Below are 288,358 nucleotides of genomic sequence, written 5' to 3'. Positions count from 1 at the left end.
CATTGTTTCTCTAGGCCTCTAATCTTTACAGCAAATGCATTTTCTACTTTAAACTAGTTATCGAATATAAAAGGCACAGTTATATTTCAATATGCAGATCTAAATGCACAATAGTGCTCGTTTAAACACACTTCTTATAAGTGAAAGATTTCATTTCAACGACATCTCTGGGTTAAACAGCAAGTGTGGATTCGTGATTCATCTATCCCACACTGCATCTAAAGATGATAAAAGTCCTCTATATATACGGGTGCTGACTACTTGTACATATTATGCACCCCTACAATTTTCACTTTCATTGGCGCTCTCTCAAGTGCACGTAAGAGACATTACTGGCATACAGGGAATGAGTTGAATGAATGGCATAATAGACTAATCCCTGTTAGCAGCCAGTCCTCATACAAATTGTGTTTGCACCATCTGAATATAGCCCAATAGGCAGGAGCTGTTAGTAATAGTGAAGTTATGTAAGCTCCCATAGAGAGTTCAATTTCAGAACTGGGGTACACCTGTTGTTGATATACAATTTGCTGTTGTTTTTTATGAACCTCATGTAATATTGTTATGCTTTGTTAAATGTCATTTGAGCCATCAATAACAAAAATGGTTGATGTACTGGATGTTATGTATGTTTGTAGGTCCATTGTCTACGACTATTTTCAGAAAAGTCTATAAGTGTTTTGCTGCCTAATATGAAAATAAATAGTGATCACTGTAATTCACTTGGGTGATCACGAAGGTAAAGAATGATCTTGTGAAAGTATCATTAGTACTGGCATATGTATTTTTTTTATAACTATCTAAAAGTGGCATTTCCTAAACTGTAATTTCAAATCCAACTTCACCATAAGTGGAGATTTTAAATTGTGAGTCCAGTGACACTAAACCTGAACATTCTATCTCTTCACAATTGAGAATTGGCCTTAAAATATGTTATAAGGTAATTCACAATTGGGAATTAAACCTAAATGATATAATAAGGTACTCTCAATGTTATCCTATGGGAGAGATAAGCTTTACAGTAGTGAGCAACGAAATTGTCGGGTTTAGACTACAGAACATGTAAAACTTAAAAGTACCTATCTTACCTTTTTAATTGCATTGCACCCTGCCTTGTGGATTAGACAGGGTCTACCTTAGGGGTGACATGCATAAAAAGGGAAAGTTTCAGCATGGCAAGAGGTTTATCCTGAATAGACACACGGGGATCTTTTTGCGATCCCTCTCCAGCTGAACAGCCATATCCGTTGCTAATGAGTCAAATAAATCAATTTTATTCTTCTATTCTTCATTTCATCCACGTTATTTTCTCAATCGCTTTTCACGTTTCTCCTTTTCCATTTTTCATCAATTTATTGTACTCATTCCCATATTCAAATTCAAGATGTTCATAAACAGGAAATGTTTCTACATGTCACGACTTTATTTAAAAATTCACCCAATGCATTTCGGGATATTTCCCTTCGTCAGGGGTATCTATAAAGGAATTCATGAACACAACATCTACCTGGATATTACGTAGCTAGTTACAATGCACATTATTCACTATTTTAAATAAACCTTTCTATCAAAAACACTGCATGCTACACAACAGAATATCTATATCAGCTCCCACAATCCTCCGTTAGTTTTATAAGTATAAAACATAAATTACTGTCCAGCCACCCCGTTTTCTGAAAAACAACACGTATTTCTAAATGCAGTCTTCACTTTTTCTCACTCGATTTTGCTCCTGTGTTACTCTAGAGCTTCACTTCTTCTCACTCGATGTTGCCACTGTGTTACTTTAAAGCCTGACAACTTTTATTTTTCCAGTCATTCACAGCGCGCTTACCGTGGCATGATACTCTAAAACAGGTTACAGATCTCAAATCTCTGAATTGCCGCTTTTTCACACCTTCATTATTCTTCAAGGGTACCGGTACTTCTTTACACGTAGCGTCTAAAACACTCAAATTAAACCAACTCCATCAATTGTGACCTCTCCCACTCCTTTCAGGTGAGCTATCACATGTCCCGGTGTGAACAAGAAACTCTGAACCGGATTGAATCAGTATCGCGCTGCCCTCGAGTTTTAACTTCAATTTGTATACTGCATTTCCCAGAATGCCATTTGTCGGGATTCTGTATGGAAAACCCACTTCCCAGCGTCACAACTCTATCATAAAGATTCAACAAAATATGACTAGTGCAGCCCAAGCCACATTTCTCTGAGGAACAAAACAAATCACCATGCAGATCTCTAACATCATCGTTTCCTATATAAAACTACTTTATCTTGCCAGGTCGAACTGTTAGTGTAAAACTGCACATACAGGCCCTGCAATGGTAGGCCTGAGCCATGGTTAGAGGGCTACTTAGGTGGATGGCTCAATGAGTGCTGCAAACCCACTAGTAGCATTTAATTTACAGGCCCGGGGCTCATATAGTGCACTTTAGAGGGGACTTATAATTAAATTAAATATGCCAATTGGGATTAAGCCACTGTTACCATGTTTAAGGGAGACAGCACCAGCACTTTAGCACTGATTAGCAGTCTTAAAGTACTCCGAGTCCTAAAGCCAACAAAAACAAGGTCAGAGAAATGGTTAAGCAAGCAAAAAGCTGGGGGAAGACCACCCTAAGCCTGTCAGGTCTAACAGCTAGTTTTCACTGTTGGGAAATGTAAAAACATAAGTAAAACGTCGGTCATTTTAAAATTTAGCACCCTACCTTAAGGGCTGCTAAGGCCTTGCCTAGGCGTGACTTATAAATATTAAAATGGAAGGTTTGCACTTTGCAAAAGGGTTTATATTGCCATGGCAGGGTAATAGTTTAAAAGCATTCCAACTAGGCTGCAGTGGCAGTCCTAGAGCCATGCTTTTACTTTTGTAACTGCATGGGTGGCACAATTAAGTGCTGAAGTCCAGTAGTGCCATTTAACTTACCAGCCCTGGGTACACTTTGTACCAAATACTAGGGACTGATAGGTAAGTTGAATGTGTCAATCAGGTATTGCACATCTACTTTGGGGGGTCAGAGCACTTGCACTGGGGCGTGGCCAGCAGGTCCCAGTGCACTCCAGAGTTAAAAAAACAGCACCCTTAGTCCGAACCTTAGAAATAGGCAGTTCCTTACACCACTGTTCTCGGATGCCATAAGCCCTCCCTTTCAGGTTATATTTAGAACAGAAGCAAGGAACTAACATTATGTAAAGCATTTCCACAGACTTCTGCAAAGTCAGTACTTATGACCAGCAAACACCTTGTTTCGAAACCTAGCTCTCCTCGGTTTCCCTCCCATGTGAAGTATTCTCTGTTCGATTCACACTGTGCACAGAAGAGGGATGGCGCTCTGAAGACAGCCTGTAATTCCTGACCGCACAGACCCCTGCATCTGCTCCTGGAATTGGAGCTCAGGGCTAGCGCACCTGTGCCTAGCATTTGCACCACAAGTGAGGGGAAGGCACTGACTAAGGCCTGCGGTGGTCTAGCTGTCTCCTGTTTCAGGACTCACTGTGGTGAGAAAACTATGACTGAGACTGAGTGCACACTTTGCTTGAGAGGGTGGAAGCATTGCACCTGTGCCTGAGGCCTACACCAGACTTGCTCCTTTCTGTAGAAGAGGGGGAGGTGGAGTTGAGCATTGGGTGTATCATTGCCCCAGATGCAGTGGCCCTCACTAGAGAGACTAACTATCTGCATAATGTAGTGTGTAATATTGTATTTTAAAGTACTTTTTTTTAAATCAAAGACAAGTACTGTGATGGACACTGGGGGCAGGAAATAGAAGTCAGTGGAGGGAATACTCCGTCACAAACGTAATGGATAACCCGTCCACCGTATTATGATCCCATAGGTTAGAATGTCATTGTAATATGGCGAACGGGATATCCGTCAGGTTTGTGAGAGAGCTTTCCCCCTGCCGACTTCTAATTCAGGCCCTGCGTTATTACACTGCTGAGGTTTTCTTGAGTAGTGAACCTGCCTGTGACTGCTTGCCATTGCTTCCACTGAGAGTCAAGTGCTGAATGGGTTGCACTTGGCCCAGTTTGTAGAGCTATAGTCGGGTGGCCCGGGGACCACATTGGCAAATGACCCAGCCCCCATGGCTGATGTTTAGTAGCCTCTGCTTGCTGCATGGCTCCCCAAAGAGGACCTAACACTAAATGATTATCATTCCTCTATCTAGCAAAGTATTTTATGTATAATCACGTTTTCTCCTAATATCTTTCCAAAGATATCTAAAACTGACTAATTCAGTGATAATATTAAAAAATATAAATAAGTAAAAAAATAAATAAGGTTTTGATCTTGTGTGAGAGTGCATTGCAGATTTTACAACCTCCCCTGGGCAGGGGAAGTACTTTCCGAAGCCTTTTCTTATTTGTTTGCCAGGGTAGGAGTGTCTGCTGATCCATTGAGCTCCGCTCTCCAGAACCCACCTCCTCCAATGCCCCTCGATGTCTACTTTATTGTGACAGCCTTGAAGCCCAACCCCTGCGACCCCACCTTCTCACTCACACGGTGGAAAACATTTCAAACTTTGCAGCTTTGATAGAATAGTACGTTTGCAAAGTGAGGGTAGCTGTAGAAAATCTCGCTTGAACTAGTGAAATTTCCATGTCTTCAAAATCCCACATAAAAACTTAACATCTTATATGTATTTTAGGGTTTTTCTTATAAACGAAACTGAAATTATTGTTTGTTTACATTTGTAAACAACATTATGTTTAACAATCAAGCTCCTTGCATACTAAAGTTATTTATAACTTAAACTTCAGGGGGGCGTGGCTTGCGCGCCGCTACGAGATGGCGGGTCGCGCTTGAGCTCCAGGGAGGCAGCGGCTGTCGGGACGACTTTAGGTTCCCGTTTGAGACTGTTTCTACTCCCGAGTTCGGCATGAGGTGTCGGAAGATGCCGTGAGCGCTTTCACCTACGCTCTAACACCGGCGGCAGACAAGAACAGTCCTTTTTCTGCACTTAGGACCTTGATACCGGCATCTCTGAGAGCGGCCGCCATTTTGTCCCTGCGGTGGCGTCGCTCTTATATGTCTCACAGATCGCTGTTTTCGAGCGCAGCGAATATGGAAGGGTGACATGAAGTGACATTCATTGTATTTATATACTGGTGGTCCTTTACAGTAGTATTTCTGCACACAGGCGCAGTATATGTCTGCTGACTATTGTGGATGCCTGACAACCATGTTGCACCTCCTTCTGCTCGCCTATGATGATTTTTACCCTTAACCTGAAGGTTTTGAATTGTGTAACCTGATTACTAGGTTCCTGGATATTTGCAACTTCTGCGCTTTGCTCTGATGGTATTTTCATGCCTTCTTTTTTCACCTCACTGCTCTTGTCCGCCATTTTGTGGGCTGAGGTGCTGGATATAGTCTGTTCCTAGTGAGCTTAACATCAGTGCACTTGGTGAGGTATATATATATTATTATTATTTTTTTGGCCTTTACTGATTTATATTACGTCACATATTTATTGTGGCGGATTTTTTGGAGAGACATACTGTGCTCTATTCCTATGGCGGACAACATGGGGCCCTCTCCCACTGCTAAAGACTCTAAAGGGACTTTAAAAAGACCTAAACAGCAGTCCACCACTCCTGAGTCCTCTCAAAAAGATACTAACTCCACTTTGGAAACTATTTTGGCGCGATTAAATGTTGTACATGAAATTGCACAATCTACTAAGACTAATACCGACTTGTTGCAAGTTGAGGTGGCTGCTATCAGGAGTGACTTTAAAGCCTTATCTGTCAGGGTTGCGAATGCTGAATCCCGTATTAGTGGGGTGGAGGATACTACGCATAGCCACTCGAAGTCTCTTCAACAGATGGAACGTTCAATGGCGGCTTTGCGCAGGGATCTTACAGAGCAGGAGGATCGAAATAGGAGGAGTAACCTGGTATTTTTGGTCTTCCTGAGGGTGCAGAGCAGTCAGCCTCCTCAATGATTGAGTTTCTTTCTAAGTGGCTTCCTTCTACCCTACAAATTTCCTTCCAGAGAGACTTTGAAATTGAGAGAGCTCATCGAGTTCCTTCGTTCAAACCCAAATCCTCCACTTATCCGAGGGCAGTCATTTTTAAACCGCTGCGTCACCAGCATTCTGAACAGATTTTGGCTCATATGAGGAAAGTTAAGTCGGTGTCCTGGGAGGGGCATCGGATTGCTATTTCACAGGATTTTGCCAGAGACACTGTGATTCGAAGGAAAGGATTTCTCAACTTGCGGAAACGTCTGATAGACATGAAGATCCCCTTTTCCTTTGCTGCTCCTTCCAAGTTTCGTATAACTTTCAAGGGACGACATCGGATTTTTGATGAACCTGCTGATCTTTCCTTTTTTTTGGATAACCAATCTGAGTCACAGATGGACTCTTCTCCGGCTCCTGGTTCTTCTGGGACCTGAATTTCTGTATTTGTTGTTACCAGTGGTTTAGTGCGTCTTGTTGTTTGACAGGTGTCACTGTTGTTTCGCTCATATATTGGTCACTCGTTCACTATTCGTTCTCTAGATGATTCGTCTGTAACGTGTCAGTTTTTTGTTGCATTGTTCTTGTTATGTATCCGCCTGGTTGCCTTGCCTTTTCCTCTTTTTGAAGGTTTTATGTTTTTTCTTCAATATATCCGCTGTTTGTAAGTGCCTATATCGTCTTTTTGATTATCTTTCTTGTTATTGGTGGTTTCGGATCTTGGTTTCTGTTTCTCATAATCTCCGATATCCTGGTTTGTCTTGTCATTTTCTTTATTCTCTATGTTCCCCAATTATTGGTGCTTTTCGATTTTGATCGTTACCGATATTCGTTCTTCCATTTTTGCCGTATGCTTGTTTGTTTGTTTCTGTCAGCCGTTCGTTCCACTATTGTCAGGTTTTCTCTTTGTGCTCACCCATATAGTCTTGTTTTTTATATTTGAAATTTATTGTTTCACTTCTTAGAGCTCCTCTTCTGTTATTTTCTTCTGATCAATTTGTTCTGTCTTGTCTATCTTTTTGCACTGTTCTAAAAGTTGCAGACTTTATGCCTGCTGATATTTGCATTTGTTTACTATTCCATTTCTTTACTTCTCTCAATTTTTACAATTCTAGCTAGCATTGTTAATGTCTACCATGTACTCTTTTCCTCTCGCTTCTATATTTTCTAGCTCCTGGCTCTCACCACTTTCAGCTGTTTTTTATTTTTTTTGCCATGCTTCTATGTTCTTTATATGAATTTATATTTATCGACATTCGTTTACTTGACATATAAGACAAGTTTCTCTTATCTCATTTTAGCTCATATTAATACGTTTGTTCTTGGATATGCCTTACACTGTTTTTTGATGTCTTTCATTGGTCATTAACCGGTTTTCATTATTATATGCTTATTTTTTGTAGCTCTCCCTACCCGGATTATATTGTAGTATAAGCGCTATTTATATTATTCTCGACACCCTTGCTTGATTCTTTCTTTTCTTTAGTATGGGATATATAGCGTTATCATTTGCTCTTCCTGACGGCCCTCTGTTCCCCTCTCCACGTTCCCCCTGGTATGAGATGGGTCTCCCTTAGACCTGCCCTAGCGGGTTTTTCTTTCTTTCTTTTTCTCTTCTTCTCTATCGCTTTCTCCTCTTCTCTTTCCTTTTCCTCTTCTACTTCCTCTTTCTTTTTCCTCTTGGATCTCCTGGTGGTGCTGTTTTGCTTTAGGTTGGCTGGTAATGTTCTGTTTCTGCGTCCACTTTTGTTTTCTAATCTGACTGTTCTTGTTGTACGTCTATGCCTGGCTTAAATGTAGTTTCCCTTAATGTTAAGGGTTTAAATCATCCGGTCAAGAGGGCTAAAAGTTTGGATTACTGCAAATCTTTGTCTTCTGATTTGTTTTTTTTACAGGAGACGAAATTATCTCACAAAGAGGCTCTGTGGTTGCAGAAAGGTTGGGTTTTGGATGTTGTTTGTTCTGATGCTCTTGGTAAACGGAATGGTGTGCTCACCCTTATTTCTAGGAATTCTGGATTATCAGTACTTTCCTCTGAACATGATTCTGAGGGTCTATGGGTATTATCTAGGCTCTCTGAGGGAATTAATGATCTTTATGCTTTGAATATTTATGCCCCTAACCCCTAACAATGATGATCCTTCTTTCTGGCAGAAGATCACTAAATTACTTTCCCAAACGCCCCATAGCGGTAATGTAATAGTGGGTGGTGACTTTAATTTACCGCTGGATCCTCTGTTAGATAGACATTCTGCTTTCTCCTTTCGTACTCCTAGAGCTCATAAGCAACTGTTAAATATGTGCTCCTCTGCTAATCTTCATGATATCTGGCGTCTTCATAATCCTACTGGCAGTGAGTTTTCTTTTTTTTCCTCTCCTCATTCTAGTTTCTCTCGTATTGATTACCTCTTAGTTCATTCGTCTTTGCTACAATCTTCGTCTTCACCGTACATTCATCCTATTCTTGTCTCAGACCATGCAGCGGTTTCCTTCTCCCTCTCGGGGCTCGCCCCTAAGAAATCCTCCCCTTCGTGGAAGTTAAATACGGAAATTCTTTATGATGACGCTGCGGTCAGTGCCTTGCAAACCGAAATTGAACAGTTTTTTTCTGTTAATGAAGGGTCCGTTGATTCCCCAGTGGTTTTGTGGGACGCCTTTAAATGTACTCTTCGCGGTTACATCATTAAAGTTATGGCACAGAGAAATGCTGCCATTAAGAAGGAACTTTCTGATTTAGCGGATAGTATTAAACGTAATGAACTCCTTTTTCGTCAGACGAAAGATTTACAAATTTTGCAATCTATTAAGAATCTAAAATATTCGTATAATGCTCTTGTCACTAAGCGGGCTCATATTGGTGTGCAAGCACAAAAGTCTAAACGGTTGTTGTTAAAAATCGTGCTGGTAAGGTTTTAGCAGCCACGTTGAAGTTCCAGGACTCTGGTTCTAAATCGTCTCAAATTTCTTCTATCTCTGATGGATCCGGCATTAAAAAATTTCAAACCAAGGAGATCCTTGCGGTCTTTCGTGATTTTTATGATAATTTATATACTCCTATTAATCCATCGTCATTAGAGGCTTGTCAGGAGTTCTTAAGCACTATTCCTATTCGCTCTGTTTCTGAGGAAGTTGGGGAGAAGCTAGGTACCTCAATTACAACTGAGGAAATTACTCTTGCTATTAAGGCTACTCGTTCTGGCAAGGCTCCGGGACCTGATGGCTTTCCCATTCTGTTTTATAAAACTTTTCTCCCTTTTATGGTCCCTCGGCTAAAAGCCCTTTTTGATGTTTTCATTCAACGCGGTGCGGTTTCCGGTACAGCGGCGGATGCTACTATTGTGGTTATCCCTAAGGAGGGGAAGGATATCACGGACCCCAAAAACATTCGTCCTATTTCCCTTCTTAATATGGAGGCGAAAATTTATGCCAAAATTCTGGCTAAACGTTTGGAGTCCTATATCCCTTCTCTGGTTCATCCATCACAGACTGGGTTTGTCAAAGGTCGACTTGCTAGGGACAACATTCGTACTTTTTGCCATATTTTGGGGGCAGCTAAACGATCTACGCTTCCTGCTGCAGCTTTAGCCCTTGACGCCGAGAAGGCTTTTGACAAGGTCTCTTGGCCCTTTTTACAAGCCGTTCTTCGTGCTCACAATCTTGGGGACTCCTTTGTTAATATGGTGATGTCTCTTTATGCCCACCCTCGAGCGAATATTAGAGTAAATGGAGCTACCTCTGAGTTTTTTAGTCTTCGTCAAGGTACTCGTCAGGGTTGCCCCCTGTCCCCGCTTTTGTTTTTACTTGCTATCGATCCGCTTCTGAGACTAATTGATCTTCATCCAGACATTAAAGGTTTTACATTTGGTTCACAGTGCCTAAAATCAGCGGCGTACGCAGATGATGTCCTTATTTTTTCTGACGATATTGTTTCAGCTATTCCTGCGATCACAGATACGATTGCCCTTTTTTCTAAGGTCTCTGGTTATACTCTCAACAGAGACAAGACGGAGATGTTTCCCCTTAATGCTTATTGTTTTCCGGCACATATGGGTTCTGCTGGTTTCAAATGGCAATCGAAACGGCTCAAATACGTAGGGGTCTGGTTTTGTAGTACTTCATCGGAGACCGTGGCCCATAATGAGACACAGACCTTAATTAAAGTCCGTCATCTTTTAGAGACTTGGTCTCCTAAACACATTTCTTGGTGGGGCCGAATCCAAACTTTGAAAATGATGGTCACTCCTATTGTTAACTTTATTTCGTCTATGCTCCCGTTGAATCTTTCTTCTTCCTTTTTTCGTGAGATTGATTCCATCACTTCCTCATTTCTTTGGAATAACAAGAGAGCTCGAATTGCATATAAATCCTTGAGGAAACCCTACGATATGGGTGGCTGTAATTTCCCAGATTGGGGGAAGTATCAGGTCGCTTTTTTAGCTTCTCAAGGAGCGTTGTGGTTTTCTTCACTTCCTGGTCATACTCCTTCTTGGATGTACATCGAACAGGCCCTCTCTTCTCCTCTTCCGGTCTCCTCATTTTTAACCATGTCTTCATTATCTATTCTTTTTTCTCGTGCTATTATATTGGACACCATTGCAGCTGTTAAATTGGTCGATCGGAGATTGGCTACTCCGATTCATAAATCTAGGTGGTCTTCTTTGTGGCGTAATCCCCGAATAAGGATTCTTATTGATCCCCCACTCATTCAATATTGGTCTGCCAAAGGTATCACGTTGGTGCGGCATCTTTATAGTTCTAATGACGACCCGCTACCCTTTTCTTCCTTAGCTCGGCAATTTTCACTCTCTAATCTGGATTTTTACACCTTCTTGAAAATTAAAGTCGCTCTTGCCAAAGTGCGTCTTGTTCCTAACTCCCCTTTAGTTTCTTTACTATCTTTGTGGCTCAAGTCTGGTCACATTGCTTCACGCATCTATACATTTTTTTCCTCGCCATCTTCAGATTCATGCACTATTACGCAGCAAAAATGGTCCCGTCACTTTGGTACGGAGATAACGGAGCACGTGTCGTCGGATACTTGGCAATTGATAGGTATGTTCTCTCTGCGCAATAGAATTGCTCCTTCTTTATTTCAATCCAAATTTTTCTCCATCAACCTTCTTCATTGGACTCCTAAGCGGCTTTGTTCTCTTCATTTAAAGGATGATGATTTATGTTGGAGTTGCGGTGTGGAGGTTGGTGACTATCCACATATGTTCTTTCATTGTTCACTTCTCCAATCCTTTTGGGATCTTATTCATAAACATCTCATGTTAATTTTTCAAATTACATTTCCTCTTTCTTTTCCAATGGTCTTATTGGGACCCTGGGCTTCCCAGATACCTCTGCCGTTAGATACCTTAGATATGCAATTGTTAGATCTTTTATTAACTGTGGCTGTTAAGGTGATTCTTATGGAGTGGAAGTCTTTTGCTTCCGTTTCTTACCACACATGGTGGGCAAGGGTTTCCTTCTTGAGAGGTGCACACACTTCTGTGGATAGGGCTCATCTCACTCCCACTATTTCTTTTAACGTTTGGAGAACTTTAGATACATATATGGATTTGGCCTCAAGGGGGTTGATCGGCCAATATCCCTTTGTGACGTCTGTTTGATTGGTGTCTGTAGTGTTGTGCTTTGCTGCGCCATCCAGTGAGATCCTTCTTTTTCCTTCTTTTCTTCTTTCTTCTTCCTTCTTTCCTCTTTCTTCTTCCTTCCTTTCTGTCTTCTGTCCTCTTTTCTTTTCCTTTTTCTCCTTTTTCTCCTTTCTCTCTGTTTTCTAAATAATGATGCCACTCATGGATTCCTATGATTCACTAATGCCACTTTGTTTCTTGATTTTTACTCTTGTTCTATGTGATATGAGTTGTGGCAATTTATTGGCTATTATTGTCATATTCTGATGAACTGGTGGATCCATATTTTCATATTGGTATCATTATGAACTGTACCTAACTGTTTTTATCTTTTTAAAAATCTTAATAAAAACTATTGAACAAGATAACTTAAACTTCAGGAGGATGGGCTTAGTTCATACTATCAGAGCTTCATCTCCTCCCCTCCCCCCCAAAAAACTGCGGCTATTTTTTTTCTTCTTGTTTTGTGAGGTTATTTTGCCCACACGGCAATTTTGTCTCCAAAACTAAAGTAACTATTTGAAATGTTACTCAAGACCTTGTGATAACTCTGTTTTCACCATCATAAAGGTCCAACATAGGAGTAAGGTCCTTCGAGTGTGTTTGCACTGCATGGTGTTCCTTGGTAATGATTATTGTAATGAAAACCAAATGGGCTGATGATAAACGCAGCCTGGCCTCCAATTCACAGGTCAAGATGGAGACAGGATGGCCCCCTTATCTACGGATTTGGCTCTGCTCTATGGTGTTACAGAGGCAACATTTGACCCATATGATGTCTTCCACCCCCACATGGAGCGCATGGGACCAATTGCTCATTGAGACTGTTCCCATCACATGATGTTCCAGTCAGTAGGACCTCTCACAGTCATCAGTTGGGGCAGCAGACCACTTGTTCGGGCTTTACCCTGTTCAGACACTCATGACTGTGCATTTAAGGCTTCCTCCTGAGGTTGTAGAGCCATATTATGAACATGGCTTTCGACAGCGACTATCTCTTCTGCAGAGGATACGTTTGGCAAATGTCAACTGTGCTTAATTTGTAAAGAAATATGTACCGCGGCGCTGCCAATGATAGTAACAACACAACTTCCAACCATCAAACGCCTACAAGTGTGACAATTCAGACTATTCCAGGTCCTCAAAACTATAAGGATGATTTTGTGTCAGGTAATAGTCATTTTTAATGTATATTGAGTTAACAATTGACAGTTGTGGTCATCTGAGACAGTGCCACATTGCGGCATACTGTCACACGCGCCACGTTTGAAAATTAAATGGTGGTGCCGAGCACCGGAATTCACCAGTACAAATTAAGCACGGCAGATGAGCACATCTAAAAGGATATGGAGACAGAAAAGTTTATGGGAACATTGCAACATTCCCCCTACTTTCACAAAGTCCCACTATTGTCCCACAAACTAAACCAATACTGGAATTTTGCCAAAGGGTTTTAAACGATGGGATGACATCGGAATCTCCACTGTCGGTGATGTGATTGCTAAGGGGGATTTGAAATCCTTTCAGGCTCTGAGAGCCGAATTTGGACTCCAACATTCACAGATTTTCAAGTATACCCAGCTCCGCCATGCTTGGAAGGCACAAAATATACACCTGTCAGGGCTACCAGAATACGCACCATTGGAGGGGAGGCATTTGCAAGAACAGATTCAGGGGAAAGCAGTCTCACTCACTTACAAAACATTAACCAACAATATGCAAGGGGACCTGGCGAAGCTTAGAAGTACTTGGGAGAGTGAGGTAGGAGCACTTGATGACTTAGATTGGGACATGGTGTTAATGCATCCCCGAGAGGTAGCGATTAAGTCCAGACTCCGCCTCATTCAATACAATGTACTAAACAGAACCTATTATGACAGGGTACGACTCTATAAGATGGGGAAAATAGAGAACGACAGATGTCTTCGATGCCACAGGGCAGACAGGGATTTTTATCATATACTATGGTCATGTAGGGTAATTCAAACCTACTGGACTCGCATCTTTCTGGAACTACAGGAGATACTAGAGGTACCACTTGCACAGGTGCCCAAGCTGGCTTTATTGGGGATGTCCAACGATGTGGATCTGCCACGCCCTCTCATAATCTTCCTGGTTCTAGCCTTGGTGGTGGCCAAAAGGGACATAGCGAGACGATGGGGGTCTCCGATTCCCCCGGACTTGGAGGAGTGGAGAAATGGGCTGGACCTATACATGGCGGCTGAGAGGGTGACCTACAAATCTAGAGGGTGCCCTAGGAAGTTTCGAAAGATTTGGTCCAGGTGGAGACACTATCATGGACTCGATGGAGGGTTGGGAGACTGTTGAGCCTATTATTACTCTACTAGTTCGCACGGGTGGCGGCGGGAGGGTCTGGGAAGGGGAGTTGAGAGATGCCTATTCATCGACCAGATTTCTTTCTCAACTATGTGATGTGACGCGTACCAACGGCTTGCGTTTGTGGGGAGGCGGGAATGGGGATAGAGGGACGGATGTTGCTAATTGCATGACTGTACTGTTGAGTTTTACACAAAATGCAAATAAAAATATATTTAAAAAAAATGCTGGAATTTTGCCAAACAAGGCTACCAACAGCAGAGAAACCTCTTCATGCGGCTACTCAGTTTTGTGGCAGCCGCACACGCCCTCCCAGTGCCAGTTCTTTCGGCCCAAGGGATGCGGACAAGTTCAAAGTTCAAGGGTTTCATGCAGCATTAAACTATGATACGATCTTCCCTTTCTAAACCACAACAGTAGATCATCTACATGACAACAAAATTAATGCCTGGCATCTTGCGCCTTGATCATGAAAACTACTTGTGTTGATTGATCTGATGGATCCCTACTGTCACTTTCTGACACACCAAAGGCACAAGCAAAGCATGGAGTTTATTATAGGTGGCAACATGAGCAGTTTGATACTGCCATTCAGAATGGAGCCAGCTCTGAGTGTTCACCAAATGCTTGCCTGTGGTGGCAGCATGTCTGTTGTCACATGCTTGGATTACTGGCTACAGAAAAGGAACTCTCGTCACCTTTCAGTATACAATGAATAAAGCTGTTCTATTATAGTGATGTGAAGAGCAAGATATTAAGGGTCACCATGGAACACATGTCGAAGTACTCTTCGGATGTGAATTATCCTGTAGGTCAAAGGTTCCCAAACATTTTAGAACCACCACAGAATTTTGAACAAAGTTTTGCGACCCGCCTACCTTTAATACACAAGTCGGTTTGGGATTTTTTAAAGTAATTATTTTTAATACAGTTTTTTCATTTTTTTATTGAATATCAATAAAACAAACTGATTACTTACATATACCTGGACTTTCGTGACCAACCAAAAGTGGTGAAGCACCCTTTAACTGTTGTATTTATGTTGTAAATAAACGCCATTGAGTGCTGGACTGCATAAAATGCTAAACATGGCCTCCATTATAACATGGGTAGCTTGGAAGGAGTGAGCTAAACAGAACAAAAACGATTCACGGGCAAAACGCAATTGACAGCAAGTGGAAGCGCCCTACTCCTTGCAATAAATTAATGATTTGCTAATATGCAGTTACATGGTCTCAGCTGGGTTCACAAATATATACTGCCATATAAGCATTCAGCGGTGCCCTCCCTCCCCCTCCTCCGTATATAGTCGGCTGGTGAACCCCCAATTATTGGAGCGTTAAGTACCTTGGGTGAGGCTGGACCTGTATTGTTTTGAGGAACATTGAGCAATGCAGCTGTACTCTGTGACCTAGTGCAGAGCCTTGCATGCCACACTGATATGCACCTAAGGTCCTCGTAAACTGGTGGAAGACACCTCAGCTGGACAGTAGTTTATCCGAGAAAGGGCTCCAAGTACCGTGTTGGGAAGGAGGTAACCAGTGATAATGTGAGCTCCACCACGCCCTTTCACATACAGCCTTACTACCTGCTGCCTTTCAAAGCATGAGCCAAAACTCGGGGAAAATCAGCAGGCGACAACCAAGCTGCAGTGTGAGTTCTGAAGTGGAGCCAGAATCAAAATATGGACAGCAGCCAGGCTGAGACCCAGAGGCTTTCAAGGGAAACATGACCAGGAGGACTAAGTCCCTCATAAAGGCCGAGCAGGAAAGTCTGGTCTCGATAGAACCCAAAATGGACACCCTTAATGCAAGAATGGACTCTATATCACATAAACTTGAAAGGCACCACAGCAGGTTGAATGAAACAGAACCGCGTATCTCGACTTCGGAAGATGAACTTGCATCTAAAAGTGACACCCGACTGAACATGGAGAAGGTTCTTTGGGTTATCACTGCCAAAAATGAAGATTTGGAGGCGAGGTGGCACCATAACAATATCCGTAGGGTGGGAGTGGATTGGCAGAGTACTTGCACACAGGCAAGCTAGAGGACAGTAAGGAGCTTCTGCAACTGTCACTGTTTGGTGATAAGGCCTTTGCCTGCATACTGGTGATGGCAAGAGCTCTTGTGAACATGTTGCCGCCCAGGGCTCTGGCCCAGCCTTTTATAGCATGCATTCTAATTGTCCTGACCATTTGCCTGACACAAGAAAAACGAACCTTGAACTATGACAGCAATACTATATCCCTCTTTCTAGATTTCATAATTGCTGACCAAGAGACAAGGCGCAAATTCACCTTCACCACTTCTGACAAGACTCAACATGCAATTGAAGCAGCATAGGGAGATGACATGTGCGAATGACTATGACCACACTCGGCCCCAAATTTAATTTCTTCATATGGGCATAGTACATGTGGGTATAGTACATTAACAAACAACACCTTATTAAGCTTGACTTGGAATGTGCAGGGACTTAGTAACCCCCAAAAAGCCAGACAGGTCATCACATATTTTGACAGGCACCATGCTAATATCGCACTGCTGCAAAAAGATGGGCCTCGTGCTGTTTAACTTCTTTATACTCCTCATATGCCAGAGAATTGGTCAGTTTAATACAAAAGAGTACAACGTTTAAAATGAAGGGTTCACTTTCTAACTAGCAGAATCACTTTGCTATTGTGTGGGTCATGCCCCACTCAATAGCATAGCGACCTTATCATAATTAACTGCTATGGATGAAATACTGATGACCTCCAAATCTATGATCTCATAAGTAGTAATATGCTCTCGACAGAACCGCAATTAATAACTAACTTTGCAGGACGGCTGTATAGATCCTATGCTACACCTAGCGGCAGAACAGCAGCAGCCAACCACTTGACGGAAATAATGCATGCTCGCGACCTGATAGTTATTTAAGGCATAGGAACCCACAGGCTAAAGAAGAAAACTAGCACTCTAATTACAATGTGTATGTTCACAACTAGATTATTGGTTGGTGTTGTAAGATGTAGGTCCAAGGGTCAGTGAAGTTAAATGCCTTGCACGCACACCCTCTGATCATGCCCCTGTGCCTCTTTCTTTGTTAATACCTGGTATGTCCCTGCCAAGGTATAATTGGAATTAGAATACCTAGGCACTAGAAGGCAGGTCTTTGCAGACACACCTATGACGGAAATATTAGCATTCTTTGAGTTTAATGTGGACACAGTGGATTTTATAGTTAAGGTCTGGGAGGCCTTTAAAGTCACCATTAGAGGCAAATGCATGGCTAAACATAATCGAGTGCTTAGGGCACTACTAGCACACTTGCTACACCTGAAAAGTGAAGTCAATGCACTAGAGCAAACACTTGCACTGGGTGACTATAGGCCTATACTAGAAGAGATCTATGCTAAACTCAATGAACTTAATGATGTTACAGATAGAGAATGTCAACATCATGGCAAACATGCACATACTGAGGCATGTGGTGAGGGGAAGCGGCCCTACATATGCCTTGCCACCATGCTGAAAACACCATGGGCCGCTAACAACATTACAGAAGTCGAGGATATGCAGGTTAATTCGCAACAGGATACAACTCTGATCCTTTTGGTATTTTTAGCATATTTCAGGAAGCAAAATACTAATACTGGATCTAGGTCCTCAATTCATATTGCTGAGATCTACAAAAAATAGGCAATGGACTGGCTGAGTGATATCACCTCTTCCTAGAACAACACTTTACCATCAATGAGATTCTGGTAATTCTCAGTAAACTTCCTGCTGGTCCTGAACTGTGTTCAGACAGGCTACCAGACACATTTTATAAGCACTATGCCAATATCCTGCCCCCCTGCCCTCCACATTCTTGCAGTCATTGAGAAGGTGCAACGACTATGGGTCCTTACGTTTTCTATGTGGGAAGCAGTGATTGTTGCCGTCTTGAAGCTGGAAAAACTTTCACATAAGTGTGATTCATACAAACCCTTATCACTACAACATTGTAAGGCTCGATCAGTCGGGTTTTGTTCCTGCTCGATCAACGACCCACAACCTGCACACTCTATTTGCCCTACAACAGGATGTCGATCCAGACCTTAAGGCTGCAGCTATGTTTTTGGACCCTTCTAAGGCATCCAACTCCCTGGAATGGGAATACCTCTTCACTTATTCGATTGCCCAGAATAGGCATGCCATGTAGCTTCACGGACTGGAAACATTTGTTGTTGTTATGTGAACATTATAGTTTGTAATGTCATTGCAATTAGATGTATTCCTTCTTATTCTTTGCTATTGATGTACTTTTATTTTGGAATGTATATATGTCATAGTGTCAGGTTTCTGAAATGTGATGAAGTGCTAGGGGATTTGAAGGCTGAGGAGTTGGAGAGAGGTGCTGTTGGTCTTATGCTAGGATTAAACGTTTATTTTGGAGCTTTACATGTGACTCAGGAATCTTCTTTTCCAGGGCGGCGTATGGAGGAGGTTGGATTTGTCTGCAACAAGCCCAGTTTACCTTAGAAATTGACGTTCGACTGTGTTTTGGCAGCCATTTTAGGAAAATGGGAAAAGCTTCATTAACAACCTTGGTAGTCCGTTTTAATATACTCAGCAATTGCGATATTGCATCATCAGTGCTTGGAATGTAAAACTAGAAGTGCAGGGGCCATATAGCACAGTATCTGCTTGTTTCAGAGAAGTGGCAGTACTCTCCGATTAAAAGTATTGCACTTCTGCTGAGAAGCGCAGATGCTCTCACTCTCAAAATAAATAGGTGCAGGTACTCCATACTGCACAGTACTGGCCCGTTTAAAGCACTGCTCATCGACAATATTTAGCTGCCTGTCTAGACGGTGATAGGCAAACCTTTGCATTTATTTATCGCCGGTTGAAATGCTTTTCTACACAGTGACAGGCACACCTCTTATCTCTATTGAACTTCCTGTCCAAACGGTGATAGGCACACCTTTACATCTATTACATGACTGTGGAAACTGTTGTCTGTATAGTACGGTGACAGGCACACCACACATTTCATTACTTTTACTTGCAGTGCTGCTCTTCTATTATACTTACTACGCAAACAAATGATTGACGGAGTGCTGAATGCATCATACATTCACCCCCAGTCAAGGGATCTAGGTAAAATCCATTGTTCTTTTGCTCACACAGCCACCCCAGTTTAGACCCAGCAATCGGTCTTGATCATGTGCCTCATGGGAACAGTCAAGACCGAACTGCCAAGCCAGGTCCTCCCTGGACCGGAAACAAGCTTTCTGTCACCGGATTCAAGGTATGTCACCCTTCTTCAGCCAGGGTAGCTTGAATCCAGTGGCACAGTGAGCAAAGACCCATGTCTGGGCATATCCATCCCACATAGGGTGAAAAGCGCTACGCAAACAAATGATGGACGGAATGCTGAATGAATCACACATTCACCCCTAGTCAAGAGATCTGGGTTAAATCCATTGTTATTTTGCTCACCAGGCCACCCCAGTTTAGACCCAGCCATGTGCAAATCAGTCTTGACCCTGTGCCTCATGGGAACAGTCCAGACCGAACTGCCATGCCAGGTCCTCCCTGGACCGGAAACAAGCATTCTGGGAACGGTTTCAGGGTATGTAAACATAATATTCATGTAGCTGCTATGGGTGAGTTGAATAATGCAGAAGTGTGGCCTATATAAAACAAAATAAGTTTAAAAGAAGTTCAGATAAGAAAGCATCTGGTACTTATTCTAAGTCAGTTTGTTGTGCCCAAAGTGAGGAAAGAAATCTAAAAACTGTTAAAAGAAATAGGACATTTTCAAACAGTTTGCAGATTGGCAAAAGTGAATCCTAAAGTTAATCAAATTGTTACAACTGAAAAGGATATAGGTGATAGTTTGCATAATGTTTTGCTAATGGTGGATGTGAATGTCTGACAAAATATCGAGATTCACAATATCGACGTACAAAAATATCGGAGCAAAAATATCGAAATCAAAAATATCGGGTTCCTATACTTAACTAGATATATACACAAATATCGATTTTTTAATATCGATATACAAAAACATCGTTTACTTTTATATCGACTACATTAACATCGGAAAACAAAAATATCGCTATCTACAAAAAATAATGACATTAACTATAATATCGACATCAAAAATATCGTGCACTTCAATATCGGATTATCAGCTATATCGACTTTTTATATGCATCTGTTTGCATAATTAATTAACGTTTTATATGTGTTCACATCTAAATAAACACAGAATACTTAAATTAATACTATAGACACACTATTAATTTGTAAAAAATATCCTATTGGTATAATTATATCACCTACACATATAAAAATATTCTATACTACTTTGTATAATTTTATAATTTGTTTTTGTTTTTCACTTCTATTACAAAGTAATCACAACTGAAATTCAAATATACTAACTAACCAATCACAAACCTAATTTTTTTAATAAACCAATAGCAAAGTAATTACTACTGACACTCCCCTATATAAACAATTAAAATCTAAGCACAAACTACTTGCCAAAAGTCACTGAAGGAGATTCATCTCTATCCGAATTGCTGCACAACAACTAGAAAACCAGACTATCAACCTACTATCACATCTTCTAAGTAAGTAAATAAAATAGAAAATGCATTATTTGCTAATACTACTTACTTACCTGCTAAATACCCAGTGCCCCTTTGCTATTCATACTACTTAACATGCTAAATAATTATATGAAACTATTTTTTTTAGATACAACGAGTACTGAATATTCTACTCAAAATAACTGTGAACAAACCCTAGGAATACAGATTCTAATAACTATGTAAGTAATTTCACATTGATTCATTATGTGCACATAAATCTAAACACACAGAAATAATGACTTTTGCCCCACATATTTCTTTTTTTCTGTAGATTCTACTACTGAAAACTGCACTACTAATGAACTAAGGACATCAGTACTATTTCTCCAATACATTTTACTACGTAAGTATTATGCAACTGAAATAAATGTGGAAAAACAATACTAACATTTAGAACTGTTCTAATTATGTTCTATTATATATTGTTTATTTACAGAGCAAACACAACAAATAGATATACAGACATAATACAGAACTCCACATTCTGAATAATACAGATAATAATCACAAAGTAAGTATATTAAAGAACATAATTACCAGATAATCTATTAAAAAACATACCAACATGGTGATTATTCTAATACATATGTTCCTTTTTTATTTAAGATAACACTACAAACTACTCTCCAGAAGCTGAAGAAACAACTATACTGGCAAAGACCAACCTAAAAAAATATGTAAGTATCTTCACAATGTGAATCATGAAGATACACTTTTGTAGTAGAAATGAGCTCTAACATTGCAAATGTACCAAAACATTAATTAATAATATACTACTTTCATGTTTTTCATAACAGCTACAACAACATCACAAACAATTATCCCCAACTAAAGAAGCAAGCAGCTCCTAATTTTGCTGTAAATTCAAAAACACGTAAGTATAAACATTCCTACTTATCACTAACATAGATTATTTATCACATTTAATTTGACATTAACTATTATATATACATTTTATAGATATACAAAGTACAAAATGACCGAAGGAGCCGAATTTGTGACCAGCCAGAAAGGAAAACTATTACTATGCTACATGGGTTACACTTATACACAAGAAAAGCAATATGGCATGCAAGTTAATTGGAAATGTTGTAAATATTATTCTAACAAGTGCTATGGCAGAGCAACAACTAAAGAAGCTACAGTACTGTATACTAGGGAACACAATCATCCACCTAATGTTACTGAAATAGAAGTTAGAACAGCTTTGGAAAATATAAAAGAAGCTAGTACAGGTTCCCAAAAGCAAACAAATGTCATTTTAAAAGAAGCCATTCCTAAAATCCCAAAAACTGCCACAACTCAAATGCCAAATATCCTCTCCTTAAAAAGAACTATAGCACGAACTAAAAAAGCTACTACTTCTACAACACCATCTCCCAGAACATATCAGGATATAAATTTAACTGCTATCCAAATAATAACTTTAAATAAACAACCATTTATAGTTTACGACAACGAAAACAATGACAAAAGGCTTATAATTTTTGGTACCAGTATGAATTTAGTTAAACTGCAGCAAAGCCAATATTGGATGATGGATGGAACATTTAACATCTGTCCCAAACCATTTTTCCAATTATACACAATACATGGCCTCTACCACAACTGCAACATACCTTTGCTATATGCACTATTACCAAACAAAAATAATTCCACATATATGGAGTTAATAAATATAATTAAACAAAAAACTAATGATTTTTCTCCTGAAAGTATCATTCTTGATTTTGAGCAAGCAATGCTCTCAACTATCATAAAAATCCACCCCCATACCTGCATTCAAGGCTGCTATTATCATTTAAACCAGTGTTTATGTAGACACCTTCAAAAAACTACCCTAAGTGTCGAATATGCTACAAACTCATCTTTTGCTTTCCAAATTAAAAAACTCATTGCACTTGCTGATGTACCTGAAACAGACGTAGCTGAACACTACAACATTCTTATAGACAGCCCCTTCTACAAATAAAATGAAGCTAAATTAAGTCCATTTCTGGACTACTTTGAAGACACCTGGGTAGGCAGACTCCACAGATCTGGCCACAGACGAAATCCCAAATTCCTCATACCCTGGTGGAACGTTTACAGAAGTACCCTTAACGGAGATTCAAAAACTAACAATGCAGTGGAAGGTTGGCACAATGCATTTGTACAATCAACTGGCAGAACCAAACCTACTCTAGAACATTTCATTAAATGCCTACAGAAAGAACAGAGCTACCAGGAATTTAGAATGGACCAATCTGTAACTGAACTTGTCCCTAAAACATCAAAGCAAAATAAACAAATGCACAAGTACCTGGAAGAACAAGTTAAACTTTACCCTAGTACAAAAGGCATAGAATACCTAAATATCATTGCCAAAACACTACTCTAATTAATTCCCAAAATGTTATAAAACACTAAAAGTATCACCTAAGTATGGAAAAATATGTAACGTGAGCTTCTAAAGTATTTAATGTATGCAATATATAGAGATATTATTATAATATATGCACACATTAAAACTAAATAACAAGTAAAAAACTATTCCATAATAAAAATAACATTACCCACCCACACAAAATAAGAAAGCAAGGACTTACCAATCATGTTGTCAATCCAATAACCTCCTTGTCCACCAAAGTAATCCAGGTAGTGCCAAATTAACCCCCAAAAAAATGTAAAAATACAACTGTTCCAAAATTAAGACATCCACGTTATCCAGAGCCATCGAATAAGCATGAAAAAACCCGAAAAGATTGAAAAATAGAAAGAATCGCTCCAGCAAAACCGAAAAATGTAAAGAAGTGTTTGTAAAGCAGTGTTGAATTAAACAAACAAACACTTCCTTTAAAAAAAAAACGGAACTTCCGATGTAGCGTACACCTATGACAAAAACATAGAAAACAGACATTCCCACCCACATTAATTAGCTAGTAATTAGGTACAAACATATTAAAATAGATTATTTCACTTGTAGATATACCGTAAAAGACTAAAATTCACTCTATATATAATGAGTTAACTAACACTACGTGTATATACCATAAGTAATTATCTGTTTTCGAAATCTAAAACATACCTCCCTCACATTCAACAACACAAAATATAAGGTCACTAATCTCAAAACATCATTAAAATACACATAAAACATATAAAATAAACCTTACCTGAAGCGACGTGAAGTGTCTCCCAACCGCGATCAGCCCTTCTTCCAAATAACCCAAAACGACCTAACCCAGTTACAAAATAAAGCACCCAAATGCAATAAAATAGTCCCAAGTATAAAATATAATATATATACTTCACTAAATATGCAAAAATGAACATTAAGTTTCTATTATTGTATAGAAATATTTACTTTAATCCTACAATGATTTGATTAACAAATATGTAAATGAATGTAATAAATAAATATTATGAAAAGAATAATATTTATATTAACAATGTCTAGAAATATAACTACATTGTCAAAAATTATAATAATAGAAAAATGTGTTAAAAATATGTGACTTACATAATAAATATTTTATGTATTGAAATAAAGTGTAAAAAATACTTTTGTTATTTCTACATTTCTTTATGAAATTACAATATGTAAAAGAGATAATAAATAATATTCATTTTTGTACAAAAAGTATGAAAATAATAATGCTTCTGTATAGTTGCTTATCATTGTGTTTATAAAATATGTTTATAAAACCAAATGTAATAAAAAGAATTTTGTAATGAAATAACATTTTATTTGTGAAACATAAATAAAAATAATGTTTCTACAATCATGTTGAACTATTTGTATCATTATCTTACTATAATGTAACAATCTTATCAGAAATTTTGCACTGTATATTAAATGTGAGTATATGTTGGTCTCTAATAATTTAATTATTACTATACCAAATCCAGCGTACATTAAATTAAAACTGACCCTGAACCCAAAAAATACCCCTTTACCCAAAAACCCAAAACTGACCCTGAACCCTAAAAATACCCCTTTACCCAAAAACTGAAAACTGACCCTGAACCCTAAAAATACCCCTTTACCCAAAAACCCAAAACAGACCCTGAACCCTAAAAATACCCCTTTACCCAAAAACTGAAAACTGACCCTGAACCCAAAAAATACCCCTTTACCCAAAAACCCAAAACTGACCCTGAACCCTAAAAATACCCCTTTACCCAAAAACTGAAAACTGACCCTGAACCCTAAAAATACCCCTTTACCCAAAAACCCAAAACTGACCCTGAACCCTAAAAATACCCCTTTACCCAAAAACCCAAAACTGACCCTGAACCCTAAAAATACCCCTTTACCCAAAAACTGAAAACTGACCCTGAACCCCAAAAATACCCCTTTACCCAAAAACCCAAAACTGACCCTGAACCCTAAAAATACCCCTTAACCCAAAAACTGAAAACTGACCCTGAACCCAAAAAATACCCCTTTACCCAAAAACTGAAAACGGACCCTGACCCCTAAAAAATACCCCTTTACCCAAAAACTGAAAACTGACCCTGAACCCAAAAAATACCCCTTTACCCAAAAACCCAAAACTGACCCTGAACCCTAAAAATACCCCTTAACCCAAAAACTGAAAACTGACCCTGAACCCAAAAAATACCCCTTTACCCAAAAACTGAAAACGGACCCTGACCCCTAAAAATACCCCTTTACCCAAAAACTAAAAACTGACCCAGAACCCAAAAAATACCCCTTTACCCAAAAACCCCAAACTGACCCTGAACCCTAAAAATACCCCTTTACCCAAAAACTGAAAACTGACCCTGAACCCTAAAAATACCCCTTTACCCAAAAACCCAAAACTGACCCTGAACCCTAAAAATACCCCTTTACCCAAAAACCCAAAACTGACCCTGAACCCTAAAAATACCCCTTTACCCAAAAACCCAAAACTGACCCTGAACCCTAAAAATACCCCTTAACCCAAAAACTGAAAACTGACCCTGAACCCAAAAAATACCCCTTTACCCAAAAACTGAAAACGGACCCTGACCCCTAAAAATACCCCTTTACCCAAAAACTAAAAACTGACCCAGAACCCAAAAAATACCCCTTTACCCAAAAACTGAAAACTGACCCTGAACCCTAAAAATACCCCTTTACCCAAAAACTGAAAACTGACCCTGAACCCAAGAAATACCCCTTTACCCAAAAACTGAAAACTGACCCTGAACCCTAAAAATACCCCTTTACCCAAAAACTGAAAGCTGACCCTGAACCCAAGAAATACCCCTTTACCCAAAAACTGAAAACTGACCCTGAACCCAAGAAATACCCCTTAACCCAAAAACTGAAAACTGACCCTGAACCCAAGAAATACCCCTTTACCCAAAAACTGAAAACTGACCCTGAACCCAAAAACTACACCTTTACCCAAAAACTGTAAACTAACCCTGAACCCAAGAAATACCCCTTTACCCAAAAACTGAAAACTGACCATGAACCCTAAAAATACCCCTTTAACCAAGAACTGAAAACTGACCCTGAACTCTAACAATACTCCTTTACCCAAAAATAATTATTATTATGTAATTACAAAATAATTATTAATTAACAATAACAATAAAGTTAATATATTAGCACATTAGCTGTAAAGAAATAAATTTAATTATTAATATTATTTTTTCCAAATTAATTTACAATAAGTAAAAAATATATATTAAACTAAATGAAGCTAATTAATATAATTAACTAATTTATATAAATTAATTACCAATTAATTATTATTTAAAAATATGAAAAAAATGATATTAATTAATTAACTAAATAATAATAATTAATTAACACATATTTATTATTTAAAAATATATACAAAATTTTATTAATTAATTAACTAGTTAATATTAATTAATTACCAATTAATTATTATTATGTAATTACCAATTATTTATTATTTGAAATTATGTCAAAAATTATATTAATTAATTTACTAATTAATAATAATTAATTACCAATTATTATTTTTGTACTATTATGTACGATATTATATTAATTAATTAACTAATTAATATTCATTAATTACCAATTAATTATTATATAAAATAATGTACTAAATTATATTAATTAATTAACTAATTAATATTAATTATTTACCAATTAATTATTAATAAAAAGTTTTTTACAAATATATATTAATTTATTATTTATTTTTAAATTACTTCCCACCCTTATCCCCTATAAACCCAATAACCCGCTCCTAAAACTATATATGTTTTTAAAAAATATTTTTATATTAAATATATTGTAATTTTTTAATATAGACCTTTTTATCAAATTTTTATTTACAATTATTATATTTTTTCCTACACTATTTATTTTTTCCATTACTACACGATATTTTGTATTGTCGATATTTTGTCATACGATATTATTTTTTTCGATATTTCTACTTACTTACCTATTACGATATTTTTGTATCCGATATATTTGCTTCCCAATATTTTTTACCTTCGATATTTTAACTTCGATATTTTGTCTTTCCGATATTTTATTTTCGATATTTTGTCTGTGTACCGGTGGATGTAGGGGTTGTGAATTAATTTCAGAAAAAGTGTAAAGGTCTGATACGTGTGGTGGAGATGGGCCCAATTCAATTGGGAATAATGGCTGACTCCGGATCTCCCATTACGATTCCATCTTTGGTCAAATAATCTTTTGACACCATCCTATGTAAATACTAAGGAGTTTGGTGACTATTGTATTGAGTTGAAAGGATTCTCATCAGACGTTTGAAGTTTAAAGGCAGAGAAATCTTTACTAAAGTGTATGTGGCTGAAAAGGGGAGAAATATTATGGGTTAGCAAGAACAAGGTAGGTTGGTACTTTTTGTTAGGCAAGTTCATGATGATCCAGTGGTTTTCGGTGACATGCCTATTTTGTCCGTGGAGTAGCCACATGTATATAATGATGGTGAAGTTAGTGAAATATATCTCGAGAAATATGTAAGGGTATTGAGGCACAGCGTTCGGCTTGTGAAAGGTTTTGTGCACCAGATTACATTGAAATGTGATGCCGTACCCGTTATTCGAAAAGTGGGACCGGTTCTATATCGAAAGAGTTGAAATGCTTATTAGATAAGATATGTGAACAAGGAATCATCACACCTGTTGAATAATCTGAGTAGCTTTCTGTGGCAGTAATTGATTGGAACAAATCTGGATATATATACCTATATGCTGGCCTTAGAGCATAGGTTCTCACAAACTTTTTCTCGGGGGCCAAATTTACAGTGTGGTTTGTGACCGAGGGCTGCACTGGTGGGGCCGGGGTCAGTGGGGGGCGAAGCTAGAGGAAAAAAAAAACCTGTGACCATGAGGTCGAACACAGGCCCCTGCAGCGGACTCATTATTCCACTGAGCCACTGGACCCGGCATAAACACATCTATCTATCTATCTATCTATCTATCTATCTATCTATCTATCTATCTATCTATCTATCTATCTATCTATCTATCTATCTATCTATCTATCTATCTATCTATCTATCTATCTATCTATCTATCTGTCTGTCTGTCTGTCTGTCTGTCTATCTATCTCCCTCACTCTATCCGTCTATCTATCTATCTATCTATCTATCTATCTATCTATCTATCTATCTATCTATCTATCTATCTATCTATCTATCTATCTATCTATCTATCTATCTATCTATCTATCTATCTATCTATCTATCTATCTATCTATCTATCTCCCTCACTCTATCTGTCTGTCTATCTATCTATCTATCTATCTATCTATCTATCTATCTATCTATCTATCTATCTATCTATCTATCTATCTATCTATCTATCTATCTATCTATCTATCTATCTATCTCCTTCTATCTCTATCTCTATTCGTCTTTCTCTGTCTCTTTTGTCTCTGTATCTCTGTGTCTCTGTGTGTCTCTGTGTCTCTGTCTCTGTGTCTCTCTGTGTCTCTCTGTCTCTGTCTCTGTCTCTTTCTCTCTCCAGGCACAATTGTCCAAAATCTGAATGTGCTTACATCTAATTGTCAGGGATGGTGACTCGAAGATCAAGCAGCTGCGGGAGAAGAGGATGTCGTAGGCAACATGAAACAGGCCTACGACAACGGGCACCGGGCAATCCTCCGGCACCGGGCAATCCCCCGGAAGGCTAGATGTGGTGGGGGCGGTTTTTTGACAGGGGGCGGGTTTTGTAGCTCGGGCCGAATTTTAGTCCATGACATGACGTGCTTCACTTCAGGGGGAGTCACAGTAGACTTGTCATGCCGCATGCGCAATGGGCCTCGCGCAATTAAGAGTGCGCATGGCTGCCTGCATCCCAGACAACTGAGACAGAGGCATCGTGCGCAGGTGCGTTTTTCAGTCCACTGCAGTCGTCGGAAATTAATGATTATTCATGGTGTGCGGTGGCATTGGGCGGGCCTCGAGTGCAGTGGTGAATTTGAGTGCTGTTGTGAGCAGGGCGGAGGCAGTGCGGAGCGAGGTGGCCAGAGTAAGTTGCGCGCTCAAAGGACCGTCGCGGGCTATAGTGGCTGCAGGCAATAAATCAAAATTTGTGTTTTGGTGCGCATTGTGCGGGTGGCTGGGCGCGATTAAAGTAAGACGAGAAGCTAATGCAGGCTGGCAGCTGGCTGCTTCATTCGTCAGACTTCATAGGACAAGTATTTATCGGGAAGGACTGACCACGGAGCAGGGGAAAGATCATTTATAAAATGAAATGGGTGTGGGGAACCCGGATTAGTCTCAGAGGCTGCTTTTCTGTTGGCTGTTGGTGGTCACTAGCCACCAAGTTGCATGTTTATATATAACGTTTTTTTGTCTTTTTGTTTTGGTAAAAGCAATCTAGTTGAAATGTTTGTGTTGCACACTTTATAACACAGGACATGGGGTATCATTACACATGACGGTGGGATTGTACCTTATGTAGTGAGGGATGCAGGCATTACATTTATTATTATGGTTACACATTACTCTGGGGCAGTGGTCGAAGTGGGCGGGATCGGAAGGGCACGGCGTGCCCCTACTTCTTTTATTAAAAAGATTCAGTTGTCCTACTTTTTCGTTTCAAAACTGTGTCCCTTGATGGCTAGGTTATGAAATGCTTTATTCGATTTTGTTTTTTTAAAATCATAAAAGCGTACAAAAAAAGACAATCATTAAAAATAAATATGTACATTCAAGAATAACATAACTTCAATTTCAAAAAAGACATAACCCCAACCTCAGAATTCAGTAGTGTAACATATTATTCAAGGGGTTTATCCCTATCTGGGATAAAGATACATGGGTTTGTCCTTTAAGATGAATAGACTCAAAAGTTACGACAGTTGTACAATGGATCAAATCTGTTAGAAACAGAAAGACTAATACCACTGGGTACCTGGACTTCCCCACCCAACGCGTGGTGGTAGGCTATTGTTGGTCCTAACCGGGGGATATTTGGCATACAGGGATAAAAATCAAGTAGATCCCAAATATGTATTGGGCCATCCCCTTCTTGGGGCGGGCAAGATCTTAAGTATGGTGCGATGTTCCGGTTCCTGAATCTAACCAGTACCAAGTCCCCTGAAATGTTTTTTGGTAGTGGGCCCAACCAGCCCACCCTTCTCACACTCAGGATTCCGCCGTCTTTGTCCGGTGGTAGGGGTCTATTTCTTCCCATCCAGAATATAACTTTGTTCAATAGGTCCTGCTGTCTTTCAGCTTTTCCCATCGCAAGTGCTGGTACTCCTGAGAGGACGGACACGTATGGCGCGGCTTCTGGCGGGAGGTGTATGTGTGGTACTTTGCATACTGTCTTGACCTCTGAGGGCCTTGGTTTAACAGATTTGAAAGAAGCTTTGGAAGTAGTTGAATCTGGGATTTTAGGGGATTGTAGAGTGACTTGCATGCTTTTGTGGATGGCAGTTGGCTTAGCTGTTGGGAGAGTGGTATATGGCTGGGGTCGGTTCGATGTTACTGAATTATCGATAGGTTTCAGGATAGCCGTGATTTTATTCTCTAGACCCGAAAGCCTTTCTCCTATAGCGTTGATTTTTTCTGTTAGTGGGGAAATGATGGTTTTAACAAGCTGTTCAATCTGAGTCAGTAGAGGGATCTGGGAATAAGAAATTGATTCGTCCGGTTTGACATCAGTCTCCATGGTGATAGGGAGATTATGAACAGACCGTGCGGGGCTTACTGATGGTTTATGGAATTTGGATTGAGTCCTTTCGGCATTGTCCTCATCATGCTTTCTTTTGACGGGTAATAGCCATGGAAGTACAGAGGCTTGTGTATTGACTTTGTTCAATAAAAAGGGGGATTCCTGTGTACTGCCTTTAGTATTTATAGTACAGGTGCCTTTGGTAAGAGAGGGTGCATCCAAACTGACATACTTTGTTTTGCATAGACTGTTTAGTTCATCCCACAGGGACAGGTTATGCACTCTTGGGGAGTTTAATGGAGGAGATAACGTACTAGATGGAGAGTAACAAGGACAGTTTATGTCTATCACATGAACAGTAGGCAGGGAGCTTGTGGTAATCGTTTGGTGCATTTGCGCAGCTGAGCTTGTTCCCCCCGTGCAGGGCATGATCAGAGTGGAGATAGAAATTTTACAGAAGAAAATCAAAATAATGTGTGTACACTATACCTCCTTTAGCAGAAGATACAAGGGGGGTGGCCCCTCCCGTCCTAATCGGTCCACTGAGGGCCACAGAGGGACCGCCCTATGCCCGGGCGTAGCCCCGGGCGCTGACCCGTGCGCGATCCCGCGACGCGGGGGCTCGCGCTGGCCTTATGCGCACCTCCGGGGGCGGGACAGGATGCGCGTCCTCCTTAGCGCAAGTGATGCTGGGGGATGTAGTCCCCGAAACCACCGCCTCGCCGCGATGGCCGGGAGGCGGCAGGCAGCAGGAGGCAACAGGACAGCAGAAAACCCGGTGTCCGGCAGTGGGCCAAGCAATGGCCTCCCAGGCCTCCCAGGTCGGTAACTGTGGCAAGTCCCCCGCTCCCCCGGGGCTCACGCTGGCCTTATGCGCACCTCCGGGGGCGGGACAGGATGCGCGTCCTCCTTAGCGCAAGTGATGCTGGGGGATGTAGTCCCCGAAACCACCGCCTCGCCGCGATGGCCGGGAGACGGCAGGCAGCAGGAGGCAACAGGACAGCAGAAAACCCGGTGTCCGGCAGTGGGCCAAGCAATGGCCTCCCAGGCCTCCCAGGTCGGTAACTGTGGCAAGTCCCTTGATGGCAGAAATAGCAAAGTCATTCAGATAAGGCTTGGCTTGCTTTCATCGACGTTCTCTGACGGGCAGAGAAGGAAAAGGAATCTGTCTTTTCCTTACTGCCCAGAGAAGACACGGACAATGTCCTCTTCTTTTCTGTGCTGGTAGCTGCCCTCACCTCTCTTCCTATTATTACCTCTCGTTCTGTCTCGCTCCTTTCTTATTGAAGAAACAGTTCACAACCTCTCTTTCCTTCTTTCATTTAGTTGCTTCCCTGTGAAATGGATCCAAAAAAGAAAAACACTCTTACGGGACATGCCCTTTTTCTGATATTTTTCTATTCCAAAGTGCAGTTTCAGGATGGAGAGGAATATAAGGTTTTAAATAGGAAAAATAATTACATAACTAAATAAAGCAAGACAGAGTGGTTGCAAAGTAGGCTGATTGGTTTTATTTACATCCACACACATCAGCCTCACTTTACAGACTTTACAGTGATGCGCTACTTTTATTTTCTCGTCTTTCTTTGAACAGCATTGTTGTCCCCAGGTCGGGAAGTGCACCATTCCTGGATGTATTGCAATACCTGGTTGATGGGTGGATTGGAAAACAAAATCTGTACCATGGCTCTGTCTTTATGGATGTGGTCTTTTTAAACCATACTGCTTACGTTTTGTAAGCATATAAGCAATGGGCATTGAAACGGTTCCCTTCAGGGCCCTGTAGTCATGTCCTTAACTTTTCAGGTAAAACCACTCGCTGATTTCTGAATAGTGAGTGAGAGATTGTTAAGGTAACCATGTTGTTTCTGCTTACATTTCACATGCTTAACTTAATCTTGCATTCCCTATGAGTGTTTGGTTTTACTTTTTATTTTAGACAGCATATTACTCTTATCAAGTGCATAATTTGAATTGAGCCACATCCAAGTGTTTATAGCAGGCACAATTTGGTTGTAGCTGAAGATGATTAATGTTCTTCCTAGAGAGAGATCGGAGTTTTGTCAAGTGGAAGGGTTGACTCCTGGAAAGGCAGCACAGAGGATTAATGTGCCTGCTGCAAAGAACATGTACCATGCAGATCAAAAAGAGCCCATAATGTTAATCAGGTTAGTAGGTTACTGCTTTTGTCAGGGAGATCCTTTTGTCACTTGCAGTTTATAAGATCCTAACATTGAACAGTGAGCTATTAAACTATACTGCCTATACTGCCTACTAGTATGGTTGGCATGTGGCTTCTACACCTTGTAGTCCTTTGTCTTATGTAACATTTCCTATACAGTGATTTACACATGTATAAATAATTGTCTCTGTGTGGTGTGTGTGATGTAAAGTGCTCTGACACCGTACACTGGTATGAGTGGCGCTGTAAATAACATTCAATGCATCTGAGAAAGTGTGTTGTTATGGAGACGTGAGGGGGACTGTTAAAAGGTGGTAGTGAGGGAGTCTGAGGCATAGGTGATCATTCAAATTTTTTAGTAACTTTTTATCCGCTTGAGCTACAAAAATGATTAGTTAAAACTGTAAGATTAATCAGTGGAGGATGTATTATGCGGCAAATATGGCAGAGCCATAATTATATAGAAAACATTTGCAAACTAGGATATTTTGCCATTCATGTTTGAACTGCTCTTGTGGAAGAAGGGAGGAGAAGTGCTAATGAGAGAAACTGCATGGCTTGGAGACAAATGGCTTGTGATTCCACTTTTAAGAGTATTTGGGATATTGTATGATTGGAAATATATCCTACTTTGTTAATGTAGTTAAAAGCCAATAACTCCCATTAAACCTTAAATAATCAAGAGTATCCATTGGTTGAATTAAATAACACAATAAGCTGTAACTGGTCGGTGAAATGCCAAACAAATACTAAAAATTGGGATGTTTGGCACATTCTGACCACACCTCTGACTCCACCCACTGATCCAATCCTTGGGTTATCCCCGCCCTTGGAGTCTCCGCCCACAGTTCCCCTACTTTTTTCCCCCCACTTCGACCACTGCTCTGGGGAGAGTATGTAGAACAGGGCACAAGTCGGGGTACATGGCGTCCACCCACTCTTTTCAGAGGGTAGACGCCCGGCCCTGCAAGAAGTGGGCCTCACTGAAATATGCTACTACTCCTACTTTAATTGTGGCCTACTGTGAATACTAGGCCTCTCAAGGGCTCGCCAGGGTATGAGATACAGTTTTGTTTTATCAATAACGTTTCTCGGCGGCCATCATTTCCTCAGACAGCTACAACCATGCTTCGCATGAATACATTAGTTACCTCACGAAGAAGGAGGCAACCTCCAGGGTAATAGTAAAAGTCAGGTGCCACAGCTGAGAGCTGAATAAACAGAGTGATAATTAGTGTGATGGCACACTAGCTAAAACCGATCATAACTATTGTTGATTTTCTTACATTGTGTGATCTGAGGAAGCCCATGTCTCACACACTATTGCGTGTTTATAGAAAGAAGTTGCATTCTTTTTGGTAACATTGTGCCCACTAGCGTGAATGGTGTGTATTTATCTGGATATTCAGTGAATGTTGGGCACACAAAGACTGCCAGCATACATTCAGGCATTTGCTTCCCTTCTAGAAGAAGAAGGTGTGCCACAAGACTTGAACACCTGTGGGAAAAGAGGCTATTTAGACAATCCTCATACATTTTTCATTGTATGCCTCTTCTTTTAATGTAAAATGTTTTTACTTTCTATTTTGTTCTTAGCCTATTTGATCTTCCAATATGTGTCTTAGTTGTTCAATCTCGGGGGCTGCATGGGGCGGCCAACGAAAGTAATGCAGGCCCAATGATTTTTTTTGCCCATACCATCAGATTGGGGCCTAATCTGATGGTATGTGCAAACATTGTTTGGGGCATGGGCGGCCCCCCAGCCTCTCACTCACAAACTGGAGGGTCTGGTGCGGTCGGTCTTGTCTCAAGAGACTCCCTCTCTCTGACTCCACTGCACAGCACAGAACCGGATGAATCATTTCCACAGACAGGACCAGGCCAGGGCTGTGGAGAGATGTTCCCAGAACAGGAATAATTTTCACAGGCAGGAACAGACCGGGGATGTGTGGATAAATATTCCCAGAGCAAGATTAATTTCCACTGGCAGGAAAAAGCCAAGGTTGAGAACATGTGTTCTCGTGACGTGGATAACTTCCATGGTGAGTAGAAGACTAGGTCGGTGGAAAGATGATCTTCTCTGGGACCAGTTCTACCATTTCGAGGTAACTTTGGGGACATTCCTTACCTCCACCTCCACAGTCTCTTCTGAGTGTGGCTCATGGTCCTTTCTTGGCTTGGCTGTGGTGGTAAAGTTGTGGCAGTGGTACGTGTGTGGCTTGATATAGCAAATGCAGTTGCGTTAGTCGTTGTGGTGACTGTGTCTTGTGTCTGGTATATGAGTATGTGTGTGTGTATGTGTCTGGCTAGGTTAAGTCTGGGTGTGTTAGATGTTGTGACAGTGGTGTCTTTGGCAGCAGCAAGCATGCCACAGATGTGTGTTTTGCTGTGATGTGGTCTCTGCTGCATCCCTGTGCTGTGTGGTGTCTATCACTGTCCGTGCTGTGCGTCATGATTTACGTGCTTTGTATCACTATGAGCCGGTACTGTGTGTTGTGTGACTGGTTTCTGTGCTATGTGTCATTGTGCTTTAGATCTGTGCTTCGTCTGTGCAGTATGCTGCAGTGTCACTGTGTGCGTGTTTTATGTTATTGTGTATGTATTGTGTGACACTGTGTCTTGGCTGTGTGTCTCTTTGTTTCCTTGCTGTATGTACATCTGATTGACAGCATGTGTTTGACTTGTATACCACTGTGCCATTGTGTGTGTTGTTTATACATAATAATATTAAGTAATTTATTCGCCCAATTTATGACCATTTACATCACCAAGCAAAAACACTCGTAGAAAATACAAATCTAAAAGAAACATTATACGGCATCATTAATTTCAAAATTACTATACAAAAATAAAAATACATTTTATACTATGTCATTAATATAAAAACAGCTATACAGAAAAGACAATTGCAGTAGTTTCCAAACTACTTAATAGCCATGAGGAGAGTAGTTCTCTTGGGTAGCTAACATTTTACTTACATATTAATATATTTCTAATATATTTGACCTGACCTGACCTGGTCAGAGCCGGTCGCTCCACCCGCCGCGTGGCCCATCCTGCGTGTGCCTGGTCCCCGTTTGCCACCGCCACTGCCAGTAATTGTATCTGCCTCACTATTTGTATTACGTGTCCACTGTTGTGCCCCTGATTTCGTTTCTTCCACTGTTGTGCCTGTATTTGTATTGCGCGTCCACTGTTGTGCCCCTGATATCGTTTCTTCCACTGTTGTGCCAGTAATCTGTATTTCTCGTCCACTGTTGTGCCCCTGATTGTTTTTGTGCTCTATCGCCGTTTTTCTCCCGCTGTTCCACCCCGCTCCCCGCTCCCTGCCGCTGCTCCCCCACCCCCACCCCCGTTTCCTTCAGCTTCACCGCACCGCTCCCCTCCCCACTCGCCACCCCGCTCCCGCCTCCCAGCTGCTCCTCCCTCCCACTGGATACTTAAGGTGGTGTCCGCGAGGCGGGGAGCTGTGACCTGACCTGACTTGGTCAGAGCCGGTCGCTCCACCCGCCGTGTGGCCCATCCTGCGCGTGCCCGGTCCCCGTTTGCTGCCGCCACTGCCAGTAATTGTATCTGCCTCACTATTTGTATTACGGGTCCACTGTTGTGCCCTTGATTTAGTTTCTTCCACTGTTGTGCCTGTATTTGTATTGCGCGTCCACTGTTGTGCCCCTGATATAGTTTCTTCCACTGTTGTGCCAGTAATCTGTATTTCTCGTCCACTGTTGTGCCCCTGATTGTTTTTGTGCTCTATTGCGGTTTTTCTCCCGCTGTTCCACCCCGCTCCCCGCTCCCTGCCGCTGCTCCCCCGTGGCCCCACCCCCGTTTCCTTCAGCTTCACCGCACCGCTCCCCTCCCCACTCGCCACCCCGCTCCCGCCTCCCAGCTGCTCCTCCCTCGCTCCACCCCCCCACTCTCCATTTCTGGCAAGTCCGCACGTACGCGCAGCGTTCACGCGCAGCGGGCGCGCCAATGGTGCACCGAAGGTGCGCCAAAGGCAAGCCCGTCTGCGCCCGTCCGCGCCTGGACCGCGCCCAGCGCCACAAACCCTGGATCTCGACGATGCCAATGCGCCCGACGAACATACGACGCTGCAAGCCTCCACGCACTCAACACCGGCCGAACACCCGCCTGCTACCGAGCCACCCCGAAACTCACCCAAGGACCATTCACCTGCCAAGCCTGCAAATACACCTGCCTCTGGACCTGCACCGCACCCGCAAAGCCAAGCACCAGCAGCAACCACCTCAAGTGCATCCTGCTCAACACCCGCTCCGTCCACAGACACGCCGTCGAACTCTGGAACCTGCTCGACACGACCTCACCAGACGTCGCCTTCCTCACTGAAACCTGGACGAACGCCTCCTCAGCGTCCGACGTCGCCATCGCCATCCCGGACGGATACAAGATCACCCGGAGGGACCGCATCAACCAGACGGGAGGAGGATTCGCCATCGTTCACAAGAACACCCTCCGCATCACAACCAACTCCGACGACACCCTGACCACCGCTGAACACCTCCACTTAAAGATACACACCGACCCCAAGACCACACTCAGAGGCACCCTCATCTACAGACCCCCGGGACCCCGCACACAATTCAGCGAAGACATCGCAGACTTCATAAGCCCACACGCCCTCCCATCCACCGACTACATCCTCCTAGGGGACCTCAACTTCCACCTGGATAACAACAAGGACTGCAACACCGCCGCCCTGCTGGACAACCTCGCCAACCTCGGACTTAAGCAACTGGTGAACACCCCCACCCACTACGCCGGCCACACGCTTGACCCAGTCTTCTCCTCCAGCAAACACGTCTCCTTCAGCCACTCCACCGGACTCCATTGGACTGACCACAGCTGCGTTCACTTCAGCTTCAGAAGAACCACGACCCACCACCACCCCAAACAGGTCCCTCGCAGAAACTGGAGCAAGATCACCGCTGACCAGCTCACCACCTCCCTCAGCCGGAACTCCCCCGCCAGCACAACAGACCCCAACGAAGCAGCCAACAACCTCACACAGTGGTTCACCGACGAACTCAAGAACTCCAAGAAGAACTGCCGCACCCTCGAGAAGGCCTGGCGCATCGACCAGACCACAGACAACATGACTGCCCTCAAGAACGCCACCCGCAATCACCACCAGCTGATCCGCACCACCAAGAAGTCAGTACTCAAAGAACGACTGGACAACAACGCCCACAACAGCAAGGAACTCTTCAGCATCATCAAAGAGCTCTCCAACCCCAGCGCCGGAAACAACGACATCGCTCCCTTGCAAGACCTCTGCGACTCGCTCACCTCATTCTTCCACCGCAAGATCTCCGAAATACACAACAGCTTCGGCGCACCAACTATGCATCCCACCACAGAACCAACACCCTCCACCAGCACCCTCCGCGCCTCGACCCCGGTCAGCACTGAAGACACCATCAGCACGATGAACAACATCCACTCCGGATCCCCTACCGACCCCTGCCCCCTGCCCCCACCACGTTTTCAACAAGGCCTACTCCACCATCGCACCCAAACTCCGGGACATCATCAACACCTCCTTCAACACCGCCACCTTCCCAGAGAGCTGGCAGCACGCCGAGATCAACGCCCTCCTGAAAAAACCAACAGCTGACCCTCTGACCTCAAGAACTTCCGCCCCATCTCGCTCCTCCCGTTTCCGGCCAAGGTCATCGAGAAGACCGTCAACAGACAGCTCGCCGCCTTCCTCGAGACGAATGGATCCCTCGACCAGTCACGATCCGGCTTCCGAGCCAACCACAGCACCGAGACCGCCCTCATCGCAGCCACAGACAACATCAGATCCCTGCTCGACAACGGGGAAACGGTGGCCCTCAACCTCCTGGACCTCTCCGCAGCATTCAACACCGTCTGCCACTGCACCCTAGTGCAGCGCCTCAGCAACACCGGAATCCAAGAGAAGGCACTGGAATGGATCATCTCGTTTCTCGCCGGAAGAACCCAGAGAGTCCGCCTCCCCCCGTTCAGATCAGAGGCCACCGAAGTCATCTGCGGCGTACCACAAGGATCATCACTCAGCCCCACTCTCTTCAACATCTAGATGAGCCCCCTCGCAGCCATCGCACGCCAACACAACCTCAACATCATCTCCTACGCCGACGACACCCAGCTGATCCTCTCCCTCACCAACGACCCCGCCACCGCCAGAACCAGCCTACACGAAGGGATGAAAGATGTCGCCGACTGGATGAAGAACAGCCGCCTGAAACTGAACTCAGACAAGACGGAAGTCCTCATCCTGGGATCATCACCCACCGCCTGGGACGACTCCTGGTGGTCCCCCGCCCTGGGCACCACTCCCAAGCCAACGGACCACGCACGCAACCTGGGCTTTATCCTGGACTTCTCCCTCTCGATGACCAGACAAGTCAACGCCGTAACATCATCATGCTTCAATACCCTGCGCATGCTCCGCAAGATCTTCCGATGGATCCCCACCGATACCAGGAAGACGGTCACCCAGGCACTCGTCACCAGCCGACTCGACTACGGAAACACCCTCTACACCGGAACCACAGCCAAACTTCAGAAAAGACTCCAACGCTTCCAAAACGCCTCTGCACGTCTCATCCTGGACATCCCCCGACGCAGCCACATCTCCGACCACCTGAGAGACCTGCACTGGCTCCCCGTCAGCAAGAGGATCACGTTCAGACTCCTCACCCACGCACACAAAGCTCTACACGACCTGGGCCCCAAGTACCTCTACAACTGACTGACCTTCTACACGCCCACCCGCCTGCTACGATCGACCAACCTCGCCCTCGCCACCGTTCCGCGCATCCGCAGAGCCACCGCCGGAGGAAGATCCTTCTCCTACCTGGCAGCCAAGTCAGGGAACTCCCTCCCCACCCACCTTCGGTGAACCCAGGACCATCTCGCCTTCAGGAAGCAACTCAAGACCTGGCTTTTCGAGCAATAAACGGACCCCTCCCCCCAGTGCCTTGAGACCCGCCCGGGTGAGTAGCACGCTATACAAATGCTATGATTGATTGATTGATTCTTGGGCTATAGCAGTATCACTGTTTTTCTGGCTGTGACGTGTATGTGTGTCTGTCACAGTGTGTACACTGTCTGTCTCTGTGTGATTGCATCCGTCTGGATCTTTGTGTCTAGCTACATTGTAAGCTAAAGTGGCACCATAACTGTGTCTGCCTCTGAGTCAGTGTCTGACAGAGTTTTCATGTGTAATTAAATGTCTGATTGCCCCTTGTTTGCCTTTCTGTGCGTGTGGTTATTTTTGGGTATCTGACTGGTGCTGCCATCTCTGATTGTTTAAGGACATTTGAGTGGGATGATAGTATAGATAGAGAATATTTGTTTGATAGTATTAGCCGATGTTCTATACAGCTATGGCCACATTCTTCAGTACAGCCATGGGAACATTCTGTGGTACAATAATGCACATTTACTACAGTAGGATAACAGCATGTTTTGTGGTGCATTAATGTCTATTCTGTAGGGCAATAATAGCCATTCTCTGTAGTGAAATGATGACGTAGTCTCTAGTACAGTTGTGGCCTCATTCCAGTAGGAGAGTGATTGCATTAGTAATACAATTATATCATATTTTGTAGCACAGTCATGGGACCATTCTGTAGTACATTAATGAACATATACCATAGTCCGAAACGTCATTACATTAATGCCCATTCTACAGTGCAATAATAGCCTTATTCTTTAGTGAAATTATGACATATTCTATAGTACAATAGCCTCATTCAGTAGGGAAGCAATGACATTCTATAATACACTTATTGCATATTCTGTACTACAATCCTTGCATATTTTGTAGTACAGAAGCACAGAGATGGTCATATTTGGTACAAAGATGGCTACATTCGGAAGTACAGTCAAGGGGACATTCTGTACTACATTAGTGGGCATATACTGCCGTGCCGTAATACATGTTATTCAGTACATTGATATCCGTTTTGTTATACAATAAGATCCTTATTCTGTAGTAAAACAATATTGCATTATGTGGAACAACGATGGCGCTTTGGTGGAGTGAGGGTAAAAGTATAATTAAATTAGTGATATGTTCTGGAGTGAAATGATGGAGATCTCTCTCTCTCTTCCTCCCTCTCTCCCCTTTCTCTCCCTCTATACCTCTCCTCTCTCTATACTTCTCGCTCTCCCTCTCTCTCCTTCTATCTCTCCCCTTTCTCTCTCTATACATATATATACCTCTCTCTTTCTCTCTGTCTCCTTTCCTTCTCTCTCTCTCTCTCTCTATTTATATATATATATATATATATATATATATATATATATATATATATATATATATATATATATATATATATATATAATAACTTTCCCCCCTCCACTGGAAAGGAACTTTTGAGCCGCACACAGAGCTTTCAATTTGCCGATTTATTCAAGAGTTCAAACAGCATGTGGCAATGTCCTGACGCGTTTCGTTCACCGTGGAACTTTTTCGAAGGTTTGCCATTCACCTGGTCATGCCGTCTCCACCTACAAGTTCGATGTTATTCAAATCCATTTCCTCTAATGGTCTTTTATTGGGGAATCACTTCCTGAAAAGATGCCTTGTGGGACTTGTAGTGCAGATGGCAATCAAACTTACTTCCCTCCAGTGGGTGGTGTAACTTACATGCCTTTGGGGGTTGATAATGTTCTCTGGCAGAAAGTTCTCCCGTGTTGGTCCGCTTTTAGAACTGACACAGGTCCAGTACCGAGGCCAATCCTCGGCGGCACCGCATTCCACTTGGTCGTTTTACCGACTCCAACAGTTAGGTTCGAGTCGGAGAAAGATGGCGCTCTTGTGGTGGCGCTGGGCTCTTCGGCAGAACCAAGCCGATAATTATAATCACTTTTCCAAGAGTGAAAGGCCAAACACAGGCAAACAAAACCGGGCCAACCAAAAGCGGAATGCCAGGAGAAAATGCCGCAGATTTAATACACTCCAATGCAAAACAGGCTGGGAGAAATCGTTGGAACAAAACGAAGAAGAAGGCAAATTAACACTGTGGACTGACAAATCTATCATCAATTTAACAGATGTAAGTTTAACTCCCAAAGAAGAAAGAATACTAGGATTGGGGCTAACTTACTGTCCACCAATGAATTTCAATTATGCAGATGCAAGAATGGACTCGTATCGCTCATCGCTTCATGTGGAGAAGCGTGGCTCAGTGGTTAGAGGCGGCAGACCCGGAAGCTGAGATCGGCCGTGGACCATGGTTCGATTCCCCGCCTCGGCGGGTCTCGGGCTCAAAATTCCACGGACTCGACAATTCTCGCTCCGGTGCCTACTCGACTCACGGGGTCACACTCTGCGACTCTGGGCAATAGCTTGCTTAATCTCCACTACGGCCCCTCGCGGTGGGATGCCTGGCTTTCACCTTGTGGATACCCTGCTATCTCACAGGGGAATACCAGGACGGGTTCCCTAAGCAAGCGCCTTGAGACCTCTGGGTGATTCGTGCGCTATATAAGTCGAAATACATTTACATTTACATAAGAAAGTTAAAACTTAAGAAATTCTTTCTGCAACAACCTAAACGCAAAAAAACAAGGGAGATATTGCGTAGTCCTTCATTGTTGGTTGCGGAAGAATGTGACACATTTGAGGCAATATGGGGCTTACAACAGGAAGATGCAACAGTAAATGACTTGCCCTTAACTACATCCTCTGAAGATTGTGCCTTAAGCCAAACACCATTCAAACCCAAGTCAACTTTTTTACCGATTGTAGTGCACGATAATTTGGAGGTTTATCATGTACTTGTGGCCAAAGATTTAAAGCAACCTTTACACTACTACAAACAACAAAAGTAGAGTCACAAATAAGAAAAATCAATGCTATCAAAATTTTATCATGAAGCTTGAAAAGAGGAATGATGTGATTGTACGCCAGGCTGACAAAGGCGGAAATATTGTTTTATGGCCCAGATCAATGTATATTGCGGAGGCTGAGAAACAGTTGCTTGATACTATGTGTTATAAAAAGAGCAATATCACGGTAGTAAAGGCCGCATGGCAGGAGCAAAATCTAAAGCTTATGGCGTGGAGAAGTGCGAAGTTGCTGTCTATTGAGGAGCACAAGTTTATGAAAAAGGACTATCCAGTGATTCCTTCATTTTATTTAATACCTAAGGTGCACAAGGATACTAACATTCCACCAGGTCGGCCGATTATATCGGCAATAAATAGCGCCACTGAAAATATCTCGCGCTACATTGACTTTTTTTTACAAGATTGGGTAAAAAGTTTGAACTCTTACGTCCAGGACACTTCTGATTTTATTAGGAAGTTGAACCAGGTGGTGTGGCAGGACGATTGTTTATTAATGACGTTGGATGTATCGTCATTATATACATCGATAAAACATGCAGATGGACTCAGAGCGGTGACATTTTTCCTAAATCAGAGACCTATGAATTTCTCTTCGCACAATAAGATGTTGTTGTCCATGATCGAGCTATGCTTGGAACATAACTTTTTTCTGTTTAATAATCAGCTGTATCAGCAGATCAGGGGTGTCGCGATGGGGGCCTGCTTCTCTCCGAGTCTTGCATGTTTGCACATGGGACTCTGGGAGGAGCAGGTCCTCAGGGGGACACTGAACGATACAATGAGGAACCATGTTGTACTGTACCTAAGGTATATAGATGATTTATTTTTTGTATGGCGGGGTACAGAGGCAGAAGCAACAGATTTTGTGGAGGTTATAAATAACAACGGTCTTAATTTAAGATTTACCTCAAACATTGATGCCAAATCTGTTGCGTTCTTGGACACGGAGGTTTTCATTACAGAGACAGGTATAGCCACAAAAATGCACAGAAAGCCCACAGCAGGAAACACTGTTTTACACGCTTCCAGTCACCATCCGCAACATCTAATCAGTAGCATTCCCTTTGGGGAGATGCTGCGGATTAGGCGAATCTGCAGTTTGGAAGCAGACTGCAGAAAAGCACAAGATGAGAGTAGGGAACTTTTCTTGTCACGTGGTTACTCGGCAAAAACTGTTCAGAGAGCCATGAACCGAGCAAATGCAATTCCACGACAGGAAGCACTGGCAGTTAAAATCAAAGCTAGGCCCTCGACCGAAGTATCGCAGGAAACAGTGTTTAAACCTAGGGTTATCATAAGATATTGCAGACAACACAAAGAAACTCGAAAAATATTCTACAAGAACTGGAACTTAATAACAGGGGATCCCGTTATTGGCAGGTACATTCATGGAAAACCAGATATAACCTTCAGAAGATCAGGGTCTATGGCAGACAAGTTGGTTCACAACTTCCTTGAAAAACAAGTTTCGGACACGTGGGGGCGTTGGGAGGAGGATTCAAAAAATGCGCAGTCTGTAAGGCTTGTAAGTACGGCTGCAGTAAGACACAATATAATGTACCTTTTAGGCAAGAGCCAGTGAAAATCAGAAAGAGGATGTCCTGCAAAACAGATTTTGCAGTATATGTACTGCAATGTACATGTGCCCTTCGATATGTGGGTAGCACCCGCTTGCCTGTGCACAAGCGGATTCTTCAACATATGAGGGCTATTGTGGGAAAAGACCAGACTTACCCAGTAGCCCGTCACTTTGAAGGTGTACACAACAGCGATGTTGCTTTTTTACAGTACTATGCCATTGACTGTGTCCCCCCGCTAAAGAGAGGAGGTGACAGAAATGCTAAGCTCAGACTATTGGAGACAAGGTATATATTGGAGTTAGATAGTAAAACTCCGAATGGCATGAATGCGAGCGAAGACTTATATACTTGCCTCTAATACCTGATAGTTACACTAGCTAGCAGAATATACCGACTGTCCATCATGTAATCAAGTTACCATGCCTGAAGTCCACTTATTTCTCTAATATCACACCATCAATAACTGTGAGAATGGGTCAGTATATATGTTGGGTTTGAGGTGCTCATTGGGCCCATAATGGCAATACAAGGTCGTATTAGATCTAGTCCGTCTCTTTATAGACTTATTTAATTTGAGAAAAATTTATAAAAGAGTTTCCCTTTTTTTCCTTTTTTTCATATATTATATTATTATACACGTAAGGGTGTGAGTCGTTCAGAGGATATATAATTCAGTAAGAATTGCTCCTATGGAGTTAGATTTATGGAAATTGCAAATGAGATGCAGTAAAATGATTGAGTAAAACAATTTTATGTCTACTAGTAGACTTGGATTGCAGTTGTTGCTATATTGATTGTGTAGTAATAAGGTTCCGTTTTGTAATTTCATATATATGCATAAATTAGCAGACACACAACAGAAGCATTTTTGTATTAAAAATGTTTTGACACTTGTCAAGTGATGTACATAAAATGTAAATAGTATGAAATGATTTAAATATATAGTGTATATAACAGGTATATATTTGTAATTTTGTCTAGATATATTGTATATTTTTGATAACAACTGGGTGTGTATATATGATCATATTTATTTGTATATATATTAAGTTGTATATTGTGAAGTAATGCTGGGGACATGATATGCGTACAATGATTTTCACTGGAACTTGCTCACTGTATCAACAACTATTGTTTGGCACCATGCCACATATTCTGCATTCTAGCTGCAATTTGCCTTTTGCACCACCTTGGAGATTGAAGGGTTAAAATGTACAGGAGGGAGGTCATTTGACTCCTCCCAAACCCTACAACGGAAATGTTTAAATATCCTCTTTAGTTTCCGCAACGCGATCATGTGACCAAGCCTCGTGTCGGAGGCGAAACGCGTCATGCGGACTTGCTGGTTCTATTTTTTTAAATAAACCACTAAGTGCACGAAACAAATGGGTCTGTTCTGTTCGTCCTTTTTGAGCTTTTGGTAAGGAAACTGACAGTGGTGGGACAGTGGTCTCATCGGGCGGAGATTGCGATATATATATATATATATATAAAACACACAGAAGAGTTGCCCCCTTGGTGAAAGCCACACGACGCCAGGTAAGTATTATGCGGTTTATTGGGAGAGCTGCAGTTGCCTCGTGCAAACATCCAACTGAAAATAAAAGTCAATCGCCAACGCGTTTCGTGCGCTGTACGCACTTCTTCACAGGCTGACTTCATGAATGGTGCAAGCAAAGTCAGGGCACCTGTATTTCATTATACCAACACGCCCCAGTGGGCGTAAACAGTCCCGCTGCCTGCTGGTTGATGTAGTGCCTTGTGTTATTTTCCGAGTGGATTGCTTGCCAATAATCATTCAAAGTTCATAAAAATTCCCCCGTGGGTAGATAGAGGTTTCCATCAAGGCAGCGACACCATCCGCCTCTCCTCCCCGCTCCTGGTGCCTCCAAATGCCGGCGTAGGTTGACGCCAGCATGCAGACCGAAGGCTCGGCAGGGCTTCCACCGCGGCCGGACCAGCCGCATCCATACAAAACACACAGAAGAGTTGCCCCCTTGGTGAAAGCCACACGACGCCAGGTAAGTATTATGCGGTTTATTGGGAGAGCTGCAGTTGCCTCGTGCAAACATCCAACTGAAAATAAAAGTCAATCGCCAAAGCGTTTCGTGCACTGTACGCACTTCTTCACAGGCTGACTTCATGAATGGTGCAAGCAAAGTCAGGGCACCTGTATTTCATTATACCAACACGCCCCAGTGGGCGTAAACAGTCCCGCTGCCTGCTGGTTGATGTAGTGCCTTGTGTTATTTTCCGAGTGGATTGCTTGCCAATAATCATTCAAAGTTCATAAAAATTCCCCCGTGGGTAGATAGAGGTTTCCATCAAGGCAGCGACACCATCCGCCTCTCCTCCCCGCTCCTGGTGCCTCCAAATGCCGGCGTAGGTTGATGCCAGCATGCAGACCGAAGGCTCGGCAGGGCTTCCACCGCGGCCGGACCAGCCGCATCCATACAAAACATACAGAAGAGTTGCCCCCTTGGTGAAAGCCACACGACGCCAGGTAAGTATTATGCGGTTTATTGGGAGAGCTGCAGTTGCCTCGTGCAAACATCCAACTGAAAATAAAAGTCAATCGCCAACGCGTTTCGTGCGCTGTACGCACTTCTTCACAGGCTGACTTCATGAATGGTGCAAGCAAAGTCAGGGCACCTGTATTTCATTATACCAACACGCCCCAGTGGGCGTAAACAGTCCCGCTGCCTGCTGGTTGATGTAGTGCCTTGTGTTATTTTCCGAGTGGATTGCTTGCCAATAATCATTCAAAGTTCATAAAAATTCCCCCGTGGGTAGATAGAGGTTTCCATCAAGGCAGCGACACCATCCGCCTCTCCTCCCCGCTCCTGGTGCCTCCAAATGCCAGCGTAGGTTGACGCCAGCATGCAGACCGAAGGCTCGGCAGGGCTTCCACCGCGGCCGGACCAGCCGCATCCATACAAAACACACAGAAGAGTTGCCCCCTTGGTGAAAGCCACACGACGCCAGGTAAGTATTATGCGGTTTATTGGGAGAGCTGCAGTTGCCTCGTGCAAACATCCAACTGAAAATAAAAGTCAATCGCCAACGCGTTTCGTGCGCTGTACGCACTTCTTCACAGGCTGACTTCATGAATGGTGCAAGCAAAGTCAGGGCACCTGTATTTCATTATACCAACACGCCCCAGTGGGCGTAAACAGTCCCGCTGCCTGCTGGTTGATGTAGTGCCTTGTGTTATTTTCCGAGTGGATTGCTTGCCAATAATCATTCAAAGTTCATAAAAATTCCCCCGTGGGTAGATAGAGGTTTCCATCAAGGCAGCGATACCATCCGCCTCTCCTCCCCGCTCCTGGTGCCTCCAAATGCCGGCGTAGGTTGACGCCAGCATGCAGACCGAAGGCTCGGCAGGGCTTCCACCGCGGCCGGACCAGCCGCATCCATACAAAACACACAGAAGAGTTGCCCCCTTGGTGAAAGCCACACGACGCCAGGTAAGTATTATGCGGTTTATTGGGAGAGCTGCAGTTGCCTCGTGCAAACATCCAACTGAAAATAAAAGTCAATCGCCAACGCGTTTCGTGCGCTGTACGCACTTCTTCACAGGCTGACTTCATGAATGGTGCAAGCAAAGTCAGGGCACCTGTATTTCATTATACCAACACGCCCCAGTGGGCGTAAACAGTCCCGCTGCCTGCTGGTTGATGTAGTGCCTTGTGTTATTTTCCGAGTGGATTGCTTGCCAATAATCATTCAAAGTTCATAAAAATTCCCCCGTGGGTAGATAGAGGTTTCCATCAAGGCAGCGACACCATCCGCCTCTCCTCCCCGCTCCTGGTGCCTCCAAATGCCGGCGTAGGTTGACGCCAGCATGCAGACCGAAGGCTCGGCAGGGCTTCCACCGCGGCCGGACCAGCCGCATCCATACAAAACACACAGAAGAGTTGCCCCCTTGGTGAAAGCCACACGACGCCAGGTAAGTAATATGCGGTTTATTGGGAGAGCTGCAGTTGCCTCGTGCAAACATCCAACTGAAAATAAAAGTCAATCGCCAACGCGTTTCGTGCGCTGTACGCATTTCTTCACAGGCTGACTTCATGAATGGTGCAAGCAAAGTCAGGGCACCTGTATTTCATTATACCAACACGCCCCAGTGGGCGTAAACAGTCCCGCTGCCTGCTGGTTGATGTAGTGCCTTGTGTTATTTTCCGAGTGGATTGCTTGCCAATAATCATTCAAAGTTCATAAAAATTCCCCCGTGGGTAGATAGAGGTTTCCATCAAGGCAGCGACACCATCCGCCTCTCCTCCCCGCTCCTGGTGCCTCCAAATGCCAGCGTAGGTTGATGCCAGCATGCAGACCGAAGGCTCGGCAGGGCTTCCACCGCGGCCGGACCAGCCGCATCCATACAAAACACACAGAAGAGTTGCCCCCTTGGTGAAAGCCACACGACGCCAGGTAAGTATTATGCGGTTTATTGGGAGAGCTGCAGTTGCCTCGTGCAAACATCCAACTGAAAATAAAAGTCAATCGCCAACGCGTTTCGTGCGCTGTACGCACTTCTTCACAGGCTGACTTCATGAATGGTGCAAGCAAAGTCAGGGCACCTGTATTTCATTATACCAACACGCCCCAGTGGGCGTAAACAGTCCCGCTGCCTGCTGGTTGATGTAGTGCCTTGTGTTATTTTCCGAGTGGATTGCTTGCCAATAATCATTCAAAGTTCATAAAAATTCCCCCGTGGGTAGATAGAGGTTTCCATCAAGGCAGCGACACCATCCGCCTCTCCTCCCCGCTCCTGGTGCCTCCAAATGCCGGCGTAGGTTGACGCCAGCATGCAGACCGAAGGCTCGGCAGGGCTTCCACCGCGGCCGGACCAGCCGCATCCATACAAAACACACAGAAGAGTTGCCCCCTTGGTGAAAGCCACACGACGCCAGGTAAGTATTATGCGGTTTATTGGGAGAGCTGCAGTTGCCTCGTGCAAACATCCAACTGAAAATAAAAGTCAATCGCCAACGCGTTTCGTGCGCTGTACGCACTTCTTCACAGGCTGACTCCATGAATGGTGCAAGCAAAGTCAGGGCACCTGTATTTCATTATACCAACACGCCCCAGTGGGCGTAAACAGTCCCGCTGCCTGCTGGTTGATGTAGTGCCTTGTGTTATTTTCCGAGTGGATTGCTTGCCAATAATCATTCAAAGTTCATAAAAATTCCCCCGTGGGTAGATAGAGGTTTCCATCAAGGCAGCGACACCATCCGCCTCTCCTCCCCGCTCCTGGTGCCTCCAAATGCCGGCGTAGGTTGACGCCAGCATGCAGACCGAAGGCTCGGCAGGGCTTCCACCGCGGCCGGACCAGCCGCATCCATACAAAACACACAGAAGAGTTGCCCCCTTGGTGAAAGCCACACGACGCCAGGTAAGTATTATGCGGTTTATTGGGAGAGCTGCAGTTGCCTCGTGCAAACATCCAACTGAAAATAAAAGTCAATCGCCAACGTGTTTCGTGCGCTGTACGCACTTCTTCACAGGCTGACTTCATGAATGGTGCAAGCAAAGTCAGGGCACCTGTATTTCATTATACCAACACGCCCCAGTGGGCGTAAACAGTCCCGCTGCCTGCTGGTTGATGTAGTGCCTTGTGTTATTTTCCGAGTGGATTGCTTGCCAATAATCATTCAAAGTTCATAAAAATTCCCCCGTGGGTAGATAGAGGTTTCCATCAAGGCAGCGACACCATCCGCCTCTCCTCCCCGCTCCTGGTGCCTCCAAATGCCGGCGTAGGTTGACGCCAGCATGCAGACCGAAGGCTCGGCAGGGCTTCCACCGCGGCCGGACCAGCCGCATCCATACAAAACACACAGAAGAGTTGCCCCCTTGGTGAAAGCCACACGACGCCAGGTAAGTATTATGCGGTTTATTGGGAGAGCTGCAGTTGCCTCGTGCAAACATCCAACTGAAAATAAAAGTCAATCGCCAACGCGTTTCGTGCGCTGTACGCACTTCTTCACAGGCTGACTTCATGAATGGTGCAAGCAAAGTCAGGGCACCTGTATTTCATTATACCAACACGCCCCAGTGGGCGTAAACAGTCCCGCTGCCTGCTGGTTGATGTAGTGCCTTGTGTTATTTTCCGAGTGGATTGCTTGCCAATAATCATTGCTTGCACCATTCATGAAGTCAGCCTGTGAAGAAGTGCGTACAGCGCACGAAACGCGTTGGCGATTGACTTTTATTTTCAGTTGGATGTTTGCACGAGGCAACTGCAGCTCTCCCAATAAACCGCATAATACTTACCTGGCGTTGTGTGGCTTTCACCAAGGGGGCAACTCTTCTGTGTGTTTTGTATGGATGCGGCTGGTCCGGCCGCGGTGGAAGCCCTGCCGAGCCTTCGGTCTGCATGCTGGCGTCAACCTACGCCGGCATTTGGAGGCACCAGGAGCGGGGAGGAGAGGCGGATGGTGTCGCTGCCTTGATGGAAACCTCTATCTACCCACGGGGGAATTTTTATGAACTTTGAATGATTATTGGCAAGCAATCCACTCGGAAAATAACACAAGGCACTACATCAACCAGCAGGCAGCGGGACTGTTTACGCCCACTGGGGCGTGTTGGTATAATGAAATACAGGTGCCCTGACTTTGCGTGCACCATTCATGAAGTCAGCCTGTGAAGAAGTGCGTACAGCGCACGAAACGCGTTGGCGATTGACTTTTATTTTCAGTTGGATGTTTGCACGAGGCAACTGCAGCTCTCCCAATAAACCGCATAATACTTACCTGGCGTCGTGTGGCTTTCACCAAGGGGGCAACTCTTCTGTGTGTTTTGTATGGATGCGGCTGGTCCGGCCGCGGTGGAAGCCCTGCCGAGCCTTCGGTCTGCATGCTGGCGTCAACCTACGCCGGCATTTGGAGGCACCAGGAGCGGGGAGGAGAGGCGGATGGTGTCGCTGCCTTGATGGAAACCTCTATCTACCCACGGGGGAATTTTTATGAACTTTGAATGATTATTGGCAAGCAATCCACTCGGAAAATAACACAAGGCACTACATCAACCAGCAGGCAGCGGGACTGTTTACGCCCACTGGGGCGTGTTGGTATAATGAAATACAGGTGCCCTGACTTTGCTTGCACCATTCATGAAGTCAGCCTGTGAAGAAGTGCGTACAGCGCACGAAACGCGTTGGCGATTGACTTTTATTTTCAGTTGGATGTTTGCACGAGGCAACTGCAGCTCTCCCAATAAACCGCATAATACTTACCTGGCGTCGTGTGGCTTTCACCAAGGGGGCAACTCTTCTGTGTGTTTTGTATGGATGCGGCTGGTCCGGCCGCGGTGGAAGCCCTGCCGAGCCTTCGGTCTGCATGCTGGCGTCAACCTACGCCGGCATTTGGAGGCACCAGGAGCGGGGAGGAGAGGCGGATGGTGTCGCTGCCTTGATGGAAACCTCTATCTACCCACGGGGGAATTTTTATGAACTTTGAATGATTATTGGCAAGCAATCCACTCGGAAAATAACACAAGGCACTACATCAACCAGCAGGCAGCGGGACTGTTTACGCCCACTGGGGCGTGTTGGTATAATGAAATACAGGTGCCCTGACTTTGCTTGCACCATTCATGAAGTCAGCCTGTGAAGAAGTGCGTACAGCGCACGAAACGCGTTGGCGATTGACTTTTATTTTCAGTTGGATGTTTGCACGAGGCAACTGCAGCTCTCCCAATAAACCGCATAATACTTACCTGGCGTCGTGTGGCTTTCACCAAGGGGGCAACTCTTCTGTGTGTTTTGTATGGATGCGGCTGGTCCGGCCGCGGTGGAAGCCCTGCCGAGCCTTCGGTCTGCATGCTGGCGTCAACCTACGCCGGCATTTGGAGGCACCAGGAGCGGGGAGGAGAGGCGGATGGTGTCGCTGCCTTGATGGAAACCTCTATCTACCCACGGGGGAATTTTTATGAACTTTGAATGATTATTGGCAAGCAATCCACTCGGAAAATAACACAAGGCACTACATCAACCAGCAGGCAGCGGGACTGTTTACGCCCACTGGGGCGTGTTGGTATAATGAAATACAGGTGCCCTGACTTTGCTTGCACCATTCATGAAGTCAGCCTGTGAAGAAGTGCGTACAGCGCATGAAACGCGTTGGCGATTGACTTTTATTTTCAGTTGGATGTTTGCACGAGGCAACTGCAGCTCTCCCAATAAACCGCATAATACTTACCTGGCGTCGTGTGGCTTTCACCAAGGGGGCAACTCTTCTGTGTGTTTTGTATGGATGCGGCTGGTCCGGCCGCGGTGGAAGCCCTGCCGAGCCTTCGGTCTGCATGCTGGCGTCAACCTACGCCGGCATTTGGAGGCACCAGGAGCGTGGAGGAGAGGCGGATGGTGTCGCTGCCTTGATGGAAACCTCTATCTACCCACGGGGGAATTTTTATGAACTTTGAATGATTATTGGCAAGCAATCCACTCGGAAAATAACACAAGGCACTACATCAACCAGCAGGCAGCGGGACTGTTTACGCCCACTGGGGCGTGTTGGTATAATGAAATACAGGTGCCCTGACTTTGCTTGCACCATTCATGAAGTCAGCCTGTGAAGAAGTGCGTACAGCGCACGAAACGCGTTGGCGATTGACTTTTATTTTCAGTTGGATGTTTGCACGAGGCAACTGCAGCTCTCCCAATAAACCGCATAATACTTACCTGGCGTCGTGTGGCTTTCACCAAGGGGGCAACTCTTCTGTGTGTTTTGTATGGATGCGGCTGGTCCGGCCGCGGTGGAAGCCCTGCCGAGCCTTCGGTCTGCATGCTGGCATCAACCTACGCCGGCATTTGGAGGCACCAGGAGCGGGGAGGAGAGGCGGATGGTGTCGCTGCCTTGATGGAAACCTCTATCTACCCACGGGGGAATTTTTATGAACTTTGAATGATTATTGGCAAGCAATCCACTCGGAAAATAACACAAGGCACTACATCAACCAGCAGGCAGCGGGACTGTTTACGCCCACTGGGGCGTGTTGGTATAATGAAATACAGGTGCCCTGACTTTGCTTGCACCATTCATGAAGTCAGCCTGTGAAGAAGTGCGTACAGCGCACGAAACACGTTGGCGATTGACTTTTATTTTCAGTTGGATGTTTGCACGAGGCAACTGCAGCTCTCCCAATAAACCGCATAATACTTACCTGGCGTCGTGTGGCTTTCACCAAGGGGGCAACTCTTCTGTGTGTTTTGTATGGATGCGGCTGGTCCGGCCGCTGTGGAAGCCCTGCCGAGCCTTCGGTCTGCATGCTGGCGTCAACCTACGCCGGCATTTGGAGGCACCAGGAGCGGGGAGGAGAGGCGGATGGTGTCGCTGCCTTGATGGAAACCTCTATCTACCCACGGGGGAATTTTTATGAACTTTGAATGATTATTGGCAAGCAATCCACTCGGAAAATAACTCAAGGCACTACATCAACCAGCAGGCAGCGGGACTGTTTACGCCCACTGGGGCGTGTTGGTATAATGAAATACAGGTGCCCTGACTTTGCTTGCACCATTCATGAAGTCAGCCTGTGAAGAAGTGCGTACAGCGCACGAAACGCGTTGGCGATTGACTTTTATTTTCAGTTGGATGTTTGCACGAGGCAACTGCAGCTCTCCCAATAAACCGCATAATACTTACCTGGCGTCGTGTGGCTTTCACCAAGGGGGCAACTCTTCTGTGTGTTTTGTATGGATGGGGCTGGTCCGGCCGCGGTGGAAGCCCTGCCGAGCCTTCGGTCTGCATGCTGGCGTCAACCTACGCCGGCATTTGGAGGCACCAGGAGCGGGGAGGAGAGGCGGATGGTGTCGCTGCCTTGATGGAAACCTCTATCTACCCACGGGGGAATTTTTATGAACTTTGAATGATTATTGGCAAGCAATCCACTCGGAAAATAACACAAGGTACTACATCAACCAGCAGGCAGCGGGACTGTTTACGCCCACTGGGGCGTGTTAGTATAATGAAATACAGGTGCCCTGACTTTGCTTGCACCATTCATGAAGTCAGCCTGTGAAGAAGTGCGTACAGCGCATGAAACGCGTTGGCGATTGACTTTTATTTTCAGTTGGATGTTTGCACGAGGCAACTGCAGCTCTCCCAATAAACCGCATAATACTTACCTGGCGTCGTGTGGCTTTCACCAAGGGGGCAACTCTTCTGTGTGTTTTGTATGGATGCGGCTGGTCCGGCCGCGGTGGAAGCCCTGCCGAGCCTTCGGTCTGCATGCTGGCGTCAACCTACGCCGGCATTTGGAGGCACCAGGAGCGGGGAGGAGAGGCGGATGGTGTCGCTGCCTTGATGGAAACCTCTATCTACCCACGGGGGAATTTTTATGAACTTTGAATGATTATTGGCAAGCAATCCACTCGGAAAATAACACAAGGCACTACATCAACCAGCAGGCAGCGGGACTGTTTACGCCCACTGGGGCGTGTTGGTATAATGAAATACAGGTGCCCTGACTTTGCTTGCACCATTCATGAAGTCAGCCTGTGAAGAAGTGCGTACAACGCACGAAACGCGTTGGCGATTGACTTTTATTTTCAGTTGGATGTTTGCACGAGGCAACTGCAGCTCTCCCAATAAACCGCATAATACTTACCTGGCGTCGTGTGGCTTTCACCAAGGGGGCAACTCTTCTGTGTGTTTTGTATGGATGCGGCTGGTCCGGCCGCGGTGGAAGCCCTGCCGAGCCTTCGGTCTGCATGCTGGCGTCAACCTACGCCGGCATTTGGAGGCACCAGGAGCGGGGAGGAGAGGCGGATGGTGTCGCTGCCTTGATGGAAACCTCTATCTACCCACGGGGGAATTTTTATGAACTTTGAATGATTATTGGCAAGCAATCCACTCGGAAAATAACACAAGGCACTACATCAACCAGCAGGCAGCGGGACTGTTTACGCCCACTGGGGCGTGTTGGTATAATGAAATACAGGTGCCCTGACTTTGCTTGCACCATTCATGAAGTCAGCCTGTGAAGAAGTGCGTACAGCGCACGAAACGCGTTGGCGATTGACTTTTATTTTCAGTTGGATGTTTGCACGAGGCAACTGCAGCTCTCCCAATAAACCGCATAATACTTACCTGGCGTCGTGTGGCTTTCACCAAGGGGGCAACTCTTCTGTGTGTTTTGTATGGATGCGGCTGGTCCGGCCGCGGTGGAAGCCCTGCCGAGCCTTCGGTCTGCATGCTGGCGTCAACCTACGCCGGCATTTGGAGGCACCAGGAGCGGGGAGGAGAGGCGGATGGTGTCGCTGCCTTGATGGAAACCTCTATCTACCCACGGGGGAATTTTTATGAACTTTGAATGATTATTGGCAAGCAATCCACTCGGAAAATAACACAAGGCACTACATCAACCAGCAGGCAGCGGGACTGTTTACGCCCACTGGGGCGTGTTGGTATAATGAAATACAGGTGCCCTGACTTTGCTTGCACCATTCATGAAGTCAGCCTGTGAAGAAGTGCGTACAGCGCACGAAACGCGTTGGCGATTGACTTTTATTTTCAGTTGGATGTTTGCACGAGGCAACTGCAGCTCTCCCAATAAACCGCATAATACTTACCTGGCGTCGTGTGGCTTTCACCAAGGGGGCAACTCTTCTGTGTGTTTTATATATATATATATATATATATATATATATATATATATATATATATATATATATATATATATATATATATATATATATTTCCAAAACACCTTTGCAGGTAATGAAAACGCACTCGAGCGATCTTTTTCCTTTTTCAGTTATTTATTGCACCACAGTTTCTTGCAGTTACCAACGCGTTTCACCGTTCACAGACGGCTTGATCACGGTCCATACTCTTCCACTTACAACCACCTATAAGGTGTTCTTGTGCAAAGTCACATGACATACCACCACTTCCTGTCAATGTTAGAGGATTGTGGATAACGTAGTCCTTTGATATTTACAATATGTTACAACCATTATACAGAGTGCCACTTACTGCGCTTATACTTTACTCTGTGATGTATAGTTATGACACCAAAAATTATCAATCTCGCCCTCTAGTGGGCCACATATACATGATATGTTCGGTTGATTTCTTGCCCTCCAGTGGGCTTAACGGTATTTACATACTATATACATCCCTCAATTGTTGCAACGTGAGGTTTAGTTTCCACCTAATCATCATATCCTTCTATCTCATATAAGCTGTTATTATATTTACATTGACATCAACGGAAGAAAAAACTTTAGAAAAAAACTTTTTCATATCCATACAAAGTCCATATTTGATTCTGCTGCAGTTACGATTTCAACTTATTTACAATTGTGTTTACAAATGAACATAAAGTTCTTCACTCTGGTTCAGACCTCCCGGATGTAGAGTTCTAAAGTTTAATATCTGTCGGGATTCCCTGCATCTTAGTTTGCGTTCCCTGTCTCCACCTCTTTCATGAGGCACAATGGTTTCCAATGCGTAGAATTTTAGAAGTTTCCAGTCTCCGTTGTGTGCTGTTTCCATGTGCTTGGCCACGGCGTTAGCTCTGTCTTTATTTGCCGTTGCCCTTATGTGCTCCAAAATTCGTAGCTTCAATTCTTTCTTTGTGCTGCCAATGTACTTCAATGCGCACGGGCACTCTATCACGTATACAACGAATTCTGTTTTGCAATTGATTAGTTGTTTGATGATCCAAGATTTTTTATTCGGTAATGCCACTTCTTTTTTATTCACCGCAATTAGGCAGGCTTTACATTGTTGACATTTTTGAAAGCCTTTCGTTTTCAGCCATTGTATACCTTTTTTCTTTGTTTCTGGATTTTGGTGGTGACTGTGAACTAATTTGTCCTTCAAACTCGTGGCCCTTCTATATGTCACCTCAGGATGCTTGCCCATGATTTTCCCCACCGTTTCATCCAGGTGCAAGATTTTCCAGTTTTTCCTGAGAATGCTGACAATTTGTTTGGATTCTCTTGAGTGGTCCATGATTAGTCTTACTTTTTGATTTTCAGTTTTTTTGGGTTTCGTTTGCAATATGTCCTCCCTTTTCGTCTCATTTGCTCTTGTCCAACCCTCCAAGATAGTACCTTTCTTGTACCCTCGTCGAGCAAACCTTTTAGCCATTTCGCAACTGTTCATTGTCCAATCTTTTTCCTGAGAACAGATGCGGCGGAGTCTAAGAAATTCCCCATAAGGGATATTGTTTTTTACTGAGGGTTGATGGAAACTTTCAGCATGAAGTGTGGCATTTGTTGCTGTTTCCTTTCTGTAGAGCGTGGTCTCCACTTTGTTCTCATTAATGTAGATTTTGGTTTCCAAAAAGGTTACCTCCTGCCGGTTGATAGTGTAGGTGAATCTTAAATTTGTATCTGTGGAGTTCAAGATTTTGAAATAGATTTCAAATTCCTCCACTGTTCCATCCCACACTATCAGGAGATCATCTATATATCTCAGCCATTTGGCTATCTTGTTCACGTGATGATCGTTGTCCGGATGCCAGGCCACTTGTTGCTCCCACCATCCCATTGTGAGACATGCGAAGGCTGGGCTGAAGGAAAACCCCATTGCACACCCCTTGACTTGCTGATATATCTCTTCGCCAAAAAGAAAGATATTTTGAGTAAGGCATAACTCAATCATGTCCAAAAGCATCTGGTTGTGCTTGTTGAATTGTATATTCCTCTCTTTTAAAAAGAAAGCGCAAGCATTTATGCCGATACTATGATCTATATTGGAATATAAAGCAATTACATCCATTGTGATCAACATATAGGTAGGTTGCCATGATAGTTCTTGCAGGTTTTTCAAAAGATCACCCGTGTCCCTCAGATATGAGCTCAGGTTCAGAACAAATGGCATGAGGAAATAGTCAATGTAGTTCGCCACAGGTTCCATGAGCGAGCCCTTTGCCGAAACAATCGGCCTCCCTGGTGGTCTCAGTGGGTTCTTATGAACCTTGGGTAGGAAGTAGATGGTTGCAGTCACCGGATGTTTTGTCGTTAGAAATTTACTTTCGTCCATATCAATTAGATCCTCACTGCACCACTCCATTATTTTCTTATCCAGATTTGTTTTGAAGAGTTGGGTGGGATTCCGCTCTAATTTCCTGTAGTATTGCTTATTTTTTAACTGAGAATGTGCTTCAATTATGTAGTCTTTCTTGTCCAGAATAACAAGAAATCAACCGAACATATCATGTATATGTGGCCCACTAGAGGGCGAGATTGATAATTTTTGGTGTCATAACTATACATCACAGAGTAAAGTATAAGCGCAGTAAGTGGCACTCTGTATAATGGTTGTAACATATTGTAAATATCAAAGGACTACGTTATCCACAATCCTCTACCATTGACAGGAAGTGGTGGTATGTCATGTGACTTTGCACAAGAACACCTTATAGGTGGTTGTAAGTGGAAGAGTATTGACCGTGATCAAGCCGTCTGTGAACGGTGAAACGCGTTGGTAACTGCAAGAAACTGTGGTGCAATAAATAACTGAAAAAGGAAAAAGATCGCTCGAGTGCGTTTTCATTACCTGCAAAGGTGTTTTGGAATTGTAATTCGGCGGGGCTCTGCCGAGGAAAACGCACCGGTGGGAGAGCGCCAGGGGTCGACCAAGCGGAGCCAAGTTGTGGGATAAATATATATATATATATATATATATATATATATTTTCACTGAAAAAAACGTAGGTTTTACACACGTTATAGTTAGGAAGTAGCATTTACAAAACCTTTGAAATTCACTGAAAAAACCGTAGGTTTGACACATGTTATAGTTAGCTGGACATTTCACTCATATAAAACCATTGAAATTCCCCCGTTATAGTTAGTTCAGCTAACTATAACTCGCGCGCCCGCAATGCACTGCTGATGACGTCACATATTACATCACTCATGACATGGTCAGTGACATCACTCTCATTGCCTGTGACAGATACGATTAATTCTTCAATTATACTCAAGATAATATCCAAAATCTCCTTAGTATGAGCCTGTTCTCTTTCCATAATTTGTCCTTTATGTTCTTGCTCCTTCTATAAAAATATAAACAGTTAATTTTATCACTTTTCATAAGATATAATACAAAACTACTGTTTTCACCTATTTTGGCCTACAAAAAATACAATATAAATACTATTATCTAATAACATTCCATTACTAGAGTTTTACTCCTTTGCAAAGCTATATAAATATAATTACTTATAAGAATATCCTGTTCTTAGCTATTCTTAAATTACGAAACCAGTCACTCCTTATGACTATAGGAAAAGACTCAGGCTATTATACTAAAATACACTACTAAAAAATGTAGAATATATCTATTCACCTTACCCATTCCAAAATAATAAATGTGTTTTAGTAAAATGCAAAAGATACTATTCATTGTCCAGAGTAACACTGTGTATCTGTGTATATTTAGACATCATTATCACACTACTTTGGAATACTTCATGTGTTTACTCTATCTCTATTCCTCATCTATAACTTAGTCTAACCCTACTAATTACCTACCTCTTCAACTTTCGAACTAGCCTCTCCTCTAGTATTTATCTGCAACCTTGTAGCTTGCGGTTATTTATTTTTCTCACTGCTTATAACCTATAATTACGTAACATTCATTAACCTAGGCCTCTCAGTTTATTATCTAATTTCTATATTATTACTTTCCTTGTGTTCTTCTACTAACCTTTCCTTATGCTGTTGCTTGTTATCTAGTCTGTCAATCCTTGAATATCTTTTGTTTTTCACTAACGTTCCTTCTTAATTCAACAGTGTTTCTAGTATTCCTTACTCAATGTGTTCTTTTCCCTTAAGACCTTGCTTATCACGAATGTTATCGTTTCTCGTTTTAGGTTACAGAAAATACATCGAGTGAATATATTCAATATTCTCTATAATGTCAGGTAAGTTTAGTCACTCAGTAACTTGTCATACGATTATTTTCCAAGAATATACATTTGTCAACTATAAGGTATCACTTAGATATCTTGTATGGTTTCTTATTCTCTCTATGCTCTTCAGATGCTGAACACGACTGAGTCCGTCTGCCCTGAAGGAGGCATGACAGGAAAATCAACCGCTGTGTAACGTGTGGGCTTCTTCCAACTCGGAAGCTGAATTCTAGTTGCGGGCACGATAACTAAGGTAAGTTTAACCTGAAACCTTCCTTAACTCTCTCAGAAATACTTGTGCTTTCTCTTCAGGAATATCTATTGAGCAATTGAAAAGGGTTCTGAACTCAGGAACGTCATAGGTGAAGTGTGCACTCGATAGGGAGCGCGCGCCTCACCAAGGATTCCCCACAGGTGTGTGCTAAATGACTAGACCACCACCATGTCTTTCCTCGAGATGGCCATCTTAGAATTCCTCTGTTCCACTAAAGCACTCCAAGTATGTTTCCTTGCGGATTCTTCATCTCTCCTGCAGCAGCTAGGGTATAGATAAGTCATTATCATATCCACTGATTGATGAGGGGTTCTGACAGGTACACCCAGTGTATCATTTTTTGAAATATTCTTAAAAGATACAAACCATCTTTACACACTTACCTTCTCGTCCATGTTTTGTTACTTGAGCTCGTTTGAAGCACATTCCATCGACCATTTTTAGAAGTTACTTGTACTTACCTTAAACATATTAAATAATAAAAAAATATATATTATAAAATTACCATCTGTGGAAGACACAAAAAATACACTTACAATATATCTTTTACAACACAAAATAATTTGTAAAGTGTTACATTTGCCTTTTTTGCTGTTCTCAGAAAATATAGAATTTCACTAGAAACAGTGAGTTCAATAGTACTCATCATATAACAGCGGGCAAAAAAAAAGACAATCAATAAGATTATCTTAAAAAAAAACATTCAACATTCTCAATAATAATCTAAAAAATAGAAATAAAACATATCTTAAATGTTTTTCTCTAAGAGCAATTTCTTACGTAAATATGACACATCTCAAACAATCATAACATAACAAAACATGATTAATTTTCATACACTGTAAATAATATTACTTACAAATATATGCTGACAAAATATATAACAACAAGTCCTTTGTGGTTTCACATACTATTCCACATGGCCAAATAGTATGCGTCAAATTCTTAGTTTGCTAATTGTTCAATACTAATCCTAAGCGTCTGCCTCCCAGCCTTCTGATCCAAAACCACCAACACCATTTGCTCCGTCTCCCAGTGCTCATCCCTCAGCACGACACTATTCAACATCTACATGGCCACCCTCACACAAGTGACCTGCCATCACAACCTCAATATCATCTCTTACATCGACGACACCAAGCTCATCCTCTTCCTCACCAGAATCCACATACCATCAAAAGCAACCTCCACGACACAATGAAGGACATCACCAACTACATAAAGAGCAGCCCTCTAAACATGACAATGCACAAAACGAAAGTACTCATCCTCAGACCCACCCCCTCAGCCTCGGAAGACTCCTGCTAGCTCACTACACTGTGGACACTACCAACACCTGCCAACCATATCCACAACCTAGGATTCATCCTAAACTCCTCCCTCTCCATGTGTAGGCAAGTCTACACCGTCTCCCCGTACTGCCATAACAACCTCCCCATGCTCCGCAACATTTACAAGTGGATCCTTACTAAAAGAAGAAGAACAGTAACACAGTCCCTCATCAGCAGCAGATTACACTGTGGCAAAACACTCTACACATGAATTCCAGCCAAACACCTACAACAACTACAACAAATCCAAAAGACCACCACCTGACTGATGTTCCCTGCTGCAGCCATATCAGTCACCACCTAATACACGTACACTGCCTCAATATCAACAAGAGGGTCACCTTCAACCTCCTCACCCTCACTTACAAAATACTCTACAACACCAGACTAATGTACCTTAACAGCAGTAATCCTAAAAGGCCAAATTTTGAACTTAACATTTTGGCTTTAAAAATATTAGGTAAGAATTTGGAAACTCTTTAGGCAAACCTTGTTTAAAAACTAATTGACTATCATTACAATGTATCCAACCTTTCAGACATTTTAAATAAACAGTGTAATGTCCAGATGTTGTAGAAGGTCCATCATGAAAAATAATTGCAACAGCTACAAAAGTTCTTCCTAATATTGAAACTTGCCCAGCTACAACATTTTTAATTAAAGTTTCCAATTTTCTTCCATCAGCTCTACAACGTTGCAGCATTAAAATTACATACTGTCCATATCTTTGTGTAAACAATGTTGATGAGATTTCGGATTTACATTGGCTACACTCCATGTTTTGAGTTGCTCCTCTAATTAGATTGTTAAAAGACACTGATTCACAGTCAGGTAAAGTCAAATATATGAATCTTTCAGTGTCTATGTTAGTGCTACATGTGAACAAACAATTTTGACAATCATGTTGCCATTTATAAGAAATGCCAAAAAGGTTTTCAATATCTATACCTTCATCTTCCAGTACACCAATCATAAACATTAAAAATTCCTGACAATCTTGCTGAATATTCTGCGTAAATTGACTAGAACCAGAACATATGACTAAAACATTTTGAATATCAGAAAGACTTTGTATTTTACTTTTATCACTACTACATTTCTCATAAACAGAATACAACAATGATCAGAATCTTTCGTCCCGATTTTCAACAATTTGCTGTTACAAACTTTCAAGAACAAAAACAACATTAACAACTACATTAGCATAGCAGTTGACACCACAACTATTTTCAAACCAATAACCAACATTCTCTTCAACACTGTCCTTTTTCTTTTTGCTTGCAGGCGCAACTTCATCTTGTTTTTTTTCTTTCTCTACAGTTTCACTACAGTTATTCTCAAATCTCCTTTTTCTACCTACCACACACTTTTCAAATACTGGATATTGACCTAAATTGGGTGCATATTATCTTCTTAACATATTATACTCTTTCACACAATTTGCATCTGCACTAACCTTTGTCTCATCAAAATCAATGAAGTGCAATCCAGATAAAGTTCTGACTCGAGACAAAGAAACATATGCCATCCCCTCTTTAAACACGGTACTTCCAATATTCACTAAAGCACTATCTACACTTAAACCTTTAGATTTATGAATGGTCACCGCATATGCCAAACAAACAGGAAACTGTTTTCTGCGTACATACAAATCTTTTACAAGCAAAAACCGAGATGAACAACAACTAAATTGTTGTACTTCAGCAATTTCATCAAATTTGATTTTCAAAAATTCAATCCCATCTCTATTTACATAATTAACAAAATCAACAATATTACCCATTGCTCCATTTACTAAACCTTTTTCCACATTCAAATTACGTCGTAAAATTACCCTACAGTTTACACATGCTAACAAATTCTTTTCTAAACCTGCAGTTTTACTTATCGATTTCTCTAAAGAATCCAATTTCCTCTTCAACTTTTCATTCAAAATAATAGTGATTCCTTCATGTTCTATTTTATCAATAGCTTCCAATTTTATAATTTCTTCATTTTCCAACTTTAACATTTCTTCATTGAATATAGAATATTCACGTAGTGTTGGCATTAAGCAGATTTCAGATTGCTTTTCTGCAATTCTCATGTATATTTTCTCTGGGACAATATTTTCATTTGGAAACAAATTCGAAAGTAATCGTCTCTGTAAAGCTTATTTGCCATGTTCAATCATTTTTCCAATTCTTATATCTTGAAGAATAGTTCCATAATCAGCATCATTTGCCTGTCTCATATTTGTAATAAGTTCCTTATACCAAAAATATGACCAAATGTTTACATTTCCAATGCTCCCCAAAGTCTTTCTGGTATCTTCATGCAACAGTGTTTTAAACACTGGCTGTCCTTTTACAGGAGTAAGTTGAAGAAGATCTCCAAAAACTATGACGTGTTTTCCTCAGAATAATACGCTGTACTCTGTTTTAAGAATTTGCTGCATTCTTAAATGCACAAAAGCAAGCATTAAGTTTGATACCATGCTTACCTCATCAATAATGAGAAGTTTAATTTTCCTCAAGACTCTTGAAACTTCACAGGAAGCTTCTCTAAAATATAGAATGGACAAAATATCAAATGGACAGAATATAGACATCAAAAATATTGTTTTTAAGGTAAGTAATGTAATATCGAATGTTAAAAATATAGACAGTTAAAATATCGAAGTATATAATATAGGTTATTAAAATTATCGAATTTTTAAAAATATCGAATTTTTATAGTGTTTTTTATGTTATTATATGTGTGAAAAGTGAGTATTTATGTTATAATTTATTTTAATTAATGAATTTTGGTTTTTTAATTTTTGCGTAATTTAATTCTGTAGCGGGTTGTGGATTTATAGGGGAATAGGGTGGGAAGTAATTTAATTATATTTAATTAAATATGTACATTTATTTATTGGTATTCATTTTTAATTACTTATGAATTAATTTATATTTGGTAATTAGCTAAACTTTAATTGGCAATTAATTTTAATTAATTGATTAATTGTTAATTATGTTAATTTTACTACTTTATTTTCTGTAGCGGGTTGTGGGTGTATAGGGGAATAGGGTGGGAAGTAATTTAATTATAAATAATTAAATATGTAAATGTATGTATTGGTATTCATCTTTAATTAATTGTTAATTAATTTATATTTGTTAATTATTTAAATTTTAATTGGCAATTAATTTTAATTAATTGATTAATTGCTAATTATGTTAATTTTACTAATTTATTTTCTGTAGCGGGTTGTGGGTTTATAGGGGAATTGGGTGGGAAATAATTTATTCATAATTAATTAAATATGTAAAATTATTTATTGGTATTTATTTAGAATTAATTGTTAATTAATTTTTTATGGGTAATTGGGTAATTAATTAAATTTGAATTGCCAATTAATTTTATTTACTTGATTAATTGCTAATTATGTTAATTTTACTAATTTATTTTCTGTAGTGGGTTGTGGGTTTATAGGGGAATAGGGTGGGAAGTAATTTATTTATAATTAAATAAATAAATCAATTTATTTAATTGTATTTAATTTGAATTAATTGTTAATTAATTTTTAAATGTTAAATTATTAATTGTTATTTTGTAATTATTTTGTATTAATAGGTACATAATTGTAATAATTTTATTTTGTAATTTTAATTGATTAATTATTATATTATATTAAATTGGTAATTACTTTTAATTAATTTTTATAGATATTAATTTATATTTATTGAAATAATATATGAAGTATTTCATTTCCCTACTGTTGCACTCTCTGGAGTGGGAATAGTAATTTTTACCTCTACGCTATCCAACATTTTCCCTACTGTTGCACTCACTGGAGTGGGAATAGTAATTTTGACCCCTACGCTATCAAACGCTTTCCCTAGTGTTGCACCCACTGGAGTGGGAATAGTAATTTTTACCTCTACGCTATCCAACGCTTTCCTCACTGTTGCACCTACTGGAGTAGGAATAGTAATTTTTACCCCTACGCTATCCAACGCTTTCCCTACTGTTGCACTCTTTGGAGTTGGAATAGTAATTTGTACCCCTACGCTATCCAACGCTTTCCCTGCTGTTGCACCCACTGGAGTGGAAATAGTAATTTTTACCCCTACGCTATCCAACACTTTCCCTACTGTTGCACTCACTGGAGTGGGAATAGTAATTTTCACCCCTACGCTATCCAACGCTTTCCCTACTGTTGCACTCTTTGGAGTGGGAATAGTAATTTTTACCCCTACGCTATCCAACACTTTCCCTACTGTTGCACTCACTGGAGTGGGAATAGTAATTTTCACCCCTACGCTATCCAACGCTTTCCCTACTGTTGCACTCTTTGGAGTGGGAATAGTAATTCTTACCCCTACGCTATCCAACGCTTTCCCTACTGTTGCACCCACTGGAGTGGGAAAGTAATTTTTACCTCTACGCTATCCAACGCTTTCCCTACTGTTGCACTCACTGGAGTGGGAATAGTAATTTTTACCCTGACGCTATCCAACGCTTTCCTCACTGTTGCACCCACTGGAGTGGGAATAGTAATTTTTACCCCTATGCTATCCAACGCTTTCCCTACTGTTGCACTCTTTGGAGTTGGAATAGTAATTTTTACCTCTACGCTATCCAACACTTTCCCTACTGTTGCACTCACTGGCGTGGGAATAGTAATTTTTACCCCTACGCTATCCAACGCTTTCCCTACTGTTGCACTCTTTGGGGTGGGAATAGTAATTTTAACCCCTACGCTATCCAACGCTTTCCCTACTGTTGCACTATTTGGAGTGGGAATAGTAATTTTTACCCCTACGCTTTTCAACGCTTTCCCTACTGTTGCACTCTTTGGAGTTGGAATAGTAATTTTTACCCCTACGCTATCCAACGCTTTCACTACTGTTGCACTCACTGGAGTGGGAATACTAATTTTTACCCCTACGCTATCCAACGCTTTCCCTACTGTTGCACTCTCTGGAGTGGGAATAGTATTTTTTACACTTCTGCTATCGTACGGTAATAATATTGGATATTATTTAATTATATTATGTTACTATATATATATATGTTTTAACAAATATGATTGTAAATTTTTTTATAACTTTCATTAATTATTATAAGTTAATTTAAGTATTTTTAAGTATATTTTAGTAATTAATTTTTACTATTAATTTAATTTAACACTGTTTTTAATAAAGTCGATATTTTTATAAACAATATTTTTGTAAATGATATTTTGTACTGGATATTTTAGTACTTACCTGTTTGTAGATACAAACTCGATATTCTGTCTGGCGATATTTTGTCATCGATATTTTTGTGTCAGTGATCCGTTGGAGCAGTGACAACACAAGACAAATGCGACTCAGTTGTTTTCTGTGAAAAAGTTGTGATTACTTTAATTAAAAAACTTTTGCCTGTTCCAGCTTGTCCACTCAGGTTCATTCGGATAGGTTCAAATGACGAGCAAGAGCACTCTTTCTTCTCATGAAGTAATCCATGGTCAATCTGTTCTCTCACTTGCTCATATATTTCTTTCTGCTCCAGATTTAGTTGTTCTTCCAAGTTTCCTAAGTTTGTTACATCTTCTTGACCTTGATACATTGCTGTCTCCATCTCTTCCATAGCAGTTGCTGCCTCATTTTGAACAATTGGTTTTCCTAGTGGGTCCTGACTCAATGGAGCAGAACTTTGACTGTCTTGAGAACTGTCTCTAGCAATCTCAGTTGCAATTCTAGCTTCTTGCTCAATTTCGTCATTCACATTTTCACATAATTGTCAAAAACAGGACATTCTATAGTATCTTTACTTGCATTGAAGGCATCTTCATAGCTCTCGAAATGTCCAAGTAATTCCAATTCTGAACGCCATGGCTTGAAAAGTTGCAAAAGAGCTAAATAGTAAAATTCCCTTTTGTCAGGTGTTTCGCAACTCAGCTTACGGTGATTAATCAAATGTCCTTTTCTTTGTTTCACCAGACACCCGTCAGAACCAATAACGGCATATATACCATTATTAATGTTTTCGGTAATATTTCATTTTAAAATATAGTTTTGCAGCACTTCATAGAGACAAATGTTCTCAAGATGATGAATTCTATTTGGATAATATGTATCCAACATATTTGTTTTCACAATATCTGTACTTTCTGGCTCTTTTTCAGCTAAATATTCAATTTCTTGTACAGATTTAAGAACTCGGTTTCGGGTTGCAGCAAGACCTAGACTCACCCAAATGATTCTTCTAGGTTTGGAATAAAGACTTGCAGATGATAACCGATTCGAGCATTTATACGCTCCAATTTCTCGATGAGATAACATCTTCAAACTGTAAGTATATAACTTCTTACTTAGACTCTTCTCGTGGGAAATCTCTTCCCACATTTCCTTCAATTCCATCTTTTCTGATTTTGGTAGGTAGGATGTTGCATATCCAGCAACAGCAATGAATTTGTCCGCAACATATTGAATATCCATATTAGCATTCCACATGGACAAAATGACTGGGCTATAGTCATTTATATATTTTGACTCTTCATTTCTTCTTAAGTTGTAGGTATTTTTTGGAGACTTTCTTGTGATAGTATGTCGCAAAGATGACATAAAACTGTTCACTCTTCCTTTTGATATTACAGGTCGTGGAAATGCAAAATGGCATTTGGTGTAGTATTTGTCCTTAGATTTGTACTTTCGACAACAGTATTTCCCACAACGATGGCTTTGGAATCGTAAGACTTGTCTTAAGTCCTTATCTTGTGTACTTTTGGGTATATCACATGTAGCATATTCTTCAATAAAAGAAAACACAGTATCATCTGAGTCTGTTCCAAATTTGGGAGCATCTTTGATCCATATTAGCATGTGTATGTGAGGAGCACCTCTTGCTTGCTACTCCTTTCTCCAAAAGAAGTCCAGAACCTCTCCAAGAGGAGGATTTTTTTTATTGGTCATAAAAGACATTATGGCTTCAAATCTATGATTGAAATACCTGCATACAATAACTGCATACATTAACTGGATCCAAAGAGCACAATTCTCCAGGTGTCTTGTATTCAATATTTAGTATATTTGGATTTGCCTCTCGAAGAAATTGAAGTAAATCATCCCAAGCATATTCAGCACAGCTTAGAGTAAGGAACCATGTAGGAGTTCCTAAGTTCCTTAGCATACATTTCAGTTCTCCATGACGACGGTACCAGTACTCATTAGTACAACGCTGACACGCCATGAGATTACAGTACTTTATCCATAAATTCCTTTGCCGAAACATTTTGCAGATGTACACCTGTTTTCAATATATGGTTTACTGCATAAGAAAGTCCAGACAAACAAAAGATGAAACAAATATGGAATACATTGTTGAAATCTTGGATCTTCTGCATATAATCTTGACGTCCGGTATTCAGATGCAGGAATCTGCACAGGTCGGTCATCATATCGTCCTCCTTTTCCTGTGGGAAACAATTGAGGGAAACAACGAGCTTCCAAGCTTTTTTCCCATACACTAATGGGACTTCCTTTTGCTTCTTTGATTTGGAATAACTCTATAGTATTCCCCATCACTTCTTTAGAATGCAGTGGATGAACACTGTAATGTTCATAGATTTCTTCAGTTCTGGACACATCCACTTTTTCAATTTGTCCAGATGGCAAGTCACTATCTTCTTCTACAGATATTCCTTCTTCTCTCACATACACATTTCTGTTATATTGATTTTTTTTTACCAGATACAACGTTGCCTTTTTTACTTTCCTAACATCACTAATTTTCTTACTCTTAGTAGGAACGCCATTAACAAGAATAACTAAAGGTTCATCCTCTATATTTTCTACACCAATTGTTTAAATTTTTTTCTTTAAATCTAGAGGCAAATATACAACTCTTCCCTTTAATCCTCTCTGTAAATCAGAAGGAGGCAATTTTCCTGTCTTAGGCTCCATATGAACAATAGCCTGAAATGGATGCACACATTGAATAAGAATAGACTAATAGGTATTTAAATCCATCAGTTCAGAAGGAATATTTACCAACTCAAGATTATTATGCACAGCTCTAGCAGGCATTTTGTTCTCGTCTAATTTGTTATAACAATATTTACAAATACGCTGATCAGAACCCAAATTAAAACAATTCTCTACCAACAAATAAGTTGCAAAATCCTTCCACTCATTATTATTTTCCTTTTCACTTTTTAAATACAGATCAACAGTCCTGGTCTGATTTTTACAGTCCTGCTAAGCATCACGCATCAGGTGTGACGCTCACGCATTTCAGTGCAGTGTTCCGCAACACCGCACTGAAATGTATTGTCACGCATTTTGCCACCTCAGTGGGCACCACCAGGCAACTCTGCACCGGGCTCTCTGCTCCCCAGAGACGTGCTGCGTTGCTGGGCTGACTCCTGAATAGTTAAATCTGACAGGCATCTGCTCTCAGCTCTGGAAAGCAGAGCGCTACAATGTTTCAAATCTCTGTCCGGCAGGCAACCAACAGAATTATTAGTGGTGCCGCAGCGCGGTTTATTCATTGACACACAGTCACTGTCTGCTGCCAATTAGGGGGGCGGTGTGGTCAGGGAGGGCTGCCGTCTCAGCAGTCGATGCTGCTGTCAGTCACACTGTGGCACACCATGGAGGCCCGGGGGATTTCAGGATGACGTGCAGTGATGGACGGTGCCCTCACGTCCGGCTGAGGAGGAGGAAGTCAAGTGAGCACTGAGAAACCGCGGGGAATTTGAGACTCTCATTCGACGACCACGAATGAGTCAGCCTGGATTGAGAAGAAGACTGCTGCTGCAGAGTGCATCTATTCATGCAGCAGCAGTGCAGTCACGGACCTGGGAAGAGTCTCTGAACTCTACAAGTAAGTGTATTATAACTAGAATAAGTACGATCATCTAAAACAATTTAAAGAGCATCGATCTCATCTGCAGGGCTGCTCGGTCTGATCCTTCCGGAGTCAGTGAGCCTGAGTCCTGTTTAGCTTATCTCTCTGCAGTCTCACGTGATTATTACTACTAACTAGTACATGATGCGTCATGATGATGACATCACAAGTGAGCTTAATTGCGGGAAGCGACGTAGGCAGAAACTGTCTGTTATGGGGAGTAGCGTTTACGATGATGTTACAGAGCTGGGGCGTGATGTCATAAATGAGGGGAAGTGATGCAGTTTGCAGGAGTTTGGTGTGTTGTTTTGATGCTTTTCATTTTTGTGTCTCGTAGTGCTTGAAGTTGTCTCTTAGGTATTGTAGATACTTCTGACAAGTTACGTTTTGCACTGCTGCCAGTGTTTCATTGTGCTTATTTATGTGTGACATTTCTATGTTCATGGTATGCCTAAGTGTCACGTTTGATTCGATGGGATCATCATCAGTAAGTTTTGGCTCTGAATTTAGATAGTAGGTTTGGCTGCATATTGAAAATGACTAAACTACAAAGTACCGGATTTCTGTGGAGAAAGGGACTAACTAGATGGCGCACTTGAAACCCCTTGTTATGTCTCAACCCACTTTTATTCTTACGACCATAGCAACGTTATTGTCAGTAGTAAAAAATCTCCTGTCTGCTTTTGAATTCATTCTGTCAGAAGCCTTACAGACAAAGAAAAGAGAAACCTATGCAAGTAACCATGGAATCTTGCACGCTGAAGCACATGCTTAGCCAATGTTCTCTCTGAAATCTAGGCTGGGTACTTTTTTTGCAGATACCTAGGTTTTGACTAGAGGTTATACCTACTGCATCTGTAAAAATAATTTCAGACAAGCATCGATCTGCAGGGCTGCTCTGTCTGATCATCCTTCCGGAGTCAGTGAGCCTGAGTCCTGGTTTAGTTATCTTTCTGCAGCCAGTCTCACCTGATTATCACAGCTATATGCAGGCGCGGGCCGCAGGCTGCTCTGTGGGAGTCTCATCAAGGGCACTGAGAGAGTACAGTAGTTAGGTATAATTATCTTCAAGTCGGGTCAGTGTGTGACGGTTAACATTGGCTCTCTCTGCAGTGTTCAATGTTCACAGTGTTTTTTTTCATGTGTGCCGGCCTGCCTGCCTGGCAACACACACACCGACGTCACACACACAGACCTGTGTTGTTGACTTACAGTAAAGTCAGGTTACAGGAGGGAGCACTAGGGTTAGTGTCCTTCCATTTCTGGTGCTCTGCAGCAGTTTCAAGTTGTTCTTGGAGTTTCTTGTTGCGCAAATGGCTGAAATTTCTGATATTTATATCTCTCCCTCGTCTTCATTGTATGATTTTTGCTTGCAAGAAAGTGTCACTCATTGTCGTTGGAATGTGACTCATAATTTCACTGAAATTATAAAAATGTCACTCATGGCAATATGAAACCTTGGCAGCTATGTTTTTATAATGAGTTCGTCGACAACACACACAACAATCATTTGGCCTTACACCTGAAATCACATTAAACTTTGTAATTTCTTGCTCAAAATTTTCTGTACTACAATGTTGTACATTCTCTTCTACATTTCCTTCTATTAGTATCTCAATTCATGCACTGTCTTCCTCCGGACCAAAATAAGTAATCTCAATTTCATCACAAACCTTCTTTACACTTGATACAGATCCATGCAAAAGAGCACTGTTCAACTTCTTTAACATTAGAGATGGACTTTTTGCATAATACAATCTTAGTCTAAGGACTAATTTCCTCACTCCAGAATGATGTACTGCTAACATCCTGAAATGGTGAAAAACATTTCGACATACTTTTTTAGAAAGACAAGCCAGAGAATGACATGCAAACCAGTATTTTCTCTCACTCTGCAAGGGTCTAGTCCTTGCAACATCTTAATCTTTTGTTTAACACTTTTCGTAGTATAGTTACGTAAGAAATTGCGTAAAAAATCAATAGATTCTTGCCGTACACTGCAAACACTACTACAATTCTAAGTGTACACTGGAGCTTTAGGACGTCTCCCTAAAACTTCATCAGCTAACACCTCTTCTGCATTTCTAAGAACAATTTTCTCTTTCTCAATAGGACAACCATGTCTAACCTCATAAGCACGACCACTAGTGTCAACTGCATGCAACAAATCATTACTCTGAAAATAACTTTCTTCATTAAAAAAAGGCTCAGAACTTGAACAATGTTTCCATTCAACCCAAAAAAATTCACAAAAATTACTTCTGTTAATTACTCTTCTCCACTTACTTTTGGCCTTCATTAAATGGATTGGCTTATCTAGTGATCGAATTCTATTGATAACTAAAATGAACAATTTTGTTTTCAATTCCAAAGCTTTCTCAACTACATTTTCTAAACCTTTCTTCTTCTTCTTATAAAATGCTGTTTTTTTACACCCCTTATTTTCTTTAAGTAAATTTGAAACAACTCTATTATAAAACATTTTTTTCCTAATTTCCATAAATTGATTTTTCCTCCTTTTACTATACACTATTTGTTCTGTAGTTGACTTTCCATGATTCTTCTCTTTATTCTTATTTTTCTTTTTCGTTGCAGACACACTAATACTATTTTCCCTTTGTCCGCACTACTCTTAGTCTTTAATATTTTCCTCAGAAAAGTGTTCCTTCTCTTACCAGGACTTTTTTTTTTTCTTAACACTTGGTTCTTCATGTAAATCTTGTGGATGACTTCTCTTCAAGTAAACACCTTTCTTTTGTTGTTTCCTCTTCTGAGTTTTGGTAGGCATTGAACCGTTTATTCAGTATTGATAGACAGAATCTATTAAAAAAAATATATATAACATTACAAAAATAAATATATGAAATATTCTATAATATTATTTATAAGATCAGAGGCAGAATTATGACGAGAAACGTGAGACAATGAAAATAAAAGTACTTACAACAAGAGAGGAAAAAGTATGAAACAAGGACAAATATTACCAAAAAGAGGAGTATAAACAGACACTGTAATATAAACGGATGAAGGAAGTATGAATAAACTGAAAAGCATCATTAGGTAAAGTAGAGTATGAAGAGAAACATGGAAATATGAGGAGAAAAGATAGAGTATAAGAAGAAAAAAGAGAGTAACAGGACAGAGGGGGCACTGTAAAAAGAGAGAGAAAGAAGGAATATGTGAAAAGACACGCAACTATAACAACAAAAAACGAATACTAGCAAAGGACAGTGTGTATAAGGACACAGAGAACAGTACCAGAAGAGAGCACGGAGAATGTGGGGAAAAGTGGAACATAAAGAAAAAAGGGGTGTACAAGAACAGAAGATACAGATTGAGGAGAAAAGAAGGTGTATAAGCAGATGGAGGATTATAAACAGTAAAAAATGTATGACAAAACATGCAGAAGTATAAAGAGACTGATCACTATGAAAAGACGGAGAATATGAAGAAACTGTTGCAGAGTGTATGCAGGGATTCAAGGAGGAATAAGAGAATAGAGCAAACAATATGAACAGATTTAAGAAGTATAAACAGAAACGACAGAAAATTAAAACAGAAAAGAAATATGAAGAAAAAGAGGAAAACATGAACACAGAGAGAAGGAGTATAGGACAAAAGAAAATATAAGAAAAACTCAGTAGTATGAGGAGACATGCAGAAGTAAGAGAACAGAGAGCAGAATATGAAAACAGGGGGGAAAATAATGAGAGGAATATGACAATAATAAAAGACGGCAATATTAGTAAAGAGTGCAAAGTATAAGAAAAGAGAGGAGAAATATATGAAGAAAGAGGAAAGAATGTAAAAAGACACAGAGACAAAAATGTGGAGTAAACACAATTATAAAGGTAGACTGAACGTATAAGGACAGAGGGAGTACTATGAAAACAGTAAGAACTATGACAACAGTGGTGAATATAAAGACAAAAGAGAATATAAAGAATAGGACAAATATGCAAAAAGAGGTGAAAGTATGAAAAAAACGTATAAAAAGAGAGCAGATTATAAGAAAAAGAAGATAGTATAACCAGAGAGGAAGGAGTAAGACAAGACAGGAGGGAGTATGACTAGAGAGAGTAGAAAATATACAAAAAAGTGCGAATATAGCGGCATATTATCAAGGACCAGTCTTAAAATTATCGCCGTTTTATCGGCAAGAAACTGCCGCTAAAACGGCGATAATGGGCTTGATAATACTCCCTTGTTAATTCCGATAGAAACCCATCTTCTGATGTTAACATGGGCTTCTATAGGAATTAACAAGAGGATTTTATCAAGCCCATTATCGCCGTTTTATCGGCAGTTTCCTGCCAATAAAACCACTCCTTGATAATATGCCCCATAATTCCTTAATACACACACATACACAGTGTCATATTACCCCAAAAAATTATAAGACCATGCATTTTACCAAAACACATTTACTACTGTAAAACTTTAAAAAGCAGCAAATATAGGGGCATATTATCAAGGACCGCTGTTAAAATTATCCCCATTTCATCGGCCGGAAACTACCGATAAAACAGACGACAATGGGCTTGATAATACACCCTTGTTAATTCCCATAGAAACCCATGTTCTGGTGTTAACATGGGCTTCTATTCAAAATAACAAAGGCGTATTATCAAGCCCATTATCGCCGTTTTATAGGCACTTTCCGGCCGATAAAACGGCGATAATTTTAACAACACTCCTTCATAATATGCCCCCTAATTCTTTAATGTACACACATGCACAGTGTGATATTAGACAAAAAAATGAGACCATGCATTTTACCATTTACTACTGAAAATGTTTAAGTGACTATACATATTCCTTGTATATAATTACTAGATTTCAGTGAACAACAGTGACTCATTTTCCAAATACATAAGCAATTCACTACATTATTTCCGCCACTATTACATCAAACAAAACTAACAGAATAAAACAACAAAGACGCACAAGGGGCTTGTAAATCGACCCAGACTTTATACAGAGGGAAACAAACAAAAAAGAGGACATAACAAGGAGTATCAAGAAAGAAATTTAATATGAAGAGAATAGGAACAAAGCGGCATATTATCAACAAAAGGGGATACATTATCAAGCCCATTATCGCCGCTTTACCGACAGTTTCCTGACGATAAAAGCGGTGAAAATGTGTCACCCTTTGTTCATAATATGGGCCTATATTTGTCACTTTTTCCATAATTTCTAGCCTCTTTTTTTTATACTTCCCTCTGTCTCCTCTTACTCCTTTCTCTCTCTTGGTAGTACTGTCTTTTTCTTATATTGTCCTCTGTGGTGATATTGCCCTTTTTTGTCTTTATATTTTCCTATTTCTTCTCTTATTCCTTCTGTCTCCTCGTTTTGGGGCATATTATCAACAAAAGGCGATAAATTATCGCCGCTTTTATCGGCAGAAAACTGGTGATAAAACAGCAATAATGGGCTTGATAACATGCCCTTGAGAATTCCCATAGAAGCCCATGTTCTGGTGTGAACATGGGTTTCTATGGGAATTCTCAAGGGCATATTATCAAGCACTTTTATATTGCTTGAACTTTTGCACCCTTTCCAACTGACAAAACTTTCAACCCTTCCCCCATTCCACAATCTGCCAGTGACCATAGAAACACTTCACGGAACACCTAACTCAGCACACAGGTGAAAAGTTCATCATACATTGTTGCAAATTAAAACAGCAAGTGTGCTTGACTCCAGAATATACCAGCTTATTTTATGTAACGTTCTTTTCTATCACTTTATCTTAACCAATAAAAATCAGCCTTTTAAAACATAGAAACATTCACCCTAGCTTAGTGCAGAATGTTCTCGAACAACTAATCAATCCTTTTCTTTTTTCAAAACTGCATGTTGTCCACCATTTTAGAAAAAATCTCACTTTTCAAACTGCCACTTCATTTACAGAGACCTTCAGAGTGCATCCAGACCTCTCTTCAAGATGCTTACAGTATGGATTGTGGGACACAGCTATATTTTCTGGAGTCAAAGGTACCCAGAACGGAAAGGAATTCACAAAGACCTACGTTTACCAAATCTAGACATTAAATGGATTGGACAGAGAGGGTTAAAGTGGCACCAATTGATGCCATTGGTGAAATCCTTTTTGCATCTCCAACACCCTGACCTCATAATTGTGCACTGTGGTGGCAATGACCTAGGCACTTTGACAGGGGTAGGTCTGGAAATGCTTATGAAGGACACCTTCGCACAATTGATGACACTGTTCCCCAAAACTGCCTTTGTATATTCTAATATATGCCAAAGTCAGAAATGGAAGCGGACCAACCACTTTTATCTACAGATTGAAAAAACTAGGAAACATGTGAATAAATCTGTTTCTGCCTTTCTCCGAGACTATAGAATGGGGTCCATCTACCACAACAATCTACGTTTCAATATCCATGACATCTATAGGAGAGACGGTGTACATTTTACAGATGAGAGAAACAGAGTCTTCCTCTTGAACTTTAGCCTCTGCATTGGTACTTACTTATAGGTTCTAAAAACTACCAATAAACACAAGGGCTCTTTTTAGAGCCATCCAACATCTAAACACATACACTTCATAAATATCTTACAAATATTCTTCTTTTTCTTCCTTCAGTACACTTATGGGACGACTTCCAATCTTAGCACGCTACGTCGTCCACACGTGCTTGTTACGCGTACGATAAATCTAACATAAAAAAATAGCTTTATCACAAATTTTTCATAATCCCCGAAAAACCCCGGGGCATATTATCAAGGACCGGCGTTGTTAAAATTATCGCAGTTTTATCGGCAGGAAACTGCCGATAAAACGGCGATAATGGGCTTGATAATACGCCCTTGTTAATTCCCATAGAAGCCCATGTTAACACAATAACATGGGCTTCTATGGGAATTAATAAGGGCATATTATCAAGCCCATTATCGCCGTTTTATCGGCAGTTTCCTGCCGATAAAACTGCGATAATTTAAATACCGGTCCTTGATAATATGCCCCCCCATCCCCCGGACCTTAAATCTAACGTTGCGGACCGTGGGAAGAGCCCCAAAGCCTCCACGGTCCCAGCCGGCTCCGCACTTCCTGCAGGAGCCGGCATTATTTTTCGTCACAAAGAGCAGTTTACATGCTTCCATTCTACTTTCAAACATGATTTCAACAATTATACATTTTATAAAAATAATATAGTACTGCATGCTAAAGGACAAAAGTCAGCACAATTATAATAGAATAGAAAATAGAAAAAAAAATACTTCTACACTCAACTAACTCATAAGCACACTTCGCAATTTAATTTAAAACCACCCTACCACAAGTAGTTTTTGAAAAGCATTACAAAATAAAATGTGTCACAAAATAGGCCACATACATAGTGACTGTATCATAACGTCACATAGAAAAAAGAAAGCCACTCTTACGCTACCAGGAAAACACAACAACACTATGAGGCCCAAATTTCCATTGTAGTGATTTCTTAGTTACAGGTCTAGTTGTCAGATTGACACACACACTCCCTCATGGCTGGTATACACCCATACCACACCCATTCAGCGTATTCGTCCCTACACACGTGACCCTATGTATAAAAAAGACGGAGCACACGTGTTGTAGGCCATTTTAGAGTTGTTCCCAAGGCACCGAACAAGTGGCCCACTACTACATGCGTGGCCTCTTTGGTCACTGAGTTAGTGGTGCCCGAATCACTGAGCGGGTGAAGAACCTGCGATGATGATGATGGGAGCACGAGTATGTCGTTACCCATACAGATATCAAGACTCAGCACCATATATGAGACTTCTTTGTTGGAGATCGGGACTACATCATGAAGAAGGTCTCTTTTCCACGAAAAGGTGAGCAGTGAGGCTTGAGTACGCATCGGAGGGAGGCAAAGGGTTGTAGCTGACTACATACAAAAATATGACTTAGTGTTTTAGACAAACGTACTCCTCCATAATCTATTCATTTACATGTTTACATTTTTTTTCCCAATAGCAGTAAAATTTTTATGATCGCTGAAATGTCCGGAATGTATTCACAATACAAACAGTTCGTAGAAATGTGACAATCAACCTCTCAGAGCCGGACTGGCTAACGGCCATTTTGACATTCTGCAGAGCTGGGGGCTGATGTCACTGCGGTAGGGGCTAATTTCGTAGATGGAGACCTGCGTCTGCTTCGAAAATAAACAATGCAAAACGAATTTCGTTTTGCACACGCAGGTCCCCATCAACGAAATCAGTCCTCAGCTCTGCAAAATGTCAAAATGCCCGGTAGCCAGTCCGGTGTTCTAACTATATGCTCAACCCCGTCATTTTGTACACCACCTACGTCAGAGGGGTGCCGATAAATGCAGGTTCTCCCTGTCTATTCCTGCTCCCCGTCTGGCTGTGGACACCCTACGCGTACACAATCCAAAATGCTGTCCTTCGACGATCAAAATATCCTTAATAATGATGGAATATTCAGCGTTAAGTCCGTGCCCTAGAGAGACCCGCTTAAAATATAGAAAGCAAATGACTTTTCAATTCAGTTTTATGTACGCGGGGCCGCCATTTTGACCTGTAGCATGGATGGTGCCATAGCATAGCCTCGGAGCCTACAAAAAACTATTGTATAATTGTAACCAACATAAAAAGGTTCCAGGGTGAAACAATTTATAATATGTATTGCGAAATAGCTTTCGGTCCTATCTTCGGCTCTCTATTAATGTAACATATTTGAACTTAAATCGCAACCGACCACAGTCTTAATGAACTGCACTTGTATACTTTAACTCTGAGTGGTGAGCTTAAAACTACATGCATCTAAGACATGGACCATAGTGCGGCTGCGCAGAATTATCCGCATGCGTGGAAATTCGGTCGGGCGGTGTACAGTCAGATGGGATGAGGCTATCGATAGAACACCGGCCCTGCAGCGTCTATAAAAGCACGATATTATCTAACTCCAAATTAATATTGTAATAATTACCAATCATAACGGATCACTGAAATAATATCGAGGGACAGAATATCGACCATCAAAAATATCGTTGACAAAATATCGAGAGACAAAATATCGAGTTTCTATCTACAAACAGGTAAGTACAAAAATATCGAGTTAAAAATATCGTTTACAAAAATATAGTTGTAAAAAATATCGTATTTACTAAAAACAGTGTTAAATTAAATTAATATTAATAATTAATTACTAAAATATACTTAAAATTACTTAAATTAACTTATAATAATTAAATAATTAATGAAAGTTAAATAAATATTTTTTAATTTCATATTTATTAAAACATATATATATAGTAACAAAATATAATAAAATAATACCCAAAAACTGAAAACTGACCCTGAACCCTAAAAATACCCCTTTACCCAAAAACCCAAAACTGACCCTGAACCCTAAAAATACCCCTTTACCCAAAAACTGAAAACTGACCCTGAACCCTAAAAATACCCCTTTACCCAAAAACTGAAAACAAACCCTGAACCCTAAAAATACCCCTTTACCCAAAAACTGAAAACTGACCCTGAACCCTAAAAATACCCCTTTACCCAAAAACTGAAAACTGACCCTGAACCCTAAAAATACCCCTTTACCCAAAAACCCAAAACTGACCCTGAACCCTAAAAATAAAAACGATTTTTTTTACTATCTATATTATATATATATATATATATATATCTATAGTGTTAGCTCCCCAGTTATGGAACAGCCTGCCTGGGATGCTGCGCGGGGAAGGAAATCTGTTACGCTTCAGAAAGAGCCTAAAAACGCTACTGTTCAGCAGAAGCCTGGGCATAGCATAATCTAGCTTTGGTCTCTGTTTCCACCTTGCCATGTTATTGTATGTTACCATCTTTCCTAGCGCTTAGAGACCTGCAGGTGATTAGGCGCGATATAAAATTATAATAAAAAAAATATATATATATATATACTTACATATTTTCACTTTCTATATTATTTACAGTCGATATTACTTCACTTACCTTAAAAACGATATTTTGGCTGTCTATATTCTGTCCTGTCGATATTTTGTCCAAACGATATTTTAAACTCGATATTCTGTCCAAACGATATTTTGGAGTCGATATTATGTCTGTGCACCAATCATAACATCTTTCTTTTAATATCTTTTAGATGTCCAGCTTCACGATGGATTATGTAACACTGGCGATGACAATAGCACAAGGTGAGCAAAGAAGCTAGTTTCTGAAACAATGACAACTTATCTGTCAAAACAGAGAATCTGTAGTATACAGCAAGTGCAAAAAACAAAATTGGGCTAACGGGGCTTCAGCTACGATGACATAGCTTCCTGGACCCAAACACAGTCGCACCCGAGTACGTCACAAGTCTTTCAAACACATATTGGTAGTTAATGAGGCTTTGATACCCCCGCTTACAGCCTCTGCAGCTCCACTCTTCCTTGAGCTTGACCCCCACCCCAAATTTTTCTACTCCCCGATATTTTTCACTGTGGTTGCGCCTCTGACTTCACGTACCCCTCCCCTATCGAGTGTGTCTCTCCCACCTTTTAATATCCTTTTTTCCCTTTCTCTTTCTTACTCTCTCACATCGTTTCTCTTTTTTTCTTAAACTTTTTGACTTTGCTATCTCCACTTTGCTCTATGCAACATTATCTAAATTGAAATGATTAACTCTCTTGATTACAGTGAAGGCTTCTTTCACACGTAGAGCACCATCTTTCAATCACTCTCTGTGACATCATTTCTCTTTCTCTTTTAAACTTCTAGAAAATGCTGTCTCCTTCGACATGTAGAAGAAAATGTAAGTTCAAGTTGTGAATTCCACTAGCCGCAGTGTTTATACAATGGTAAGGACAGCGGCTAAATATACAATGCCTTCATTACAATGCATTAGAAATAACTCGGCCTATTTACAATCCCGTTCTGCCACTTTTGTGTCGCTAACGCAATAGGTACTTCCATATAGACACCACTTGAATGCGACACTATAACGGAACTGTAATGTACTAGGCACACTGCACACGTTAAACTGTAGTGTTACCTTCATTTGTGAAAGGAGACAGTCGGTGGAGTGCAACAGCTTCACTTTGTAAAATGTATAATTACCTCCGAGCAGTGACAACAGATAGGCTACAACAGTCTGACAAACAGATCTACAAGCTTATTACTAGACTTTTCTATCACTTCTAACATGGGAAAAGTGACACAAGCAGCTTCTAAATCTACGTCTGACTTTTGAAGAAAAAATCTCAACTCCAGACTCTACGAGACAGTTTTAATGTTGTTTTCTCCCGCTTTCTCTCTCTCACTCTCTGTGACATCATTTCTCTTTCTCTTTTAAACTTATAGACACTGCTGTCTGCTTGGGCGTGTAGAAGATCAGCCCAACTAAAGTTGTGAATTCCACTGGCCGAAGTGTTTGTCCGCAGTGTTTATACAACGGTAAGCACAGAGGCCCAGATATACAAAGCCTTCATTGCAATGCATTAGAAATAAGTTGGCATATTTACAATCCCGTTGTGCCACTTTTCCGTCAATAAAGCAGTAGGCACTTCCATATAGACACCACTTGAACGCGGCACTATAACAAGTGAAATGTACCAGGCACACTGCACTCGTAAAACCGCAGTGTTACCTTTATTTGTCAAAGAAGAGAGTACGTAGTGTACAACAGCTTCTCTGTCTACAATGTATAATTACCTCCGAGCAGTGACAACAGATAGGTTACAACTGTCTGACAAACAGATCTACAAACTTATTACGCCACTTTTCTGTCACTTTTAGCATGGGGAAAATGATGCAAGGCGCTTGTAAATCTACCTCTGACTTTTCAAGAAAAAATCTCAACTCCAGACTCTGAGAGACAGTTTTAATTTTGTTTTCTATCTCTTTCTCTCTCACTCTCTGTGACATCATTTCTCTTTCTCTTTTAAACTTATAGACACTGCTGTCTGCTTGGCCGAAGTGTTTGTACACAGTGTTTATACAACGGTAAGCACAGAGGCCTTGATATACAAAGCCTTCTTTGCAATGCATTAGAAATAAGACGGCATATTTACAATCCCATTCTACAACTTCTGTGTCACTAACACAGTAGGCACTTCCATATAGACACCACTTGAATGCGGCACTATAACGGAACTGAAATATACCAGGCACACTGCGCACGTAAAATCGTAATGTTACCTTGACTTGTAATGCGTCAGCTCAATTAGTCACATCTACTTAATTCTAAACTCTAATTTTCTTTTTTCTTTTGCAGATTACCAATCATACGTCTTTTGGAGTCAACTTCCCAATTTGTTTATGCTATTGTTTTTTTAAAGTTATTTTTCTAGTTGTTTAATATATAGTTATCATTAAGTTTCGTTTACAGTTATTCTTTTAATAAAACTTAATAAAAAAACTACATACTACTTTTTCTTTGTGTGGGGGTGGCGATCCACAATAAAAATATTTTTAATCTTGAAGTAGTATAGTAAGATGTTAAAGACTAGCATTGAAAACTACTGAAATATTTTCTCTGGATACACTACATCATGGTAAAGAAATCAAACTAATACCAAACAATGTGCACCACATTTACAAACCTCTTGCGACATTTCCCCATGCAATGCCTACCCCCCTACAAAATTAAGTGTGTGGGCCTCAATGACGCCCCTCAAACCACGGAAACAATAAACCCACAAAGACTTCTATATTCCATGAGAGGGGCTGCGTGGCCCTCTGCCTGGTGCCCTGGAGTCCACCACGCCCAGGCCCGGTTTCTGCAGTGTCCTGGGGGGAAACAGTCATTACAACGCCTGTTCGTCACCAAGAAGCCATTACCACGTATATGGCTTTACCACACATGCTTTTCAACTACTATGCATTTACCACGCATGATAAAAGCATAATCTCAACAATCTCTTTGTGTTGACGAACACGCATTGTAATGCTGTGGCTTACGTCCTTCAAATGAGTTTCTAGGTATACGTGTGACCAAGTCTGATAAGATCGGAGGCCAAGGACAAACACCGTGGTGTCTGTGGCAGGAAATCTCCTCGATCACAGACAACATATGCGAAGGGTAAAATGAAAGTCACAGGTATAATAAAAATAACGGAGGAAAACTACTAAAATGGCGGTTGGACGGAGTATGTAATCAAAGTTTGGCAGCTCAACACTACATTCCAAATAAATACAGATAGAATATGTTTGTTAATATATTAAAAAAGCATAGCAGGGGATGACACACACGACCCGGGAAAAGAAAGCAGCAAATTTAATACCTGAAATGAGGAGAGGTTTGCTTGGGGAACTTGAAGAAAAAGAAAAAAAAAACGTGCGCTTGGAAACAAGGCTGCACATGCGTAGAGAGTACGTCCTTCAAATTAGTTTCTAGCTATACGTGTTACCAAGTCTGATAAGATCGGAGGCCAAGGACAAACACCGTGGTGTCTGTGGCAGGACATCTCATCAATCACACAGAAAATATGCGGAGGGTAAAATGAAAGTAACAGTTATAATAAAAATAACGGAGGAAAACTAATAAAATGGCGGTTGGACGGACTATGTAATCAACGTTTGGGTCCTCGACACTACATTTCAAATAAACATAGATACAATATGTTTATTAATCTATTACAAAAGTATACCAGCGGATGACAAACACGACCCGTGAAAAAAAAGCGGCAAATGTAATACCTGAAATGAGGAGAGCTTTGCTTGGCGAACTTTGAGAAAAAGAAAAAAAAGTGCGCTTGCAAACAAGCCTGCACATATGTACAGAATACAACTGGTGCACAAAAAAAACCGGAAAGTTTTACATACTATCATAGAAATATAGCTCTAAAAATTGCCCCCACACCTAATGAATAATACGGACTTCAACTTTTTTTCCCCTTTTCCACCGCATACGAGTACCATACGCGTACGCCGCGATTTTACATTTGTTTTTAAAACAAATTTGACTCTAAAAATCCATGTACGACCCCCTGAGCAAGCCTACAGGGTCAGAATGCTTCCACCCTGCCCCCTTTCCTTATTCCTCAACTTTGTTTTACTGTTATCTTGTGATTCGGTTCTAGCGACGAACAAGATGGCTGCCAACACTTCCTGGTTTGGAGTGTTGACAGACAGTTGACAGCCAATCAGCATGCAGCTCGTGCTCGTAATTGTACGAATTTCCGTACATGTGCATAACTCCGTCTCTAGATATCGCGATGATTTTACTTTTGATTTTCTCAAAAACTACTGAATGTATTTACACCATTTAACAAAAAGCACAATCTGCGAACTGAACTCTACCTCTCTGCCAAATGTGGTGTAATTCCATTCAGCCGTTCGGGCTGTAGCCCTGGCCAAAGGTCCCTATGGGAAATTGCATGGGGAAAACACGTTTTGGGACCCTCCCTTTTTTCTCGGCCCCCACTTGGCGAATCACCCCCAAACTTTCAGGGAAAGAGCGGAGCCCAGCAGGCCATTTTCTTGGAGAAATTCGCAAAGATTCGTCCACCAGCGCCAAAGTTATTTCAAATAGAATGTTGTGGATTTCCTATGGAAACTAGGTCCTAACTATAACTACCTAAAGGCGACCGCCAGTAGGTAATATATATATATATATATATACTTCTCTCTCCTTCTCTCTCTCTCTCCCTCTCTCTCCTTCTCTCACTCTCCTATCTGCTTCCATCTCTCCCTCCTTTCTCTCTGTACCCCGCTCTCTCCCTCTCTCTATCCCTCTCTCTTTCTCTATCCCTCTCTCCCTCTCCCACTCTCTCTCTGTCTCTTTCTCTCTCGCGCCCCTCTCTCTCCCCCTACTTCTCTCTCTCCCTACTTCTCTCTCTCCCCCTCTCTCTACCCCCTCTCTCTTTCTTTCTCTTGCCCCCTCTCTCTTCCTCTCTCCCTCTCTTGCTCCCTCCCTCCCTCTCTCTCTATACATCGTTCTCTCTCTATTTCTCTATCCCTCTCTTTCTCGCTCACTCTCACTCGCTCTCTATTTATTCCTCTCTCCCTCTCAATCTCTCTATCTATACCTATCCCTCTCTCACTCTCTCCCCCTCTCTCCCTCCCTCTCTCCCCTCTCTCTCTCTATGCCCATATCTCTTTCGCTTCCTCTCTCACTCTGTATCCCTTTCACACTCTATCCTTTTCTCTCTCTTCCGCTCCCTCTCTCTCTCTCTATCCCTCCTTCTCTCGTTTCTATCCCTGTATTTCTCTCACTCTCTTTCTTGCTCTCACTCACTCCCCCTCTCTCCCCCTCCCTCTCTCTCTCCCTCTGTCTCTCACCCTTTATCCCCTTCTCCCTCTCTCTCGCTCTCTCCCTCCCTACCTACCTCCCTCCCTCTCTATCTCTCCTTCTACCGCTCTCTCACTCTCTCCCCTCTCTCTATCTTCACTCTCTCTCTACCCCTCTCTCTGTCCCTCTCTCTCTGTCCCTCTCCCTCCCCCTCTTTCTCCCTCTCTCTCTTTCCATCCCTCTCCCCGTCCTTCTCTCATTCCTCTCCTTCATCTATCTTTCGCTTCCTCTTGTCTCCCTCTTCTTTTCCCTTTCTCTTCTTTTGTCTCCCTCTCTTTCTCCCCCTTCCTTCCCTCTCTCTCTCCCCCCTGTCTCCTCCCCATGTATAAACATAGCCAGACCTATTGCCACGGTCAGTGCTTGTCCATGCCCCCAGAGTTTCTATATAATATTTTTTGTCAATGAATGTATTATGCAGACGTCTTCATTTATTTTTCATGAGTGTTCAGACCTCTCGGCGGATCCGCCTGGGGGTTGGGACGAGGGGCAGAGAGCCTCATCACTATTCAGACCTGGTGCTCTTTAAGGTCATCATCTACTATTTACTATGCTTTGAAAGTTGATACAATTGAATATGTAATGAGAAATGTGCTGTAAAATTCACAATTTTGGTCTGTCTTTTTCCAAAATGTTCACTGTGCTTGCTCACTACACGCCACACGGGGGATGGTCTGGCAAAACTTGCCAGGGCTGCTTTCAGTTCCCAGTCCGGCCCTGGATCTACCGAAGGTAAATACGACTCAAGTGCCAGGACTCTTTTAAGCAGATGATGCTGTCCTTTCTTGCATGCCCAATGGACTAAAGGGCCTTATTCAGAACTTTTTCCTCTTTATGAATAAGCCTTCTCTTGAAATCAACACAACAGTGATCCACTATGTGCTGTGTGGATGCCATAGCTCCAGCTGCGGCTCCTCCATTATGGAGGAGGAGTGTTGCCCTCCTCCTGCCAGCGCAACAGGCACACATACATAAAATGGTAAAAAAAGTAAAATGTTCTCATGTGTGGCAGGCTCGCATTGCTACAGCACGAGGGCAGGGGGCTGGGCTGATTAGTGCAATTGCACTATTACGTCAGCCCCCTGCCAGTGCACATGCATGATAGGCCGGCTGTCTACAGCCGACCAATCTGACCTGTGCACTTCAAGCCTGCAATACCTAGGCTGAGAAACAGCCGAGGAATTGCAGCCTCAGGCCCCCAGCCTCAAAATGAGCACTAGGCTAGCCTGTTCCAACCAATCCTGGAGCTGCACTGCAGGAGAAAGTCCCTCCCTTTCCACCCAAGAGCGCCAGCAGAGAGACAGAGACCGGACCCTGTGACCAGCAACATACTTCTTGTGAGTTTTTTGGGCATCGCACCCCACCAGATGTTAATGTTGCCTGCCGCTACTGCATAGCCCCCAAAGTCAGACCAATTTCCATTAAAGGTAAAAATAATTCTAGGATGATTGAAATTTGCTTTCCCATAGCACCATTTGACTCAAAGTCCACTTACTTTTGCCCATGTGATGAATCTTCTCCCCAAACACTGGTCCATTTTTTTTTTATACACATTATATCAGTTTGCTAGGAGTAAACACTAAGGGGCCCATTAGGATGGCAGGCGGACATTGTCCACCCGCCACCGATATGGGAAACGGGACCGACCACCAGAGGTGCGGCACTCCCACTATGCCAATTAGGATGTGCCCGCCACCCTGGCGGTCGCATCCTGCATATTATGCATTGTGGCGGGCGGTGCTGTCAGCAGATGTCGCCGCAATGCAGGAAATGCATGTTGTGCATTGGAATGCACAACGTGACAGGCACCGCGCGGTTGCTGCCACCTTGTGTATGCTATTGAAAAGGGATACCATAGGTACCCCCCAAGTGCACCCCCCAACACCTTGGGGTCCCGCAACGGGCCCCCAATTTCAAAGACCACATGTCTTTCCATGGTGGCAATGACACTATGGAAAGGACTATTCCCGCATGCATCATAATATGGATGGCGGTGCCTGCAAGGCACCGCCACCATATTATCTGCCTTTTCTGCCTGGCTGGCAATCCGTCTGGTGAAAAAGCGGCAGATGGTCTTTCCGTCCGCCGCGGTGCCCATTGCCATACTAATATGGCGGGGGTGTCACAGCGACATTTGACAGGCGGATCGCCACCGCCGGGTCAGAGGTGGGCACCGCCGGACCCGGCGGTGGCGATCTGCCCTTGATCGTAATAGGTCCCTAGGTACCCTTTCTCAAAATGTGTGGCTTACACCAATACAAGCCTGCCTTTTATTTTCTTTGAATGATGTCTAATCCACTTGTATACTTTGCAGTAGGAGGCATTCTGAATAGTGCTTTTTATTGGTGTAAGTCCATTGATTTTTAGCCTTAGCACATGCACTACAGTACTTTATACTTTTCTAGGAACATTTGCAATTCAGTTATTTCTTAGGCCGTTAAACCAGTTTTAGGACAGTGATCCTATGGTTTGTGATTTTTAGATCAGATGAGTATTTTATTTGATTTTAGATAGTTTTTTTGTACCTTTTGTACTTTATCATTTTTTTGGTATCCTACTGTATTATTTGCTTAAATTTGATTGCACTTATGATAGTTGATACATTTGTAAGAGATATTTTTTGGCCTGTTCTTATCTGATGAGATTTATTTGATATTATTGAATGTCAATATACAGTGTCTTTTTCTTTTTAGTCTTTTCTGATTATATTTGTATAATTGAATTAAGATAATCAATCCATCAGGGCACGGCAAAATATCTGATATGGGGATATGGTGCTTTGTAGAGGTTCTAGACAGATGGCAGATATGGACCATTTGTGTTTATGTTATGGGGCTGTCATGTTTGCAGGGGTATGGCGTGACACTAGTTATGGGACAGTGGGAGGGATGGCATGATGTCATATATGGAGATGTGATATTATAAGTCTATGCTAGGATACCAGTGTAGGGTGGTAGTGTTTGTGATGATTGCATGATGCACGCTTTTCAGGATGTTGTGTTTCTTGAACTGGATATGGGGTTACTTGGAGGTGGATAATGGCATGTATCACAGTTTGGTTGGGGGACATTCAGGTATGGGACATTTTGGAGGTTGAAGGTTGAGTACTTAGTATAGGTTGTGTTTAAGATTTTATAAGAGTTAGTGTACCTAATAATGACTTAACCAAATGCTTACACTTCTAAAAACTGGATAAAATGTCAGCAGTGTGTTATGTGTGCCTGATATCACTGTTGTCACTTAACTCCATATGCCCACATATGGCACATTACAGTATACCACTTCATACGAGGTTGGCTAATGAAAGGACGACTCAAAATGTAAGGCAAGTGAGTGCAGTATGTACCTATTTGCTTATAACTGTCTCTCATGAAGAAGAGTAGCCACAACTGGATTGAATGTCTATGACATGAAAACTCGATAACAGAATCCCAGGATCCAAAATTTATGGGATTTGATGTGTCTGAGGGCTGTGCATAAGCCTACTGGGTTGCGGTTGGGGAGGAGGTTTGAGGCTGATTAGGTGGTTGTAGAGGAAGTGAAGCATGTACATCTGATGGCTGGACTGCACAACATAAAACCAGTAAAGGTGACGATCATCTCAACTTCATCTCAACTTCTCCACTTGACCAAATTGTGTGATCCTAGCCAAATGTTTAGTGTCAGCTTACCTCCTCTTCTTCCATATTCACATATAAGCGAACTGTTAAATACATGAGATCAGGATGTGTGCTGTACAAGACCTCATCCAGTGACAGGTTAAATAGACCATGATATTGTACATGGGAACACAGGCCACCCAAAGAGTGTACAGAACAAATGTGTGACCTCCCAGTCGAAAATGGGCATTGTGACTCTGGTGCATGGGGGTTTAGGGAAGAAAAAATAATACCCAAATCTTGCTTGAAAATTAGACATATCACATTTTAACTTTGCAATGCACTGACATGATCTGATGTGCAAAGGTGAGACAGGTCTGCATGTTGAGGTACACTCCTTTAGAATTTTGAAGTGACCACATCATACTTATGATGGCCCTAAAAATGAAGGTGCATCCAGGTGCAGGAATCCCTAATTATCTCCTTCCCCCAACTATTGGTAACCTTCTAATACACTTTGCCTGTTAATGTGATATATGGTTGATGTCGGTGCTTTGTTGAGTGATTGGCTGCCCACTGCTGCTGGTGATCAAGGGGCCACATGTAAAAGTCAGGAGGCCCACATGCAGCAAACTGACCATAATATGCATATGACTGGTCTATACCAATGACATATACATGTACATTCATTGCTATCATCCTGTGCACTTGAATATGGACATTTATTTGTCCTTACAGCTGCTGGCAGGATTTCCTCTGTGCAGCAGCCAAAACAATCCCGAGGTTTGGGAGACATTCTGGCTGCAGCAGTAAAGCCCACTAGCATCCATCCATCAGGTAAGTGTGTCATATAGTGTTGTAAACTATGGATTCCCAAATCATCCACAATAACAAAATCCTTGGGGAAGGGTATTAGCAGATTTAGCTCCTTTGGGATAGCATCTGTGGTTGGTGTGTAAAATGTTCCCTGCATAATCAATCAGTGATGTGTGTGTCAATTGTGCATGTTTGCATATAATTCATGCATTTCATTAAGTATGGTGTCACGTCCTTCTCAAGCTACCCACATACGAGGAGCCAGGTTAGGCAGCTGAAACCACAAGGGATTTCAAATCAACACAGAGCTGTGGCTTGAACTAGCGAGTATGCTTTTGCATTGCACATCTGCATTCAACAACTCAGTGCCACGGTGTTAGCTGTCAATTGTAGGTCTACACAAAACAGGTCACGTGGAACATCCGTTAATGCAAATATCTTTTGGTTCAACCCTTGTGTTGCACCACATGCTGAGGCAATTAATTATCCTGTTGCAACCTCTGTCTCTCAAGTGCTGAGAAAGATGATGAAATTGGACCGTCCACCAGTGGCGGGTGATGGACAATCACAGGGGAGAACCCACTTCTCTTATGGGCAACCATTTCATCTGCCAGTAATGGGCTAGAGGAGGAGGAGGGAGTAGAGATGGACAAGGAGGAAGTGGTGGAGGATAAAGACAATCTAGCACTTTACAGGGGATGAGGAGTTTGATCCTCTGGCCACCACTGTTGGCCGACTGGGAAAACCACCTAAACCCACCCCTGTTGCTCACAGCCAAGTTCCTCCCACTCCAACCCTGAGGATTTCCCATTCCATGCCCTGAGGCACAACTTTTACCTACCCCAACACAGCCATCACTCCATCACAGCCCTCACATCCATGTCATACGTGTTGGTTCCCCTACACACTCATTGTTGGACATGGCCCTTCTTATGGGATTCCCCTAAAACCTTTAGCTTTTTCTCCTCCTGGTTTTTACTGATTCCTTAGGACTCTGGGTACTTTCCCACTGTAATTCAGTGTGAAAGCGCGTGGTCCCCCTCCTTACCCATGCTAGGGAGTGACGCTTACTTGATTGGTTTAGGTGTTGTACCTGTGAATGGCCTGTAAAAAGTTACACCACATACCCAGGGCAGGTACTGCACTGGCTAATGGTGGGATGCTGCACTGATTGTGCCACCCACCAGAATAGCCTTTCAAACATGTATCAAGCCTGCCATTGCACGTCTGTGGGCTCACAGTTGCGCCTATGCTCATGGTTCTAACTCATTAGCCAACCCTGAGTGGGCCTTCCACTATCACTAGAGCACCCCTAGGGTAATCCCTGAGGGTTGGAGCAAGTGGTAGGTGAAAGGCAGGGTAGGTACACATGGTTTTTCCTTACCCAGCTAGTGACAAACTCCCTGTGGGTTTTCCTACCTAGAAGGTTGGCTCTTCCCATGGGACAATATTGGGATTTTGCTGATTCTCTTTTTGTGACCTTAGGGCTCTGGGCACTTTTCCACTGTAAATGCAGTGTGAACGTGCACATGCCCTTCCTACACAAGGTAGGAAGTGGTGCTTATCTGATGTTTTTACACACGTCGCAAGCCTACCATTGCAGACCTGTGGGTGAGCACCTGCACCGATGAGGTTTTTAAACATGTGGCAAGCCAGCCACTGCAGTCCTGTGTGTGAGCAATTGCACTTATATTCAGGTTGGCCTTTCTAAACCACGGGCCACTCCTGAGGGGCTCATTACACCAGGGGTGTCCACTAGGACACCCCTGGGGTAAATCTTAAGTAGTGAAACAAGTGGTAGGTGGAAGGCAGGACTGGTACACTTGTGTTCCCTGCATAGGTAGTGAAAAATACCCATGTGTGTTTTCATTACCTATGAGGTTTGCTCTTCCCATAGGTTACCATGAGGGAATGGATACAATTATTTCAAGCTGCAATAGTGGCTTACAGTGGAGTAGCCTCATTCTGTTTCCTATCATTGGAGTCACAATGACAAACCATCTCCTGTGGTAAAGAGGGATTTATCATCAATAGCTTAGAAATGCCATTACTAGAAAGTGGGTATTTCTCTGCCCTAAAACTCTTTGTGTACCTTTTAGTTTGACTCCAGTCCACACTGGAGGCAGGGGTGGGGCACATCCGTGCATTCCCCAGAAACAGCTATAAACATTGGGCATGCAAAGGGAACAACAGACCTCTGCCATTTGAGGGACTGACTGGATAGATTAGAGGCAGCGGTTTTGACACTTGGCCTATGGAAAGCCAGATCATGGCCCCACTAAAGATTAAGATCTGTATTCCACAGCCCCATGGCAAAGAGGACTGAAATTTAGGGGAGACATATGTGGCTCAAAGGGAACCCCTCTGAACCACCCCCAACTTCAAAGGCATAATACAATACAACTACTGGTGGCATACTTCAGCAGGATAGAGATACACTTGTGGGGACGTTGGGCCATAGATCCTGCAACTGCGTGGTGCACATTGCCAGAGAAGTCTGTTGCGAACAAGGAGGATTACTGCCATTGTGGCACCATGAAGTGTGCTCTCCAAGGGCTTGTTAGCTTGCCCCCTGTTCTCCTGTGGAGGTCTCAGGTACATCAAAGAGCTCCTGCGGGAGAGCCATACAGTCTGCTTGTGACACCTAGAGAGCGGTGCCTCTTAAGTGCCCACATCGTCTGCTGTATCCCAACTGATGGTGCGGCGTGGGGATGGAACTAAGTATTGTTCCTGGAGAGCAGATTGTCTTGTGCATAGCCCCAAAAGAACTACCTGAATCTAAGGAGTGTGGCCCCTGCATCATGGGGCCTCAAAACCTATTAGCGTCTTGTTAGTAGTGAGCTGATTTACAGGTCGTGGGACCCCATGTGGCATAGTGTGGACTCCTTTGATTGAATGACTATCGCCCTCAGCCTGCTTCTGCTGCGCATACCCTGGGTGAACTTCCAGAGTAGTGGCCAAACCCTCATTTATTGACTGCTGCCTAAGTAGACCTACTACATACCCCACCTTCTTCCCCGGGAACCTGACTAAGTGTGACTCCGGCTACGGTCAGCCTAGTATCAGGGCAAGGTCTTCTTTATCTCCAGCTTGTGGTTGTACGGACGTCAGGGTTAGCTAAATGGTGGATGAGGGCTTGGGCCACGAGGTCTGCATGTGCATTATCAAGTGACCTGGTGGATATCAGCTACACCGCATTATGGTGCAATGTGCATGTGTGTGAGAGTGCGCTCCATACGGACCAGCCTGATATCCATGGAACTGTGTATCAGTGCTGAGTAAGTGTGTGGGATTGACTGCTTGTTATTAATTACACCGCACAGCAGTGTTGCTTTACATGTTGATTCCTTGCCAAAAGAATACTACCTTTGACATTGTTTTTTACCCGTGCAGCCTTAGCCCACGGTCCTGCTTAACCTCTTTAGTGCGGGCGCAATTCCGCCCGTACGCTGGGATTTACTCATTCCCATGTTTCATGACGAGCTGGGCTCGTCATGAGCGTGCGAGGAGGCTACCTCATGACGAGCCCAGCTCGTCATGAGCGTGTAAGGGGTTAACAGGGTTGTCATTATCTATGTGTACACATTTCTGATATCGTTGTGATATGGGGTGCACCCTATAACTGTGTGTTACTGAATTATAACAATTACCAGGGTTTGTCTTGTTCTGACATTGCAACACATCGCATGAGGGAGCTGGGGGTAAAGTAGGATCTTTCCCAAGTGTGCATATTATTGATGTCATTTGAACACAGTTGGGCCTAGTACTGCTAGTGATGATACCAAATGTGATTTATGCCCAGAAATACACGATGTTCATGTTGTGTTAATTAATGTGTGCATTGAATACAAATTTTATTCACATACACTGTGTGGTATCTTTTTTGACGCTCAGTCTAATTATTGTGTGAGAGTGCTGTGCCAATGCTTTACACATTGCCTCTGTGATAAGCCTGACTGCTCAGTGCCAAGCTAGCCATGGGTGGTCGCAGGTTATACAGTGAGATCCCCGTACGCAAAGATATGGGCCCCGTACATAAATCTTTTGTCTAATTGTACATTGGCTGGTGGGGACACTCCAGAAACCTGGAGGGGAGCCGAGATAATTACCATCTACAAAAAGGGCTATACTGCTATCCCCTCCAATTATAGACCCATCAGCCTGATAGACAATTTACAAAAGATTTTTTCCAGGCAAGACTTAGATAAATTACAATGTTGGATGGATGATCACACGATATTGTCAACATACCAGGCGGGTTTTCGTTCCAAAATAAGCACTTGTGATCAAGCTTTCAGATTCACCCTACTAACTTGGAAATATGTGCTACTTAGGAAGCCGAAGCTTTATGTAGCTTTTGTGGCTCTGCAAGCTGCGTTTTTCTGGTACCGCATGGCTTGTTATAGAAGATTATGCGCGAAATAGGTGCCCCTCCAGATCTGGTAACAGTGATAGCACGACTCCACATAGACAATAATGCTTAAGTCAGATGGGGAAAAATGGTGAACTAACAGAGAAGATACCGATACAGCATGGGGTCCGACAAGGGTGCGTTCTAGCGCCCATGCTGTTTTCCCTGTTCATTAATGATGGGCGAGTCGCTTAATGGTTAGTGAGAACGATGCACCCACCTTGAACGTGGAAAAAGTCCCTATCCTGCTCTTTGCAGATGACTCCTTATTAATATCTAAGACAGCAATGGGTTTGCAAATATTATTGGATAGATTTTTAGAATTTTGTAAAGACCGGAGATTGGAACTCAACACCTCGTAGACAAAATATATGGTATTTGGAAAATTATGGGTTGGCCTTCGGGAGATCAAGATTATACATGAGCCCCTTGAGCGGGTAAAAATGTTTGACTATCTAGGAATAGGTTTGAGTGAGTCACTCAATTGGGAATACCAGCTAAACAAGAGTTACCTAATCCTATGTCAAAGGTCTAAATCTATATTAAGATTTAAAAAACTATCTTACACACAACCCCTATCCTCAGCACTAGAAATCTATTGTGCAAAAGCCCAAAGCGGAGCCCTGTACGGAGCCGAGATTTGGGGCTACACCACCGTCAATAAGTTAACAACTTGTGAAAACATCTTTGCTAGATCCCACATTTCGATACCGATAACAACTCCTCTCATTCCCCTTTTCTATGACCTTGGGCTGAAGAGAATTGGGGATCTTGCTGCTCTGAAACCCTTAACCTATTGGCTGTGCCTATGGACAACCCCTCAACTTATCGATTATCGAAATATTCTTCGGGAGGTTATGATGATCAATAGTGCAAAAAGCTTACCTTGGTTTAAACACATTGCAGACAGGTTCAAGTCATTGAGTATGAAGGACCTGTGGGAACATCCAGATAGGGCTACAAGAGATGATTTAGCAAGATTAAAAGCCAGATATTGGGCGGTGGTGGCCGTTAACTATACTAATAATTTGACAAATGGTCAGTTAACATCCAATTTTTTAACTGTAAAGTCACACCCACAATTTGAACCCTTTCTGTATCGAATCTTTCCACCTCTTGCAAGAAGTCTATATGTGAGATTCAGATACGACAATCTGCTCCTAAAATTTCCTAGCAAGGAAGCGTCTGGCCTAGTACTGGATTTATGTCCTGCCGGTACTACTGTCAGAGAAACTGAAGAACACGTTTTGTTTTTCTGCCCTAGATATCGGCAGATACGCAGGAGGTGGATAAGACCAATCTGCCTCAATATCAGAGCTAGACAGTTTCTGATTGCGTACAGAATTTAAAAATCAGATGTATCTGAACCAATTGTTTTTTCTGTCAGTCGCATTTAAATTGCCTATTAATTGTCTTATAAAATATGTACTTATGTATTATGCACTTTAGTAAAGCTCCCCTCATTTCATCAGGGGCTTGCAAGCTGCATGCTCCGAGCAGGAACCATGCCCCACACCTGATTCTTAATGTATTCTGATGTATGTTTGGCTGTCGATTTTTAGTCTTGAAAACAAGGAGAAGGGCTCAAACAATCCAAAGGGACAGAGCACTTATTTTGACAAGCAAATAAAAAGATTCCCTTTGGGCTAAAAAATTACAGTTCACTCCACTCAATCACAATACTCCTACGCGAACAAACTTTATATTTGGAACATCTCCATAAGGAATACAAATAGAACAATAATTAAAAAATATACATTTAATAAAAATTCAAGATAAAAACACATTGTCAAATCAATCATTTAGACACTCAATAAAAACATTTCACTAGACTAACTCTAGTTGTGAAGGACAAATAAATTCATCAACGGAAAAAATCCTACATGAAACAGTACATAATGACAACAAGACTAAAATATTTGCATGGAAGGATCATAGAGAAGGCATTTCACTATTGGTTGCATGGGCGGGGAGGAGGCATCCTTATGGATCTTTGGTAATCCGTAGATCGCAGGGGTAATAGCATTGTCATTAGTGAGAAATTTGAGTTCTGCCTCACTGACCCAATTGTTAACCTCTACCTCCTGGAGGATCTCATTGACTCGTCTCTTTAGGGATTCTAACTTCGAGTGTGGGACCCTTGTGTTGTAGTCCGCTACATTTAGCAGAGCCATCATCCTCTGTTCGTAATCTATGGTGTTAAAAACAAATTATGGTACCATATTTTTATACGCTACCATCCTAAGATAGTGTAGGCCATATGACTGTTTATAGCAGGGCCGACCGATAGCTGTATATGTAAATGCTGGAGCTTGCAATTAGAATGGTGGTTTATCTATCACGCACCAAGCATAAATGGGTGTTATCCCAAGATTTAATAATGAATAATCATTGTGGGTGAGCCATAGGCTGCACGGGGGATGTTGTTGTGAGGCAGTGAGAAATGAGGTACAGGAACACCTTCATAGGATATATAATGAATTGACATGTAATTGTTCCTGTGTATTTTAAATATTTGCTGACATGTTGCTTGGTGATGTTAAAAAAATGCTCTTTTAAACATTGTGATAGTTACGGAATTTAAATACACATAAGTAGGGATGTGTGTGGAACAAAAAATATATAAACGGTTTACCACATATACAAACTTGCGTTCAACAAATCAATTTAGGAGAATTTAATTTCCAAAATATTACCATCATATGATGCAATTCGTTTTCAAAGCATTGATTTACATTTCATATTTGTAGTGCTCATGGGTGTAAGAAACGAGGGGATTACGGGGTAGTGATACTGAGTTGACAAGTGGGGGACAGGGTAAAGGTGTTTGTGACAAGAAATAAAATACACAATATTTACAAATAGACCTTCACAGCCTATGCACGGCCGGTAAGTTCCTATATATACATTGCTCACGGTTACATGTGAATTCAATATATTTAATTTCAATGAGCATGTAGATTTGAGAGTAGCATGGTCTACGTTTCGACCCCAGTAGAGAAGAGGGTAGGTGGTTGACTCACAGTGGGGTCTTCGTCAGGACAGTGGAGCACCTATAAAGGATAAGTATTGTTCAGTCTCTGCTAATGATCATGGGATGTGGTGCAACGTAAAAGTAGGTAAATGAACATGGTACCTACTTGTGTGAATGGAAAGACAGGCACTGTTCAATCCTAAGGGGGCTCACATCTGGCTCCAAAGTGACTAGAAGGAAAAGAATAACTAAATGGCAACAATGTCCAGCGAGGGATGGCCAACCTATGGGGAATCCCAAGTGTGGTATAGTTACAGTGCAATGGGGAAGGTATCACCCAATGGAGATGCGGATTAATCCGAATGAGTACGAGTCTGAAAGAAGAAGGGATGAAAACTTCAGGGAGAGAAGGTTGGATTCGGGCTTGCATTAGGTGCGGCATTTAAGAATGTATATAAGCGAGGGCCCCGCTTGTCCTCAAGGGACAACATGTAGCAGGGGAAATCGCTAGTGGCATCTAAAGGAAAGAAGGGGCCGTCTTTAAATCAAGGATTGTGAGACAATGCGAGGATATGGCTTACGTGAAACCCGGACATAGAAGGAACCAGCTGCGGAGGCGGTATAATCGTGAATGCCCATTTAAAATACAGCCGGTTTAAATTGGGAAAAGTTAACGTCATACTTTGTTAGAGGGCTAGGTGGGTTACAAGTCTGCGTTCTTGAATAGGAGACGGCTCGGGAAGGCCGTGATTAGGGAAGAGAAACCACGGAGTTAGAAGTGCCCACTGGGCGCTTACCTGAGTGATCTGGCGATGAAGCTCAAAGACACTGAGCTGTCTCAGATGAGCTCACGTTAGTTGTAGAGAACGGGTTGCGTGTGCAGCCGCTGGATGGGAGCTAGGGGGCTTGACCAGTTAACAGCCAATGGCTGGTCGGTGAGCGTGGCTGGGCTGAGCAGCGGCTCATACGGGCCTGAATTAAGTCAGAGACTTGGCTGTATTAAAGTGGATGTTTGAGGAGGTATGGTAGAGTAAAAATAAATATAAACCGAGATACTCGCCAAAGATAGGACAAACCCAGAATATAATGGTTTTGACAATATTATAACAACCATGGGTAGACAAGGATTATATGATCATACATACAATCAATTAATCATGCCGTTTTATGTTTATGTATAGTGTAAAAACGCACATCATCATAGTTGTACAATGGTACCTGCAGCCTGATATTGATTAATTAATCAATTTTGCATTGGGGATGCCAATGCGGAATAGAGCTGCCTTCCCAGAATCACTATCAACAAACGCCCAATGGCTGGCCTCCATGAGGAATAGAGTGGCCATCCATGAATCATTATCAATACAGGGTAGCCTTTCACATATATCACATGCTATGTTTTACTATGATATGTATTCTTAATAGTTGGACAGCCCGTTCATATGTTTCACCTGCCGTGCTTCACTATGATGTGTATTTTCAATATTTGTAAAGCCTAGCGGCACCGCCGCTGTCCTCGAATCCCCTTTTCACCCTAAGACAACGCACAGGGGACTGAATGTTGTGAAAGGGTAACTGATAATATGTATACAATCATTGGCATCCCCACTGCAAAATTGATTAATTAATCAATATCAGGCTGCAGGTACCAGAATCCAGTAACACAGCGAGGATGGAAACGTATGCGGAGGAAATGATCCGCAGCATATTTGGTACGGAACATTTTTCGACAATCCTGGGAAAATCTGCATTACACGCACTGCACTGATTCTGACTGTGATAATTGAAGTGGTGGACTTTTACAGATAAACTATTTTGGTGCACATACTAAACTGCAATTGTTGGACATTTCTGCATATGTAGCAGGGAAACCATAGGAGTGTTCTGCAGGGCACTGTGCTGTGATTGCTTTATGTACTCAGAAGAGGGAGGTATAGCTCCATACTTTGTCTGCACCTCCAAATTAAGCACCACTAAAAACTGAGTTATCTGCGTGGGGATATGAGAAAAATTGAGTAACAGCGTATCATATATATCGTGCATGGACACATGGCAATCTTGCTGATAACCCTTACCCTATAGGCAATGTTTAGTCTGCATAGCTATTGTATACCTGGCCACATCTATTATGTTGGATGCAGATGTGTGCACCTGGCGGACCCCCCAAGCGGGTGCTCCCAGACCAAAGTTTGGTTATGATGTTCCTTTCTGTAGGGATATGTCTTTGGCATGGTTGGGATGCTGAATTGGGTGGTGGGTGGGGGGATGGTGTTGGGGATTGTTCTACAGACTAATGCACTTGAGAAGCATCGCTAAAATCCAGAGTAACATCACAATGTGTAACGTCATTACTTCTTTTCTAAAAAACATGAGAAGTGCATGCTGCCTATTGTACATTGGACTGCAAAAGGTATTTAGAACTAGCGATGACCACTGAGAACTTGCAACCTAAACACTTAAACTTGTTAACTTGGAATGTCAGAGGGCTAAATAATCTGAAAAAGATTGGTCAAATCTTTGCATACTTCGGCAGACTGAAGGTTGACATTGCCCTCCTGCAAGAGCCACACATCGCCCCTAATGCAACCAATTATATCGGGCGCAGGTAGGCGGAGTCAATACATAGTTCAACATATTCCTCTTATTCGAGAGGGGTCCTCATACTGATTAGGAACGGTCTGCATTTCAGCATAGATGATGTCATCACAGATGACAAGGGGCGCTATGTTGTTATAAGAGGGCAGAAACTTGCTTTAATTAATACATATGGCCCAAATATAGACGACCCTGATTTCTACCACACAGTATGGCGCAAACTTAATGATTTGCCAGACATCCCACTAATTTGGGGTGGGGATTTCAATATTGCGCTGCATGATGTTCTGGACAGGTCTGGTAGGTCGGTGGAACCTCACAAAAGGGCACTGGGCAAATTGAAAGATATTATGGCCGACATGCAACTTACTGATCTTTGGAGAGCCCGACACCCTGAGCGTATGGAGGCCCCGCACACATCAGCAGCACACAATAGCTGGTCTCATATAGATTACTGGTTGGGCACTGATGACATATCACTATGGACAAGATCCGTGACGCACCTACCCAGAACACTGTCCGATCATAATCCAGTGCTACTTTCCATAACTATACTGCATTATGTACCGCCACCTTATAGCTGGAGATTCAATGCGAAAGCATTACTAGAATCAGTATACACCGACACCATTAGTCAAGCCATTACTGAGTATTTTGAGCTGAATACACCCACCACTGAGGATCCAGGCCTATTATGGGAGGCTTTTAAAGCACCAATTCGAAGGGTCTGCATAAGTACCAATGCCGGCATTCTTAAAGACATACGGCGGCAACTCTCCATGCGGGAGGACAGGCTACGCACATTAGAGCATGAATACGAACATACACAAAATACAAAGCTTTTAGGAGAAATTAGGACTGTACTAACAGAATATCAAAGGTACGCAAAAGATGAACTAAAATATGTAATGAAAGGTCAGGTGGCGAGATCCTACGGTGAAAGGGGTAGACCTGGTAGGGCATTAGCAGCTACAATATGCACAGGTCAAGCACCACAAGTGGTCTGGGTGATCAGGGATACAAAGGGGGTCCTGCAGCATGATGCACAGGGTATATTGAGGGAATTCATGACAACAAACGGAGAGCTATATACCTCGCAACCCACTGCCTTCTCAGAGGAAATTATGGAATATCTAGCAGACGTATCGATAGCATGGCTGTCCGATGTGCCGAGAGAATATCTGTCACTACCCGTTACCGTTGAAGAGGTGATTGCAGTTTTTAAATCGCTGCCAAATGGAAAAGTGCCGGGCCCGACTGATTCACGTGCAAATTCTATAAATCATTTACTGATCAGATAGCACCTCATTTGGTGGAGATGTACGGGGATGCCGACGATAAACAATCATTGCCACCAACACTGAGAGAAGCCATGTTAATTGCCCTTTTGAAGCCGAACAAAGACCCAGAATAATGTGATTCTTATAGGCCCCTGTCCCTAATTAACGTAGACACAAAGATTTTAGCCAAACTGCTTGCCACACGCTTGCAACCGCTGATGATCAACCAAATACTACCGGACCAATCAGGGTTTATTCCATCACGATCGATAGCCCATAACACTAGAATACTATTTGCGCTATCACATTATTTAATCCACATTCTATTAGATGTGGCTAAAGCATTTGATTCCATAGAATGGTCGTATCTTCACACGGTTCTACAACGAATGGGATTCCCCCTTATTTTTTTACAATGGGTGCAAGTTCTGTACACTGCTCCAACAGCGCGTTTTAGTGTCAACAAATATATATCTGACACCATACATATTGCTAGAGGGACAAGACAAGGCTGCCCTCTGTCCCCTTTGCTGTTTGCAATTACGCTTGAACCATTGGCCTGTAAGATAAGACAGGGCCATCACTACTCAGCGCTTCAATACGCACATAGGCCTTTGCATATATCGTTGTATGCAGACAATATGATGTTATATGTAAGAGACCCTGCACAGCATCTGAATCCTCTACTGAGGGAATATATTAAGTTTGGACAGCAGTCAGGACTTAAAATAAACTGGTCCAAATCTCTAATCATACCATTGACAGATACCACAATCCGGCACTCCACAGACTATCCGTTGGAGTGGCAATCAGAGCCAGTGAAATATCAAGGAGTTTGGTATCATCTGGACCCAGAAATAGTCATCCGCACAAATTATGGTAGGGCGGTCAGTGTCAGGTCCATGCCAGGTTCCGCTACTAGGCTCCCCATCTCTCCTATTTTGAAGGTTCGAGGTAACCCTGTACAGCAGTTTCCAATCTGGGGTTCCATCCAGAAACAGGCTCACGCTTCCTGATTGTGCCGTTATGGAGATTAGGTCAGCGTTCTAGTGTTCCTCGTTCAGTCCGCCATTTCCTTTGCTAGCGCGTTCTATGTGGCGCACTTCAACTGTTCTTTCCCGGCAGCTGGACGTCCCGTTTTTGCTCCAGTCATAGTCTCCAAGTTCGCCATAGTTAACCCCTGCATACCAGTCGAGTATCCTTCGAAATACTTTGTAGGTCTTTTGAGGGAAATTTGAGTTGTCCCAAGTCCGTAATTCCCAGTCCCGCCCTTTTCCTGCCGCTGCACCTCATTCTGTATTCCTGTGGTGCTGGTGGGGATTCCTGAGGCAGAGTGTTGCAGCGGACTTCTCAGTGGCAAGTAATTCGTTCCGCTCCGATTCTGAACTTGAGCGGTAAGGAGTTTCAATTCATCATTTTAACAGACTTTGCAGTGCGTTGTCAGTCCAGCGCTATTCTCGAATTATCAACTGTTTGGCAGAGACTATCATTACCTGAGTGAGTCAGCGCAGCTCAAAAAAGACTCTTTCCAAAAAGTCAATACTATCTAAGCAGTCATTAGAAGGAAGTTCTTGGTGGGTTCATTGTTCTCCTACAAGACAAGATACATCTAAGAACTTCTACAAGTAAATTGGAGTATTTATTGTATGCATATAATAAAACTGTTTTTTACCACCTTTACAAGACGCAAATTCTCATAAGACACTAACAACAACTTGAGTTCAACCATCTAGCAAGATAGACTTGGTATCAGAACTCATATACAAGAGAGAGGCAATTTCCACATTGTAACAGGTATTTAGAGAAGGAGTAGAGAGAGAGAGAGTAGTATTACCAAGTGTTATTGGAACTGTAGTAATTATCTGTTAATTGTTTCAGGTGTGACCAGCTTCTCGAATTTAGAGGTCGAAGAAGACACCAGTGTGGAAGTCTCTCTTTTTGTTGTTAGTTATCCACTTCCCCTTTCCCTTCCATTCCTGGGCTTGGAGAAATCCGGGTGCAGGGGTGTTTGGGAATTTGGAAAATATTCAGCACAGAAGACTACGTCATCCGCTCCCACGGAATCAGGATAATTCAGGTACTGCTTCTGACAGTCAGTGTGATGGAAGATAAAATAGAGAGGTGAATCCATTTACGTTGTCGTTAGCTGATCGGTTAGCCATTGTGAAAATGGTCATCCTACCAAAGTTTCTGTATCTTTGTAATAAGATCCCAATTAAGCCCCTGGCGGAGGTGTTTCGTAGGATCTCCACCATGGTGCTAGGCTTAATACGGGCGGGTACACAGGACCGGATTGAAATGCGCGCTCTCACACTGCCCTATTCACAAGGAGGGTTTGAAGTTCCGGATTTTTTGCTTTATTACCTATGCGCACAAGCACAATACGCACATGTTTGGTATCACAGGGTCCCTTACCATACTCATGTCGCAATTGAAGTGGGTGATGCACGTCCGATACTATTAACAGCTATCATAACTCACCAAAGGCCCTGCTCCACAATCAAGACATAAACACCATAGATACGACGAACAGTGCTTGGCGAACGAAGGGGCGAAAAGCACACAAACTACCACTGTACGCTACTGCAATGCCACTATACTATCACCCGGAACTCTCAGTCACTCAGGAAGAGGTGGGTATGGGTTTACTTAGACAAGTTGGCATAGATACCATGGGAGACCTATACCAAATTGGCCTTTTTAAATCGATTGATGAACTCTCCTTCATAAGCAATCAAACATTACTGTTTAGATTCACATATCACAGGTTACAAGGTGCGAGAAAGAAACTGTACCCATCTTACCCTGCGGAGCCACAGCAATTGTCCTCATTACAGCTATTACTTGGCGCTCCCACAGCTAAACACATAGTGTCTAAACTGTATGTTAAATTGCAGGAGGATATAGAGGGCACCACACAAAAAGCACTGGAGAAATGGAATGAGAGTCTAGATACTCCACTGCAGAGGAAGAATGGGTCACAACTTGCGCATTAACTGGTTTATTAATGCCCAATGGGAACCTACGTATGTTACATTATAAATATCTCCACCAGACCTACTATACTCCTGCACGGCTCTGTAGATATGGCCTTCAAATGGATTCGAAATGTCAACGCTGTAACGCTGAAACGGCAGATTTTATATACCTTGCATGGTCTTGTGCAGAGGTGGCAGAGTATTGGGTAAAGGTAACGCAGATGTTGGGTAACATGGTGGACATGACCATTGAGTGTACTGTTCGCACGTGTCTGCTGGGCCTGGTGCCGATGTACTTGCCACTAAGCGCAAATTTTTTGTAATTGCACTACTCCTGGCTAAACGAAGAATATCATTATGTTGGGGTGGTAGGAAGGCTCTGAAGGTGAAGAGTCAAAAGATAGTCCATGCACTACATTATGTGCACGTCAGTGACTAGTCAGGTAAACGCCACTAAGGACTCCTTATTCGAACAGACTTAAATGTCTGTGCATATAAGGGACACCATTATCTTTCAATCTGAGAAAATCCAAATTTTCCCTATACCAAGAATGTTCAAGATCACCAGTGGACTTTTCATGCTACCGGGAGACTTTGGAATACCTTACATGCTACTCTATCTGGCAAATCTTAAGGTAATCTATCAGGAGAAAACCCACTTATTTGACTGCGAGGAGGTGTTTCAATGGTCCGACAAAAGGGTAACTCTCCGCCTGCGCACTCCCCCGCCCAGGAACGAGGCCTCCCCATGCAGGCAGGTGGGGTGGTCCCCACTGGGACATCTTGGAGCTCGTGGCCGAGGTCAGAATTACTCCATCTTCCTGGAGGGACAGGCTGACACATGCAACAGATGCTCCAAGGGGTGGCCCAAGGGGCTTTGGTGGAGGCCTCTGTAGATGAGTCGGGGGCCTCGGGCCCAGACCTGTGATGAGACACCCAACTGTCAGACATCCAACAGGGTGGAGACTGCAGCTGATGCTTTACCTTTCACTGTTCAAGAACTATGACCACTGACTTCCTTTGGCTCGGACAGTAGGACACAGCTTATTGGTGATGACGGGGCAGAGGGGGCAGGGTCCGTGGTGTGGTCCTGCGCCTCCTTTAGTGGTCAAGGTGGATGTTGGCGCTGGACGGGAACTGGGTTGCCAGAGTTTGGAATGTTGGGGTGGGTTCTATTGGGGCATGCTGTCATCTGTGCCCAGTTGGCATAGTTGGACATTTGGTTCCGCAACAGATGCTTCACAGTTTTTAAGTGTGGGGAGGAGAGTTTATGGGTTGGTCTCTTTTTTAGGTTTGAATTGTTGAAGAAGTGGGCTGTGCATTTGGGGCAGCTGAGGCTGTGGAATCCTCACCCGTAGGCTAATCCCCCTTAAATGGCTCAACTGACAACACAGCCCGATGGATCGGACCTTCCTAGTCTCCTGAAATGGTAATGGCTTGCTGGACAAGGTTAAAAGAACTGCTGTCCTTAGGGTAGTGAAGCTGTTATGTGCTGATTTTTTCCTTCTCCAGGAAGCCCAGCTACTAGGGAACAAGAGCCTCTTCCTGGCCTGTTAAGTGTGCACGCAGGCGTTCCATTCTGGGTTTTAGAGGGGCTCCCAATGAGTTGCAATCCTGCTGAAGAGGCACATTTGTTACACTGTGACCAAAACATGGCTTGACCAATGGGTCAGATATGTGGCACTCACAGGGCGCCTTCATGCTAGACTGCTAAAACTTAATAACACCTATGCCCCACCCCCACTTACAGCATCCTTCCTGGAGGTGATCACGAGATTGCTGGGAGAACTCCTGCCAGCCCTGATGGTACTTGGGGGAGTGGAATGGGGTCGTAGACGTGGCAATAGACCGACCTCTGGGGGCATGTAGTGAGGGCGCCACTCACCTGCTGCTGCAGCCTTTCTGATGGCATTGGACCCGGGCGACACCTGAAGGCTGTTTCATCCAAATGTACAGAGGTATACATTCCATTCTGGGGCACACAGCTCCTCCTCCCTTCTGGACTATTTCTTTGTTACTAACACACTCACGCAAGACATTTTTGATACCCAAATTCTTCGCGAGGCCTATCTGATAACTCACCGATCCTGCTTACACGGCAATCTGGTCAGCACTGAGCCTCCATGCACTGGCGCCTGGTGACATGGTCACTTCATGATTCCGAACTTACATCACATATCGGAGACACTACCTCAAGGAAAATCACAGTATAGTGTCCTTCCCAGGCACCCTCTGGGAGGCGATGTTTGGGACCGTGAGGGGGAGATCACTTGTTTCCAATCCTGACAGCTAAGAAACACAAGAAACTCCACGAAATCCAAGAGATAGAGGCGCAGTTCAGTCACCTAGAGGGATGCTTTGCTGCTGAACCTCATCTCAGCCGGTAAGGGGACTTTGACCAGGCATGGAAGCAGCTGTGCAGCATCCTGATGGATGCAGCAAAGCCGGTGTGGCTCGCGGCACAGTTGCAATTTTATCAATGGGGGAACAAGGCCAGCAATCGCACAGAAATGTGCGTAATACTATGCGCAATATATGCGCACGGCAATAATTTCTCGCAACCGCTGATCTCCCAATTCATAGACAGTCCCTGGAGGAAGTGGTGACCGGAGAGGACATTACAGCAGCCTTGACCCGTCTCCGGTCCAATTAAGCACCGAGACCCACGGACTTTCCAAGCAAATTTTACAAATCTTTCATATGTTGATCCTGGACTTTGAGGGGAGTGGTTAAGGAGGTGTGGCAGGTTGCCCCTTCTTTTCGCTTTGTAGTGATCCCGAAGGCTGGGAAGCCCCCAGACTAGTGTGCCTCCTTTTGGCCCATTTCCCTGCTTAATGTGAGGTGAAAATCATGGCCAAAGCCCTAGCAGGCCACCCCCAGTCAACTGATCTGGGTTTAATCCATCACCATTCTTTAGCTCACTCCACCACCCCAGTTCGGACATGGACATATGCAAATCAGTCTGACCCTGTGCCTCATGGGAACAGTCCAGCCCGAACTGCCAAGCCATGTCTTCCCTGGACCGGCAATTCAATTGCGATAGAGCCCCTGGCTGAGTGGCTATGCATTGACGCAGACTTAAGACCCACTAATGATACAAATACAATAGATATTTGGAGAGGTGCCAGGCCTTGTCCTCAACTTGTCTAAAACTGTTCTCTTTCCAGTCACAGCTCCACTGTCAGATCTGCAGTGGGTGGAGGTCATACCAGTGGCTGCCCAGGGATTTACCTATCTATAGCACGTCGCACCGGATGCTGCGCCTGCCTGGATCATGAACATAAAACCATTGTTGGACAGACTGCAGACCAAGGTCAGAATGTGGTCCGCTCGCCCTCTTGGGAAGGTCCGCAATCTTCAAAATGGTATCCCTCCCCACCTTCTATACCAGTGCAGAACTATTCTTATGCATTGCCTAAGTCCTTCTTTTCTCACCTTGATTCTATACTCAGGGGATTCCTTTGGGACCATAGGCCTCCTCGAATAGAACTCACAAAGTGCTGTAAGGCCACCTGCGAGGGTGGGATCGCTGTGGCAGGCGTTGAGAGCTATTTCAGGGCCTCGCAACTAGTGGCTGTAAACGAATGGTAGTCAGATACTCAGGGGGACCCTGCTTATGCGACAGAAAAGTGGGCTCTTGGGGACATCACCATAACACATCTCCTGTACGGTGGGGCGCTCCCACTGGCCCTCCCTCCAGCGATGAGAGCGGTGATCCTGATGTGGCGGACGATCTTGAAGGCTTTGGCTTGGGATAAGAGACTGACGGGCCAGATGCCTTTGTGGGTGGCCACTATGCTTCCGCAGGTAGTGCAGCTGCCTTGTGTTCGAGGCTGGGACATTATAGGGATTTCAGCCCTATTAGAAGTGCTTGAGGGGGTGATGCTCAAATCATATCAAGCTCTGCAAGAAGAATAGGCCCTCCACCGCAGCTAATTCTTCTGCTATCTGCAGCTGTGGCATGCCCTTATACCCTACCTCGTAGGCCTAGATAAACTCCCTGACTTTCATCGGCTAGTGGTCAAACTGTTACATCGCAACTTGGGCGACCACAAGGTTTTATAGATTTATCGCTCTTTGGAGCAGAACACCCCTGACTCATTTGTGGAGCTATGCTCTGCCTGGGAGCAAGACCTGGGAGCACTGTCGGATGATGACTGAATAGAGGCTCATGCCTGCCAGGGTGTTGTAGTGATCTCTGCTCATCTGCATCTAATCCAGCTCAATTATTTACACAGGACTTATTTCACATGCAGCATGCTATACTGAATGGGGGTGATCACTTCGTCCCTATATTTGCTGTGCCTTATTAAGGGAGATTTTCTGCACACCCCATGGGGGTGCCCTAACCTTCGCTTGTTCTGGCAGCGGTACTTAACTGCATGAAGAATGTCCTGGGCCAGCCAATACCGCAGGACCTGGTGTTTATCTCTTACATATCACAGATGGCACAGAGTTGACCCAGTATGGGTTGACACTGCTCTGGATGGGTCTCAACCCAAGGAATGTTGTGTACTACTGAAAGGTGGAATCCCCACCGTTGGTGGTGGAATGAAAGAGGGGAGTGGATTGGTGCATGGTTAGAGCACAGCCGGTTTACACAGCGAGGGGATGCCCTCAGAAACACGTCGCGGTCTGGGGGAATTTTAGAGGCATGGTGCTTGAGGCTGAGCGTTTCACCATTTCAGACATTGACAAGCATTTGCAATGCAATAGGTCTCGCATTATTAAAGTTTGAGCTATTGGCATTGCTAATAATAATGCAACACCAATAGCTCAAACTTTAATAACGCGAGACCTATGGCATTACAAATGCTTGTTTATATTTGGTGTCCTTGGGAGTGTATTGACAAGTAAAGCCTGAATGTCATGCTATTTGGAGGCATAGGTATATCAGAGGTAGATAAGTCGACCTCATAACTGCCACAAATGCAATGAAAGCCATAACAAAGGAATGTCGAAGTAAGTTAAAATTGGAATGTAATGATAATTGGCCACATTCTCATTTCAACAATTCTACCTTCTAGCTCTGATTTTGAGGTATTGCGATTTTCAATTTCAAGATTCATCCAAATTTAGCCAGAACTTCTTATATTCCAAAACTGCCTAGCTCTATTCAACATCAGTCATAAGGCTTGTTGATGCTAGCTTTATCCGTCTGTGGAACCTGTAAACATCTTTGTCACTGCTTTCCATCAGGATGAGTTATTCCCGAATTCAGGGTTCACGTGACAGCTTGAAAACACTCCAGAAAGATGAAACGTTAGACTGCTCCCAAGAACAAAGCATCTTTGCTGCAAAGGTCGAAAGCTCGAAGACTCTGAAGCAATTCCAAAGTTAGTTTCTCGGCTGTTTAAAACAACAGACTAGTCTGTCTAGGTTCATCGAAAAAGCAGCTGCTCAGAAACGTTAAAACCAGGCTTCCATTCAAGCTTCTATGGAGTACAATTATCCTTGGTGATATTTATCAGGGTGCGTATACAGGGGAGTGGGTTCCACTGGTGATGCACAAGGCAAGAGGAGAGGGGGGGGCGCCGAACACTGTTTTTTGATGGACTCTCCGGCACCAGCTGCTGTACTGGTGACATTGGCACAGAGGCTGCCACCAGTTCTTCCAGCACAGACCTTGAGTTGTTTAACTTAAGGGCTACTAGAAGGCACTCTGGCCTCCAAGTGTGACAGATCTTTCAGAAGTGAGCACACCTATATTATTGTTGTTGCTACATCAGCAGCTTGGACTTTGTGCCCATCATCAATCCTGGATAAAAAAATTATGCAGTCTTGGTTATCTTGTGTTCTTGAACATAGCCCTTCACAAGGAGTCAACGAGCGAGTGACGTCACATCCCCTTGTCACAGGAGTTTGATGAGAATACACCTCTGGGGGAGGCACTAGCAAACCAGTGACGTTTAGACAGAATCCTCTGGGGAACAATTCAATGAGTCTGGTGCACCAAAGAAGGCATTTGTTAATAAGCTCTACCCTCTAAAACCCACACTATTCCGGACCATGGACATGACGCAATATTACGGTCCTTCACACTTCCTGCAACGAAATAGGCAATAGCTTCATAGCGCTTCATGCCCACACGCTTGAAAGCTACGTGTTGCTAATCCTCGCTGGGCACGTTTACGTTATTAGAATATCTGAGGAATGCGGTGACAGTCTAAAGTCTCTTGCCTTTCTGGTAGCACGTGTGGTAGCGTCTGGAAATTTCTATCACACGGGCTTTGAGTCACAAATGTTGGCTCGGAAACGTCTTCATGTAAATACTCTCAGCCCCCTGCCCTGCTCTGCCATCACTCCAGACTCTGGGCACCTACTGTGTGGCATTTATAATCAAATTAACAAACTGTGAAGAAATATTGCTCTGGTTTGGATTTCTGCCAAGAGAAGCGCACGAGGAATCGCCGCAGCCACGCACGCGACAACAGGCTCCTTACCGTCTCAATTAATCTTTTTCTTTTTTTCCTGATTTCTTTTTTTTTTTTAAAGAAACACAAACAGTGGTAGGGACCCCCCAAAAAAGAGCATGTTACAGTGGAGTTAATCTATGAAAGGAAGATTCTACTTACAGACAACGTGCTTGACATAGTCGTGCCAGCTACAAGGACATCGCAACCAAGAACAAGCCCGCGAGTGGTGCGCGTGCGCACCACTGTGAGTCATATGTGTTTTCAATTATCGCACCCGTGTCTGGGCACGATAATTAAAAACATATGGGCTTTGGTGCGCCTAACAGACACCGATAGGCCATGGGGGGAGCAATGCGACTGCCTTTGGCCTATTGCGTGCTTTGTTTTAAAAAAACACGAACACAAAGCCCAATAGCGTAACCCAAAAGGAAAAGCACACCACTAGCGTGTGCGATTCCTGGGTCCATTTTCAAACCACGGACAAAAGGGCTCTCGCCTGCGCGAATACTGCTGCGCAGTTCAACGCAGGGCGTGAGCCCTAAAAAACTAAATCAGGACATATGTGGGGCCGTGGAACTGATCGGTGTATAACGCCTAAATGCGACACTTCTGTTTGGGATGGACGGGGAGGTGGGGAACCTGGACCGCATCACTTCTGTGGTTATATGTTATGTTTTCTGTTACAATGTATGGCAAAATCTAATAAAAGAGGTATTAAAAAGGAAATTGAAGATTTCATTTCCTGTTGCGATGAAATAGTTACCTTTTAGAAACTTTAAATGTGTTTCTTTTAAAGACAGCATTTGTAATCACTTGGCTTTCCAGGATATAAGTCATGTTTTATCATTTTACCCCACATGTCATCACTCCAGACTCTGGCCACCTACTGTGTGGCATTTATAATCAAATTAACAAACTGTGAAGAAATAGGGACCGTGATCGGGATGCCATTGCTCTGGTTTGGATTTCTGCCAAGAGAAGCGCACGAGGAATCGCCGCAGCCTTACCATCTCGATTAATCTTTTTCTTTTTTTTCCTGATTCCTTTTTGTTTTTTTAAAAGAAACACAAACAGTGGTAGGGACCCCCCAAAAAAGAGCATGTTACAGTGGAGTTAATCTATGAAAGGAAGATTCTACTTACAGACAACGTGCTTGACACAAGGACACCGCAGCCAAGAACAAGCCCGCGAATGGTGCGCGAGCGCACCACTGTGAGCCATATGTGTTTTTAATTATCGTACTCGTGTCTGGGTACGATAATTGAAAACATATGGGCTTTGGTGCGCATAACAGACACCGACAGGCCATGGGGGGAGCAATGCGACTGCCTTTGGCCTATTGCGTGCTCTGTTTTAAAAAATCACGAACACAAAGCCCAATAGCGGAACCCAAAAGGAGAAGTACACGCACTAGCGTATGCGATTCCTGGGTCTATTTTCATACCCCGGACAAAAGGGCTCTCGCCTGCGCGAGCACTGCTGCGCAGTGCAACGCAGGGCGTGAGTCCTAAAAAACTAAATCAGGACATATATGGGGCCAGGGAACTGATCGGTGTATAACGCCTAAATGCGACACTTCTGTTTGGGAAGGACAGGGAGGTGGGGAACCTGGACCACATCACTTCAATCAATCAATCAATCAAGGGATTTGTAGAGCGCGCTACTCACCCGTTAGGGTCTCAAGGCGCTGGGGGGGGGGTCGCTACTGCTCAAAGAGCCAGGTCTTGAGTTGCTTCCTGAAGGCGAGATGGTCCTGTGTCAGCCGGAGGTGGGTGGAGAGGGAGTTCCATGTCTTGGCTGCCAGGTAGGAGAAGGATCTTCCTCCAGCGGTGGCTTTGCGAATACGCGGGATGGTGGCAAGGGCGAGGCTGGCGGAGCGGAGCTGGCGGGTTGGCGTGTAGAATTCAAGTCGGTTGTTGAGGTACATGGGGCCCGCATCGTGGAGAGCCGTATGTGCGTGGGTGAGCAGTCGGAATGTGATTCTTTTGCTGACGGGGAGCCAGTGCAGATTCTTCAAATGGGCAGAGGTGTGGCTGTGGCGGGGGATGTCCAGGTTGAGTCTGGCCGAGGCGTTCTGAATGCACTGTAGTCTTTTCTGGAGCTTGGCTGTGGTTCCGGCGTAGAGGGTATTCCCGTAGTCTAGGCGGCTGGTGACGAGGGCCTGGGTGACCGTCTTCCTGGTTGTGGTGGGGATCCAACGGAAGATTTTCCGGAGCATGCGCAGGGTGTTGAAACAGGACGATGATACGGTGTTGACTTGCTTGGTCATCGTGAGGGAGGAGTCCAGGATGAAGCCCAGGCTGCGCGCGTGGTCTGTGGGTTTGGGGGCAGTGCCCAGGGCAGGTGGCCACCAGGAGTCATCTCAGGCAGAGGGGGATGGTCTGAGGATGAGGACTTCCGTCTTGTCTGAGTTCAGCTTCAGACGGCTGAGCTTCATCCATTCCGCGACGTCCTTCATTCCTTCCTGGAGGCTGGCCTTGGCGGTGGCGGGGTCGTTGGTGAGGGAGAGGATCAGCTGTGTGTCATCGGCGTAGGAGATGATGTTGAGGTTGTGTTTGCGTGCGATGGCCGCGAGGGGGCTCATGTAGACGTTGAAGAGGGTGGGGCTGAGCGAGGAGCCTTATGGGACGCCGCAGATGACTTCGGTAGCCGCGGACCGGAACGGGGGGAGGCGGACTCTCTGGGTTCTACCGGTGAGGAACGAGGTGATCCATTCTAAGGCAGCGCCTTGGATTCCGTTGTCATTGAGGCGTTGTATCAGGGTGCGGTGGCATACTGTGTCGAAGGCTGCTGAGAGATCCAGGAGGATGAGTGCGTTGGTTTCCCCGTTGTCGAGCATAGACCTGATGTCGTCGGTGGCTGCGATGAGGGCGGTCTCAGTGCTGTGGTTTGCTCGGAAGCCGGACTGTGACGGGTCGAGGGATCCGTTTGTCTCGAGGAAGGTGGAGAGTTGTTTGTTGACCATCTTCTCGATGACCTTGGCAGGAAACGGGAGGAGCGAGATGGGTCGAAAGTTCTTGAGGTCCGTGGGGTCCGCGGTGGTTTTTTTCAGGAGGGCGCTGAGTTCGGCGTGCTTCCAGCTTTCTGGAAAGGTAGCTGATGCGAAGGAGCTGTTGATGACGTCGCGGAGTTGGGGTGCAATGATGGATTCGGCTTTGTTAAAGATGTGGTGTGGGCATGGGTCGGTGGGAGAGCCGGAGTGGATGGTGCTCATGGTGCGGGCGGTGTCTTCGGTGCTGACCGGGTTCCAGGTGCAGAGAGTGGCGTTTGGGTTCGCTGGTTCGGTGGTTGGGTGGTTGGTCTGTGTGCCGAAGCTGTCGTGTATGTCGGCGATCTTGCGGTGAAAGAACGAGGCGAGGGAGTCGCAGAGGTCTTGTGAGGGTGTGATGTCGTTGTTGCAGGCGCTGGGGTTGGAGAGCTCTTTGACGATGCTGAAGAGTTTCTTGCTGTTGTGGGTGTTGTTGTCCAGGCGCTGTTTGTACGTAGTTCTCTTGGTGGTACGGATCAGTTGGTGGTGCTTCCGGGTGGCGTTCTTGAGGGCTGTCATGTTCTCTGGTGTTTGGTTCTGGCGCCCGGTTTTCTCCAGGGAGCGGCAGGTTTTCTTTGAGTTGATGAGGTCGTCCGTGAACCATGAGGCTTTCTTGCTGTGGGGTCTGCTGGGTGGTTTCTTCAGTGGTGCGAGTTCATCGGCGCAGTTGGTGAGCCACTGTGCGAGGTTGCGGACTGCTTCGTTGTGGTCCGTCGTGGTGGTGGGAGGGTTCTGGCTGAGAGAGGTGGTGAGCTGGTCGGCGGTGATCTTGTTCCAGCTTCTGCGTGGGGCCAGTTGCGGGTGGTGGTGGGTTGTGGTTTTCTTGAAGGAGAAGTGGACGCAGCTGTGGTCTGTCCAGTGGAGTCCGGTGGAGTGGCTCAAGGAGATGTGCTTGCTGGAGGAGAAGACGGGGTCAAGCGTGTGGCCGGCATAGTGGGTGGGGGTGTTCACCAGTTGCTTGAGTCCGAGGTTGGCGAGGTTGTCCAGTAGGGTGGTGGTGTTGCTGTCATTGTTGTTCTCCAGGTGGAAGTTGAGGTCCCCTAGGAGGATGTAGTCTGGGGAGGCGAGGGCGTGTAGGCTTATGAAGTCTGCAATGGTTTCACTGAATTGGGTGCGTGGTCCCGGGGGTCTGTAGATTAGGGTGCCCCTGAGGGTGGTCCTGGGGTCGGTGTGTATCTGGAAGTGAAGGTGTTCGGCGGCTGTGAGGGTGTCTTCCGAGTTGGTCGAGATGCGGATGGTGTTTATGTGGACGATGGCGATGCCTCCTCCAGTTTGGTTGGTGTGGTCCTTCCGGGTGATCTTGTAGCCACCCGGGATTGCTGTGGCGATGTCGGGGGCTGAGGAGGCGTTCATCCAGGTTTCCGTGAGGAAGGCGACGTCCGGTGCAGTTGTGTCTAGGAGGTTCCAGAGTTCGACTGCGTGTCTGTGGACGGAGCGGGTGTTGAGCAGGCTGCACTTGAGGTGATTCTTGCTGGTGGTAGGCTTGGCGGGCGCTGGTCCTGGGCGGATGCAGGTGAATTTGCATTCTTGGCAGGTGAAGGGTCCGTGGGTGCGTTTCGGGGTGGCCAGGCGGCAGGCTGGGTTCCGGCCGGTGTTGAGTGCGCGGAGGGTGGCGGTGTCGTAGGTTCGTCGGGTGCGTTTGTTTCGTCGGGATCAAGGGTTTCTGGCGCTGGGCGCGGTCCAGGCACGGAGGGGCGTAGACGGGCTTGCCTTTGGCGCGCCTTCGGCGCACAATCGGCGCGCGACCGCTGCGCGTACGCATGGACTCCGCCATAAGTGGCGAAGTGGGAGGGAGGAGCAGCTGGGAGGCGGGAGCGGGGTGGCGAATGGGAAGGGGAGAGGGCAGCAGGAGCAGAAGGGGGGGGCCGCAGGGGAGCAGCGGCAGGGAGCAGGGTCAGACCGGCGGGAAGAAACGGCGCAAGAGCGAGCAGGAAGACCAGACAGCAGGGGCACAATAAACAACACTAGCGGGCAGAGATAGGCAAAGGGGGAAACGGAAGCAGCAAAGAGCGGAGCCTCAGCCTCGAGGGCAGCTGCGAGCACGCGGAGGAAGAGCGAGCAGGAAAACTAGACAACAGGGGCACAAAACAACAATAACGGGCAGAGATAGGCAAAGGGGGGAGCGGAAGCAACAAGGAGTGGAGCCTCAGCCTCGAGGGCAGCAGCGAGCAGGCCGAATCAGCAGGGGGCACCGGGCGCACTCAGGGGGGAGCCGCGTGGCGCGACCGTCACTGGCCAAGGACAGGTCAGGTCACCGCTCACCGTCGCGCGGCCAGATCCCTAAATAGCCAGTGGGAGGGGGGAGCAGCTGGGAGGCGGGAGCGGGGTGGCAAATTGGAAGGGGAGTGGGCAGCAGGAGCCGAAGGGTGGGGGGGCGTAGGGGAGCAGCGGCAGGGAGCGGGGTCAGACCGGCAGGAAGAAACGGCGCAAGAGCGAGCAGGAAGACCAGACAGCAGGGGCACAATAAACAACACTAGCGGGCAGAGATAGGCAAAGGGGGAAAAGGAAGCAGCAAAGAGCGGAGCCTCAGCCTCGAGGGCAGCGGCGAGCACGCGGAGGAAGAGCGAGCAGGAAAACTAGACAACAGGGGCACAAAACAACAATAACGGGCAGAGATAGGCAAAGGAGGGAGCGGAAGCAACAAGGAGTGGAGCCTCAGCCTCGAGGGCAGCAGCGAGCAGGCCGAGTCAGCAGGGGGCACCGGGCGCACTCAGGGGGGAGCCGCGTGGCGGGTGGAGCGACCGTCACTGGCCAAGGACAGGTCAGGTCACCGCTCACCGTCGCGCGGCCAGATCCCTAAAGGGAGCGGGGTCAGACCGGCAGGAAGACACGGCGCAAGAGCGAGCAGGAAGACCAGACAGCAGGGGCACAATAAACAACACTAGCGGGCAGAGATAGGCAAAGGGGGGAGCGGAAGCAACAAGGAGTGGAGCCTCAGCCTCGAGGGCAGCGGCGAGCAGGCCGAGTCAGCAGTGGGCACCGGGCGCACTCAGGGGGGAGCCGCGCGGCGGGTGGAGCGACCGTCACTGGCCAAGGACAGGTCAGGTCACCCTGTGGTTATATGTTATGTTTTTTGTTACAATGTATGGCAAAATCTAATAAAAGAGTTATTAAAAAGGAAATTGAAGATTCCATTTCCTGTTGCGATGAAATAGTTACCTTTTAGAAACTTTGAATGTGTTTCTTTTAAAGACAGCATTTGTAATCACTTGGCTTTCCAGGATATAAGTCATGTTTTATTATTTTACCCCACCCTGTCTGATGATAGAGCAATATTGCTGGTACTGCTATTTACTAGATATAAAGATATAACTTTGGAAGTGGTTTATCTCCCTTTAATATTCCATTATGTTCCTTTGATTTGGTATTGTGTTTTTAATTAGTTTGTTGACTTTTAAAATTGTCTCAGCACTTTATTAACAATTGGATTCATAGTTGGTTAATACTTTCCTTCTTTTTATTACATGATTTTATTCTGTTTAGATATTTAAGTGTTGTCTTTCTGCAGTTAGCTAATATCATTTCATAAATAAATACATACTTAAATTCCTTTCAAAATGTGATATTCAGGTTTTGTGAAAAGCAAATGAATAATTATTTATATACATTTGGGAGGAGGACATTGCAGCTGTGATGCCCATTGCAGTTGATCATTTATCCTCTTGGCCCATACACCCAGCGCCGAAATGGAAAGATATTGTTCAGCTAAGTACAAATTTTTAAAGATGGATGGGTAAAACTCTCACAATGTAAGAGAGGAACTAGCACAATGAGATATACCACATACAATATCCTAGAATGGCTGTGTGCTGGCTCTAGCCCCATTCAATTATTAGCTGTTGGAGCAGCGTAATTTAGGCTCCACCCTTTATGCATTATAATTATACTTTATATATTCATATGCGACATTCATATACAATGTGTGACTCAATTTTTTGTGGTGCACCGGAAGGGGAATGTGTGCGGTTCTGTAAGCGAGCGAAGCAGGTGAGGCAAGCGGTGCGAAGGGAGAGAGGCCACAGCAATGCGGAGGTTACGGAGTGAAGCGTGGTGCTCAGCTTGGGCAGCGGATTGGCAGCGGCAGAGAATGGCATGAGACAGGGCAAGTCACGATCCCAGGTCTGCGCTCCTGCTACACTCTGCCCTGCTGAGGCATGATAGGCACCCCGATCTGCCAGTAGCACTAAACAGCACAGCCTCAGCTTGTGGAGAGCGGCACCAGTGGGGGTGGCACCTTACTACTCTTGTGGCTGTCGCTTGCGGGAAACAACGTTTACAACGCAACTTTTACAACGCACTACCATTACAACGCAACTTTTACACCGCAACATCCATTACAACGCACACTTTTACAATGCAGTCATTACAACGCATGACACTACAACGCATACCACTACAACGCATACCATTACAACGCATACCATTACAACGCAAAACTTACCATCCAATACTTACCCTACTGTTGCACCCCCTGGAGTTAGAATAGTAATTTTAACCCCTACACTATCCAATATTTTCCCTACTGTTGCACCCCCTGGAGTTAGAATAGTAATTTTAACCCTTATACTATCCAACACTTACCTTAATTGTAATGTAATGAAATGCGTTGTAATGGTATGCGTTGTAAATGTACTATGCGTTGTAGTGGAATGCGTTGTAAAGGTATGTTTTAAGAATTCGTTGTAATGGTATGCGTTGTAAAAGTGTGCGTTGTAATGGATATTGCGGTGTAAAAAATGCGTTGTAAAGGTATGCGTTGTAAAAGTGTGCGTTGTAACGTCATACATCCGTCGCTTGCTGGTCGATTGCTAGTCTGCTCTGCCTCTGCCTCGCCCAAGTTTGGGTGCTCTTCTCTGGCCTGCCCACTGTGTTGCCAGGTTTGCCTCGTTTGTCCGGCTTGCTGGTCTGCTCTCTCCCTCATCACCATGCTCTTTCTCCCTCACAACTATGCCCAAGCTGACCCACTGCCTTGTTAGCCCCCCGCTGATACTTCATGCCTTACACCTGCCTCCTGAGCTCTTACCTGGCTCTTGCCCCGGCACTTTGCTCCTGGCACTCCTTGGTACGCCCAGACTCCGGCTGAGGTCGTAACAGCAGACAAGGCAAGGCTGGGAAGAAGAAGAGGAGGAGGGATAGCGGGGTGGGTTCCCAAGCTGCGGCGGTAGTAGCTAACAGTTGCTGAGCGTGAGCCCAGCTCCCAGCAAAAGCGTCCCCCAGCTAGGTCTGGGTGCCGCTTGCAGGGGCCTGGTGTGTTCCCGCTTGAGCGCCCTCGCTCCCCCAGTGCAAGACAACCTGAAACTCTGTGGATCCCTCACTCAGGAGTGATCCATTATCATCAACTCCCGCCACCGCTACCTTCAAGGAGGGCATAGCAGACCAGAGAGCTCTGAGGGGGGCACACCTGCCAGTGACATGCCCCTCCCATCCTTCTGCCTTACACCCCGATCTCCCCGTCTGGTCCCTATTACTTGAAACTCATACCTGCAAATAGCTGCTAACAAAGGCAAGCCATCTAAGAAGAAGTGCATAAACACAACAAAAGGGACCTGACATCACTCACTCGAAAAAAACACAGAAACAATAAAAACAGAGCAGCACCAGAAGCAGAACGCAACTGAACAACCGGTTCATAAATCGGAAAGAAAATTAAGAAAGAATCAACAATCAATAAGGGACAGCAATAGAACAAAACCAACGTCAATGCCAACAACGCAATGAGGAACGAAGAGCCCACATTAAACCACAGACTCCAAAGAGACTCAAACTGAAGCCTTTTTTGGGCGCAGTCAGCTTCTGTGCTAGCTGGAAACTCTCACACAGGATATTTGAGAGCTGCAAGTGTAAGTTCAAGGACGATCGCACACTTGACTCAAGGAATGCACAGGGACCACCAAGGAGAGGAGCACTGAGGAAAACAAAAACAGCAAGAAGCCAAACACCACACTCAAACAAAAAGAATACACAAGCAGCTATGGGACACAAGACAATGGAAGCAAGAGGTTGCTCAATGTCTAATCATTGTAAGAAACAGAAGTACAGCACACTGGACAGAAAGGTAAAAGATATGTTGGAAAAACCTGAGGAAATTAACCAGACTCAGAGCCCGGGACCAGCGACGTCTCAGAACTTAATACATAAATACTTCACTAGGAAAAGGAGAGGTTCCCAACCTTTGCTGACGGAACCGCCAGATGTAACGTCCTGGCCTTCCCTAGCCCCGAACAATCAAAAGAGCAAAGCCGGCAAAATTGACAAAGGCAGTCTCTCAAAGACAGAAATGTTGGAGATGGCGGTAATGGCTGAAATGGCTGGAATGGCTGAGATGGCGGAGCTGGCCGAGATGGTCGAGCTAGCAGACATCGACGTAGGGGAAATTTGCACTCGAAAACCTGCGAGGGATAGAGCAAAGGACTATAACAATATAAGGAGAGCGGGGATCACCCAAAAAGTTCCAGAGAAGTGATCAGGTGAGGAGCCAGAAAGAAGAAAACGTAAACATAAAGTCCCAACACATATCAGGCATAGGTGCGAAAGCAGTGACAGAAGCCATTGAAATCTCCTCAACAATGTTTGACGAAGAAGATAACATGAAGGAAGTTATGGAGGATATAGAAGAGCAATGCCAGAAACACACCATGCAAATGGAGGGGTAAAATCTGGTAAGGAAGCATAACAGGCACCAACTCATAGTGGAAACGTCAATCTCCAACCCAGAGAACTATGAGCTTGATAGACAACAAAATAGGGCAGAGAAAAGGCCAAAACAGACCTGTTTGACTCCAATAAGCAACAACGGGCTGGGGCTTTGGGATCAATCACTAGGCTTGGGCCCAGCCAATATGGCTAGCAAACACAATCAGAGAAACACTGAAATGAAGACAGGTCAAATGCATCCGAATTGCTATCAGTCCTTAATAAGGGAGAAAGCCCCAGAGCAGATCATAAACACAATAAATACTTTTCTATTAGCGGCTATCAAAGCACTTACCTGGCAATCGCATAAATTAGAAATACAAGTTGCACTGACACACATGCTCAGAGCGTACTTTCAATTGATACAAAGATTAAAGCACTAAACTCAAAAATTGACTGTCTGCTAAATAAGAGCACCGCAGGACCCGCAAACAACCCAAATGATGCCATAATTGAGAAACTAACTTCACTCCCGGATCTAATAACAACATTAATAAATCAATGCAAATGTAACCATGAAGGAAAATTGCAGAACGAAAAGCCTACCACACAATCAGCAATAAAAAACAGGAAGGAGAACAAGCCATCAGACAATGGGTGCACACAATCAGATCAAAAACGCAAGAACCAAGCAGGGATAAGGTCTGCCATGCAAGCATGGGGCTTCCACACCCCACAACCACAAAACCTCTGCAGTCAACCAATAAAGGCCTGGAGTGCAACCTGACACCTATACAAGCCATAGGCGCTCAAACCAATGAGCCAAAACGAGAGGAGAAAACAACACAATTGTCACGGAGACAAAAAAAGAAATGCGCAAAGCAAAGAAGGCCAACAAAAGAACAATCAAAGCACAAAGAATTGCTCAAAAAGATCCACAAATGGAAGCACCGACCAAATTAGCAAAGCAAGAGGATAACACATAAGCAACTATTCTAGAAGCTCCAAAGACATACCCCATTTTCCTTACAAGGGCACACACCGTACGATCATCCGATGAGGAAACAAAACACAGACTTGCCAGGGCAAGAACAAAAATATCCGAACAATCAACAAGCGTTTGTCTGCAAATGCAGCAAGGAGTATCGGAAAAAAGGGAAAACTTTACCCAGACAGCGCCACCAAGCCTCCAGCAGACCATCCCCTCCACACAAACAGTTACTGATAGGATCAACAGAGAAGTCATTATTTTGAGAAGCCCTTGCACACAGAAACATGCAAACATTACACCTTGCAGTGGAGTCAGGGAGAGGTACTGTTGTAATCTAATTAGGAATGTTACTATGTAGAATTTATGATGTCATAGAATGTAGGAACTGGACTGGTCACTTTTGCCAGGACTGCTGATCTAACAGGACTGTTGATGCTGAGTGGTTACTTCTTGTAAATAAAACGACACTATTTTACAATCTTGTGGAGAGGACTATCTTTATTACACTGGCGACGAGGGACCCTGCTTGATTGGGGACAAGCATTCTCAGGATCAATTCCCCAGCGATTTTCTTATGGACTATTTTCATCCTTTGGAAATGTTTTCAAAGCTTGGAGTATTTAATTACCATTGGATTACAACTATTGTGGTTTTTTTACAGTGGGACTTGCCACTGCTGTGGAGGCTTGGATTTCAACATATGCTTTGGAAACATTGGGACTTTGCTGGCAATTCCAAGGTTTGCTTTGAAACCTCTGGAACACTGCTAGCGGGAAATAAAAAAAAACAATACCAGACGACTATTTGCCTCGAGTTTTTGTTGACAGGCACACTGTAAAAAAGAGCAAAGGTAAGATTACTTTCATATTCATCTTTACGACACGGTTTGTGACCGTTTTCTAACCGTCTCGACGACATCTTTCAGACAGCGGTGGTGTTCGGTATTCTACTTCAGATCGCGACCTGCTCGCTCCATGGAGAATACATCAAGAGAAGACGAAGACGTCAGATCGTGAGAAACGTCACAACGCGAGGTCACACAACGTAACCTTGCGTGACTGCCATTTTCCTTAGACTCTTGTGCAAATAACGCTCTAAGAAATGGGGTCATAGTTGTGTACTCCTGCATTAAGCTTTTCACTCGCAAATATATTATTTTTGAAATTGATTGGGACAAGTAACACTACAGACTGTGAGTATAACGGGTGATTTTATGTAACTTGTATTTTTTTAACACGTGTACAAGCAGTGCTCTGGAAACTCATTAGGAGTTAACTTCACAAATAACGCTACATGCAGTGAGTTGTTTATTCATTTGTGAATGTGACAGACAGCAAGTGACTAGTTATATTTATCCTACACTTTGGACTACGGTGACAACATTCTTTGTTTTATTTTGTTTTTTTCTCTTAATTACCTCACTAGTAACTCTACGTACAGTATAAGGTTTATCTACTTGTGAGTACGACGGTCAACAAGGACAAGTGACTGATTTCAACTACCTTACACTTTGGACTACGGTGTTTTTGTTTTAATTAGTTTTTTTTCTTTCGTTCCCACACTGAATAATACTTTGTAATTCAGTTATATATTTCTTGATAAATCCATACCCAACCTGAAACTTTATTAGAATTTTAAAGTATTACGTTTTCCATTCTAATATTACACAATATCTTAAGTTCTTAGATGGCTTCATCGACAAGCATGTCGCAACCCCCAGCCTTCCTTTCTGAAAAAGGTGAACCAATTCTTCCCTGGAAAAGGTGGAGAAATGTATTTGATTCTTACATTGTGGCAATTGGAGAAGAAATATTTTCAGCTTTTAGAAAACAAGCTATTCTGTTACATAATTTGGGTGTTGAGGGACTGAATATTTATGACCGTATGGATCTTATTAGTATTGGCAATGGAAAGGGTGAACCTAATGATGTAAATGAAATGTCCATGACGATGTTAGAGAGATATTTTGGTGCTCGCATTAACGTAGTTAATAAATGCTTTACTAGAATTCAAGGTTCCAATGAATGAGTGAAGAGTTATGTTGCTTTTCTTAAAACTTTGGCACGGACATGTGTGTTTGGCGATCTTTCTGACTCTTTAGTCAGAGATCAATTGGTACGATGTACAAATAGTACTTCTGTGCAAGAAAAACTTTTGTCAAAAAATCCTACATTAGTTGAGGCTGTTGCAATTGTTGAAGGTATGGAAAATACTTCTTCCTGGGTTAAAGAGATGAGGAAGAATCATGAAGATAAGAAAGAGGCATCTAGTGATATTCAAGCCCTCACTGAAACTGACAACTCAGAAAGTTCAGAGAATGTAGCTAAAATTTCTCCGATTGAGAAATCAAAAATTCCGGATAGAGACTCACGCATGCGTAATTCTTCCAAGGGTTTACCTATTAAATCTGACCGTGAAGTTCGTTCCAATTCCACCTCCTTTGGTAGTAATGGAAATGAAAAGAATTCTAAAGATTCTCCTAAACCTTTGTGTTTTAGGTGTGGGAGCTTTTCACATTTCTCAAATTATACTCATTGTCATGCCAGGGAATCAATTTGCATGAAGTGTAGTGTCAAAGGACATTAGGCTCTAGTTTGTAAGTCTACTCGCAACCCTTAGAAAAATACTGAAGTTGTACATACTGTGATTATGAGTGTCAGTGATGATAATGGGGATCACTGACATAATATCGAGGGACATAATATCGACTATCAAAAATATCGGTGAGAAAATATCGACAGACAGAATATCGAGTTTGTATCTACAAACAGGTAAGTACAAAAATATCGAGTACAAAATATCGTTTACAAAAATATAGTTTAAAAAAAATCGACTTTATTAAAAACAATGTTAAATTAAATTAATATTAAAAATTAATTACTAAAATATACTTAAAAATACTTAATTTACCTTATAATAATTAAATAATTAATGAAAGTTATAAATAAAAATTACAATCATATTTGTTAAAACATATATATATATATATATCAAGTACAACTTGCCCTCTGCATTGGGAAGGCACACTGCAGTGCTCGGCCATCCAGCTATAATGTGCTTCCTGCTTTCTCCTCTCTGGTAGTTTATAAGTTTTGCCGACGCGTTTCTGGGCACCACGCCCCTTCTTCATGGGCTCGGAAAAAAGCACACCTGATTCCTGCATGCGTTAGCTTTATTCAGCAGTATATTTTCCAAAGCATTGTGGGATTTTGAGTTCTGCATTCAGGTTTGTTTCTTTGCAGTCTTCAAGTGTGCCTGTAAATTCCAAATTAAAAGTTCATTATTTACTCTGAGTGAGTTCCAGAGGAATACAGGCAGGAATATATGCATTGATGAGCAGTGCGCTGTATTTCGTTCGGAAAAGTTCTGAACTGACAGCCTCTTACAGCCCGTGGGTGGCGTGTCCTCAGGCTGCAGATGGTGCTCTTCCCCACGGCCGGGCCGCCGCGTAGACATCAAGTACAACTTGCCCTCTGCATTGGGAAGGCACACTGCAGTGCTCGGCCATCCAGCTATAATGTGCTTCCTGCTTTCTCCTCTCTGGTAGTTTATAAGTTTTCCGAACGAAATACAGCGCACTGCTCATCAATGCATATATTCCTGCCTGTATTCCTCTGGAACTCACTCAGAGTAAATAATGAACTATTAATTTGGAATTTACAGGCACACTTGAAGACTGCAAAGAAACAAACCTGAATGCAGAACTCAAAATCCCACAATGCTTTGGAAAATATACTGCTGAATAAAGCTAACGCATGCAGGAATCAGGTGTGCTTTTTTCCGAGCCCATGAAGAAGGGGCGTGGTGCCCAGAAACGCGTCGGCAAAACTTATAAACTACCAGAGAGGAGAAAGCAGGAAGCACATTATAGCTGGATGGCCGAGCACTGCAGTGTGCCTTCCCAATGCAGAGGGCAAGTTGTACTTGATATATATATATATATATAGTAGCATAATATAATTAAATAATATACAATATTATTACCGTACGATAGCGGAAATGTTAAAATTACTATTCCCACTCCAGAGAATGCAACAGTAGGGAACGCGTTGTATAGCGTAGGGATAAAAATTACTATTCCCACTCCAAAGAGTGCAACAGTAGGGAAAGCATTGGATAGCGTAGGGGTAAAAATTACTATTCCCACTCCAGAGAGTGCAACAGTAGGGAAAGCGTTGGATAGCGTAGGGGTAAAAATTACTATTCCCAATGCAGAGAGTGCAACAGTAGGGAAAGCTTTGGATAGCGTAGGGGTACAAATTACTATTCCCACTCCAGAGAGTGCAACAGTAGGGAAAGCGTTGGATAGCGTAGGGGTACAAATTACTATTCCCACTCCAGAGAGTGCAACAGTAGGGAAAGCATTGGATAACGTAGGGGTACAAATTACTATTCCCACTCCAGAGAGTGCAACAGTAGGGAAAGCATTGGATAGCGTAGGGGTACAAATTACTATTCCCACTCTAGAGAGTGCAACAGTAGGGAAAGGGTTGGATAGCGTATGAGTACAAATTACTATTCCCACTCCAGAGAGTGCAACAGTAGGGAAAGCATTGGATAGCGTAGGGGTAAAAATTACTATTCCCACTACAGAGAGTGCAACAGTAGGGAAAGGGTTGGATAGCGTATGGGGTAAAAATTAATATTCCCACTCCAGAGAATGCAACAGTAGGTAAAGCGTTGGATAGCGTAGGGGTAAAAATTACTATTCCCACTCGAGAGAGTGCAACAGTAGGGAAAGCGTTGGATAGCGTAGGGGTAAAAATTACTATTCCCACTCCAGAGAGTGCAACAGCAGGGAAAGCGTTGGATAGCGTAGGGGTAAAAAGTACTATTCCCACTCCAGAGAGTGCAACAGTAGGGAAAGTGTTGGATAGTGTAGGGGAAAAAATTACTATTCCCACTCCAGAGAGTGCAACAGTAGGGAAAGGGTTGGATAGCGTAGGGGTAAAAATTACTATTGTCACTCCAGAGAGTGCAACAGTAAGGAAAGGGTTGGATAGCGTAGGGGTAAAAATGACTATTCCCACTCCAGAGAGTGCAACAGTAGGGAAAGGGTTGGATAGCATAGGGGTAAAAATTACTATTCCCACTCCAGAGAGTGCAACAGTAGGGAAAGCGTTGGATAGCGTAGGGGTAAAAATTACTATTCCCACTCCAGAGAGTGCAACAGTAGGGAAAGCGTTGGATAGCGTAGGGGTAAAAATTACTATTCCCACTCCAGTGAGTGCAACAGTAGGGAAAGTAGATAACATAATTATCAATTAATCAATTTAATAAAATTAATTCTCAATTAAAAGTTAATTAATTACCAATTAACAGTTATATAACTATTAATTATAAATAAATAACACTACATTAATTAACATATTTAATTAATTATAATTAAATTACTTCCCACCCTATTCCCCCAGAAACCCACAACCCGCTACAAAAATTAAATTAGTTAAATTAACATAACTATCAATTAATCAATTAAATATAATTAATTAACAATTAAAAAGTAAATAATTACTAAATAAAAATTAATTAACAATTAATTAGAAACAAATACCAATAAATAAATTAACATAATTATCAATTAATCAATTAAATAAAATGAATTGGCAATTAAAATGTAATTAATTACAAATTAAAAACTAATTAACAATTATAAACAAATACCAATAAATTATTTACATATTTAATTAATTATAATTAAATTACTTCCCATCCTATTCCCCTATAAACCCACAACCCGCTACAGAATTAAATTACGCAAAATGTAATTAACTATAAATTCATTAATTTAACTACATTATAACATAAATAAACACTTTTAACACATAAAAGACACTATAAAAATTCGATATTATTACATTTTCGATATTTTTATTAACCTATATTATGTACTTTGATATTTTGACTATCTATATTTTAAAATTCGATAATACATTACTTACCTTCAAAATGATATTTTTGATGTCTATATTCTGTCCATTCGATATTTTGTCCAGCCTATATTTTGAACTCAATATTATGTCCATTCGATATTTTGTAGTCGATATTATGTCTGTTTACCGATAAGGGTGAAGTCAATGCAGGTAAAGTGTCCGTGCCTGAATGTAATATTTTAGTAAATGATTTTGATTTTGTTATTTTAGCTGATTCTGGTTCTCCGTTTACCATGGTAGGCAACAAGCAATGGGTTGAGATAGTGGGCTTGGACAGTATTATACTTTCTCCTCCTGACATCAGTCCAGTCAGCTATGGAGGTACAAAAATTAATGTCCTCGGTTATGTTGAGGGTTGTATTCAATTCAAAAATAGAGGTACTGTAGGTAAGATATATGTAGCTGAGAGAGGGGACAATTTGTTGGGGTGGAGACACTAACGTGATCATGGAATTATGTTAAATCCCAATGCCAAAGATCCTAAAGAGCAAGTCATGTTGGTGGATTGTGAGAATGACAAGAACGTGTTAGAAGATCAAAATGGAGAGTATTTCAAGAAATTTCCTGAGGTCTTTACTGATAATTTAGGCTGTTTTAAGGGATTTGAGCAACAAATTATTCTTAAGGAGAGTGCCATAACGTGTGTGCACAAAGTAAGAACAGTACCAAACATGATGATGGAACCACTCAAGACTAAGCTTGAGAAGCTATTAAAATTGGGACTTATTGAAGAGATAGAAGCGTCTGAATGGTTGGCCCCCATTGTTTTGGCCCCAAAGGGTGGTGGTACCAGTGTCAGAATGTGTGTAGATTTGAGGAGTTTGAATGAATGGATTTGGGTGGACCGTCAACCCCTACCCAATATCTCTGAGTCTCTCAGTACACATAAAGGGGCTCGTGTGTTTAGTGTATTGGACTTATCGTCCGCATATCACCAGATCCCTTTACACAAAGAGTCGAGACATCTTACTTCATTTGTGACACCTCTGGGAGCTTACCACTTCCTAAGGATGCCTTTTGGGTAAGCGTCAGCAGCGGCATGTTTCCAGAGGATCATGAAAAAGGTTTTAGGAGGCATAAGCATCATTATGTTTTTCCAAGACGACATTCTTATTTATGGGAAGGGTAAGGCAGAGCATGGTAAAACTTTATTCAAGGTCTTGGAAAGGCTGAGGGAAACAAGTTTAACAGTGAAAAAGGAAAAATGTCGTATTGGTGTAGAAACGGTTTCATATTTGGGTCATGAGATTTCAGGTGAAGGTATTCAACCAAAATTGGAACTTGCACAAAGTGTTGTGAATGCTCCCATGCCAAAAGAGAAGGAACAAGTAAGGTCATTCCTAGGTCTGGCTGAATTCTATTCTAAATTTGTACGAGGATTTGCTCATGTGACAGAACCTATTAGAGCACTACTTAAAAAAGGATCACATTTTTCTTGGTCTGATGAAAGTCAGAGAGCTTTTGATGTAATCAAATCTGAAATTGGGAAAATGCCTAAATTGGGACATTGGGACAAACTATTTTTGTATTGAAAGGGAAGCTTTGAGTGTATTTTGGGCTGTACAAGATTTCAAATTTTATCTTTGGGGAATTCCTTTTCTAGTGAGGACAGATCATCATCCTTTAGTACAGATTTTTTTCATGTGGACACAGTGAACATATTACACCAAGAATCAAGCGCTGGAGTGAAGGTTTACAGGAATATAATTTCCGAGTACACTATATACCGGGGTCCAGCAACAAGTCTGCTTATTGTCTCTCTCAACTACCTGCAGAGGAGACATCCATTGCAAATGAAATTGAGAGTGTGTGCTGGATTGCTGAATCTACTTTGTCGAGTGATGAGTGGTCATATGGTGTGAATAAAGATGACGTTCTGTTGCCACTGAAATTGTGGATTAATCAAGGTTGGCCAGAGTATAAAACCTTAGATCAGGAAATGAAAGCATACTGGTCTGTGAAAGATGAACTTTCATTCATATGTGGAAATCTTATGAGAGGAGACAGAGTGGTTCCGCCAATTGAATTTAGAAACAGAATCATCAACACAGCCCATGAAGGTCACCTTGGACGGAGTTGTACCAAAGCTCGAGTAAGGGAAAGATACTGGTGGCCTGGTATGGATCACATGATATAGAGTGTTGTCAAAGATTGTGTAACATGTGCTGCCAGTGACAAATCGCATGTTCTTAGTCGTGCGCCATTATCCCCGGGTGAGGTTCCTAATCTTGTGTAGTCAAAATTAGGATTGTACATCATGGTGCCTTTTGATTTGTTGCCGTCCTATGAGCGTTTTGTTATTTTGCTTCTTGATTATACTTCGAAATGTGTAGTCACGAAGTGTGTCCCTTCTGCAAACACTAGGACTGTTATAGACTTTCATAAAGATGTGTTTGTTTCTGAAGGCGTACCGAAGTTTGTAGTCACCGACAATGGTGTACAATTTGTATCACATGAGATGTGTGAGTTCCTCAAAGAAAATAATATTGTTCGTCAGAAAACAGCATTGTATACACCCCAAGCAAATGGCTTGACTGAGAGAATGAACCGGATTTTCAAGGATTGTGCCTAACGTGCTCTTGATTCTAGAGTTTCATTTACTAATGCCATCACACAAAGATCTCCTTTATAAGCCTTAAGCGGTAGAAAAGCTGTCTCAAATTGGATCCTTCTTGGTTGCCTGAATGTTCTAGTGCAGACATTTCTGAGGAGGCAAAGCATTCAAGAATATCAGAGTATTAACGCAAATATAAAGTCAGTTATGACTCCAGAATGCATGTGAAGAACAAGAAGTGGAACATTGGTGACAGGGTTTTAGTGAAGAATCCTAAACATACCTTGAAGGGTAGAAGTACTTTCATTGGTCCTTTCACAATTGTTTCCATTAGGAAAATTTTTGTAAAGGTCAATACAGGATGTGTGTGGAGTATGTCTAGATTGGTGAATTGTTTGAAAGAACCTAAGGATATACACAGCTCTGCGGATGGTGATTATAATGTTAATGAGAAACACAATTAAGGGAAAAATTACTGTGCTGGGAAATTAAGAGTTTTTCCTCAAAGTTATCGGAATATGCCTGTGAAGTACTGAGATTATGTTCTGGATTGATTCACATTTCTATTTTACTTTGTATTTTCATCCTGTATTCACTCTGGAATTTATTGCTTTCATTTTAATTATTTCTTTTGCTATTTTATTGTTGTTATTTTTATGTAAGGGAAATGTGCTGTAATCTAGTTAGGAATGTTACTATGTAGAATTTATGATGTCATAGAATATAGGAGCTCGACTGGTCACTTTTGCCAGGACTGCTGATCTAACTGGACTGTTGATGCTGTGTGGTTACTTATTGGAAATAAAACGACACTATTTTACAATCTTGAGGAGAGGATTGTCTTTATTACACGTACACACACAAGAAGTACAATAACAGAAAGAAATGAACAGACCATCTTGGACAGGCCAGACTTGCGAACAAGTGGATGGCTCAAACCATCAAGCTGGGAACTGCCAGAAGCAGGAAATTCCAAACACTCATACAACATACGAATGCAGATCATAAGCAAGCCGTGGCCAATAAACTATAGGTACAAGGGAACAGGGCTTATCATTCCGCATCAAAAACTGATTACCCTGAACCTGTACACACTGAAACAAAGGAAAGGGTAATCAATCGGTCAGACACCCCATCAGTGAAGGGCGCAAACCTGGAACATCGCATGATTTTGTTACCTTCTACTTTAATATTCACTCTGGAATTTAATACAAAAGGGGCATGGGATATATTAAACAGATCTAATATTTTACAATTAACATATAACATACCATCTCTATCCTACCTCAATCCGGCACATTTCATTTCAGTCAAATTCCAATGTAACCTAAACAATAGCAGAAGAGAATCTACACTAACCGAATGGCAAAGTGACTCCGATGTCCAGAACAGGAGAGCAAACAATCTAAGGTTTGGGGCATAGTAATCAACGAACCAGCAATAGAAAAATATCCACATGTGCTGTCAGGGAGGCAGCCCACAACATCACCCTCCGAAGGACCAAACACAATCTTAAGAGGATCCCAAAAAACAATCTGTCCTTCCTTGGGGGATGGAGGGACACAATCAAAATCCTTGTGTGTAACAGTAGAAAGGAAAACCTTAGGACAGAGTAAGAATTAACAAGCATGAATCCGGAAAAACTTGAATGGGCTTGGCTCTCCACAGCCCTTACGACTAAAGGGCGATCAACTCTTTAGGAAAGGAAATGGAAAACAATGAAAAACATCAATTTCTAAAAGAAGGTCACCACAGATTGTCAACTGGAACGTGGCAGGTCTTTACTCCCTAACAACAGATGAAAAAACATTGGACTTCTTAAACATGCCAGACATCACATGCATGCAAGAAACATGGTCGACTGCTCCCATACCTATCCCAGGGTTTCAAATAACCATATACCTGCACACAAGAAAAATTTGTTTGGAACACCAATTGACGGCCTTGCAATTTATGTTAAACTAGAACTATAAGTGGAAATCAAAGAATGGTCAAATAACAACTGGAACCTACAGGCAGTTAACATAAGTAGCTTAGCACTGGATGAAATGCCCAAGTCAATATCTTTGATAAACTTATAAATAAATCCACAAAGAGACACAAAATTGGCCATAGTTAAGAACATAACCAAGCTTATAAAAAGATTCATATATGAACATCCAGGAAATCAGTACATAATGGCCGGCGATTTTAATACTCGCGATTTGGACAAAGTCGATATATCCCTAGGAGGCCGTGAAAGAACTCTCGTCCAAGCATGCATCTGCAAATTTGATACTGGTCAGCGGCACTAGCAGCTCTGATAGGGGCACTATGATCCACATTTACAGAGATACATCGATCTTGGACTATATATTTTTAAGTAGTGAGCTATCAAAGATGTGCACAGCGTTCGAGGTACATCGGAGGAACGAAAGAAATCACTATCCAATCAACATAGACATTAGTCTGAGCACAAAGGTCCATAAAATCTGCAATCCAGCCGGCCACAAGTATGAAACAAATGTGGGCCCACTCATAAAAAGAATCAAAGAGGGGCCGTCGCAATGACCAATTATAAAGATTGGAAACATTCCATTGCAACTGGCCAATGGCCCCATGAGGCAACAAAGACTCGGACAAACCAAATACTTTTCATATAGAACATCTGAAGAACCTTTTAGAAGACACAGAGGACAGCACCATAAAATCAACTGGGGTAGAGGTACTAAAGGTACCAAGTAATTGCCATAGTGATGGGCTTCCAGGACCGAACGGCACACCGGGGATAATTTTTAAAAACAACCGAACATTCTGGTCCCCAGTGATGCTCAATCTGTTCAACTAATGCCTTGGCACATCCGCCATACCGGAAGCATGGAAGGGCTCGATCCTCTACCCAATATATAAAAAGGGAGATCCAACACTGCCTGAAAACGACAGGTTAATTGCACTCCTCAACGTAGATAGCAAATTATTTGCAAAAATTCTCTGAAAAGAACTAGAGCAATGGATTACAGACAATAAAATCATACCACCCTATCAGGCCCAACACATCAACTCTCAACAACATCATTGCTCTTGCCTAACTGGGCTCAAAGCCGCGTAAAAGAAACACTCCATTATATGCCTGCTTTGTCGACTACAGTGCGGCCTTTGACGACGTTGACCGTAACATCCTGTGGAATAAACCGGCAGGATGGGACATCCCAAAACAATTGCTTGCAGCAATTCCAGCCTTATACATGGATACACGCACTCACAGGCACACCAGACGGTTTTCTCAAACAGAGGCTTAAAGCAGGGGTGCGTACCTGCCCCTATATATAGCGGATCTAGGAGAAGAGCTATTAAAAGGCAGAGCATTTCCACCATCGTTAGAACGGACAAAATTCCCAATAATACAGTATGCGGACGACTTGGTCTTGATGGATCTGACATGAATAGGAATGAGAAGGGCCCTGGGCCTAAAATGAATCTATTAAGCGCAATGGCCTCCATATATAATTAACTATTACTTCCAGGTGAGCCTGACAGACCCTGATTCCCTGCGGGTTGCCCTTATGACATTGTTCTTGGACAAGACAACTGCCTGGGTGAAGTACCTGGAACTAGCCACTTCAACATTAAATCTGGATCTAACATCACTGATGGCTCTCCAATTTAGCAAAGCCCAGCTAAAAAGCAAAGTAAAGACACAAGCTAAGAAGACCTCGAGGGATCTGGATTTAATCAAGGCAAGAAGCATTAGACGTGCTGAGGAGCTTGTAATATCCCACTAAAGCTTTCTTTGCCAACCATACCTTAGAGCAGCAATTGGAAAGCACGTATTAAAGAACGTTTTATCATTTCGGCTACTGACTACAACCATTAGGGAGTTTAGGGCATACTGGCATAACTGTGCACAAGCACAGGAACAATGTAGACTGTGCAATTACCACTCCGAATCAGCTGCCCACATTTTATGGTGCTTCGTAAGCTTATCACATCAGAGACGCAGGTATCTGAGGTCTATCCTTATGCAACATTAGATAAGATCATGCAAGGAAGCACAACTATTCATATATACATCTGTCACTCCAAAAGACCTAGCACAGGTCAGTAAATTCTTCGCGGAAGCAGGCAGAATACTACGAGAGTCTGGATCAATTAGGGGGACTGATAATTGCACAAAATCTTCCATGGAGCCGCCCCAGTTCGGCATGACAGTACCCAGTAGAACTGCAGCACTTGGAGCTGACACTTTTATAAACCTGCCTGTTCGAACAAGCTTACACATGCTGATTGCTAACCATTAAAAGACTTAGGTTGCATCCCTCTTCAAACACTGAGGAACTTGCACAGATTTTGCACAGATTTTAAATGCATCACATTTCCTTTATAGTTGATCCTATTATTTCTGTCTGCACGAGCCATTCGGAGAGACAGAACAACTAGCCTGGCTAATCAAATAACCATATCATCCTTCTCGCCACCAGGATCTGATAAAGAGACACTCAAAAAAGGAACCAATCCGAGATGGCGCTCTTAATTTCCTGTTGAAAGCTTTACTCATTGCTGAGGCTGAAGCCAGCTTCTTTAATCACTATCAGCTTCATGGTTCTAACATTGTCAAGCTTCTGCTGACAATAAACTCTTTTTATTGTGTTTTATGTTTTATTGCGATAAATGATTGTTAAGGTTTTAATTAACAAAACAATAAGGGGTCTATTATAATGTCGGCGGATCGGCCGGCCATTATTCACTGCCTGCATGCAATTAACCCCCTGCCATATTATAACGGTGGGGGGTACCCCCGGCGGATGGGAAGACCGTCCACCGCTTTTCTGCCCGGTCGACGAGTCAACCAGGCAGAAAAGTGTTGGTTATGGTGGCGGTGTCTACTAGACACCGCTATCCATATCACAATGAATGTGGGAACCAGCCTTTCCGTGGTGGCGTTGCCGCCACTGAAAGGCATGCGTTTCTCACAGTTGGGGGCCCGTTGCGGGCCCCCAGGATGTTGGGGCGGTGGGGAGGGCACATGGGGGTACCTATGTTAACCCCTGCATTAGCATGCACAACATGACAGGCACCGGTGCCTGCCACGTTGTGCATTCAAATGCACAAATGCCTTTTTTGCATTGCAGCGGGTGCTGCTGACAGCACCGCCCGCATTAATGAAAACAATGCGGGATGCTCCCACCAATGTGGCGGGCGCATCCTAATTGTGTATGCTAGACCGCCGCACACATAGTGGGCGGTCTCATTTCACAATGCGAAGTCTGCCCGCCATCGTAATAGACCCCTAAATGTTGATATTGAATCAATTTTATTATCGTGTGGGATGTATTTAAACCAACTGATAGCGTGTAATAATTGTAGTAATTAGGAATCAATGCATAAACATACTTGGATTGATTCATTCACTTATGTAATCTTGTTTGTGTATCCATGTTTAATATTTGTTCCCATTATGAAGGTATATGTATGTATAATTGTATAAACAAAGTTCATTCCCTTCTGAGTACACTTGATTACAGGCCTCAATTGAAGTATATTTTTAACCTTGCAAGTAGGCTGTTTCTTTCCTTTTGCAGGTACGTTATCATGCTACTCATAAGCTAGAGAAAGACTCATTGTTAGTATTGGACGACTGATAGAGAGCAAGCTGGCATCTGACTTGGAGAAATAATGGTCAACGGAGGCCTTCTGCTTATCACGTACCCGGCTAGAGGGGGTGTTCATGGTTGTAGGCAGCAGTCTCAGTTTCGATGAGATGAGAAACTTAAGGGAGTGTGCTGATGCCTTCTACAGTCAACAAGTTAGTTGGTTCCTGGTGACATAAGGGCAGGTAAAGATGTTTTTGAAGCTACTGTTATTTTAATTGGTGCTTCCATAGGAAGTTAGGCAGACTAGTATCGTGATATCTTTATCTAGATCAACTCTGGTGATCGGATCTAGAATATTATTCGAACCACATGTGGTTGGAATAATATTCTAGATCCGATCACCAGAGACGATCTAGATAAAGATATCACGATACTAGAACTGCAACTAGCCCTCTCGGAACTAGCACCTAACAAAGCAGCAGGTCCGGATAAGATTCCTCTCGATCTGTATAAAATCTTAGGCGGAGTTATTACACCATATTTGCTAGATCTATGTATAGGTATTCAGGGGAATGGTAATACGCCAACATCCTGGAAAGAAACCAATATAGTGATATTTCCCAAGAAGGGCAAGCCTCCAGATCTGCCCACCTCATACCGCCCAATTTCCCTGATCAACTCAGACTCGAAAATTTACGCGAAGGTCTTAGCCAACAGGCTCAGGAGGGTTATAGAACACCTGGTCTCCCCGTGGCAGCATGGCTTTATACCCCATAAAGGAACCACGGACCATACCCGTAGGGTTATAGCATTATTTGACATCATGGCTGCAACGGGGGGCCGGATGTCTATGATCCTCCTCGACGCCGAAAAGGCTTTTGATCGAGTCTCTTGGAAATATCTTTGGGCAGTATTAGAGTATAACAACTTTGGGGTTGGTTTCATTAAATCTGTGCAAGCAATGTATCAAAATCCAATTGCTAAAATCCAGTCTATGGGTCTCGAATCTGGAACACTCAACATCTTAAGGGGTACGAGACAGGGTTGTCCCTGCTCCCCGATTCTGTTTGCCCTATACATAAATCCCCTGGTCTTGAAGTTATTGGCGAGTGTGATAATAAGACCAATTACTATCGGCAAGCATGAAACTAAGATACTCGCCTATGCCGATGACGTGGCGGTTGTAACATCAAACCCCACTGAGGCAATCGAGAATATAGAGAACATTACCCATTCTTTCGGTACTATGTCTGGATATTCTCTAAACCGTGAGAAAACTGTTGTTATATGCACTAACAATATTATATTTAACGATTCCAGAAGGGCACCCAACGCAGTATATCTAGGCGTATCTATCTCTCCGCAAATAGAAAACATTAATAAACTTAACTATGACCCCCTCCTTTGTAATATAAAAAGAGACCTCATGAGGGTCAATAGTCTCCATCTATCAATAATTGGTAGAGTAAATTTTGTTAAAATTAATATCCTCCCTATGATACTCTATTTGTTTAGGGCAATCCCTATAATTGCTGAGGATAGGATGATAACGGCCCTTGAATCACAAATTTCCAAATTCATTTGGGGGTATGGTAAAATAAGGAGATGTATGAAACATCTATCACTACCGCAGAAAAGAGGTGGTTTGGGTCTTCCAAATATAACCTTTTATCTATGGGCCACTCTTCTCCAAGGGATGTCTTATCTATTGAATATAAAACCAATCAGTAACAGTTTAATTGGTAATGGAATCCCCACAATATATGAGCTAGCTGTGGGAAATAAAGCAAAGGGACTCCTGCTGAGGCAGCTCGAGCCTTCTTATTACAAGAAGGTCAAGTTTAAAACTATTAATAGTGCCTGGAGGGTATGGAAAAAAGTATCCAAACATATGAACATTCCTAGGATTAATAAACACACATCCCTATGGCATTCTTTTTTGCTCTCTAGGCAAGTCAATGATGACATTGCTAAGAGGTGGGAAAGCTTGGGAGTACTAACGGTCGGTGACTTTATGGATCCCGACCCTCGGGTTAGGTTCACTAATCTTCAAATTAAATTCAATATCCCGGCCTCTGACCTCTTTAAGTATATTCAAGTAAATACAATCCTTACTTCAAAACTTTCAGATACTTCATTGTTTAAAATTTCTTTGTTTGACCATATAGGAAAGAAAACATCAAGGATATGTACAGTATACGAGTTAATAATGGATCAGCAACAGGATGACTTGGATAGAACAGAGTCACACTGGGCAACTGGATTAGTCAACCCAAATGTTGATATCAATAAGGTTCTCTCGCTCAGTGCTGGGCTATTTTTAACAGCTGCCCTGAAGGCCCAACTTTATAAGACTGTATATAATCTATACTATACGCCGGCAAAACTGTTTGTGTGGGGGAAAAGAGCTGATGATAAGTGTCCCAGGTGTGGCACAGGCCCGGCCCACTTGCTACATATGTTCACTGAATGCCCTAAGCTAACTTCGTTCAAAACAAAAATATCTGAATTTTGGGAGGAGATATTTGGACATAAAGTTTCCATGTCCCCTACCCTCTATGTTCTGGGATATGACAACACTTTAGGGCACAGTGAGGAAGAAGAAAGATGCTTGTTTTTGGGTATGGCGGTATACAGGATTATATTGGCTGCCCGATGGAAAGACTCCGAGCCCCCTAATTTCCAAATTTGGCTAACCCGCTTCTTAGCGATATTTAACCAAGAAATCGCAATTTATTCAACAAAGGGCAAAAAGTCTAGACAACGGGGTATTCAACTTTGGCAGCCTATATCCACCTGGAAAGATGGGTTTTAAAAACTAGTTGCTATTATACCCTCCCCTGTGAATATGTGAATATGTGAATATTTATGCGTCTTTTTCTTTTTCCTTATATGTATCTGCATTTATATCCCTGATTGTTATAAAATTTTAATATTTTTGCAAATACTCTTTATTTCTATATGCATTTTGAAGTTGCTAAATAAAAAATAAAAAAATAAATAAAAAAAGGAAGTTAGGCAGACTTCTTCCGATTCTGATCGCGAACTGATCTCTCTCTTGTTGGGCTTCCCCTGAAGTGTGAAGCTTTATGTGGAACCCTCTTTCTTTTCCAGTGAAGTTTGATTTCATGCTGACACATTCTATGCTCGCTGAATGGGAATTATTTCAGTAAATCGGTTCTCTATCTATGATTAGAATGGAAGGGACAAGTTTATTTGTGGAATGCCTGTTTGTGACCATGTGCTTTATTCTTGTTGTGGTTGTTACTGTTTTGTATCTCATATTAATAATCCGTAACATATTGAGAAATTTTAGTCTCCAAATCAAATTATTGAATCTTGGGAATATAACCATATTTTGTCCATATACTGGGCTAATAAATATTCAAAAAATGAAACCCTTTAATCTTAACATGTGATTTCTGGTCCTTATTGTGGAGTCATATTGGCTTCACAAGATTGAAAGGTATTTCTAATGATTCCTCCCTTACAGCGCTTCAAGTCAACGAACAAAGGTCAAAACGACCAATGGGGAAATATCTTCACTGATGTTCCAAATAAATTGAGATGTAAGTACCAATGCATCATTACCGTCTTGAAGAAACCCCACTTTTTCTCACCTAAATTTGGGAAAGAATTTATCACTCACTATGGAGCAGATTTGGTCCTTCTAGATTAAAACCCTAACTAGAGTTACCTAGAGGTGGTAGCCACTCCACTTTAAACTGAAGCTTTCAGATAGAGGCAGTGTGAATAATAGTAAATTGTTACCAGGAGGTAGTGGCTGTGCGTGAACATTGATTTGCTGTCTGATGGTGATTAATTAATAAAATTATAATTGTTTTTAATGAGGGTCAATATATGACATTTAAATATCACACCGACTAGTGTGTACTGCAAATTGTATTGGTTCGGAAATCGCAAGACAGTAATTTGCTTTGTAGGAGTTTAATGTATTTATATGTGTGTAATTTCCCATAATAGGTTTTAACCAAAAGCAATATCGTGAACTTGAGTGCAATTATCTGATACTGAGAGCTGAATGGATAAAGAAGATCAAACCTGTATATCAGGTACATTACTGTGAACAAGATCAAGCAATCTGCAAATGCTGGGTTTGCTCAGTTGGTCAAGGTGGACACTGCAACTTGCCAAAAGGGGTCACTAGAAGCCTAACAGTTGCATGTAGGGCCTTTTGTAGTGACCTTTGCTGAAATGGGTGCATTCCAGAATTGAGAGTCCCATAACCCACATGAATTTGAGCTTGAGAATCACATGATGGTGGAAGCCATGAGTAATCAATGCATGAATCCTAAATAACTGATGATGTAAACACCTGCTGGTTCATCGTTTTAATAAAATATGTAAGAACATCAACTGCACATTGTCAGAAACCTGGATGTAGCTTTTTCTTGAACATGTTCCTTAGAGCTTCTACTATTTCCTTGTTCCTCAGGGTGTAGATGATGGGGTTGAGCAGTGGTATTAGCACGGTGTAAAGCACAGACAAGGCTTTGTTTAGGCTTAGTGAATGTCCTGATTGTGGAACCACATACAAGGCAATAAGAGTCCCAAAGTACATGGCCACCACAGAGATGTGGGAACTGCAGGTGGAGAAAGCCCTGTGCCTCCCAGTGCTCGAAGGGATTTTTAGTATGGCTAGGATGATATATAGATAAGACACAATGATTAGCAAGAATGGCAATGAAAATGTAAGAAAAGACATAATTAACACTTCCATCTGTAACACAGAAGTATCTGAGCAAGTAGCATTCTGGACAGGTGTCAAGTCACAGAAATAATGGTCAAGGTTATAATAACCAGAGAATTCTGACTGGCAGAGTAAAGTTGTACACACTATAGAAAAGAAAAATCCAGCTACCCAACAACTTATTGACAGCAAAACACATAACCGATGGTCCATAAGAACGGTATAATGCAAAGGATAGCATATGGCAACATATCGATCATAAGCCATTAGTGTTAGAAGAAAGCACTCAGAAGTAGCAAACCAACCAAAAACAGTTAGTTGCGCAATGCAACCACTAAAGGAAAGAGTGATTCCTTGTGGTAAAAGACCTCCCAGCAGAGTGGGAGCAATGTTTGTGGAGTAGCAGATGTCCAAGAGTGATAGGTTCCGAAGGAAGTAGTACATGGGTGCACATAAATGCTGGTCAGAAGATACTGTGACTACAATTAAGACATTTCCTGTAACTGTTACCAAGTACGCAATAAGAAAGACCAGGAAAAGGAAGGGTCTTAGTTCTGGAAAAACCTGGAATCCCAGGAGATGGAAATCTGTGAAGTTTCCTGTGTTGTGCAAACATGTTGTGTTGGCTGTCCTCATTACCTATGAGAGAATTAAGATTATACTGTTAAGAAACTTTAGAAATTTACTCTGTATATTCATTCAGGTTCAGATCAAATTCATCACAAGTTAGTGAAAGGAAGACAGCGTGCATTGCATGGATAACAATTAAATTTTTCTGGAACTTATGGATAGTTTCTTTTTAAACAAATAAGCTATTTATTTTTACAAGTTTTCTAAATTCTGTACTTGATTCCAATTACTTTCATTTTTCCTGGCTATTGTTACCCAAGGGTCAGGACTCAAAGATCCAGTCATTTTATCACCTTCAACTCTTCCAGCTGGAGTTGTGTGCTTACCCTCCACCTTCTATTTATAATCCAGATGAGTTCCCAGGAACTGCTGGTTAGGCAGTGCATTTTTCATTTTTCAATGTCTATCAAGGTACTCAGGTGCAGTAGTGTTAGAGATTGGATTGTGGATCAACCAAAATATGTTAAAATGTAACCCAACCAAAACAGAAATCGAAATTGTAAACAAGACATCTGGCCATACTCCGTGGACCTGTGACAACACTAGTCACCTAATTTAAGATTCAAAGGGTTATAGCAGAACCAAACTCCCTCTTACGGCCAAGACCTTTGCAAAGAGCAGCAGCAGCTTTTTAAGTGGGAGGTCTTGAGATGTCTCTTGCCATTTCTTTCCTTCCTCGTAGATTTGCAGAGGTTATGTTTTTGCTGCATCGATGCTAGAAATCCAGATAATAGTGCACATTTACAATAAGAGTAGCTCACATTAGCCTCTTACTGATAGAGCTGGGCAAAGTTTAATAAAGTGCCCCCGGTGAGATGTGCAATGCAGTGGCTGCTAGTTGACCAGACAATTTAGTTAGGATTTCTTGGCATAGATGTGCACTGACAAGGTCCCTTGTTATTGATGGAGCGAGAAAGTGACAAAAAATGTTGTGTACCCCACGTGAAATTAGGTTTCCCATAACTTTAACATATGTTAATCGTGTGGATTGTGATACTAATCAACAAAAGAAAAAGCACACACTGAAAAAGTACACGTGGGATACTAATTTGCTTGTGTTGCAAATCGTAATACATTAATCAACTGAAGTTGTCATACTAACATAGTTCAATAATGCTTTGTAGGAAATAAAGCTAGGCAAACACGCTTATTAGGAGTATATCGTGGCAAAGTCGAAAGAAATTAGTAAGTATAAATGCATTTCCGTGGCTTAAAACTAGGTAATGACTAACAGGCTAAACTTAGAAAAGGGGGGAGGTAAACATAAATGTATGTTTGTTTTTATAATAGTTCCCGTTATAGCCCATGAGGCCTAATAAAAATGGGGGTTTTGTGGGACTCCAAGAGAGTGTAATTCTACGCATGCGTGACAATGCTAGAGAAATGTACGAGCAGTCTGTGCCTAAGCTACTGATCATTACCATTACCATTACGCAGCAGGAGCAAAGAGGGAAAGAGGCGCAGGTTACCCTCCACTCACAATACTGCAATAAGCTACTGATGTCAAGGTCAGCGTGGCCTGGAAGTGCGGAATGATGCCAGATGAGATGCTCAAGTTGAAAGCCTGAGAAAATTCTGTAAAGTATCTATGTGGAATAACAAAATGAAAATGTTGCAAACATGAACAATTAGGACCACATGAGAATTATGACAGTGACTTTGCAAAATTGCGGACAATGAGGAGATGAGGTGATCTTCACCACCCCCGAATGGACCAATGGGGAATGAGTGTGGACCCTAAAGTTTCAAATTTTAGTTAGATAGTTAGTGAAAAGGGTATACAAGAAACTGTTTAGGAGAGAGAAAAAATTCAACTTTTGCTTTGAATTTTTTCACCACGACATGCTGTCGGACAGACTGATTTTTGGGTGCTAAAGACTTTGAAATTTTTCTTGACTTTAACTTTTGATGGAATTGGAGTCTTGATGGGAGATAGACATCGAGGAAGATAGAGAGGCTGGTTTAGGGAACTTGTGCCGTTTTAATTCTGTTTTCCATCACGTCCAGAAGACGGTTAATATGTCTTTGAATCTTTTAATTTCTGAACCATTTCTCTAATAAATGTAAACTAACGGAATTTATTCTTTCACTCTTGTCTGAATAAACATAGAAACGTTTTAATAGATTTTCTAAATAAAATTAAACTTAGATTAAAAGGTCATGTCAGAGAAATTGAGAGGCAAAATAAAGTTAAACTAAATGGAAGCTAAGAGGGTCTTGTTATCCATTAATTAACCTCTACTAGCTGCTCCAGTTGACCAAAAATAGTGGGGTGCCTTAAGGTTGTTCTTATGAATTTTGTCCATAGAATGCATATGTATATAATGTATAGAATTTAAATTTGTAGATTAATTAGGGTACTCCGCTGTCCAGCGGCTCATCCTCTAGGTTTCACTGATCTTGGGAGCAGTGTTTTTTGGGCGAATGAGTGACTCGCGTTGCTACGGGCCCCACCGATGAGTAGAGTGCGAAAGCTCCTGAGTATTCCGTGATGATTTGGAGGGTTGTTTGAGAGCAGCGCTTGTGAGAAAGTGCCATCTTTCTTGCATTGGTATGCCCCCACCTTTTGCTGAACTGCTGATGTACTTTGATTGAGTGTGCCCTGGGCTCCTGCCAACCAGGTACCCAGGGCCTGTGTTCCTTCCCTAAAACTGTATTGAACCTAAAACCCAATTGGAATCTCTGGCCACCTATCAGCCCCTAGTAAATGGTAACCTACGTACCCAGGGCCTGGTGACCAGAGAAGACCCCTAAGGGCTGCAGCACTGATTGTGCCACCCTTATGGGCCCTGTACCCTGACACCCACACACTGCCTTTGCAGGCTGAGTGTCTAAGTACAGAACTAAACAGAGAGTCAACATGGCACACATCCCTGTGTGCCATGCCCACAGAACCCACTGCCTTGGCATACTTCAGTCACCCCTCTAGCTGGGTGCCCTATGCCAGTGGTGTGGGCACAGGTGCATGAGCCCTGTGCCCCTACATTACCCAGAGCCATTCCTGGGCCCTGTAAGTGCAGTAATGCCATTAAGAGTATATGGTGCTGGGAGGTTGTCATTACAAACTCCACAGCACCATAACGGCTCCACTGAAGACTGACAAGTTTGGTACCAAATTCCGAAGTACTCACCTGTGATCAGGCGAGAAGTCAGTACTGCATCTTGTAGCACAGTACTGAACCGCAAAAGTAATCCTAGCCGGGTTTACTAGTAACTAGGATTTTATCCATAGGAATCAAGTGTGTGCTTTTCTGTGAAATTTCTTCTGTGTCTACTTTTGAAAACTTGAAATATTCTTTAAAAATCATACCAAATACTGAAACGTAATTACGTCCCTGTTTTAAGTTGAGGCCCCAGTACTGGATTACAAAAGTAACGAAACCTGAATTTCCTCCCATTGGATAACATTACCAGATTTTCATTGAACAGTTTCTAAGTGTGAACTTTTAATATAGATTTATATTCCTTAAAAATCACTGCAATAACTAAAACGTTTTTACTGAACTGTTTTCAGCTTAGATCCCAGGACTGAATCCAGGATCCAGTCCTGGAACTACCAGAGTAATCTACAAAGTAATCAGTTGTATTTATATAGAAAAACCCATTGAGCTCAATGCTAAATTGTGTTTAGAATTGTGTTGCCTACTGCAACCCCTGTACCTATTGTGTTTACAAAGTTTATTGCCTTTCTGCAAAGTACTCATCTGAGACCTCTCATATTGAGAACAGTATATTTTGATACCTGTTGTTGATTCTAAAAATAAAACAACTATATATATGATATAAAAACAATTGGCTTGGAGTTCAGTCTTTGAATGTGTGAAACCCTTTGCTGACTGAGTGTGTACAACTAATGCTTTACACTGTCCTCTGGTACTGCCTTACTGCTCGACCAAGCTATCACTTTAGAGCGTACGGTCACACCTGGCTTTAACCTCTGTTATACCTCTGGGGTTTGTGGACTCTATACACACTGTACCTTATCTTGGTCCAGTATATATAGAGCCATTTTCTCACAGCGCTGGATCAGTTTTCTTGGTAGCAGGAGTCTGGTTGCTATAGGTTAGTTTGGACAAGCAATGTATAGATTTGACAAGGTTAATGTATATAGAGTCCTGATGTACAGAAAATTATGACTAACATATGTGAGTCTGTATCACGTTATGTGTAGTCGGAATTTTGAGGCTTCTGGAAAGTAGGAAGCTGGTCACTCTGTCTGCAGGCAGAGGAAAAGTGTGGCAAGTGAAGTCGCATGGTACATAGTCTGTTTCAAGGTGGTAACATCGTCGTGTGTTACAAGTTATGGACATTTTACGTGTGTAAGCGGTGAACGTATAGCAAAGGCAACCTACAAAATCTTGGGCTTAGCACAGGAATCAATTGAGTATTCTGAATAAAACTTATCCCTGAGAGAGTAATAGAGTTTTCACCTAAGCTTGAGAGAAGGGTAAGGTAGAGGAAAGTGCTACTTTATCGGCGAAACTAAAATTCTGTGGTAGAGAAGAGGTAAGCGCTGTCTACTGGAAATACAGAATTCTTGCGAGTTTGAGGAAACTATCACTTTGGTTTTAGCGAAACAGACGACTGGAAATGTTTTATGTGGTTACTAACTGATTCTAGTTGTATAAAGTATAAATAAAGTGTGCCATTAAATGTTGTAAAGGAGGGGTCAGCAGAAGCAGCAGAAGCAGGAGCAGGGCTGACATCAGGAGTGTCACGCTGGGCTAGGTCCGCGTGACCAAAACGTTTTGAGCACTGATTGGTGCGTTAGCGACAACTGTGCAAACATAGGTTAAAGTGGTTGTGACGTATTCCATGCGGATTGGTGCGTTAGTGTGAGTTGCTCTGTGATAGGTTGGTGTAGCGGAGAAGTTTGAGGAAGAACGAACAATTATTTTGAGTATGAGAAATCTATAGGAGAATGGAATTTATTACGAAGAAGAAAGAGAGAAACCTACATGGTTTAAGAAAATAAAGAACATGTTCAAGAAAGACAAGGAAAGAGTTACAAGAGAAGGAAAATTGCTTCCTCCGCCTAAAACGCCTGCATCATATATGATGACAAAATATGGCTATCACACCTGTATTTGGTAAAAAAAATTGGGCAAGATACACTAAAAATGATGGAGTATTGGCGTTTCCAGAAGTAGGTTCTTTTAGTACAGCGATGTTGAGAAATGTGAGAGAGAGAATGACTAAACTGAAACCAAGACCTAGACGGACTCAGTTTGAGGTATTAACCGAATGGGAAGATGAAATGCATGAATTAGAATGAGAAAGATATAAAGGGTTGAGAGAACCAAGGGGTAATTTGAGAGGTTTATGGGGAACGACTCATGAGAGTAGGATGAGAAGATGGAGGAATGCTGATATGTATGATGGAATGTATCCGGTAAGGACAGTTACTGAGATGGTGGGACGAAAATGTATGGAGAAAAGCAATAATGTAGAACCAGAGAGAAAGAGTTATGGGATTAATGATACCGACGATGAGGTGATGGAGGAGATTTTAAATAGAAGACCCCCTCCATATCAACCAAGTTTAGTGGTGAGTCCGAATGCACCACAAATGGAGACCTGATTTTCGGGTACTGCAAGGCAAAATTCTGAAACTAGAAGTAGTTCCCAACAAAAGGAACAGAAACCTGAGGAAAATCCGAGTACTTCTGAATTTATGAGATCTATGAATGATTTAACTGAAAAAATACAAGAACTCACTAAAAATATAGAAGCTGTAACGGTACCTGTAACAATAGGTCCAGTAATTCCGGTGTTTGAAAATCAGAGGATAAAAGAACCATAGTTAACAATCCCTTTGAATCCGAGCTTACAAAAAGTGAGAGAAAAGGTTTACCCAGATTTGTCTGAAATTTGGGATACTAGTTGTATGACCCGGCCTTAATTAACCCGACATCAGAGTCTTCCATACAGAGTTTCCTATGGGTGCAGAATCAGATACTGGCACACCCGAGAGAAATATAGAAAAAATGGATCTGACAAACACCCCAGTAGGACCAACCGCAGAAGAATTACGTGATTGGGTTAAAACTTTGCAACTAAAAGATCAGGAACCAAACTTTAGAGATAGTCAGATTAAAGATAGACATGGGGGAATTAATCATTGGATTGTTTGGAACTGAAAGGCTAAAAAGCAACCAGGATGAGGAATTAATGTTCATGTGTAAAAGCATTACATGAAGGGCTAAGAATTGGCAAATGAATGTGGAATAGAATTTGCAAAAATAAAAATACTGCGAAAACCCTAAGGAGTAGATTTTACTGAGAAGGATCTAGACAATCTGAACACTGCAGGAAGATTAACCCAAATAAAATAACTAATTGTGTTATTAAGAAAGTGGGGAGATGGAGACCGATGGTGAAGTAAATGGGCAAAGAAACGAGAGGAAAGTAGTGATAAAACATCCTTAGCATTCCCTGTTAAGTAAAAAGAACATGTAGTGAATGAATTCCCAATTAGAGAAATACCAGGAGTAGGTTATGTGCATGTTCCATGGACTAGGCAGGACATATTGTCATTTACTAATGATTTTCCCAGATTACGAGAGAAACCAATAGAATGGTACCGACAAGTTGATCGATTTGTGAAAGTCTCAAAAGTATTAAGGGAAGATTTGGATGGATTGTTTGACATGGTAGTACCAGCAAATTTGTGGCCTGAATGTAAGATAACTGTTGACTGGCCGAAAGCTGAATATCCGAAGGATGCTAAAACAGGTGCTCCAGAAGCTGAGGTAATGCGTAAATATTATCAAGTAATAACATTTTTGAAAAACAAGATTCTTCCCAAAGAAACAGATTGGGTACAAATTGACAGAACATTGCAAGAACTCAAGGAGTCTGTACATTCATATTATGAGAGGTTACTTTTGGTGTTTAAACAGTACAGTGGGTATGAAGAGTTGAGTGAAAAAGAAATGAGTCATTTCGTATACCGATTTGCATTTGGGTTGAGACCGGAGATAAGTGATATGATAAAACACCACATGGTAAGATGGCAATCTTGTTCTGTGGATAAGGTTTTAAGGCATGCAAAATATTGTACTGATGAAATTGAAGCCAAACAAAGAAGGCTTAAAGAAAAAGCCATTTGGGCTCAAGTGAAAGTAGCTGAACAACAAGGAGCTCAGTTGGGGAACCAAATGAATGATGAGATTCAGGTCAAACCAAAAGGTAATCCAAGGACAAATAAATTTGGATGAAGCAAAGAAAAAAGTGGCCTTTTCACAACTGCGGCAAGCTAGGGCATTGGAGAAAAGATTATAAGTCACCTCCAAAGGTTAATCCCGAAAATACGTCATTGAATCCACAGGTGCAGAATGAGGTAAATCACCAGTCTTCGCCACAGAAGCAGGTAGTTAACCAGCAGAGTCAGGTGCCACAACCACCACTCCCACACAGTGTAAATATGCAGAAATACAGTGCATAGACAGGATTCTACAGAGGAGTACAGGTAACAAGACCACCCCGTGTGAATGCAATTCCACAGTATTGGTTGAGATTGGATGGAAATGAGTCAGATGAGAGTTGTTGACGGTGCCTAGGAGAGGAAGAGGAGTGCATGCTTGGCGCAACTCTAGAGGTAGATCAGTCTGGTCACTTTGAGAATGGTAAGGTGAATGGTGTGAACATTACCTTCCTAGTGGATACAGATACTACCCGTTCTAGCGTTAGATCAGTAGAAGTTCAAAACCTTTCTCTCTCTGGTAAATGTATCCAAGTGGTAGGAGTAGCAAACAGACAGATTAAAACACCCCTTATGGAACCAGTTGAAGTTGAAATTGGTAATTTCAGAGAAATGCATCGATTTGTGGTTTGTGACAGCAGTCCCGTAAATCTACTTGGGAGGGACATACTGTGCAAAATGAACTGTGCCATTTATTGTTCACCAGATGGCATAGAATTCCAAACTGCAGATGAAGACGGGTTATATAAAATGTCTATGTCAATGATAGATTCAGAGCAAAATTAACTGTTTCCTGTGTTTGATAGAGAAAGGATACCTAGTGAATTAAAAGAACCAGTTAAAGAGGAGGTGTGAGATTTTACCGGAGAAGAAATTGGGTTAATGAGAGGTGTGCGTCCTGTTAAAATTTTTGTAAAGTAAGGAATTGATTATACAAACACACCTCAATATAAATTGACACAAGAAATAATTGAAGCAATAACTCCTATTATTGACAAAATGATTGAGCAAGGGATTCCGAAGGAAATAATGAGTAGTCCATGTAATTCACCTATAATGGGATTGAAAAAGCCAAATGGAACATTTAGAATAGTGCAAGATTTGAGAAAGGTTAATAAAAAAGTAGTCCCATGTTGCCCTATCGTACCAAACCGAGCAGTAATCTTGTATCAAATTCCCCATGATGCGGAATGGTACACAGTTATTGACGTATGTAATGCATTTTTCACGGTTCCATTGCACCCTGACAGCCAACTGATATTTGTGTTCCGGTTTGGGGAGCGTATTTTAGCATGGTGCCGAATTCCTCAAGGGTATAATGAGAGTCCTTCCATTTTTAATCAATTGCTGAAGAAATCACTAGAAAGTCTAGATATGCCAGGAAAATCTGTATTGGTTCAGTATATTGATGACCTGTTAGTCGCTTCAAGAACCAAAGATGCCTGCGTTTCTGATACCATTGCCTTGCTGAATCATTTGGCAGAGGAGACACAAAGTGTCTCCATCAAAGTTACAATTTTGCCAGAAGGAAGTACAGTACTTAGGTCACAAGATTGGAAAGGGAACGAGACAGGTTACCATAGAAAGTATCATAATTATTTAAGGAATTAAGCCCCCCAAAATGCAAAAACAGGTGAGAATGTTCTTAGGCATGGTAGGGTACTGTCGACAATGGATTAGTGGATTTTGATTGATTACGAAGCCTTTACAAAGACTGACTAGAGCAGATGTGAAGGACCCCATATTGTTGAACCAGACAGAAATGGCAGCATTTAAATAGTTGAAGACAAGTCTGTGTGAAGCACCAGCCCTAGGTATGCCTGATTATGAGAAAGAATTTGAACTATATTGCAGCAAACGAGAAGGATGTGCATTATCAGTTCTAATTCAGAGACATGGCAAAATGAGAAAGCCTATTGCCTATTTTTCAGCAGTGTTGGATCCAGTTTCAAAGGCATTGCCAGGATGCTTGAAAGCAATTGCTGCTACAAGTGTAAATCTGGAGCAGAGTGAGGGAATAGTGATGAGATACCCAGTGAAGGTGTATGTACCACACTCAGTTAAAATTCTCCTCACTAGAACAAAAACTCAGTTTCTAACAAACAACAGGATGACAAAATACGAAAAGGTAATTTTAGGTGTAGACAATGTAACAGTAGCCAGATGTGTAAATGTAAATCCCTCTACATTGTTGCCTGACACTCTGGATGTGGAGGTGAAAGATGAAGTTGAACATAAATGCCTGGATGTTCTTGAGTATTGTACTAAACCAAGACCTGACATTAAGGATGAACCATTGCCTGAATCTGACTATGTGATGTTTGTGGATGGGTCATGCTTAAGAACTGATGATGGTGTTTTGAGTGCTGCATATGCAGTTTGTACAGTGGCAGATGTCCTAGAAGCATCTTGTCTGAAAGGGGTTGATTCTGCTCAAGTAGCAGAGCTGATTGCTTTGATTCGAGCATGCGAACTGGGAAAAGAAATTCGAGTGACCATAGTGACTGATAGTCATTATGGCTTTCGGATTGTTCATGATTATGGACAATTGTGGTCTCAAAGAGGTTATTTAACTTCTGCAGGATCCCCCATCAGAAATGCAGAATTTGTGAAACGGTTGATTGATGCAATATAGCTGCCTGAGACAATTGCGGTTGTAAAATGTGCAGCTCATAAAAATGGAAATGACTACATTACTGGAGGCAATCGTTTTGTTGACTCCATTGCTAAATATTGTGCTAAAGATTTTGCTTCTATCAATCGGGACAGGGAAAAGGAACATGTTTCAAGTCCTTTAATGCTAACCACAATAGTTGAAACCTGGCAAGAAGTAAAACACATGCAAGAAGAAGCCGGTGAGTAAGAAAAAGACATTTGGTTAAAAGCAGGTTGTAGACAAAGAGAAGAAGATGAAATTTGGGTTTACAAAGATGAAAGACCAATAATGCCTGATAACATGATCTCTAATATGGCTCGAATGTATCATGGACAAGCTCACATAGGGAGAGATGCTATGATTAGGATGTTTAGACAGACATGGTATAATCCCAAGTTCAGGATGATCCCTGAAAGCCTTTGTCAGCGATGTCTAGTGTGTCAACAACTGAACCCAAGAAGAAAAACTGTTGTGAGTTTGGGAAACATAGGAGAGGAGGGAGGTCCTTTCACTAGGATGCAGTTAGATTTCATAGAACTACCACCATGTAATAGATTGAGGTACGTGCTTGTAATAATTTGCTTATTCTCATGGTGGGTGGAGGCCTTCCCTACAAGGCGAAATGATGGATTGACTGTTGCCAAGCTCTTATTGAGAGAGATCATTCCACGTTTCGGTTTCCCATTAACAATTGAATCAGATCGTGGCACACATTTCCAGAATGAACTTGTTCAGATGATTTGTAAAGCACTGGACATTCTTCCGAAATTACACTGTGCTTACAGACCAGAGGCTTCTGGGGTAGTTGAACAAGTAAATGGAACGATAAAGAACAGAATTGCAAAAATGTGTTTGGCCACTGGACTGAAATGGCCTGATGTTTTGCCACTTGTTTTGATGACCCTGAGGAATATACCTGATAAAAAGACAGGATTAAGTCCTCATGAAACATTGATGGGAAGAGTAATGAGACAAGCATTTGTACCAGTTGATAAACTGTTGACTATAAATGATGATATCATACTGGATTACTGCAAGAACCTGTCTGATGTGGTGACTTCTGTGTTCTCTATCAGGTTGGAATTGATGCAATCACAAAAGAAATACATCCAGCTCATGATCTAGTCCCTGGAGATTGGGTTTGGATCAAAGTGCACAGGAGAAGAAACTGTCTAGTTCCTTGTTGGGAGAAGCCAAGACAAGTAATCCTGGTTAGCACCACTGCAGTCAAGTGTGCTGGAGTAAAGAGATGGGTGCATGCCAGCCACACGATTTGTGTGCCTAAACCAGACAATTTGCAAACAGAGAGAAAGAACTACTGACTCTGATTCTGAAAGTGAACAAGACTAAAATCCAGATACTGAAGCTTGACCTGTTCGTCGACATCTGGAAATATCAGATACTAGCTCAGCATCTGAAGGAGAGAACGAGATTATTGAAGTACCAAATTCTGAAGATCGACCTGAAAGTCGACATTTGGTAAAGCCCAGTACCAGTTTGGACAGTGATCAAAGTAAAGAGAAAACTGGTAACAGATTAAGTTCTAAAAGACAGTTTGAAAACTCTGTAAGTAGGAACGTAAGTCCCGAAACTGGTGAGAAGGAAAGAACTTACAATAAGGATGAGCTTCCAAGTACCACCTATGGAGAAGTTCCTGACAGAGTAAATGAACTGGTGAAGGAGAACACTGATTCAGTGAAGGAAACAGACATTATGAGATTCAAAATAAGAGAAAGTGATGACAAGTTTGAAACTGAATCTGATGACAGTGATGATGAGTCACAATTGAGGAGGAGCTCAAGAAAAAGAGCTTGGAGGTTGGAACGTGGAAACCCGGAACCTGAAAGTAAAAGACCATGTAAAGGAGACAATTGGTCTAAAGGAAATACTGGACTGAAATTTAAACTGATCAATAAAGCAAATAATCAAGAAGAACAGCTGAATGCGATAACAAGTCAAAAGGAGTTGTTGAAAGAGAAAGAAGAGATTTTGCAAAGGCCAAAAAGAGTAAGGAGACCAAATAAAAAGTATAAGTCACCTGAATGGACCTATGTTGCATTACCTTCAATAGAGGAAATCAACAGAAGTCAAGAGAACCTGAATTACCAAAGTGAGTAAAGGAACAATAAAGGACTAAAGATTGTATAAAACCAGGAGATCAAAGAAAGAGATAAAAGAAAAAGTCTAGAACGACTTTGAAATTGATAATTAGGACTGTAAGTGAAAACTGAACTGAAAGACACTGTTTAAGCCTACTAATTATGTACAAAGATCAAAGTGTGCTATTTTTATAAAATGGTGTAGAAAGTGGTTAATATGTACAGGATTATTAATGGTAGTATGGTTAATATTAGCAATTGTGATTCCTTTTAGACTTGAATTCGAGAATACAAAGGCAAGTGAGAGTGCAAAAGAAAAGAGTCATGAATTGAAAAGTGATATGAAGCATTTATATAATCCTGATATGCATAAAGATAATTCTATAAGTGATTTTTTGAAAAATACATTTTCTAAACTATTGTCTGAATATGTGAAAATCATGGACGCAAGTGACTGTTATGTTTATATGAAGTTGCCTGCATCTGCATCAGAGGGTGTGAAATACCTTTGACATATGGAGTTACTTGTAGTGTGTTATCCAGTTTGTTTTACAAAACAGGTAAATTAGAATATTATTATTCTAATTCTGATTGCACTTTTGCAACTTTGAAAGGTGTACCAGAACTGAACAAATTTAAACCAGTCAAAGTTTTTGGTGAATATTTTTTAGAAACACAAGAATTGACTTTTGATTATGCTTTCAATTTCAAACATAATTTGACTTGTAAAATGCGTAATGAAGAAAAAGCCTTTTTGGCTATGGTAGAGGAACGGAGAATCCAATACAGGAGAAAATCAACTGCAAATAAAGCAAAATCAACAATGTGGACTTTTGAGGATGAAAATATTGAGGGACATAATGTGAATGTAGCAATTAGTATAGATATACCACAATTTGGGAAGTTGTGTATTAGAAGAGATAACACTTGGTATGACAATTATTTTGTGGGAGCAAGTCAATGTAAAGATACATATATTATAAAAGGGGGATGGGGATTTAAAGGTGGAAATGATCCTGTTTTTCCTGATATCTATTTTCTGTGTGGTAATAAGGCTTATTATAGATTACCTGAGCACTGGTATGGAACTTGTTATATTGGTTTGGTCTTTCCTAAAATATTTCATGTAGATAGGGGAACTAATGGGATTCATAAAAATTGGTAAACCATTAACCCGTAGAAGGAGGGAAAGTGTTATAGAAATAATAGGTGATGTATTTGGAGCATTGATACCAGCAGTGGGGATATCTTTTAATGCAAACAAAATTAGAAAGTTGTCAACGATAGTAGATCGTTTATCAACAGATACGGCAGGACGATTTTTAATGGTAAATACGGAAATGGTTACTATGAGAGCTATGGTAATGCAAAATCGACTTGCTCTTGATATATTATTGGCCAAAGAGGGAGGAGTCTGTGGAATTTTGAAAGTACAACACTGTTGCACTTATATCCCAGACAAAAGTCAAAATATTCAGAGGTATATTACAAATATTACAGAATTGCATAAAGAAGTTGCTCCACTGGAGGTTGACGGTGTTCTTGAGAAACTTGGTAAGAGTTTTTCAGCTGTAAAGTAATGGTTTCTTAAAATAAGTAGATCAATTATAGGGAAAGTAATAATTCCACTGACTGTAGTAATAATAGTGATACTAGTTCTAAGATTAGTTTGTAAGTGTAGGAAAAGAAGAAACATTAAAAATTCTATAAAAAAGAAAATTGAAGAAAGTAAAGAAAGAGAACGTGAAAAGGAGAAATAGAATTGGAAGAGTTTAAAGAGAAACTGTACCAGGACAGAAAGAAAATGGCAGATACAAGAGTTTAAATCAAACTAATTGAAAAGAACATGAAACATGTTTATTCGAAATTCTACAAAAAATGTTGGTGTACTTTGGAGATAAGATCACCAAAGCGGGGAATTGATGGAGCGAGGAAGTGACAACATTTTTGTGTACCCCTCATGAAATCAGGTTTCCCATAACTTTAACATATGTTAATCGTGTGGATTGTGATACTTATCAACAAAAGAACAAGCACACACTGAAAAAGTACACGTGGGATACTAATTTGCTTGTGTTGCAAATCGTAATACATTAATCAAGTGAAGTTGTCATACTAACATAGTGCAATAATGCTTTGTAGTAAATAAAGCTATGCAAACACGCTTATTAGGAGTATATTGTGACAAAGTCGAAAGAAATTAGTAAGTATACATGCATTTCCGTGGCTTAAAGCTAGGTAATGACTAACAGGCTAAACTTAGAAAAGGGGGGAGGTAAACATAATGGTTTTTCCTCGAAATCTAACATAAATTTATGTTTGTTTTTATAATAGTACCCGTTATGGCCCATGCGGCCTAATAAAAATGGCGGTTTTGTGGGACTCCAAGAGAGTGTAATTCTATGCATGCGTGACAATGCTCGAGAAATGTACGAGCAGCATGTGCCTAAGCTACTGATGTCAAGGTCAGCGTGGCCTGGAAGTGCGGAATGGTGCCAGATGAGAAGCTCGAGTTGACAGCCTGAGAAAATTCTGTAAAGTATCTACGTGGAATAACAAAATGAAAATGTTGCAAACATGAACAATTAGGACCACATGAGAATTATGACAGTGACTTTGCAAAATTGCGGACAATGAGGAGATGAGGTGAACTTCACCACCCCTCGAATGGACCAATGAGGAATGAGTTTGGACCCTAAAGTTTCAAATTTTAGTTAGATAGTTAGTGAATAAGGGTTTAAAAGAGGCCATTTGGGAGAGGGAAAAAATTCCCCTTTTGCTTTGAATTTTTGCACCACGACATGCTGTCGGACTGACTGATTTTTGGGTGCTAAAGACTTTGAAATTTTTCTCGACTTTAACTTTTGATGGAATTGGAGTCCTGATGGGAGCTAGACATCGAGGAAGATAGAGAGGCTGGTTTGGGGAACTTGTGTTGTTTTAATTCTGTTTCCCATCACGTGCAGAAGACTATGTCTTTGAATATTTTAATTTCTCAACCATTTCGATAATAAATGTAAGCTAACTGAATGTTTTCTTTCACTCTTGTCTGAATATTCATAGAAATGTTTTAATAGATTTTCTGAATAAAATTAAACTTAGATTTAAAGGTCATGTCAGAGAAATTGAGAGGCAAAAAAAAGTTAAACTAAATGGAAACTAAGTGGGTCTTTTTATCCATGAATTAACCTCTACTAGCTGATCCATTGACCAAAAATAGTGGGGTGCCTTAAGGTTGTTCTTATGAATTTAAAATACCATGGTGATGTCCATAGAATGCATATGTATATAATGTATAGAATTTACATTTGTAGAATAATTACGGTACTCCGCTGTCCAGCGGCTCGTCCTCTAGGTTTCTTTGATCTTGGGAGCAGTGTGTTTTGCGCGAATGAGTGACTCGCGGTGCTATGGGCCCTACCGACAAGTAAAGTGTGAAAGCTCCTGAGTATTCCGTGATAATTTGGAGGGTTGTTTGAGAGCAGCGCTGGATCATTATCCATACAAGTATATTTTATTGTGGCTAAGTTGTGTGCCAAGGGCCTCATTGAACATTGCAAAACACTAGCAAGGCCCTTTATGGCCACAGCTACCGCTGTTGTTAACAAACTAAAAATGATACACTTTCCCTCAGCGATTGAGGGTAGCATTTGGAAATCCTTTCTATTTCTTTCCAATTGAAAAGTCTCCAATGTCCACTGTCTAAGGAAAGCTATAGAGAGGTAGTCTGCAGTTCAACTGGACAATTTCACTGTCAAAGAATGCTGCTTACTGGCTGTCAATCTGGGTTCCGATAAGGATTTCAAATTAAAACAACCACTTTGAAAATCATAGATGATGTCCATCACATATTGGACATATTATTCATTATTCATAATATGTCAGTGGCTTTTAACACAGTTGACCAAGACAGGCGTAGCTGCACCCAGACATACTGTGTGGGTTTTTATGTGCTTCTCCTCACTTCTTGCAACCGTCAACTGTTGAAGATGGAGGGTTACATCTCACGAGGATCGCCCATGGTCTGTGGTGTTCTGCAGAGTTCAATTCAAGCCCCTGCCTGTTAAGATTGTGTATGAAGATGCTAAGCTTGCTCCTTGAAGATAAGGGTGTCTTCAAACACCAATATGTGAATGACACTCAGTGATGCCCTCAAGCCCTCCGCATACTGTTCCAAGGCTTGTAGAGATAGGACCACTTCATCTTCTGGCCACCATTTTGGATGTGAGGGGCTGTCAAAGTTCAGTCCTGTAGTGGACCGCCTTATCACACAGTCCCAGAGTGACCACCGCTTACCTTCACTAGAGTGCTTCCCCAAACTATTAGAATTCCCCTCTGGTATCCGGATTACAGATAACGGAATAAAAGCATAAAGAGAATGCTTCTCACTCCATTGGTTGCTGATTACGCCCCATCCATAGGTAAGATAAGATATTATCTTTCATGCGGCCGTGACCTTTGACTATTTTGACCTGCGGTCCTCCTGTTCTAATTAAGATTGTGTTTCTAGGCCCAGGTATCGTTTTAGGATATATTGCTTGTTTTCTGCTTTCGGAGTGTTTTGAAGAGCATTATACGCATGTGTTACATATGCAAGATAGCAACAATGCATTATTTTTGTTAATACTTTCATATTATTTTTCTTTCAGTTGATGCTCTTTTAATGCTATTATCTGCTTTCCAGTTTAAAAAGACATTCATATTGTTAATGATTTAACTTTTTCAGATGTATATCCTATTTTAACAATTGTAGTTATAAATTTTCTTTTGATGGCTGAAGTTGTTATACCGTTGTGCTTCTTCCTTTGATCTAATAAATTACGGAGTCAGACTTTCTGTGAAAAGGTCTTCGAACAGAATGCAGAGAGGGTGGCAGAGACAGGTATATAGCAGATCCCACTGTGGCAGGCATGCAGATTTTAGATCAAAACTTGAGCAGAGGTTTGCGTTTCCTTTTCACAGTGGCTCCATTCAATAAACATACGCTGTGATACCTATGTAACTGAGCGCAATATTGTATACAGTTTTGCCTTGGTAGATTGGCTAGTGTAATACAAAGCATTGTACACTGAGGAGACAAAGCTTAGGTTAGGTGGGCTTGAGAAGCAGATACCTTTTTTCTGTGTTTTTTTTGCCATTTTCTCTGAAGTTTTATGGTAATGACGTTATATGCCTTTTTCATTGTATGCTTGTAATGTATAATAAAGAGTTCTAATTCACTCAGTGATGTTTATACTTGAAAATGTTGACTCTTGGAGACATCTTTGCACTTTGTGCCTGTCTTGAAAAACCAACCACCTGGATGTCAGAAAATGTCTTAATGCTCAAAGAGCAAAAATAATTATTCTCCTCATGTTATCTCACATTGAAACAAATTCAACCCTTCTCTCCTGAATGTCCTGATATGGAAAGTATCTCCCAATCTTTTTCTAATCCACAATAAAAATCATTGGGTTTTACTTTAGACTCTACCCATAGCCTTATATCTCAAGTCAACCAACTTGCTCAATGTGTCAACTTATTACTACACTCACTCAAACCATTCAAAACAAACTGAGCATCTGACCTCCACATCCTACCTGAAAATTGATGCACAAACGTTTGTCATCTGCAGGCCAAACTTCATAAATGCTGCTTTAGCAGGTGCATCAGAAGCCTCACTAGCTCCTCGAAAGTATTCTTGCATTCTGGGCCTAGACTGCTCACGGAAGCAAACAGGTTGACCACTTAATGATGATTCTATGTGACCTGCAATGGCTACATTTCTAGTTAGAAAATATTTAAAACTGTGGTGGCCTCACCTGTAAAGCTCTGCACTAATAGCAACCATCTTCTTTACCAAAGCTCCACACTCAGGGGGCCAAAGAGGTCTTGAATGTCGTAACTTCAAGTGCTGGAAGTTTCTTACTTCAAAACATCACATGCACAGGACAATCCTTCTCTGGCACAGCGTATCCAGCCTGGAACTCACTGCCCTATAATATTTGAGCTAAAAACGTCTCTTCGCATGTTAATAAAACAGCTAACACCTCACCTTTTCCACCTTCACCTCAAATAAGATCGACCTTCCCTCTCCTTGAAAATCCTGAATTTGTACTCTCTCAGATTGATCCTTCCCAGTGTCCTGGTTCTATTGAGCACAACATTCTATTCTCATGTTTTTATTATTGGCCTTACAGAAACCAACCTTTCTGTTAAAAGGGGAGCGTACATGTCTGGAGGCCTCTGCAGTGTGTTTCTTCCACTCTGATGCAAGATTCCTATCGGGGTGTGGGAAATTTGCTAAAGTTCTCAGCTTCAAAGCCAATCCACCAACTCCCATGATAATAAACGACTTCAAAAACTCATAACTGACTATTGAACCATGTAACCCGGAAACACTTAGCCATATGGAGCAGTCAATAGTTTTTGTCAAAATGACAGTACATTTGCACTACTGAACTTTACTACACTGCTTAGGGTGATATTTGTCTGTTTTAGCTGATTAATCAATTGTCTTAAAATTAAATGTCTCAGGCAATTATAACTGTTGTTTTAGCTCCCTAGTATTTTATAAGTTTTTATTTTATAACCAATCTTTTACATCCTTGGGTGATTGACATGCACTGTATGCTCTCATACATTTTTTTGCTAGCATAATAAATTGCATCCCTCAGTAAATTTGGTCTTCAGCAGATACTGTACAGAGAATGTAGCATGAAATAATCCTTTTTTGTTATGGTGTTTATTAACTAAACAATAACATTTGACAATGACAATATTATTGTCTAGCTTCTTTTGCACAGTTCTGTTCCTGTCGGTTAACCGCGGTAACATAATATAATTTGGCGGAGGAAACGCTGTATGTACTATTAGTTTTTATGTATACTTGAATATTATCTACTGTGTGCATCAAAAGACAACTGAAGTCGTAGTGGGCCCATTAGAAGTCTTTTAAAATACAGTCAATAGCATTTGATTAAGGGAAGCTTGGGCAATACAGATTACAGGTTGTAAAACATACCCAACACTTGATCTGCCTGTTGCACAGGGGTTTGAACCAGTACTAATAACGAGTGCCTGGATCTCTCCTCCATGGGAAGGAGACAGCTCTCCTGGTGTATGTTGTCCTCAGCCTTGAAAACCTGCCTTCGAGTGATGCCTGATGCAAACTGCCCCGGATGAGCACAGGAGCGGTGTGGGCCCGTCCTCCGTAATGCCACTTTCCCTTAATGTGAAGATGGGTTTTGATGAGGCATTTCAGATTGTCGGTAGCTGAATGGAATGTGTGACTATGGTTCCTTCTTCTATGAAAGAATCAAGCAGGGGAGGACTAAGAGTCCCACATATACCCTGGCACCACTGCCAGATAAGATCCCTTCCACCTTTAAGTAAGAAAAAACACTTAAAAAGAATGCATCACAAAGAACTTCAACAGATGAGACCCAACAGTTTTTCTGCCCAAACTGTCCTAGGATGCTTGTTTCCGGTCCTGGGAGGACCTGGCTTGGCAGTTCGGGCTGGACTGTTCCCATGAGATACAGGGTCAATACTGATTTGCATATGGCCAGGTCTAAACTGGGTGGCATGGTGAGCAAAAGAATGATGGTTTTAACCCAGATCTTTTGACTGGGGGTGAATGTTTTGATTTGTTCTGCATTGCGTCCATCAATTGTATGTCTTTTGCTTTCTTGCCCTAAGTGCACCAGGTATGCCCAGACATTGGTCCTGGGCTCACTGTCCCACTGGAATCAAGCTATCCTGACTGAAGAGGGGTGAAACCCCAAAACCGGTCCTAGGATGCTTGTTTCCGGTCCAGGGAGGACTTGGCTTGGCAGTTCGGGCTGGACTGGTCCCATGAGGCACAGGGTCAAGACACATTTGCATATGGCCAGGTCTAAACTGGGATGACATGGTGAGCAAAATAATGATGGATTTAATCCAGATCTCTTGACTGGGGGTGAATATTGTGATTTGTTCTGCATTCCATCCATCAATTGTATGTCTTTTGCAAACTGAACAAAATGGCAGATACATGTTGAAAAGCCTCTTCATACACTATGAAAAGACAGCTATACAAACATGCTGTCACTTCCACTGCCCTCAATTTTTCCTCCTTCACGTCATGTAAATTTAAAACGTTTTGTCAATTCTCAGTATATCATTTTCAATCATTTACCTAAAACAAGCAAAGCAACTAGTGGTGTTTTTTATATTAACTGTTGACCTACTTTGAAGTCAATATATTACTTTTTGATGCATGGATGTGAGAAAGTGTATTATAGTTGAGGTAGATGGGAGTCCAAAACAAGTAATAATTGTACTATTCTTGTTAGGTCCAGTAACGGTTTCAGTAATTTAAACCCAAGCTCAACCTAGGTACAGAGCAGACAGGATTAGAAGTTTGAAGTACCAAGGCCGTCAATAGGTGAAAAACACAACACATACAAATCTGTGTCCAGTTTATAAAAATAGAGAATATTTTAATGAGGAAAATTAGGTCAAAATAACAAAAATCCAATAAGGGTAAACCTGAGGTTACAATTGTCAGAGTCTGAATTACATTGTAGTGCCTAAAGGCACAAAGCACCAACCTCACACAACTGGTCATGCTATACCAGTCCTGCTAAAAAAGGTTACCTTTGGACCTAGACATTATTCTGGAGAAAAGATGTTGGCCGACGAGTCTTCTTTGAGGCAAGCTGCAAACTAGATCTGAGTTCGGGTTCGAAGACGGCAGCTTGCTGAAGTGTGGGGTCCCGGTGCAGTCAATGAAGTCAGAAAAGCTCTGAGCTGGTGAAGTTGGGCATCCTACGCATGAAGGTTTCGACGTAGACTTTGGCTCTGGCTTGGGCATCACTGTCATTGAAGCCCTCTATGTTTGGACTTTTAAACATTTCTGGAAGTGAGATTTCCTTCAACTGGATAATCCAGCAGGATGAATCCAACTGGGGGTTGGACATACATGGGTTTGGTTGAAAGGTGGTCCCAGTTTCTCATCAGCGCTTCAGGCAAAAAGTTAGCAAAAGACCCAGCTTTTGCAGTTTGAGCAGGAGGAGTACTTTCTGGCACTTATCTAATACCTTTGGGACCTCAGGGACACAATTTAGTGGTCAGGACTCACACCAGTGGAAGCCACTAGCAGTATCGAGAGCAAGCACAGTAAAACTAGTCAGCTGGGCTCTTCATGAAAGTGTGCTTCTTGTAGCTTTTGTGTCCCTGTAGCTTAACAGTTGTCAGGCAAGTAACCCTTGGAGTCACTTCCCGATCTGTGTATAAGTGGGAACATGCCCAACAGTGTTCTGAAGAACATACCCAGGGCAGCCACATTTGTGCCTACCACTAGCTTGTTGGTGAGGTGGCTCCTGTTACCTCCCTAACCAATAGGGAAAAAGTTCCAATGGGTAGCCCTACCCACTTTTGCAAGAGTTCCTGTGTGCCCTAAACAGACACTCCCAGAGTTCACCACTCTAGCTAAATAGAATATTGCAGAACCCTTTCACCCCTGTGCACTGCTCCCGTGCCCACCCTGGAGGTGTGGCTAGGGAAAGTAGCAAACCTTACCTGTTGTCACTTAAAATTGGTTCTAGGAGTAGCTCCTCTACCACTGAGATTGGTGCCTAGCTGGCTAGTTAGAAAAAAGGGAGGCAGGCCCAAGCGAGAGCTACATCTGCCATTGGAAGTGTAAGCATCCTTTAAAGATATGCAAATGGCTGGGCACGCCCCCAGGTTCTCTCATTCGGGGAAGGTCAACATCTCCCCGAACCCAAGGCCGTTGTCTCACCACTGGGAGACAATTCACATCTAATCAAGGAATTATTCAGCTCCTGGGTAAAATTTGGTAGCTTCGGCAAATGGACTTCTAGATACTTTATGGAGGCAAAAGGTAACTTTTTAAAAAGTACCTTTCATAAAATGAATTGAGTTTGTAATTAATATTTTAAAAAGACCTAGAATTAACTTTTTATGTGGTTCATTGGCAGTTAATTTTACTAACTTTAAGTATCCCATTGCCTTCCTATGGACAGCTAAACCTGCTTCATTGAAATAGCTTATAAGGAATTGTCACTGTCAGGACATGTTTAATATTACACCTCAAGGGCCGGACTGGCTGTAGCGGGCACCGAGCGTTTTCCCAGTGGACCGGAAGGGTGGGGGCCAGTTTTTAAGTGGTGAGGGCAGGTTTTGTTAGTGGGGGCCAGTTTTGCAGCAGAGCTGTAATATCAGCCACCTGTGACAGAAATGCCAGCAGTGGTGCTAAACAAACACAAGGAGATGATGGAGGGAGTGCTGAAACTTTTCAAACACTCACCCCCAGTCACAGATCTGGGTTGAATCCATCATCATTCTATAGCTCACTTTGCCACCCCAATTCAGACACAGCTGTATACAAATCAGCCTTGACCCTGTGCCTCATGGGAACAGTCATACTTTAGCTCACTTTTCCACCCCAGTTCCGACACAGCTATATGCAAATCAGTCTTGGCCCTGTGCCTCATAGGAACAGTCCAGACCGAACCGTCAAGCCATTTCTTCCCTGGACCGGAAACAAGCATACTGAGACTGGTTTCGGACTAACAGCCCTCATTAACCAGGCTACCTTCAATCCAGTGGTAAAGTGAGCAAGGGACCCACTCCTGGGCATACTCTGCCAACTTAGGGCAAATAAAGCCAACACAAGGAGATGATGGACGGAGTGCTGAAACTTTTCAAACACTCCCCCCCAGTCACAGATCTGGGTTGAATTCATCATCACACTTTAGCTCACTTTGCCACCCCATTTCAGACACAGCTAAATGCAAATCAGTCCTGACCCTCTGCCTCATGGGAACAGTCCAGACCGAACCGCTAAGCCATGTCTTCCCTGGACCCGAAATAAGCATCCTGGGACCAGTTTTGAGCTAACAGTCCTAATCAGCCAAGCTATCTTGAATCCAGTGGCAAAGTGAGCAAGGGACCCACATCAGGGCATACCCTGCCAACTTAGGGCAAACACATGGAGACGATGGACGGAGTGCTGAAACTTTTCAAACACTCCCCCCAAGTCACAGATCTGGGTTGAATCCATCATCATTCTTTAGCTCACTTTGCCACCCCAGTTCACACACAGCAAATCACTCTTGACCCTGTGCCTCATGGGAACAGTCCTGACCGAACTTCCAAGGAATGTCTTCCTTGGACCAGAAACAAGCATCCTGAGACCAGCTCCGGGCTAACAGCCCTCATCAGCCAGGCTAGCTTGAATCCAGTGGCAAAGTGAGCAAGGGACCCACTTCTGGGCATACCCTGCCAACTTAGGGCGAACACAGCAAACACAAGGAGACGATGGACGGAGTGCTGAAACTTTTCAAACACTCATACCAAGTCACAGATCTGAGTTGAATCCATCATCATTCTTTAGCTCACTTTGTCACCCCAGTTCACACACAGCAAATCACTCTTGACCCTGTGCCTCATGAGAACAGTCCTGACCAAACTTCCAAGCCATGTCTTCCTTGGACCAGAAACAAGCATCCTGAGACCAGTTTCGGGCTAGCTTGAATCCAGTGGCAAAGTGAGCAAGGGACCCACTTCTGGGCATACCCTGACAAATTAGGGCGAACAAAGCCAACACAAGGAGATGATGGACAGAGTGCTGAAATGTTTCTAACAATCACCCCCCAGTCACAGATCTGGGTTGAATCTATCATCATTCTTTAGCTCACTTTGTCACCCCAGTTCACACACAGCTATATGCAAATCAGTCTTGACCCTGTGGCACATGGGAGCAGTCCAGACCGAACTGCCAAGCCATGTCTTCTCTGGACCGGAAACAAGCATCCTGGGACCAGTTTCGGGCTAACAGCCCTCATCAGCCAAGCTAGCTTGAATCCAGTGGCAAAGTGAGCAAGGGAACCATGTCTGGGCATACCCTGCCAACTTAGGGCGAACAAAGCAAACACAAGGAGATGATGGACGAAGTGCTGAAACTTTTCAAACACTCACCCCCAGTCACAGATCTGGGTTGAATCCATCATCATTCTTTTTAGGTCTCGCGACCTATCAATGCACGCAAGCGCATTGAGGGAGCGAGAATTCAAGTGCTCAAAAAACTCGTGAAACCAAGGGTTTCACGAGTGCGGTTTTCTTTAAGTTCACGCGAATCACGTGAGCAAACAAGCACGCACATTCACGGCCGCACAGCACATCAAAGGGCTTCGCCCAGCGTGTGCTCTGCGGCTTCTCCTCCCCTAACACACTATCTCAGCTCTCCTGCCCCCGGCCGCACAGCACATCAAAGGGCTTCGCCCAGCGTGCGCTCTGCGGCTTCTCCTCCCCTCCGGCCATTTGCCACACTCCTTGATTTTCTGCCTCCGACCCCAGCACTTCTGGGCTCGTCCAGGCAGTGAGGGAATGGAATAAAAACAAGCACTGGCGTTGCCAATAGGTCTCGCATTAGGAAAGTTTATGTCATTTACAATACCAATAGGTTAAACTTTCCTAATGTGAGACCTATTGGCAACGCCAGTGCTTGTTCTCTTTGTCACCCCAGTTCAGACACAGCAATATACAAATCAGTCTTGACCTTGTGCCTCATGGTAACAGTCGAGACCGAACCGCCAAGCCGTGTCTTCCCTGGACTGGAAAGAAACATCCTGGGAAAGGTTTGGGGATAACATCCCTCATCAGCCAAGCTAGCTTGAATCAAGTGGCAAGGTGAGCCAGGGACTCACGTCTGGGCATACCCTCCCAACTTAGGGCAAACAAAGCAAACACAAGGAGATGATGGACGGAGTGCTGAAACTTTTCAAACACTCACCCCCAGTCACAGATCTGGGTTGAATCCATCAACATTCTTTAGTTTACTTTACTACCCCAGTTCATACACAGCTATACACAAATCAGTCTTGACCCTTTGCCTCATGGGACCAGTCCAGACGGAAACAAGCATTCTGGGATCGGTTTCGGGCTAACAGCCCTCATAAGCCAGGCTAGCTTGAACCCATGGCAAAGTGAGCAAAGGACCCATGTCTGGGCATACCCTGCCAACTTAGGGCGAACAAATCAAACACAAGGAGATGATGGACGGAGTGCTGAATCTTTTCAAATGCTCACCCCCAGTCACAGATCTGGGTTGAATCCATCATCATTCTTTAGCTCACTTTGCCGGTAGCAGTGCAAAAGCAGCAGCACTGCTTCTCATTCGTGCCTACCTGCCCTATACCCCTCAATTCCCCCCCCCCCCTCTCAGGCCGGTACAGCTGAATTGCCAGGGCTGGTTTGTGTTCCAGGCTGGCCCTGTACACCTCCATGTTCTACCTTTAAGGATAATGCACCCTTTCTTACTGGCAAATAAGGGCTACTCAGGGTTGGCTGATTAATATTCGGAAAGAAGGTTTATGCCTGTTAAAACTGGTTATTTTGACAGATTGAATTCGCACTTTAAACCTGCAGAGACATGTTACTGATAGCAGGTCTGCAGTTATGTTTTGCATTGTAATGTAATGTAATATGGACTTATAAAGCGCACTATCACCCCACAGGTATCTTGGCGCTGAGATTAACAGAGGCTCCCTTAAATGCACATGTTTACCCACCTGCACTACATCCTAGGGAAGAGATAGGTTTTAAGCTTCTTCCTAAACTGAAGAAACTCTTCTAATTGCCACAGATGAGGGGCCGCACAGCTATACGCTCTTCCTCTAAACCTAGAGGTTCTGATTCTGGCAGTGCAGACCAGATGAGCTGTGGAAGATCGAAGATGTCTTACCGGAGAATGCCATACACATTTTTTCTGCAGTGGCAATGGTCCAAGTCCATAAAGGACCTTGAAAACAATGCATAGTGATTGGAACTGAATTCTCTGAGCTAGAGGGGCATCTTTAAGGCTAACTTTGCGGCTATTGTCTGTATTCTTTGCATTTTCATAATGAGGAAATTAGGCGCACTGAGTAGCAGGGCATTGCAGTAGTCCAGACAGCTCAAAATAACACTTCTTACCACTAGAGCCCTGGATGACAAGGGTAACATAGGGAGAATGTTCAGCAATGCTTTACGGAGGGAGAAGCAGGTTCCAACTGTTTTGTTCACATCTTTTTCCAGACTCAACTTGTTATCAAAGACTACCCCCAGATTACGCACTGCTGCAGCTGGTGTAGGAGGCGTATCTGCCTGAATAGGCCAGAAATTGTCCGGAAGCCGCCGGGTATTTTCTTAGCCGTGCAATATAGGATTTCTGTTTTCCCCCCATTGAACTGCAGGGGATTGTCCATAAGCCATCTAGCAGTCTTCTGCATGCATTCATGGAAGTTACTGAGTGGAGTAGACTCATTTCCTTCAAGAGAAAGGATAAACTGTGTATCGTCTGCGTAATCCACCAGCTTGATATTATAGGATATAATGAAGGGGATCAGTGGTCTCAAATAAATATTAAAGAGGATCTGACTGATTGACGAACCTTGGGGGACACCATGCTGAACAGTTCTGAATTTAGATAGAAAGGGGGGGGAACTGCTTGCTGCCTGTTCTACAGATAAGACTGAAGCCATTTCAGAGCCAGGCCCTCCAACCCTAATTCATCAAGCTGCCTCACTAAGATTTTGTGGTTGACCATGTCGAAAGCAGCAGACATGTCCAGTAGAATCAGAATGGCTGACTGACCTCTGTTCGCCCGCATTTTAAGTTTTTCTAAGACCATTACTAGTGCTGTCTCCATCCCGTGACCCAGGCGAAAACCGAATTGCACGTCTTGAAGTCCCAGGTTGGTTTCCAAGATTTGCAAAATGGTTTTGCTGACCAGGCGTTCTAAAATGTTTACAGGGTAAGGAAGAAGTGAAATAGGCCGGTAGTTATTTGGACACTGAAGGTCAAGAGTGGCTTTTTGCAGCAGGGGTGTTACCATAGCCTGCTTCCAGCAGGAAGGGACTATCCCACTGCTCAATGATTGGCTGCAGATCTGATGGAGCTGTGGAAATAACTCCCCACCATGCTCCTTCCTAACCTTGTGAGGGAGGGGGTCCAAAGGGGACCCGGAATTGCTGCTCATAGCAAGTTTGCAAAACTCTTCTTCAGTAGGTGTTTTGAACTGGTCTAGAGTTACTAGTTTGTTCTGGCAAGTCCCTTCCTCTTTCTGATGGGCTAGTAGTTGTGTCCACACCTCGGATACAGTGTGGCTCATATGTTCCTGATTCCCTGTAAGACGAAAAAATATTTTAGACATTTTCTCCTCAAAAAAAGTAGCAAGGCTTTCGCATAGTTCTGGAGTCTCGATAGTCTTGTTTTTTAAGCAGTCAGAATTGGACAAATCATTGACTGTTCTAACAACCCTGCGGGTTTTGTTGGACGCCTCTAGAATTTTGTTGGCAAAAAACTCAGCTTTTGCGTTAATACTTTTCCTTTTATAGTTGCTCAATTTAACCTTCGGAGCTGCTTTATCATCTTCATCATAGCACTTCCTCCATTTTCTTTCTACCAGTTTACCACCCTTTCTTAGATTTTTTAAGTTCTCATTAAACCATGGGGCAGATAACTTGTGCTTATTCTTTTTACTGGAATAATCAGATCGAGGACCTTAGTGATCTGTTTGCAGAATTCCGAGTAGTTTGAGTCCACAGGTTTGTTTGCATCAAACACAATAATATTAGTGAATACAGGCAGTTGTCTGGATATGTCGGGCAGTTTTTTGCATTCCCTGCCTCGGCGGTAATTAGGCATGGATGCGGAGTCTGAGCTTTTATTGGGAATGGCCACGAAAAAGTAACAATAAATGGTCAGTCCAGCAAAGAGGGAAGATTGCCTCCACTTTGGCCGTGTTTTCCTCAGCGAAAATTAGATCTAAAATGTGACCACCCTGGTGAGTGGGGTCCCTTATCAAGTGTTGCAAGTTCAAATTCTCACAGGATTGAATGAAGTCTTTATGTGCTGACCCTGTTTTCCCATTGGTCCAAAGATTAAAATCTCCCAAAATAACCATACGGGAATGAGTGAGGGACATATGGAGAATATTAATACAATTCTGGAATTGAGGGTTGACTGCACCTGGGGGACGATAGCATACCATGCCAGAGAGCAGGTGTCCCTCGGGATCCAACAGGGAGAAACCCATGAGCTCGAAGCCCTCGGTTTCGTCAATGGAGAATTGCACAAAATTCCATCTGCCTCTAAAGATCAGACCAACTCCCGCTCCTCTCCCATTTAACTGTGGTTGTGAAGCACTTTAGTGGTGACACTATATATGCTGCAATCTACTAGTGGCATTTAACTTACAGGTCCTGGGTACATTTTGTCCCATATACTAGGGGCTTATAGGCAAGGGAAATATGCCAATTGAGAGTATAGCAAAATTTGGACAAGTTTCTAGAGGTCAGAGCACATGCACTGTGCACTGGGCACTGGGAAGCAGTATCCCAGTGTGCAGAATCCAAAACCTAGAAATACAATCAAGCAAACGTGGTGGGGGTGGGGGACCATGCAAAAAGTGCAATTTTTCATCAGTGGGTATACATGGATCACAGTGAATTCCAGTCTGTTAATTCAAAGGTCTCACTAGTGAATAAAATGCCAAGCAAATCCATCTATTCACAATAGTTAATCAGTTGTATGTGTGTGAAACTACAAAGGAATCGAATAACCTAATGCAATGCTGTTACTTAAACAGAACATTTAGATTAAAGTTGATGCATTTATAGCAACACTTTCTAATACTCTGAGTATGATTTAGCACCTATGTTTGATGTAAGTAAAGGTCCCATAATAAAAACATAGGGTGTGCCCTTTTATAAACACAAGGGGCTTGGGCAGAGAAGATTGTTTGTTTAAACAAATATTTCAACGTATTAATCAAACTTATCATTAAAATAAATCTTGGGGAGAGAGTACATTTGAAGAATTCCCAGGACCCAATTCACAAAAGCAATCTGAGACAAAAATCTAGCTCTACGACTTTTGGTATTGACAGAGGTCAATTACGAGTTTTATCTTTACGTCCGCAATCAGGCCAGAATTGCCAGCTTGGGCTGCACTGTCCGCACTCGGGCCGGAATCTCTGGCTTGGGCTGTACTCTCCACACCCTTGCTGAAAGCTCCGGCTTGGGCCTTACTCTCCAGCTCGGGCAGGATGAAGTGTAATCAATGGGTAAGAATGCAATTCGTACAAAAAAGGAACATTAGGAACGTGTGAAAAAATGGTAGAAGAGATCATGAAATTCAGTTTGGGCAGGGAAAAGGGTGTGGCCGGACACTACATTATATCCCAGAAACGTTGGCTCTACTGCAACATGGTACATGCAGTCCACAATTTGCGCTCCTCTCAGTGTTGACAGTAGTGCTAGCGCATAACGGTGGCAACCCATGTGGCTAAGATGGAAACAATCAATCCTGTGATGCACTGCACTAGCTGTGTTCACTCACCTGAGGACAATGATATATAACGTAGGAGTGTTTTGGTAGATAAAGTATGCTGCTTTGTGCGTGCTGCCTGTGAGAAAGGATAGGTTATCCGAAATGCGGCAGGCAATGAAAGACTGTCTCTGTGCAACTACCTGAATCCATGCTGCACAAATAAATGGCCAGTTTGAAGAGTATACTTGGCTTGGGGGCAACTCTAGTTTTTCAATTAATATGGCCGGCCTGGCCATGAAGTGCACCACCATGGATTAAAGCGGGCTGCAGCTGCTTATTTGGGCAGCGACTTTTGGATCAACAGACTGCCAGGAATTGAGGGTGACTTTGGTAATAGTTACACTGCCATGAATGTTATTTTTGCTCAATCATAATGGTGGCAACCCACGTGGGTAAGATGGAAGCTACCAATCCCGTGATGCACAGCACTAGCTGTTTTCACTCACCTAAGAACAATCATATATAAAGTGGGAGTGTTTTGGTGGATAAAGTATGCAGCTTTTGTGCGTGCTGCCTTTGAGAAAGAATATGTTATCCGAAATGCGCCAGGCAATGTGAAAGACTGTCTCTGTGTAACTTACTGAACCTGTGCTGTGCAAATAAGGGGGCAACTCTTGTTTTTCAATATATATATATATATATATATATATATATATATATATATATATATATATATATATATATATATATATATATATATTCACTGAAAAAACCATAGTTTTCACACCAGTTATAGTTAGGTGGAAATTTTACTCGCATAAAACCATTGAAATTCCCACGTTATAGTTAGTTGGACTCACTATAACTTGCGCGTGCAATGCACTGCTGATGACGTCACATATTACATCACTCATGACATGGTCAGTTACATCACTCATGACATCACTGATGACATCTCAAATGACATCACTGATGACAACATCCTTGTGACAAAGTGGCAGACCTCCTATCAGCATAAAATAACCTTTGACACACACATTCAAAAATAGAAACTAACATTTTCTTAAAAAAGGAGGAACCAATACCAATTACAACAACTTTTTAGGTAATTCCAACATCTACATACACATCCACTCATTCACCAACAGTTCTATATAGTCACTCATGCATGTACTTACTCATCATATGTACTCATACACCTATACATCCTGTTACGCACTAATACTCATCCATATAGTTACTCACACACAAATTCACACATGCAAATAAACTATCAAAAAACCATTTACTTGATTATATGCTATATACACACCACTACACATACTTCTACAGAAACGGAAACATATTTACTCTCTTAAACAATCAATTATAAAAACACATACTCACTAACCCACCCATACACACAATCATCCACCCATACAGTCTTGCACACATGCTGTCTTCAAAATACATACAAATAGTGAGTCACTCATTCATGCATCTGTGCTCTAAGTAATATCCCCCACCGAACCATACAGACACTGATACTCAAAAAAACAACTAATAACCCATATACACACTCATGTAGCTACTCACCAACCCATGCAGCCACTTATACACAAAGTGAGACATAGATACAGATATTTAAATATTTAAACATTACTCGCTAATATATGTATTCACTAAGATACATTTAATAAGTCAGTTAACCAATCAATTTTACACAAAAAAAACATCCATTTAGACATTTATTTACCCATTTATTCTTCCATCAACCTTTAGATATACATATATAAAAAATATTTATTTTTCAGAAAGATAAACATTCACTGGATGATGTCATCAGTGATGTCATTTGAGATGTCATCAGTGATGTCATGAGTGATGTCACTGACCATGTCATGAGTGATGTAATATGTGACGTCATCAGCAGTGCATTGCACGCGCAAGTTATAGTGAGTCCAACTAACTATAACGTGGGAATTTCAATGGTTTTATGCAAGTAAAATTTCCACCTAACTATAACTGGTGTGAAACCTATGGTTTTTTCCAGTGAATTTAATAGGTTTTTTAAATGCCAATTCCTAACTATAACTGGTGTGAAACCTATGGTTTTTTCAGTGAATATATATATATATATATATATATATATATATATATATATATATATATATATATATTACCTACTGGCGGTTGCCAGTAGGTATATATAGTTAGGATTTTTTCTCTATGGGATTTTTGAAAATTCTATGTCTAATAACTTTGGCGTTTGTGGACGGAATTGGCTGAAATTTTCAGGAAAATGGAACATTTTGTTTCTGAGCAGCCCCTGAAAATTTGGGGGGGGTTCGTCAAGGGGGGGCCGAGAAAAAAGGGGGGTCCCAAAACGTGTTTTTAACATTGAGTTTTCCATAGGGCGGTTGGCCTCACTTTTAGCCCGAACGGCTGAATGGATTTGCACGAAACTTGGCAAAATTGTAGGGACTGGTAGCCCGATGTGCCTTTGCTAGGTCTCAATATATGTATTCCAGTGGATTTTAAGAAAATAACGTTCAAAAAAAGATATATATCTGTAACAGCGGACCAGGCAGCGCTCCGGTTCGCGGACTTTACGCGTTACGGAGCTTTGTGAAGCGAAGCTGATTGGTTCTCCGGCGTCTGTAAACATTCCAAACAGTCCGTAGCGGCCGCCATCTTGTCTCTCGGTAGGATCGAGAGACAAGAGGAGGCCAAAGCGAAGGGGCAAATGACCATAGGGGGCATAGTAGATCCTCCCTGACCCTCTAGGTTTGATGTGGAGGTTTTAAAATGGCCCCGCGGGGCAAAAAAAAAATAATAATAATAATCGAACGGCTGAATGGATTTGCACGAAACTTGGCAAAATTGTAGGGACTGGTAGCCCGATGTGCCTTTGCTAGGTCTCAATATATGTGCTCCAGTGGATTTTGAGAAATTAACGTTCAAAAAAAGATATATATCTGTAACAGCGCTCCGCTTCGCGTACTTTTCGCGTTACGGAGCTTTGCGAAGCTGATTGGTTCTCCGGCGTCTGTAAACATTCCAAACAGTCCGTAGCGGCCGCCATCTTGTCTCTCGGTAGGATCGAGAGACAAGAGGAGGCCAAAGCGAAGGGGCAAATGACCATAAGGGGGCATAGTAGATCCTCCCTGACCTCTTAGGTTTGATGTACCATTTTGCCAAGTTTGGTGTAATTCCGTTCAGCCATTCAGGCTGTAGACGTATCTAAATGTCCTATGGAAAATTGCATGGGGAAAACACATTTGAAAGTGTTGAAATTTAGAACCAATTAAAATGTTACTTTGGTTTTGTATTTGTGTGTGATGAAAGTTAATTGGTTATGTATATATCTAAAATGAGAGGAAACCACAGCCATTTTGTGATACTACTGTCTGAGGTACATTTGTGAGGAATTTTTGGTGGTCAATTGCTGGTGTTTGATTTACACAGTACTAACACTTCTCCTACTTTTAAAAAGGTGAGTTGTTAATTTGTAAGGGGAACTATGTTGTACACTTGAAGATAATTTGAAAAATGTTTTCTGTTATTTATTTACAGTCCTTCTGTTATACTAAATACTTGATAAAGTTAGTTTTATATTATGTATTACTAAAAACGATAAATGAAAGTGATTATTTTTTTCTGCAATTTACAGTAAGCAATTTCAAAATAAAATGGCTCACAATGAAGAGACCGTGGCAATTTCTTTTGAATTATCCACTACATGTATTGAAATTGAGAGCACCAATAATGAAATATTGTCACAAGGAGGAGATGACTTGAATGATTTTTTGGATCAATCTGTTGATGGCGAATTTATCGAATGTTTGGAGACCATAGAGTTAGAAGAATCATCATTGCAGACTTTTCATGAGGAGATTCCAGATGAGATGATTGAAGAGGAAATTCCTGATGAGGACATGTTACTAGTTCTTTCAAATTTTGAAAATTCAGAAGAATAAATTTATATTTAGAAATCAAAAATTGTTTGAGACATTATTCATTTTTATTTTTAATTTATGAGGTTGTAGCGAAGTGATTGTAGTATAAAATGAGACTTATAGTATAGAGTGCAACATTTTTATGTTACATGGTAAGTTTACTCATATTTACTTTCCTTCTCCCACTATATTATCTCCAATGTGTATTTGACATCTCTTCTTCATCTCCGGCCTCCTTTCTCTCACTGTCTGTCTCTGATGCATCTTATCGCTGCCATTTTGTGTAATTACAGAAGAGAGTAAAAAAAAATAGTTCGGAACGTGAAAAGGGGGCAAAGTAGAGTACCCCTCACCTCCTAGGCCTTCTCAGGCGGTCCCAAAAGGATCAGTTTCTGCTTTCCTGAGAGATTATGGTATGAGTTCCATATACCACAATAACTTGCATTACAACATGCAAGATATCTATCTCCTATTACCAACTTTTGGAGATATTCGCGCTAAGCGCGAATATCTCCAAAAACTAACACCTGCCCTGAGCAGTTCTTAGCCATGTTATCCAATGGGAGGTGGATAACATGGCTAAGAGCATTAGCTCGGTAATGCATGAATATCGCTGACTTTTTAGCGATATTCATGCATTGCGGCCGTTTTTTATCGCATTTGCGATAAACCTTGATAATAGCAAGGTTTATCTTCGATAATTTCTGACGATGCTTAGCGGTAAAAAATTCGTTGCTAAGCATCGTTAGCGATAAATATCGCTTAACTTTGGTAATATGCACCAACGTCTGTTAACGTTCGATTCGAAGGAAATGAGGAAGTGTTGAAAAACATTGTCTGCGCCATCTTGCCTTTTTTGAAATGTCACACTTTTGTCGTGCACGGCAGCCATTTTAGATGCCTTGACCAGACCCACTCTCTGCACGCTGTCGATCCTTAGCATGGCTCCCCACCTTCGCAAGCATCTTCCCCAGGCACTGGTCACCCCCGCTCTCTGTGTTATGCATGGGCAATAAACCTCCCCCCATCTGCGCTGCTCTTCCTTGAGAATCACACTCTGTGCCCGCCCGACACCTCCCTTTCGCCCTATTCACTACCGCACCCTCTGACACTCCTCTTCCTCTGTGTCCGATTGTCCAGGCTATCAGCTAGCCCTGCAGATGTAGTTTATGGCCCCAGCTGTAAAGAATCACCCCTCTTCAAAGGAGTTATAGTAGATCAAGGCCCACACCCGATGAGATCCGTCACACCACACGTGTTCCTACTATCTGAAAACCATCCTGTATTGTGATTGGGGAGGGGACCGAGCCTGAAGCGGAAGATTCCAGGGATGACTCTTTGTACATCAAAGTTTTTACAATTATGTGTCATATTAAAAATATATAGCACTCCAACAAAGTAGTAGGATTATAAAACTTTAATAACTTATAAATATATACAACAAAACAAAAACAGTAAAAACATTTAAACAACGAAGAGACCGTGTCAATTTCTTTTGAATTATCCAATACATTTATTGAAATTGACAGCACCAATAATGAAATATTCTCACAAGGAGGAGATGACTTGAATGATTTTTTTGATCAATCTCTTGATGGCGAATTTATCGAATGTTTGGAGACCATAGAGTTACAAGAATCATCATTGCAGACTTTTCATGAGGAAATTCCTGATGAGGACATGTTACTAGTTCTTTCAAATTATGAAAATTCAGAAGATGTTGCCTGGGTGCCGCACTGATTTGGGTATCCGGCGTGGGGCGTCCCGGGGGGTGGATTGTCAGTAGCGGTCTGTTGTGCGAATAGTTCCAAGGCAGCAGAAAGCGCTGAAATCTGGATGTCACGAAGGTGATGTCTAGTAAGTTGCCGCCCAGCAAATAACGGCGTGGGGCGCCGCGGGGGTGAGTGAGTCCAGTAGGCACCACAGCTATACTTATCGGCATTGCAGAATTACTGCTGGGGACAATGCCTGTGCTGTAGCAGGGTCACAGCAGAAACAAAAAGGATTCTGTTGAAGATGTTGTTGGTTTTCAATTTGAAAACAGTTCTGGTGTCAACTGCTATGCTAATGTAGTGGTTAATGTTTTGTTTTCTCTAGAAAATGTAAAAGAGGGGGAGGCAGTCCATAGTTCCGGTAAAAGGGCAAAGGAAAGGATCGGTGGTTTGAACTATCAGTCAAAAAGGGGAGGGGGCGCAACAATTTTTCCTACCGGGTCACACTGTGCTTTCACCGGAACTGAGGTCTGCAGGATTCTAGTCATTCAAACTGAGGCTGGTGGCAGCATGGGAGCGCCGACGTCCCGCGGCTACAGTTTCGTCACTCCACGGGCGATCATGGCAGTCATTCCCCATCGGGGGTGTCTGCGGGGGTCGGAGACTCCCGCGGCTCCTCTAGAATCTTCAAGGTCGTGGAGGACTACGGTGGTGGAGTCAACCAGTGACCGGGCCATTTCTTTATGCTGGGCCCGCTCTTGCCAGGTCGACCGCCATTTTGAGAGTTCGGTAGCTACTGGCGATCGCGGGGTCAAATGAGCGGACGGGCTCCACCCTGCCGGGCGAGACGTTGCAGCATCGCCACAGTGGAAGAACCCTTTTCCGGGCGCCTAGAGCGCTGAGGGTGCAGCTGGGAAGCCTTCACCTGGGGAGGCGGGAGAGGCCTGTTCGCATCGTCTCTCCCTCCCAGTGCACCCCACGGCGTCTCGCTTGACATTTGTTATGGCCGGACCAGGCGATGAGGATGAGGGGGGGGGTCGGAGGCATGTGCAAGACATCCCCCCCAGTGTTGTCGCAGCCATTATAAAAGAAATAAGAAATGTCCCGTCCGTCTTTGGGCCGCACCTCCGGTGGATGGCGGCCGGACGCCCTTTGCTCTGGCCCCATGAACGGGTTCCTTGGCTCATCGGCTGCAGCCGGATCCCGTCGGCCCCAGCCCCCGGCCGTTGGTGGCCGGACCGGGAGAGAGTGTGGAGGGACAACCTGCAACTCTCAAGGGCCACCGCGGCCGGACTGGGAGAGAGAGGGGAGGGTCGAGGACAGGGACATTCCCCCCCCTGAAACTCTCCAGTGTTGTCAATCCCCCTGGCCGGGTCCCGCTGGCCTCGGCCTCTCCTCCGGCTACACCCTACGTGATGATCTCCTGGCCGAGGCGTGGCAGCAGGACCCACCTTATATGTGTTGCTTCCGGCTGGGCGTAGCCGAAAACCTGTTGCCCTTTGGAAGTTTCTAGAATGGGGCGGATGTCTGCTGACTTCTATCTTTCCCAGTTTGCCGTTATTTGGCCGTGGCAGGCGGTGGGACAGACACGTTTTGGGGCAGTGAGGGGCGATGTTTTCAGGTTTCTTATTACGGGCTTACTTCTAACGTTTCTTGTTTCTAGGACAATAATAGGTTTTATCATTACGTATTGTTATCGTTTCTTTGTTTGTTATTTAATAAAAATTCATCAGTGGCCTACTGATTTTCGTTTTCCTATTCTTTTCTTTCCAGGTTGTTTCATGCTAAAGTTTCTGTTAACAGGATACAGTGATCACTTCGTTATTATTGCATATGTCCTTTTCACTAGGGGTGCTGTCTGGTCGGGCCAGATGACCTATCTCTAGTAAATGGTCTGGGTGAAACAGGTGCATCAATCAGTGGGGAGTAGATAGGCATGACAGATTACAACGGGGGAGAAAGGTCCGCATTACGTACCCTTTCACTACTTGCAAAGATTTTCCTACGTTTATTTGCAAACAGGGAATACCTCCAAAAAGAACTAATTCCCAAACAGTCAATGTTCGGACAATCAATCAATCAATGAGGAATGAAATAGGTACGACGTGTTAAAGGCTTGCGTTACCTACCCTTCACTATCTGCAAAGGGAGAGAGAATATTCCTATTCTTCCTCGTTTGCAGACAGAGAAGATCCTTAAGAGAACCAACTTCGAACAATTCAATGCTCGATTCAAACAATCAACAAGGGGTACTGTGAACAGAAATGAACGCCGCTTATGTACATACACATTGCTATTTTCAACAGGTTGTTCCTAATGTTTCTATTTTAGCGAGGTCAAAAAGAGCTCCCATTAGTGGCCTACTGATTTTGCTCGATTCCTTTTGTTTTTTTTACACGATTTTTCGCTATCTGCAAAGACTAAACAGAGTATTGCGACTCTGCGCTTGTTTGTAAATAGAGAATGAACCAAAGAGAACAATCAATCAAATGGAGAGAGAAGCAGGCACGACGGATTACAACGGGGGCAAAGGCCTGCGTTAACTACCCTTCACTATCTGCAAAGAGAGAGTACTCCTAATAGAAATGAGGGGTGGGGGGCAGCATTCAAAGCAGATCAGTGCGCATAAACACGAAAATGTTTTTACTTACCACGTACTTGACATTCAACAGTGTATGATATTTGCTATTAAAAAACCATTGAAATTCACTGAAAAAACCATAGGTTATAGACCATATATAGTTAGGAATTAGCATTTACAAAACCTTGAAAATTCACTGAAAAAACCATAGGTTATAGACCATATATAGTTAGGAATTAGCATTTACAAAACCTTGAAAATTCACTGAAAAAACCATGGGTTATAGACCATATATAGTTAGGAATTAGCATTTACAAAACCTTGAAAATTCACTGAAAAAACCATAGGTTATAGACCATATATAGTTAGGAATTAGCATTTAAAAAACCTTATTTTACTCACACAAAACCATTGAAATTCCATATATAGTTAGTTGCACTAACTATATATCGCGCACCCGCAATCCACTGCTGATCATGTCACATATTACATCATTCATGACATGGTCAGTGACATCACTGATGACATCACTGATGACATCTCAAATGACATCACTGATGACATCAATGATGACATCTCATTTGACATCATTCTTGTGCTAATACGATAAACCTCTTCAGACTCTAATATAACCTTAGATACACTCAGTGTATACAGACACTCACACACTGTCACTCATCCATGGAGTTACTCACACACCTAGTCAGTCATGCAAATAAACAATCTCACCTCCATTTCTTCAACTATACAGTTATACACACCTTACTTATTCAAACATATACTAACACATATTTACTCTCTTATACAATCCCTGATACAAGTTCACAATGATCCATACAACCACTCACACATTCAGTGGCTCTCATGCACAGTTATTTATATATGCCAACTCTCACATGTACTGTGTTTTACATATGTACTTACTATGACATGTAGCATTGAGATATCCATTCACTCATCAATACACTCATGCACACAGTCAACTGCCCATGTAGCTGTTTCCACATGCACTCTTGAACTCATACACCTAGTGAATCAACTGCTCACACATCTATGCACAGAGTCACACACCTCCCAGCCACCCCTACACAAACTCAATCTCCCATACAAATATTTGGGCAACCAATCAATAACACATATAGCCTCTCGTATAGCTAATGATCAACACATGCAGCAGTTTACATCACAACAGACATTATGATGCACAAATTAAGACAGTTTAGTCACTAACCCATGCATTCAGTGAGACACATTTAATCACTCACTCATACAGTCAGTCACGCACCTACTAAATCCTTCATCCAGACACTTATACATCCACTCATTCTTCAATATGTAAGACATATTTTAACTTTACAGAAACATACAGTCACTGGATGTTGTCATCAGTGATGTCATCAGTGATGTCATTTGAGATGTCATCAGTGATGTCATCAGTGATGTCACTGACCATGTCATGAATGATGTAATATGTGACATGATCAGCAGTGGATTGCGGGTGCGCGATATATAGTTAGTGCAACTAACTATATATGGAATTTCAATGGTTTTGTGTGAGTAAAATAAGGTTTTTTAAATGCTAATTCCTAACTATATATGGTCTATAACCTATGTTTTTTTCAGTGAATTTTCAAGGTTTTGTAAATGCTAATTCCTAACTATATATGGTCTATAACCCATGGTTTTTTCAGTGAATTTTCAAGGTTTTGTAAATGCTAATTCCTAACTATATATGGTCTATAACCTATGGTTTTTTCAGTGAATATATATATGTATATATATATAATTTCTATGGCAGAATGAAACCCCTCATTTTGTTCCTTTTCAAATTAAATGTATTAAGTGTTACCACTTTATTCCAATCAAGATGACTTCAGGTGTGCCATACTTTTGTCATAAGTAAGACTGTTAGCGTTCTAGTTGTTCCTTAGAACACTCTGGGACATTCTGTCATTGGGCTATAGTTGGGCTACATCTGGCTGATATTTGGGCTACATTTGGGCTCTTTTGTCTCTGGTGGCCATCTCGGGAGACTGCATATCAGAATTTTTTTAATGAAATATAAGAGGATTTGAGAAGTCACTCAAAATGTGCCCTAATTTTTCTTTCTTCAGCACTAATCATAATTTCCTTAGAACACTCTGGGACATTCTGTCATTGGGCTACATCTGGCTGATATTTGGGCTACATTTGTTTTTTTTTGTCTCTGGTGGCCATCTTTGGGCTACATTGGGCTACATTGGGCTACATTTGGGCTCTAACATATATATAGCCCAATGTAGCCCAATATGTATTTTTTCAAAGTTAATTTTCGTAAAAACCACTGGAGCATATATCTTGAGACATAGCAAAGGCACATCGGGGTACCAGTCCCTACAATTTTGCCAAGTTTGGTGGAAATCCATTCAGCCGTTCGGGCTAAAAGTGAGTCCAACCGCCGTATGGAAATTAACATGGGGAAAACACGTTTTGGGACCCCCCTTTTATCTCGGTCCCCGCTTGACGGATGCCCCCGAAACTTTCAGGGAAGGAGCGGAGCACAGCGAGGCAAAGTTAAAGAAAATTACAGTCAGATCCCTCATTCGGCGCCAAAGTTATTCCCAATAGAATGTTGCGGATTTCTTATGGAAAACAATCCTAACCATAACTACCTACTGGCGACCGCCAGTAGGTAATATATATATATATATAAATCAGAACTCGCCAGACGCCAGCAGCGCCACCAATTTGTTTTTCAATTTGGAAAAATGACGAAGAGTAGAACCCAATTCTGGTGCCAAAACAAAGGTGCTTTATTCGTGCCTTTTAATGCTCAGCATACCCGCCATGACGCGTTTCGACTGTCTCCACAGTCTTGATCACATGATGTGAATGCATTGTCACAGGTAAGGTATATATAGTAGACATAAAGGGCGGACTATTTGGTGCCGTCCACAACTTTCATAGGTTTTAACCATGGAAACGAAAGAAGGACTAAGGTAAATCTTTCAACAATTCGCCATAACATCGAAAATATAGTGAGTCATGTTTTTAACCCAATACACAATTCATATAATGTAATAAATATGTGCAAAATATCGCAATGGGTATAAATACATATATAAATAAATAAATATATATATATATATATATATATATATATATATATAAAAACACCATTAAAAGATATATCCATATGATTTCATTCGAGACCTTAAGTTTCCAGGTTTAAAAACATGTGCAAATACTTCCCAAGTGGGACAATATCAAAGTGCATGTGCTAAATTTCTTTTTATATATACCTGATGTTGTGACAAGGAGCAGCTGTAATTGCATAGTGCAAATCATGAAAAAGTGCCAAGTGCTAATAAATAATTAAATTTTAAAATGCAAAGGAGGAGCCCCTCCATTCAATGGTTGTTCTATTAACCGAAATTCACTAACAGGCTAGTTATGAAAAAATGGCCATTAAACTATATCAGGATGTGAGAAGATGGCATCATATGTCTAGTGTGAGAGTTCCCTGTATTAGCGAAGAACCCATATTATTAGTATACAAAGAGATTCACAAACATGTATAAAGGTCCTCGCTAGAGTTGAGACCCCCCGGGGTGCGGCTTTCTAGCTCTAATATGTAACGGGTCTCTAGGACCCGTAGAAGAGCTTCTCTGTTACCGCCCCGTTTCAAAGGCATCACACAATCTATGATATAATATTGTAGATGTTTTGGATCGCTATCATGGGTACTCTCAAAATGCCGTGCTACCGGATACGACTGATCCTTAGTAGTAATGGCTCTTATGTGTTGGAAAATTCGCTTGTGAGCCGGCAGTCGGGTGCTCCCTACATACCGAAGCTCACAAGGGCATTGCAAAACATAAACTGCGAATTCTGTTTTGCAGGTCAGTTGTTTAGTAATTTTTACAGGCGCATCTTTAAAAGATATCTGGTATTGTGTCTTGTTACACCCATATTTGCAAGCTTTGCAATTAGGGCATTTCTTAAAGCATTTTCTTAGAGCCATAAAGGTCTCCGATATTGGCTGTTCCAGATAATTTTTAACCAATCTATCTGCCATAGAAGTAGATTTTCTATATGAGAGTTCAGGTTTTCTACCCACTAGACCCGCAATGACAGGATCCCCTGTCACCAGGTTCCAGTTACGGGAGAAGATTTTTCGGATCTCCCTATATATATATATCCAGTCACTTCGTCCGACGCCTACACGTCTCAATCCTTATCTTGGGACTGCTTTCCAAAAAAGACGAACAAGTCAAACCCAATCCTGGTGCATAATTTCAGTGCTTTATTTTCTTCAAAGAATTAACACCCAGCAAGCCCGCATGACGCGTTTCACCTCTAGCCAGAGGCTTGATCACCTGATGTGCTGCTGAAACTGATAAGGGTACTTATAGAGCAAAACATAGGAGGTGGAGTTTAATAGTAACATCCTAGCTTTCTTAACCCTATCGAGATCTGTAAACGTATTTGATTGTAACCATATTTTCATTTTCACAATTGAAGACATAGTGTCTTAATTTAGCCAAAATATTGCAAATTGTGCAATTGTCGCAAAAAAACTGTGCAAATTATGCAATATGAACTGTAAATATACTACAAAAAATAACACGTATCGACATTTAAATAGAAGTTTGAATAAAAATACAATAAAAGACATAGGGGCCCATTAGGATGTCGGGCGGATTGCCCCCGCACCGCCAGCCTGGCGGGGGCAATCCGCCCGACATCCTTCCCTGAATTCCCCCCGTCATATTAGTATGGCGGGGGGGGACCACGGCGGAAGAAAACACCGCCCGCCACTTTTCCGCCCCGGTCGCCTTGCGGCCGGGGCGGAAAATGTTGAATATGGTGGCGGTGTCTATGAGACACCGCCAGCCATATTACAATGGGCATTTTGCAATGCTTTTCCGTGGCAGCAATGCCGCCACGGAAAGGCATGCAGTGTTCACTCCCAGAGTGATGGCCAAAGGGGGGTGGCACATGGGGGGGGTACCTGTGGTACCCCCCTGCATTTGCATAATCGCAGCGGCAGGCACCGCGCAGTGCCTGCTGCTTCGATTATGCAAATGCGTGCATTTGTTTTTAACATTGTGGCGGGTGGGGCAGTGAGCACCGCCTGCCACAATGTTAAATTGAGGAATGCGCCCGCCACTGTGGCGGGCGCATCCTAATGCCAATGTCGGGACCCCCGCCCTTTAGGCGGGCGGTCCCGATCTCCGTTAGGGTGGCGGGCGGACAAAGTCCGTCCGCCATCCTAATGGACCCCATAGTGTCTAAATTAATTTAAACTTCTTCATGTCTTTAAAACCTAGCAGCAAATGTCTGTACAAACTAAGCAATATAAATGACGTTTAAAACTCAATTGATTTTTAAAAAAACCTCATTTTGGTTTACAATAGTTTACACTTTTTTAAAATTTGGGAAAATTTCATATAGGGTACCAGAATCATAATAATAGGATTCATCTTCCATTCAATCAATCAATCAATCAAAGCATTTATAAAGCGCGCTACTCACCCGGAGGGTCTCAAGGCGCTGGGGGGGGGTCCGCTACTGCTCGAACAGCCAGGTCTTGAGCTGCTTCCTGAAGGCGAGGTGGTCTTGGGTCAGGCGGAGGCGGGTCGGAAGGGAGTTCCAAGTCTTGGCGGCCAGGTAGGAAAAGGACCTTCCTCCTGTGGTGGCTCTTCGGATGCGGGGGACGGCGGCGAGGGCGTGGCTGGTCGATCGAAGCTGGCGTTTGGGAGCGTAGAAGTTGAGGCGGCTGTTGAGGTATCCTGGGCCTTGGTTGTGTAGGGCTTTGTGTGCGTGGGTGAGGAGCCGGAAGGTGATTCTCTTGTTGACCGGGAGCCAGTGCAGGTCTCTCAGGTGTCCGGAGATGTGGCTGCGGCGGGGGATGTCCAGGATGAGTCGGGCTGAGGTGTTCTGGATCCGCTGGAGTCTCTTTTGGAGTTTGGCGGTTGTTCCGGCGTAGAGGGAGTTGCCGTAGTCCAGACGGCTGGGACGAGGGCCTGGGTGACCGTCTTCCTGGTCTCGGAGGGGATCCATCGGAAGATCTTGCGTAGCATGCGCAGGATGTTGAAGCACGACGAGGAGACGGCGTATGCCAACTCTATATTCATAAAAGTCCCAATCAGTAAAACCCAAACCCCAAAAGTGCAAATAGTGTACAAAATATCATAGTATTAATATTATAATAAAAATGTTTAAAAATCATGGGGAACCAGGGAGGAGGGGATCATCATTTCATTGTTTCTCATTTAAACTACCGTTATCATATTTTGCTTAAAACACACCAAGAGATCAATGTTCCAATGTTTACTATGCTACGAATATATAATCTGGGTTGTATCAAATGCAATCCCCCGGATACATAACATGTAATTTATGCATATAAAGAACTAAAGACATGTGTATAGATCTTCACTCGCATTAAGACCACCTGGGGTCTTACTGTCTAGTTCTAATATGTATCTGGTTTCCAGAAGACGAAGCATTGCTTCCCTATCGCCTCCTCTCTTTAACGGCATGATACAATCTATAACATAGTACTGTAGATGAATCGGATCACTTTTGTGGACACTTTCAAAATGCCGGGCCACCGGGTACGTTTGATCCTTTCCCACGATGGCCCTCAGGTGTTGCAATATCCGCTTGTGAGCCGGTAGACGAGTACTGCCCACATATCTTAGCCCACAAGGGCATTGCAACACATAGACTGCAAAGTCAGTCTTGCAGGTCAATCGTTTCTTAATTTCAACTGGTCTCTCTTTGAATGGTACTGTATAGTGGGTTTTATTACATCCATGCTTGCATGCTTTACACACTAAGCATTTTTTAAAACCTCCACCAAGGGCCATCCAAGTGTTTGATACAGGTTATATATATTACCTACTGGCGGTCGCCAGTAGGTAGTTATAGTTAGGACCTACTTTCCATAGGAAATCAGCAACATTCTATTTGGAATAACTTTGGCGCCGGTGGATGAATCTTCGCGAATTTCTCCAAGCAAATGGCCTACTCCGCTTCGCTCCTTCCCTGAAAGTTTGAGGGTGATTCGTGAAGCAGGGACTGAGAAAAAAGGGGGCCCCAAAAAGTGTTTTCCCCATGTAATTTTCCATAGGACCTTTAGCCAGGGCTACAGCCCGAACGGCTGAACGGAATTACACCAAATTTGGCAAAAAGGTAGAGTTCTGTTCGCAGATCACGCTTTTTGTTGAATGGTGTAAATCCATTCAGTAGTTCCTGAGAAAATCATAAGTAAAATCATAAGTATATCTATAGGAGTTTACCGTAGTCTGTACTGTACTCTGTACAGTACACGTACCTTCCCGAGCACGAGCTGCATGCTGAATGGATGTCAACTGTCTGTCAACACTCCAAACCAGGAAGTGTTGGCAGCCATCTTGTGCCTCGGTAGAACCGAGGCACAAGAAATCAGAAAACAAACGAGCAAAACACGGAAAGGGGGCAGGGTAGACACACCCTGACCTCCTAGGCCTGCTCAGGGGGTCCCAAAAGGACCCCCAAGGCCAATATTTTTTTTAAAATCGTGGGGTACTCTGTACAGTATACTCTGTACTGTACTCTGCCCCTTTTTACACCTCTCTGCAACGCAGCCCCCTGGCACATACTGGAGGTTCCTAGTGGGCTAGTTGGCCCCCATGGACCCCCAGTATGCAAGGGGACTTAATCCCCCAATTTAGAATGCGCTACGGGGCGTGTTTGCACAGCGGTGAAGGTAGGGGGCAGGGCTGGAGGTGATGTGTGCAAACATGCCCTGTGGCACGTTTTAAGTTGGGGAATTAATTCCTCTTCAATCCAGAGGTCCCCTAGGGGCCAACTAGTCCAACAGGTACCTCCAGTAAGCGCCATGGCGCTGCGTTGCAGAGTGTTGTAAAAAGGGGACGTGCCCTTTGAACACCTCTCTGCAACGCAGCTCCCTGGTGCATATTGGAGGCACCTAGCGGGCTAGTTGGCTCACAGGGGACCTCAGGATTGAAGAGGAATTAATACCCCAAACTAAAACGCGCCACAGGGCTTGTTTGCACACATGTCACCTCAGGCCCCGCCCCCTTCCTTCACTATTGAGCGAAATGTTCCTCTAAAATCAGCCGAACTACGAATTCCGATTTACTCACCTGTTATCAGGAGAGTCCTCAGTGCTGCATCTTTCAGCCCACTACTGATCCTGAAAAGTAATTCTAACCATACTTACAGTAACTTCAATTTCCTTCCATAGGCTAACATTGACTGGTTTCACTTGGCAATTTTTTAAAGTGTGGAGTTTTGGAACTTTAAAAAATTCCTCAAAAATTAGACGAACTACAAATTCCGATATACTCACCTGTTATCAGGAGGGACCTCAGTGCTGCATCTTTCAGCCCACTACTGATCCTGAAAAGTAATTCTAATCGTAGTTACAGTAACTTGAATTTCCTTTCATAGGCTAACATTGACTGGTTTCACTTGGAAATTTTTCTAAGTGTGGAATTTTGGAACTTAAAAAAATTCCTCAAAAACCAGCCGAACTATGAATTCCGATTTACTCACCTGTTACCTGGAGAGACCTCAGTGCTGCATCTTTCAGCTCACTACTATTCCTGAAAAGTAAATTTAACTGAACTAACAGTAACTTGAATTTCTTTCCATAGGATATCATTGCCAGCTATATAAAATATATAAATTAAAAAAATATATAATAAAATAAAAAATATGAAATTTTCAATATTTTTAAAAACATTTTTTTTTCAATTTATATTACAAATATGTAATGTAATTTAAAAAATAAAATATCTATAAATAAATACTTTAAAACAATGTAGTAAATTAGTATAAAAAAATATAACAATTAATACATTTAAAAATTATCATTTACAAAACCTTTGAAATTCACTGAAAAAACCATAGGTTTCAGCCACGTTATAGTTATGAATTAGCATTTAAAAAACCTTAGAAATTCACTGATAAAAACATAGGTTTCAGCCACGTTATAGTTCGGAATTAGCATTTAAAAAACCTTAGAAATTCACTGAAATAACCATAGGTTTCACACATGTTATAGTTAGCTGGACATTTCACTCATACAAAACCATTGAAATTCCCCGTTATAGTTAGTTCAGCTAACTATAACTCGCGCACCCGCAATGCACTGCTGATGGCGTCACATACTACATCACTCATGACATCACTGATGACATCTCAAATGACATCACTGATGACATCATCCTTGTGAAAGAGTGGCAGACCTCCTCTCAGCGTAATATAACCTTTGATACACACATTCAAAAATAGAAACTAAAAAATTCAAAACAATGGAGATCCCAATATCAGTTACAACAACCTATTCAGTAATTCCAAAATCTACATACACATCCACTCATTCACCAACAGTTCTATATAGTCACTCATATATGTACTCACTCATCATATGTACTCATACACCTATACATCCTGTTACACACCGATACTCATCCATAGAGTTACTCACACCTACTCACACATGCAAATAAACTATCAAACATACATTTACTTACATATACAGCTATACACACACCACTACACTTACTTCTACAGAAATGTACACATACTTACTCTCTTAAAAAATCACTTATAGAAACACATACTTATTTATACAGGAACTCTTTCAATCTCTCACTCTCACATATACTCACTTATATACATCAATACTCACATATACTAGTTTAAAACATATGTACTTACTAATAAAGACACTATTGAGACAGTCATTCACTCTTTAACACACCCATACACACACTCATCCACCCATATAGTCCTGCATACATGCTGTCTTCAAAAAACATACAGTGAGTCACTCATTCATGCATCTATATACTAAGCAATATCCCCCACTGAACCATACAGACACTCATATTGATACTCAAAAAACAAACTAATAACCCATATACACACTCATGTAGCTACTCACCAACCCATGCAGCCACTTATACACAAAGTGAGACACTGATACAGATATTTAAATATTTAAACATTACTCGTTAATACATTTTTTCTCTAAGATACAATTAATAAGTCAGTTATACAATCAATTTTACAAAAAAAACATCTATTTAGACACTTATCTACCCATTTATTCTTCCGTCGACCTTTAGATATACACATATAAAAAATATTTATTTTTCAGAAATCCACATTCACTGGATGATGTCATCAGTGATGTCATTTGAGATGTCATCAGTGATATCATGAGTGATGTCACTGACCATGTCATGAGTGATGTGGTATGTGACGTCATCAGCAGTGCATTGCGGGTGCGCCAGTTATAGTTAGCTGAACTAACTATAACGGGGGAATTTCAATGGTTTTGTATGAGTGAAATGTCCAGCTAACTATAACATGTATGAAACCTATGGTTTTTTCAGTGAATTTCTAAAGTTTTTTTAAATGCTAATTCCGAACTATGACGTGGCTGAAACCTATGGTTTTTTCAGTGAATTTCTAATGTTTTTTAAATGCTAATTCCTAACTATAACGTGGCTGAAACCTATGGTTTTTTCAGTGAATATATATATATATATTACCTACTGGCGGTCGCCAGTAGGTAGTTATAGTTAGGATTGTTTTCTATAGGAAATCCGCAACATTCTATTGGGAATAACTTTGGCGCCGGTTGAGGAATCTGCCTGTAATTTTATTTAAATTTGCCTCGCTGCGTTCCGCTCCTTCCCTGAAAGTTTGGGGGGGATTCGTCAAGCGGGGGTCGAGATAAAAGGGGGTCCCAAAACGTGTTTTCCCCATGTTAATTTCCATAGGGCGGTTGGACTCACTTTTAGCCCGAACGGCTGAATGGATTTCCACAAAACTTGGCAAAATTGTAGGGACTTGTAGCCCGATGTGCCTTTGCTATGAATCAAGATATGTGCTCCAGTGGATTTTGAGTAATTTAGGTTAAATAAATATATATATCTGGGCGGAGCCTAACCACACATCTGATCTGATTGGCTGTCAGCACTTCATCCAAGAAGTGTTGGCAGCCATCTTGGGACCAATATACATGATAGCACCTCATTAAAAAGCATTGTAGTTAATAGAGGGTTTTAGGACTTTATTTACATTATAAATCATTTGTTGATGGTACCATACTCATTTTAGGAATTGTGGTGTGTTCTAAGGTGATTTTACCATGTGAAAAAGCCTTCTGCTGTGATATCATGAATCATGTTTGAAAGAAAACTAATATCTCATGATTTTCCCACAGTGGTTTGGAAGGGGATCTATAAGCTAAACTGAAAGCATATTTTCTGTAAATTCACATTATCTTTCTCAGTCATGTGAGAATGAAGTCTGACATTCTCAGTAAAACATGTACATCCAACAAGGACAGAGACTGTCAGTTGATTCCTTTGTGTTCTACTGCAGCTTCCCAGAGTGTTCTAAAGAACAACTAGAGCGCTAACAGTCCTACCTATGACAAAGGTATGGCACACCTGAAGCCAAAATGAGGGGGTTCATTTTGCCATAGAAAGTATGATTAGTGCTTCAGAAAGAAAAATTAGGGATCATTTTGAGTGACTTCTCAAATCCTCTTCTATTTCATTAAAGACATTCTGACATGCAGACTGAAACATGCACTTTGAATACCAGCAGCAGACTTCCCTGGTGAGCAGTAGCTTCACTACAGTGATCTAATGAGCAACTAGAGTGCTAACATTCAGAATTTATGGCAAATGTGTGACACATCTGAATGCCTTCTTGATGGAACCAAAGTAAACAAGCATTGAAGATTCAATAGATCTCGCCCTCGTTTAAGTTAAAGCCATTCTGTTTGTAATGAGGTGGCTTTTTAGCTTTGCTTTTATTAGTGTTTTTTAAACTTTCATGTAAATAACATGCATCTGTATGCATATATGTATATGTATGCATGCATTTATATTTGTATTTATATAGATATACAGATTATATATGTTTATATATGTATGTATATATATATATATATATACATACACATACATATATATAAATGCATATGCATATATATGCATGTATATATGTGTATATGTGTATGTGTAGAGAGAGGTAGAGAGGTAGAGGTGTAGAGGTAGAGAGGTAGAGGTAGAGAGGTAGCGGTAGAGAGGTAGAGACTAGTAGAGAGAGAAGTAGAGAGAGGTAGAGAGGTAGAGAGTAGAGAGTGAGTAATAGAGAGTAGAGGGTGAGTAGTAGAGAGTAGTAGAGAGCAGTAGAGAGAGTAGCAGAGAGTGAGTAGTAGAGAGTAGTAGAGTGAATAGTAGAGTGAGTAGTAGAGAGTAGTAGAGAGTGAGTAGTAGAGAGTAGTAGAGAGTAAGTAGTAGTGTGAGTAGTAGAGAGCAAGTAGTAGAGAGTAGTAAAGAGTGAGTAGTAGAGAGTAGTAGAGAGTGAGTAGTAGAGAGTGAGTAGTAGAGAGTAGTAGCGAGTGAGAGAGAGGAGAGTAGTAGAGAGTGAGTAGTAGAGTGAGTAGTAGAGACTAGTAGAGAGAGATTAGTAGAGAGTGAGTAGTAGAGAGTAGTAGAGAGTGAGTAGTAGAGTGAGTAGTAGAGAGTGAGTAGTAGAGAGAAAGTAGTAGAGAGTGAGTAGTAGAGAGTAGTAGAGAGTGAGAAGTAGAGAGTGAGTAGTAGAGAGTAGTAGAGAGTGAGTAGTAAAGAGTGAGTAGTAGAGAGAGAGTAGTAGAGAGTGAGTAGTAGAGAGTAGTAGATAGTGAGTAGTAGGGAGTGAATAGTAGAGAGAGAGTAGTAGAGAGTAGTAGAGTAGTAGAGAATGAGTAGTAGAGAGTGAGTATTTGAGAGTAGTGGAGTAGGAGAGAGTAAGTAGTAGAGAGTAGTGGAGAATATTCCAAAGTTTGGCACAGCACCGCTTGCACAATAAGTTCAATCAAATCATATCACTTAGAGTCCTTATTGAAGCGCTGAATCTTGGTGTATATTCAAATGCTTTTATTTTCCTTAAGTTTATGTACCACAGCCAGCCGAAACGAATTCGTTCTATACAACAGAACTTCTTCAGGGCGTTCTTATTTCCTTCAAGTTATGTCGGTATCCTGTTGTCATATACCTAGATATTTCTTCCAAATGTTAGACGAGACGTAAGTACATTCTTATTCAAAGTGACTAGGTATCAATTTTACCCACACAATTCGGGCACACTTGAGTAATTTATAGCATCCTCAAAGTCAGTCTTACGAAAATTCCAAAGTATAGGACATGATAATCCAAATCCAAATGTTTCTCAAGAAAAGTCATTTTCAATCGTTCGGAATATCGGTGTTTGGGCAGATATGACCCAGGGACCCCCAGTATGCAAGGGGAATTAGTCCCCCCTCTGCAAACGCGCCAGTGGCCTGCGTTGTAGAGAGGTGTAAAAAGGGGCATAGCCTCATTACACCTCTGCGCAATGCAGCCCCCTGGCGCATACTGGAGGTTCCAGGTGGGCTAGTTGCCCCCCAGAGACCCCTAGTATGCAAGGGGAATTAGTTCCCCCTCTTCAAACATGCACGGGGGCTGCGTTGCAGAGAGGTGTAAAAAAGGATGTGGCCTCATTACACCTCTCTGCAATGCAGCCCCCTGGCGCCTACTGGAGGCTCCTGGTGGGCTACTTGGCCCCCAGGGACCCCCAGTATGCAATGGGAATTAGTTCCCCCTCTGCAAACGCGGCAGGGGGCTGCGTTGCAGAGAGGTGTAAAAAGGGGCATAGCCTCATTACACCTCTGCGCAATGCAGCCCCCTGGCGCATACTGGAGGTTCCAGGTGGGCTAGTTGCCCCCCAGGGACCCCTAGTATGCAAGGGGAATTAGTTCCCCCTCTTCAAACATGCACGGGGGCTGCGTTGCAGAGAGGTGTAAAAAGGGGCGTGGCTTCATTACACCTCTCTGCAATGCAGTCCCCTGGCGCATACTGGAGATTCCTGGTGGGCTTTCAGGTCTTATATAGTTAGGAATTAGCATTAAAAAAAACTTTGAAATTCACTGAAAAAAACATAGGTTTCAGGCCTTATATAGTTAGGAGTTAGCATTTAAAAAACCTATGACATTCACTGAAAAAAACATAGGTTTCACACCAGTTATAGTTAGGAATTAGCATTTAACAAACCTATTAAATTCACTGAAAAAACCATAGGTTTGACACCAGTTATAGTTAGCTGGAAATTTTACTGACATAAAACCATTGAAATTCCCACGTTATAGTTAGTTGGACTCACTATAACTTGCGCGCCTGCAATGCACTGCTGATGACGTCACATATTACATCACTCATGACATGGTCAGTGACATCACTCATGACATCACTGATGACACCATCCTTGTGACAGAGTGACAGACCTCCTTTCAGTGTAATGTAACCCTTGAAGCACATATTCAAAAATAGAAACTAAAATTTTCAAAAAAATAGAGATACCCATACCAGTTACAACAACCAATTCAGTAATACCACCATCTATATACACATCCACTCATTTACCAACAGTTCTATATAGTCACTCCTACATATATTCACTCATCATATGTAGTGAAACACCTATACATCCTGTTACACACCGACAGTCATCCAAAAGTTATTCACACACATAATCACACATGCAAATAAACTATTGAACATCCATTTATTTGCATATACAGCTATACACACACTACCACCTTACTTCTAAGGAAACTTACACATACTTACTCTCTTAAACAATCACGTATAGAAACACATACTTAATTAAACAAGAACTCTTTCAATCTCTCACTCTCACATATACTCACCTATATACATCAATACTCACATATACTAGATTAAAACATATGTAGTTACTGATAAAGACACTAGTGAGACAGTCATTCACTCACTAATACTAATACTCGCTAATATATGTATTCACTAAGATACACTTAATAACCAATCAATTTTTTTTTAAAAACATCCACTAAGACACTTATTTAAACATTTATTCTTCCATCGACCTTTACATATACATATATAAAACATATTTATTTTTCAGAAAGACACACATTCACTGGATGGTGTCATCAGTGATGTCATGAGTGATGTCACTGACCATGTCATGAGTGATGTAATATGTGACGTCATCAGCATTGCAAGCGCGCAAGTTATAGTGAGTCCAACTAACTATAACGTGGGAATTTCAATGGTTTTATGTCAGTAAAATTTCCAGCTAACTATAACTGGTGTCAAACCTATGGTTTTTTCAGTGAATTTAATAGGCTTTTTAAATGCTAATTCCTAACTATAACTGGTGTGAAAACTATGTTTTTTTCAGTGAATATACATATATATATATATATATATATATATATATATATATATGTATATTCACTGAAAAAACCATAGGTTATAGACCATATATAGTTAGGAATTAGCATTTACAAAACCTTATTTTACTCACACAAAACCATTGAAATTCCATATATAGTTAGTTGCACTAACTATATATCGCGCACCCGCAATCCACTGCTGATGATGTCACATATTACATCATTCATGACATGGTCAGTGACATCACTGATGACATCACTGATGACATCTCAAATGACATCACTGATGACATCACTGATGACATCTCAAATGACATCACTGATGACATCACTGATGACATCATCCAGTGACTGTGTGTTTCTGTAAAGTTTAAATATGTTTTACATATTGAAGAATGAGTAGATGTAGAAGTGTCTGGATGAAGGATTTAGTAGGTGCGTGACTGACTGTATGAGTGAGTGATTAAATGTGTCTCACTGAGTGCATGGGTTAGTGACTAAACTGTCTTAATTTGTGCATCATTCTGTCTGTTGTTCTGTAAACTGCTGCATGTGTTGATCAGTAGCTATATGAGTAACTATATGGGTTATTGATTGATTGTCCAAGTATTTGTATGGGAGACTGAGTGTGTGTGTGGCTGGCTGGGAGATGTGTGACTCTGTGCAGATCAATGTGTTCTTGTATCAATGATTGTATAAGAGAGTAAGTATGTGTTAGTATATGTTTGAAAATGTAAGGTACTCTATGTTTAACTGTATAGATTAGAAAATGGAAGTGTGATTGATTCTTTACAGGACTGACTAGGTGTGTGAGTAACTCCATGGATGAGTGGCAGAGTGTGAGTGTCTGTGTAGGTGTATGAGTGCATATGATAGTGTTGTAAAGATGAGTGATTGTATGTATGAATGATTGTATGGGTGAATGAGTGAATGTGTGTGTAGACATAAGAATCAGTGAGGGCGTATGTTGTAACTAGTATTGGTGTGTCAATGGTTTAAAAAATTATATTCTGTATTTAACACTGGGTGTAACAGAGGTTATATTAAAGTGTGAGGAGATGCATTGTATTGTCACATGAATGATATCATCAGTGATGTGACCATTGATGTCATCAGTGATGTCATCAGTGATGTCATTTGAGATGTCATCAGTGATGTCATCAGTGATGTCATTTGAGATGTTATCAGTGATGTCATTTGAGATGTCATCAGTGATGTCATCAGTGATGTCATTTGAGATGTCATCAGTGATGTCATCAGTGATGTCATTTGAGATGTCATCAGTGATGTCATCAGTGATGTCATTTGAGATGTCATCAGTGATGTCATCAGTGATGTCACTGACCATGTCATGAATGATGTAATATGTGACATCATCAGCAGTGGATTGCGGGTGCGCGATATATAGTTAGTGCAACTAACTATATATGGAATTTCAATGGTTTTGTGTGAGTAAAATAAGGTTTTGTAAATGCTAATTCCTAACTATATATGGTCTACAACCTATGGTTTTTTCAGTGAATTTTCAAGGTTTTGTAAATGCTAATTCCTAACTATATATGGTCTATAACCTATGGTTTTTTCAGTGAATTTCATTGGTTTTTTAAAAGCTAATATCTGTAGCTGTAAAATGTATTCTTCTTTAAATCCAAAAATATATTTTATATGTTTATTAATAATTTTTTTTTTAATATTTTTTTTTCTTCGCTCCCGCTTCGCGAATCGGGAAGCTTCCCGTTAGCTCACCTTGATGCCGCGAAATAGTCCGCGAACCGGTAAACGTTCCTTTAGCGCAACTGCCGCGTTAGAAAACAACATCGTGACGCGTCGCGTCCGCATGACGTTTCGCGTTGTCGCGTGATACGTCATATGACGTGCTACGTTAGCGTACCCGGAAGCGAACTGGTACGCGAAGCGAGGCGCGAAGCGCAGGTTCCCGGAAGCAAACCGGGAGGCGGCGCAAAGCGCGTAACGTAAACACAGCAGGTCATGTGACTTGGTAATGACACTTTTCATTGGTTCATTTCACTTTTGGTTTCCTAATGATGTAAGACTAGGTCATGTAATCTAAAATTAACACTTTTCATTGGTTGAGAACTATTGTTTTTCCCAAATGATGAAAACCCCTCCTTCTTTCCTCACTCTGACTTTCATCTTTGTGAGAGAAAGACCCTTTGTTACCAGTGAGCAATGGCTTCTTTAGTAGCTTCAGCTGGTGCTTCCCCACCACCTCCACCACATCCAAGGAAGAGAGGACCACCTGCTGAAGTTATAATTCAGCAAGAAGAGGAAGAGGAGGAAGAGCAGGAAGAGAGGCATTTTTTGCCTGAGGAGCCCAGGAGGTCTCACCTGAAAGAAAATTTTATTTGGCAATTTTTTAAATTTCCCAAAGGCCAGAAAAAAGTAAATGCAAGATACGTAACTTGCCTTATATGTCAAGATAGACTGTCCAGAGGGACCGAGAAGAAATACAGTTACGGAAACTACACAATGCATCGCCATATGACTAGGTGGCATCCTAACAACTACAGTGCTGCACAGTTACGTAACGAACTAGATAATCCCCCTATTATGGCCAGAAGATCTGTTGTACCGGAAGTGACGGGACCAGAGGGCAGGGAGATGGTGCCAAATATACAAATGAGATTCGGGGAAGTAAAACAAGTCTGCGTACTTTGCAATGGATTCATTTGCTACAGAGAAAGTAGCATCACTCTGATCAACAGAGCTATTGACAATCATGCTTATGTTTGTCCGAAACGCCCCAAACAATAAATTCTTTTTTTTTGTTGCTCCTGTTGAGCCCTTTACAATGAATCGTTTTCGTTTCCCCCCCCCAAAAAAAACAAAAAAATATATAAAACCGTTGAGAAAAATTCAAAAAAAGTTAAAAAAAATTCAGAAAAAAAATAAAAAAAATATAAAACAACAAAAACAATAAAAAAAAAAGTTCTTTTCAGAACTACCTCCCCGTTATAAAAAGATTGGTAGAATATTTGGAACTCTGCCAACCTCTATTTCTCTTGGTTCGCTTCCCAGTTCGCTCGCCGGTACGCGAACCGGGAGCGAACCCAAAATTTTTTTTTGAAAAAGAACAGTAAGTATAAGGGAAGGAAACAGACAGTTATGTTAAAAGAAAGACAGCTATAGGGAAGTAAACTAGAGATACTGTTACCCGTAATCCACTGCTGATGATGTCACATATTACATCATTCATGACATGGTCAGTGACATCATCAGCAGAGGATTGCGGGTAACAGTATCCCTAGTTTACTCCCTATAGCTGTCTTTCTTTTAACATAACTGTCTGTTTCCTTCCCTTATACTTACTGTTCTTTTTAAAAAAAAAAATTTAGATCAGTCAGAAACAGTGAAAGTAATAGAGACAGAGTGAGTGACCAAGAGTAAAGAAGTATGAGAAGAGAGGGACTAAGAAAAATAGTGAAGGAGTAGAGTAATTAAGTAATAGAGAAAGGAATGAGGGAAGTAGCAAAGGCAGGAAAGTGATGCTTAAAGAAATGAAGCAGTGGAACTAATAGAAGTTAAATGTGATAGAAATATAACGAAAAGAGTACAAAACATTTACCTTATAATTGTCGTTAAGTTAGTCATTTGTTCTTTTTATACTTTCAATCTGTGAAAGAGAGAACAAACATTTGAAAAATATTAAAACATGTTTTTAAAAAATTAGAAAAGACAAGGGAAAAGATTGAAGGACAAATAGTTTTTCAAGAACTTTGACACTTACAGAAGCCTCTGCTTCTCCATGCCCCTACACAGTCCTAAAAATATACATTTTAAACTAACAGTATCTTGATGCAGATAAAGTGAGTCCTATCTTGCAACATTGTGCATCTTTTCCATGACTGCTGCATCGGTTTCATGTGGCATTGTTTTTTTACAGCATGACACATCTGCCTAGATGCATCATTTTATAATTTTGTCGCCTCATAGCAAATCTTTTCAACCGCGACTGCGTCACAAAAGTGACGCACAGTGGCGCAAAAGAGGCATACACCTATCATAAATCTGTCCCTAACATGTTAAATAATTGATTCAGGATGACAATAAGGTGTGGCCTATCCAGAGGTTTGTTTAAGGTGAGGCCTACTCAGGGTTGCAGATCAAATTTACACTTGTTGAAGAATACAGAGGAGATAATACATGTGAAGGCCTACTAATGAAGTAAGTCATGTCCACTTCACTCTTGAACAAAGGCCAGACCTCTTCTGTGTCCGTGGACAGACCTAAACTTCATCTGCACAATGTCATTCGTAAACTTAGGAAACACAGGTGATGTAATTGAAAAATGTGGAGTTTATTTTCCTCATTTCACAATCACATCACCTGTGTTGCCTTTGCTTAGGTATCTCATAGTGCAGATGGAGTCTAGCATATCAAACAGTACACAGAAGTTGAGCAGTGTATACAACAATTTTGACACTTAGAAAAGCTTCAGCTTCGGCATGTCCCCTACACAGTGCTAATTATATACATTTCAAAGTGATGGTATCTTGCTGGAGATGAACTGAAACCTATCTTGCAACATGGTGCATCTTTTACACAAAAGTGACCCACAGCGGAGCAAATGAGACGCACGGTCATCATAAATCTGACCCTAACATTTTAAATCATTGTTTCAAGATGCCGATAAGGTGTAACCTATTCACAGATTTGTTTCAGGTAAGTCCTACTCAGAGTTGCAGATGAAATTTAGGTTTGTTGAAGAATACAGAGAAGAAAATACATGTGCAGGCCTACCAACCAAGTGTGTCATGTCCACTGCACTCTTGAACAAATGTCAGACCTCCTCTGTCTCCAGGAACAGGCCTAAACCTCATCTACACAATGTGATGTGTAATGTTAGGAAACACAGGTAATATAATTGAAAAACGTGCAATTTTTTTTGCTCATTCCACAATCATATCACCTGTGTTTCCTTTGCTTAGGTATCTCATTGTGGAAATGTAGTCTATCATATGAAAGACTACGTAGAATATGAGCACTGTATGCAACAACTTTGACACTTACAGAAGCCTCACCTTCTCCATGCCTCCTACACAGTTCTACATGTACATCATAAATGCAAACAGAACAGAATTAATTATACATGTTAAATGGTTTATTTTTGCTGTTCTCAGAATGTATCAAATTTCACTAAAAACAGTGACTTGAAGGTATTCATCATATAACAGCGGGGAAAAAAAAACACAATCAAAATGATTGTGTTTAAAAAACCCATACAACATAACAAATCAGAATTCAGAACTCCTTAAAGTTAACTTACTTTCCATGACGGCGAAGGATGTCCTATGAACAGCTTACACTCTGTTGTGCTGTTATTACTTTCAACCCGCCACTTTCTGAAAGAAAACCTCCATCGTTTTCAAAAACATGTTACATACAATAAATGACTTCTCGCTCTCTACCACATGTTTCCACAAGGCCAAATCGTGTCAGAGCCATTTATAACTCTTGGAATTCTTGTAAGCCAATCCCGTCATGTTGTATTTCCGCAACTTTCAGAATTAAAATGTTGAAGATCATTTTCACAATCCTGGATTACTAATATCTTACCTTTCTTGCTCACTCATGTTCTACATTTCCTATGACACTGATACTGCTTACTATGAAGCAGACTTACACTATCTCTATGACTACTACAATTATTAAATTCTCTACATCACTTTTAATCACAAAGCAATATAAAACAGTAGACAGCATTGCAGACTTACATTCCCTCTACTCCATGTTTTGATTGGCTGCTTGAATTTGCTTATGAAAAGAAACAGTTTTTCTGAATTCATTCAAAGTGCAGTTATTTCAACATGACGTCCAGTGTTATGGTAAGAAGTTATGTCTCTGTACTACACTTATCCTCAAGGCCAAATCGTGTAGGAGACATTAGAACTTCTTGAAATTGCTCAGAGCACATCCCCAGATTCTTTCCCTAAAATTTTGGTTTTAAAAACACCAGGTAAGAGTTTTTAAGGTCATACGGCAATTTTTTTTTGAAAATTAAAACAGAATCATTGCAGAATGACCAGCCGTTTCTAGACTTTAAATAAGCTGTGTAATGTCCTGATGTTATTGAAGGACCGTCATGATATATAATTGCTGCAGTTACAAAAGTCCTTCCTGATATTGACAACTGTGAAGCCACAAAATTTTTAATTAAAGTTGTCAATTTTGTTCCATCAGGCCTACATCGTTAGAACATTAAAATAACATACTGGCCATATGTTCGTATAAATAATGTGGACATCATTTCAGATTTACATTGGCTACACTCCATGTTGTGATCAGCTGCTTTTACTAGTTTATTAAAAGAGACTGATTTACTGTCTGGCAAAGTTAAATATATAAATCTTTCTGAGTCTACACTAGTACTACTTGATACCCTACAGTTCTCGCAGTCATGCTGCCATTGATAAGAAAGCCCAAACAGGTGATCTACATCTACACCTTCAGCATGCAATACATCAAGTATATACATTAAAAACTCCTGACAATCTTGCTGAATATTTTGAGAGAATTGTGTTTGGCCTGAACATCTGTCTAACAGATTTCGAATTTCAGACACACTTTCTATTTTTGTTCTATCTGTGCTACATTTCTCTAACACAGAATTTAACAAACTGCAAAATCTTTGATCAGAATTGACCACAATCTCTTCTTTTATATTTTCTAGAGAAAACAAAACATTAACCACTACATTAGCATAGCAGTTGACACCAGAACTGTTTTCAAATTGAAAACCAACAACATCTTCAACAGAATCCTTTTTGTTTCTGCTTATAATTTCAGGTTCATCGACTTTTCGTCTTTTTGCTGCAACCTCCCTAGTATTTGTCACATTTCTTCGTTTCCGGCCTACCACACGTTTCTCAAACAAAGGATATTGAGGCAAATGTGGCGCATACTCTCTTCTCAACCTATTGTATTCCTTAACACAATCTAGACCCGCACAAATGTTTGTGACATCACACTCAATCAAGTACAATCCCGATAAAGTTCTAACTCGTGACAATGCCACATATGCCATACCCTCCTTGAACACAGAACTGCCAATATTCACCAATGCACTGTCTACACTTAAACCTTGCGATTTATGGATTGTCACCGCATATGCCAAGCAAACAGGAAACTGCTTACGGCGAACATATAAGTCTTTTACAAGCAAAAATCTAGCAGAGCAACGACCAATTACCTGTACTTCCTCAATGCCATCAAATTTAATTTTTAAAAATTCAATTCCATCTCTATTTCTGTATTTCACAAAATCAACAACATTACCCATTGATCCATTTACCAGACCTCTTTCAACATGTAAATTCCTTCTTAAAATTATACGGCAGTTCAAGCACACATTCAGAGTCTTTTCAAAACCTGCAGTTTTAGATATAGTCTTCTCTAATGAATCCAATTTTGATTTCAAATTCTCAGACAAAATAATTGTTGATCCCATATGCTCTACTCTGTCAATAGCTTCTAGTTTCACAATCTCCTGCTTTTCCAAATGCAACATTTTGTTGTTGAATTTGGCACATTCTGCAAGAGTTGGCATCAAACATATTCCAGATTTCTTCTCAGTAATTTTCTGAAAAATATTCTCAGGCACAACATCTTGTTCTGGATATAAATTTGACAGTAATCGTGCATGTAAAGCTTCTTTCCCATGCTCGGTCACTTTTCCAATTCTAACATCTTGTAGAATACTCTTGTAAACTTCATCCTTAGCCTGACGCATATTTTCATGCAGTTCAGCATAATTGAAGTTTAACCATATATTGACGTTGCCAATGCTCCCTAGGCACTTTCTGGTATCTTCATGCGTGAGCATTTTGAACACAGGTTGCCCTTTCACTGGTGTCAGCTGCAGAAGATCTCCGAAAACAATGATGTGTTTGCCACCAAATAACACATCATACTCTGTTTTGAGAACTTCTTGCATTCTCAAATGCACAAACGCAAGCATGACATTGGAAACCATGCTTACTTCGTCAATGATAAGAAGTTTCATTTTCCACAAGAGTCTTGAAATTTCAAAACAAGCATCTCCAGATAGCTTGTGATATTGTAATTTGTTGTCATGCTCCACTGGCAGCATCAGTAAACGATGTAAAGTAATCCCTTTAATGTTATGTGCTGCCAGTCCAGTTGGAGCGGTGACAACACAAGACAGCGATGACTCTGTCCTTTCCTGCAAATAGCATGAAATTGCTTTAATAAGGAAACTTTTTCCAGTTCCCGCTTCTCCACTCACGTACAGTCGGACAGGCTTCAATGACGTACATGAACACTCTTTCTTGTCATGACTTAATCCATGATCAATTTGCATGGTACCTTCGTCATATATTTTCCTCTGCTCAACGTTGAGTTGTCTTTCCAACTCTTCTAAGTTAACCGCATCATCCTGAGCATGTGCCATGGCTCTTTCCACTTCATTCATAGCAGTGACAGCTTCATTTTCGATAACAGGTCCTCCTAGTGGATCCTGACTCAATGAAGCAGAACTCTGACTGTCCTGAGAACTGTCTCTGGCAATCTCGGCTGCAATCGTTGCTTCCTGCTCAATTTCCACATTCAACATTTCTACATATTTGGGAAAAGCAGGACATTCTATGGTCTCCTTGGCAGCATTGAAAGAGTCTTCCTAACAGAGGAAATCTCCAAGCAGTTCCTCTTCTGCACGCCAAGGCTTGAAAAGTTGCAAAAGTGCTAAATAGAAAAACTCCTTTTTTTCAGGAGATTCGCCACTCAATTTTCGATGGTTTACCAAGTGGCATTTTCTTTGTTTGACCAGACATCCCTCACTTCCTATTACAGCATACACTCCTTTCTTAGTATCTTCTTTGATGTTCCTCTTGAATATGTAATTTTGAAGAACCTCATACAGACAAACATTGTCGAGGTGTTTGCTTCGATTTGGATAATATGTATCCAACATGTTGGTCTTCAAAATGTCGGTACTGTTTGGCTCCTTTTCCGCCAAATACTCAATTTCCCGCACAGGTTTCAGAACTCGATTACGCGTTGCAGCAAGACCAAGACTCGCCCAAACGATACTCCTGAACTTGGCATAGAGACTTGCTGAAGACAACCGGTCAGAGCATTCGTAAGCTCCGATTTCTCGATGCGACAACATCTTCAGACTGAAACTGTACAACTTCTTGCTGAGGCTCTTTTCATGGGAAATGTCCTCCCACATATCCTTCAATTCTGTCTTCTCTTTTTTGGTGATGTAAGATGTCACATACCGAGCCACAGCCATACAGTTATCAGCCACAAACTGTATATCCATGTTAGCATTCCACATGGACAAAATCACCGGGTTGTAGTCGTTGATGTACTTGGACTCTTCGTTCCTCTTCAAATTGTATGTGTTTTTAGGTGATTTCTTCATCACATTATGTCGCAGCGAAGACATCAAACTGTTTACTCTTCCTTTAGAAATCACCGGTCGTGGAAAGCCGAAACGACATTTGGTGTAGAACTTGTCCTTGTTTCGGAATTTACGACGACAGTACTTTCCACGTCGATGGCTTTGGAAACGTAGAACTTTTTCTCTTAGGCTTTTCTTCTCCTTTGCGTTTGGAACAGCACACGTAGAATACTGTTGTATGAAACTCATCACTGAGTCTTCTGGATCCGTTCCAAATTTAGGTGCATCCTTGATCCACAGCAGCATATGTATATGAGGAGCACCTCTTGCTTGGTACTCCTTTCTCCAGAAGAAATCCAACACCTCTCCAAGAGGTGGATTCTTCTTATTCATGATGAAAGACATCATAGCTTCAAATCTATGATTGAAGTACCTGCATACATTGACTGGATCCAAAGAGCACAGTTCTCCGGGTGTCTTGAATTCGATGTTTTCGATGTTTGCATTTGCCTCTCGTAGAAATTCAAGTAAGTCTTCCCAGCCATACTCGGCACAGCTCAGAGTGAGGAACCATGTGGGAGTTCCTAAGTTCCTCAGCATACATTTTAAATCACCATGACGACGGTACCAGTACTCATTAGTACCACGCTGACACGCCATGAGATTAATCAGGTGAGAATCCAAAATACTGTCTTGGACATTGACTTTATCCATAAAGTCACTTGCCGAGATGTTTTGCATGTGTATACCACTTTTCAAGATGTGGTTCACTGCATATGACAGTCCAGACAGATCGCTTTCAAACAGGAGATGAAACAAATAGGGAATGCATTGTCGAAACCTAGCATCTCCTGCATACAATCGCAAAGTCCGGTATTCAGAAGCAGGAATTTGATGCGGTCGCTCATCATATCTTCCTCCTTGACCTGTTGGAAAAAGCTGTGGGAAACACCGAGCTTCCAAACTTTCCTCCCAAACACTAATGGGACTCCCTTTGGCTTGTTTCATTTGAAACAACTCAATAGCATTCCCCATGACTTCCTTGGAATGCAAAGGATGAACACTATAATGTTCATATATTTCTTCACTAGTACAGGGTTCTACTTTCTCAATTTGACCAGCACACAAATCGCTATCCTCTTCCTCACTTACTTCCTCTTCTGCAACATATACATTTTTATAGTATTTATTATTTTTTTTCAAATACAATGTTGCCTTTTTGACTTTCCTAACATCCACTAAATCTTGCCATATTTTCTTATTCTTTGTCGGAACCCCATTAACTAAGATAACCAGAGGTTCCTCTTCCACTTTTTCTACTCCAATTGTGTTAATGTTTTTCTTCAAATCTAGAGGCAAATAAACAACTCTTCCCTTTAATCCTCTCTGTAAATCTGATGGAGGCAATTTCCCTGTCTTTGGCTCCATTCTTACAATAGCCTGAAAGGGATGGATACTTTGAATCAAAATAGATTCATAAGTATTTAAATCCTTCAATTCAGAAGGAATCTCAACCAATTCCAGATTATTATGAACTGCTCTAGCAGGCATCTGGTTTTGATTTAATTTGTTACAACAATAAGTACACACACGTTGATCCAATCCCAAATCAAAACAATTTTCTACCATCAAGTATGTTGTAAAATCCTTCCATTCACTATTATTTTCCCTTTCACTTTTTGCATATAAATCCACTAACTTAGTCTGATTCTTATAATAAGTGCGTCGACAACACACACAAGTGAAATTTGGCCTCTCACTTGATTTCACCTCAAACGTCGCAATTTCCCTCTGGAAATTATCTGTACTGGAAACCTGTACACTATCTTCCACATTACTCTCTTCTTCTTGGTCCATTTCAACATTCTCCTCTTTACTTCCAAAGTAACAAAACTCAATTTCTTCACATATATTCTTCACATCTATTTCAGAACCATGCAAAAGAGCAGCGCATAATTGTTTAAGCATAATTGCTGGACTCTTAGCATAATACAACATTCTAACTAATTTCCTCACTTTATTATGATGCACTGCTAGCATCCTGAAATGATGAAAAACACTCTGGCATACTCTCCTGGAAAGACAAGCCAGTGAATGACCATGCAAACCTGTCACTTCTCTCACTCTGCAAGGATCTAATTCTTGCAACAACTTCATTTTCTGCTTCAAACTTTTCTTATTAAATGACCGTATAAAATCACAAAGCAAATTGATGGAATCCTGTCGTACACTGCAAATACTACTACACTTCCAGGTGTACACAGGACCCTTAGGACGTCTTCCTAAAACCTCATTACCTAACACCTCTTCTATCTCTGTTGTCACAAGTTTTTCTTTTTCAACTGGACAACCATCTTTCACTTCATAAGCTCGACCACTGGTGTCAACTGCATGCACCAAATCATTATCCTGGAAATAACTCTCCTCATTAAAAAATGCCTCAGAGCTTGAACTATGCATCCATTCTCCAGAAAAAACTTCACAAAAATTACTACGATTAACTATTCTCTTCCATCTACTATTTCTTTTAAAATCATAAATTGCCTTGTTTAGCTTCCTAATTCTATTGATTATCAAAATAAATAACTTACGTTTAATTTCAAATGCCTGATCAATAACTTTCTCAACTATTTTTTTTCTCTTATAAAAAACCACTTTCTGTTGACCTTTCTTAATATTTTTTAACAAATTGCCAATTATCCTGTTGCGGAACATTCGTTTACGAATGTCCCTAAACTGTTGTTTCCTTCTACTATCATGCACAGAGTTATCTCTTGCTCTAGCAGTAACATTTTTCATTGGCCTTTCCTTTCCGTTTGAATTGCTTCTCCTTTTCTGGACTGAAACATTTTCTGCAGTAATATTTTTTTTACTACAGATATTTCTTATGAATGTTTTTGTACTCTTACCCGGTGCTTTCTTGGTGACTTGACAAATATTTTTGTTAGAGGACTGCTGCTTTTTTTCATTGACCTGCTGTCTTTGACGTTTTGCAGCCTTTCTCAGTCTTTCTTTGGTTGGCATGCTGAAATCTTGAAACGATCTGCAGTTGAATCTGTGGTAAAATATAATAAAAAATGTTATTAACCACTATTACCCAACAGTAAATCAATAACAGTCATCAAAAACTTAACACACTACTTAACATTTTTACATAGAAGATTTTTTAGTGCTTGGCAAATTTAGAATACAGAAATAGCAGAAAAGAAATGGAATTTATATTCATTTTACCTGTGCTGTTTTATATGTGAATCTGATCTAATTTTATGAGCATATTTTAATATTTTATTGAAGACACTACACATAACCTGTTTTTGAAGGTGTCTTTATTTTTAAATTAAACGGTTTACATTTTTACTTTTTATTTATTATACATTTTTTAAATAAATGTTTATAGTTCCATAGGCTCAAGCACGTCAGCTTCCCATCCTATGTCATACAATTCTGACAAATCTGCATCCTCATCACGTTCTTCTTCATCCTCAGGATTTAAATCATCCAAGGGATCAACATCCACTGATGTTTCAATTACGAGTTCAATGATGAGGTCGAAATCAACTGATTGCTGATTGTCGCTCATGTTGATGTCTTTATCTTTAAAGAAAGATAACAACAATGAGATGTTCCAGAGTAAGAGACAAATCTCAAAGATTATAATAGTAAAATTGTTTAACAAGAGTAACATTTTGAAGCTATTATTTAGCCATGTCCAGCGATGCTGAGGAGGTGAAGCCAATGTCAAATTTTTCAGTGAACAGGACTCATCTCTTCTTAACCTTGGATAAGCCTCACCGACTCTGTGTCCCCTGCACATACTTAAATGTAAAGGGGCAGATTGATGTTAACTAGCACATCCCCAGGGATGCACCAGTTAACGTGCACCGCTGCTCTGCCACCCATGGTGTGCCGCATTTACAATCAGATAGGACAAAGCTGCGTCAAAACCCTGCGCCTGCTTGAAGCAGGCATAGGTCTTGACGCAGGTAGGCTGAAAGCTAAAGCAACAACTAAGTGTCGTGTGCAGAAGTTGCAAAAAAGGAAAAATGGCGTTTAAACCGGTAATGAGCCCATGCTAATTTAACACTGTGTAAAGATATCCAGGATCTACATCAGTTTGGGGTTCACAAACCTGGCAGGTACAAGGCACTGAGGCTTTGCACCGTGCATGTCTCATCCCGAATCATATGTTGTTTCTGAATGAAACAATTTCCCAGACCACATGCTTTGGATTGGCTACTTCTAAAAAATTAAACACCCCTACTATCCCGGAGTTAGAGGAATATGATGGTTGGAGTAATTTTACTCGGTTGTCCATTAGTGATTTACAGGCCCTACTCCGTAATTCTTCCTTTAACATTTCCAGTATAAATCCAAAAGGTTGGCTGCTTTGGCAACGTAGTTCAGATTCTTGCCAGAATCGATTTTTGGGTTTAACAGAAGCTTTTAAAAATGTTAGATCTGATCCCCGGTTTGACTTGGTCCACACTGTCACGACTTACTCTGTAGGAAAATTGTGTCAGAATTGGCTGAAGCATTCAACTTTACTTGCAGTTAAAAGTCACCTTTCTAAACTGAATGCAGACGTGGATTTGAATGATTTCATTAAAGGCCCGGCTAGTGGCAGGTCGAAAAGGTGGATATATGCAGCTTACAATGAAATTTGGAAACTGACTCAGATTGAGGCTGCTACACGCCTTAGGGCTATTGATCAAGCGAATCTTGAAAAAGTGCTTGCAGTTGTTGACAATAGTATTAGCGTTCTTTCATCTAGAATTTACACACTAGATGACATTGTGTCGTCAGTTGTCGATATTGTGCATGATGAAGTGTCAGTGTTATACCATGGTCAGAATCAATTAAGATCAATCATGCAATTTGCTTGGACCCTTCAAACTCTGAAAAATGGTAAAGTTCCCTGGGGATACATGAACGTTTCTTCTTTATTTGCCCCATTCAATTTGACTGACAAACAACGCTTGCTGTCAATGCGTGATGCTTCCTTTTCTATGTTACATATTGAAAGGTTAGAATCTTTGCCTTTTTCCGTGGCAGAGGCCACTGCTGCAACGTGGCTTATCCACGGTTTAATAACGCTGCCTTTTGCTTTATATAAGTTTTCAAATTGTATGAAATATGTACCAATAGGTCGTTATGAACCTTTAGGTAGTAGTTTTCTTCATGAGGTCTGGTCGCTTCCATACACATACAGATGTTTCAAAGATGATCAAGAAGTTTATCTGAATGGAGAGGAATGCACTGAGACGCCAGATCATTCACTAATGTGTAGGCACATACAGTTACACGGTTCATGCAACAAAGACCGACCAAATATGGCTTGCGTGTTGCAAGGCACACCAGTTCCTGCTATCATCCCCACGTTCAAGTTGTTGGAAAATGGTAGTTATTTGATGCTCAATAATGAAGATTGTTGTGGGTTAATTAGAAGTATTCCTTTTATCGTAACAGTAAGTGAACGGGTTATTTGCTGCAGAAATGTTCTATTTCCTCCCACACATGAACATAGGGAGTTTTCAATCTGGCCACAAATACCAACCTTGGGAGCAGATTTCAACGGCATGGCAAGAATAAGGGCTCTTTTGTCTCAGAGAGAGGTGGCCTTGAGTTCGGCCCGTGAAACCTTGGTGCTTCACATAGCGAACACCCGTACAGAGGTGCAAGCCCTTTTAAATACTGATTCGCCTTTGCATTTCAGCGACATGGTTCGGACTATCTTTAACGCGTCCTCCACAAAGGGCCTGGCGCATTTTTTTAAAGTTGTTAGCAGTGGTCTCGTGACTTCATTTGAGAAAATCTTTGGAGTCATCCCTGCTTTCTTTCATTCTATTTTTTCCACTTTGTTTGGTGGATTCCCAGTTTTACTTGCATTAGCAGCGGGCGCTCTTGTGGTTTTTTACATTTTTAAATATGGATGTCCTTCCTGTGCAAGGTCCCGCCCTGCAGCTGCTGACGCTGTTCCGCAATCGCATGCTTGAATATTATGGCACAATGCCGTTGGCGATATTAAGCACGGCATATGGATTATCTTTTCGATTCTCCTACTTCACCTGTGTCCAGCCTGTATTTCACTGCCTGACCTGTGATTTCGATTGGGCCATTGATTTGTGTCTCTGCGGACCGGTTTCTCCTGACGTCGACTTTAATCAGCTGATGAGTCCTATCATTACTCACGAGTTGGTTTGTCCTGGCGAAAGGATTATGGCTGTGGCATTGATGCATGGACTAATTGGTCCCTGGAATTTACTGGCGGCAGCACAGTCTTTCTTGGAACAGAGCTTTCTTGAAAACCCACCGAGCTGTCCTCTGATGGTGATAGAGGATCCGGTGCTGGGAGAGCACGTATGTTCTTTTCCGCTTTTAAGTTGGATGGCTGAACTGTTTTCGGATGAAGACGGTGACTTCCTATTGGAGGCTGTTGCAGCTTATTTTGCATACACAGTTATGTCATAGACCTTTTTCATGTTTGACATGCTGAGTACTAGCATTTCATTGACAATTCATTGACTTATTTGTCAAGTTTTTATTATTTAGCTTGCCTATTGGCTTAACCCTCGATAAAGTAGTTGGCTGTTTTTTTTTTTTTAGCATTAAATTTTGCTAGTTTTTAATGTTTTATCTTGCGGACCGTGCACATATAAAGTTGCAATCTGCTCTCATGAGATGGCACTTCTATTATCTTATTCAGTTCGTTTCCGGATCATGGGGGGGTGTCATGTAGATCCTGGATATCTTTACACCGTGTTAAGTTAGCATGGGCTCATTACCGGTTTAAACGCCATTTTTCCTTTTTTGCAACTTCTGCACACGACACTTAGTTGTTGCTTTAGCTTTCAACCTAGTAGTTCATCGTGGTTTACATGAGAATAATATGTTATTGCTCTACTATCTGCTTTGCTTGTTAAACTATGACTGTACAGGGAGTGCTGAAGTTTCAAGAACAACACGATACAGAATTGTTATGAGGTCTGATCTCCACGACTTCATAGTCATAACATAAGTGCATCTTCTGCCAATTCTGGGCATGAGGCGGTTTTTATATTGCTTTGCCGAACACACATACACAACACTTGATGCGGTTCACATGAAGAGAGAGCTGGTGTATGCTGATGTGATTCCTTCAAATCTAAGACACTAAGGTATGGGCCCGCCCTAAACCAACCCAAAGAGACCTTCTTAGCAAATAATATAATATGTGTATTAGGGAGGGTGAGATATAAGTGTTGCTAACTCTTATTCATTTACAGCATGTTAACATGCTGTCACCATTCGCTTTTTATGTACTACTAACTATGCTGGTAATTTTGCTACTGATAATATGTGTACTTGTATTATCTAAGATACTACGCCTGAGAAGACGGCATTAGTAAATAAACATTTCAAATGCACATGTGTTCTTCTTAACTCCATGTTCTGGTTTGTAATGAATATATAACGACCGAGTGTTCATGAGTTCCACGTATCCTGAGGTACTGTAAGTTCATGTTCTGGATTGTCTAACCATTGGGAGTTTGTTATATCCAATGTGACACTGTAGCTAGCTTGGTAAGGGGTTTTTGGGTACTAAGGTGAGTTTTGGGGCACCCTAATTTGCCGAGGTTCCAATCCTCTGTGCACAGTTCTGTGTGAGAACAGAAACCCTGCGACAGGGGCACCCCTGAGCCTTGCTGGAGCTTCATCACACTTGCGATACAACTCCAGCAATGCGCCACCTTTACGGCACAGATGCGTCACGCATCTGTGCTGTTTTTGCCCCATGGTGCGCCGCATTGTAAATGCAGCACACCATGGGTGGCGGAACAGCGGCGCAGGATGACTGGCACATCCCTGGTGATGCGCCAGTCATCATAAATCTATCCCTAAGCTTCTTATCTTGTTAGAGATGAACCGCCATATGTATCATCAAAGTTTTTTGCATTTCCTAAATAGCGAACTTTAAGGAATAAATAGCGATTCTTTACCATTCCTAATTTGCAATGAGCAAATTGCTAATTGCAAATTACCCATTCATTTCCATGGAGCAGGAGGCCCATAGGAATGAAGGTGCAATTTGCGATTAGCAATTAGCTCATCGCAAATTAGGAATTTTTCCGAGGGTGCAGGGGTGTCTCAAGAACACCCTGCTGCACCCCTGAAAAACAAATTTGGGGGCATATGGCGCACATAAATTTTAAAAACATTCCTTTACCTCAAAAACGATTTTCAACTCATAATTTGAAAACACTGCCCACGGGGAAATGACTTAAAATGTCCTCAAGACACATGAAAGTGTTTTTTTAAAGCCTTTGCAACTTTTTTGGGTCACTTTTAACATGGGTATGTAACTCAAACAGTCAAAATCTAAATTTACCATGCACAGGTGGGAGCATATTTACAAGGAATTTGCTCCACGGGGAAAGGTCTTTTAATTAAATATTGGAAAAATAACATCAGAGACACTGAAATGCCTTATAAAGAAGCATACACCATTATGTCCTTGTCATAAATTTTAAAAGCATTCCTTTTCCCCAAAAACGATTTTCAAGTCATAATTTAAAAACACTCCACATGGGGAAATGACTTAAAATGTCCTTAAGACACATGAAAGCGTTTTTTGATTGCCTTTGCAGCATGTTTGGGTCACTTTTAACATGGCTATGTAACGCAAACATTCAAAATCTAAATTTGCCATGCACAGGTGAGAGCATATTTACAAGCAATTTGCTCCACAGGGAAAGGTCTTACATTAAAATGGGAAAAATAACATCAGAGACACTCAATTGCCTTATAAAGAAGCATACACCATTATGTCCTTGTCATAAATATTAAAACCATTCCTTTTCCTCAAAAACGATTTACAAGTCATAATTTGAAAACACTCCACAGCTCCTATGCACATAAAAACCCTGTCAGTACTAATACTTCACATTTTCTCCAATTACAATTTCTCAAAGAAACAAAATCTATTTGTAAAACACTTGAGACAAAGCAACATTTGAAAAACACAACTTTCTTCATAATTTTCTCCTTAAAGCACACTATTCTCTATCTAAATTAAAGAAATCTTTTCTCACCTTAGCAAATACTTTGAGTTTCAAAACAGTCTCAGAAACACACCAATTTGTCTTCAGCAGAGCAAAAGGTATGCACTCCAGAGTCTGCAGCTATCAAAAGCACAGAAATGCTGTAATTCTTCACACATATCTCTCATGTCACCCAATCAAAACTCTTCCCTCACTTTTTTTCAAATCAAAACCCTTCCCCCCTCTGCCCTCTCTGCTTTTTTTGCATAGCAACCACCTCTTGGAAGACCTCTGGTGTTTGCAAGTTCACACAACAATGTTGCAATTGAACTCTGAACTCTCAGTGCACCTGCATATCCAGTGCATTCTTTCATTTAATGATTTTTTCTTGACCACTCAAAATACATCTTTCAAAGAACTCATCCATGCACCCTAACTTTCTGTTTTCAGCAATCAAAATCCACCAATCACTCTTACTGCTTCATTAACACAGAAACTCCACAGTTTTTTTCATTTTAAACTCTTATTTTTTCAACTGCCATTTCATTGCCACACTTCATCTGACTGCAGCAGAACCTTCTCTCACCATGTTTTCTGTCTGGATTGTTGGACATAGTTACATCTACTGGGCTCAGAGGTATGCTTATAACAGAAATGTACCTAACCTCAATTTACAAGATGTGGAAATTAAGTGGTTTGGCCACAGAGGATTAAAATGTCACCAATTGATACCATTGGTGAAAACCTTTATGCATTTGCCAAAACCTGACCTGTTAATTGTGCACTGTGGAGGTAATGACTTGGGCACTTTGACTGGGGTAGGTCTGGAAATGCTTTTAAAGGACACCTTTGAGCAATTAATGGCACTTTTTCCTCAGACTGCCTTGGTATATTCAAATATATTGTCACAAGAAGGGGGAACGGGGGTTGGACAATTTTTAACGGGGTCCAATGTACGTGTCCTATAACGTAGATAACAACAAAGAATGTACAGAGTTCCCCAAAAAAGATTATTTGACTAAATTAACCCATTAAAACCTCTCTCTTAAGTGTGTGATAGAGCAGGGAAAGTGGGAGTCCCTTATCCGAATCAAGGATGCCTCACACAAGTCAAAGGCTGGATGACTACTGTCACCCCACCCGATGATATTCCAGTGTCATCATTGGCTATCCTGCTCCTTCGGCAGGCTGGCGATGCAATGCCCGTCGGGCAGCACCAAAGTGCTGCACTTTAGCGGAGATCTTTTATTCCTTTAGCCAATGAGTGCATGTGTGTGAGGGACCTGGGGAGTGCAATGAGTGAGCATGAGTGAGGTTAAAAAAGGTCAGTAGAGTCCACTTTGGTGCTGCCCGATGGGCATTGCATCGCCAGCCTGCCGAAGGAGCAGGATAGCCAATGATGACACTGGACAATCATCGGGTGGGGTGACAGTAGTCATCCAGCCTTTGACTTGTGTGAGGCATCCTTGATTCCGATAAGGGACTCCCACTTTCCCTGCTCTATCACACACTTAAGAGAGAGGTTTTAATGGGTTAATTTAGTCAAATAATCTTTTTTGGGGAACTCTGTACATTCTTTGTTGTTATCTATATTCAAATATATGCCAAAGACAGAAATGGAGGTGGTCGAACCAATTTTGTCCACAAATTGAGAAGTCGAGGAAGCATGTAAACAAATCTGTTTCAGCTTACATGAGAGACCATGGAATGGGCTCCTTGTACAACAATAACTTGCGTTACTACATGCAAGATATCTACAGAGGAGATGGAGTTCACTTCTCAGATGAGGGCAACAGAGTTTTCATTCTGAATTTAAGACTGTGCATTGGTACCTACTTATAAGTACCTAAATGTACCATAAACCCAAAAGCTCTTCTCAGAGCTACCCTACATCTGATCACTCACAATTATTATTTTACTCTAACTTTTTTCACTAATTTTCAACAAAGTACGCTCCCCAGAACGCTTCCCGGTTCGCGAACCGGACGCTCCCCACGCAAAAAAACTAAAAAAAATTTAAAAAATGTTTTGCTCTGCGGGGCCCTTTGAAAGCCTCCACGTCAAACCTAGGGGGTCAGGGAGGATCTACTATGCCCCCTTATGGTCATTTGCCCCTTCGCTTTGGCCTCCTCTTGTCTCTCGATCCTACCGAGAGACAAGATGGCGGCCGCTACGGACTGTTTACAGACGCCTGAGAACCAATCAGCTTCGCTTCACAAAGCTCCGTAACGCGAAAAGTACGCGAAGCGGAGCGCTGCCCGGTCCGCTGTCACAGATATATATCTTTTTTTGAACGTTAATTTCTCAAAATCCACTGGAGCACATATATTGAGACATAGCAAAGGCACATCGGGCTACCAGTACCTACAATTTTGCCAAGTTTCGTGCAAATCCATTCAGCCGTTCGGGCTAAAAGTGAGGCCAACCGCCCTATGGAAAACTCAATGTTAAAAACACGTTTTGGGACCCCCCTTTTTTCTCGGCCCCCCCTTGACGAACCCCCCCCCAAATTTTCAGGGGCTGCTCAGAAACAAAATGTTCCATTTTCCTGAAAATTTCAGCCAGATCCGTCCACAAACGCCAAAGTTATTAGACATAGAATTTTCAAAAATCCCATAGAGAAAAAATCCTAACTATATATACCTACTGGCGACCGCCAGTAGGTAATTATATATATATATATATATATATATATATATATATATATATATATATATATATATATATATATATATATATATATATATATATATATATATATTCCATGAAAAAACATTGTAGATCTTTAAGTGTTTAAAGATGGTTAGGGGTATAGGGTGGTAAGGGTATTTTTAGGTTTAAGGGCTGGATAAAGGTATGGGGTTGTTAAGGTATTTTTAGGGTTTTGGTGTGGGAAAGGGAGTTGGGTTGTAAGGGTATTTGTACGATTTAGTGTGTCCATTGGGTTGTAAGTGTATTTTAAAGGTTTAGGGGTGGGTAAGGGTATTGGATTGTAAGGGTATTTTTGGGGTTTAGGGGTGTGTAAGGGTATTGGGTTGTAAGGGTGTTTTTAGGGTTTTCAAATTGGGTATTCCGTGGAAAGAGTATTAAGGGTTTAGAGGTGGGTAAAGGTATTAGGTTGAAATGGCATGTTTTGTGTTTAGGGGTGGGTAACGGTATTGGTTTGTAATGGTGTTTCTAGGCTTTAGGGGTGGGATGCGGTATTGGGTGGAAAGAGTATTTGTAGGGTTTTATGGGTGGGTAATGGTATTGGGTTGTTTGGGCGTTTTTTTCGCATTCAGAAGTGGGAAGGGGTATAGGGTGTTAAAGCTATTTTAGGGTTTAGTTATGGGTAGGGGCATAGAGTGGTAAGAGTGTTTTTAGGATTATGGGGTGGGTAGGGGTATAGGGTGGCAAGGGTATTTTAGTGTTTTGGCTGAGTAGGAGCATTGGTTATATAGAGTAATTAATAAAGGGGGCTTGTGGGGTTCCCCCCAATAAATAAAATAAATGTATTGGAAAATATGGGTTGTGTGAGGGTTTCCTTCCCACCCTAAAAACCAATATGTATGTAAATACATATTCACTGGAAAAAAAACATAGTTTTCATAGACATTATAGTTAGAAATTAGCATTTAAAAAACCTTAGAAATTTACAGAAAAAAACCATAGCTTTCAGGAGTGTTATAGTTAGCTGGCCATTTCACTAGTACAAAACCATAGAAATTCCTCCGTTATAGTTAGTTCTGCTAACTATGACGCACGCGCCCGCAATGCACTGCTGATGATGTAACATATTGCATCATTCATGGCATGGTCAGTGACATCACTGATGACATCACGGTACGAGATGCTTGCGCGGTAGTGGGTCCCGCGTGACGTCATATACGTGCTGGGGCGCACTGGGTGCGCGACTCCTGCGAAAAAAAAAATGATGTTCCAAAATGATATGTATGTGTCTTTAATATACATATTAGGGCAAGAGATTATCTAGGATATTCATAAAAATAATATATTTGTGCTTATAATAAACTTATATTATTTTTAAATATATTTTCGCGAAGTCGGGTGCGTGCATCGTGAGCGCAGAGAACCAGGTCAGCAGAGCTGCTGTAGAGCCAGAGAAACCAGGTCAGCAGAACCGTTGTAGAGCCAGAGAACCAGGTCAGCAGAGCTGCTCTAGAGCCTAAGAAGCAGGTCAGCAGAGCTGCTCTAGTACCAGAGACCCAGGTCAGCAGAGCTACTCTAGAGCCAGAGACCCAGGTCAGCGTAGCTGCTCTAGAGGCCGAGAACCAGGTCAGGAGAGCTGCTGTAGATTCAGAGAAACCAGGTCAGCAGATCTGCTGTAGAGCCAGAGTAACCAGGTCAGCAGAGCTGCTTTAGAGGGAGAGAACAAGGTCAGCAGAACTGCTTTAGAGCCAGAGAACCAGGTCAGCAGAGCTGCTCTAGAGGCAGAGATCCAGGTCAGCAGAGCTGCTCTAGAGCCAGAGAATCAAGGCAGCAGAGCTGCTTTAGAGCCATAGAATCAGGTCAGCAGAGCTGCTTTAGAGCTAGAAAACCAGGTCAGCAGAGCTGCTCTAGAGCCAGAGAACCAGGTCAGCAGAACTGCTTTAGAGCCAGAGAACCAGGTCAGCAGAGCTCTATAGAGGGAGAAAACCAGGTCAGCAGAGCTGCTTTAGAGCCAGAGAACCAGGTCAGCAGAGCTGCTCTAGAGCCAGAGAACCAGGTCAGCAGAGCTGCTTTAGAGGGAGAGAACCAGGTCAGCAGAGCTGCTTTAGAGCCAGAGAACCAGGTCAGCAGAGCTGCTTTGGAGCTATAGAACCAGGTCAGCAGAGCTGCTCTAGAGCCAGAGAACCAAGTCAGCAGAGCTGCTCTAGAGTCAGAGAACCAGGTCAGCAGAGCTGCTGTAGAGCCAGAGAACCAGGTCAGCAGAGCTGATTTAGAGGGAGAGAACCAGGTCAGCAGAGCTGCTCTAGAGCCAGAGAACCCGGTCAGCAGAGCTGATTTAAAGGGAGAGAACCAGGTCAGCAGAGCTGCTGTAGAGCCAGAGAAACCAGGTCAGCAGAACCGTTGTAGAGCCAGAGAACCAGGTCAGCAGAGCTGCTCTAGAGCCAGAGAAACCAGGTCAGCAGAGCTGCTTTAGAGGGAGAGAACCAGGTCAGCAGAGCTGCTTTAGAGCCAGAGAACCAGGTCAGCAGAGCTGCTTTGGAGCTATAGAACCAGGTCAGCAGAGCTGCTCTAGAGCCAGAGAACCAAGTCAGCAGAGCTGCTCTAGAGTCAGAGAACCAGGTCAGCAGAGCTGCTGTAGAGCCAGAGAACCAGGTCAGCAGAGCTGATTTAGAGGGAGAGAACCAGGTCAGCAGAGCTGCTCTAGAGCCAGAGAACCCGGTCAGCAGAGCTGATTTAAAGGGAGAGAACCAGGTCAGCAGAGCTGCTGTAGAGCCAGAGAAACCAGGTCAGCAGAACCGTTGTAGAGCCAGAGAACCAGGTCAGCAGAGCTGCTCTAGAGCCAGAGAAACCAGGTCAGCAGAGCTGCTTTAGAGGGAGAGAACCAGGTCAGCAGAGCTGCTTTAGAGCCAGAGAACCAGGTCAGCAGAGCTGCTTTGGAGCCATAGAACCAGGTCAGCAGAGCTGCTCTAGAGCCAGAGAACCAAGTCAGCAGAGCTGCTCTAGAGTCAGAGAACCAGGTCAGCAGAGCTGCTGTAGAGCCAGAGAACCAGGTCAGCAGAGCTGATTTAGAGGGAGAGAACCAGGTCAGCAGAGCTGCTCTAGAGCCAGAGAACCCGGTCAGCAGAGCTGATTTAGAGGGAGAGAACCAGGTCAGCAGAGCTGCTGTAGAGCCAGAGAAACCAGGTCAGCAGAACCGTTGTAGAGCCAGAGAACCAGGTCAGCAGAGCTGCTCTAGAGCCTAAGAAGCAGGTCAGCAGAGCTGCTCTAGTACCAGAGACCCAGGTCAGCAGAGCTACTCTAGAGCCAGAGACCCAGGTCAGCGTAGCTGCTCTAGAGGCCGAGAACCAGGTCAGGAGAGCTGCTGTAGATTCAGAGAAACCAGGTCAGCAGATCTGCTGTAGAGCCAGAGTAACCAGGTCAGCAGAGCTGCTTTAGAGGGAGAGAACCAGGTCAGCAGAACTGCTTTAGAGCCAGAGAACCAGGTCAGCAGAGCTGCTCTAGAGGCAGAGAACCAGGTCAGCAGAGCTGCTCTAGAGCCAGAGAATCAAGGCAGCAGAGCTGCTTTAGAGCCATAGAATCAGGTCAGCAGAGCTGCTTTAGAGGGAGAGAACCAGGTCAGCAGAGCTGCTTTAGAACCAAGGGGCCAGGTCAGCAGAGCTGCTCTAGAGCCAGAGAACCAGGTCAGCAGAACTACTTTAGAGCCATAGAACCGGGTCAGCAGAGCTGCTTTAGAGCCAGAGAACCAGGTCAGCAGAGCTGTTGTAGAGCCAGAGAACCAGGTCAGAAGAGCTGCTCTACAGCCTAAGAACTAGGTCAGCAGAGCTGCTCTACAGCCAGAGAAACCAGGTCAGCAGACTGCTTTAGAGGGAGAGAACCCGGTCAGCAGAGCTGCTTTAGAGCCAGAGAATCTGGCCAGCAGAGCTGCTTTAGAACCAGAGAACCAGGTCAGCAGAGCTGCTTTAGAGCCAGAGAACCAGGTCAGCAGAGCTGCTCTAGAGCCAGAGAACCAGGTCAGCAGAACTGCTCTAGAGCCAGAGAAACCAGGTCAGCAGAGCTGCTTTAGAGGGAGAGAACCAGGTCAGCAGAGCTGCTTTAGAGCCAGAGAACCAGGTCAGCAGAGCTGCTCCAGAGCCAGAGTACCAGGTCAGCAGAGCTGCTTTAGAGCCATAGAACCAGATCAGCAGAGCTGCTCTAGAGGCAGAGAACCAGGTCAGCAGAGCTGATTTAGAAGGTGAGAACCAGGTCAGCAAAGCTGCTTTACAGCCAGAGAACCAAGTCAGCAGAGCTGCTCTATAGCCAGAGAACCAGATCAGCAGAGCTGCTTTAGAGCCAGAGAACCAGGTCAGCAGAGCTGCTTTAGAGCCAGAGAACAAGGTCAAGAGAGCTGCTCTAGTGCCTAAGAACAAGGTCAGCAGGGCTCCTCTAGAGCCAGAGAACCAGGTCAGCAGAGCTGCTGTAGAGCCAGAGAAACCAGGTCAGTAGAGCTGCTTTAGAGCGAGAGAACCAGGTCAGCAGAGCAGCTTTAGAGGGAGAGAACCAGGTCAGCAGAGCTGCTTTAGAGCCAAGGGACCAGGTCAGTAGAGCTGCTTTTGAGCCAAGGGGCCAGGTCAGCAGAGCTGCTCTAGTGCCAGAGAACCAAGTCAGCAGAACTGTTTTTGATCCATAGAACCGGGTCAGCAGAGCTGCTTTAGAGCCAGAGAACCAGGTCAGCAGAGCTGTTGTAGAGCCAGAGAACCGGGTCAGCAGAGCTGCTTTAGAGCCATAGAACAAGGTCAAGAGAGCTGCTCTAGAGCCTAAGAACCAGGTCAGCAGAGCTCCTCTAGAGCCAGAGAACCAGGTCAGCAGAGCTGCTGTAGAGCCAGAGAACCAGGTCAGCAGAGCTGATTTAGAGGGAGAGAACCAGGTCAGCAGAGCTGCTCTAGAGCCAGAGAACCCGGTCAGCAGAGCTGATTTAAAGGGAGAGAACCAGGTCAGCAGAGCTGCTGTAGAGCCAGAGAAACCAGGTCAGCAGAACCGTTGTAGAGCCAGAGAACCAGGTCAGCAGAGCTGCTTTAGAGCCAGAGAACCAGGTCAGCAGAGCTGCTCTAGAGCCAGAGAAACCAGGTCAGCAGAGCTGCTTTAGAGGGAGAGATACAGGTCAGCAGAGCTGCTTTAGAGCCAGAGAACCAGGTCAGCAGAGCTGCTTTGGAGCCATAGAACCAGGTCAGCAGAGCTGCTCTAGAGCCAGAGAACCAAGTCAGCAGAGCTGCTCTAGAGTCAGAGAACCAGGTCAGCAGAGCTGCTGTAGAGCCAGAGAACCAGGTCAGCAGAGCTGATTTAGAGGGAGAGAACCAGGTCAGCAGAGCTGCTCTAGAGCCAGAGAACCCGGTCAGCAGAGCTGATTTAGAGGGAGAGAACCAGGTCAGCAGAGCTGCTGTAGAGCCAGAGAAACCAGGTCAGCAGAACCGTTGTAGAGCCAGAGAACCAGGTCAGCAGAGCTGCTCTAGAGCCTAAGAAGCAGGTCAGCAGAGCTGCTCTAGTACCAGAGACCCAGGTCAGCAGAGCTACTCTAGAGCCAGAGACCCAGGTCAGCGTAGCTGCTCTAGAGGCCGAGAACCAGGTCAGGAGAGCTGCTGTAGATTCAGAGAAACCAGGTCAGCAGATCTGCTGTAGAGCCAGAGTAACCAGGTCAGCAGAGCTGCTTTAGAGGGAGAGAACCAGGTCAGCAGAACTGCTTTAGAGCCAGAGAACAAGGTCAGCAGAGCTGCTCTAGAGGCAGAGAACCAGGTCAGCAGAGCTGCTCTAGAGCCAGAGAATCAAGGCAGCAGAGCTGCTTTAGAGCGAGAGAACCAGGTCAGCAGAGCTACTTTAGAGGGAGAGAACCAGGTCAGCAGAGCTGCTTTAGAGCCAAGGGGCCAGGTCAGCAGAGCTGCTCTAGAGCCAGAGAACCAGGTCAGCAGAACTGCTTTAGAGCCATAGAACCGGGTCAGCAGAGCTGCTTTAGAGCCAGAGAACCAGGTCAGCAGAGCTGTTGTAGAGCCAGAGAACCAGGTCAGAAGAGCTGCTCTACAGCCTAAGAACTAGGTCAGCAGAGCTGCTCTACAGCCAGAGAAACCAGTTCAGCAGACTGCTTTAGAGGGAGAGAACCCGGTCAGCAGAGCTGCTTTAGAGCCAGAGAACCTGGCCAGCAGAGCTGCTTTAGAACCAGAGAACCAGGTCAGGAGAGCTGCTTTAGAGCCAGAGAACCAGGTCAGCAGAGCTGCTCTAGAGCCAGAGAACCAGGTCAGCAGAGCTGCTCTAGAGCCAGAGAAACCAGGTCAGCAGAGCTGCTTTAGAGGGAGAGAACCAGGTCAGCAGAGCTCTATAGAGGGAGAAAACCAGGTCAGCAGAGCTGATTTAGTAGGTGAGAACCAGGTCAGCAGAGCTGCTTTACAGCCAGAGAACCAAGTCAGCAGAGCTGCTCTATAGCCAGAGAACCAGATCAGCAGAGCTGCTTTAGAGCCAGAGAACCAGGTCAGCAGAGCTGCTCCAGAGCCAGAGTACCAGGTCAGCAGAGCTGCTTTAGAGCCATAGAACCAGATCAGCAGAGCTGCTCTAGAGGCAGAGAACCAGGTCAGCAGAGCTGATTTAGAAGGTGAGAACCAGGTCAGCAGAGCTGCTTTACAGCCAGAGAACCAAGTCAGCAGAGCTGCTCTATAGCCAGAGAACCAGATCAGCAGAGCTGCTTTAGAGCCAGAGAACCAGGTCAGCAGAGCTGCTTTAGAGCCAGAGAACAAGGTCAAGAGAGCTGCTCTAGTGCCTAAGAACAAGGTCAGCAGGGCTCCTCTAGAGCCAGAGAACCAGGTCAGCAGAGCTGCTGTAGAGCCAGAGAAAACAGGTCAGTAGAGCTGCTTTAGAGCGAGAGAACCAGGTCAGCAGAGCAGCTTTAGAGGGAGAGAACCAGGTCAGCAGAGCTGCTTTAGAGCCAAGGGACCAGGTCAGTAGAGCTGCTTTTGAGCCAAGGGGCCAGGTCAGCAGAGCTGCTCTAGTGCCAGGGAACCAAGTCAGCAGAACTGCTTTTGATCCATAGAACCGGGTCAGCAGAGCTGCTTTAGAGCCAGAGAACCAGGTCAGCAGAGCTGTTGTAGAGCCAGAGAACCGGGTCAGCAGAGCTGCTTTAGAGCCATAGAACCAGGTCAGCAGAGCTGCTTTAGAGCCAGAGAACAAGGTCAAGAGAGCTGCTCTAGAGCCTAAGAACCAGGTCAGCAGAGCTCCTCTAGAGCCAGAGAACCAGGTCAGCAGAGCTGCTGTAGAGCCCGAGAAACCAGGTCAGTAGAGCTGCTTTAGAGCGAGAGAACCAAGTCAGCAGAGCTGCTTTAGAGGGAGAGAACCAGGTCAGCAGAGCTGCTTTAGAGCCAAGGGACCAGGTCAGCAGAGCTGCTTTAGAGCCAAGGGACCAGGCCAGCAGAGCTGCTTTAGAGCCAAGGGACCAGGTCAGCAGAGCTGGTTTAGAGCCAGAGAACCAGGTCAGCAGAGCTGTTATAGAGCCAGAGAACCAGGTCAGCAGAACTCCTCTGGAGCCTAAGAACTAGGTCAGCAGAGCTGCTTTAGAGGGAGAGAACCCGGTCAGCAGAGCTGCTTTAGAGCCAGAGAACAAGGCCAGCAGAGCTGCTACTCGCTTCTACTCACTCTCTACTACCCTCTCTCTACTACTCACTGTACTACTCACTCTCTACTACCCACTCTAAACTACTCACTCTCTACTACTCACTCTCTACTGCTCTATACTTCTCACTCTCCACTACTCTCTGCTACTCACTCTTCTACTCGCTCTACCACTCACTCTCTACTACTCTCTACTACTAACTCTCTACTACTCACTCTCTACTACTCACTCTACTACTCTCTACTACTCACTCTGCTACTCTCTCTTCTACTCTCTACTACTCACTCTCTACTCTCTATTACTCCCTCTCTACCTCTCCAACTCCCTCTACCTCTCTCTCTACTACTCTCTACCTCTACCTCTCTACCTCTACCTCTCTACCTCTACCTCTACACCTCTACCTCTACACCTCGACCTCTCTCTACCTCTCTCTACATGCACACATATATATATATATGCATATATATGCATATGCATTTATATATGTGTGTGTGTATATGTATACATACATATATAATCATATATATGATCTGCATATCAATATAAATACAAATATAAATGCATGCATACATATACATATATGCATACATATGCATGTTATGTACATGAAAGTTTGAAAAACACTAATACAAGCAAAGCTAAAAAGCCACCTAATTACAAACAGAATTGCTTTAACTTAAACGAGGGCAAGACCTATTGCATTTTCAATGCTTGTTTACTTTTGTTCCATCAAGAAGGCATTCAGATGTGTCACACATTTGCCATAAATTCTGAAAGTTAGCGCTCTAGTTGCACATTAGATAACTGTAGTGTAGCTACTGCTCACCAGGAAAGTCTGCTGCTGGTATTCAAAGTGCATGTTTCAGTCTGTATGTCGGAATTTTTTAATGAAATAGAAGAGGATTTGAGAAGTCAAAATGTGCCCTAATGTTTCTTTCTGCAGCACTAATCATAATTTCTGTGGCAAAATGACCCCCTCATTTTGTTTCTTTAAATTTTTTAAGAGCTACCCCTTTATTCCAATCATGATGGCTTCAGGTGTGCCATACCTTTGTCATAGGTAGGACTGTAAGCGCTCTAGTTGTTCTTTAGAACACTCTGGGAAGCTGCAGTAGAACACAAAGGAATCAACTGACAGTCTCTGCCCTTGTTGGATGTACATGTTTTACTGAGAATGTAAATGTAAATGTAGTTGAGCTTATATAGCGCACAGCTACCCGCAGTGGGTTTCCTGGCGCTTGCTTAGGGAACCCGTCCTGGTATTCCCCTGTGAGATAGCAGGGTATCCACAAGGTGAAAGTCAGGCATCCCACCGCAAGGGGCCGTTGTGGAGATTAAGCAAGCTATTGCCCAGAGTCGCAGAGTGTGAACACGTGAGTCAAGGAGGCACCGGGGCGAGAATTATCGAGTCCGTGGAATTTTTAGCCCAAGACCCGCCGAGGCAGGGAATTGAACCCTGGTCCAGGACCAATTTCAGCTTCCGGGTCTGCTGCCTCTAACCCCTGAGCCACACTTCTCCACAGACTTCATGTCTGACTTCATTCTCACATGACTGAGAAAGATAATGTGAATTTACAGAAACTATGCTCTCAGTTTAGCTTATAGATCACCTTCCAAACCTCTGTGGGAAAAGCATGAGAAAATAGTTTTCTCTCAAACATGATTCATGATATCCCAGCAGAAGGCTTTTTCACATGGTAAAATCACCTTAGAACACACCACAGTTCCTAAAATGAGTATGGTACCATCAATACATGATTTATAATGTAACTAAAGTCTTAAAACCTTCTATTAACTGTAATGTTTTTTAATGAGGTGCTTGATCAGGCAAGAAATCGTCCCAAAAAACTCTTTGAGCTGATCAAAACCCAATCTAAGGAAGCACCCCATCGACCACTAGATGTTGAATTCTCGCACCCAAACTGTGAAGAATTCTACACCTTCTTCTCCCTGAAGACCGACACCATCAAGAAAGACCTCCTAAAGGACCTAACCTTATACGCGAGACCGGTTACACTTACCTCTCCTGCTCGCAGTACCACGCCAGGACAACCCCCATCAAAGCCTATTCCCAAATATAATGCAAGCTGGTCATCATTTTCCTCCTACTCTGAAGATGCTTTAGGCAAAATTCTCAGTGCACTGAACCCATCCAACCACTCCGCTGACCCGCTTCCGGCAAACGCAGTCAAAGACCTTACTCCACTGCTTCTACCTCTCTGGTCTAAGATCATAAATAGTTCCCTTCAACAAGGATGCATTCCAGACATCCTCAAAGTAGGCCAGGTCTCACCTATTCTAAAAAAGCCCACAGCAGACCCCTCGGACTTAAACAACTAACGCCCAATCTCCAATATCCCTACCCTAGCCAATCTGCTGGAAAAATGTGTGCATCTGCAGCTAACGAAACACATTGATCATTTTGACCTACTCAACAAACTTCAATCAGGGTTCCGTGCTGGTCACAGCACAGAGTCAGCCATGACACACATCATTGACGATGCGCTACAAATACTTGACCAAAATGGATCCTGTCTGCTCATCCTACTTGACCTATCTTCAGCCTTTGATACGGTTAAACACGAGAACCTCCTAGACCTCCTGAAACACAGAATGGGCCTATCTGGAGAAGTGTTAAGCTGGTTCACTTCATTTCTCCGAAATCGGACACAACAATTCAAAATTAAGAACACCCTGTCCAAACCCGTCCCGGTGACCCTGGGGGTACTACAAGGATCAGCACTATCTCCAACACTGTTCAATCTCTTCCTGGAACCTTTAACTGAAATTCTACAAACCTCTACCGTGCAATATCACATGTATGCAGATGATACACAGTTATACCTCAAGATACACTCCCTAGAGGACATTAAACTACTTAACTCAGCTCTCAGGAACACCCAAACTTGGCTGGCAGAAAATCATCTTAAACTGAATGCCTTAAAGACTGAATTTCTTCTAATAGCCCCGCCGGCTCAAATCCCGAAAATGCAAGATTGGATCAAACATATCACGGCGTTCAACGTACAACCGACCATCGTGGACTCAGCAAAGTCACTCGGAATAACCTTAGATAGTAACCTCAACATGCAAAAACATATTAGCAATGCTACAAAGGGAGCCAACCTTCAGATAAACACATTGAGGAAATTAAAACCCTTCCTACTACACAATGACTTTAAGCAGGCAGTACAAGCTTTGGTTATACCCAGAGTGGAATATGGCTGTGTCACCCTTTGTGGCCTGCCCAAAGCATCAACCGCACCCCTCAGAGCTTCAATCAACGCGGCAGCAAGACTCATAACTGGATCCAAACGTAGCTCCCACATCACCCCAGACCTTCAATCACTGAACTGGCTACCCCTAGATGCGAGAATTCAGATGAAAATTGCGTGCATGACGCACAGAGCTTTACATCAAAAGACCCCCAGCTACCTGGCAGACAAACTGACTATCTCTGGTGGGACCAGATCCTCAAGAAATTCTGAAAAACTATTACTGAAACCACAAAAATTCCACAAGAAAAAAACCTATAACAGATCCTTCTTTGGGATGGCACCCAGAATTTGGAATGCCTTACCCCCAGCAATCAGACTTAACCCTTCTACTATCGCTTTTAAAAATGAAGTTAAATCCATCCTCATGGCTCAATACACATGAGTATGTTCTACTGAGTCAAGGTGGGAAAGGCAGCTAAGCCCTTAACCACAAGACACTTATTTATGCTAAATATAACTTTATTGTCTTTCTTCATCATATTCTTTGTACTTCTATGCTTGTATATGTAACATTTAATGTTTGTATATCGCTCTGATATCCGCTAGGATCTTGTTCGCGCTCTATAAAACTTTCAAAATAAAATAAATAAATAAATCATGTATATTGGTCCCAAAATGTCTGCCAACACTTCTTGGATGAAGTGCTGACAGCCAATCAGATCTCACAATGAGATATGTGGTTAGGCTCCGCCCAGATATATATGTATTTTTTTCCTTTAATATCTAAAAAACTACTGAACAGATTTACACCACTTAACAAAAAGGCATACCTCTGAACCAAGGTCTACGTTTCTGCCAAATTTGGTGTAATTCCGTTCAGCAGTTCGGGCAGTAGCTGCGATTATAGGTCCCTATGGAAAATTGCATGGAGAAAACACGTTTTGGGACCCCCTTTTTTCTCAGCCCCTGTTTGACGAATCACCCCGAGACTTTCAGGATAGGAGCGGACCGGAGCGCCCCACAAGTTTTGAAAATTCCGCAAAGATTCGTCAACCGGCGCCAAAGTTATTCCAAATAGAATGTTGCAGATTTCCTATGGATAATAGGACCTAACTATAACTACCTACTGGCGACCGCCAGTAGGTAATATATATATATATATATATATATATATATATATATAGATATATAGATATAGATATATATATATATATATATATATTTATATATATATATATATTCACTGAAAAAACCATAGGTTATAGACCATATATAGTTAGGAATTAGCATTTACAAAACCTTGAAAATTCACTGAAAAAACCATAGGTTATAGACCATATATAGTTAGGAATTAGCATTTACAAAACCTTATTTTACTCACACAAAACCATTGAAATTCCATATATAGTTAGTTGCACTAACTATATATCGCGCACCCGCAATCCACTGCTGATGATGTCACATATTACATCATTCATGACATGGTCAGTGACATCACTGATGACATCACTGATGACATCTCAAATGACATCACTGATGACATCACTGATGACATCACTGATGACAACATCCAGTGACTGTATGTTTCTGTAAAGTTAAAATGTGTCTTACATATTGAAGAATGAGTGGAAGTATAAGTGTCTGGACAAAGGATTTAGTAGGTGCATGACTGAATGTATGAGTGAGTGATTAAATGTGTCTCACTGAGTGCATGGGTTAGTGACTAAACTGTCTTAATTTGTGCATCATTATGTCTGTTGTTCTGTAAACTGCTGCATGTGTTGATCAGTAGCTATATGATTAACTATATGGGTTACTGATTGATTGTCCAAGTATTTGTATGGGAGACTGAGTGTGTGTGTGGCTGGCTGGGAGGTGTGTGACTCTGTGCAGATCAATGTGTACGTGTATCAATGATTGTATAAGAAGGTAAGTATGTGTTAGTATATGTTTGAAAATGTAAGGTGCTCTATGTTTAACTGTATAGACAAGAAAATGGAAGTGTCATTGATTCTTTACAGGACTGACTAGGTGTGTGAGTAACTCCATGGATGAGTGGCAGACTGTGAGTGTCTGTATAGGTGTATGAGTGCATATGATAGTGTTGTAAAGATGACTGATTGTATGTATGAATGATTGTATGGGTGAATTAGTGAATGTGTGTGTAGACATAGGAATCAGTGAGTGCGTATGTAGTAACTAGTATTGGTGTGTCAATGGTTTCAAAAATTATACTCTGTATTTAACACTGGGTGAAACAGAGGTTATATTAAAATGTGAGGAGATGCATTGTATTGTCACATGAATGATATCATCAGTGATGTGGTCATTGATGTCAAATGAGATGTCATCAGTGATGTCATCAGTGATGTCATTTGAGATGTCATCAGTGATGTCATCAGTGATGTCACTGACCATGTCATGAATGATGTAATATGTGATGTCATCAGTGATGTCACTGACCATGTCATGAATGATGTAATATGTGACATCATCAGCAGTGGATTGCGGGTGCGCGATATATAGTTAGTGCAACTAACTATATATGGAATTTCAATGGTTTTGTGTGAGTAAAATAAGGTTTTGTAAATGCTAATTCCTAACTATATATGGTCTATAACCTATGGTTTTTTCAGTGAATTTTCAAGGTTTTGTAAATGCTAATTCCTAACTATATATGGTCTATAACCTATGGTTTTTTCAGTGAATTTCATTGGTTTTTTAACAGCTAATATCTGTAGCTGTAAAATGTATTCTTCTTTAAATCCAAAAATATATTTTATATGTTTATGAATAATTTTTTTTTAAAATAATTTTTTTTCTTCGTTCCCGCTTCGCGAATCGGGAAGCTTCCCGTTAGCTGACCTTGATGCCGCGAAATAGACCGCGAGCCGGTAAACGTTTCTTTACCGCAACTGCCGCGTTAGAAAACAACATCGTGACGCCTCCCGTCCGCATGACGTTTCACGTTGTCGCGTGATACGTCATATGACGTGCTACGTTAGCGAACTGGTACGCGAAGCGAGTCGCAAAGCGCAGGTTTCTGGAAGCAAACCGGGAGGCCCTGCAAAGCGCTTAACGTAAACACAGCAGGTCATGTGACTTGGTAATAACACTTTTCATTGGTTCATTTCACTTTTGGTTTCCTAATGATGTAAGACTAGGTCATATAATCTAAAATGAACACTTTTCATTGGTTGAGAACTCTTGTTTTTCCCAAATGATGAAAATCCCTCCTTCTTTCCTCACTCTGACTTTCATCATTGTGAGAGAAAGACCCTTTGTTACCAGTGAGCAATGGCTTCTTTAGTAGCTTCAGCTGGTGCTTCCCCACCACCTCCACCACATCCAAGGAAGAGTGGACCACCTGCTCAAGTTATAATTCAACAAGAAGAGGAAGAAGAGGAACAGGACGACGAGCACGAAGAGAGGCAGTTTTTGCCTGAGGAGCCCAGGACGTCTCACCGGAAAGAAAACTTCATTTGGCAATTTTTTTAAATTCCCAAAGGTCAGAAAAAAGTAAATGCAAGATACGTAACTTGCCTTATATGTCAAGATAGACTGTCCAGAGGGACCGAGAAAAAATACAGTTTCGGAAACTACACAATGCATCGCCATATGACTAGGTGGCATCCTAACAACTACAGTGCTGCACAGTTTCGGAACGACCTAGATAATCTCCCTATTATGGCCAGAAGATCTGTTGTACCGGAAGTAACGGGACCAGAGGGCAGGGAGATGGTGCCAAACATACAAATGAGATTTGGTGAAGTAAAACACGTCTGCGTACATTGCAATGGATTCATTTGCTACGGAGAAAGAAGCATCACTCTGATCAACAGAGCTATTGACTATCATATGCAAGTTTGTACGAAACGCCCAAAATAATAAATACTTTTTTTTTGTTTTGTTGCTCCTGTTGAGCCCTTTACAATGAATCGTTTTCATTGCCCCCTCCAAGAAAAACCCCAAAAAATATAAAACTGTTCAGAAAAATTCAAAAAAAGTAAAAAAATGTTCAGAAAAATAATAAAAAAAATATAAAACAACAAAAACAATAAAAAAAAAAGTTATTTTCACAACTACCTCCCCGTTATTAAAAAATTGGTACAATATTTGGAACTGTGCCAACCTCTATTTCTCGTAGTTCGCTTCCCAGTTCGCTCGCCGGTACGCGAACCGGAAGTGAACCAAAATTTTTTTTTTTTAAAAAGAACAGTAAGTATAAGGGAAGGAAACAGACACTTATGTTAAAAGAAAGACAGCTATAAGGGAGTAAACTAGAGATACTATTACCCGTAATCCACTGCTGATGATGTCACATATTACATCATTCATGACATGCTCAGTGACATCATCAGCAGAGGATTGCGGGTTTTTTGGCAACGTGCCTTATCCACGGTTTAATAACGCTGCCTTTTGCTTTATATAAGTTTTCAAATTGTATGAAATATATACCAATAGGTCGTTATGAACCTTTAGGTAGTGCTTTTCTTCATGAGGTCTGGTCGCTTCCATACACATACAGATGTTTCAAAGATGATCAAGAAGTTTATCTGAATGGAGAGGAATGCACTGAGACGCCACATCATTCACTAATGTGTAGGCACATACAGTTACACGGTTCATGCAACAAACACCGACCAAATATGGCTTGCGTGTTGCAAGGCACGCCAGTTCCTGCTATCATCCCCACGTTCAAGTTGTTGGAAAATGGTAGTTATTTGATGCTCAATAATGAAGATTGTTCTGGGTTAATTAAAAGTATTCCTTTTATCGTAACAGTAAGTGAACGGGTTATTTGCTGCAGAAATGTTCTATTTCCTCCCACACATGAACATAGGGAGTTTTCAATCTCGCCACAAATACCAACCTTGGGAGCAGATTTCAACGGCATGGCAAGAATAAGAGCTCTTTTGTCTCAGAGAGAGGTGGCCTTGAGTTCGGCCCGTGAAACTTTCGTGCTTCACATAGCGAACACCCGTACAGAGGTGCAGACCCTTTTCAATACAGATTTGCCTTTCCATTTCAGCAAGATGGTTCGGACTATCTTTAACGCGTCCTCCACAAAGGCCCTGGCGCACTTTTTTAAAGTTGTTACCAGTGGTCTCGTGACTTCATTTGAGAAAATCTTTGGAGTCATCCCTGCTTTCTTTCATTCTATTTTTTCCACTCTGCTTCGTGGATTCCCATTTTTACTTGCATTACCAGCGGACGCTCTTGTGCTTTTTTACATTTTTAAATATGGATGTCCCTCCTGTGCAAGCTCCCGCCCTGCAGCTGCTGACACTGTTCCGCAATCGCATGCTAGAATATTATGGCACAATGCCGTTGGCGATATTAAGCACGGCATATGGATTATCTTTTCGATTCTCCTACTTCACCTGTGTCCAGCCTGTATTTCACTGCCTGACCTGTGATTTCGATTGGGCCATTGATTTGTGTCTCTGCGGACCGGTTTCTCCTGACGTCGACTTTAATCAGCTGATGACTCCTATCATTACTCACGAGTTGGTTTGTCCTGGCGAAAGGATTATGGCTGTGGCATTGATGCATGGACTAATTGGTCCCTGGAATTTACTGGCGGCAACACAGTCTTTCTTGGAACAGAGCTTTCTTGAAAACCCACCGAGCTGTCCTCTGATGGTGATAGAGGATCTGGTGCTGGGAGTGCACGTATGTTCTTTTCCGCTTTTAAATTGGATGGCTGAACTCTTTTCGGATGAAGACGGTGACTTCCTATTGGAGCCTGTTGCAGCTTATTTTGCATACACAGTTATGTCATAGACCTTTTTCATGTTTGATATGCTGAGTACTAGCATTTCATTGACAATTCATTGACTTATTTGTCAAGTTTTTATTATTTAGCTTGCCTATTGGCTTAAGACTCGATAAAGTACTTGGCTGTTTTATTTTTCTTTAGCATTACATTTTCCTAGTTTTTAATGCTTTACCTTGTGGACCGTCCACATATAAACTTGCAATCTGCTCTCATGAGATGGCACTTCTATTATCTTATTCAGTTCGTTTCCGGATCATGGGGAGGTGTCATCTAGGTCCTGGATATCTTTACACCGTGTTAAGTTAGCATGGGCTCATTACCGGTTTAAACCCCATTTTTCCTTTTTTGCAACTTCTGCACACGACACTTAGTTGTTGCTTTAGCTTTCAACCTAGTAGTTCATCGTGGTTTACATGAGAATAATATGTTATTGCTCTACTATCTGCTTTGCTTGTTAAACTATATCTGTACAGCGAGTGCTGAAGTTTCAAGAACAACACGATACAGAATTGTTATGAGGTCTGATCTCCACGACTTCATACTCATAACATAAGTGCAACTTCTGCCAATTCTGGGCATGAGGCGGGTTTTATATTGCTTTGCCGAACACACATACACAACAGTTGATGCGGTTCACATGAAGAGAGAGCTGGTGTATGCTGATGTGATTCCTTCAAATCTAAGACACTAAAGTATGGGCACGCCCTAAACCAACACAAAGAGACCTTCTTAGCAAATAATATAATATGTGTATTAGGGAGGGTGAGATATAAGCAGCCGCGGGCCGTGGAGGGAGTTACGGTGGGGCAGGGAGGCGGGGAGGGGGAGGGGCAGGGTGGAGCCCTCTCCACCCTGCCCCTCCCCCTCCCCGCCTCCCTGCCCCACCGTAACTCCCTCCACGGCCCGCGGCTGCTTATAAGTGTTGCTAACTCTTATTCATTTACAGCATGTTAACATACTGTCACCATTCACTTTTTATGTACTAGTAACTATGCTGGTAATTTTGCTACTGATAATATGTGTACTTGTATTATCTAAGATACTACGCCTGAGAAGACGGCATTAGTAAATAAACATTTCAAATACACATGTGTTCTTCTTAACTCCATGTTCTGGTTTCTAAGAAATATATAACGACCGACTGTTCATGAGTTCCACATATCCTGAGGTACTATAAGTTCATATTCTGGATTGTGTAAACATTGAGAGTTTGTTATATCCAATGTGACACTGTACCTAGCTTGCTAAGGGGTTTTTGATTACTAAGGTGAGTTTTGGGACACCCTAATTCGCCGAGGTTCCAATCCTCTGTCCACAGTTCTGTGTGAGAACAGAAACCCTGCGACAGGGGCACCCCCGACCCTTGCTGGAGCTTCATCACACTTGCGATACAACTCCAGCAATGCGCCACCTTTACGGCACAGATACATCACGCATCTGTGCTGTTTTTGCCCCATGATGTGCCGCATTGTAAATGCAGCACACCATAGGTGACGGAACAGCGGCACAGAATGACTAACACATCCCTGGTGATGCGCCAGTCATCATAAATCTATCCCTATGCTTCTTATCTTGTTAGAGATGAACCGCCATATGTATCATCAAAGTTTTTTGCATTTCCTAAATAGCGAACTTTAAGGAATAAATAGCGATTCTTTACCATTCCTAGTTTGCTATGAGCTATTTGCTAATTACAAATTACCCATTCATTTCCTTCATTTCCATAGGGCGGTTGGACTCACTTTTAGCTCGAACGGCTGAATGGATTTCCACGAAACTTGGCAAAATTGTAGGGACTGGTAGCCCGATGTGCCTTTGCTATGTCTCAAGATATATGCTCCAGTGGTTTTTACGAAAATTAACTTTGAAAAATATATATTGGGCTACATTGGCCTATATATATGTTGGAGCCCAAATGTAGCCCAATGTAGCCCAATGAAGCCCAATGAAGCCCAATGTAGCCCAATGTAGCCCAAAGATGGCCGCCAGAGACAAAAAAAACAAATGTAGCCCAAATATCAGCCAGATGTAGCCCAACTATAGCCCAGTGACAGAATGACCAATCAGCTTCGCAAACCTCCGTTACGCGAAGCGGAGCGCTGTTACAGATATATATCTTTTTTTGAACGTTAATTTCTCAAAATCCACTGGAGCACATATATTGAGACCTAGCAAAGGCACATCGGGCTACCAGTCCCTAATATTTTACCAAGTTTCGTGCAAATCCATTCAGCCGTTCGATTATTATTATTATTTTTTTTTTTTGCCCCGCGGGGCCCTTTTAAAACCTCCACATCAAACCTAGGGGGTCAGCGAGGATCTACTATGCCCCCTTATGGTCATTTGCCCCTTCGCTTTGGCCTCCTCTTCTCTCTCGATCCTACCGAGAGACAAGATGGCGGCCGCTACGGACTGTTTGGAATGTTTACAGACGCCGGAGAACCAATCAGCTTCGCTTCACAAAGCTCCGTTGCGCGAAAAGTACGCGTACTGGAGCGCTGCCCGGTCCGCTGTTACAGATATATATCTTTTTTTAAACGTTAATTTCCCAAAATCCACTGTAGCACATATATTGAGACCTACAAAAGGCACATCGGGCTACCAGTCCCTACAATTTTGCCAAGTTTCGTGCAAATCCATTCAGCCGTTCGGGCTAAAAGTGAGGCCAACCGCCCTATGGAAAACTCAATGTTAAAAACACATTTTGGGACCCCCCTTTTTTCTCGGCCCCCCCTTGACGAACCCCCCCCAAATTTTCAAGGGCTGCTCAGAAACAAAATGTGCCATTTTCCTGAAAATTTCAGCCAATTCCGTCCACAAACGCCAAAGTTATTAGACATAGAATTTTCAAAAATCCCATAGAGAAAAAATCCTAACTATATATTACCTACTGGCGTAGGTATATATAGTTAGGATTTTTTCTCTATGGGTTTTTTGAAAATTCTATGTCTAATAACTTTGGCGTTTGTGGACGGAATTGGCTGAAATTTTCAGGAAAATGGCACATTTTGTTTCTGAGCAGCCCCTGAAAATTGGGGGGGGGTTCGTCCAGGGGGGGTCGAGAAAAAAGGGGGGTCCCAAAACGTGTTTTTAACATTGAGTTTTCCATAGGGCGGTTGGCCTCACTTTTAGCCCGAACGGCTGAATGGATTTGCACGAAACTTGGCAAAATTGTAGGGACTGGTAGCCCGATGTGCCTTTTGTAGGTCTCAATATATGTGCTACAGTGGATTTTGAGAAATTAACGTTTAAAAAAAGATATATATCTGTAACAGCGGACCGGGCAGCGCTCCAGGACGCGTACTTTTCGCGCAACGGAGCTTTGTGAAGCGAAGCTGATTGTTTCTCCGGCGTCTGTCAACATTCCAAACAGTCCGTAGCGGCCGCCATCTTGTCTCTCGGTAGGATCGAGAGACAAGAGGAGGCCAAAGCGAAGGGGCAAATGACCATAAGGGGGAATAGTAGATCCTCGCTGACCCCCTAGGTTTGATGTGGAGGTTTTAAAAGGGCCCCGCGGGGCAAAAAAAAAAAATAATAATAATAATCGAACGGCTGAATGGATTTGCACGAAACTTGGCAAAATATTAGGGACTGGTAGCCCGATGTGCCTTTGCTAGGTCTCAATATATGTGCTCCAGTGGATGTTGAGAAATTAACGTTCAAAAAAAGATATATATCTGTAACAGCGCTCCGCTTTGCGTACTTTTCGCGTTACGGAGCTTTGCGAAGCGAAGCTGATTGGCTCTCCGGTGTCTGTAAACATTCCAAACAGTACGTAGCGGCCGCCATCTTGTCTGTCGGTAGGATCGAGAGACAAGAGGAGGCCAAAGCGAAGGGGCAAATGACCATAAGGGGGCATAGTAGATCCTCGCTGACCCCCTAGGTTTGATGTGGAGGTTTTAAAAGGGCCCCGCGGGGCAAAAAAAAAATAATAATAATAATAATCGAACGGCTGAATGGATTTGCACGAAACTTGGTAAAATATTAGGGACTGGTAGCCCGATGTGCCTTTGCTAGGTCTCAATATATGTGCTTCAGTGCATTTTGAGAAATTAACGTTCAAAAACAAGATATATATCTGTAACAGCGCTCCGCTTCGCGGAGATAAAATTATATCTGTATTACCTAGCTGTTGCGAACACCAGTTAGCGACGGCTAGTAGGAGATAGCGACCATCTTGGGCCCCACTTTGCATGTGAGTGATATTTATCACTAATGACATGCAAAGTGGGCATGCCAAGATGTTAGCGACTGGAAACAGTCGCTAACATCGCTATCTCCTATTATCAACTTTTGGAAATATTCGAGATAAGCGCGAATATCTCCAAAAAGTAACAGCTGCCCTGAGCAGTTCTTAGCCATGTTATCCAATGGGAGGTGGATAACATGGCTAAGAGCATTAGCTCGGTAATGCATGAATATCGCTGAGTTTTCAGCGATATTAATGCATTGCGGTCGTTTTTTATCGTATTTGCGATAAACCTTGATAATAGCAAGGTTTATCTGCGATAATTTCTGACGGTAAAAAAATCTTTGCAATGCATCGTTAGGGATAAATATCGCTTAACTTTGGTAATATGCCCCAACGTCTGTTAACGTTCGATTCGAAGGAAATCAGGAAGTGTTGAAAAACATTGTCTGCGCCATCTTGTCTTTTTTCAAATGCCACACTTTTGTCGTGCACGGCAGCCATTTTAGATGCCTTGACCAGACCCACTCTGTGCACGCTGTCGATCCTTAGCATGGCTCCCCACCCTCGCAAGCATCTCACCCAGGCAGTGGTCACCCCCGCTCTCTGTCTTATGCATGGGTAATAAACCTCCCCCCATCTGCGCTGCTCTTCCCTGAGAATCACACCCTGTGCCCGCCTGACACCTCCCTTTCGCCCTATTCACTACCGCACCCTCTGACACTCCTTTTCCTCTGTGTCCGATTGTCCAGGCCGGTCCTAGGCTATCAGCTAGCCCTGCAGATGTAGTTTATGGCCACAGCTGTAAAGAATCACCCCTCTTCAAAGGAGTTATAGTAGATCAAGGCCCACACTCGATGAGATCCGTCACAGCAGAAGCGTTGCTATTATCTGAAAACCATCCTGTATTGTGATTGGGGAGGGGACCGAGCGTGAAGCGGAAGATTCCAGGGATGACTCTTTGTACATCAAAGTTTTTACAATTATGTGTCACATTAAAAATATATAGCACTCCGACAAAGTAGTAAGATTATAAAACTTTAATAATTTATAAATATATACAAGAAAACAAAAATAGTAATAACATATAAACATTTTTAGGGAAAAACAACGAAGTAGCGGTCGGCTGTGCGAATAGTCCCAACGCAGCACAACGTCCAGATTTCCGGCGTGGGGCGTCGCGGGGGGTGGGTCATCAGTAGCAAACTGTTGTGCGAATAGTTCCAAGGCAGCAGAACGCGCCGAAATCTAGATGACACGAAAGTGATGTCTAGTAAGTTGCCACCCAGCAAATAACGGCGTGGGGCGTCGCGGGGGGTGGGTCATCAGTAGCAAACTGTTGTGCGAATAGTTCCAAGGCAGCAGAACGATGGCACCAAGGTGATGTCCAGTAAGTTGCCGCACTGGTTTTGGTATCCTACAATGCTGCTCCGAATAACGGCGTGGGGCGCCCCGGGGGAGGCGGCGTGAACGGGCCTCTCCAGGTGGAGTGTCATCTGTTGTAGTGGGGCGCCCCTTTACCGTTTCAGTTGCCATTCCGTCCGTTTTTGATCCACTGTGTCAAAAGCCGCAATTCAGCTGAGTTGCGCCCACTCTTGCGGTGCAGCGATAGGCGGCTGTCACAGGACTCTCAAAATGGCGGCAGGCTCTTTCCTTTTTGGGCCTGGTCCACTGAAATGGCCCTGGGACACCTTGGAAATCAGACGCTTGTCTGCTAGGTCTTGGACCCCATTCTCGAAAGCGTCCCCTCCGCCTTGAGAATTCATCAAAAGTTTTGGGGGCCCCGACTCCTGCAGGCTTCTGGTGGGGAGCGGCTGCCATGATTGCTCGCGGAATGACCACGATGGAGCTACGAGATGGTGGTGCTCTCATGCTGACGCCAGTTTAGTCTGAAACATCCAGAAACAAGGTGGGGCTTTCATCGTTTGGGAAAAAAAAAAAGTTTTCATCCAATGAAAAGTGTTGTTTTTAGGTCATATGATCAAGCCTTCCATCATTAGGAAACCAAAAGTAAAATGAACCAATGAAAAGTTTTATAAACAAGTCACATGGCCTGTTATGCGGCATAGGGTATAAAATGCGGAGAAAATACGTTGGCACGTGAGGCGGCGTCAGTAGCGGACCGATGTGCGAATAGGCCGAAGGCAATACAACGCGCCAAGATCCGGATGGCACCGAGGTGGTGTCCAGCAAGTTGCAGCACTGGTGTGGCCATCCTACAATGCTGAAAGTCGGCGTGGGGCGCCCCGTTGGCCTGTGAGTTTGCGTCAGTAGCGGACCGATGTGCGAATAGGCCGAAGGCAGCACAACGCGCCAAGATCCGGATGGCACCGAGGTGGTGTCTAGTAAGTTGCCGCACTGGTGTGGCCATCCAACAATGCTGAAAGTCGGCGTGGGGCGCCCCGTTGGCCTGTGAGATGGCGTCAGTAGCGGACCGATGTGCGAATAGGCCGAAGGCAGCACAACGCGCCAAGATCCGGATGGCACCGAGGTGGTGTCATAGTTGAGAGTTCTGAGCAGCGGTTGTAACACTGTCTGAAGCTTATTTGCAGCTGCTGCAGCTTCACTACGCGCCAAGATCCGGATGGCACCGAGGTGGTGTCTAGTAAGTTGCCGCACTGGTGTGGCCATCCAACAATGCTGAAAGTCGGCGTGGGGCGCCCCGTTGGCCTGTGAGTTTGCGTCAGTAGCGGACCGATGTGCGAATAGGCCGAAGGCAGCACAACGCGCCAAGATCCGGATGGCACCGAGGTGGTGTCTAGTAAGTTGTCGCACTTCTGTGGCCATCCTACAATGTTGAAAGTCGGCGTGGGGCGCCCCGTTGGCCTGTGAGATGGCGTCAGTAGCGGACCGATGTGCGAATGGGGCCAAAGGCAGCGCAACAATATTTTCTGACTGACACCACAAGGCGCTGAGATGCCAAGATCCGGATGGCACCGAGGTGATGTCTAAGTTGCGGACTGATGTGCGAATGGGGCCAAAGGCAGCGTAACAATATTTTTTGTATGGAAGATACCACTAGGCGTTGAGATGCCAAGATTCGGATGGCACCGAGGTGATGTCTAGCAAGTTGCTGTACTGGTGTGCTCATCCTACAATGCTGAAACTCGGCGTGGGTCGCCCCATTAGCCTGTGAGATGGCGTCAGTAGTGGACCGATGTGCGAATAGGCCGAAGGCAGCACAACGCGCCAAGATCCGGATGTCACCGTGGTGGTTTCATAGTTGAGAGGCACTTCATCTGCAGTGGGGCGCCGAGATCCGGATGGCACCGAGGTGATGTCTAGCAAGTTGCTGTACTGGTGTGGTCATTCTACAATGCTGAAAGTCGGCGTGGGTCGCCCCATTAGCCTGTGAGATGGCTGTTCTTTGGATTTGGGCCTGGTCCACTAAAATGGCCCTGGGACACCTTAGAACTCGGACGCTCGATTTTTTTTTCCTTTCCTGTACATGCAAAAAAAGGTAAATGCCCGGTACGTTACACGCTTCATCTGCCACGATGAACTCTCCAGAGGAACCGAAAAAAAATATAGTTGTGGTAACTATACCATGCATCGTCATATGGAGAGGTGGCACCAATTAATTATAGTGCTGCATAAAAGAGAGATTTGGAGGAGAACCCTTGACCTGCTAGTACATTCATCAAAGAAGTGGCACTGAGAGCTTCAGAGGCAAGGGAAACGGTCCCAAATATTTAGAAGAACTTTGGAAAGATTAAAATGACATGTTTAGATTGTGGCAAATTAATTTCATGTGGACAGATGAGTGTTACTCTAATAAATACAGCATATGAACATCATCATAGTCGATGGTTGGTAGAGACATTTTGACTATATCCTGGACCTGCCCGTCCTCGCCCCCAAAATGGCGCCGGAATAAATGGGACTCGTAACTCCTTGTTGTGTACTGGTTGCAGAACCTTGAAATCACGAGATACGTATGCAGTTTTGAAGCACATGGCGGGCGGGGACGAGAATTGATTGAATATTTCGACATCCCTATTGATATTAAGTTCTGATGTGTTATTGATTACTGTACTATTGAAAGTTCGAATTAACGTCACCCATGGTACTTGCCCGCAAATGTATATCTAGATAATTTTATTGTAACTGGCCCTGTCGTATTTTAATTATAAAATGTACGTCCACCGATTCCGTAACTGTTAGACACCTTAGTTCTTGCAACCTAATGGCCCGCCCGTTACGTTCCTCTACAGTGTAAATGTCTACTCATCATATACGATTACAGTTTGCTCTGTGGCAGGCCCACGTGGTTATAGGCTCGTATTTGTATAATGAAATTTTCACAATAAAGGTTTTTAAAAGAAAACATGGTAGTAGTATATACATTGGTAAAGTTTTTAATAATAGTGACTGTTTTAGAATCATTAAAAGGCAAGTGAAATAAAGCAGACCAATTACATGAAGGGTAAAAGGTATAATACGAAGGAACGCAGTAAAGATAAATGGTCAAGGGCTGTTGTGTTTTCTATTCCTGCAACATAAAGTGATCGATAAGAATCTCATATTCAGGCGTATCGGCGACTAAGACAGCAGGTCGACCCTCTTTTGCTCAACGGCTCCGTCATGGGACGAAGAAACGCTCTTTTTCTCGAAAAAAGAATATATTTTACTTGCAGGACAGTTGTAAAATTTCTGGGAAAGTACATTAGCCTGGAACATTATAACATATATTTAAGAAAAAATAATGTTCGGAAGTAATGAAAAGCGTAATTTTTAGGTCATATGACCAAGCCTTTCATCATTACAATAAGAAAAGTAAAATGAACCAATGAAAAGTTTTATTAACAAGTCACATGACTTGTTATGCTTACGTTACGCGCTGCGCGCCCCGGATGACTTCCGGATGCGCTAACGCGGCGCGTCATATGACGCATTACGCGACAACGCAGGTACAGAATATAGTCAAAATGTCTCCACCAACCAGCGGTCGGAACACAACCCCTTTCAGCAGGCTAAATAGTTCTGTTAAATGACAACAGAAGGGACAGGCAACAAGAACCATCAGTCAAAGAGGGGAGGGCTAGTTCTTCTCTACCGGGTTACATTGGGGCGCTACCGGAACTGATCGAATTGGTAGTCTACAGTGTTTCTGGATGTTTCAGACTGAAGCTGGGGTTAGCATGAGAGCAGCACCATTTCGTAGCTCCGTCGTGGTCATTCCGCAACCAATCATGGCAGCCGTTCTTTATCGTTATTTTGGGCGGGGTGGGTGGCGGAGCCGAGCTGTTTTGCAGCCATCATTGTGTGGAGTTCAGTTCATCTCACTAGTTTTGTATTTGTAATGAGGGGTTGTTCCTAATGTTTCTATTTTAGCGAGGTCAAAAAGAGATCCCATTAGTGGCCTACTGATTTTGCTCGATTCCTTTTCTTTTTTTTTACACGATTTTTCGTTATCTGCAAAGACTAAACAGAGTATTGCGACTCTGTGTTTGTTTGTAAATAGAGAATGAACCAAAGAGAACTAATTCTAAAACAGTAAATACTTGGATAACAATCAATCAAATGGAGAGAGAAGCAGGCACGACGGATTACAACGGGGGCAAAGGCCTGCGTTAACTACCTTTCACTATCTGCAAAGAGAGAGTACTCCTAATAGAAATGAGGGGGGGGAGGCACCATTCAAAGCAGATCAGTGTGCATAAACACGAAAATGTTTTCACTTACCACGTACTTGACATTCAACAGCTTATGATATTTGCTATTAAAAAACCATTGAAATTCACTGAAAAAACCATAGGTTATAGACCATATATAGTTAGGAATTAGCATTTACAAAACCTTGAAAATTCACTGAAAAAACCATAGGTTATAGACCATATATAGTTAGGAATTAGCATTTAAAAAACCTTATTTTACTCACACAAAACCATTGAAATTCCATATATAGTTAGTTGCACTAACTATATATCGCGCACCCGCAATCCACTGCTGATCATGTCACATATTACATCATTCATGACATGGTCAGTGACATCACTGATGACATCACTGATGACATCTCAAATGACATCACTGATGACATCACTGATGACATCTCATTTGACATCATTCTTGTGCTAATACGATAAATCTCTTCAGACTCTAATATAACCTTAGATACACTCAGTGTATACAGACACTCACACACTGCCACTCATCCATGGAGTTACTCACACACCCAGTCAGTCATGCAAAGAAACAATCTCACCTCCATTTCTTCAACTATACAGTTAAACACACCTTACTTATTGAAACATATACTAACACATATTTACTCTCTTATACAATCCCTGATACAAGTTCACAATGATCGATACAACCACTCACTCATTCAGTGGCTCTCATGCACAGTTATTTATATATGCCAACTCTCACATGTACTGTGTTTTACATATGTACTTACTATGACATGTAGCATTGAGATATCCATTCACTCATCAATACACTCATGCACACAGTCAACTGCCCATGTAGCTGTTTCCACATGCACTCTTGAACTCATACACCTAGTGAATAAACTGCTCACACATCTATGCATAGAGTTACACACCTTCCAGCCACCCCCACACAAACTCAATCTCCCATAGAAATACTTGGGCAACCAATTAATAACACATATAGCCTCTCGTATAGCTAATGATCAACACATGCAGCAGTTTACAGAACAACAGACATAATGATGCACAAATTAAGACAGTTTAGTCACTAACCCATGCATTCAGTGAGACACATTTAATCACTCACTCATACAGTCAGTCACGCACCTACTAAATCCTTCATCCAGACACTTATACATCCACTCATTCTTCAATATGTAAGACATATTTTAACTTTACAGAAACATACAGTCACTGGATGTTGTCATCAGTGATGTCATCAGTGATGTCATTTGAGATGTCATCAGTGATGTCATCAGTGATGTCACTGACCATGTCATGAATGATGTAATATGTGACATGATCAGCAGTGGATTGCGGGTGCGCGATATATAGTTAGTGCAACTAACTATATATGGAATTTCAATGGTTTTGTGTGAGTAAAATAAGGTTTTTTAAATGCTAATTCCTAACTATATATGGTCTATAACCTATGGTTTTTTCAGTGAATTTTCAAGGTTTTGTAAATGCTAATTCCTAACTATATATGGTCTATAACCTATGGTTTTTTCAGTGAATATATATATATATATATATATATTTATATATATATATATATATATATATGTAGATGTCTTGCGCTGCAAGCAACACAAGAAAAAGGTTGCACTCAGGATTCTTTTCAATTCAGGAAAAAGTATTTATTTGACTCAATGCGTTTCGACACACAGTCTTTGTCAATAAGTCATACAATGACCCATGGGTAGCCATGTCTTTTGAAAGAACACTTCCTGTTAGGAGCTATGGACATAGAAAACATCTATATTTCATGGTAGCCAGTCCTGTGCATGTTATTTGAAAGGCAGACTGACAGCACAAAAAACTTTATCGAATTAGTTCAAAGTGACATTTTTAGAAAAATTTAAATAATATAACAAAATTGTGGCAAGTCATTTCACAAGTGTCAGAATTAACTAATAGTGGGAAAGAAACTGCGTGACAGAAAATTGTATGCTAAGCAGTAACATCCTACAGGCTAACAATATATGTATATATGTAATTGTACAAATATATCAGACTGCCCTGTGGCAGGCCAAGCAAAGAAGAAATGTCCCTTTTGCTGCGCTCAGTAGCCTTGAAAATGGGATGCTGATGGAAAAGTAGAGGACGGGCAAGTGCCCGATTAAATGCTATGTATTCATCATAAACACAGGATGTCCAGAGAAGAAAAGACACTGGTAAGGTAGTCTTTGAAAGGGTGTAAAGAAATAAACATCGGAGTTGTGGCGAGGCAGTGAGTGAAAAACATAGGGGGGGTACATGTTCTGAAGTGGTTACTAAAAATTGGGAGGGGGGAAACCCATATGAAGAAAAGGAAAAAGGGGGTTCCTAGGGGTCAGCTAGCTGTGTAGACCAGGTCAAGCTCACGTAGAGCTTCCTTAGAGGTGAAGACCATGGTCCTATAATCCAAAGCAGATAAGCTCATGCTAGATGTGACTAGCAATGTGTAGGCATATCGGTGTCCGAAATTCGAACTGATAAAGTGGACCTAAAATGTAGGAGAGGAAGACGAAATTGCGTTCAGCCTAGGTGGACTTGCAGGTCCTCCTCAAGGTTGAGGCCTCCCGGGGTCTTGCTCTGTAGTTTTATAATATATTCAGATTCCAGGCGTCGCAAATGACGTTCCCGATCTCCTCCTCTCGCTGACACAGGGATCCTGTCAATGCCAAAAAATGAGATTTTAGAACTGACATCTTTGACATTGGGGTGTATCAGACTGCAATGTTTGGCTATGGCATAAGTCATGCACCATTTTTGATCGCACGTAAGTGCTCTAGGACGCGCTTCTTCACAGGGAAAATAGTGCTTCCTGTATAACGAAAGCCACATATGCAAATCAAAACATAAACAACAAAATCAGTGTTGCAATTAATAAAACAATTGATTTTCCACGTCTTCCCATTGGCGAGGGTGAATGTTTTGACATTTGTGCTGTTGTTACAAGCTTTGCATCTCCCACATTTGTGGAATCCAGGGAGTTCCCTCAGCCATGCCCCACGTGTTTTTTATTTCATGGATAAGTGGCTGTGTACCAACATGTCTTGTAAGGATTGACACTTTTTGTATGTTATGTGTGGTGTTGGACTGACCAGCTTCCCTATCACCACATTATTTCTAACTATGTGCCAGTGCTTCCATACTATCTGATGGATTTCCTGTGAGGCATGGTTGAACGTGGTAATGAGCCTCACTTCATGTCTGCCACTGTCCTTCTCTTTTGGTATAAGGAGGCTATTTCTGTTTCTTTTGTCTGCTTTTTCAATAGCTATTCTAATCAATTTATTGGAATAGCCCCTGCTTTTGAAACGACCCCTCATGTTCTTCTCTTCTTTCTCAAAAGAGTTTTTGGTATTGCAATTGCACTTGGCTCTTATTAGTCCCCCGTAGGGGATGCTGTTCTTACGGCCTGTGGGGTGGTGGCTGTATGCATGTAAGATGCTGTTGCTAGATGTTGGCTTTCTATAAAGGTTAGTGTTCAGTGTTCCATGGCCCACCTCCAATAGGATGTCCAGGAATTCGATACTAGTCCTATCAGTTTTGCTGGTGAATTGTAAGTTTAGGTTATTCACCGAAAGTCCTTGAACGAATGTATCCTGTGGACCATCCCATATAAGAACAATATCATCTATGCAGTGGGTTGACAGGATAACATTGTTCATGTACTCTATATTGCCATCATGCCATAGGTGTTCCGCCTCCCACCACCCCATGAACAGGCAATCGTCCGATGGGGCAAAGCAACTTCCCACTGTTCCACTTCCGTATTGTTCATACCACTCACCCTCAAACAGGAAGCAAAGCAGTTGTTGTGTAAACAGAAGTGTAAAATGCGCAGCAGTAATGCAGCGTGGTCATACATGGTGGTCGGCCTATCTCTCAGATAATATTTGCAGGTTTGTAATCCTAGGTCATGCTATATATATATATATTCACTGAAAAAACCATAGGTTATAGACCATATATAGTTAGGAATTAGCATTTACAAAACCTTGAAAATTCACTGAAAAAACCATAGGTTATAGACCATATATAGTTAGGAATTAGCATTTAAAAAACCTTATTTTACTCACACAAAACCATTGAAATTCCATATATAGTTAGTTGCACTAACTATATATTGCGCACCCGCAATCCACTGCTGATGATGTCACATATTACATCATTCATGACATGGTCAGTGACATCACTGATGACATCACTGATGACATCTCAAATGACATCACTGATGACATCTCACTTGACATCAATGATCACATCACTGATGATATCATTCATGTGACAATACAATGCATCTCCTCACATTTTAATATAACCTCTGTTTCACCCAGTGTTAAAAACAGAGTATAATTTTTGAAACCATTGACACACCAATACTAGTTACTACATACGTACTCACTGATTCCTACGTCTACACACACATTCACTCATTCACCCATACAATCATTCATACATACAATCACTCATCTTTACAACACTATCATATGCACTCATACACCTATACAGACACTCACACTCTGCCACTCATCCATGGAGTTACTCACACACCTAGTCAGTCCTGTAAAGAATCAATCACACTTCCATTTTCTACTCTATACAGTTAAACATAGAGCACCTTACGTTTTCAACCATATACTAACACATACTTACTCTCTTATACAATCATTGATACAAGTACACATTGATCTGTACAGAGTCACACACCTCCCATCCAGCCACACACACACTCAGTCTCCCATGCAAATACTTGGGCAATCAATCAATAACCCATATAGTTACTCATATAGCTACTGATCAACACATGCAGCAGTTTACAGAACAACAGACATAATGATGCACAAATTAAGACAGTTTAGTCACTAACCCATGCACTCAGTGAGACACATTTAATCACTCACTCATACATTCAGTCATGCACCTACTAAATCCTTCGTCCAGACACTTATACATCCACTCATTCTTCAATATGTAAGACATATTTTAACTTTACAGAAACATAGTCACTGGATGTTGTCATCAGTGATGTCATCAGTGATGTCATTTGAGATGTCATCAGTGATGTCATCAGTGATGTCACTGACCATGTCATGAATGATGTAATATGTGACATCATCAGCAGTGGATTGCGGGTGCGCAATATATAGTTAGTGCAACTAACTATATATGGAATTTCAATGGTTTTGTGTGAGTAAAATAAGGTTTTTTAAATGCTAATTCCTAACTATATATGGTCTATAACCTATGGTTTTTTCAGTGAATTTTCAAGGTTTTGTAAATGCTAATTCCTAACTATATATGGTCTATAACCTATGGTTTTTTCAGTGAATTTCAATGGTTTTTTAATAGCAAATATCATAAGCTGTCGAATGTCAAGTACGTGGTAAGAATTTTTTTTTCGTGTTTATGCACACTGATCTGCTTTGATTGCTGCCCCCCACCCCTCATTTCTATTAGGAGTACTCTCTCTTTGCAGATAGTGAAGGGTAGTTAACGCAGCCCTTTCCCCCTTTGTAATCCGTCGTGCCTGCTTCTCTCTCCATTTGATTGATTGTTCTCTTTGGTTCATTCTCTATTTACAAACAAGCACAGAGTCGCAATACTCTGTTTAGTCTTTGCAGATAGCGAAAAATCGTGTAAAAAAACAAAAGGAATCGAGCAAAATCAGTAGGCCACTAATGGGATCTCTTTTGACCTCGCTAAAATAGAAACATTAGGAACAACCTGTTGAAAATAGCAATGCGTATGTATATAAGCGGCGTTCATTTGTGTTCACAGTACCCCTTGTTGATTGTTTCAATCGAGCATTGAATTGTTCGAAGTTAATTCTCTTAACGATCTTCTCTACCTGCAAACGAGGAAGAATAGGAATATTCTATCTCCCTTTGCAGATAGTGAAGGGTAGGTAACGCAAGCCTTTAACACGTCGTACCTATTTCATTCCTCATTGATTGATTGATTGTCCGAACATTGACTGTTTGGGAATTAGTTCTTTTTGGAGGTATTCCCTGTTTGCAAATAAACGTAGGAAAATCTTTGCAAGTAGTGAAAGGGTACGTAATGCGGACCGTTCTCCCCCGTTGTAATCTGTCATGCCTATCTACTCCCCACTGATTGATGCACCTTTTTCACCCGGACCATTTACTAGAGATACGTCATCTGGCCCGACCAGAGAGCACCCCTAGTGAAAAGGACATATGCAATAATAACGAAGTGATCACTGTATCCTGTTAACAGAAACTTTACCATGAAACAACCTGGAAAGAAAAAAATAGGAAAACGAAAATCAGTAGGCCACTGATGAACATGAACTTTTATTAAACAACGAACAAAGAAACGATAACATAACGTAATGATAAAACCTATTAATGTCCTAGAAACAAGAAAACGTTAAAATATGCCAGTGGTGAGAGACCAGAAAAACAGTAAGAGAAACCAAATCACCCCTCGCTGTCCCACCGCCTGCCACGCCAAAAAAATCGATAGACTAGGGAAAATGCAAGTCAGTAGAACATCCACCCCCACTCTGGAAACTTCCAAGGTGGGGCAGGGTTCCGGCTACGCCCAGCCGGGAGCAGCCCATATAAGGCAGGTCCTGCTGCCACGCCTCGGCCAGGAGATCCTAACGTAGGGTGTAGCCGGAGGAGAGGCCGAGACCAGCGGGACCCGGCCAGGGGATTGCCTTTACAACGCTGAACAGTTGCAGGGGGGGGGAATGTCTCCTCGACCCTCCCCTCTCTCTCCCAGTCCGGCCGCGGTGGCCCTTGAGAGTTGCAGGTAGTCCCGCCACATGCTCTTCCGGTCCGACCACCAACGGTCGGGGGGCCGAGGCCGACGGGATCCGGCTGCAGCCGATAAACCAAGAAACCCGTTCATGGGGCCAGAGCCAGGGGCGTCCGGCCGACATCCACCGGAAGCCCGGCCCGAAGACGGACGGGACACTTCTTTCTTTTATAATGGCTGCGACAACACTGGAGGGGGATGTCTTGCACATGCCTCCGACCCCCCCCTCGTCCTCATCGCCTGGTCCGGCCATAACAAATCTCAAGCGAGACGCCGTGGGGTGCACTGGGAGGGAGAGACGGTGCGAACAGGCCTCTCCCGCCTCCCCAGGTGGAGGCTTCCCAGCTGCACCCTCAGCGCTCCAGGCGGTGGCATCCTAACAACTACAGTGCTGCACAGTTTCGGAACGACCTAGATAACGGTTCTTCCACTGTGGCCATGCTGCAACGTCTCGCCCGGCAGGGTGGAGCCCGTCCGCTCATGTGACCCCGCGATCGCCGGTAGCTGCCGAACTCTCAAAATGGCGGTCGACCTGGCAAGAGCGGGCCCAACATAAAGAAATGGCCCGGTCACTGGTTGACTCCACCACCGTAGTCCTCCACGACCTTGAAGATTCTAGAGGAGCCGCGGGAGTCTCCGACCCCCGATGGGGAATGACTGCCATGATCGCCCGTGGAGTGACGAAACTGTATCCGCGGGACGTCGGCGCTCCCATGCTGGCGCCAGCCTCACTTTGAATTACTACAATCCTGCAGACCTTACTTCCGGTGAAAGCACAGTGTGACCCGGTAGGAAAAATTATTGCACCCCCTCCCCTTTTTGACTGATAGTTCAAACCACCGATCCTTTCCTTTGCCCTTTTAACGGAACTTTGGACTGCCTCCCCCTCTTTTACATTTTCTAGAGAAAACAAAACATTAACCACTACATTAGCATAGCAGTTGACACCAGAACTGTTTTCAAATTGAAAACCAACAACATCTTCAACAGAATCCTTTTTGTTTCTGCTGTGACCCTGCTACAGCACAGGCATTGTCCCCAGCAGTAATTCTGCAATGCCGGTAAGAATAGCTGTGGTGCCTACTGGACTCACTCACCCCCGCGGCGCCCCACGCCGTTTTTTGCTGGGCGGCAACTTACTAGACATCACTTTCGTGCCATCTAGATTTCAGCGCGTTCTGCTGCCTTGGAACTATTCGCACAACAGACCGCTACTGACAAGAATATTTCATTATTAGTGCTGTCAATTTCAATAAATCTATTGGATAATTAAAAAGAAATTGCCACGGTCTCTTCGTTGTTTAAATGTTTTTACTGTTTTTGTTTTGTTGTATATATTTATATGTTATTAAAGTTTTATATTCCTACTACTTTGTTGGAGTGCTATATATTTTTAATGTGACACATAATTGTAAAAACTTTGATGTACAAAGAGTCATTCCTGGAATCTTCCGCTTCAGGCTCGGTCCCCTCCCCAATCACAATACAGGATGGTTTTCAGATAGTAGGAACGCGTGTGCTGTGACGGATCACATCGGGTGTGGGCCTTGATCTACTATAACTCCTTTGAAGAGGGGTGATTCTTTACAGCTGGGGCCATAAACTACATCTGCAGGGCTAGCTGATAGCCTAGGACCGGCCTGGACATTCGGACACAGAGGAAGAGGAGTGTCAGAGGGTGCGGTAGTGAATAGGGCGAAAGGGAGGTGTCGGGCGGGCACAGAGTGTGATTCTCAGGGAAGAGCAGCGCAGATGGGGGAAGGTTTATTGCCCATGCATAAGACAGAGAGCGGTGGTGACCAGTGCCTGGGGGAGATGCTTACGAGGGTGAGGAGCCATGCTACGAATCGACAGCGTGCAGAGAGTGGGTCTGGTCAAGACATCTAAAATGGCTGCCGTGCACGACAAAAGTGTGGCATTTCAAAAAAGGCAAGATGGCGCAGACAATGTTTTTCAACACTTCCTCATTTCCTTCGAATCGAACGTTAACAGACGTTGGGGCATATTACCAAAGTTAAGCGATATTTATCGCTAACGATGCTTACCAACCAATTTTTTACCACTAAGCATCGTCAGAAATTATCGAAGATAAACCTTACTATTATCAAGGTTTATCGCAAATGCGATAATAAACGGCCGCAATGCATGAATATCGCTAAAAAGTCAGCGATATTCATGCATTACCGAGCTAATACTCTTAGCCATGTTATCCACCTCCCATTGGATAACATGGCTAAGAACTGCTCAGGGCAGGTGTTACTTTTTGGAGATATTCGCGCTTAGCGCGAATATCTCCAAAAGTTGGTAATAGGAGATAGATATCTTGCATGTTGTAATGCAAGTTATTGTGGTATATGGAACTCATACCATAATCTCTCAGGAAAGCAGAAACTGATCCTTTTGGGACCGCCTAAAAAGGCCTAGGGGGTGAGGAGTACTCTACTTTGCCCCCTTTTCACGTTCCGAACTATTTTATTTTACTCTCTTCTGTAATTACACAAAATACCAGCGATAAGATGCATCGGAGACACACAGTGAGAGAAAGGAGGCCGGAGATGAAGAAGACATGTCAAATACACATTGGAGATAATATAGTGGCAGAAGGGAAGTAAATATGAGTAAACTTACCATGTAACATAAAAATGTTGCACTCTATACTATAAGTCTCATTTTATACTACAATCACTTCGCTACAACCTCATAAATTAAAAATAAAAATAAATAATGTCTCAAACAATTTTTGATTTCTAAATATAAATTTATTCTTCAGAATTTTCTAAATTTGAAACAACTAGTAACATGTCCTCATCAGTAATTTCCTCTTCAATCATCTCATCTGGAATCTCCTCATTAAAAGTCTGCAATGATGATTCTTGTAACTCTATGGTCTCCAAACACTCGATAAATTCGCCATCAAGAGATTGATCAAAAAAATCATTCAAGTCATCTCCTCCTTCTGACAATATTTCATTATTGGTGCTGTCCATTTCAATCAATGTAGTGGAATCATTCAAGTCATCTCCTCGTGACAATATTTCATTATTGGTGCTCTCAATTTCAATCAATGTAGTGGAATCATTCAAGTCATCTCCTCCTTGTGACAATATTTCATTATTGGTGCTGTCCATTTCAATCAATCTAATGGAATCATACAAGCCATCTCCTCCTTGTGACAATATTTCATTATTGGTGCTCTCAATTTCAATCAATGTAGTGGAATCATTCAAGTCATCTCCTTGTGACAATATTTCATTCTTGGTGCTGTCCATTTCAATCAATCTAATGGAATCATACAAGTCATGTCCTCCTTGTGACAATATTTCATTATTGGTGCTCTCAATTTCAATCAATGTAGTGGACAATTCAAAAGAAATTGCCACGGTCTCTTCATTGTGAGCCATTTTATTTTGAAATTGCTTGCTGTAAATTGCAGAAAAAAATAATCACTTTCATTTATCGTTTTTAGTAATACATAATATAAAACTAACTTCATCAAGTATTTAGTATAACAGAAGGACTGCAAATAAATAACAGAAAACATTTTTCAAATTATCTTCAAGTGTACAACATAGTTCCCCTTACAAATTAACAACTCACCTTTTTAAAAGTAGCAGAAGTGTTAGTACTGTGTAAATCAAACACCAGAAATTCACCACCAAAAATTCCTCACAAATGTACCTCAGACAGTAGTATCACAAAATGGCTGTGGTTTCCTCTCATTTGACATATATACATAACCAATTAACTTTCATCACACACAAATACAAAACCAAAGTAACATTTTAATTGGTTCTAAATTTCAACACTTTCAAATGTGTTTTCCCCATGCAATTTTCCATAGGACATTTACATACGTCTACAGCCTGAATGGCTGAACGGAATTACACCAAACTTGGCAAAATGGTACATCAAACCTAAGAGGTCAGGAATGATCTACTATGCCCCCTTATGGTCATTTCCCCCTTCGCTTTGGCCTCCTCTTGTCTCTCAATCCTACCGAGGGACAAGATGGCGGCCGCTACGGACTGTTTGGAATGTTGACAGACACCGGAGAACCAATCAGCTTCGCAAAGCTCCGTAACGCGAAAAGTACGCGAAGCGGAGCGCTGTTACAGATATATATCTTTTTTTCAACGTTAATTTCTCAAAATCCACTGGAGCACATATATTGAGACCTAGCAAAGGCACATCGGGCTACCAGTCCCTAATATTTTGCCAAGTTTCGTGCAAATCCATTCAGCCGTTCGATTATTATTATTTTGGTTTTTTTTTGCCCCGCGGGGCCCTTTTAAAACCTCCACATCAAACCTAGGGGGTCAGCGAGGATCTACTATGCCCCCTTATAGTTATTTCCCCCTTTGTTTTGACCTCCTCTTGTCTCTCGATCCTACCGAGAGACAAGATGGCGGCCGCTACGGACTGTTTGGAATGTTGACAGACGCCGGAGAACCAATCAGCTTCGCTTCACAAAGCTCCGTTGCGCGAAAAGTCCGCGAACCAGAGCGCTAACCGGTCCGCTGTTACAGATATATATCTTTTTTTAAACGTTAATTTCTCAAAATCCACTGGAGCACATATATTGAGACCTACAAAAGGCACATCGGGCTACCAGTCCCTACAATTTTGCCAAGTTTCGTGCAAATCCATTCAGCCGTTCGGGCTAAAAGTGAGGCCAACCGCCCTATGGAAAACTCAATGTTAAAAACACGTTTTGGGACCCCCCTTTTTTCTCGGCCCCCACTGGACGAACCCCCCCCAAATTTTCAAGGGCTGCTCAGAAACAAAATGTGCCATTTTCCTGAAAATTTCAGCCGATTCCGTCCACAAACGCCAAAGTTATTAGACATAGAATTTTCAAAAAACCCATAGAGAAAAAATCCTAACTATATATACCTACTGGCGACCGCCAGTAGGTAATATATATATATTCATATATATATATATACATATATATATATATATATATATATATATATATATTTATATATATATATATATATATATATATATATATATATATCCAGGCTTAAACTCTGTTTTTCGTAAACAAAGTACAGCACTCCGGGGGTAAGGGCAGGGTTTTCTTTATTCCGCCGTTAGCAGTTCAAACAAACGCGTTTCGGACGCAAGTCATTCGTCAGTGTTTACTCTACACATCGTGAGGCGGCTACTTTTAACTATGTTTAGATACGTCATCATGGCATGCCAGCAACAGTGACAATGGTTTTCAGATCGCATAGGCGCACTAGTGAGTGTGGTGGCCATCTTTTAGTGTTCAATATTGAACATAACTCCGATGTAAATCATCGATTCCGAACAATCTTGCCGTGTATCGGCAAATCGGCCGCTGAAGCTGGTGTAACATATTATATAGCCGTGTATCGGCATATCACCAGCTACAGTCGCAATGTGCACATAGCGGCCCCAATAACCATAATTTATCGAGATTTACATTTCTACTTATTCATTAGAGGCATGCCCTATGTCGCTTATCCAAAGTTATATGGCATTCCTGATACAGTTTTGTAGTCACATTTTAGATAGGAGGAGAATCAGAAAAACCAATAAAATCAAATCATTTCAATGGTATTACAGTTAACATTGCAAATGTATATATAACAGTGCGCTAATTCTCATTTGGCTAAATGTACCATAAGTTCTTCCCCCATGTTCATCCCCTGTGGACTTTTCGTTTGCAAATATAACGTGACTCCAGTCTGCGTAGCCTCATCAGTCTATCCCCTCCCCTTGGGTTAACTGGAACATGATCAATGCCAAAATATTGTAATAGGTCCCTATTACTCTGATGTTCCTTGGCGAAATGCCGGGCCACCGGATATGTTGTATCTTTGTTAGTGATGGCACGTTGATGCTCCAGAATTCGCATCTTTACATTATTAATTGTGCTGCCGATGTATTTGAGACCACATGGACAGGTCAAGCAGTACACAACGTATGGGGTTTGACAAGTGATGAACCTTTTAATCTTTCTCGGAGTTTTCAGACCTGGAACGTTATATGACAGAACCCGTCTGCTGTTCTCACAGGCTTTGCATTTTGCACAGGGGAAGAAACCTTCCATGTCTTTTAAGGTACCACTCCTTTTTAGTTTAGGGGGCATGAGATGACTTTGTACTAATTTATCTCTAAAAGATTTGAGCTTACGAAACATTACTAGGGGACGTGGGGGGACGTCCTTCCCTATTGTTGGATCTAATCGCAGTATATGCCAGTTTTTTGTAAGTATCTTTCTCAGATAATTGGCATTGTCAGAGAATGTCGTTATCATTCTGAAGTTGTTATTGACTTCCGGCTGTTCTTTTTTCTCTTTGTTACTCAACAGACTTATTCTTGGAATTTTTAAAACTCTGTTGAAAGTTTGGTCTAGAAGAGTGGGATCAGATCCTCTAATTATGAATCTGTTCATGGATTCTTTGGCTGCACAGACAAAGTCAGACTCTCTAGAGCAATTACGTCGGAGTCTTAGCAATTCACCGTATGGTATACTGCGGATTAGAGTTGAAGGGTGACTACTCTTAGCATGTAAAATGCTATTGCCCGATGTGGGCTTTCTGTATAATGACGTCTCTAGCACTCCCTCGTTTATGAAGACCCTCAGATCCAAGTAGTGTACCTCATTCCTACTAATTTCACTAGTAAACTTCAAGTTTAGGTTGTTATTGTTCAAATCCCTAATAAAGTCTTCTGCCTGTCTGAAGGAGCCCCTCCACACAAGAAAAAGGTCGTCTATATAACGACACCACACAACTATATATTCTGCCCATTTGGCATTGTCACCTGCAAGGGCCACCTGCTCCTCCCACCAGCCTACGAATAAATTTGCGCAGCTGGGGGCGAAGCAGGTGCCCATCGCAGTCCCAGAGATTTGTTTAAAGTAATCATTTTGGAACATAAATATGTTGTGTGTCAGACAGAATTCTAGTAGTGCAATTAACATCACCCCATGTTCAGTGTACTTTATAGCTCTTTTTTCCAAACAGTATTTTGTTGCCTCTACTCCTTGAGCATGTCGGATAGAAGTGTAGAGACTTGTAATATCAAGAGTTATAAGTACATATGTGGTGTCCCATTTGATTGTTCCAATTTGTTATATGAAGTCTTTCGTGTCTCTCACGTATGATTTTAGCTTCACAACTGATTGTGAGAGGAATGAGTCAATGTAAGTCGAGAGGTTCTCAGTGAGTCCTCCCTTGTAGGAAACGATCGGTCTCCCGGGTGGTGTTCGAAGGTCTTTGTGCACCTTTGGTAATTGATAAAAGGTCGGTGTCACAGGTTCTGGATTCCTCAGAAATAGATATTCGTTCATATCCAGCATAGATCTATTGCGCCACTTGTTCAGTAACTCATGGTAGATGGTTATACTACGAAGGTATTCTTCCCTATTGGTTTTGATGTAACATTGCGAATCCTCTAATTGGCGGAAAGACTCATGGCAGTATTGTTCTCTTGAGAGCTGGACGATATTACCTCCCTTGTCTGAAGGTTTCACAGTGATCTCATCATTCTTGCTAATGTCAGATATCACATTTGATTGAATATGTGAGAGATTGTTTCTGTTGGGAGTATGTTTCCACCCAATAGTTCTAAATTTCATCAGATCTTGGATCACTGCATCTGAAAAGGTGTCAATGGCATCATGTGGCAATTGTGGATTGAATTGTGATGATGCATAAAATTGGTCGCTGGTGCTTCTTGCTCTATATTTATTCTTCAGGCTCTCATGGTTGGATCATTAAGTTCATCCAATTCAAATTCTGTCATGGTTTCAATGATGCTAAGATCCTTCGTACTCAAAGCATCAGTTGCTTGTACAGTCGATCTTTTCCTTGTCTTTTTGGTTTCCGTCGTTGAGGGTTTCAATTTGAAGAATTTGTGTAACTTAATTTTTCTCACCAGTTTAAAGAGATCTATTCTGGTCTGTGTATATTCCAATTTATCATTGGGGCAGAAGGTCAATCCAAGCTGCAAGGTGTCCTCTTCCTCCTTGGTCAAAGTTTTTTCAGTTAGATTAATGATCGTGAGGTTTGAATTAGAATTCACCATCGGTTCCCCCTCTTCTTGCGAGAGCTCTGGGGTCCTGTTCTTCCTCTTCCCCTTCCCTTTCCAGCCTCCTCTTCTGGTTCTTCTTCGTTTTCTGGGGGTCTTGATTTTCCGCCCCTGAGCCAGCTCTGGCGTATGAGGTGGAATTCCAAGTGAAAAGGGGTCTTTGATATCTCCCTTGACGTCGATGCTGTTTCTTCGCCTGATTGTTCCCCTTCGGTGGCTTCAGATTCTGAGGTTTCAACTCGTACTGCTGGTACAGTTCCTTTCTTTTTGTTAAGTGCTTTTCGCGGGGCATCAAACTTTTTCGAGAAAGTAAGTATGCGACCAAGAGCATAGTCGCGTTCATCTCGTTCATATTTTTCTTGTTTTCTCATGCTTTACTAGACGTTTTTTCATTTTTTCTCGTAACTGCTCTTGTTTAGCTTTGTCATTATCCTTTGCAATGTCTATTTCTAAATTTTCAATTTCTTCCATTATTTTTGCTCTGTCACTCCACACAAACTTGACTAAGAGGTCAAGCATGGCCTTACAAGATGCTGCTGTCAATTCCGCCCATTGTTCTAGTAATTTGGGATCGGGGTTCTCATAGGCGGGGACCGTGTAGATACGCAGACCCCTCGGGACCCTGTTGACGTCCATATAATTCTGGAGGGAGGTGGCTTCCCACCATTTTCTTATCTCCCTCTCGGTGCATCTCTCCAGTTTTAGAAATAGGTTTTGGAGTGAACTTCGAGCCACTGCTCCCCCACCTCCTGTGTCTGACGCAACTGTTACAGGTAATGTCAGTTTTTTTTAAATGTCCAGTGCCGCCTCTCGGCGGTTTGCCTCATCACACATGCTGTTAGGCGAAAGTTACACAGGGAAGCCTCCCTGTGTCCGGCCTCTTTACCCCACACGCTCTTGCTTCGGAGTATGAAAACGATTCTGCAATGCAGTTCATGAGAGAAGAAAGTCTTAAAAGCGGCTTACCCGACACCGGCGTCCCAGTCCTGTGTCGTTACGCCGTCTGCTTCTTCTTTCTCTCTCAGATTGTAGTCTCTCCAAAGCGGTGCCCCGATACACAGTTAGATAACGCTCCACTTGTATCACAATTCTCGGGTCACTCGTAGGCGGGTGCTTAATACGCTATGGTACTCGCGTTAACATCCAGGCTCAAACTCCGTTTTTTTGTAAACAAAGTACAGCACTTCTGGCGCGTTTGCAGAGGGGGAAATAATTCTCCTTGAATGCTGGGGGTACCTGGGGGCCAAGTAGCCCACCAGAAACCTCCAGTATGCGCCAGGGGGCTGCCTTGAAGAGATGTGTAAAGAGGCCACGCCCTTTTTACACCTATCTGCAACGCAGCCCCCTGGCGTATACTGGAGGTTCCTGGTGGGCTACTTGGCCCCCAGGGACCCCCAGTATTCAAGGGGAATTAGTTCACCCTCTGCAAACGCGCCAGGGGGCTGCGTTGCAGAGAGGTGTAATGAGGCCACCCCCCTTTTTACACCTCTCTGCAAGGCAGCCCCCTGGCGCATACTGGAGGTTCCTGACCCCCTAGGCCTGCTCAGGGGGTCCCACAAGGACCCCCCAAAAATCACGGGATAGGGGTAGGGTACGCTTCCCTGCCCATCCCCCCCAAAAAATTAAGGCACCACTCTGCAAACGAGCGCCCCTGGCGCGTTTGCAGAGGGGGAAATAATTCCCCTTGAATACTGGGGGTCCCTGGGGGCCAAGTAGCCCACCAGGAACCTCCAGTATGCACCAACGAAGCTGCGTTGCAGAGAGGTGTAAAAAGGGGGGTGGCCTCTTTACAGTCTCTGCAAGGCAGCCCCCTGGCACGTTTGCAGAGAGGGAACTAATTCCCCTTGAATACTGGGGTCCCTGGGGGCCAACTAGCCCACCAGGAACCTCCAGTATGTGCCAGGGGGCTGCGTTGCAGAGAGGTGTAATAAGGGGTGAGGCCTCTTTACACGTCTCTGCAAGGCAGCCCCCTGGCGCATACTGGTGGGCTACTGACCTTTAGGGTCTAATAACTATTATTCTTATGTTACTTAATCCTCAATATATCCAATACACGAGTCGCCATTGGCGACACGAGTGCCTCCGACTTAGATTTTGAGTTTGTCCTATACTATAGATGAGTTTCTTTGTGCTGATCTGTAAATGGTTATTCACTTATTCAACATGGCCGCGATTGTAGCCCCGTGTCTGTGTGAACATTGAGAATGGTATGACCGGACAGTGTTGAGACTATTGTATACCTTGTAGGGTCGCTATCGGTATTATTAGGTGTATTCATCACTTGCCCATTTCTATCTTGCTTTTCCCACCGTAATGCGATTTCGGTCTTATACGGGCTCATTTTAGTTACCTGATAGCGGTTATTCACTTACTCAAGATGGCCGCGATTAAAATATTGAGAATGGACTGACCTAACAGTGGTTGATATCTCAAGCTTTTCGTGGTAGGGAGTGGTATTTAAAAGCGGATATACTACTCGCCTATTTTTATCTCGGATTCCTAACGCAATAGGTGTTTTTGAGGACGGCCGACACGATGGATTGAAGCAGTGTTTCAATGAGGTGAGAACCGGAGAGGCTATTTTAGGCTGGACATATTTGGAGTCACGCTTTGTAGTTAATAGTTAGTTGGCTTTGCATTACCCGGAAGTGGGTTCATTGGGGGTATCAGGTGTCTTAAGTCGCTGCACATACTACTATGGGGGTTCTTTTTATTAGTGGTCCTTGTGTGTTAAGGACATATTTATCTGACGCGGATGAAACAAGGTATATTAACTTGGTGGGCCCACATGAACTATCAGTCTTCCCTATTTATATAGGCGTGAATATTTCCTTTGCGATACACAAAATGTTAAAACCCGGACCCTGTGGGGGCGTGGCTTGGCGGGCAGAGATGGCGGTCGCAGCTTTGTAGAGCTCCCGCCGGCCCGGACAACAATTGTACATTTATCCTGGCCCCCGAGCCCGCAGTTGGTACCACGCGAGTGGCATCGGTCCCGGAACGTGCCCTAACCCCTCCGGTGTGCTGATCCGGCAGAATCGTCTATCCTGAGGGCCGGCGGAGCCGGCGGCGGAGTGCGGCCTGGTTGCTGGCAGTGGATCCGGGACCTGGATTTTCGAGACGCCGAGTAGTGGTCGGTGCCGGACTACCGGAGATCGCTTCATCCGGGGGGGTCCCGGCCCGATGTTGCAGCTCCAGTGACCCACGAGGTGTGGAGCCGCCCTATCACCGAGTGCTGTGCCCGGGGGCCCTTTCACGGACGATACGGCGGGGTGGAGGCCTGCACTGCCCTTGTGAGACCGGGGCCTCGAGTTTCGCGACGTTGGAACTGGCCTTGCCTGGAGGTGGTAATCTTCATTCTGCGCCCCCGGGATGCCTGTGGTGGCACTCGGCTGGGGCCCGGAGCTCCCTATACCCGCTGCCGTGGACCTGCTCCTGGAGCCTGGCTGTGGGTTGTCACGGGAGGTATCCGCCCTGATCTAGAGTGGACGGTCCGACCGGGCGGGGGTCTCCAGCGCCGGAGCCACAGGCGGCAGCCCGGTGAGTGCCGGAGTTCAACCTATCCGTAGCCATGACCAGAGGCGGTGGTGGAGGGCCACCCAAGCAGGGCCCTATAGACAAATTCACGGGGCCCAGTGGTGGAGCAGGGGCGGCCGGCAGTGGCGCCGGGGCAGTGCCGGACAATGCGGCGATCTTAGCAGCCATCACCCAGTCCCGGGACATGCTTGATGCCAAGATTGGGGCCGTGGGTGCAGATGTCACGCTGCTGCGCCAGGATCTTCGCAATGCTGTGGAACGAATTACTGTGACCGAGTCTCGCGTCGCGGTGACGGAGACCGACATCGGCGCACTGAAGCAGCGGCTGGCGGAGGTGGAGCGCACCCAGAAGACTCTAGCAAACCCGGGTGGAGGATGCCGAAGGGCGTGCAAGGCGGAACAACCTACGCTTTATAGGTTTCCCGGAGAGATGTGAGAAAGATGACATGGTGCAGTTTTTGACTCAATGGCTTGGGAACTGGCTCCCGGAGGGGACACTGTCCACTTGTTTCGTGCTTGAGAGGGCGCACAGGGCCCTGACACAGCGGCCGCCGGAGGGTGAGCGCCCCCGGCCTGTCATTGCACGACTCCTGAACTACCATGACCGCGATGCCATTTTGCGTGAGGCGAGGAAAAAGGGTTCGCTCTCCTATGAAAATCACACGATCATGATCTTTCCGGATTACACGAAGCTGGTGCAGCAGCAGAGACAGTCATTTGTGGCTGCTAAAGCTAAGTTGCGGGGTCTGAAACTCCAGTATTCCCTCCTGTACCCGGCCCGCCTACGGGTAGTTCACCAGTCCCGGACACATTTCTTCGATTCACCCGAGGAGGTCTTTCGGTGGATGGACGAGACGGTGAGGATCAGGCCGCATCCCCAGCCGGGGCTGAATCCGGGAGGATCGAGAGGATCATCGCAGGAGCGGACGAACCGCACGAACCGGAAGGGGCGACATCGGAGGTCCAGGTCACGTAAACGGTCGGCCTCCGTCAGTGCGACGCAGACCAGTGGTGCTATGGACTCTGAAAACTCGGACGCTGGCAGCTGAACTCTGGGGGGGTCTGGACCTTGATCCTGTCTGGTAATGTGTTGCCCTGCTCTGTTTTTGGGTCAGCTACTAGGGGCTTGGCGATGCCGGACTTTCTCCGCCTGTGGGAATATGTGGCTATCTGTGGGGATGCTGCGGGGCTCGGGAGGCGACTTTTAAGGGCCTTCAACCCTCACGAGCTGTGGGTGTGGGGTGGGGTGAGTGAGTGATGTTCGGGGTGTTGGGATCCATTGGTATGGTGGGCCCTGGGTCCTCGGTTCTGGATACGGGTCTCTCCATGCCGCGACAGATACTTCTGTGTTCTATGAGGTATTGGGGTGGGGGGAGCGGGGACGGGGGAAGGGTTGGTTTGTTGTTGTTGGGGGTTGGGGGGGTGGGACTGCACGTGTGTATAGATGGTGACTCTTATGTTCGGTGGGGGGTGCTGGGGTGGCGCAGAGGGCCTAATGGGGGTGGCTATCTAGATGATGGCTGATCCAACTACGGTGCTTCCTCATAAGGCCATTCGAGTTGTTACATGGAACGTGAGGGGGATGCTCGATAAAATCAAACGTGGAGCAGTGTTGCGCTGGGGGAAGAGGGAAGCGGTAGATGTGCTGTTGCTCCAAGAAACCCATATGTTGGGCTCTAAGGTCCTCAGCCTCCAGAGATTTGGCTTCCAGCAGGTTTACCATGCCGGCTTTGCGAGGGGTTCGAGGGGGGTGGCTATCTTGGTCCATCGTAGGGTGGCGTACGTTCATGAGAGGCAGTGGATTGATCCCCAGGGCCGCTTTGTTTTCATCCAGGGACGAATGGGTGCCGAACCAGTGATTCTTGGTAGTGTCTATGCCCCTCCCCCAATGCAGTGGGCCCTGTCGGAGAGACTTTTTGCTGTGTGGGATGACATGCCAGATGTGTTGACGGTGGTTGGGGGCGATTGGAATGATGTTATGGATGTGGGCTCGGACCGCCTGCGACGTGCGCCTGTGACGGTAGATCCCTCCTCCCCTCCCCCGAATACTAAACTGCGCGCGACTGCGGACAGCCTGGGCTGGGTGGATGTGTGGCGCCATTTTCACCCTGGCGCGAATGAGTTTACGTATGTGTCGGCGGTGCATGGTTCCTTCTCGAGGCTGGACTACATCTTTATGCCGGGTGCCTGTTTGAGTCGTGTGAGAGACGCTGCTATCCTGCCTAGGGGACTGTCGGATCACTCCCCAGTGGTGGCCACTATAGACCTTCTTACGCACCGACAACCGTTTCGTTGGCGGATGTCTTCGTGGCATCTACAGCACCCTGAATACATGCATCACTTGCGTGAAGCGATCGATAATTATTGGCGCGAAAATCCGGAAGGGGATGTTGGCACAGTTACGGTGTGGGAAGCATTGAAACCCACGATACGGGGTGTAGATATCGCCTGGTGTGCAGCTGCCCGACGGAAGCGCCGGGAGGCCATTACGGCCGCTGCGGCTCGTGTAGAGATCTTGGAGCGGCGTGGCCCGGAGAGTGGAGAAGAGACTGTGGTACGGCAGCTCTTGCAGGCGCAGCAATCCTATGCCTCGGTCTTGCATGATGAAGCCAGACAGGCGTGGCTCGCCACGCGTAGCAGGGTTTATCAGTGGGGAGACAAGTCCTGCACAATGCTCCACCGGCTGTGTCAGGCTACCTTCCAGCCCCTCACGCTGCCGGGCCTCACGGCGGAGGATGGCTCGGTGGTAACAGATCCGGCCCGTCTCGCGGCTAGCTTTGCCCATTACTTTGAGGCACAATACGCCCCTCAGGACTCCCTGGCTTTGGGGGAGCTTTCCGAGTTTCTTGATGACCTACCGCCATTGGCCGTCTCTGACGCCACTAGAACGGCGCTCGAGGTCCCGCTCACGGCTGAGGAACTCGGGGACGCGCTGGGGCAACTCAATACTGGGAAGGCGCCGGGCCCGAGTGGATACCCGTGCGAGTTCTACAAAAAGTTCCACCTTCAGCTGGGACCCCAGTACAGACGTACGCTCGAGGCAGCACGGGAGGTGGGGGAAATGCCACCGGATTGGCGCCATGCCGAGATCGTGGTATTTCTGAAACCCGGCAGGGCCCCAGACAGGCATGACTCGTATCGGCCCATCTCGCTACTGAATGTAGAGGCCAAGATCTTGGCTAAGGCCTTGGCGAACCGCCTGCTGCCCCATATTACCGCCCTGGTCCATCTTGATCAGGCCGGGTTCATGCCTCGTAGAGCAACTCGACATAATATCCGACGGGTGCAGGCGGCGATAGATGCCATGGGGGCTCGAGATGAACAGTCAGCGCTTCTACTAGCGGATGTCGACAGGGCCTTTGACTCGGTGAGTTGGGCCTACCTATTTACGCTCTTGCCCCGCCTCAACCTCGGCCCGGTGTTCCTGTCATATTTGAAATTACTGTACACCAACGTCACGGCCTCAGTCCGAGTGGCTGGAGCCACGTCTGGGCGCTTTCGGATTGGACGGGGTACCCGACAGGGCTGCCCGCTGTCCCCATACCTGTTTGCCCTGGCAATGGAGCCTTTGGCATCCCGGGTGCGTGCAGATGCCCAGATACGCGGGTTTGAATGGGGTGGGGACCTAGTGGATAAGATCGCACTTTATGCCGACGATCTCCTCTTTTTCATTACTGACCTACAGCGTTCGGGTCCCCGGGTACTGGAGGTCATGCGCATCTTTGGTGAGATCTCCGGCCTTCGGCTCAACCTACGCAAGTCCACTCTATGGGTGCTAGGTGGCGGGGTTGTGACGGACCCCTGGGCCGCGGGACTGCGTGTTGCGACGGATGGGCTGAAATACCTTGGCGTCTATCTCTCGGGATCGCGCACCATAGCGTGGGATCGAGGCGTTTTGCCGGTCTGGGAACGGGTCCAGGCCGATGTCAAGACTTGGTCCAGAATGCCCCTTACTATTTTTGGGAGGTCGGCCATCTTTAAAATGGTGGCACTTCCTCGACTGCTATATCAGCTGCAAAACTTCCCGCACCCTATCGGGCTGCACTGGTTTCGCCAAGTCAATTCGACGTTGGGTCGCTTCTTGTGGGCCGGTGGGGCGGCCAGGGTGGCGTTGAAAACGTGCTTCCTATCCACTTATTGCGGGGGCCTGGCCACCTCTGACCTCCTCTCGTACTACCAGGCTTTCCATCTACTTGTTCTCAACGAGTGGTGGTATGGTGACAGGGGGGACCCGGCGTATGCATTGGAGCGGTCGCTCATGGGCGACCACACGCTGCACACCCTTTTATACTCGGCTCGTTTGCGTCGTGCGCTGCCGTCGGTTACCAGAGTGGTCTTTGCGGTGTGGAGGCAGACCCTCCGTCGCATGGGCTGGTGGGGCAGGCTGACGGCTGAGACGCCTCTCTGGCATAACGGCCGGCTCCCGGAGCTCGCGGCCCTGGCAGGCTTTGAGGGCTGGGAGGCGATAGGTATCTCGCTACTGGGCCAGGTCATGTCCGGCACTACCCTCAAGTCCTTCGAGGAACTGCGTACGGAATTCCACATGCCTCAGTCTCAGTTTTTCCGTTATTTGCAACTGCGCCATGCCCTCACCCCGAGTATTGCTAGCCTGGACTCCTTGCCTGAATTCAGTCCAGTCGAGGCGAAGGTCTTCATGGGCGACATGGGAGATAAGAAGGTATCCCGGATATACCAGACACTAGTTGTTCATTGCTCCTCTACCCTACTTTCTCTTCGGGCTGCTTGGGAGGTGGACGTGGGGCCCCTGGATGATGATGACTGGAGAGAAGCTTTAGAATCCCCTCGTGGGGCCGCCATTGCTATACGGCTCCGGCTCATCCAATTTAAGTACTTGCACCGGGCCTACTACACCCGCGAACGACTGTGGAAAGCTGGGCTGATTGCGTCCCCGGAATGTCTGCGTTGCGGGATGGTGCCTGGATCCCTGTTGCATACTGTGTGGTTGTGTGGTAGACTGTCTGGCTTTTGGAGAGGTGTGTGGGGCTGTCTATCTGAAGTCCTCGGCTGGGACCTCCCTCGCACCCATCGGTTGGGGTTACTGCATATTATGGAGGGAGTTGGTGGGAACGTCTATAAGCGGCATTTGTTGTTTCTGGGGCTTGTTGTGGCCAAGCGAGACCTGGCGCAGGCGTGGAAGAGTGTGAGGGCCCCCCCCCCTGTCGGCATGGAAGGCGGGCCTGGACTATTTCATGGGCCTTGAGAGGCCGATCTTTGAGGCGCGGGGCTGCCCTCGCAAACACTACAAAATTTGGAAGCGATGGGCCGAATACCGGGGCCTGTCTCTGGATCCCCCCGTGGAACGGGAGGAGGATGTCTGATTGAATGGATGTAATAGGCCTGACTCTGCGACACTCTTGTAGCACTACACCTATGTCCTTAATCCGCTGCTGTATGTACACGTGCTTGGGGGGGTGGGGTGGGGGGGTTGCGGGGAGTTGGGGAGGGCCGGGGGTTGTGGGATTGGGTGGGCTTGGGAGTTTATTAATGTCGAGCTTACTTTCAATGCATATTTGGATACCTGCTTCTTATCTGGTATCTTGTGCCTGTGATGTTGGTGGTGACCTCCGATTGGTGGGGTGCCACCCCCTTCTTGCCTGCTTGCTCAATAAAATTGGTTTTGAAAAAAAAAAAAACCCGGACCCTGTGACTACGTTATAATAATCAGTAGCTACACAGTACTCTTATGGCAAGCGCGGGGCGTATCACTGGTATATCGCTGTCAATTATTGTCTGTTGAAAAACTAATATTGCAGCGGTGTTTTAGGATATGCTATACTATTTGCTCTAGTTTGGCAGCAAATTGCGTTCACCTCCAGGACACCGGGCACCATAAACATGAAACATGTTCTGTTTTTTATATAATCTTTGACAGGCGAATCCTATACACCCGAGCGGCTGGGAAAAGCATATATTTTATCTGAAAAGGAGCACCAGACTCCATACCGAGTAGTTGAAGAGGATTTACAATATTTGACCGTTAATTAAAAGGTCAGTATGGGGCTCACAATCACTGAGGGGCACATGACTCGCCTCTTTTGGAATCTTGAATTATGCAATGTTCCCTTCTTCCTTTTAACTGTGGGCTCCATTTGTATTTCTTATTTTTTATTTTCAGTTTATGGGATTCATCTTCCAGCATGTTGTCTTTATGAATACTACTTCTTAGAAGAAATTGAATGCGTTTGTGTTATCATATTGGGTAAGGTATCCTCCCACTAAGTGAGTAGTGATGGTCATGTATTATGTATGATATTTATCACTACAGGTAACTACTCAAATTCCCCTTTCAGATAGCCCACGCAGTGTCGTCTGGGCCAGCAGGTCCTACCCTGTACTTAGATTCTGCAGCTTTTCGTGAATCTGATGTTGGAGATAGGACTCTTTTCTCTATGTGAGTAATTCCACATGCTAGAGCTAGATTAGTTGCCTATAGGTGGCATTAAGGGCTGTTATTATATGTTTGATATAAACCCAATTTAAAGTTGCTGTTATTGCTGTTATTATACCTCATAAAACATTACATGCCGTTGTTTTGGTTTCCTTCTTTTTTCTTTCTTTTGTCTTTAAAGTGTTGGATGATTTGAGATACAGATGTTAGTTGGTCACACAGGCAGGACTATGTTGGATTGCTATATGTAAATGCACTTTGAAGCTTTCTCTGTCTCTTTTAAGTACAGCGTTGGTGACATATATTTTGTACACTTTTAGGTCACCTGGGAACTGTATGTCTGTATCTGGAGAGGTCCTGAGGAAGGTGGCTTTGTCCCACCGAAACGCGCGTCGACCGACCTAGTGCGGAATCTCATTTAGTGTTCTGAGATTCACTTGTTGACAGAGATATTCTTTGTCAATCAGATCCCATCCTTGTTCAGATTTTGCTTGAGTGTTTAAATGTGTTAGTACGATTGGTGTGAGAGTGGTGTGTATCCAGGGGGTGTGTATATATATTTGTGATTAATTGTGGTTCTTTTTTGATGAATTGTGACTTTTTTTGATAATTGTTCTCTTTTTTATATTATATATATCATGTGTTGATTTTTCTATTTATATAAATCACGGAATAATGTGTCCATGTAATGAAAAGTAATACCATTTTGTTGATACTAAACATGAGATGAAATGAATTGTTTTGAAGAAAAAGAATCAAATATATATAAAATGGTTTGAAAAAAGAATATATATAAAATGGTTTGAAAAAAGAAAAAAGAATTTGTGCAAATAATAAATAATAAAATGAACCTTTTGTGATTGTCACTAATGTACTTTTGAGATGTATTGTAAAAAGGAAAATGAAGTATATCATGGGTGAATAAGTACAGTCTAGGAGGGAAACCTATCTGTTTTGTGCGCCAGGGAGCTGCCTTGCAGAGACGTGTAAAGAGGCCATGCCCCTTTTTACACCTCTCTGCAACCCAGCCCCCTGGGGCATACTGCAGGTTCCTGGTGGGCTAGTTGGCCCCAAAGGACCCCCAGTATTTAAGGGGAATTAGTTCCCCCTCTGCAAACGTGCCAGGGGGCTGCCTTGCAGAGACGTGTAAAGAGGCCATGCCCCTTTTTACACCACTCTGCACCCCAGTCCCCTGGCGCATACTGGAGGTTCCTGGTGGGCTAGTTGGCCCCCAGGGACCCCCAGTATTCAAGGGGAATTAGTTCCCCCTCTAAAAACGTGCGATGGGGCTGCCTTGCCGAGACATGTAAAGAGGCCACACCCCTTGTTACACCTCTCTGCAACGCAGTCCCCTGGCGCATACTGGAGGTTCCTGGTGGGCTAGTTGGCCCCCAGGGACCCCCAGTATTCAAGGGGAATTAGTTCCCCCTCTGCAAACGCGACAGTGGGCTGCCTTGCAGAGACGTGTCAAGAGGCCACGACCCTTTTTACACCGATCTGCAACACAGCCCCGTGGCGCATACTGGAGGTTCCTGATGGGCTAGTTGGCCCCCAGGGGCCCCAGTATTCAAGGGGAATTAGTTGCCCCTCTGCAAATGTGCCAGGGGGCTGCTTTGCAGAGAGGTGTAATGAGGCCACGCCCTTTTTTACACCTCTCTGCAAGGCAGCCCCCTGGCGCATACTGGAGGTTCCTGACCCGCTAGGCCTCCTCAGGGGGTCCCACAATGACCCCCCAAAAATCTCGGGATAGGGGTAGGGTAACCTACCCTGCCCATCCCCCCAAACAAATTAAGGCACCACTCTGCAAACGTGCCCCCCGGCGCGTTTGCAGAGGGGGAAATAATTCCCCTTGAATACTGGGGGTCCCTGGGGGCCAACTAGCCCACCAGGAACCTCCAGTATGCACCAGGGGGCTGCCTTGCAGAGATGTGTAAAGAGCCCACGCCCCTTTTTACACCTCTCTGCAACGCAGCCCCCTGGCGTATACTAAAGGTTCCTGGTGGGCTAGTTGGCCTGAAGGGACCCCCAGTATTCAAGGGGAATTAGTTCCCCCTCTGCAAACGCCCCAGGGGGCTGCCTTGCAGATACGTGTAAAGAGGCCATGCCCCTTTTTACACCTCTCTGCGACGCAGCCCCCAGATGCATACTAGAGGTTCCTGGTGGGCTAATGGCCCCCAGGGACCCCCAGTATTCAAGGGGAATTTGTTCCCCCTCTGCAAACGCGCCAGGGGGCTGCGTTACAGAGAGGTGTAATGAGGCCAGACCCTTTTTTACACCTCTCTGCAATGCAGCTCCTTGGCGCATACTGGAGGTTCCTGGTGGGCTAGTTGGCCCCCAGGGACCCCCTGTATGCAAGGGGACTTAATCCCCCAACTAAGAACGCGCTACGGAGCGCGTTTGCACAGTGGTGAAGGTAGGGGGAGGGGCTTGAGGTGATATGTGTGCAAACATGCCCTCTGGCATGTTTTAAGTTGGGGAATTAATTCCTCTTCAATACAGAGGTCCCCTAAGGGCCAACTAGCCCACCAGGTACCTCCAGTAAGCGCCACGGAGCTGCGTTGCAGAGTGTTGTAAAAAGGGGGCGTTGCCTCTAAACACCATTTTGCAACACAGCTCCCTGGCGCATGCTGGAGGTACCTGGTGGGCTAGTTGGCCCACAGGGGACCTCAGGATTGAAGAGGAATGAATTCCCCAACTTAAAACGCGCCACAGGGCGTGTTTGCACACATGTCACCTCAGGCCCTCCCCCTTCCTTCACTATTGAGCAAAATATTCCTCTAAAATCAGGCGAACTACGAATTCCAATTTACTCACCTGTTATCAGGAGAGACCTCAGCGCTGCATTTTTCAGCCCACTACTGATCCTGAAAAGTAATTCTAACCATACTTACAGTAACTTGAATTTCCTTCCATAGGCTAACATTGACTGGTTTCAGTTGGAAATTCTTCTAAGTGTGGAGCTTTAGAACTTTAAAAATTCCTCTAAAATCAGCTGAACTACGAATTCTTATTTACTCACCTGTTATCAGGAGAGACCTCAGTGCTGCATCTTTCAGCCCACTACTTATCCTGAAAAGTAATTCTAACCATACTTACAGTAACTTGAATTTCCTTCCATAGGCTAACATTGACTGGTTTCACTTGGAAATTATTCTAAGTGTGGAGTTTTGGAACGTTAAAAAATTCCTAAAAAATCCGCCGAACTACGAATTCCGATTCTGTTTTCAGGAGAGACCTCAGTGCTGCATCTTTCAGCCCTGTACTGATCATGAAAAGTAATTTTAACCGTACTTACCAGTAACTTGAATTTCCTTCCATAGGATATCATTGCCTGCTATATAAAATATATATACATTAAAAAATATATAAAATAAAAAAAATTAATATCACAATTTTAATATTTCTAAACATATTTTTTTCAATTTATAATAAAAATATGTAATGTAATTAAAAAATATATATATATAAAAATAAATAGTTGTAAACAATGTAGTAAATCAGTATAAAAAACTATCATTTACAAAACCTTTGAAATTCGCTGAAAAAACCATAGGTTTCAGCCACGTTATAGTTAGGAATTAGCATTTAAAAAACCTTAGAAATTCATTGAAAAAACCATAGGTTTCACACATGTTATAGTCAGCTGGACATTTCACTCATACAAAACCATTGAAATTCCACCGTTATAGTTAGTTCAGCTAACTATAACTTGCACACCCGCAATGCACTGCTGATGATGTCACATATTACATCACTCATGACATGGTCAGTGACATCACTCATGACATCTGAAATGACATCACCGATGACATCACTGATGACATCATCCTTGTGAAAGAGTGGCAGACCTCCTCGCACCCGAATATAACCTTTGATACACACATTCAAAAAGAGAAACTACAATTTTCAAACAAATGGAGATACCAATACCAGTTACAACAACCTATTCAGTAATTCCAACATCTACATACACATCCACTCATTCACCAACAGTTCTATATAGTCACTCATACATGCACTCACTCATCATATGTACTCATACACCTATACATCCTGTTAGATACCGACACTCATCCATAGAGTTACTCACATACATACTCACACATGCAAATAAACTATCAAACATCTATTTACATGCATATACAGCTATACACACACCACTACACTTACTTCTATAGAAACGTACACATACTTACTCTCTTAAACAATCACTTATAGAAACACATACTTATTTATACAGGAACTCTTCCAATCTCTCACTCTCACATATACTCACTTATATACATCAATACTCACATATACTAGTTTAAAACTTATGTAGTTACTCATAAAGATATTATTGAGACCGTCATTCACTCACTAACACACCCATACACACACTCATCCACCCATACAGTCCTGCACACATGCTGTCTTAAAAACAAATACAAACAGTGAGTCACTCATTCATGCATCTGTGCGCTAGGTAATACCCCCCACCAAACCATACAGACACTCATTCTAATGCTCAAAAAACCAACTAATAGCCCATATACACACTCATGTAGCTACTCACCAACCCATGCAGCCATTTATACACAAAGTGAGACACTGATACAGATATTTAAATATTTAAACATTACTTGCTAATACATGTATACAGTAAGATACACTTAATAAGTCAGTTATACAATCAATTTTACAAAAAAACCCATCCATTTAGACACTTATTTAACCGTTTATTCTTCCATCGATGTTTAGGTATACATATATAAAAAATATTTATTTTTCAGAAAGACACACATTCACTGGATGATGTCATCAGTGATGTAATTTGAGATGTCATCAGTGATGTCATGAGTGATGTCACTGACCATGTCATGAGTGATGTAATATGTGACGTCATCAGCAGTGCATTGCGGGCGTGCGAGTAATAGTTAGCTGAACTAACTATAGCGGGGGAATTTCAATGGTTTTGTATGAGTGAAATGTCCAGCTAACTATAACATATATGAAACCTATGGTTTTTTCAATGAATATATATATATGTACATTTCACTTACCTTATTTTTACTTAGCTGTGTACTTAGGTATGTGGTATGTGGTAAAGGAGGGCAGATGCATCTTAAATGGCTGAATTGTAAAAAAAATGTGTGGTAAAGGCATGTACTGTAAAGTCATGTAACCGTGGGTGGTTAGTGTAACTTTATGGTACTTCTTCGGGCTAGAGTTTAGGGTTATTCCAGTCTAGAATTCAAAATGGGTTTTTATATTTCTTTATATTTTAGTGTTTTAGGTGGGTAGGAGCATTGGGTTATATAGAGTAATTAATAAAGGGGGCTTGGGGGGCTTACCGCAATAAATAAAATGCATTTATTGGAAAATATGGGCTTTGTGAAGGTCTCCTCCCCTCCAAAAAACAATATGTATGTACAATATAAATATAAATATATATATATATATATATATATATATTTCACTTAAATTATTTGTATTTAGCTTTGTACTTAGGTATGTGGTATGTGGTAAAGGAGAGCAGATGCATCTTAAATGCCTGAATTGTAAACAATGTGTGGTAAAGGCATGCATTGTAAAGTCATACAATCATGGGTGGGTAGTGTAATTTAATTATGGTATTTCTTCAGGCTAGTGTTTAGGGTTATTCCATTCTAGAATTCAAAATGTGTGTTTATATTTTTTTAGATTTTCATATTTCATATTTTAATTTGTTTAAAGTTAACATTTAGGATTCAGGGATTTTTTAAGGTTTCAGGGTTGGTATTTTAATTTAATTTATTGTATTTATTTGGAGTTCACGATTGAGTGAGTTTTTTTATAATAAGGTTGGTTGAGGGTATTTGTTGTATGGTACATAGTTTGGTTATAAGAAGGGTTGTTGGTATTCTAGTGGAACTGGGTTGGTAGCATATTGTTTAGTTTTTTAAGGGTTCAGAGTATGGAGCTCAGTTTTGGGTAATGTATTTTAGTGGGGTATATTTGGGCTATGGGTATCTCTAATTCTTTGGTTTTAGGTTTATAATGTTGGCATTAGTTAATTTTTAAAGATTGTGGGTGGGTTGTAATTATGATCAATATTTTTATAAAAATATAGTGCTTCAACAACTTCAATGCTTTTTGAATATTAACACACACACATTGTTTGGATGAAAACATTAATGTACTATTTTTTTATTTATTTTTAATAATAATACATTATAATAATGAATACATACTAACTTAATTTTTCTTTGGGAATTTTGTCCTTTTAATGCCACCATTTGTTGCATTACAGAGAGCTGCAGATGCTGCAACTTTTACTAATGGTTGGCGGTATCTTTCTTGTAGAAGAAAGGTAAGGCAGGTAAAATCATGTCAGGAAATGTGTTTTCTTGCATTGTTTCTCCTAATATTTGTCCGACTACTGAAATCTGCCTCTGCCTCTGTGATATTTGGGAGTCATTTTTTTACGTTAAGACAGAAAAGGGTAGTGGTGGATTGTAGTGTGTGGTTTCCTTATAATACTCAATTGAGTATTTTAATACTTTTTTGTGTCTCGTTACTAAGACTGAACAGAGTTTCTCTGTGGCTACTTCGTGCTCAGATTTCAATTGTAGGCCGGCTCAGGTGTGAAACCTGAATCAATTCCCCCTACTTTATTTTCTCTGTTTGCATTGGATAATTTGTTATGGTCAAGAAAGACTATATTTTTCCTCAATTTCTAGGGGTATCTTGATTGAATTTTATTTGAATGGTGGGGAAATGCATTTTCCAGAGTTAAATTAGCTGTTTGCTTAAAGCAAAACACACATACGTTTTTATTCCTGGTTTCTTTTTTGGTCTATCCGCCTTGTTAAAAATTTTTAATTACATTTTATTTATTGATGTCAATAAGACGAAAACAGTCATGAATACAAATTTGGACAGAATGAGAAGATCATACAAACCCTACATACCCCCCCTCCCTCCCAGGCAGATCAATACATTTTGGGTAGACAATAATACTGCAACAGCAAGAACAAGTACGAAAAAAAGTACTTCCGTATAGTCCACTGGTATGGGCCTGAAACAATGAACACGCCAATTCCAGAGTAGCATTGATGAGTGACAAATGCCAGGGTAGTGAGCAAGTACTTCATCATGACTGTTGAGCTAAAGATAATTAAGGGGAAGTGTCGCACATGAAATTCACAATAGGTCAGGGTGGGGGTAACAAATATGCCGTAAGGGGGGCCCAGAAATCTTTGGGGCGGGACGTCTCAGGGAGCTCCTCCTCATGTATCTGTAGCTGATCCCTAAAATAGATCAGGTCACGGAGCCGTCGTTTTACAGTAGATGTAGACTTAGCGCCCCAGCACTGCGCAACTGCCTGTTTTGCAAAGAGGGTGGAGACCGCTACAATGCGCCTGTTGCAGGGTTTACGACGTTTAACATAGCCTAGCAAGCATATCTCAGGAGTGCAGCACACAGGCTCCAACACAATATCAGTAATCAGATTTGCCACAGCGGTCCAGAATGCAAAAACACCTACACACATCCAGGCAACATGGAAAAAGTCTGCATCCGCAGCTCCACATCTCACGCAATTAGCAGTCTCACGCAGATCATACTTGTGTAGTTGCAGGGGGAGTAGTATACCTGATGCAGTAATTGGAAATGAATAATTCTAAGATTGAAGTTAGCAGTGAGGCGACCAGTGAGTTGGCAGCACGCCGTCCAAAACTCCGGATCTATAGATATACCCAGCGCTGTTTGTCATAGCAGGCAAGAGGGATGATCTTCCTAGTCTATTTCTCGCAAGGAGGCATTGTATAGTGTAGTGATTATGCCTTTGCCCCCCTCTCCCGACAGCATTGCCTGCAACGCCCGTAGAGTAGTGGGTTCCTCCGGGTAGCCCGGATATGCCGCGAGGACAGCCTGACGGACCCAGACATTTGTAAAGCTAAACATAAAACCACAATCTGTACCATTCTGCGCCTCCTGTAGTGTTTTGAATTGACCCGCTTGCAAAGGTCTCCCAGCCGAGAGATATCCATTCCGGCCAGCTCCCGAAGGGCTGGCGCCTCACGCGACGCAGAAATATCAGGATGTGAAACTATTGGTAGTAACGGAGCGTATAAATAGGATAATTGAGCCCGTGATGCAAGATTACGCCATGCCCATGCCGTACACTGTGTATGGTTAATCTCGGTCCGCGGGCCGCCTGATCCCTCCTGAGGGCCACTGCCTGCAACGGTAGAGGAAGAACAGCATCCGATTCAATAGCTACGTGAGGCTGAAAGCTCTGGGGGAAATGCAAAAAGTGAGCAAAGTGCGCTTGCGCGCACAGATAGTATAGACGAAGATCAGGAGCCGCGAAGCCACCTAGGTCGAAAGGCTGACCTAGAAGGTCCCACCCACATCTGGGTTTCTTACCGCCCCACACAAATGTTAAAAGTGCAGATTGCAGAGTTTGGAACATCACTATATTTAATTTTATAGGAATGCTGATGAAAAAATATAACAATTTAGGTAAAAAGACCATTTTCACTACCGCTATCCTATCCGCCAAAGAGGGGTAGGTGCGCCCATCGCTCAGCTTGTTCAGAAATGCGCGTATCCGTACGGCCATAGTTCTCAGAGACAACTATATCTGGATCGCTATGCACCCAAACCCCAAGATATTTCACTGGGTCAGATGTCCAAGAAAGTGGGAGGTCCATTTCCACTTCTTTTGTGAGCGCAGTTAGGGGAAACACTACGGATTTTGACTAGTTGATTCCAAGGCCAGAAAATGTTTCATATTGTACATACTCCCTGAATAATGCAGACAGGTGTACAGCGGCCTCGCGGACATACAGCAGCATGTTGTCCGATGAGAGAGAGACAATCAACGGCTGCTGCTGAAGCCACAGTGCAGCCGCGGCATGCTTTTGATGCAATTTACAGGCGAGTGGCTCCAGGGCTAAAGAAAAGAGTGTAGGTGATAGGGGGCACCCTTGCTGCGTGCCTATCTCGATATGGAACAATGATGACACCCACCCATTAACCCGGACGTGGGCTACCGGACTACTGTATAATACCCTGAGCCACTGCAGGAAAAAAAGAGTACAGTGAATATAAACAGCCACAGCAGAGAGTCGAAGGCCTTTGCTGCATCCAGCAGCATGGCCACCGCCTGAAAGTCTGGTTCAAAATAATGCAAAGTCGAAAAGAGCGTGCGCAAGTTATGTGTCGTGGAGCGTTTGTGACAAACCCAACACCAGTAAGGGAAATAGGGGTTGTATTCTAGTGGCAATCATCTTCACCAACATTTTTGCATCTGTATTAATGATCGAGAGAGGCCGATATGACCCACACTGATTCGAGGTCTTATCCGGTTTTAACAGTGTGACAAGTAGAGCTTCCCGGAGAGAGGGCGGCAGTGTTCCTTTCTCGTAGGCTTCTGTGTAAACTTCCAGTAGCCGAGGGGCCAGGTCCAACTCATACGCTTTATAAAATTCCCTGGGAAGCCCGTCAGGCCCCGCAGCTTTAAAGGTTGGTAGAGACATTATGGGTTCCTTAACGTCCTCCTCATCAATCAGCTGATTAAGGTACTCCGGGTGAGCATTGGACAACCATCCAAGTGCTACATCGTCAAGATATGCATCTATCTCCGCAGTCAGCGGGGGCTCTCTGGAGGCATAGAGACTAGTATAGAACCGTAAAACTGTATCGCAGAGTTCCGCTGTCGAATAGCGGGCTACCCCATTTTCGGCAATGAGTTCGGATATATTCCCCTGACTTCACGGTTCCGATAGCCTTTGCGCAAGGGAGCAGCCAGGGCGGCCATCTTTGCCATAATAACGGGCTATTCAACGCTGGGAGCAGTGCAACATTTCTTGTTCTACTGTTTTGTTGTGGTCAGTGACAATTTCCTTTATCACAGCCAATTTAGCAGTGGAGGGATCGGATTCATATTCCCGTTCTAGTTGAGAGATATCAGATGCCAATTTTTGTATCCTACGTCTAATGTCACGCAAGACTCTTTGTGCCCCAATGCAAGATCCTCTTATGGTGACCTTGTACGCTTCCCATAGCACTCCCGCGCAGTCTACTGTCCCCTTATTTTCCCTAAAATAGTTTTTGATTGCCTCGGCTATGGTCTGCTTGAAAACAGGGTCTTTGAGTTCTGAGGGTTGGAGCCTCCATGCAAAGGGTGGTTTCTGATATACAGGAATTTGCAGTGCGAGGAGTACAGGGGAGAGGTCAGACAGAGTGCGTGCCTCATGTGTCACCGCAAATGTACCAAACCAGACCGTCTCCAAAACCAGCCAAAAATCATTACGAGACCAAGACCAGTGCGCAGCTGAAGCAAATGTGCTCTCCCGACCAGCAGGGGGAAGTCTGCGGCAAATGTCATGTAAGTGACCGGTGTCCAGTAGTCCCAGTACTGCATCCGCAGCACGTTTGGGTCGCTACCAGCTCTATCCATCGTGGCATCTAGGCACAGATTAAACCCCCCCCCCCATATAATTGTGGCCGGAGGAAACAACTATATTCTACGCCACACATCAGAATAAAATCCAGGGTCATCCGCGTTTGGACCATACACGTTCACAATCAATACGCTCTCACCACACAGTTGCCCATGCGCAATCACCACCCGCCCATTGTCATCTACTTCTGATCTAATTACAGTAAAGGGTAAACCCTTTTTCACCAGAGTTTGCATACTCCTAGCATTGGTGGAATAGGAGGACGCAGACATGGTATGCGCCCAATGTGTGCTACCTTGCTCGCTGATTCAGTTGTTAAGTGCGTCTCTTGCAATAGGGCAATTTGCACTCCCATGCGGCCTAAATATGCAAACACTGATCTATCTTCTTAGGTGTGTTTAGTCCACGAACGTTCCCGGTGAGGACCTTGATTGTATTGTTCATAGTTTAAAGGCCAACCATAAATAATCATATAAGAGATATAACGGGTAGGTGTCACCCAAGTTACCCTTGCATACCCCCATAAAGGTTGTCCAATCTAGTTTCATCATAATTCTGCCTTCCCCAACTCAACTCCCCAGAACCCCCTCCCACTTCAGTAGCCCAAACATGCCAAAGCCATCCCGATAACCCACCCTTACACCCACCTAATCCCCAACAAAAACAGTAGATAATTGGGGAACACCCATTGACGGGGGCACCGAGTGCTGCTAACCTCCTATCTAGTAGAAGGTGGCCGAGCAGGTCTAATTTGTGCCATTATTGAGATGTGAACATGCCAAAATGCCCTTCTAGACAAAGTGCAGCAGCCCCCTAAGCGGCAAGACTACAAACAGGAAATATAGCGATCATGACCTCAGCTGGGAGTGCAAGATGAACCCCAACAAGAAACCACCGATGATTCTAACAATTATATAAACTTAGGCAATTCAGGACTCTTAAGGAAATACTATCAGAAATAGGTATAAGCATAGTTCGTGAAAGATGCAGCATGCATCGCAACCCCGACCGGTGCAACTCAGTTGAACAGTCAGCACCGTGGGGGCAGTTCAAGCAGCTACATTAGTATGTAGGATTGAGTCTACTTAGGTATCCCGCCTCTACTCCTCTTCTTCAGGTGCAGTACTGGACTTGCGTCTCCTGCGCTTCAATTGCTTGACGTGCTCCATCGCTGCTTTCGGTGATGAGAATATCTTACAGCCTCCAACCATACCAATACGCAAACAGGCCGGGTACAGCATAGCATAGGGGATCTCCTCAGTTTGTAAAAACTTTTTCACAGTGCCAAACTCTCGACTGGACGCTTGAACAGCCACTGTAAAGTCGGGGAAGAAGGCCAGCATGTTACCCCGATGAGTTATAGTGCCTTTCTCCCGTGCCAATCTCAATATGGTGTCGCGGTCCCTATAGTTCAAGATCCTGGCTATGATGGGGCGAGGTGGCGGCCCCGAGACCGGCCTGGCAGTAAGAGAGCGGTGGGCGCGTTCCACAATAAACATGCTAGATAGTTGATCCGTGCCAAAAATATTAGAAACAAGGCTTTTTATATAGGTCTCCATTTTCCCCACATTTGTGTACTCTGGCAGCCCAGTAATGCGAATATTGTTGTGCCGGGATCGCGCTTCTAAATCCTCATATTTGGCCTGGATGAGGGCTAATACTTTCTCCATATTCAGTGTCTTGTCTGCAACTGAGCTCAGGCCATCTTCCGTAGCTGATACCCTCTGTTCCACCTCTCCCATGCGCGCATATTGTTTTTCAAGCTGGGAGGACATGTGGTCAAGTCGATGGCTAACAGCTGCCATCATGCCCTCGATGGACTGCAAGGTATGCTGGCAGTAACGTGGATTCAAGCATGGGGGCCATCTGCGTGGGCATCAGCCTCTAAATCTGATTCAGTTTTCTGCGGGGTCTTTGTGGGCTTGCCCGTCTCGAAATTGAGATGTGGCTGTGACTTGTCAGTTCTCCCCATGGCTCCTAACTGGGTACCCAGGCAGCGGCTCTCAATCCGAGGCAGTGGGCTCAGAGGATAGTGAACAGCCTCCAGGCACTGTCTCCGAATGTCTCAAAACTTGTAGGCACCTTCAGATGCCTTGTGCAGTGACCAGATAGATCAATCAACTTAGTGGCCCTGACAGGCCTCAGGCACAAACTGGGGGCTGCCTAGTATCGCCCACCAAGGCCCCGACACCAGCTATTGCACAGGTTTCCTGACGTGGGTGCCTCTGCGTAGGCCAGTCCAGTTACTTCAATGTGCAGAAGTTGAAAAGAGGAGCAGGCTATGCTTGCCTGTCAAGTCATCAATAATGCGTTAGATTACAGCGGCAGCCCCGAAGGCCGACAGTCAGGCAATGTGATGCGGCCGGCAGTAGGCCAGATGAGGTCTCCTCCCGCTGCACCCCGGAGGAGGTTAGGCCTCGCACGTTGTACCTTGCGCCAGCCGCAGTACGCAAGCCACGGCCCCAGCCCGCAACCGCCTCCGCAGCCCCAGCCCTGGCTAGGCCTCAACCCCACTCACCGCAGCCGGTGCCGACGGGCACCCGGATCGTCAATGAATCCGCAGCCTGTTTCCTCGCCGGGGGGGGCCTCCACAGCTGCCGGGGTCCTCCACACACACTCCGATCCGGCTCCGTGGCCCACCCCGCTGCAGCAGGCGATCCCTCACCGTTCCTCCGTCAAGCCCGCAGTCTCACCGCACGGCAGCCAGCGGCAATCTCAGGGTGGATCACCCAGGACAGCTGGAGGTATACCGAGGAGCCACAGGCAAACACGCCGAAGCCTCGCAGTTCTGGCGGGCCTACCGCATCTCGCTAGCCCCAATGTTCTATACCGCAGCCTCAGCATGTTGAAATCTCGCCAGCACACTTCCAGCAGGTCTTCAGGGCTGCAGTTGCCACCAACAGGAGAAGCAGGGGTTCACGACAGCACACAAGTGTCCAGCGAGTTTAGATGACTCTTATGACAGCAGATAATGGGCGGATTGCAGCTCGGCCGGGCAGAGCCTCACACCAGTGTGGCCATCTTGCCGTGCGCCCTCTAGCGCCCACCGCCCCCCCCCCAAAAAAAAGCACAAAAAAAAACTCCACCTTATTTCAAAGGAAGAAGATATCTTCAGCTAAATTTAGTTTTTACTACTATTTTATCAGGACATATCATTGCAATTATTGTATGTTTTCTGCCATGTTGCCTATTTGTTGAATTGTGGGTCAGAAAGTATATTGTAGGGCTGTAGCTAAATGTATTTTCAAAGAAAAGACAGTTGAGGGAGGTAGTCATTATTAATGTATTACTAATGTAGATAAAATAAATCTTTTCCAGGTACTTCATTACCTTTAATTTGTCTTTTTGGTGTGCTGGATTGTAGACTTTCAGGAAGAGGTTGAGCTTCTTTCATTGCCTGAAAAGCTGTTCTTTTTTCAGAGTTTCCAGGAAATTATAGAATGTAGGATGAGCAGTTTTTATGGAGGAAGAAAAATATGTGTGCCATCCCTCAATGATATTGTTAGTTTCTGCACCTTCTTCTGAACATGTCATGTAGCAGTCCCGCCTTTCAATGTTAACACATGGAAGCCTCCTGTGACCCAACACATTTAGATTGCCAATCCATGTATCTTTAAATGAATTTAGTAAGGAGGCCAATTTTTCTTCATTATTACTCAAATTAAATTATAAATAATTGCTATGAAATGTTCATCCACTTGTTCAGGAGTTTTGAAAGCTAATTCTGAAAGGTTTTTAATATCAAATTGTAATTTAGTGTCTGTCCCCTGCTATGGATGTTTTTTTATTTGTATATCAGGGAAGACTTTTTGTCACAGAATTCATTGTCAATTCTGAGTCAATTATGCCTTTACAAGGTCTTGTATTTTTGGTTTATTTTGAATTACTGGTACAAATTCAGGATAGATAGGAGATTACTTGTCAAATATTAAGCCTACAACTAGTGGAGCTATATTGTTGTTAATGCTTGCATGCACTGTGTGAATTTGTGTGAATGTGTGGTGATCTGTTTTAAAGTGCTATCCATCATCCGAATATCAATTCTTTCAAGTAGGGTAGTCAGTTATGTTAAGTAACAAAAAATAGCATGCTTTTTTGAGGTTCATTGTCAACATAAAGAAGAAAGATTCATTGAGAAATGCTATTGTAGGTTTTCAATAATGGCTATATCAGAGAATGTTCCTAGTTGTATGGGAAGAATCCCATACAACTAGGATTGTTTTCTAACAACAGACTATATCTAGCATACTATGCGGCAACCCTAGTTGGCCCACCACCGAGCAGATTGTGTACACCCCCCAATGTGTGAAGAACCAATGCGGCCCAACAAACTCTTTAAAAAAAAAATCTTTTTATTAAACAAAAACAAACTCCAGAGAATCATCCTATACATGGATACTGTTCAGGATAAACAGTTGTCACAGGTATCCCAAGGCATCACACATATCCAAATCAATTTACAAGCTGTTATCATCTATGCAATCACGGGGTATATAAACATCCGGCCATCCTGGCAGTTTCTGGAGCACTCCTCATGACATTGTCCATTGGCCTCTGTACCTTGCCCACGCCCCCAATAACTTTTCTCCTTTACATGGGCAGGCTCGACTCTCATAAATCACTTGCTTCGCCCCTTGGCACCAATCCAAGTCTTTTTTCCAGGCATTCAATGCGGGGGCCATCTTTGCCCCCCATGCCTGGGCAATATTCCTCTTAGCCATCCCCCTGCTAGGGCAAACCATGTCTTGGCCCTTTGTGGCCACGTCGTCTCTCCCGTTACTCCCAGTATGTGCCATCTCGGTTCAAGCGGGACATCCTCCCCCACTACAGCCAGCATCACTCAGGCAGCACCTTCCCAGTACTTTTAAATCATGGGGCAAGACCACAATATGTGAAAGAAGGAGTCTTTCCTGCCAAAACTTTTGACACACTTGTGGCGACCTTTAACTATGTGTTTTAACTCACTCCATTTTAAATGTACAGCATCATTTTTGTGCTCTTGCGTTATTTTACTTCGTGCCTTCTTGCAGTTTCAGAGGGGGATGTTTTCTTTCTACTCAGCACAGAGCAAAACAGAATTGCTGGAACAGAATGTGTGGGATGTGCATTTGAAAGCGTGAGAGAAGAATGCACTTTTCTATCTCAGAGTCAAAACACAGAGGTTCGGCCGGTTTCTATCTTGACCTTGGAACAGACCGGTACGGTCAGCCTTGGTTTTGCAATATATGAAGGGAGGGGAATTTCTAGAAGTCTCTCTCCATGTTAGTAAAAAGTATTAAAGCAATACCAAAGGGGATGATGGACGGAGTGTTGACCAATGCAAGCACTCACCCCCAGTCAACTGATCTGGGTTTAATCCATCATCATTCTTTAGCTCACTCAGCCACCCCAGTTCGGACATGGCCATATGCAAATCAGTCTGACCCTGTGCCTCATGGGAAAAGTCCAGCCCGTACTGCCAAGCCATGTCTTGCCTGGACCGGAAACAAGCATCCTAGGACCGATATCTGGCTAATCAGACGTCATCAGCCAGGCTAGCTTGAATCCAGTGGCAAAGTGAGCAAGGGACCCATGGCTGATGAGGGCTGGATGCCCGAAACTGGTCCTAGGATGCTTGTTTCCAGTCCAGGGAGGACTTGGCTTGGCAGTTCGGGCTGAACTGTTCCCATGGGGCACAGGGTCAAGACTGATTTGCATATGGCTGGGTTCAAACTGGAATGGCACGGTGAGCAATAAAACAATGGATTTAGGCCCAGATCTCTGTACTGGGCTGAATGTATGACATTGTTCTGCATTCTGTCCATCAACTGGTGTTTTTGCATTTGTCACCCCGAGTGGGACGGGTATGCTCAGACGTGAGTTCCGTGCTCTCGTTGCCACTGGAATCAAGCTATCCTGGCTGATGAGGCTGAAAGCCCGAAACCGGTTCTAGGATGCTTGTTTCCAGTCCAGGGAGGACATGGCTTGGCAGTTCGGGCTGGACTGTTCCCATGGGGCATAGGGTCAAGACTGATTTGCATATGGCTGGGTTCAAACTGGAATGGCAAGGTGAGCAAAAAACCGACGGATTTAGGCCCAGATCTCTGTACTGGGGTGAATGTTCTGCATTCTGTCCATCAACTGATTTTTTTGCATTTGTCACCCCGAGTAGGACGGGTATGCTCAGACATGAGTCCTGTGCTCTCCATGCCACTGAAATCCAGCTATCCTGGCAGATGAGGGCTGAAAGCCCGAAACCGGTCCTAGGATGCTTGTTTCCAGTCCAGGGAGGACCTGGCTTGGCAGTTCGGGCTGGACTGTTCCCATGGGACACAGGGTCAAAACTGATTTGCATATGGATGGGTTCAAACTGGAATAGCATGGTGAGCAGAAAAATGATGGATTTAGGCCCAGATCTCTGTACTGGGGTGAATGTATGACATTGTTCTGCATTCTGTTCATCAATTCTTGTTTTTGCAGTAAAAAGTATTAAAGACAGGAAGTTTTGGCACTCATACTGAAGCTCATTCGTGGGGTAGACGCACAGGCAAGTTTTGCTGTCCCATTGAGACTTCTGGACGACTGAAATGGCTTCCCAGTCAAGCTGACCAGAATGTTGTGTGCAACTCAAATGGTGATGTGTGAGCTATAAGTTTTATTGCTCTGTAATGATTTCATGTTGTGCTCTTTATAATTGATTCTTTCATTTAACAGTGTTTATTCCTGGCATTTGACAGTGCGTGTTTCTTGCATTGGACGTCCATTATTATTATCTACTTATGTTCTATTCCCTTGAATTTGACATGTGAATGTTCCATTATTATTATCCATTATTATTATCTGCTTATGTTTTGCTCCCTTGCATTGACTTGTGAATGATCGATTATCATTATCTGCATATGTTTTACTACCTTAAATTTTACTTGTGAATTTTCCATTATTATTATATGCGTGTGTTTTACCGTTATTATCTGCTTGTGGTTTGTCTTATGCATTTGCGGGCATATATATATATATATATATAGTTGTTAATAAATGCCTTACCTGAATTCCCCGTTTGGTTTCCTCCAGTTCTTCTTCATGCTGAGGAGTTTCTGTCATATTTATACATCTATATACAGTTGCATATTGGTTTATCTGTTTCATTTGACATCTGGGAACGTTTTTCTGTTACAGAGTGTTGTATTAATAAAATCCCACACTTTATTTTGAAACTGCCTTTTGATTTGCCTCATTTTGGTGAGTGCTGAGCCTCCGTTCCAGGTGCTTTTTCCTGCTTTACTGGGTGCCTCATTTTGGGAGTGCAGAATTTATTTTATTTGGGAGTATAAAGAAAGGCAGCAGGGTAAAGAACTTTTATTTTCATTAGTAATCGATAATTGTTGGGTTGTTTCTGCACATAGGAAAACTCTGAGTGTGACTGTTTACTGTCTAATATGTGTTTACCTCTCTGCACACTACTTCCATCTGAGAGCACATTGGACATCATAAATTAACCCTTAATCACTGTAATCCATGCATTGATGCCTTTAATAATAGGAACTGATGCATTTCAAAGTGAAATGTCTTCACTCATTACAGCAGCTGTACTTGTCCACAGGTGTTGCAACTAGAAAAACAGCACAGCGTTGCACAGTAATTGCAACTGTTGGAGACACTCAGAACAATTGGATTTATGTTACTTCCATGAACTCTGGAATGAATTTATGGTGACGCTGATTCTTTTTGTGGTCCCAAAGTATAGCTCTGCTTGAACATAAATTCCTAGTTTGTCTGTTCCATAAAGTACACAAAATCATTTTCCTCTTAATTGTCAGTTTGATGAAGGTCCTGCTTGGAAGACTTTTTAATATAGTCGTTTAATAGTTAAATCAAGTTAATATATTTTTAGAAGCAGACATTGTAGTGCTCATTAACTATGGTACTTTGGAGAAAGATTTAGGGAGCGCCAGATGAACTGCTAGTCAAATCCTTTCAACGCAGAGATAAAGTATACAGGATTGGAAGAATGACTGCTGCTGCATCTGAGATCAGCACCGCAGGGCTCAACTCGTATCCTGTATATGGTAACTGTGGGGACAGCACAGAGCCTGGGTAGTGCCCAATCCCTTCAGGCCCTGGCACGAATACCCTGCTAGACTTACAGGTGTTCAGTGTCAGAACCTGGAGGGAAGAGGTTAGGAGAATGCAGCGGCGAGAATAACCTGCTGAAACCCACAGTAATAACCAACAAGCCTTTGCAATGCAATAGGTCTTGCATTTGTGAGAGTTAGAGATATTGGCGTTGTAAATGATAATATTTGTGTAGTGGATGTAGGTGGTGTGGAGTGGAATTGTGTTGGTTGAATTGGTATTGTTAGTGGTGGAATTCTATGAGATAAAATTGTGTGGTATGGAGTGGATTAGTGTAGTGGAATTATGTGGTACGGTGTGCAGTGTTTTTTTGTGGATAGTAAAGATGTGGTATTGAGTGCACTGGAATTATGTGGAGTGGCATTGTGCATTATGGAGTGTAATTATTTAGAATGGTATTTTGTGTTCTGGAGTGGTATGTAGACAGCCGCGGTCGGTAGGGGAGTACTTGCCGGGGCTGTTACGTGGGGAGGAAGAGGGGCAGGGTGGGGGGTAGTAATGTATGGATAATGGATGTTTGCAGGTAAGTAAACATATAAATAAATCAAACGAATTTCGTTGCGTGCACTGCATTGCATTTAGGGATGCAGTGCACGCAACAAAATTCGTTTGATTTATATATATGTTTACTTACCTGCAAACATCCATTATCCATACATTACTACCCCCCACCCTGCCCCTCCCCCTCCCCACATCACCGCCCCGGCAGGTACTCCCCTACCGACCGGGGCTGTATGTAGAGGAGTTTAATTATGTGGTGTGCTGTTGTTTTTTGTGGCATGATGTGGAATTCTGTGGTATGGATTGAATGTATGTGGTGTGTTGTGTAATTGTGTTGTTTTGCTGAATGATGTGGTTTGCTGTTGAATTATGTTGTGTGGAATGGAAATGTGAAGAGTTGAATTGTGTGGTGTGGAAGTATGTAGCATTGAGTGAAATTATGCTGATTGTATAGGGAATAGAAGGGGGATGGAGCACGTAGTGGTGAGGGAATATGCGCTAGAGATGAGAGGGAAAAGGGAAGGGTGATGGTGGGGCGGCGAGAAATAGAAATGATGCCGATTGCAGAAGGTGGGGGCAAACAAATAGAAAAAAGGTGGAATCTGTAAGGAGACTGGTGGAGCTAGAGTGGGAGAGGCGAAGGTAAGAGAAAGGTGGGAGATGATGGTGAGACCCTGTAGGACGTGGACATGGGTGGGAGACCGAAGGAGGACGAGGAGGAAGAGAGGACAATGGAACTGGGAGACAGAGAAACAGTTAAGAAATATGTAGAAGTAGAAAGCAGAGACTCAGGTGCGAGAATGAGGGAATGTGGAAAATATGCAAGTGACGGTGGAAGAGTGGAGAGAACCAGGGAATAAAAGTGGAGCAGAGGGAAACTGGGAAATAGGGGTAATGGCCAGAGTGAAAGTGAGAGCGAGCAGTGAAGGTTAACTGTTTATATTTTTTTATGGGCGATGTGTTGTCCCTGATGTCTGTGCGCGGAGTAAGTCACTGAGGAATGTGCATGAGAAGGAACGATAGTGGAGAGCGAGGTAAGGAAGAGAGGGGTAAAGTTAGTGGTGAGAAAGTGAACTTGTGAAGCTGGAGTGGGTGGAAGAATGAGTGGTGCAGGAGGAGAACCAGAGAGATGAGGGTGAGAGAATAAATGGCGGAAGTCAGAGCAAAACTGTGAAGGTGGGGGAAGTATGAGAGAAGATAGAAAAAGTAACTGGGACGGAAGCGGCGCTTAAATGTAGGGCGGCACCGAGTGCATGTGCATCTCTAAATATATGTTCTCCGTGGTCAGTACAGAGCTGGGCAACCGTGTGCATCCACAGCATGAAGTGGAGACCTAGTGTAGGCTGCCTGCCCAGCACCGAGTTCAGGGTTCACACCAAATTGATACCTAACCCACAGTATACGCAGGGCAGCAAGCAGAAAGTAGCACATTATTTATGTGCAACACTGGGCACAAGTATAACCCTGGCACGGCATATGGGCTCAATATGCCCAGATGGAAAGCATGCAGGGCAGAGTATATGCACAACCTGCAGTGTGACATTCTCGGGGTCACCGAAGCGCCAACACATCAGGGCTGTCAGTGTGAAGAGAAGAGCAGGCGACTCAACCACAATGAAAAATATCTCCAGCACACCCTCATTCACCTTTATATAAAACTTTCAATAAATAAAATCATCTGCAAATCTTCTGTTCTTTCGCAGGGACCCACGCACAGCTCTGCCAACCACATCAGTCCTGGTCTGCAGCACACTGCTGTTCTAGCACTGGAGTCCGTACAGGGCTCTTCCAAAGCACCTCATTTCTCACCAACACAATGCTGCAACTGCAGCAGTTAGAGCCGCGTGCTGGCCTTTGCCGGGTCCATGCCATCTGGCCATGGACTTCCCGGCTGCATGCTTTGAGCCACAAGAAATATCCCTCGCGCACCCACTCCACACAAAAAAAAACTAAACCAGTGGGGAAGCACGTCATACAGGGAGTTGGTGGAGGCATTAGTCACAAACCAGATGTCAATCAATCAATCAATCATGACACTTATAAAGCACACTACATACCCGTGAGGGTCTCAAGGCGCTGGGGGGGTGCTGCTAGTGATCGAAGAGCCAGGTCTTGAGGAGTCTTCGTAAGGCCAGTAGGTCTTGGCACACAGCAGGCTGCATAATCTGACGCCACTGTGCCTCACTCCAGTTCACAAGCAGGTTAGCACTTCACGTCAGAGCTCTGGCATCATGTGAAGATGATGTAGCCCTTCACCATCCTGGTTACAATTAGTTGGTGAAATGCAACACATAGCTGTCTGGCGATACGTTGTTTGTTATAAAAGGGTTGTGAATAATCTAGGTTACCACTGTTTTATTAATTTCAGGATGATGAAAGACAGAGCTGCCACTACTGCGATTAGTACCTGCCCGTGATTGATGTATCTACATGCACACTAAAGGCTTCGTTTGTTGCTCAGTTATGACACATTAGATATATATGGCTTTTCCCCTTGACTCAACTAACGAACAGCACTCGCAACACTAGTACACCTATCCAATCATCTCTCTTCTCCCCGACCCCCTAATAACAACCGCCCACACAGACACATACACACACACAACTGTACTGGAACACTCACAAAATAAAATACCAGTCTCCGACCGTATTACACTAAACTCCCCTTATAGTTAGAAATCACCACAGCACAGCACTGCAGACCACTTCAAATAGAGTAGCGATGCACTTATTCACTAAATACTGGATTTACCCACAAAATTACACCGCACTGCACTCTCTAGAGGAAAATCATGTCACAGCGCATCACTAGACAGTGCGTGCACACAGGCGCGCACTGCACAGCCAGGGCCTACCACAAGCCTCTGCAGCAGCGGAAGGGTGGGGACCCTCCAGGGGAAGGGCGGGGGTCTTTCAGCCAAAGATCAATGAATATCTGTCAGTTATGGGAAACTCAATGGCCCCTCGCCACATTCTGCAGGGTTGAGGGCCTCATTTTACTCTACACGGCTGTGCAGATCCCTGCGCCGATAACAGTAGGAACCACCACGTGTCACGGAAACCACAACTATTTGAAAAGTCACACTCGAATGCGCTGCCACACAAATGGCCGGTAGTGCTGCACTATTTGTGCCAAATAACAATAAGAATTGAGCCTTCTGAACTCATCTGGCTGTGCTAAAAGTCTCCGTAGAACAACTGCAGAAACAAGGCGT

General features: G+C 42.9%; 1 protein-coding gene across 1 annotated transcript; it reads right to left on the bottom strand.

Annotated features, from left to right (window-relative positions):
• Positions 1-140,082: 140,082 nt before the first annotated feature.
• On the bottom strand, positions 140,083-141,042 carry LOC144752746 (olfactory receptor 11A1-like). The gene has a single exon (XM_078640603.1). It carries the CDS (start codon positions 141,040-141,042, stop codon positions 140,083-140,085), a length of 960 nt encoding a protein of 319 aa, XP_078496729.1.
• Positions 141,043-288,358: the final 147,316 nt, after the last annotated feature.

This window comes from Lissotriton helveticus, chromosome 5_1 (genome assembly GCF_964261635.1).
Source record: "Lissotriton helveticus chromosome 5_1, aLisHel1.1, whole genome shotgun sequence".
In the NCBI taxonomy this organism is placed as follows: domain Eukaryota; kingdom Metazoa; phylum Chordata; class Amphibia; order Caudata; family Salamandridae; genus Lissotriton; species Lissotriton helveticus.
The sequence above is the reverse complement of the archived record's forward strand: the minus strand, read 5'-3'. Positions and strand labels throughout refer to the sequence as shown.

Excerpts from the sequence above, each read along its gene's own strand:
- LOC144752746 (XM_078640603.1), bottom strand. The coding sequence starts at position 141,042 with ATGAGGACAGCCAACACAACATGTTTGCACAACACAGGAAACTTCACA.